At 41.4% G+C, this 271,181-nt stretch overlaps 2 protein-coding genes and 1 long non-coding RNA gene across 9 annotated transcripts; 2 read left to right on the top strand and 1 right to left on the bottom strand.

The window, feature by feature from the left end:
* Positions 1–2,342: 2,342 nt before the first annotated feature.
* On the top strand, positions 2,343–11,229 carry RGR (retinal G protein coupled receptor). The gene is made up of 7 exons (XM_006213095.2): positions 2,343–2,449; positions 4,110–4,266; positions 5,008–5,129; positions 7,716–7,869; positions 8,578–8,695; positions 10,022–10,135; positions 10,573–11,229. Exons 1-7 carry the CDS (start codon positions 2,371–2,373, stop codon positions 10,702–10,704), a joined length of 876 nt encoding a protein of 291 aa, XP_006213157.1. The 5' UTR covers positions 2,343–2,370; the 3' UTR covers positions 10,705–11,229.
* Positions 11,230–51,768: 40,539 nt separating this feature from the next.
* Positions 51,769–172,427, top strand: CCSER2 (coiled-coil serine rich protein 2). Of its 7 annotated transcripts, none has more exons than XM_072971187.1 (11): positions 51,769–51,982; positions 66,430–66,457; positions 78,886–80,341; positions 81,452–81,648; positions 107,998–108,088; positions 116,296–116,458; positions 123,725–123,920; positions 139,332–139,415; positions 143,250–143,336; positions 148,604–148,693; positions 171,455–172,427. In XM_072971187.1, the coding sequence occupies exons 3-11, from the start codon at positions 78,925–78,927 to the stop codon at positions 172,271–172,273; spliced, it is 3,144 nt and encodes a 1,047-aa protein (XP_072827288.1). In that variant the 5' UTR covers positions 51,769–51,982; positions 66,430–66,457; positions 78,886–78,924; the 3' UTR covers positions 172,274–172,427. The 7 variants fall into 7 exon arrangements, with proteins under 7 accessions (XP_072827288.1, XP_072827289.1, XP_072827287.1 ...); XM_072971188.1 differs by lacking the exon at positions 66,430–66,457 and adding an exon at positions 159,223–159,307 and having other exon boundaries at positions 171,455–171,727; XM_072971186.1 differs by lacking the exon at positions 66,430–66,457.
* A 17,606-nt stretch (positions 172,428–190,033) lies between these two features.
* Positions 190,034–191,126, bottom strand: LOC140699779 (uncharacterized). Its single transcript, XR_012078017.1, has 2 exons — positions 191,045–191,126; positions 190,034–190,287 (listed from the first exon to the last, which is right to left on the bottom strand). It is a non-coding gene; the product is annotated as an uncharacterized lncRNA (long non-coding RNA).
* Between the last annotated feature and the right edge of the window lie 80,055 nt (positions 191,127–271,181).

The following is a 271,181-nucleotide window of genomic DNA, read 5'->3' as shown; positions in this document are numbered from 1 at the left end:
GTAACAGGTTCCCTTGGTCCTTTCCTGAGTCAGAGCGAGCTGGTCCCTTAAATGGGGTGAGGGTAGGGGCGGGTTGATGGGTCAGGCAGGAGGGCTGGCTTAGGTGGTCTGCCCACCCCCTGGTGGTGCTGTGTGCAGGGATCATGCCCAGTACCCTGCTTTTGCTCCAGACACCTCAAAAGTGGCAGTTGGGTTTTGGTCTTTTTGTATCTTGTTCTTCACAATTTGCCCCAACTGCAAATGTATGTAGTTACTTTTAGTCTCGTATAGTTTCTTTGTATTTTGTTGCTTGAGGAGACATTTGTCCAGGTGCAAGCATTGCAGCAAAGGCGCCCAGGTCCCAGGTCCCAGCCTGTGTCAGCATGAGGCGTCTCAGCCTGAGGGCAGAGTGCCCCTCTCCTCAAGCTGCCTCACTCCAAGGAGGGCCCCAGGGCAGGACCTCCCAGAGCTTTTAGAAAAGGCACGTCACTTTTCACCGATTGCCCCCATCCCCAACCTCATCCCACCATAGACAACACGCATTCATTTTTCACATTTGACCCCAAGGCTTTGCCCTCCAGCCCAGCAGACCCTGCCTGGCTTCTTTGGCTTTTCTAGTAGGTTCCTCAGTCCCTCATGCCCAAGGGCCGAGGCAGGCCTACACCAGTGAGGCATGATCACAGCGGGTACCTGGGGCCCCATTGTACACATCACATGCCTGTGTCAGGCCTGTTTCGACAATACTGGCTTCTAGGAAATATGGGTTCCCGTTCCTCCCTCTCTTCCTACTCAGCCAATATGATTTTCCCAGTGCTTTCCTCCTGCACCTCCTCCTCCCCAAACCAAAAGGCCAGCCCTGCCCATTCCCGCATCGCTGGCTCTTCCTCCTTCTGTTGGGCATGCCTCCGCGTCTCTTTCGCCTAGCTAAATTCTCCCTTTCATTCCCCGCCCTGTCCTTCTTTCTCTTCTCCCTTGAAGTCTTTTGTGATCTTGCAGGCATGAACAAAACCTGCCACATGTTTCCAGTTATGGTAATGCAAGATAGAAACTGGGAAGGGCAGGGAAGACTGTGGTAACTGGGTTATCACAGAAGGCTTCCAGGAGGACGCTGGCAGTCAGCTCAGCCCTGAGGTTAGGCTTGGACAGCAGTGGGGACCAACAAGAGGAAGGGCACGGTAAATGGATATTTAACAATAAAATGAGCTACTTGACCAGGAGTCTCAGGGGGTAGGAGATCGGATTTCTGTTCCAGCTCTATCCAGGAATCACTGCATGACCTCAGGTCAATTGTTAACTGCTTTGACCCCTCGGTTTCCTCCTGTGAAATGAAAAAGATGGTGGTATCAGTTCATGGAGTTGTTGTAAGAACCATCATGAGACCATTCAGCACAGTGCCAGCCCCTTAGCGAGCACTTAGCTAGATTGCTAATGTGCTCTGGGCCTTGGTTTCTTTATCGGAAAAATCTGGGAACTAGTTACATTGTTCTGGTCTTTCTTTCTCTCTCTTTCTCTCTTTTGGTTGGTGTTTCATGATGTAAATTTCACCATGAGCCAGTGGGTAACTTGGACCAGGACCTCATCTGTAGAAGCCAAAGGTCTTAGTGGGTCATGGGCCACTTAAAAAAAAGACAGCAGCCCCTCTGTCCCAAGTCAGGGCTTTGGGAGACGTTAATGCTTGTGTAGCTTAAGTGCTTGATGAAAGACAAGAAATGCAGCCCCAAAGGCTATATCCAGGATGTATTTTTCTGACCAAGGCTTATAAAGACCAGGGGAAAGGATGCTTACATTGAGAAGGAGGCAACTGAAATGACCCCAGGGGTCCCACCCCAGGGACGTAGCTGCAGAATCAGAACCAGTCTCTAGTCCCAGATGGAGTTCTTCCATGACAACAAGTGACTCCCCAACCATCATTCTTTCCCCACCATGTGAGCACATGAACCGATCTACATACCTACACACGCAGGCACACGCGCGGTCAGCTTGCCAGCACTTATGAACATGGAAGGGCCGGGCCCCTGACCCTTTCTCAGGCACAGCTGCAGCTCAAATCCCTCCTTTTGCTCCCAACCCCTCCCTTGGTTATGCAATTCTTTTCTAATTCAGCTTTCCGCTATACACCATTTGGATTCCGGGTCGTTAATCCGATGGGGCTGAAATGAATGAGGCGGGACTCCGTGCAGGCTTCACAAAGGCTGCACTGTCTGACTGGTGAATGGGTTCCTTTAGCCTGGGCCAAGAGAACAGTTGGGGGGGTGGGGGTGCAGCAAAAAAGGAGCTCAAGGTCTAGCATAATAACCTGCATGTGCCAGCACGTGGAATGGCCCTTTTTAACGGAGGGGTCTGGCTTTGGGGAGCCAGAGAAGAGCTGGGTCCGCTGGGAGAAAGGCAGGAATGGCAGAGTCCAGGGCCCTGCCCACCGGTTTCGGGGAGCTGGAGGTGCTGGCCGTGGGGATGGTGCTGCTGGTGGAAGGTGAGCCAGGCAGGAGCCGGGGTGGAGCGGAAACTCCGCGGGCTCCCAGAACCCAGGTCGCAGCTGCGGAGTTGGCAAGGAGAGGTGCCCAAGCTCTACTCCTCTGTGCCTGACCCATGGGGTCTTCTGATGGATGTACCTGTGGGATGCAGCACACAGGCTCAGAGCCAAGAGGCAGAAAGCAGGCAAGGGTCAGGGAGGCAGAGACTTTGAGAGGGTGATATCTCCCCAGAACTTGACCAAGAAGCAAGCCTTTTCACATCCCTCCAGCTGGAGAAAGTTAAGCCCACTCCCTGAAAGTCCTGCGAAGTATCTCGTATAGGATCAGCCCCCTGGTAGGCTCTGGAGACAGACGGCTCTGCCACCTGCTGGCTATGTGACTGTAACCAAGTCACTTGAGCTCTCTGATCCTCCAAGCCCCCTGGTAAAGGTTAGACGGGACCAGGATAGACAGACACCCAGGGATTTAAGTTCATTTATTCCCTTCCTCTCCAGCCCCACCTGTGACCTCCACCATCTCCATCCCCTCGGCTATAAGCACTTCCACTCTAGGGGCGACCTGGGTCCATGAGGTGCGAGCTTCTACCCAGAATCCCTAAGATGCTCACTGAGGCCAGAGCTGGGATGGTAGACCCTGGAGCGGAGTGGGCCCAAGACTAGGTTGATAGGGAACATCGATCTTGTTCAAAGCAGATCTGGAGAAATAATCAACACATTTCCTTACCCAACGAGAACTGACAGTGGAGAGGGAGTGGCAGCCACTAGGCTGGCCTGGAGGACTTTGTGACGGCGTTGGCCTGGACACCACTGTCTGGTGACCCCAGCCCCTTTTCCTCTCCACGGGCAGCCCTACCATCTAGCGTCCCTCTAGGTCCTCAACCACGCCTTGAAAGTTTACAACTTTATGTTTTTGCACATGCTGTTCCCTCTTTTGAGAATGCTCTTCCACACACTTTCCTCCTAGTAAACGCTTACATTTGGAAAGCAGGGTCCTTCCCCGTTCCTCCCTTTAGCTGAGAGAAGCCAAGGCTCAGAGAGCATAAGGGGCAGCAAGTGAGTGACGAAGCTGAAATTCAAGGTCGAGTCTGTCTGCCACCGGAGACAGCCTTCAAGTTCACCTCGCTGCCCCCTTGTCCTGGGAAGCTCCCAGCTCTGCACTGGCTCCTCCTCTCCAAGGCTCTCCCTGATGTTGTCCCATAGCCCCTGGAGAAGGCATTCTGGAACTTGAAAGATCTGAGTTCAAGTCCCAGCTCCACCACTTACTAGCTGTATACTCAGCGTTAGGGATCTAGCATCTCTGAGCCACAGTGTCTCGGCTGTAAATGCAGAGGAAAGCGTCCAGATGAAGACTGACCCAGAGGATTTGGCACGTGACAAGTGCTCGCAGCTGCTCATGTTATGAATGTTCTGCTGCCCTTTATTGGTTTTCTTCCTTGTCTGTCCTCCCATCAGATTGTGAGTTGGTGGAGGACAAGGTATACATCTCACGGCTTGTGGTATGGGAGGGCCAGCTCACCTCGTGGGTGCTTGACGAGCTGCAGTGAGATGGATGCTGAGTGTGAAGGGGGAGGGTGCTGAGGTTGCATCCACCCCGTGGCCCCTCATTCTGACCCCAGGTGCGCCTCTCCAGCCCCGATGCCAGCTCTACCCTTCCTTTCAGCTCTCTCCGGTCTCAGCCTCAATAGCCTGACCATCCTCTCTTTCTGCAAGACCCCGGAGCTGCGGACTCCCAACCACCTGCTGGTGCTGAGCCTGGCCCTGGCGGACAGCGGGATCAGCCTGAACGCCCTCGTTGCAGCCACGTCCAGCCTCCTCCGGTACCAGCACCCTCCCCAGTCCCTGGGCTCCGGGACCTGACCTGGGCACTGGGTGGCAGGCCAGAGGCCGCTATAGTAAACTGTAAGGGAGAGAGTGGGCAGGCTGAACTAGGTTAAATCTGAATTCCAGACTATTCCTGTAGAACCACAGCCGATTTCTAGAACACAGGAGATGCTCGGACCTGGGCAACAGAGCTGGCTGACGGTGGGGATTAAGAACATGAGCTCTGCCACCAGGCTGCCTAGCGTGGGATCCTGACTTTGTTATTTCTACCTCTCAGCTTCTTCATAAGTTGGATATTATGACCTAATTCCTCCGGTGGTTAGAAGCATTGATTTATCATTTGTAAATAAAACAATGCTCGGCCTCTAAGAAGCTTTAAGTAAGTGTTTGTGAAAGCAGTCAAGATTTGGAGAAGTGTCTAAGATCTCCTTCTGTGCAAGCCAGGCCCTCCCAACGTGTGTTTATGGAATTGTTTTCCTAAGCACAGGACGTTACTGTGGAGACCGGAGTCCACCTGGGTGTGAATGCTCAGGGCTGAGCAGCCTGGAGGGTCTGAACCAGGGAGGGCTTCTTGCCCTGGTGGCCTCCTGCCCCTGCCCAAGGTGGGGGAGGCCCCAGTTTCCTCTTTGCAAAACCCTTTTCTGAGGATCTGAAGGTGTCTTCCAAGCTGCAGGCGTGGAGGAGGGCAGGGACGGGGTGGGGGTGGGGGGGTCACTGGGGCCCCGTGTCTCCCACAGGCGCTGGCCCTACGGCTCAGAGGGCTGCCAGGCTCACGGCTTCCAGGGCTTTGTGACGGCGTTGGCCAGCATCTGCAGCAGCGCAGCCGTCGCCTGGGGGCGCTATCACCACTACTGCACCCGTGAGTCTTTGGGTTCCCACCGTGGAGGGACATCCACGTACTGAGGGTCTGCTCAGTATTTCCCAGTTCAGGGGAGTGTGTATGGGGGTAAGTGTGCATGAGTGTGGGGTGTGGACGCTCAGGAAGGGAGGGAGAGGGGGACAGTGCAAGAGAGGTGCTGAGACACTTGCTGGGAAGGCTGCCTGTGCCACTGCTGCTGCCTCAGGCAAGTCAGGGGTCCTCTCTGAACCTTAGTCTCGTCCTCTGGGAGATGATTTTTGTAACCAAAATCACAGTTTAATTTTGAAAATCAAATGAGATCATGGATACAGAAAATACCCTTGAAGACAGTCACCGTTGTGAGGCAGAGAGATATGTGTGTGAGTGTGTGTGTGTAACTGGGCGCGTGCCTTTGCACCTCACACTTCCACAGAGCCTTTGCCATGCAAGGGTTTAATGAAAATGAGTCTGGCTCTAGATTTTCCAAGCTGTATTGTCAAATCCCATCTTCATAATTAGCTATATCAGTGTACCACCTGCGCTGTTATCTACCTGACTTTTTTTTAAAGTGACTCATTTTTAAAAATTTAAATACCTCGCTTTAGTCTTATTCTAAAAAAATTTGTGAAATCACAACTTTAATGTCCCTATAATTTTAATACACATTAAAATAAAAAACATGTTTACCTGTAGACCACCTAGAATGCCACTCTCCACAGAGATGTGTAAACCTGCTCCGGGGGCCCGTGGCTCAGTCACCACTCACAGCAAATGCTCAGTCTGCAGACTGGGAAGCAGAGGCTCAGAGAAGTTAAGTAGCTTGTCCCAGGTCACACAGCTATTGGGGTAGGGCTGGGATTGGGCATGGCCTGGGTGCCTCCACAGGGAGTCTCTCCTTTTGTCTCCTGGGCTCTGAGTCTCGAACTGTGGACCTACCTAGCACGGAGGCGACTCTGGGGTCCAGGGCTAGCATGGCCTCAAGCCCTGAGCATCACTCCTTTGGAATCACAGATCTGTCCTTGCCGCAGACACACACAGCCCCCTGCCCTCAACAAAGTCACATACTTCCTTCCAGGGCAACAACAACAACAACAAAAAAATGCCTTCATTCTTATCCTAACTCCTATCGGGCAGGTTAGCCCCTCCCACCCCACCTGACCTTGGACCTCCTCTTCCACCTTTGCCCCAGCCCTGTCCCCAAATCTCCCTTGCACCATCACACATGCACGTGCACGCACGCACACGCGCACACACACACTCTCACATGTGCACACATGAATGCACACCTCCTTAGAAAACAGAAGGCTCTTTGCCTTAGTATAGAGCAGTTAATCCCTGTCCCAGGGGCCTCCAGATCAGAGCCCTTCTGTGCTGGAGGGCACAGAGGGGCAACAGGAAAAGAGGGAAAGGGGAACAGGGTGTGAGCTCATGTCCATTAGTGGGTGACCTTGGGCATGCCACCTTAGTCATCAGTTTCCAAAGCTGCAAAGACAACACATTGGTCAAGGTGGATATTCACTATTTTGCCCACGGCTGGGGGAGCAGGAGGTTGCTGTCTGCTCAGGCTGCAGAAACAAAATACCCTAGCCTGGGCAGCGTACACAACAGAAATGGATCTCTCACGGTGTTGGAGGCTGGAAGCCTGAGATCAGGGTGCCCGCACGGCTGGGCTCTGAGGAGGGCTCTCTTCCTGACTTGCGGATGTGTGCTCCCGTGGAGGAGAGTGAGATCATCTCTCTGAGTCTCTTCTTATGAGGGCACTAATCCCACCGTGGCAACTCCACCCTCATGACCTAATTACCTCCCCAAGGCCCCACCCCTGAATACCATGACTCCGGGATTAGGACTTCAACATATAAACGGGGGTGGGGGGGACATAAACATTCAATCATAGCAGGGGGACACATCCAAGCAAATTCCATCTGCCCTGGGGTCTTGTCTACAAAGGAGCAGGACCAGAAAACCCCCAGACAGAGGAGGCACCTGGGAAAGGCACTGTGAAGCACTGGATGAGAAGGGCTGGATGAGGCTGTGAAGGGCATAGGTGGAAAGATCGTGGAGGAGGTCGGGTCAGTGGGACTGGTCACACCAAAAGATGCTGTTGGGACCCAGCTTCTGCCGTTGGCACTGAGATGGGGCCCCAACCCCAAAGTCGAGTTCTCAGAGGGTATCTTGGAAACAGAGACAGTGACCTGCTTCCGAGCAAGAGCTGGAGATGGTGGTAAGTCCCAAATTCTGCCCCCATCCCCCATCCTCAGTGTTCTGAACACTCATCACCTGGACCACTGTCTATATTTCTTCCCCAGTTTGGCTTTGAGAAGCACACCTGTCTCTTCTAAACGTGGTATAGAGTGTCTCTAGGAGACCTTCACCATCCATCATCTCTTTTTTTCTTCATCGCAGTTGTCTGAGGCAGGGATTATCATTTCCATTTTGTGAAGGAGAACATTGAGGCTCAGAGAAACTCCTAACTTGCCTGAGGCATTGCAGTATTAAGCATCAGAGCTGGGATTTAGGGACATTCTGTGTGACCAGGGAGTCCATTTTTTCCCTACTCTGCCGAGATACCCCCTCCTCTCAATCAGCCTCCTCCCATGTCCCATGCAGGCAGCCGACTGGACTGGAACACAGCCGTCTCCCTGGTGTTCTTTGTGTGGCTGTCTTCCACCTGCTGGGCAGCACTGCCCCTCCTGGGCTGGGGCCACTATGACTACGAGCCGCTGGGGACGTGCTGCACCCTGGACTATTCCAAGGGGGACAGGTGAGGTGGGGAGAGCAGCTTTGAGGCTCCCTTCCGACGGGAATCTTGGCTTTGAGCCTGTAGGACAACAATGTCAGCTGAAAATCCAAATAGGGACATGTCCACATTTGCCCGTCTCAACTCCTCGGTCATGGTGCCCCCATGCAAGCTGACAGTGGGACTGAGGACAGCCTATTCTGGAGACTAGCCAAGTGATGGGAATGTTATGTAAACTGGGGTGCAGAGTTGGGCCCAAGAAGGGGTACTATTCAGGGAGCCACTGGCCTGTGTCAGTTGTAACAGTGGCTGAGCCCCATGACCCTCTGTCATCTTCGGCACAGTCGGCTGTCCCATCTCTGACTCATCACCTTCTACAAGGAGCCGTATCCTTGGCTGGATAGATTCAGAGAACGTTAAGGTCTTTGCATTGGGTGGACCCTCCTTGGTGTAGAGCTCAGTCCTCTGAACTCCCTGAGTGTCTACTATGATCCAGTCCCTGGACCAAACGCTGGAGAAACCAGAGTAAATGCATGATGGCCCCGCCCGGCGTGGAGCACGTGTCCAGCTCCGAGGGGAGTTCGGCTGGGACCCGGGAGGACCCACATTCTGAACACTCATCTGATGGGGCCAGTTCCCCGAATCTGACTGTCTAGAGCTAAGGCTGGTGGGCTTTCTGGGGCAGCTGATCACCTCTAAGAGGCCATCTCTCCTCGTCTCTCCCGTCTGCAGAAATTTCACCAGCTTCCTCTTCACCATGGCCTTTTTCAACTTCCTCCTGCCCATCTTCATCACAGTCATATCCTATCGGCTCATGGAACAGAAACTCGGGAAGGCTGGCCGTCCCCCGGTAAGGACCGACTCCTAGAGCAGGAGAAATCTCTTTGTCCCTCTCAGGGACACCAGGGAAAGTGAATGATGTGACAGCAATCAGGGGATTTTCTGTGTTTTCAATGATGAGAAAAAATGCAGCTTTCATAAGGTGGAGACGGGGTGTTAGGGCAGGAACACTCCCTCCCGTTGCTGGGGATCGCCCAGATCTGGGAGGAAGGATCAGAACTGCTCAGACTTAAAATAATTAGAAATAGCAGAGTTGGATCAAACCCAGGACTGGGACTCCAACCACCCACGTGGGCAATCATAGTGCATAAAAGAAATACTCTCTCTGTTGAGACACCTAATCTGCCACATTTTTTCCAATGAATTGGAAAAGTGCTGTGCAAATCGATTTTAGCTGGAGACCCAGGTTCCCTTCAGTCACAGAACGAGGGCGGGGGCTGTGCTGGGACCAGAATCTCATCTCGCGTCCCCCGGGTTCCGGCTCGGTGCTTTGCAGCTCATCGCCACTGCCTTGTCGGTGGTGCTCCGCGCAGGGCCCGCCCCAAGCGCTGCCTGGGTGTTCAGAGTCGCCACACCTATTGGAGGTTCAAGCAACCAAGAGACAAGGCTGTCGCACGGATTTTCTCATTTTTCCCGGTTGACTTTAAACCATCCGTTCCAGTAGCATCAGCAGAGGTCGCCACGCATTGTCGCAGGGACTTCAGCTGCGAGCTTAAGTCATCATCTTTGTTACAGGGCGACATGGTGAATAAGAAAATAGTCACTGATTTTTAGCGTCAGAATTTTAACATCTGAGTGTGTGTGGGGAGCGGGAACCTAGCTAGCAATTTCCATCCTGAAATTAGAGCGCAAGCAGTGCGCCCTCCTGTGGCCACAGGTGGTACCACATCGCCTGCTGCCTGCTTTTATCTCACAAGGTGGGAAGTGGCCCCTTGGAACACAGGACAGGTTGACAGGCCAGTGGCTGCAGCTGCTGATGGCAAGCTGGTTCTGGGACGGAGCTGTGAGGGCAGCTCAGCCTGGGGACACACTCAGACACACTTACGGAGCCCCAGAGCTCAGACCAGGAAGGAAGCTCATTATCCACCCCAGTCCCTGCCTCCAGGCAAGTCAGGCATTATCAGACCACTTTACAGGCAAGGCAAATGAGGTCAAGTCAGCTAGAATGAGAGGCCTAGGGTCACACATTTTAAACAGAAGAGAGACTCTTCTGGCCCCAGGTTCCTCAGCATCTTCCCACAGCCCCGCAGGGTGCCGACTTTGTCCCCAGGCCTCGTGGGGCTGCCAGCCACCCAGAGCATCTCGACACCTCCCTCCTGCACCCGTGTTTCCCCAGGTGAACACCGTTCTGCCGGCCAGGACGCTGCTGCTCTGCTGGGGCCCCTACGCCCTCCTGTACCTGTACGCAGCCATCGCGGACGTGACCTCCATCCCCCTCAAGCTGCAGATGGTACCCAAAGCTGAGTCTACTCCATCTTTGTGTCTCCGTTTCGCTCATCCTTTTTTCCTGGCTTTATGGCCTCCCCGGTAGCTTCTCTCTTTCTCTTGTCCTTTGAATGCTCATAACGCACTGGGTATTTGCTTGCTCCTCTGGCCACACAGCGCCACTGTCTAGGCCTCACGTGAGATGGCAAGGACAGCCAGCCAGATGGTGACACGTACACTCTGGGGCCAGGGGCTGAGACCGGTGCCTGGGGAGGAGTGTGGCTCCACGTGTCACTTGCCAGCTAGTCAGAGAAGGCTTAGAGGCTGCGGAATCAAGCCAAGGACAGATGCTTGGCGGCTGGGGGGATGTCAGGGTGGGGGTCGGGGGCTGTGACACCAGTTGGGACCAGAGAGAGGAGAGGAGGCTCTGAACTTCTCTCCTGGACTCTTCTGTCACAACAGGTGCCTGCTCTCATCGCCAAAACAGTGCCCACGGTCAACGCCATCAACTACGCCCTGGGCAGTGAGATGGTGCACAGGGGAATCTGGCAGTGCCTCTCGCCACAGAGGAGAGAGCGGGACCGAGAGCAGTGAGCCTCTCCGGGGGGCTTGCTCAGACCCAGGCCTACCCCGGCCACCCTGGGCTGAGCCCCACGCGGGACGCTGCCCCCGGGATCCTGCCAGCCAGGCTCCAGACACTCATCCACCATCCCGGATGGCTCGTTGAGCCTGGCCCCGGGCCGGACACAGGGGATTCAGAGAGAAACCAGGCTGCGTGGAAGGAGCTGGGGCTTCAGAGCCAGACAGCGCTGTGTGCTGGTCACAGCCCTCCACACAGAGGCTGAGAGATCTTGGGAAAGCCACGCTCTCTGAACTGAGCTTCCTGACCCCTAGCATAAGGATAGTAACACAGACCCCGGGTCTGCTGTGAGGCTGGAACATGCTAACATGTACGCACCACACACATAGACGTTGCTCATTAAAAACAGCTGTTAGGACCCAGAGTCTTACATAGAAAGGGCTGAAAGGCCCGGCTTTACTTGTGGAGGCTCAACCTAGGCGGACAGTGTTCAGACAGCCACCTATTAAATCATGGTCTCTTGCAAGTGACTTACTCTTCCTGGGTGTTTGTTTGCCTACCGGTGAGGTGTGACAACAGTAGCAGTGACCTGACCATGCAGAAAGGACCAGAGTGTTACCCGGTGCACGTGAAGCGCTCCCTGAGAGCTGCCACCAGCACTCTCTGGTCAAACACAGCTAGCCACTCGTTCGTTGCTTAGCTGCCAACATCGAAAAATCAGGACAATCTATTTAAAACTCCAGACACCTGAAGATGAGGCCCCATCCCCACCAGCCGGAGGAGTTTCCAGGATTGGCTCAGGGTGGCTCTGCCCTCTGCCTGGGGCACATGATCTCCCATCAGCGGCAGCTCGTGTGTTCCACGCAAAGCCTGTGGGCATCTGAGTTTGAGACGCCAACACGGGGGTTCCCATCCCTGGACGTCCATCTGCATCTCCAGAGTCAGCGCTTCAGGGACAAGGTGTGGCAGGTGCACAGACGTGGGTGGGCCTGTTGCCCTAAAGGGAAGTGGAGATGGTTGCAGGGTGATCAAGGGCACTACAGAAGGTCTGAGGATGAACACGGACAGCTGCTCCCAGCCCCGCGGAGGCAGGGAGCCTGAAAGCCAATCCCTTGGAGCTGAGGGGAGGAGGCGCCAAGCCCTACGGGCTGGGGAGGGTGTCGGGAGGGGGGTGGCCATGAAAACAGCATCTGGGTCCCTGCAGACCAGGACCTGGCTCTCAGCCTTGCAATGCAGGGAATCAGACCACATAAATATGACTCACAAGGAGTCCACACAGTCAGAGGCGGGGCAGTCATTTCGCAAAACTGGGTGAGGTGGGGAGGGGAGGGGAGGCAGCCTTCGCACAACACTGTTTCCTAGACCACGATGCCAGGTGTTGTGGAGACGAGACGCCACTTGGCCTCACTCCAGCGCCCGTACAGGGCCCTTGGCTTAGGCCCTGGAGTGGGGGCCGGGAGGGGAAATCCAGGGCCTGAGCCAGGCTCACACGCAGACTGAGTGGGTGGCCAGGAAGGCGAGGGGGACCGGGGCCCAGAGATTCTGACTCTGCCCCCATGGCCCAGGGATCTTTAAATTGTCTTCATTGGGGACCTGCCCTTCACATCACCGTCAGAGACACTAAGTCCCTGAGGAGGTACAAGGGAACACAGTGAGAAGAGAGGGGAGATGACCCCCCAGACCCCGAGACAGAGAAGGGCTGGAAGGTGAGAGGAGGCTGAAGAAGCCCAGCCAGTGTCCCCGGACGGATCACGCCCCAACCTGTGCTCAGAGGAGAGGAGGGGAGGCAGGCAGGCTGGCTGGGCAGGGCGGAGGACGGCGTTAACACAAGCCCTGCATCCCCAGGTCCACCTGGAGCAGGGAGGGTCGGCTCCAGCCTGGGCTGGGTCAGCAGGAGATGAGAGGGGCTGACAGCCCCCACCACCCTGGGGGAACGACCAGCGCCCCGCCTGAAGCTGTTTGTTCAGAAGCCCCAAGTCTACCCACACTCCCGCATCTCACTCATGGAACGGGTTTAGGGAGCCTCATCACCTTTAGGTTTTTCTGCCTTTCGGGACCTTGAGTCCCCTGTGGACACTGTGTGCAGGGCCCCTCCCCTTCCTCCTTCCAACCAACCCTCCAGCACGCCATCCCGCCCTTCCAGGGAGCAGCTCAGCCTCCTCCCTGGGACGGTTTTCCTGGGAAGAGGAGAGGCTATGTGCCTGTTTGATTAGCAAAAAAGAAAATATAAATTAATAACAAGTTCATACTGTACAGCACAGGGAACTATATCCAATAACTTGTAGTAACGAATGGTGAAAAAGAATATGAAAATGAATCTATGTATGTTCACGTATGGCTGAAGCATTGTGCTGTACACCAGAAATTGACAACTGTAAACTGACCATACTTCAATAAAAATATATATATATATATATATTAAAAAAAAAGAAAATATAAATTAATTATGACCTAAACTGTGTCTATATTTTCTCTCAAAAGTAAGGGGATTTTGTGAGTTTTCCAGATTGGGAAATAAATTCAACAACGAAGCAGTATGCCTCGTTTATTTCTATCTTTCCCCTTACCACGAAATTGGAAGAATTTCTGCCATTTTCCCTGTTAGAGACACTCTTAGTTCAATTTACTCAAATACAAGTTTACTCTCCCTCCCACCAAACTGCCTCTTGGATTATTTTTCCCATTCCAGTAAATATCATTACTATCTGTACTGTCATATAAGCTAAATGAAGAGAAATAGAGGCGGGGAAGCAGCAATGATCTGATGATGAGCGTAAATCCTTACCTGGCAGATAAGGATGGCGCAGTGCCTAGCTTCTACCACAAGGTGGCAGTGCTAACTCAATGATTCATTTATCCTGCGCGTCCAGCCCTGGGGCGGAGTCGAGGGGGCGTCGCTTTCTGAAGAGCCTGGGGGTTCCCCGACAGATCCCTGCAGGATCCTCAACAAGCTTTCTTTTCTACTGTTGCTACAGTAGCCTGACATCTATCTAGTTGTTTTCTACTTCACATCAGGATGTGATTTCCACATCTCTCCCGGAACGGAACAGAATTGCACGCCCCTTGTCCTGAGGACTCCCCGATGGCCCTGTAGGGACCCCCTTTTCTCTGCCGACAGAACAGCCATTGAAAGTCCAGCCAGATGTAAACCTTCAAAGTCTTCCCATGCATAGGAGTTGGTTAGGAATTCTGGTCTGGCTTTTGCCTCTGTCTAATCGTGAGAAGTTGGGACAGTCCCTGAATTTTTCTGACTTGGATTGTTCACCTGCAAAGTGGAGGTGCCATGCTGATCTTACCTGTGGAAACACACTGTAAACTGTGATGTGCAGGACAGGAGGGCATTTCAAGTCCTATGGCTGGAGAAGCAGCCCGAGCCTCTGCAGAGGTGCAGTAAATGGCATTTAGTGATGGTAACATTTCTAAGGGAAGGAGTCCGGGAAAAGCCCTGGGTGAAGGCGAAGATCACAGCCCTTCAATCTTCCCGCTCCTCTCTGTTGAGGTAACTTGTTGCTCCCTTCTTAAGCTGTTCCCTGGCCCTGACCCCCCACACCTGTTCCTCCCTCCCTCTGTCTGTCCCTGCAGCTGCTCCTACAATAGCCTCCATTGTCTCCCTGCAAGGCGTCCTCCGCCCAGCTGCCCTTCCCTCTGCAGCTGCCAAAACACATGCAAGTCCTTGGCTTGTCTAGGTGAGAGGCAGCGTGGCAGCTTGGAAGGCACTTAGGTGTGAGTATTGGAACGACCTGGGCGTGAGTCCAGGACTGGCCTTTTATTCAATGTGTGACCAAGTTTGAGCAAGTTTATTACCTCTGAATTTGTGCCACTCCCACCAAAATTGCCTCATTGGGGTGGCATATTTTAAAGCACATAGTACATGATGGGTGTTCAATAAATATTAGATTTGCTCCATGGGAACCTCATAGACTATTCCTTGCTGTCCCCTGATTTTTATTATCACTCACTCAAGAAAGGGGTGTACAGGAGAATTATGATGATTAAGTGACAAATACATGCAATATGTGTCACATCTGTGACCTTGTTTAATTCTACACAACATCCTCAAAGGCATATTCTCAAACTTATCTGCACCTTTGAATTATTTTGGGGTCTGATGAATCAAAGTAGTCCCTCGATCAGAAGCATCTGGGTGCTTGTTAGAAATGCAGAGCCCCAGGCCCCACCCCAGAGCTCTTGAATCCAAATGTGCTTTTTAAATGACCCTCCGCCAAGGCCATCTGTGCGCATCTTAAAGCTTGAGAAGCACGGTGAAGCTTTATGGATTACGATGTCTGGGTCCCTCCCAGAGACTCTGATGTGATCGGTCTGAAGGGCTGCCTGGGTTTGGGGCTTTTAAAGGCTCTTAGATGATTCCATTCTGAGGCCAGGAATAAGAACCATAGATTGGGGGTAAGGGCTGGGGGTTACGGATACTCATTTTATTGTTACAGCAATGTTATAGCAACCTGGATCCCATCAAGAAACCAAGCGACACTCGGAGGGTTGGAGAACTCAGGTTTATCATGCTGGCGGGCCCAGAGGAGTTAACACTCCAAGCTCTGGATCCCGTCTGTAGGTTTACACAGGATTTTATAGAGTTTTAGGTTTCAATTAAGTTTGTGCCATATGCAAATAAGATGTTAGAAATGGACCAATCAGGAGCGAGCTTTGGGGAACCAGTGGAATTTTAGGGGTAAGTTTCATTTTCCTAGAAGCAGGCCCTTTGACAGAAGCACAAAAGCGAGATAATGCCACCGGGCCAGGGAACCAGATGGCGCTGGCGGGAAAGTAATGGCTCGGCCTGGGGGTCCTGCTGGTCTTTCCATGGGGCTTTCCACCTCATTATGAAGAGTGATTTAGCTGAGATTTACTCTGAGTCATCTCTGAGACCATTCTTTGCTGAATATATTATACATGAGGATATATTATATATGGATATATTATACACACACATATATGCATATATATCTCTCTCTAGAAGTCTATTTCTTTGTTACAAACACCTACCTTGTCCTATGGCTTGCTCTCATCTATGTCTTATTAGTTCCCCCCAAATCCCAAAGACCAGAGACCCGACCGTAGAGTCTCAGCCTAAGGCTTTCTGTTTTATCACCGTGATATCCTCAACAAGATAATAGGGTCAGGTCTTGTAACTGATGGAAAGACAAAGGCATGAAGATGCTGAAGATTCTCCTTAAGGCCACACAGTGCTGGGGAAGCCTGGCTCCTGACACCCCGCCCAGAGATTTTCAGGCTTCAGTGATGGCAGTGCAGATGCAGATGGTGAGAGGGGTCTTCTCAAACCCTAAGGGGCACACGAATCACCTGGGATCTCATTAAGTGCACGCTGTGATTCAGTAAGTCTGAGGTGGCACCGAGAGTCTGCATTTCTAACAAGCTTCCAAGTGAAGCCCTCTGACCCCTGGTCGCAGCTAGCTGGCTTTCCCTTCCCAGGGGCCGACAAGGGTGTTCCTTATCTCTCAACCGCCAGACGATTCAGACCTCCATGCTGTGCCTCATCCCACCACGGGGTGGCGCTCTAGGAATAGTTCCCTACCGGATTTTCTGTGGCTAAGCTGCTCTTGGGTTCAGTCTACAAATACTTAGTCAGCCTAATTATATCAGGACACAGTTTAAACAAGATGTCTAGTCAAGGTCCTCACTAGCAGTTTACATTCTAAGACAATAAGCAAGTGTATAAAATAGATCATTACAAATTGTGCTGAGTAAGGAGATAAGCAAGGGATAAGATAGGAAGTGACAGGGAGAGGTGGTCAGAAAAGACAGGTCTGAGGTGGTGATATTTGAGCTGTGACTTAAAGGATGAGAATAAGGCAGACAGGCTGAGAGCAGGGAAAAGCATTCTAGGCAGAGGGAACAGCAGGTGGGAAAAGGAAATAAAGATTCATGATGCTGGAGCAGATGAAGTCAAGGAGCAGCAATAGGAGATGCAGGAGCCACATCCAACAGGGCTCCAGCTTTTAGGTTTTATTTTAAGAGCTAATGAAAACCTTTGAAAGGTTTTAATCAGGAAAGTAAGCAGATCTGATTTCCATTTTTAACTGATTGCTCTGGCTGCTGTGTGGAGACTACAGAAGAGGGCCAACCGTGGAAGCAGAAAAGTGAAATAGGGTTGTTACAATAGTCCGGGCTAGAGGTGCTATTGCCTAGGCCTGGGATGGTGGTGATGGTGGTGGTGATGGTGAGAAGTAAACAAATGTGGTATGTGGTTTTGGAAGCAGATGCGACAGGATTTGCTAGTAGTTTGAATAAGTTTATCACTTTGGATGCTTTTGAGTTCAGGAAACAGAAAATACAATGTTATTCGACTGTTTTCAGAATATAAGGGCAACTTACAGACTTACACAATTGAAAATTGCGACAGAGGCAGGTTTCAGGCGAGGTCTGATCAAGGCTCTAGCCTTATTTTTCTATAATTCTTGGTCCTGCCCCATCTCTCTCCCACCCTTATGTGTCCATTTATCTGTATGCTGACTTCAAGAGGACTTCAAGAGCAAATACATATGTGTTTGCAATATGACTCCATTTACATGGAGGAGGAACAAGCATTATTTCCAGCAATCATAAGTCAAAAATCTTGATCTTGGGATTGATTGAGCCATCTTTGAACCAACCCCTGTTGCCAGGAGAATGAATCAGATAGTTGGCTTAAAACCCCCATTATATCTCTACTGCCAATGGACTGATTAGCTTAGATGGGAGTTACTGGAAATTATCACAATGGGTAAGAGGATGAGATTACCTTAGTTGGCTTGGACCAATGAAGGTGTGGGTGTGGTCAGTCTTGACCTAATGGCATAGGTGCTACACAGTGAGGGAGAACAGTATAGATGTTGAGGAGAAAATTACAATTTCCACCATGGGAACTATGTAAGGTTTGAAGGTATCGGAGAACTCAAGGATGATGCCTAGGTTTTTGGAGGTGTCATGTGCTAAGATGAGAAAGACAGAGAGGTTTGAGGGAAATAAATATAGATGCTTCTTAAATACGCAGGTATCTGAATCCAGTGAGCATTTGGAAATATGAGCAGGAGCGAAAAGAAGTTGTCCTGGATGGAGTCACCCACATCACGAAGCATCATCTAGATGTGGGGACAGAGTGGCAAACTCCCAGCCTTGGCACAGTCTCTCTAGACAGCCCAGGAACCAGCACGAGGGGAAGAGTGCCCTGGGATTCTGATGAGAGGTTTAAGGCCAGTGAGTCTGCAAACCAAATAAAACCGCAAGCATCAGGATTCTGCTACTAGGGGAATAATACATGGAGCATCTTCGTGAACATGAGGATTGGGAAAAAGTAGAATTAAAAAACGTTTTCAGGTCTTTTATTTCTGTGATCCTTAGAACAAACAAAAGAGGGAAGCAGAAGAGGGATTTGGAGCCTCACTTTTTTTTAATGAAAAACTGAGATTCCCACAGGATAACTGATGATACCAGTGTCTGCGTTCGAACCCCACCCTCTTGATTCTAAATCATGCCTCTAAACCCTGCAGATCCAAGTACCTATGGTCAGATACACTCTTCTTGGAGATAACATAGGTACATGACTCAAGACTGCACGTGCTCAGATGTCTTTCCAGGTGCTTTGGGAGGTGACTTAACAGGGTGGTCGCAGGTAAGGTGGAAAAGAACCTTGGACTCCCAGTCGGAACAACACCTACCTTGGAGTTCCAGCTTTGCTATTTCCTTCCCGTCTGACCTTGGGTGGGTCACCAAATTGTTTGGTCTGCATTCTCATTTAAATAAGGGGTTTGGATTATATCATTTGTTTCCAAAGTTTAAAAAAACCTGAGATGGTTGATTTGGAGTTTTTTGTTTTTTGTTTTTTGAGGGGGTGGTTGTTTGGAGAAAAACCATACCAAGGAGGGTATGCAAGTTAGAGAGATCCCAGCATAAATTGTCCCCAGTCTTCCTGCCCTGGACCATCATCCTGAAAGGACTGAGGAGCCCTCTGCTTTGCTTTCTAGGAGTCTGTAGGTTGCTTCCCTTGCTAGGTAAGTCCTGGGGTTGCCACCTTCCCCCAGCTTTACAGCCTCCTGTGCCCCCAGGAAAGCTGCCCTCACCGTCTCTCCGCACCTGGCCAGCCCCACAAGGAGGCAGGTGTTCTCTGTTCATAGTCCTGCCAGGGCATGAGTCCCACGGATGGAGCACCATGGTTGTTCTGCCTGCCTACATTTCAGAGAATACCTTGGTGGAAACTCAGGCATCAGAGCACGAAAGATACTATTATTCTTCAGCTGCTGTTGGCAGGTGCATTTGCCAAACCCTTGCTTAAGTTAAACAGGAAATGATTAAAGGGCTCCCTGGAGTTAGGAAAGACAGGAAGAATAAACACTTATAATTATGAGCAGCATTGTTTGACACCGCGCTCTGGGCTTTACCTGCGTCATCTCATGTAATCCTCTGAGCCACACTAGGATCATGATATTGTGATCTTAAGTATTATTATCCACTTGGCATATATGAGAAAACTGAGGTTCTAAACAATTATTAAAAACTGACTTAGAACACTATTAATAAGTGACACAGTTGGGGTGGAAAACCCCAGAACTATTGAGATACAAATGCAAGAATAGTTTTTCTAAAATTCTCTAGGATTAAGAAATCAAGTCGCAGCATCACAAGAGAACACAAACTTGTCATCAGGGGTTCCCTTCTTTGGCGTTCACTCGCTCATTCCTTCAAAAACAGCCTGGTATTTATCAAGCACCTGGCTTTGTTCTGGAGGTGAAAACAAGAAGGTGAATAAGACACAATCCTTTCCCTCTAGGAGTCCACAGCCTAGCAAGAAAATAAAGCAAGTCATACCTTATCATTTGTTACAAGTGCTACGATAAAAGTTGATTCAAAATGCGGTAAGATGTCAGCAGAAATAATGGAATAATATATATCTCACCATATAGCTCAGTTTTATGGTGTGGAAATTGAAAGTGCGGCAGAGGAAAGCCGAGAGCTACGGGAGGATCCAGGAGGGCTTCCCTGAGGGAGTGATATAAGTTCTCCTCTTCCTAGCTCTCAAGTCTCTGAAATATGCTTGACTCTCAGTCCTTCTCCAAAGCAATGCCTCACCAGAGCTGCAAGGTCCCACTTCACACGCTGATATTTCTTCCCAGCGCCTTCCTTTCCTCTACACGGCTTTACGTCACACACGAGATCCTCCAGGCCCTGTTTGTCCACCCTCTCTTCAGTGGAAGTTTCTCCTACAACCGAATACATTGTTTCATAGTTATTTTAAAATCAAAATCTAAGAGACAGCTTGCATGAGAATTTCCACATCTTCCCCGTGTTTGAGGCTGGATCAGGGTGGGAGAGAGTCTGCCCATGGGGGTGGGGGAGGGGGTGTGCTAGGGGCTGAATGTCAGGGTGTGAGGGGCATTATCCTGTGCCTTGTAGCATGGCTTTGCCAAACACTGTGCTTGCACCATGGCTGTGTGCCATAAAAGCAATGCCGATGAGGACACCATGGCCCAACGCCAGGATCCATTAGGCTGTGCATTGATCTGAATGGGCACAGAGTACAGAACAACAAACAGCGCTGGAAGCATCCAAGGAGCACCACGGATGGAGGATAGATCTGGAGACGGGTTGGGAGGAGCAGAGTCCTAACCTAGGTCCTGGAGGAAGGAGCGTTCATCTTTACAACAGGAATTGTCCCCACCCCTCACTGACTCTCTGAACCTTAGTATTGCTGAGGCTTGGGAAAGTCACACCCTTTTAGTTGGCAGTGTTTGTGAGATGAGAAAGAAGGCATTGCTCTAAGGCCATTGGGGTTGAAGTAACAAATGAAAGGGAAGGAATGATATAAACTGAGGTTGGACAGGAGGCACTGGCCAGACCACATAGGTCAGTTTAAAGATTTTGTGTTGAGTGTAGCTCAGTGGTAGAGTGCATGCTTAGCATGCCTGAGGTCCTGGGTTCAATCCCTAATACCTCCACTAAACACAACAACAACAAAAGCTAAAAAAAAAAATTAAATTTTTGGGTGGAGGTTATAGCTCAGTTGTAGAGCACATGCTTGGCATGCATGAGGTCCTAGGTTCCACCCCCAGTGCCTCTGTTAAGAAGGGGGAAAGATTTTGGACTTTAAATGCAATTGGAAAGCATCAAAGGGAGTTAAGCATGGGCTAACATGATCTAATTTATATTTTGACATTCTGGCACAGGGTCTTAATTAGGAAGAGTGAATGCAGAGGACCAGTTAAAGGCTATTTATGGACATCCAGGGAAAATATGGTGGTAACTTGAACCGTGATGGTGGCAGTGGAAATGGAGGGAAGAACTGGAAGGTGGCCGGGTTAATGGGGGAAGAATATGAGTTCAGCCTGGGATTGTTGTGGGTGAAATGCTTGTGTGATAGCCAAGTGGTGATGAAGAGAGGGTGATTGAATATAAGGGTTTGGAACTCAGAGGAGTCTGGTTGGGGACGGAGATGTGCAGTCTTTCCTACAGAGTTGATAACTAAAGCTGCGGTCCTAAACGAGATTTCCCAGGGAAGGGTTTATACGTGAAGAAGAGAAAAGAGCCTCAACAGAGACTTGAGAAAATCCAGTATGTTTAATGGCCTGATGGGGGAAGAAAAGTCCTGAAAGGAGACAGAATGAGTATTCAGAGTAATGGGGATAAAACCTGGAGTGGGGGTATCCAGAAGTACAGGGAAGTGAGTATTTCAAGAAAGAAAGAATGATTAAGTAAAGCAAGGATGGAGAAATGTATATGGGATTTGGTGGCTTGGTGGCCATTGTTGACCTGAGCAAGAACCGTTTCAGTGAAGGGAAGAGAACGGAAGCCAGATTGGAAATACAGGAGATTATTTTAGGAATTTTAACTGTGAGGCGAAAAAGAGAAATAAGGTAATATGGGAGAGAGAAGGGAGTTCTGTGTACTCTTGTTTAAGAAGGATGAGGCTTGGGCAAACGTAAGCGTTAATGGGAAAGCTCTATTGAGAAGAAACGGTTGGACACAGAGGAGAGAGAAGTAATAACTGACAGTGTAGGATTCTGAGAAGAGGAAGAAGGTAGGACTCGTGCAGGAGGAGAGAAGGTGTGCAGGGAGGGAGATCTGGATATGTGTGCGGGTCTATTGGCAGAAATTTAAGGAAATTCCCACTTGATGACTTTAGTTTTCTTTGTGAAGGAGGAAATCTGAGATTAGCAGGGGAGGAAGTGGGAAGGTCAGAAGATTAAAAAGAATGATGAGACTAAAGAGGCTTTCAAATAAAAGTTGAATTTCACTGAAGAGGATTACAAATAAGCACATGAGAAGATGTTCAACCTCATTAGGCATCAGGGAAATGCAAATTTAAACCACAATGAGAGAATTTCTGCTTTCAGGAAATTGGAATAGACAGACTATTCTTTGTTTTTCCTGCCAAGTGTAACTAAAAACCCAAGACATTATATATAAAATAAACATAAGAAAACAACTAAAAGCTGGAGAGGAGGAAGACTGCCTGGAGACCTCAGGACCAAGAAATAACGGCAGTTTGTTCCCTCGGTTTGCTTTGCCTCATATATTATAGATTTGAAGCTAAAGAAGCCAGCAGCCCAGGCTCGACAATTAGTGAAGGAAAAACACAGAGCCCCAATAAAAACCTGCTCTCTCTAGCCAAATTAACAGGAAAAGTGCAGCTTAGCAAGACAGAGAACATTTAGACAGTGACTAGCTCACTTTAATTAAATACCATGGAAAAAAATTGTGGTGCCTTTCTCCATCTTCACCAGGAGAAACCATGTGGGGAGTCCAGACTCTTATGAGGCTGTAACAATGCCCCCCAAAGCCTCTGAAAGTCTAGTAGGGAGCGAGAACTTTCATCCTCAACTAAATCAATCCCTAGTAATGAACCCCACCCCAGAGTGTCAGTGGAGACCATGCTGGGAACCTGCACTCTCACCTCTACTTGGCAATGACATGTCCTTTCTTCTCTCTGCTGCAATGGTGACAAAGGAGGCAAAGTGGAGAGTCATGACTTTCACTAGTGCCTACGTGTTATGAGACCACCCCCACTATGGCCACTATGGCATCGTTGGACTTCACGCTGAGAACCTGGACATTCTCCTCCACCTGACAGCAACATGGGGGCTTCTCCCCACTTTGGTTGTCAGCAGAGGCTGGATGGAGAACTTGACCTTCTTCCTCTACCCGTAAGTAATGAGGAGGTGCCAATCCTCCCTTGCCAGAGGAAGCCAGATTAAATAGATTTAAGAAAGGTCCATAGACACATAACAGAGTATGAAAATGTCCAAGTTTCAATTGAAAACCATTTACAAAGGACCAGGAAGATCTCAAACTAAATGAAAAAAGGACAATCAATACATGCCAACACCAAGATGAGAAAGAGGATAGAATTATCAGATAAGGATTTTAAATTAGCCATGATGAAAATATTTCAATAAGCAATTAGAAACATGCTTGAAACAAATGAAAATAATTACAAAACCTCATTAAAGAAATAGAATATATTAAGGAAAAAATGGAAATTTCTGAACTCAAAAATATATAACTAAAAAAGTCAGTGGATGGGCTCAACAGAAGAATACAGGGGATGGAGGAAAAATTAATCAAAGGAAACAGGAGTGGCTCTATTAAGGTCAGATAAAGTAGATTTCAGAGCAAAGAAAATTATCAGAGAAGAATTTTATACAATGATAAAAGTGTAAATCTCCTCAAAAGACACAGCAGTCCTAAATGTGTATGCACCAAACAACAGAGCTTCAAATATGTGAAGTGAACATCAATAAACCTGGGGGGAGAGTATAGCTCAAGTGGTAGAGCGCATGCATAGCATGCATGAGGTCCTGGGTTCAATCCCCACTATGTCTTCTAAGAATAAATAAATACTAAATAAACCTAATTATCTCTCTCCACCAAAAAATAAATAAAAACAATAAATAAACTTAAAAAATACTGAGAGACATGGCAGGACTAGAAAAATGCAGAATTGTATTTGGAAACTTCAATACCTCATTCTCAATAATTAGAGCACAGCTAGACAGAAATGTATCCAGGATGATGAGGAACTCAACACTGTCAAACTACATATCTAATCAACATTTATAGAACATGCCACCCACCAGCAGCGGAATACATTTTCTTTCTTTTCAAGTGGTCACAGAACATTTACCAAGATAGATCATACTTGGGCCATAAAACAAGATTCAACAAGTTTAAAATAATTAAAATCATAGAGTATGTTCTCTGACCACAGTGGAATCAAATTAGAAATTGACAGCAGAAAGATAACATGAAAATCTCCAAACACTTGGAAACTAAGCGGAACACTTCTAAATAATCCATGAGTCAAAAGGGAAATCTTGAGGGAAATTTTTTAAATGCATTTAACTAAATGAAAATAAAAATACAGCATATGAAAATACATGATACACAGCTAAAACAGTCCTGAGAGGGAAATTGATAACATAAAATGCATTCATTAGAAAAGAAGCAGCGTGGAAAACAGCATGCAGTTAATAGAACTGTCATATGATTGAGCAATTCCACTTCTGGGTATTTATTCAAAGGAAATAAAACATTAGTTCGAAAAGATATCTGCACCCTCATTTTCACTGCAGCATTATTTACAACAGCCAAGACATGGAAACAACTCAAGTGTTCATCTATGGATGAATAAATAAAGAAAATGTGGTATATACATATATATGAAAATCAAGGGAATATTATTCAACCACATATAAAGAAGAAAATTCTGCCATTTGCTACAATGTAGATGGACTTGGAGGGCATAATGCTAAGTGAAATAAGTCAAACAAAGAAAGACAAATACTCTATGATCTCACTTACATGTGGAATCTAAAACAAACAAACAAAAGGCAAAGTCATGGATACAGAGAACAGATTGGTGGTTGCCAGAGGTGGGGGTTGGAGAGTGGGCAGAATGGTTGAAGGCAGTCAAAAGGTACAGATTTCCAGTTATAAAATAAATAAATCATGGGGATGTAACTTACAGCATGGAGACTCTAGTTAATAATACTGTATTGTGTATTTGGGAGTTGTTAAGAGGGTAGATCTTAAAAGTTCTCATCACACACACAAAAACTGTAACTATGTGTGGTGATTGATGTTGAATAGACTTATTGGGGTGATCATTTTGCAATATCTAGGTGTGTTAAATCATTATGTTGTAGATTTGAAATAAATTTAATATTATATGTCAATTACAATCTCAATTTTTAAAAGCTCATTTATCTAAGCTCTCACCTGAAGAATCTACAGATGTGGGCAGGAGGGTATAGCTCAGTGGTAGAGTGAATGCCTAACATGCTAGAGGTCCTGGGTTTAATCCCCAGTATCTCCATTAAAAAATAAATAAATAAATAAACAAACAAACCAACCTAATTACCCCCTCCTCACCAAAAAACCCCAAAACCCAAACAATGACAAAAAAGAATCTATAAATGGAAGAGCAAAATAAACTGAAAAAAGCAGAAGGAAGGAGATTATAAAGATAAAAAGCAGAAATCAATGAAATTGAAGACAGAAAAATAACACAAAACATCCATAAAACAAAGAGTTTTTTTAAGGTCAGTAAAATTGACAAAACTCTAATAAGACTGACAAAGAGTAAAAGAAAGAAGACGCAAATGACCAATATCAGGAATGAAACAAGAATGTCACTCCAGACTCTGCAGAGAGCAAAAGTGTAATACGGGAACACTATACACAACTCTACACACATGAGTTTCACAACTTGAATTTTACCAGTTCCAAAAAGCACAAACTGCTACAATGCATCCAATATGAAACACATCATTTGGCTAGCCCTACAACTATTAAGGAGATTGAATTTATAATTGAAGATTTCCCAGAAAAGAAATCTCCAGACCCAGAAGATTCTACCAAATGTTTAAAGAAGAACTAACACCAATTCTATGCAATCTCTTCTACGCCATAGAAAAGGAGGGAAGACTTCTCAATTTATTTTATAAAGCTATCAGTATCTTGACACCAAAACCAGACAAAGGCAAGACAAGAAAACTACAGACCAATATATCTCATGAATATAGATGCAAAAGTTCTTAACAGAATATCAGCGAATAGAAATCAACAATACTTAAAAACAATTACACACAAAAACATCATCAAGAGTTTACTCCCAGGGATACAAGGCTGGTTAATACGGGAAACTCCATCAATGTAATTGTAGACAAAGAATGTCACCTGCCACGTCAGCAAACAGAGAAAGTTGCCTGCTATTCCAGTAAACAACAAATGTTGCCCGCCATCAAGCCATCAGCCACTGCAGCTGCCACCTCCCCCTTGGGGCACCCTGAGGGCAATTCAGGGTGAAGAAAAACAAGATCTTGGCTCTAAATTGTTAAGATGCATATCCAAGGAATAATTTCAAAGAGCGCAGACTCTTGCATCTTCCCGTACATAGAAAAGCAATAAAATTGTTAACTGGAGATGTCTGGTTTTTGTGAATAGCAGTAATCTTTTGACGTTCAACTATATGTTTTTGTTTTGTTTTATTCTGTTTCCAGCAAAACTCGTATGTATCCTGGCTCCTCCCTTACCTCTTCAGAGCAGTTCCTCAGAAATATCTAAGAGGCTGTCTCCCAGGCTACAGGCCTCGGTGAGGTCCCTGAATAAAACATAACTTGGAACTTGTAGGTTGTCCGTATTTCCTCAGTCAATATAATCCACAGTCTGGGCAGACTAAAGAATAAAAATCACATGATCATAGCAATTGATGTAGAAAAAGCATTTGATAAAGCCCAACACACATTCGTAATATACAAATTCTCAGAAAAACAGGAATAGAGGGGAACTTAGTTAACTTGACAAAGAGCATCCACAAAAACTTATAGCTAAGATTATACTTAAAGGTAACAAACTGAATGGTTTCTCCCTAAGCCCAGGAGCAAAGTGAGGATGTCCGCTTTCACACATCTTATTCAATACAGTGGTAGAAGTTCTAGCCAGTAAAATCAAGGCAAGAAAAGGAAATAAACAGCGTAGAGATTGGAAAGAAAGAAATAAAACCGCCTCAATTTGGAAATGACAAAATTGTCTATGTAGAAAATCCCAGCAAATATACAAATAAACTCCTAGAACTAATAAGTGAGTTCAGCAAGGTTGTAGAATAAAAGGAAAGCATACAAAGTCAACTGTAGTTCTATATACTAGCAACTAATGTGTGGAAACTGAAATTAAAATACAATACCATTTACAGCTGCTAAAAGACAATAAAATACTTAGATGCGAATCTAACAAGGCATATAGGACTTGTGTGCTGAAAACTCTGCAGTGCTAATGAAACAAATCAAAGGTCAAAATAAATGGAGAGACACTCCATGTTCATGAATTGGAAGACTCAACACAGGTAAAGATGGTAATTCTCCCCAAATTGATATGCAAGTATAATGTAATTCCTATTAAAATCCTAGCAACAATTTTTGTAGGTATAGGTTTTTCAAATTTTTATAGAAAAAGGCAAAGAAACTTAAATAGCCTAAAATTTATGAAAAGGAAGAATAAACCAGGAGGAATCCATCAATGCAATTTTAAGACTTACCATAAAGCGACAACAACCAAGACTGTGTAGTATTAGCAGAAGTCGAGTCACATAGATCAGTGGAACAGAATGGAGAACCCAGAAAAAGACCCACGCTGATATGCCCAACTGGTTTTTGAAGAGGGTGCAGGAGGAATTCAATGGAGAAAAGATGAGCTTTTCAACAAACAGTGCGATGGAAGTCCACAGGCACAAATAAACAAACAAATAAATGAACAAAAATGAACTTGACCTTAGTCTCACACTTTAATGCAAAAATTAATGCATCATGGATCATGGGCATATGTAGAAAATGTAAAACTATGAAACTTTTAGAAAAAAATTTAGGAAGAAATCTACAGGCAAAGAGCCAGCTAAAGTGTTTTTAGACTTGACACTAAAAAGAACGATTCATAACAGGCAAATGTGATAAGTTAGGCTTCATCAAAAGTAAAACTTGCTCCTCAAGAGGGCCCTCTTAAGAGGCATTTTGACAAAAACACATTTAACCATTTCTAGAAGGAAGAAAGGAAAGCTCACTTCAGGTCAACAGAGATTGTCCCTTGGGACCCTTTCATAACAACCAATAATGACTCTCTCTGTGGTCTTGCCATCCAGCCCCCATGCCTCACTTCTGTCTTCATGGTAATTAGAAGGTATTCATCCGGTGCCTTGCTGAAGGCCAGCTACTGCTGTCTAAAGCACTTCTTTGATCCGCCTGTCTAGCGATCCCACCACAAATGGCTCCATTGAGTCTGGCATGTCCCGTGCTTGGTGGGATTGTCTCCACGGTACGCTCATTGAGGGGGACAGGACGAGTGAGCTGATTACTAAGGACAGCTGCATTCAAAGCATTTTGTCCCAGATCCCGTCATCTCCATCGGAAGGAAAATAACGTTTTCTATTTGGGAATCTTTAGATTTAAGTCTTCAGTTTGGAGGTTGGAGAGAATGAAAAAGGGAATTTGTGGCCAAATGTGTGGCTACTTGGTCGAAACCTTTTCCGGTGGTGAAGGTTTATGAACTACTTGTTGTCTGGTGCTCTTCATACTGAAGTGAAAAGCAGTCTGTGATGTCAAGGCGACAGCATCTTCCTACCTCAGAACTCACGTGTGCCATTTATGTTATCAAGGAATCAAGTGCTAATAGTCATGAATACTTTGTTATAGAAACTGCTTTCACCTCTCCTGCCTTTTTTTTTTTTTGCACACTGCTCTAAAAATGTTTCAAAGACAACTGCCTTGGGAATGGTCATGAAATCTTCTCCTTCAACCTGCTTATTAACCTACCAAGCGACAGCTTCAGGATTATGCAGCTGTGATCAGGCCAGATGTGACAGCAGCATTATTGAGACTGGTCTCCTCGGAGACGGAGAAACTCTGCATTGCACATCAGTTTCATTTTTTTTCCTTACTCTCTGCCCAGATAGCCAGCCCCACCCCATGAAAAGGCTGTCTATTCAGTCAGAGAGACACAAAGTTGGCTTGTGCAAACCAGGCATGAAAGACACAAGAGCAATTTATTCTGGTTAATAAGCTGGGAGAAAACATGTAGAGGCCAATTGTATGTGGGCACAAGAGGGATTTCTTGTCTGGCAAGTGGATAATGTTGTCGGCGACACTGTTACTTGTTTGCCTACCCAATAGCCAACCCCCTACACCTTCTTTATTGCTTAGTAAGAAATTGTTTGCTACAGAAATCAGGCAGGTGGCCACGGGGATTTAGGGGAGAATGATTTGCTACCAGCCTTGATGGATGAACATATTACAGTTTCTCTATACAAGTGTTGGGAGGCAGCCTTCGAGATCCTCAGATGAGTCTCACCTCCTGGTACTCACGCCCCGCCCCTGTGTTTGTCTCCTCCATTGAATAGGGCTGATGCGTGACCAACAGGATGCTGTGGAAATGGCAGGGAACGCTGCCTAGCAGAGCTGAGGGCCCCTAGGAACAAAAAGTCTCTGGAAACAAAGTGAAACAACACCTGAATCTGCCGGCCGAGGCCTTCTGGCCTGAGATGAGCTGCCTTTGGACCCACATACACTTTTAGCAAGGAGGGAGAAAAGAGAGGATCGATAGAATGTGTGCTCTGGGTTTATCACTGGGCTAAAGGAATTCGTTGGAGGTCATCTAACTGATCAGCGGCGAGGAAAGAATTTAATTCCAGGTCTTCCTCAGTCCGAAGCCCCAGCTCCTCACACTCTGGATGCTGGGTGCTTATTTCCAAGAAGTCAACATCACAGCAGACCCTTGGCCCATCTAAGAAGAACTAAAGAGCTTCTGGATTAGATAATGCATGTTGCTGATTACTTACTATCAGAGTTCTCTGCTCCCTCTGTAACCCCTTCTCAGCCTCCAGGGCAGCTCCTCTAGGTGCTGGAAAGAGCCTGCAAATAGCTTTGCTCCTACTCAGTGGGAGTAAGTGAGGCCAGCCCTGAAAACTCAGCAACGCCCTGGGACAGTGACTTAAGCCAAAGAGTGCCAATGCTTGACAGCAACCCAGGGATTTCCTGGCCTGTGGTTAGGTCCCCGTGAACAGGAGGTGCATCTGTTCACACACAACTAAGACCAGGAGCCCATCTCGAAGCTGTGCCTGAGATGTGGTCAGTTCAGCAAATGCCACACTTTGGGATGAACTTTTTATGGCAAGATAATAGCATGGTGATTAAGCACCAACTCAGGTTGTCTGTGCTCACATTAGGTTTCCACTAGCTGTGTAATTTGTGGGTGTTTACTTAACCCTGTAAGCCTCGGTCTTCCCATCTATAAAATGGGGATAATAAAGTTGATTATTTGCAATTATATATATATACATCACATGCTTGGCCTACGGAAAGTGTTCAATAAACTTGAGCTGTTTTTGAATTATCATTACTGTGCAGTGATGCAGGTCATGGAAGGAAAAGTGGCAGATTTTCAACAATAAAAGGGAGACACTCCTTAGCATGTCTCTGTATTCCTTGAAGCAGAGCTGGAAAGATAGGCTGGACTTTGCCTCACTGCCCCGGGCCCTTCCTGTTGGAGTGTGACATTCCTCTGCAGGAGCACCCCACCCATGTCCTGAACCATCCCAACCAGGACAGGAGAACATCACAGCCTCAACCCACCAGCTGTACCAGAGTTGAGATGCTTCTTAGGTGACCACGGAATCCCAGGCCACCCCTTCTCTTGTTCTTGTCCATCTGACCTGGTTTCTGACTGGTTTTCTCTGCTGGACACTTGTCTGGGACTGTATCCCCATGTGGATCTTGTGGTCCCCTGCCCAGGGGTTGGGGGAAAGAGGACCCCACTCCCTAAGATGACAGCTGAGCTCAGTCCTCTGTGAGTGCTGACTGTCATAAGAATGATGGCACTATGTTTAATGTGCCAGCTGTCACTGTGACTCCCTCACCCAGATGAGCACTTGTCCCACCCTCGTGGATCACCAGCTGCTTCGAAGAGACGTTCTCCGGTCCTGTGATGATCTAATCTGGCTTCTCAGTTTTCCCCACAATGTGGTATCGCTGAGGTCCCTGTGGGTCTTGCAGATAAACTCACAAAAGACATCCTATACACAAAAGAAACTGCTTGTCATTAAACAGTCCTGTCTTCGGTTCCTAGACCTACTTCACAACAGATTGGCAGCCAGCTGTCTGGTTTACCCACTTAGGTCAAAGGGCTTCAGAAGCTTTCCCACCAATCAGAGCTACCACCTTCCATTCGGTACCACATCCCTTAGTGGATGCACTAAGACACAGTCTCTCCCCGCCCCCTGCTTGCTATACCCCAGGCAAGCCCAGGGCGTGTTCTTGATTTCAGTATTTCTGCTTGTTGTAGGCACATGGGAAATGGAAGCCACATGAGAAACTGAGTTTGATTCTGGAATATTATAAAACCCTTATAATAACTGGTCCTGGGCTTGGGGTTTGTATTGCTAAAGAGAAAATATTCAATAAATAGTTGTTAAAGTGGCAAGACAGCGTTTACTCAAGACACCTGCCACAGGGGAGAGACCGTTTTCTCCTGCAACAGGAGAAGATGACTACACTCAACTCTGAATATAAACTCAACTCTGAGACAAGTGGGGGTTTATAGCCAGTGCAGGGTGAAGGAGAGGATAGAAATTTACTAAGAGGAACTTGGTTAGGGATCAAGGGCTGGGAGGAGGAGGAACTCAACCAGCCCTTGATAAAACATGGAGGAAGAGGAGCTTGATTGGAAATCAAAGGGTGGGGAACGGGGAACTCTTCATAGGATGGCTTAGCAGGATTCTTTGGTGAAAGGAGGTTCATCAGGTCAAGGATGAGACCTAGTCAAGAAGGTCTAGGAAGGGGTCTTTGTCAGTATCAGAATTCTTCAGAGAGACAGAAACAACAGGCTATATGTACTTGGGAAGGAGTGGGAGGGAGCGAGGGAAGGAAAGAAGAAAGAAAGAGATTTATTTTAAGGAATTGACTCACGTCATTGTGGAGGCTGGCCAGTTTGAAATCCATAAAGCAGGTCAGCCAACTGGAAATTCAGACTAAATTTTGATGTTCCAGTCTTGAGGCAGAATGTCTTCTCTGGGAAAACTCAGTTTTTCGCTCTTAATGCCTTTAAGGGATAGGATGAGGCCCATCCGTATTATGGAAGATAATCTGCTTTTCTTAAATTCAATTGATTGTAAATGTTAATCACATCTAGAAAATACTTTCACAGCAACATCTAGACGAGCATTTGACCAGACGACTGGCACCATAGTTTAGGTCACACTGACATGAAATTATCCCTCCCAACATTCATTGAAAGTACGTGGAAGGCCAGCTGGGCGTGTCCAGCCCTCTTTGATTTCTGACGATCCCGTTGTTTTAGAGAAGATGATACAGAGGACCCCTACCCCCCTGCAATGCTTCTCTTTATCGCCTAGAGATTAAAATGAGGCAGGAAATATTTGTGCCTCTACCTCAAGTGGACATCCTATATCTAGAGACCCACTGGATCTGGGAACATCTGTCCCCCTCTGACTGAGCAAGGGGGTTTTGAGGTACTTCATCCAGGTGTATTGCCAAGGAGAACGAACAAACTGTCACTTAACCCTGAAAGTGGGGTCTCCGTCCTAGAGAAGCTGAAGTTTGGCAAAAATGCCAAGAATGCCAATAAAGGCACTCCGATGTTACTTGGTGGTAAGAGCAAGGATTAGGTCACAGACCTAATATTCAGGGGTGACTGAAGTGAAACATCCCACTGCCCGTATGTGCCACTGCCTCCTGACTCTCAAATATGAGCTTTTAGACTTGGCAAAGTAGAGAAAAAAACACCCAGATAGGAACTGCCACCATCCTCCCCCTACAAATAAGAAATTGTCTCAGAGCATCTTACTGCTCTGCTGAATCTTCATAGCAGTGGTCCATGGAGTGAAAGCTGAGCCGCTCAGAACCAAGTTCACGCTGCCGGGGGCTGCTGCTGCTTCACTGAGCCCCTCACTCAGCTCCACTGGGACGGCGTGGCCTCGGTTTCACCGGGAGTCCCTCCTGCCAAAGGTTGTGGGTGGGCTCCAAAGAAGCAGGGAAGTGAATACAGTTTCCTTACTTTCTACGATGCATTTTCTTGGTGTGGTTATAAAGCAGGGTGTTTGTTTGTCTGTAGAAGGACGAGGACAGCTCCCTCAGTTTTACTTACGCATCCTGTTCCCCCAGAACGTGGACATGAAAGGCTGGGCTGAGATGAAGCTGAGAGACGCAGGTCTGGCCTCCTTCCATATAACCGAGTTCCTGATTGGATCAGGTTCACCCTATGGGAATTCGTCCAGTCTCATTCAGTCTCGAGTGCATTTTTAAAATGTACTTTGGGTGCCTGTCACCCGTCATCAGGCACTGCTCTGGATGCTGGGGATTCAGCAGGAACCACACAGCCTCTACCAGCCTGGGGTGCTTCCTGCAAGGAGACCTCTGATCCTGTCACTCTGGTGATCGGACGTGTCCAGACAGGCCTGCTTCTAGTTCAAACTCAGGATGGGCTCTCTAACCCCTGCTGCTATATATTTAAAAAAAATATTTTTAGTGAGTGGGGATGTAGCTCAGTGGTAGAGCACACGCTTGGCGTGCATGAGGTCCTGGGTAGGGAAAACAAACTTATCAAAAATACATTAAAACATTTGTTAAATAACACTTTGTGGTAGGTACAATACTTTAAAATAGGAAAATGCAGAAAAGTACAAAAAAGAAAAGTAAACACTTCCACGCCCACACCCAGAGAGAACACCTGCTAACCTATGATATCATCTTCTGGTTTTTCACCCTCAGTTTATATAAAATTGTAAATATACTACACATCCTCGTAGTAGGAGGAATTGGCCATTATCTCCCTTTCCTCCAGGAGGACTTGGGGGATCAAAGGCCCGTGGCTGGGAACGAAGTGACGGCATTGTTTAGAAGGGTCATTTCATGCCCCTCTGGCCAAGGGAGCCTCCGATGAAGCACCATGTGGCACCTTTATTTTCCAGGCCGGCCCCAAGGAGAGGCAGGAAATAAACCAAACGTGACACAGGCTAACAATGCAGCATCCTGACTCCCAGGAAATAGGGAGGTGCCTCCTAATTAAGGAGCTGTTCAGGGAAGAACACCTTCCTTGTTGTGGGTTTGCACACTGTCCCTGACTAATAGCATCGCTGTTTATCCTTGGGACACGTGGGTGTTGATGGTGGATTTAACAGGTGTGTAATTTGAGGAAACAGAAGAGGCCAAGGTCATGCTGGTAGGAATGTGGCAAAGGAAAGCTCCCATTCACAAGGTCCACCTGGACCATCGGTGTCTGAGGGCCAAAGCCCCTCCCAAACCAGGCTATTCAGGGGACTAGGTTACGGGGTGGGAATTCCTCATCATCCTTCCAAAGCCCGGTGGAGAGGGAGGGGCTGCTGAAAGACTCAGACTTGGGAAAAGGTACTGGGGCCATATGAAGGGGAGGGTGTGAGGAGTGAGATCCTGTTCCTCAGATAAGGGCTGTGTTACTCAAAAGTTAGACGGAGGCATCACCACTGTGGGCAGGTGCAAATTAGGACCTGGGTCATGCCCTGAGAGGCCTCCTCTGTGAGGAGCTCATCTCTTTGGTATGTTTCTCTGGATTCTGCAAAGAAATTCTTCTTTGGGACAAATCCTCTTCCTCCACTGCCCTAGTCAAAGCTCCTGAATGTCACCAGGGCAGCAGGCTCACATCAGAATAAGCAGACAGATGTCACTGGGAGGGGGCTCTGTCTCCTGGGAAAAAAAAAGGCAACTCCATACCTGATACAATGGAGGCCCTGTCTTCATGGTTATTGTTTAACAGAAGGAAATAAAGAAGATTAGACTTCAGGAAAGAAAGACACAAAGAAAGGAAATGTACTCATGATGCAATCCCCAGCTTGACAAAGAACATTGTCAGCACAGACAAAGTAAGGTAGCCTCTGTTTATTGATTTGACCAAATTAGTAATAGAGCTATATTGGGAGCATGGAAGGAGGGGAAGGTGACGTCAGAGAGCTTCATGATCTATACGAAGGAAAGAGAGAATGTCTAAAATGAATAAATTATGATTAAAACTGTGCATTGAAGAGGGGAAGATACAGAAGGTTTAATCTCCAGGACCCCCTCTAAAAATAAATAAACTTAATTACCTCCCCCCTCAAAATAAAAGTAATAAATAAGTAAATAACCTATTTTTTAAAAGTGCTCGTGGAGGAAGAGCTGGGGTGTGGTCAGAGGCGGTACAAGGTATTGCTCCCCCCTCTTCCTCCTCTGCTCCCCCCTCCGCTTCGTACTCTTAGCCATGTTTGTGCATAACTTTTACCAAAAAAATTATTTTACTTTTTGTCATTTTTGACAGGAGCTTTAATTAAGTCTACCACTTAAACATGTGTCTACTGGTCATCGTTTGTTTGAACGAGTCCATTAATTCACATTACTTTATATTTTATTTATGTAATGGTTGCTGCATTTACTAAAGAATCTACAACCTGCATGCAAGTTCTGAAGCTTGAGGATAAAGCTCCTACTCCTGACCTCCTTGCCCTCCCCCCAGTTTCAGAACTAGAGGCTGAAGCGTTCCTCCCTGACCCCATCCCTTCTCTCCTTGAAGGCAGCCACTCCCTGGATGCTGTCTTTCCCTTTCTTTTACTTTTTTTTTAATCTTTTTTTTGGGGGAGGAGGGTAATTAGGTTTATTTATTTATTTATTTTTAATGGAGGTACTGGGGATTGAACCCAGGACCTCGTGCACCCACTCACCACTGAGCTACACCCTCCCCGCTCCTTTTCTTTTAACCAACGATTTTTACCACAGGCATTGGTGCCCCTACACAATGCACTGTGTGATTTTGCTTGGTTCTGAGTGTCATAAAGATGGTTTTTTTCTGATGCAGAATCACCAGTGGCTCATCTTTCACATTCAGCATTATTTCTAAGATTTATCTATGTGTTTGAATTTAGCTGCAGTTCATTCATTCCATTCCCACTGCTGGATCAGGTGAACATACATGATATCTTTAATTCCAACACTTTGTCTACAGTCCGTTTTGGTTTCCTAGGTGGACAGTCAGATCATCTGTGAATAAAGGTGAGTCTTGTCTCCTTGTCTTGCTGCACTGGCTTGGCCCTCCAGCACACTGATAAATAGGAATGATAAAGGTGGTCACCCTGTTTTGGATTTAAAGAAAGTTTTGTCAGTGTTTCATCATAAAGAATAATGTTTTCTGTACCTTTTCGGTAGATGCACTTTACCAGATTAAGGAAGTTACAAAAGTTTTTAAATCTACGAAATTATTTGGGAAATGGAAGTGTGCCTGTTTATATGGCTGGCGTAGGGAGAGAGGGTCTTGGGGACTACAAGAGGGTGGTAGAGGACATCACCATGTGTGTTGTCTTAGAGGATGAGCAGCCACCAGCCATCTAGTAGGTGGTTTCTAGGGAACAGCTCTAGGGCTGAGGATACTCTGCAAGGACCCCTCCTGAGAGATACAGGTTGGACCTTCCCTCTACCTGTGTAAGTGAGAGGAAGCTGGCTTTGAATGGGGAAGTCAGGGTAGACACTGATGTTTCACATAGCTCTGTATCTTGCTTTTTTCACTTCTCTTATGGGGATTTTTTTTTCATGCAATATATATATATATATATGTCCTTTGGAAATTTGGTTGAAATGATATCTAGTCTCATTGTGTGACTATACCAAGTTAGTGGCAAATCCAAAAACAACACTGCTAGTTATGAGTGCAGGTGTACCGGTCCCATCTTCTGGGCTAGAATCCTGACTCTGCCACTCTCCAGCTGTGTGACCTTGGGGACACACAGCTTCAGTTTCCAGCTCTGTAAAATGACCTACTTCACAGGGTAGTTGTGAGATTTAAACAAACGAGCACATGCACAGTGCTGAGAATAGCGTCTGTTACATTAGGAAGCACTCAATAAATTGTAGCCAGTATTCCTTTGCATGTCTGTATTATTCTTTATTAGCACCGATTGCCAATACAACCAGGATTTTATTATTCAAATTGTGTGTGTGTGGCAGAGTAAAAAGTTGGCACAGTCTACTCAGGTGCAGAAGAATATGGCTTTCAAAGTTCTCTGTAACTACCACACGATAGTCTCTATCGTGTAGGGTAAGAACGAAAACTTAGACCTGCCATTTACAAGTTTCGATATCTCGTCTGGGTTGTGTCACTTACTAGAGATAAACTGTCTGTCCTACTTCTGAAATCTGTAGCTGGGTTGACTGGAGCACAGTGCATGGGGATGGGAGGGGACAGGTCCCGGGGCAGACCTTCGAGCTGTCCTCTGGTCCTGAAGTCTAGCATGAAGTCTCCGGGAGCCCCACTTTGCCAGCTGAGCTCCTGACCCCTGACTCCTGCAAATGCTCTGAGTCTAGACACTTTCCATCAGTCTCCTGCCCAGGCTGTCTTCACCAGTGCTTTTTAAACTTTAGTGCACAGAGCAATCACCTGGAAAGCCTGTCAAAACAGATTCCTGGGCACCCAGGTAAGGCAGGTTCAAAGACTAGACTTTGCGCAGCTCTGGTCCACATCTCCACCACAGCCTCTGCTTTGGGGTCACTTTGCTCTCACTGAGGTGGTCCAATGGCTGGCTCACTGGTTCTCAACTCAGCTGCCTACACCACATGTTACTGGGAATTTACGAGGATTTCTGAATTCCTTTCATGTCACGAAAGAAACTGGGGTGGAGTGTGAGAAAGTGTTTCCTCCAGCTCTCCCTTGGATGAAAATTCCATGCCACCACCTCTCCCCTAAAATGATGTGGGAGCTCCCTGAAAGAGGTATCCTTCCAAAGTACCAAATGGGAAGAGAAACCCAAGCTCCCTTTGCTTTAGGTTTTCCATCTGAAGGGGCAATTTTTCTCTATCACCTTTCCCCATTTTAACACTAAGGCCAAATGTGGGGAGGGGTAAACACAAGGACACTGGCATCCGACATCATTTGTATCTCTCTCTCCTCTCCTTTCCTCCCAGAACCAAAAAGGCTTTAAAATTTGTTTCCCCACCTTGTCTGAAAATCACTTCTCCATTGTTAATGCCTCCTTCTTCCTGTGGTGGACATTTGGCTGCCCTCCCTGGGGCCATAATGGCAGTAGCTTCTGGGGAACATGATTTAGAGAATCTTTAAAAATACATAGTTCAATGTTTTCAAAAGATTGTTCCCTGATACATGCAGTAATTGTGTTATCTTTCCCCTTTATTACATTTGCTAGACATTTGTCTATTTGTTTATGCTTCTTTATTTGGTTTGATTTATTAATTCTCCTGTTTTCCTATTTTCAGATGCAATAATTTTACCTTTATGACATTCTTCATTCTTAATTTTTTTTCTTTATTTTTCTTTAACATCTTGAACAGAAAGCTTGGTTTATTTGGGTCCATCCTCTTGAAAGTTAAAAATATATTTCACACACACACACTGTAAATAGGTAATTTTACATAAATGGGATCATGTCACCTGTGGACCCTTCCTCTGTGTCATCCCTTCACATCAGCACCACCCTTTGTCTTTCTCTTCTTCTCTGACAGAACATTTGAGGCTAGAAGTTTCTCTCTTGAAATGGTTTGGCTATATCCTGTTAGTTCAACCAGTGGTATTCTCACCGTCTTTAATTTCTATAGATATTAACATTCTGCTATAGTTTGCCCCAGAAATAATGTGAATTAGGACATAATGCAAATTTAGATCTATTGAGATCAGTGATTTGCTCCTTGCCTCCACTCTGCCCTCTTCTTCCTTTTCAAATGGGGCCAGCTAAAATTTTTCATCTTCCTTAGAGGAAGGGGGATATTAGGAAATGTGAGCTCAGGCAGTGAAATGAAGAGAATATGGCCACCAACTTCCTGAGGTTCTCCTGGCCCGTTGGCCTCAGGTTAATTGGAAAACAATCAGCTAAGAGATCCGGTCCTGGATATTTGCAACAGCCATAGAACCCAGAATCGCCCTCATGAGTATTTGGTTGGGGCAGCCACCTACTAGTACATAGCACAAGTCTCAGTTACCAAGACTTGCCCCTCCTCTTGTCATCTCATTAAACTCACAGTCGCCTAACCATGGACATTTTACAAAACAGAATATTTTGGATCCTTCTGAGTGGATTATGGTGGGGTTTTACTGTGGGACATGTGGACAAAGAAGAACAAAGAGCATTGCTCACCACCCAGCTCTACAAGGGTTAAGCTGAAACCCACGGAGGGACTGCGATTGCCCACCGGCAGTGCAGCCTGGGAAGAGGTCAGGATGAAAACCGGGATGAGGTCCTCTGGGCTTCGGATAAACGGGCCCCTAGACAGTTGGATGCATATCTCAGGAAGAATTTCAGTGACCCCAGATTCTTGCATCTTCCCATATATAAAAAGAAAATTAAAATCATTAACTTGAGATGTCTGTTCTTTGTGACTAGCAGAATCTTTCACCGTGACATATGCTTGTCTGTACTTATTTCCAAGCCAAAAAAAGTCATGTATTAACTGGCTCCTCCCCTGCTTCTTGGGAGCAATTCCTCAGAGCTAACCGAGCAGCTGTTTCTTGGGTTATAGTCCTCAGTAAGACTATAATAAAGTGAGTAAGACTATAATAAGTAAGACTGAATAAAACTTAAACTCACAGCTCTTCTGTTGTGTGTTTTCCCTGAAGTCGACAGACGGAATACACTTGAGTCTGCTCCATCCCCCTGCACCGTGAATGCTCAGCCCCAGAGAATGGCTCCCCGATATTCCTTCACCCATTGTTCTCACTGTGGTCATGGTCCTGGCTTTTCTGCACTTCACACCCTTGGCTCCTAATCCTGCCTGCCATTTTCTCCCTCCAGCCTTCTTGTGCCAACCAATGATTCTGCTACTTTCCTTTTTAGTTGTGTTTTAAAATTCTTTTTATTATTATTTAATTTGTATGTTTTCCCCTATCTTGAATAAATATTTTCTGCATATGGAACAGCACTGAAAAGCCACGCCAGGGTATACAGTTAAAATAAAGTCTCCTTTCATCCCACATCTCTTAAAGGAGTCCCCTTTGCGAAAGCAGCCACTGTTAGCAGCTGCTTGAGTATCTGCTGAGAGATGGCCTCGGAAATTACAAATATTTGTGTATGTACACCCATTTCTTTTTCCCTACACAATTCTAGCATACCACACATACTACTCTGCACCTGGCCTTTTCCTCTGGACATCGTGACTTAAAGGGAACCGGATTTCAGCACACAGAGAGCTCCTGCCATTGCTGGTAATGCCACTACGTTTCTTTGGCTTTGACTTTTGGAAAATTGTCTTGGGTCATTCTGGGAACCTCCCCAAAGCTGCCCTCCAAACTGCAGCTTCCAGTAAGAGGTACCCCGCGCAGCCTGCCCCACCCTCAGGGACAGGCACCATCCCTGCCACTCGCCCTCCCTGGCTTTCCTGCCAGTGGTGGAGAGGAACGAGGCAGTTCTAGCTACAGCATTTTATTTCTCCCACAGAACAGCTGAGCTGAAAAGGGAAATGGCTCTTTCTGGAAGGGAGTCTGTGGACCTTCAACAATGACATGCTGATGCCTGGCAAGGAGCCCAGAGTCACAAAACCTCCCCAGCCATAGCGGACAAACGGCGTTTATACAGGGAGGGCAAGGCTCAAAATTATCAAATCAGCAACCCTTTCTGCTTCATCTGCGTGTTTATCCTGTAAGATAAACAAGAGGTCACTTTCCACAAGGAATAGTCAGCATGCCTTTCAGGGCCCAGGGCCACAGGGCATCTCAGTTTCTTTACTCCTCGATCATGCAGGCTACAGCACGATCACTTCCTAAAATGTTAGCCTTTTTCTCTCCAATTCAACAAATGTTTTTGAACGCTTACTACATTACAGGTTGTATTCTAGGCAGCAAGAACATAACCATACAGGGAGGCATGGTCCCTGTTCTCAGTCCCGTTTTGATTTGTTTTGTTTTTTAATTCTCCAATCTTCCCTCATATATGCTCTAAAACCTGTCAGCCACTTCTTGTATGATGTTTTCCTTGGAGAGTTACTTCGCGGGAAGGATAGAAAATTTTGCTCAATTTTCCTGCTTGCTTTCAGTTCCCATTCCTTCCCCCAAAGGTGTCCACGCATCAGGTGTGTCAAATAGAGCCTCCTGGCTTCCCTAACTTGGTGTTCAGGATAATGTACAGGAGAAAACTGAAGAGAGAAGGAATCAGATACAGTCCTGAAGTCGTCTGTGGCAGGAACTGTCTCTTAAGACACATTTTCCTTTTCTTCATAGGCATAGATTTTATAGCTGGGCACAGAACTGTAGAGAGGAAAGAACACTTCTGTCAGCCTACCTCCAACTAGATGTGGCCATGAACTACATTTTGGCTGAGGAAGTATAAGAGGAAGTGTCCTGGGGCCACTTTTGGAAACCTTCCTTAAGAGACAGCTGGAGGCATGCCTTTCGCTCTTTCTCCATTCCTTTCTCCATCCTGATGCCTAGAACACAGTTGCTGACTTAGACCTTGAAGAGGAGAGCCACACCCTGGGAGTGACAGAGGAGCTTCAAGGGGAACTGATGGAGCCAAGCCCGCATCCTGACCCTGGACTACCTACACCCTGACTATTCCCTGAAGGAAAAAGAAATTTTGGTCTAGCTGAAACCTCTGCCGGGTTGAATTTTGCTGATTTTTTTCCCCCATCCCAACCTTATCCTAAGTAATAAACTACTATCCACTCAAAATTCTCAACAGATATATTATAATGTATATTTTAAAAATCTCTGCTGTTAGTAATGGCAATGGTTAATTCATAGGTGTTGATTCAAAAGCTATCGGCCATTCTCAGCCCCTGCCTTTCCAATCTATACAATAAATGCTTCAGCTGGAAACCTCAGCCCTAATCAGTGGGTGAGCCTAAGAGGAAGATATGGAGCATGTATGTGGAGCAGGACAGGGGAGGACTGAGGCGTTTGGAATTGTTCTTTCAGGAGGTTGGATTCCAATATGCCCAGGTTACCCAGGTGAGATTCTGGACACTCAGTGTTCTGCCGAACATCTGCCTGACCCTTAGTGTCTTGCTTCTCCATCATGAGCAGGTCACTTACTCCTCAAGGATGTACATTCTCTTTTTATGTCTGTTGGAGGAACTATCTACAGGCCAGTGGTCTGGGATGGGGATCCTCTCCATGATTGGTCCCAAGTGCCAGGGAAATTGGAAGCAGAATTGGTATAGGAGCGAGCTGGGAAGAAGGGGAAAAGGCCACAGATCACTAAGTAGATGGTTTCCTATCACTGGTACCACTCACTGTTGGCTGGGGGTGCATGGGCACATTTACTCAGCTTAAAGGTCAAGGGCAATTTGTGTAGTGTCTGATAGAAGCCTCTCTGCGTTGCTGGTGGCTGGCCCCTGCACTCCATCCATCTCTAAACCAGATGGGTCACTTGGAAGTGCTCAGCTGCTGCCAAATGCATGAGAGTGTCCGTATTGCTGGGAGAACCTGCTTCTGGCCTCCATTCACTGTATCAGATTGAGGTGGATGCCAGCTCGTAAGGTAACTCATATCTGCTAAGTGCCCTGCATGATGATTTGGAATCCCTGCCCCCTATATTGGAAGTCCTCTCTACAATGTCCTTAGTGACCTGAACCTTGGGATCAGCCGTCATCCCTTCCCTTCCTGGCCCATTGTTGAGCCAACAGCCCAGGATCACAGACAGATTTCAGAGGCTCTGTTGTGTTTGCCGGAGCTGAGGCGAGGCCGAGTCATCCAGAGAGAGCTACTGAGCCCTGAACAAGCCAAGGGAACGATATCTTCTGCTACCTTACCTGGAGTCTTCTGCCTCAAAGTTTAAGTGAGGGACACTGCTCCAGTGACCAGAGAAAGCAGGAGACATCATGGCTGAGGACCCACACTCTTCCGCAGCACCAATAGGTTTTCACTAAAAGCTATAGCCCTCCCTCCAGGTACTCAGACACCTTCTTAGAGAGAGATGCAGCCATTGAGATATTGGGCCTTTTTACCAAGAAATAATCAAAGACTTCTTAAAAGGTATTCTTTAAAAAAACAGCTATGTCCAAGTTTTAAATAGGTTAATATTTCAGTAATTTTTTTCCTTTAAGAAACAGCTGATAAGGACTCAGGGGAAAAGTCAGATCAGTTATAGTCAAATAAAGGAATTTAAATTTCTCTGCTGTTATAGGCTAAATTTGTGTCCCCCTAAAATTCATATGCTGAAGTCCTTACCCCCAGTATTAAGTGCATTTAGAGATAGAAGTAGTTATGGTAAAATGAAGTCATTACGGTGGGCCCTAATCCAACATGCTGGTGTCCTTATAAGAAGAGGAGATTAGGACTTAGACACAGAGAAGACCATGTAAAGAAACACGGAGGAGATGACTATCTAAAGGCCAAGCTGACAGGCCTTAGAAGAAACGAATCCTGCCAGCACCTTAATCTTGGACTTCCAGCCTCCGGAATGGTGAGAAAATACATATCTGTTGTTTAAGACACACAGTTTTGTACTTTGTTGTGGCAGCCCTAGCAAACTAATATATTTGCATATCTGACTAATAGTGTAAGTAAATTTACGTCTCCCTTACAACTTTGTTTTACATGATTTGAAGCATGTTATAATAATATCTAATTATTTAGTACTTCCTTTGTGTGAGGCATTGTTCTAAGGTCTTACATAAGCTAACTCATTTTATTTTTCTAACAGCCTCATTTAATCTCCATTTACAGGTATAAACACTGAGGGATTGAGAAAGCAACTTGCCCAAAGCCTCACAAAACATGAGTGGCACGTGGCAGAACCAGGATTCAGAGCCAGAAAGTCAGGCTCTGGAGCTGCACACTCCACCAGCACAGGGAAACTTGATTCCTCACGGAAACATAATGCTTCCTGGTAGTTTTCCATGTCAGTACACGTACACCTACTGCATTTGTTTTAAGCGCCACGGGAATTAATGTGTTTTATTCCAGGTTATAAAAATTAAACCTGCATTCATATCTTTGCTGCTTTAGCAAGTAAGCTTTCTGTCCATCTTAAGGAATAGTGACTCATCCAGAAAGAATTAAGGCGTTTCCGTAGGAGCAGAGTGGCCATTGTGTTTATACGGATTGGTGGGCCCTCCTTAACTTAGTAGAGCTCCTTTTTGAGAAGTTTTGCCTGAAAGGAATTTAAGCCATTGTATGACAGAAGGTTTGTAGGAGAGGTACTAGATGGATTTGGAGAGGGCATCCTAAGAAATTCTTGGGAGCAGGGCACAGGAAGAAGTCATTTGGGTCCTGGGGTTCAGTTCTAGCCTAATGCTTGAGTGGTCCCTTCTGTGTATGTAGTCTGGAAAGGGTCAGGTCTAGTGTGAACTGGGGAGAGGAGGGTCTGTTGGATTGGCCAGGGTGGATGTCAGATCAGAGAAGGACTGTCCTGCACCAGAAGTAACTAGCCAGGGCAGGATGCACAGTGGGGAGAGGAAACTGCAGGAGTGGACACTTCCCCTGTCTGGGCGCTGAGACGCTGCCTGCCCAGCTCCCTGGGAGAGTCTATGAAACTCGCCCACAGTGAATCATGTCAGTGAGGGGCTTCCTCTTAATATCCTTGGAATTTGGCACACCTTCATAAGATCCCATTAAATTATTTAATTTCCTATTCTCCATCTCTTTTTCTGTTTTTGTCAATTTCTGGGAGATTTCCTCAATTTGATTTTCCATCCTGTCTATTGAGGTTTTTTCATTGTTGCTTCATCTTTTTCATTTCCAAAGGCTCTTCTGTGTTTTTAGAACATTTCTTTTTTTATGACATCTATTCTTGTTTCATGGAAGCAAGAATATTTCTTATTTCTTTCTTATTTCCTTGAACAGATTATTTGTACTGTTTTTTGTGAGGTGAGCAAATGGGGATAGTTTTTTCCTTCCTGCAGAGTTTCTGGTTCCTTTCAGGTCTTTCTGTTTGGGTCTCTGTCTTCTGTGTAGGAGTTGTCCTCTTGGTCTTGTAGTTTTGGGTTTCTGTTCATTGTTAAGCAAGAACAGGGAACTAATAGATCCTATAAAACTATACTGAATTCTGTACATATAGAAAAGAAAATATTCTTTTTTCTTTTGAATGCACTTCATGAAATTCATGAAAATTATCCAAATATTAGGTCACGAAGAAAATCTCAAGAAATTCCGAAGAATAGAAATATACAAAAAAATTCTCTGATCATAACATAATAAAACTTTTAGAAATTAATAACAAAATTTCTTAAAAATTGAAAATTTCCTTTTTCCTGGTAATTTAAAAACACCATTAAACAACTATTGGATCAAAGGAAAAATAAAAAATAAAATTGCAGAATTTCTTTAAAATAATAGTAATAATGCAAACATGACATAGAATCTCTGTGATACCACTAAAGCAATCATTACAGGAAAACTTACAGCTTTAAGTATCTAGTGCAATAAAAATGAAAACATCAATATAAATAAATTTAACATCCAAAATGGAAAGCTAGGAAAAAAGAAAACTAAAAGAAAGAAGAAAGGAATTAGTAAAGAAAATTATAAATGTTAATATGTAATCAGAAAAGAGTAGAACTAATGAGTCCAAAAGCTGGTTGTTTGAAAAACACAACAAAATACACAAACCACTAGCTAACTTAAGCTTTAAAAAAAAAAAAGGGAGAACTCAAAAATATAAGCAGGAAATAGCATAAAAAGGGATAAATCATTATCTAACTTTTGCTTAAAAAAGGGAGAAATCACACTAAAAAGGCTAAATAGCATAAAAACAGGAAATTTTTAAGAAGAAAATATTTTATACAACTCTATGCAAATAAATGTGAAAACCTAGAAGAAATAGGTATGTTTCCAGGTAAACACAAGTTGTCAAAATTGATCCTAATAGAGACAGAAAGTCTAAACAAACTAATTATTATAAAATAAATGAAAAGGCTAAAGAATTATGTCACAAAAATTAATACACAAAGAATCACTAAGCCAAACAATTTCACAAAGGAATTCTACATAATCTTTAAAGATCAGATAATTTCATTGCTACTTAAACTATTTCAGGTCATTTCCTTGTAGGAAGCACATATAATATCAATCTCCGAACCTGATAAAGATGGCCAGGTTTTTATTCCAACACATTTCAACTTTATTTGGAGTAAATTCTAACGATTTTTATTCCAATAAAAGGAAACCATATAACATTCTCATTTAAGAATTTCAACCCAAGGAACTTAAAATAGACTCTAATAGCAAATTTAAGAGATACATTGTGATCAAGTGGGGTTTATTTCAAGAACACAAAAAAATGCAGTATTAGAAAATCCATTAATATTTAATCATCTCCACAGATGTAGAAAAACCATTTGACAGGGTTCAACATCTACTTGTTTTTTTTTAAGTCAAAAAACTCAATAAACTAGAAATTGATTTAAAAGATGTCCTTAACATGATAATATATATATACTGTAGCCCAAAATCAGCATCTTACTAGCTTGTCTGCTAAAGAAATAAACAAAACAACGATGCTGTCTGTTATGCCTTCTACTGTGTAATATAGAGTTGGAGGCATTAACCAGAGCTATTTACAGAGAACAAATTCTATATCTAGAAAATCTCAAAGAATTAATGGGAACTCTGGTGCAAACAAGCAAATTTAGTAAAGTAACAAGATTTTTAAAAAATCAAATTAAAACATGAAACTCAAAGACCTTTATATGCAAACAAGAAACAGAAGACATTAATGGAAAAGAAGTCCCCATTTGTTTCAGTACACAAATACTAAGGCATAAATACAATGTCCAAAAAAGGAAACTGTAAAATAATTCTGAAATCACAAAATTGAATTTGAAAAAAAATGGAAAGACATATCAAGTTGCTGGATAGGAAGATTCAAACTCATAGAGATATCAGTTCTCTCTAAATTAATTTATAAATTCAGAGCAATTCCAATAAAAATACTATCTGATTTTTTTTATACCAGATAAATTGATTATAAAATTTATTTGAAAGAACAGAGGAGCAAAAATAGCCAGGAAATCCCTAAGAAAAAGAGAGTAACAGAGAAGCTCAAAGGAAACCTTACCAGACATTAGATTATATTATACAGCTTCCATATTTAAAATATTTTGGTAATGGCCCATCAATGTAGAGAAAGATCAATGGAACAGAACTTAAAAATCCAGAAATAGAACTGATTGCATCTGAAAGGTAACATCAAATCAGTGAGGAAATAATGGACTTTAAAAAATACTTTTTAAAGTTAGAGGTATAATTATATAAAATGCATAGCTTTTATTCATATAGTCAATGATTTTTGACAAATTTACCAATAAAGTCACAATACCAATCAAAACATGTAATATTTCCAGAAACCCTGAAAGTTTTCTTCTGCCACTTTCCATTCAGCATCACTCCACCCGCTCAACCCTCAAGGCAGCCACTATTGTTTTGATGCCCAGTTCTGGCATATATAAGTGAAACCACACAGTATGTGCTCTTTTGTTTCTGGTTTCTTTTGCACGTATCAGTAGTTCATTCCTTTTTAATGCTGACCTAGTATTCCATTTATAAATACACCACAATTTGTTTATCCATTTACCTGTTCATAAATATGTGATTATTTCCAGTTTTGGGCCTTTTATAACATTCTTGCTGAAGTCGTTTTGTGGCTATGTTTTCATTTCTTTGGAGTAAATACCTAAAAGGGAAGTTGCTTGGTTATAGGGCAGGGGTATGTTTAACTTTATGAGAAAATGACAGATGAACTTCAAAATAGTAATATCATTTTAAATTCTCATCAGCAGTGTATGAGAGTTCCAGCTGCTCTATATTCTTTCCCTGCATTTGGGGTTGTCAGTCTTTGACAACTTTTAGCCATTATAGTGGGTGTGAAGTGATATCTCATTGGATTTTAATTTTCACTTCCTTGGTGACTAATGATGTTAAAGCACCTTTTCGTGTGCTCATTAACATACATTCTGTGGAGTCTACTCAAGACTGTTGCCCATTTTTAATTTTGAGTCATTTATCTTCCTATTATTGATTTAAGTGAGTTCTTTTAGTATTCTCAATACAAGTTATTTTTCAGATTCACAGATTCTTCAGATTCGCAATTTTCTTGTGAATACTGTGAATACTATCTCCCACTCTGGTTTGCCTATTCGGTTTCTTAATTACGTCTTTTGATGAACAGAGATTCTTGATTTTGCTGAAGTCTAATTTACTAATTTATTTCTTTATGTCTACTGTTTTCTGGATTCTGCCTGAGAGATACTTGCTTCTCCCAAAATTGCAAACGTCATCTGTGTTTTCTTCTACAATAAGCTTTGACATTTTAATTTTTACATTGAATTTTTGTGTAGATGTCAAGGTTGATTTTTCAGTCCATGTGAATATTCTGTTGTTCCAGTACCATTTGCTGAAAAAGATGTACATTTTAACAAATGGTGTTGCGATAACTGGACAGCCATATGAAAAGAGAAAATCGCATTTATTCCTTACTCTGAGCAACAGGAGATTTAATCTGGGGTGACCCATTTCAGGCTTCTGACCTTCAGAATTTTAGGATAATAATAAATTTTTATTCCCCTCCCCAGCTTTAAAGAGATATAATTGATACATAACATTGCGTATGTTTAAGGTATACAATGTGATGATCTGATACACTTACGTACATATTGCTAAGTGGTTACCACAGTAAGGTTAGTTAACATATTGTTTACATAATTACCATTTTGTTGTTGTTTTTATGGTGAGAACACTAAAATGTTACTCTCAAAGCAATTGTCAGATATACAATATATTGTTGTTAACTATAGTCATCATGCTGTATATTGGATCCTCAGAATGTAAGTGAAGTTTGAACACTTTGACCATATTCCCCACCTCTAGGCTCCTGGCAACCACCATTTACTCTCTGTTTCAATTTCTGTGAGTTTAGCTGTTTTAGATTCCACGTGTAAGTGAGATCATATAGTATTTGTCTTTCTCTGTCTGATTTACTTTACTTAGCATAATACCCTCAAGCTCCATCCATGTTGTCATAAATGACAGAATTTCCTTCTTTTTTATGGCTGAATAATATTCACATCTTTCTTATCCATTCATCTGTTGATGGACACTTAGGTTGTTCCATATCTTGGTTATTGTGAATTATACTGCAATTAACATCGAGGTTCAGATATAGCTTCGATATATTGCTTTATTTCCTTCAAAGATACACCCAGAAGTGGGTTTGCTGGGTCATATGGTAGATCTGTTTTTAATTTTTTGAGGCCTTCTGTAGTGTTTTCCATACTGGCTGTGCCAATTTACATTCCCACCAATAGGGCATGAGTGTTCTCTTTTCTCCACATCTTTGCCAGCACTTTTTTCTCTCTTGTCTTTTTGACAATAGCCATTCTAAGAAGTGTGAGGTGATATCTCTTTGTGGTTTTGATTTGCATTTCACTGATGATTAGTGATGTCGAGCATCTTTTCAAAGATAATAAACATGTGTTATTTAAGCGATAAGTAAATAAATGCAGAAAGTCCCTAGAAATATTAACTCCAAACAAGTAAAACATGTTAGGGATGTCTATAAAATAAAGAAAATACGCTGAAATATTATTGTGATTGTAGTAAGTGTGCTTGTTTGAGAATTATGAGAAAAGTCTTTTCCTTGTTTTTCTATTATGATTCTATGGTGTATATTTTAAAAAATCTAATAAAAAATGCATAGTGCAAATGTGTAAACATTCCTTCTGAATCTTCTCTAGACTCAAACCCATATAAACATCTGTAAGTCAACTTACCCCCAAGGCATTCTGTGCTATCATACTGTATTTCTTAATAAGCAAGTTCCAGCCTGCGATCCCCAAAAGATCATCTGATTTCCAGTTTCTGTGCCCTGACACCACTAGGCCCAACCAAAAAACACAGGGAAGTTTTGCCAAACCAATATTCCCACCACAGCATATTATACATCTTCCCTTGACTCTTCATCTTCTGTTCTACGCCCCCAGCTCATGGTGCTGGGGTCATGCCCTGGCCTTCTCAGCTGTTCTCTGCTGCCTAGCCCGTGCTGAAAGCTGCCACAGTTGTGATATTTATCCACATGATAATACATAACACTTAGACCTCTGTCTCCCATCAGTTATTCAAGGGTTCCTGGGAGATGGTCATCTACCTGATTAGGATGATTGTAGCATAGATTGTTGAAGAGGTAAGTTTAGTGCAATGCTCTAAAGGTGAGGTCCCTGGGCATTATTTCCTGGGGAACTTATTAGAAGTACAGATTCTTGGGTACCACCCTAGGCCTCCTGACTCAGAAACTCTAGGGGTGATGCCCAGCAATCTGTGCTTTGCTAAGCTCTGCAGGTGATACCGTTACATGCTTAAATTTGTGAATAACTGCTCATCTTGATCTGCCTTTTTACCCTTAACCTCACTGATGAGAAGACTTCTAAGGATATATATATATAATATATATATAAATATATAAACATACAATTTTAGTTATATTTAATATATATATTTATATTTAATATTAAAAGCTTTTTTTATACAGCTTGACAAGCTTGATAGAATTAATGTGACATGATAATGACCAGAGAAATGAGGAAATTGGGACAAAGACTAAATAGCAATAAGAAAAATTAGAGGAAGCTGGGAACTATTCACACAAAGTAAGCACCTAGTAACCTTTGTAGAGGAGGAGAGGAATGGTGACAGTACTCAAAAGCTGCCAAAGAAAAGAGAAAACATGACCACCTTAAGTCTTCAGGGAATCACAAGATAGCAGCCTAGCAGTTTGGAGAAGCATAGCTCTCTCTGGTTTTGGGACCCGAGAGATGTTCCTTGCCCAGATCCTCATATGCCGGCTGTCAAACATGTAGCATCTTCCCCAATTCCCCTATACAAACTGTAAGGAGACATTTCTTGTACCACCTCGTAATTTAGCTGATGGCATAAACTCCAAAGTACAGTTAGTAACTGCATTTCTTAAGGGATGTTCTTGAGAGATATGTTCAAGTGTTCAGTCTGGTATTTGCCTTTCTAATGACCTGACTTAATCCAAAGATAAATTGTAGTGTCTGGATCTAGTCTTTCTCAATACTTTAAATATAAACTTTATTATCCAAGAAATTCAGTCTTTAATTTTAGGAGTTGATATAAAGAACGACTCTTTATTTTCCAAATATAAAGTATATTATTAAGAGAAATGTGGTTCTACAAATCAGGCATGTCCCCTCTTGTCAGTCTGGTAATTTCCACTCTTTTTCCCCTCGGATTATCAATGATCTGGAGACATGGAGGAAATGGATATCTTTCAAGAAATTCTCCTTTAGTATAGTTTACTGCAGTGGAGCTGTTGATAAGTGCGGCCCACAAGGATTTCAGATAACAGCTAGTCTATTGCCACATTAAGAGCTGCTCCAGCCAGACCCAAGAGGCCTCCAAGGTAAGGGCATTCAACAGGCCCAGCCTTCGGGGAAAAGTAGGCCTGTGGGTGATGGAAGCCCCAAAGAGAAGGAGGACCTGGTTCCCGGCCAAAGAAATCCAGATTGATGGTGTCACATAGTTGTTCTCATTCTCAGAACTCGAGGGGTGCCCCTTCCTTCCCCTCAGTCTCAGCAAGATCCCGTGTTTTGGTGTGGTAAGCAGGGTAAGTGGTTTAGGCATGCCCCAGAACAAGCACGGGAGGGCAGGGAACAGGGATAGACTGCAAACACAGAATGTTGGAGGTGTCCACTTTACCGAAAGGTGGGAGGGGAGCTCATGTCACTCCCAAATCTCAGACTACAACTAACTTTTCGGGGTCGGGTTGGGAGGCGATGACAGGTTTGGCCGTGGTCAAGCGACAAATGTTGGTTCAGGAGGCCGACGAAAGGTGGGTAAGCCACCAAGGATGGCGTCACAGGTTGGGCTGAGCAAAAAGCCTGAGTCAGGGGGCAGAGAGGCAAGGTCAGCGGGGGGGGGCGTGTCCCGAAGTGGGGGCGGAGCCTGGGAAAGGCTGGCGAGAGAGCGGGGGCGGCGCCAGAGGTGGGCTGAGGCCGGAATCAGGCGGCGGGGGCGGGCCCGAAGGCGGGGCCTAGCTCTGAGAGGCTCGCGCCTGCGCATGGGCGCCCCGGGGGGCGGGGCTGCGCGCGCGCAGTGCGCCGGCCCTGGAGGGCGGAGTCCCAGTCGCCGGCCGAGGGAGGGGGCGCGGTGGCTCTGGAGTCCGGCGCTCCCTCAGGCCGTGGACCCGATGCTCGCTGCTGCGGATCGGGCGGCGGGGCCGGCGGGGATGTGATGGACGGCCCCTCGCCTCACCTGCCGTCCTTGGGCCTGTAGGTCTCTGGGCGACCCGCAGCCGGGCCGCGGCCAAGGAGACAGCGCGACCTCCGCACGGTGAGAGCTGGGGTCCGGGCGGGAGCCGGGGCCGGAGTCCGGGCGGGGCGAGCGCCAGCTGCAGCCCCAGGCGGGGGGCGCGGTCCGGGGCCCAGGCCCAGGTTCCTGGGATAAGGCCGTGACGCCCTCCGGCCTCCTGCCCCCCGGGGCGGCTCTCTCGGGACCCCGGGAGCCGCCTGAGGCAGGGCCACCGTGGAGCCTGGAGGCTGGACGCCCCCCGCCCCAGGGGCTGTGACAGGCGCAAGGGAGCCTTGGGCCGCTGGGGCTGCGGCCCTTCTCTAGGGAGAAATCAGGGCGAGGCAGAGATACCCCGTGATTTCAGAGCCAGGATGCTTGTGAGGGTTGGTAAGGGAAAGTACCTGGGTGCCCCGAATGACTGTTTTTTTTTTTTTAATTTTAAATTACTGGGCCCAAACAAAGACACACCCTAAGACACATCCTGAGAGAAAACTTTGGTGGACCACACCGTTGCTGTAGGTTCAAATGCTTCTCTCTCCTTTTTAGACGTCTGCTGTTTTTATGCATATATATATATTTATTATTATTATTATTATTTTAATGCATCTACTTTTTTTGTCGGGTAAAAAGAATGACTTTTTTGAGAGAGCATTTGACAGCTAAGCTTGAGGTTGGATTTCAATAATTGCAAATTCATCTTCGTAGGCTACCCAGCCAATTAGGCTTGCTGTGCCTAGTCTAGGCCTGAACAGTGTGGAAATTACTGGTGCAGGGACTCTCGGTAATCCCGGATCGCAGTGTGAACGTTTCACTCCCTTGGTGGGGTAAATGGAGCTTAGGTTTTTCAAAATAGCCCTTTGAAAGGCATTCCTTTTCTCCTTTTTTTCTTGAGCATTAAAATATTAATGGAACCTAGTAATTTTGCCCGATTTTTATTTTCTTTTTAAAGCATCGTCTGTTAGTTTAAAGAGAATTTGGTGGTGGTACCTCTTCTTTAACCAGAAGGAATTTGAGATACTCGCCTTCTAATGATAGTCACAAAACCCATGTCTTATCTGTAATCGATGCATTATAAGGATTTAAACATTCCTGAATGTTTTGCTTGAAATCAGTCTTCTCAGGTGTTGGTACTGTTTACCTCTCTTCGTTTATTACTTAGCATTTTCTTATTTGTTTGTTTTTCTTAGTGTTCTCAACAACACTCATGTCAAATAATTTTTAGGTAAACACACACTTTCTTGACCCCTTTAGCTGTAATTCATACTGTTTTAACTTAAGCGTAGTATTATTATGCCATAGTAAGAAACTGCTACACGCCATCCTGAACAGCAAGAACTCTTCATTGTAAAAAAACACAGCAAAAAATTTATTCTGCCTCTCCACATCCAGACCTGCATTTTGTTTGCTGTCTTGACTGAACTTCTTTGGTGGAAGAAGGGGACTTTGATTCCGTGTTTAAAAGTCCATCAGTGACTCTTCATAATCTGTATTTGATAGAAGTCGAAGTCCTTCACAATTTCTGGTCCTTATCTGTCTGTCTGTCTGTCTGTTTTCTTTCTTTTTTTAACAGAGGTACTGGGGATTGAACCCAGGACCTCGTGCATGCTAACCACACACTCTACCACTGAGCTATAGCCTTCCCTCGTCCGTTTCTAATTTTATCTTCTGCCATTTTTTTGCCTGTCTTCTCCATACAAAGACTACTTAGATTTCTCTGAAGATGACATCTTCCTTTGTGGTTTTACACTATTGCCTCTTTAGAGAATTCTTCTCTATCTAGTAAACAACTTGCCCTTCAGAACCTGACCAAAATATCACCTCTGATTCTTTTCCAGGCATCTTAACCTCCTTGTCTCCACTGATCCATTAGTACCTTGTACATTCTGCAGTTAGCATTTGTCAATTGGTAGTTAATGATTTGTTAATACGTCTGTCTCCACCAGACTTTTGGGCTTCTTAAGGGAAGGGACCTTTGCAACTCTAACACATAGTATTGTACAGCACAGGTGCTCACAAACTGTTTATTGACTACATTTTTGAGGAATGCTCCTAATCTTGAATAGAGCTTTAAGATAGGTAGAGTACTACCTCTTCCCATGTTAGAAAACTTAGAAGAGAAAATTGCACAAGGTACTTCAAAATTTCCAAGAATGAAGTGAAAATTGTTGCTGATTAGGGATGAAACCCCACTTACAGCAGGAAAAAACAATGTTTTATGACACCAGATTAAAAAGGGTATGACCAGTAAGGATTGCTGCTGCTTTAGTCTTAGGATTTTTTTGAGACAAAGAAATTTGCCCAGAGTTGTGTAGGTAGAAAGGGACAGAGCTAGGATACAGTCCGGGTCTTTTGCTATCTGTGCCCTTGCCCCCAGTTTCCTGAGTCTTGTTTTACAGTCTGAATGGGGGATTTTTGAGAGAGTTGGACCTACCATTGGTTAAAGTGGTCTACTAATAGAATACTGAACTTGAAAGAATTAACAGATTATTTGGTGCAACTTCAAAAATTTTACCCATCAAATGACTAAAGCCTTAAAGGGCGAGTAACTTGCTTGAGGTTGCTTTGAGTCACCTGGTTCCCACATCTCCTATGTCATGCTTGTGTATTTTTCATTATTCCGTGGTGCTTTGGGGGAAAATGAAGAGGTTGCCAATTTTCAGAGGAAGAGGATCAGCTTCCACTTCAAACCTCCTTGACTGCTTTGCTGCCTGCCACTCCAGGATCATAGAGCCCTGGAGTGGCTAAGAAACATGATGATTCATTTGGGGATACAGGAGAAACCCAAGCTTCACTATCCCACTTGTCGGGAGAGCTTTTGACAGTGCTTGGGGCACGCTGTCCAGATGTCCCATAATAAGTGGCTTCTGCTCACCATATGGAGACCCCACATACAGTTACATTTTGATGGTAAAATGAGAGTTTTTTTTAATAAAATAAGGTTACAGCTAGCTAATAGCATGGCTGAAATTACATGTATGGCTAGTCTGTATGTGAGAAGAACCTATCTGATTTCTCCTATGTGATAGATTTTTGGGGAAAGAAAAATTGTGGTTTTATGCCTCTGAAAAGTTAGTTTTGAAATGTGTACTTACTGTGGTAGGCCTGGTCAATTCCAGCAGTCAACTTAGTAGTCAAAGAAATAAGAAAAAAAAATCAAAATAAAATTTTTTCTTATTTATTTCTTGTCATAGATACCTGATTTTGTCCTGCAATCAAAGCATAAATAAAATGTTTAATATTTGCTTTCATATTTAATGTTTTCTTATTGCTATAGTTTTTATACATTTAAATTATTATACAGTGTTACAGTGAGTTGATTTACTTATTTTTAGTAATTGGATATCCAAACTGCTTCCCATTTTTAGGGGATGCAGTTAACATGTAGATGTCCTTGGTTTTGCTCCCGTCATTTAGGCTAAAGTCCCAGAAGGGGGATTAGAAGGTCAAAACTTACGAAAATTTTTGTCACTTCTGAAAAATATTGTCAGATTATTTCTGAAAGGTAGTATTGATTTACATTTGCTTCCAGCACTTTGGTTGACCAGTTTTATTTTTAACTTTTACAGGCTTTTCCTATTAAGTGTCCCCTCCACCCCCAAATGGATATAAGGGTACCTGCTATCTAAGATCGCTATTCACAATAGAAAAGGAAATGCAGTATTTTTCTAATTTTATTTTCTCCTTTGTATAACTTGTTTGTCCTTTGCCCATAAATATACTGAAATCTTACCAATTTTTGTTAGCACCTAACACCAGAAATATATTTATCTCTTGAAATATGTTTGTGATCTGTTTTATTTTTATTTTTATTGTTGTAGACTTTACAGTTTACAATTTTTTTAAATCACTGACTTAAAATTTTTTTCTGATTTCATTTTTTGATTGTGAGGTCCAAGAACAAACATTACTCCACCATCTGATGCATATTTTTATTTTCTTAAGCTTCTAGAGCTCATTTTGTTATATGTCTGAATCTTTAACAAATAACATATAGTTGAGATTGGGTTTAATTTATGTGGATTTTATACTATAGAGACACATTCTTATGAATGTCTAAGTGAGTTTCAGTTGTTAAACTGCTGCCTCTTTTCTTCCTGAACTTGAATAGAAAACAAAACAAAATGAAACTAACCTGGTAATTTTTTTTTTTTTTATAAACGGGCACTTGTCTTTTAAATAAATTATAGTAAATTTAGACAAACGAAAAAGTTTCATGAAAGCAATATGTTGGCTAATTGAAGTTTTTGTTGGTTCAGGATTAACTAGACTATCATTTCTGATTTAACTTACTGTTAACTATTCTAAAATATGTGAAAACAAACCCTTCGTTATCTGCTTCCTTTGGGGAGTGAGACATTCTAGATAGATGAGACAGTCCCCGGGGGTAATAGTGAATATTGATTGAATGTTGGGTGTTTTGCTGGTATTTGGATGGAATTTCTAACTTAATCCTCATAACAACCCTAGGAGTAGGTTCTTTGCATGTCCTCATTTTGCAAATAAGAGAAACCTTAGAGAGGTAAAGCGACCCGCCAAAAGTAACACAGCTAGTAGCACTGGAGCTAGAACTCAGTCTGCCTGCTTTTAAAGGGCTCTATTTGAAAAGAATATTACATTATCTTATTTTCCCTGCCAAGGATTTGAACTTTATCTCTTAGGTACTAGAAAAATGTTAGATGTTTCAAAGCAGAGGAATGATAGAGTATCTTATATCTTTTAGGCAGATGGCTGATGTGGCAATGTGGAAATATATTGCATTGTGTTTCTGATGAGAAGTGGTTGAAATAAGTCTAATGAGAAACGAAGCCTGAACTGCAAAGTGAAAGTGGAGATCAGAGGGTATTATGAAAAGATACAGGGCTTAGAAACTGGTAGGAGAGTGGGAAGCTGGACTGTTGACTTGGAAGTTATAGAATGGAGTAATGACAGGTGAATATGCGCTCACAGCACTTCATAGCACTGACTGTGATTTATTGTACCTAATTCAGTGACACATCTACCTCCCCCACTGGATTATGTGCTTGCCAAGGGCAGGGGCTTAGAAGAAGGCATGAGCTAATACGGGAAGATGGCAAGAGACTGAACTGGGGGTGGGAAACACCAAATCACCAAAATCAGAGTGGCTGGAGGAGGAGCAGCTCTAGAGACTGACAGCTGGCAAGGAGAAGGGTGATCCATCAGTGCAGGATTTGAGGAGTGTTAAGGACAGGGAAGCATTAGCACAAAAGTAAACAGAGAATGCCACTTCAGGCTACAGTTTTGGTTGGTGTACCCCAGTGTGATTTGCTGATGGCCAGTGGCTGTATAGAGTTAAATAGCCTTTCATTTTTACTGACACCCCTCCCTCCCCACACCAGTACCTTTCTCAAAGTATCCTGTGGCCTCTTTTAGCTTCCAACACCTGCTTGCTACAGGTGCTGATGCTGGGGTGTGACTCAGCCCATTGAGAGCAACCAATCAGAATGCTTCTTTCTTTTTTAAGTGAATTGACCAATCAAGAGCATGATAGGTGTAATCTCTTGAGTTTTCAGCTCTTCTCTGCTGAGTTCATTGCTCTTGAATACTCCTGTGCTGTGGGAGTTACTTCTCTGACTTTCAAGACTTCTAATTGGTTATTTTGAGATTTGGACTCATTGGGAAGCCAGAGGATTCTTAAAGGCTGCTTCCCTGAAAGCTGAAGTTTTTCACCTTTTCCAGGTTGATCAGTAAGTTAGTTTGAAAATACTTGGATCATGTTTAAGGATTGTTGATCTTAAAATTACCCCAGGACCATCATTCCAAATAATTTAGAATGTCTGTTCTCTTTGTATAATTCCATAGTTATCTAAGGTGTGGAGACTTGTTTTAAATTGCCTTGGTCAGTTCCTGACTCACTTCATTATCTCTGTTTTTCAAAGTGTCACTTAGGAAGCTTGTGCTTGATTTCTTCTGCTATCATTTGCTTCAGCACATCCTTATCCTTCACTGTCTGTCTTCTCTTTCCTAGTATGCATGTGCCCTGTTTCTGTGCTTGGTAAGTAGAGTGGGAAGAGAAAAAAGAGAAAAAACATGGGTAATTATTCCCCTCTTCCCCTCCTTTCCACGGTTGTTACCACTGTCCTCTCCCCCATTACTGCGCCCAGCTGTCTACTTTGGCATGGTCTCCTGCCCTGCATCTTCAGTTCTGTGTGTGGTAATGGGAGATGCAAGACAGCTCTTTAGCTGAGGATTGCTGGATATCTCAGGGTTTCGGTCCTGCAATCTCTATTCTGGTGTCATGTTGAAGAGCCCAGGTGACCTCTGGTATCTTAACAGATGCTTTCTATTCCCTGGCAATCTACCTCCTCTTTAAAATGAAAGGAAAAAAAAAAATCCAGGTCCTGTTTCTTTGAATATTCTCTCCCTCCCTCTCTCTCTCTGTCTCTCTCTCTCTCTCTCTCTCTCTCTCACACGCACACACGCACACATGCACATACCCCCCCATACGAAGATACCATAATCGTTGATGACTAAGCCCCTAGGGAATGCACTAGAGTTAATGGAGATAGGCAGATACCGTAAGGTACTTTGAATTGTTGTCATCATATTAATGATATTTGGTTGCAGCCTGAGTGCTTTGGGGAAATTTGAGAGCTTTCTCTGACCATTATGTCTTGGCAGCCAGTGTTAGGGTTGGGAGTTACAATGTTCTCAGAAGACCATTGCTTAGAAAAGCAGGGATTATTCATAATAGCTATTTAAATGTGTAGAATGGGTCTAGTGATATTTTGGTCTGACTTGGTAGGCCAGCTTACAGGAAACATATCCAGGTGATACTTCTTTACAAGTAATAAGGAAGCAGGGATGGCCATTTTTTCTTCTTTCCTTTGTTTAATTTTTTTTCTCAAGCTTATTTTATTTATTTTAGAATAGTCTGGACTTGTCATCAGCTAGAGTTGTAGACTTGGCCATTGTTGTGGCCACTTTTGCAGTTGACATTTTTTTAGGACTTGAGAATTTCTACCCTGTAAGTTTCTTCAACCTAGGCTTTGAGACCAGATCCTGAGCCTGGATTTTCCTCATTCATGCCATCTATCCATTCAACACATACCTGCTGAGCATTTGCTAGTAATGATGCAGCAAAGAAAACAAATTTTCTGACCTTGTGGAACTTACATTCTAATAATAAGATACAGAAAATAAATAAGTATAGATGTAATATATCACCTGTTACAGTGCTGTGGGAAAAAAGCAGAATGAGGTGGAAAGAACATGCAAGGGGGATGCTGCTGCTTTATACAGGACTGCTAGAGAGGACTGAGTGATGAGTGGTATTTGAGCAGAGATGTGGAAGAAATGAGACTGTGGTCTAATTTACGCAGATATTAGGGAAGAGAGCATTTGAGGAAGATGGAAGAAGAGTGCATATGACTTTTGTCTGAAGCATTCTTGTCCTGTTTGAGGAGTAGTAGGTAGGTCAGTGGAGGCATTGAGGGGAGTGGTTGGTGGAAGATGAGATCAGAGAGGTGAGGGAGGGGATGGGGGTTGGTGGAGAGTGCATACTAGATCATATATGGCTTTGCTGGCTAATAGAACTCTGGCTTTTCCAAAGGTGGGAAGCCATCGAAGGATTTTGACTTGTTTTAAATAGACCTCTCAACTGCTGTGTAGAGAATGTCAGAGGTGGGGCATAATGAGATAATTCAGCAGGTTCCAGCAATAATCTGAGGTAAGAGATGATGGTGATTTTAGGCAGGGTTGGGAGAAGTGCTCACATTCTGAATACATTTTGAAGGCACAGCCAGCGGAATTTGATGGTTGATTGTACGTGGGCTATAGGTTTTGGCCTGAACAATTGAAAGAATGGATATGCCATTTGCCGAGATGAGGAAGACTGGGGAAGAAGCAGGTTTTAGGCGGAAGGAATGAGTTCAGTTTTGGCTATGTTAAGTTAGCAGTCCAAGTGAAGATACTGCCCAAACATCTGGCTATACATGAGTCTGCAAGTCAGGTCAGAGGTGGGGCTGGAGATACAAATTTTCAGTCATTGACATAGAGATAGTATTTAATACCGTTGGAGCTGACTAAGGTACTCTAGGGAGTGAGTGCAACTGGAGAAGAAGTTCAGATACTTTGCTTGGGGTTCTGTAATGCTAGCACACAGAGAGAGACCGGAAGATGGAGAATTAGAGCTAGAGCTAGCAAAGGAGGGTAAGACGCGCCCTCCGAAGGAGGAGAATTAAGAGTAAGTGGTATCCCTGAAGCCAAGTGAAATATTTTAAGGAGGAAATCAGCTGCTGTTAGATTGAGGACTAAGATGTGACTTAGATTTAACAGTATGAAAATCATTGGTGACCTTAACTTATTCATGGTGGACTAATGGAGATGACAACTTGGTTGGAAAAGGTTTTAAGAGAGAACTGTAGGAGAGGCATCAGAGACAGCCAATGCTTTTAAGGAGTTTACTATAAAATGAAACTGAGAAAAACAGGGTGATAGCTAAAGGGGATGTGGAGTCAAGGAATTTTTATTTTTTTAAAGATGGGTCTTTTCCAGTACATTTGTATAAATAAAAAGTATTTGTAGCTGATAGAATGATCCAGTAGAGAGAGGAGAAAAATATTACAAGACGTTTCTTTGAAAAATAAATGAAATTAACTTTATCCTAATCTGTGACCCCAAGGACTAACATTATTATTGTTATGTCAATATGTATTGACTTTTTCTTTCAAAAGAGGGCAGTGGCTAGTGGAGAGAGGTGTTAAAGAACATCCCCTCTCCCCAACTTGGTGAATTTTCATCAGTTTAAAATGGTAGTTTTTATATGTGGGTAACAAAATCTGTTTATGAATTACTAGGAATCTGTTAAATGGTCTTTTGTTTGTTGTTGTTGTTGTTAACCTATTTTTCTCTGGTAACTTTTCCCTGGTTATCGTTCTCAGCAGTAACCATGTGATAGGTTCTGAATTTTGATTCGATAGTCTCTGCCCGCTATATTATGAAGTACTTTTTTAAAAAAGAAAAAAAAAATAGGAAAAAACCTTTCAAGTTAAATGGAATAAATGGAATACTTCTAAGGAGAAAACTCGATGGCCTCTCTTTTTCCCTTTCTTTTTTCTAATGTCCCTGACTGCACTTTTACTGTAATTGCTTCTAATTATTGAGTTGTTATCTGAGATGAGTTCTGAAACTCATGTTGAAAGCCCATATTACAGTTATTATAGCACTTTATGTGCTTCTTTCTGTGGTTCACTTACGTTTGAGTAAGTATTTGTCAATATTGAGTGCTAGAGCATTATTGCAGTCACTTCTTAATCTTCATTGGTTTTCCTCTAGATTTTCTTCCCTTAGTCACTCATCCATGCTACTGATTACTGGATACCCGAAACAGATTCTGTTATTATTTTAAAACCTTCTGTGGCTCCTTGTCGATGGAAGTTAGTTCCCCCTCTTCTTTTCCGCCTCCTGTCTGCACTTGCACTCTTGCTTTAGGGGATTTGGAGTGCTCCCTAGGGGAGTCTAATGCACATCTGATGTTTCTGAGCACAGGACTACAGGATAAGGGTCAGATTTCTTATCAGTGCACAGAAAGTCCTCCATGAGCTGTGGCCCTCATCTTATTTCATGGTTCCACGAAGATGAGATGAGCATCTCTTTGACATCTCCATGCCTTTGTACATGCTATTAGTTTCTTTCAGAAAACCATTCAACTTCTTAGCTATCTTGTTAAAACACTTCAACTTTTAAAAAGCTCAGCATAGATGTCTCCTCTTCCAGGACAGCTTCTAGGCGTATTTTCATCATCTAACCATTCTCCATTTTATCTCTGTTCTCTGTTACCTGTCTTCCTTTACCTTTTGCAGTTATTTTGCTGTAGTATTTGCTGTATTTTACTTTATTTGCTTTGTGTTTGGTCCTCCTTGCTCCAAATCAAACTGATAGTCACTCAATAAATTGTTGAATGAATGATCAAGTAAAGCAAATAATTATTCAGTATTGCCTCAGTTTTGATTGACCTATTTGGTTGGGCTTTTACATCAATTTAACTTATACAGAATATGCAAATAAGCAATTCAGATAGCGTTCTCAAAGACAGAGTCATACCCCTAAAATGTCTTAGGAAATTGGTATTTTATTAAGTGTTTGTTCTTAGGAGTCAATAATAAGATTTGTTGATGATTTCATTATCTCAAATTTCTCTTTGTCTGAATATCTGAATGCACTTTACCTTTGAGCAACTGTGTTTGAACTGTGTGGGTCCACTTATGCATGGATTTTTTTTTTCAGTAGTAGATACTATAGTACTGCATGATTGTGATTGGTAAAATTTGTGGATACAGAGGGACTAAGTACAGGGAGAACTGACTATAACTTATACTCTGGTTTTTGGCTGCGTAGAAGGTCAGTGCCTCTAACACCTGCATTTTTTTCTTTAGTGGTTTTATTTTTTTCTCTTTGATATTTCTATTTGGATGTTGTCCTTAGACATACCCCCCTCAACTCCAAACATATCTTAAACTCATTCCCTACACTCCATCTTGATTTCTCCATTAGTGTTTTCTGTATCACCGTCTTATAAGTCACTTAGGTTTTTCTGCCATAACTAAATTTAAGTCTCACTTCTGTATCATTACTGAGTTCTATTGTAAGTCAATGAAAAAATTTTTGGCCACTTCCCATGTTCCTGTTTTGTTAGTACTAGTAATGAGAGGCCGAATGAGAGAAGATCTCAGTCCATGAATGATTATGATGCAATGTGATGAGTAGAATAATATAGTAATAGTAGAATATCTAGGGCACCCTGGGATTAGAGAGTATCTCTTTCATGTTCCCTGTAATTCTTACTTTGTCTACTGCCAGCCTCTTTCAGGCCCTCATTACTATGTTTAAATAATTATAAGAGTGCTTAATAGCTTGTTCTGCCGTAACTCTCTTGTCATTCTGGTTCTTCATGGATGTTGTCACTAGAGTAGTTGTCTCAAAGAGGAAAAAAAAAAAAGATTACTGGGCTTAACTTCTTTCTCACAGAATGAAATCTAAACTAGAACAAAAATCTGGAATGCGAAGCCTTTGGCCCAGACTTTCTTTCTTGCCTTCTTCTATGTGAAACCTTCCATTCCAGCAAAACTCTTTTACGTTCTGTTCCAAATATACTTCACGCTCGTCCTTTTTTTGTTTCCCCTGGCCCAAGACAGTGTTTTCACTCTTGCTTCCTCTGCTTATTGAAATTGTATCTGTCCTTGAACATAGTTCCTAATTGTTAAATCCTGCGTGTGAACCGTTCAGATGATCGTGCACATGTTCCTGACACCCTCATTTCCTTCGCTTTCCATGGTAACACTCTCTCATCTTTCTCATTCTTACCTCTTCTTTCTCACCTGTCATAACTAATGTCCATATTTCCTGGGGTTTCAGCTTGCTCTCTTTTTTCTTCATTCTGTTATGCTCTCTTGAACACGTTACTTTTCATGATCTCATGTCTGTGTTCATGTTTGCAACCCAGTTTCTTTCTTGAGCATTCCAGTCCTTAAGTTTGCTATTTAGAACGCCCATATGATCGTTTAGTGAAAAACCTGAAACTTAAAACATCAAAAATTAAGGACATGGTCTTCTCCAGATTAATGCATTCACTCCATTTCCTGTCTTGGTTAGTGATGCTGTCAGTCACTCAGTTACCAAAATTATAAACCTGGAAATTATCTTTCTATCCTCCTATCCCTCATTTCCTTTAGCTGTCAAATTTTGCTGATAGAGCTGTTTGCTCCCTCTCCTTTCCCTTTACTGTTTCCTTGGGCCAGACTCTGATATCCTGAGTGGACCATTGTAAAAAGCCCCTTTGAAAGTAAGTCTTCTGCTTGGTCCTGGATATTCTGTAGGAAATGCATGTTGGTTGTGTCTTATAGGAATGCCAAAGGTGAAATAGTTTTGGGTCTGCCACCCTAGAATAGTGCTTGAACCATAGACTAAACCTTGTGTATCCATTAAAGGTCAGTTTGCTAAATATCTCTGTTAGGCAGCCTTATTAGGAAATTTACGCTTTTTACAAGAAATTTGTTTAAGGGTCAAAAATACGATTTGTAAGGAGTAGTGAGGAAAGCAAGAAAAGATAAGTGCAAGAAATACTCTTGTAGGATATTTCCTTAATGAGCTAGGAAAGAGATGAAAAGTTTGACAGCAACACTTGATGCTTTGTGTCCAAAAGCGAGTTAAGGAGCAGTTAAGTATAGGAAGGTCTTGAAACAGAACAGATGACAATGGGAGCTTTAGTGTGGGGAATTGTAAGCTGATATATTTGAGTAGTACTTTGAAGAGATACTGTTTAACTGCCAATTGATACCCAGGAGAGGCTCCTGATAACCATTGTTACATGTTCCCGGAAGATGCCAGCTTAATATGCTGATGGTGCAGATGTGGTAACGTAATCACTTTACCTCTACGTCCTCTAATATGTTTCATAAGCACAGGTCATTAAGTATTGAATCATTATTTTTCTGAACCCAAATATAGTCACAGAAGAACTCTTTAGTTTCTTGAATTTCTTTTCTTGGTTTGCTCACAGATTTTAAAATTTGTCTTGCTTGTAACATTTAAAGAAGTCCAAATTTGCAGAAAAAAGCACTTTAAAACGTGAGCCCCTGATATTCTGGATGATTTAGCACATATTTCAGAATATTGAGTTTTACATGTTGTGAATATTTTGCAGGAGTGTCAAGTGTATTTTTGTTAGTCTTTGTTGTTGCTGCATTGTTGATCTTTATCTACATTCTGATAAGTTTAGGGTTTATGAGGCTGGCACTAGATTCTCACTTGGAAATTACCTTGGAAAATCTATATGAGCATTCTGTATTGTAGCCTTTTGAAGTTTAGAGAGGGGTGTGTGTATCATTTTGGCTTATATTGTCCTGCCTAGGGAGCTCTTTTGTGGAGGAGGTAAGAAAGGAAGAAAAAAGTCTTCAGAGGGTGTTCTCAGGGTAGACCAACGTGGTGAGTGGGCATTTTGAGCAGAGAGCTGTCATGTAGCAGCCTTTAGGACATAGGGCGTAGGACATTCCAGAGAGCAGAAATGTAGATATACTTCATGGGAGATTGCAAATTGCAAGAAGCTTGTTGTCATAGTCCTCACCTCTTGTTACACCATCTCTTTGTAGAGCTGATGTGTTTGATTGTCTCCCTGGTGGGGACACTGCTCTGAGTGATGGAAAAGACAAGATGGCTGCTTGGGGGGAAATATATATGAGATGGGTTGAAAAGAATTGGAATTATTAGCACGAATAAAAGAAATCTAGGACTGACGGCTTAAAAAACATTTTTAATAGGAAATAATTTCATATTCAGAAAAATGGCGAGAATAAGAATAGTACAAAGAATATCTAAATAATCTTTATCCAGATTCACCTAAGCTTATCATTTGCTCTCTCGCACATGTACATATATATGTATATGTGTACATAATTGTCTGTATGTACATATGTTCTTACATATGCGCACACACACGTGCCAAGCATTGGAGAGTAAGTTGTATACACTGTGAAGCTTTACCCCTAAATACTGTGACGTGTATTTTCTAAGAATAGGGATTAGGGGGGTGCGTTTTTTTCTTTTAAATTGAAGTATAGTCAGTTTACAATGTTGTGTCAATTTCTGGTGTGCAGCATAATGTTTCAGTGATACATATACATACATGTATTCATTTTCATATTCTTTTTCATTATAGGTTACTACAAGGTATTGTATAGTTCCCTGTGCTGTACAGTATAAACTTGTTATTTATCTATTTTATATATAGTAGTTAGTATCTGCAAATTTCAAACTCCCTGGTTATCCCTTCCTGTTTAATGCATCAAGTGCTATAGCTCCTGTCTTCCCCATTCATCTTGAGCTCTTCTATTCCTTTCTGTCCATCGACTTCAGCCTACCTGTCCATCATCATATCTCATCTGGATTCCTTTCTGCCTAGCTTCTTAACTGATGCCCCTGCTTCCTTGTTTTCTCCCTTTCAATTCATTCTCACATAACAGCCAGAGTGATCTATGAAATCACATCATGTCACTCTCCTACTTATAACCTTCAGTGGCTTTTCATTGCTCCAGAGTACTCTTTGCATTGCTAGCTCCTGTTCCTTAAGGTTTTGATTTATAAGTGGAGTGAAAATAAACAAGAGGATTTTTTTTTCTCCGAAATAGTAACTGGGGAAGAATTTTGAGAAGACAGAAAGAGAGATGGATAAATACTTTGTTTTTAAGTTTGTGTGTAAGATTGTGCTGTCCATTATGGTAGCGTCTAGCCATGTGTAGCTATTTAAAGTTAAATGAGTTAAAATTAAATAAAAATTCAGTTCCTTAGTCACCATAGTCACATTCTAAGGCTCAAGAGCTGGTGGCTGCTGTACTGGACAGGGCAGATGTCAAACATTTTCATTACTGCAGAAAATTTTACGGTTAGTGCTAGAATAAGAGATTGTATGGGGTGGGATTACTTATGAGAGTGAAGACAGACAAACTGGTGACTTGTGTGCACACATTCCTTTTCAGGGTGAAGAGGCTAAATCTTGAATGTGAGGTGAGGGAGAGGATGTGAGTGAACGGGGCCCCAAGATATACAGTTCTGTATACTGGCCATCAGGTGACCGTGTCTACTCAGGTCAGCTGGTTATGGGGGAGAAGCACTGGGGAAAGGGGAAGAATTAGGGGAGCAGCCCTCTGGATGAGTGGCAGTCAGGGTATAAGGTTTTCTGTAAATACGAAAGTGTGTTGGTAAGGTCTTTACATTTTAAGGAAAACCTGTGCAGGAAAAGTTCTTAGACATTGCAATAAAATGTTTTATCCTTGTGTATTTTGAAACTTACAATGTTCAGAATGTTTTACATGCTGCACACACATACACATAACTGAAACTAAAGGGTCATGAAATACCTTCACTATGTATAATGCCTTCTGATGTTTTCTATTCTGTTCTGGGTAGCAAGGGTATTGATGCATTGTTAAGTAGGAAACAACTTCTTTACGATATTACTACAATAAATCTAATTTCCAAAGTATACTATACAGTGACTGTGAAATGTTGCAAAATTAATTTTAAAAATCCAGCTGAACATTATAAAAACTGCTAAACCTATACCCATCTTAGGTTCTACATTGGTTTTCCTTGTATGAGACACTTACAAAACCAGAAATGTTTACATAAAATAGTTATGTTTTATAGTACCATTTCAGGTTTTAAAAAATATTGCAGGCAAATTTCTTACTCTGTCCCTAAGTCCACTGAATGTGATTCCCTTTGTTCCTTTGATCTGACAAGTAAGACCATTACTACACGCAGATGAAATCACTCCACATGAAGAGACTGAGTGTGTCACTGTTTTACAACCTTTAAGCTACCTTAATCTTTCATCGACAGCTTGATTATAGAATTCAGACAAAGCCTTTTGAGGTTATCTACAACTTTTATCCTCTTTTGCTGGCGTTCTTCCTTATGGTGGTCATTCCAGTATTATTTTGTAATTTATCCCAAATCACATCACTCTTTTTCACCTGTAGACAGTTTGGGTTTTGATTTCTCAGTTACATCAATCAGAATTTCCACTTGGTGTTTTTCGTCTTTGGATAGTCAATGCCCACATGTATTTCCAACATCTCTTTGCTTTCTATTTGTTCTATAGTAAGTTTTAGATTTCCCTGAACTTCACCTCCTACCTCTACAAAAATACCAGTCTTCCTTCATCTGTCCTCTTGTCTCATTGAAAATTTCCCAGCTGTCATTTTACAGTTTCATTTTTCCTTATTTGTTCCTTAACTTCCTTTTGATGATGAAACTGACTGGCTTCCAGTTCAGTATCTCCCTTTGCACTTAAGATTTCTTCCCCAAACTGCTTTTCAAAACTTCTCTCTGCATCATCTGAATCAGACAGTTCTGCTTGCAGTGCTATTATGTCATCTTCTTGTTTAGAGCTTGCTCTTCACTTTCCTTTGTTGATTTCTTATCCACTTCTAATTTCTTTAGGTGGTGAGAAGTAGGTTCGTTGACTTACGTTCTTTTTCGGTTGTAGTAGTTGTCTCATTCACATTCAGTGTCCCATTTTCTTGGCCTTAGCTATGTTTGCATAGAGGGTTATTTTAAGATTCAGTTCCTATCCATATTATAATTCATTGTTAAAGAGTGAGTTTTTTTTCTTACTGTGATATTCTTGAGAAAAGCCGCAACTTATTTATTCTCGGTTCTTCAGGAGGCTCTGGTAATTGTTTTGTTCCCCTCTGGCTACATTTTTATCTCTTATTAGAGTTAAATTGAGCATCTTTTTCAGCTTTCTGTTTTCATCCCCCCAATCCTTTCCCTCACGTTCTTGTTAAAGTTTTCCTGAAGTATTAATTTCTTCTAAAAATAGATTATTCCTTGGGTTTTTTCATTGAAATTGACTTTACTGTTACTTTGAATAATTCTTAAACATTTTTCTCTCATCTGTTCTACACAACTTTTTACACTTACAGAAGAAGAAACAGATTTTATGATTTGTGCTCCATGAATAAGTAAGTTTTCACGTATTTTTCTCTTCGAACCCGTTCACTGTCCTTGTTTAATTAATAACAATTTCCTGACTGTGCCGTACTGGTTCTGTGCTTTTGTTTATGCTCTTTACTTAGGCTGTATTGCTTCTCACATGCAGCGTCTTTATTGTTATTTGCCATTCATCATTTGAGACCCAGCTCAAGCACTGCCTCCTCTATGAAGCTATTTATGAAACCCCCTTTTCCCAATTAAGCCATTGTTGTTTGTGCCCACATGCGCTACCCCATACTTTTCTATAGCAATTACAGTACTTCACTGTCCTCTCCTTGTCTCTGTGTCTTTTCCTCTGTATTGGAGTGTCTGTTGTATCCACAGCCTCTAGCACAGAGCCTGATTTGTAATAAATCTTTTAATAGATGTCTTCAAAAAGGCTTTCAATAAATATTTGATGACTGAATTAATGTATTCTAAGTCATTACCACAATGAAAACATGACTGCTTTTGCCAGATCATAAACTTCTCCTAGCAGGCATTGTATCTTACTTTGTTTTATTTTAGGATCTTGTCTCAGATGCTTAGTAAAAAAGGTGTAGTAATCTGAGGTAGAGGTGTGCAGTGAATTAGGTGGGGCTTCCCTCCAGAGGAACAAATTGGATTGTGTTAGTCCTAAAAACAGTAAGATTGCTCTTAAATTAAATGGTCCTCATGCCTTACATCATGATCAATTTACAGATATTGTATCTAACTTTAATCACTTTGATTTTTGTCAAATCAAGGAGATTCTCAGTGTCAGTACCTCTTAGGATTGATTGAATACCATTAACTAGTTTGAGGATTTTTTTGCTTTTTAAAAATGTTGAAGTATGGGTGTCCTACTTCTGTTAAAAGTTGCAGAGTAATTATCTAAAATACTTGGTAATTAAATCACACAAAGAGCCAGCATTTAAAGAGCACAATCAGGCAGACTCATTGTGTTATGTCCTATTTCTTTTGTAATTTAGTTTTTTTTTTTAAATAATGTTTTATGCCAAAAGTTTTAGTTCCTTGAAAAAAAAAAAAACTAAAGAGTTAGGTGTCATGGATGTGGGATTGAGATTCCAAATTAGAATAAATTTTTAAGCAAGAAGGAAGCCATCAGGAAAGAGATTGGCTCCTTCATTGGGCTTACCCAGTGCAGTTTGTGGAAGGCTGGGAAAAAATCAGCGTCATAAACTTGGGTACCTGTTCTACCTAGGAAAATAGGAGATCATAAACAGAAGCTTATAAGCCAGTTCTGTAGGACCTCAGATATTAGTTGAAATATACTGCCTATTTTCTGCCTGGCTGTGTTAATGCTTTATATGTATAAATGTTTATATTGTAGATTTGAGGTAAAACTAACAAAATTCTCAGAAAGTCACTGTTAAGGGATATTCTGTTCTTGCTTTCAACCTACATTCGCAAAATGCCAGTTATGTGCCAGCCCATGTCCAGTGAGGAAACAGGTGAGTGAAAGACATAGTTTGTATTCTCAAAGAACTTGGTCTCCAGTGAAGGGAGCATAAATCTGGAGTGGTCTGAGGAGCACTTACTGGTGTGCTGACAAGAAATAGGAGTCCCCATTCATTCGAGAGCCCTATGGAGTTATTGAGTTTTACCTGAATTAAATAATAAAGTTTGGAGAGAGAGCGTTTATAGTTTGACCAGGGGAGCTTCTGGTTCCTCTTTACCTGCCAGTACTGTCCTTGTCCCTCAAAGTTTCAGAAAGTAATGTACATTCAATCTATGTTTAATAATATCGTTTAATGTTCCTAAGCCCCAAAGTCATTATGAGCCCATCTTTCACAAGTTACTTCGGTCCCTGTCTGCCTGAGTGGCTAGAGGACAAAAAAGGTCAGCTTGATCCAATAATAGGGTTTGTGTTGAGCTTGGTGTGCACTCTAAAACCATGAAGAATCTGGAATGAAGTTGCATTGTTTTAAAGTTTTACTTTTATTTATGTTTGGTTTTGGTTTGGGGGAGGTAATTAGGTTTATTTATTTACCTGTTTATTTTAATGGAGGTACTGGAGACTGAATCCAAGACCTCATGCATGCATGCACTCTCTCACTGAGCTATATACCCTTTCCCCTAAATCTTTACTTTTGAAGGTGTCATTTTGCTTATTTAATTGCTATAATCAAGCCTTTGAATCAGCTTGACACAGATGACAGCCAGAAAAAACATGGGAGAAGGGGATATGGGAGAAGTGCTTGAGTAACATAAAGTTAAAAAAAAATGTAGTTATCTTTAAAAATGACTGATAGGGGCATATAGTCATGAGCATTGTTGTTCAGTTCATTGCTCTTGGACTCTGGTGAATTTATGCCTATGTAAAAATCCCTAAAATGCATGCAATTCATACTTTCTAAAAAGCTACTTGAAAAACTAAAAAAAGAATGTAAGTGGGTGGTTGCTCAGATGATAAAGTAATGAATATGAAAGGAGGCTGAAAAAGTGTAAGTTTTTACTTGTTCCTCTGCAAAAACTTCTTTAATCAATACCTAGGTTCTTCACAGTCTTCAGTCTTCTTTTCGAACCTTAGCTATCCAGTTCCTTCCTTCACTCTTGTCCCTAGCTTATCAGTAAACCTCTCAGAATATTTCATTACTTTGTCAGGAGGACAGTCTTCATGGATCCCAAAACGAGGTAGATTTGAACCTGAATTCTCTTCAGTAGTTTATGAACTTGTGACATTATTGGCAGATAGCAAGACCCTTAAATTAGGAGGCCCACCAAAGTGTGGGTCCTTGCCTGCCAGCTGGAAAGAATTCACAGCTGTGGCAGAGGGACAGAGTGAAAACTGCTTTTATTTCTCAAAGGAGGAAAAGGAAGGAAAGTGCTCTAGCAGGGAGAAGGAAGTAAAGCGCTCAAGTGAGGAAAAGGCACTTGTGTGGGGAGCCGCAGCCAAGATGGCCAGTAGGGGCAGCTACGACCTGTGGATTTTTATGGGAAGCTTTTGCCATCATGTCCTCCTACCTGGTGTGATGGAGCCAGTCAGTCCGCCTTTGAGCTTTTCAGTCCTTGTACAGGCTTTTCCGGTTATTGTCCTGGCATTCGTCAGCTGTCATGATACTGGTGGGTGTGTCATTTAGCATGTTAATACACTACAATGAGTGTATGATGAAGCCTGAGATCCGCTGGAAGTCAAATACTCCACCATCTTGGGCTCCACAGGTTCTAACCAGTCTTGTTTCTGTCTGTAGCTGCCCCCTGATACTTAGATAAGAGTAATTGGTTTCTGTTTGAGGGAGGGGCAAGGGTATGATCCTGGGGGCAACAGATTTGGTAACAAAAAGGAAAGTTGCTTTTAATCAAAATGCCTGCAATCTGGTAGATCCAGCATCTCCTCCACCCCCACCATAAACTATCTCCAAAAGTTCTGTTCAGCCATGAATGTTTTAAAGGGAAATGAAGGAATTATCTCAGTTAATCTTTGAGATAGGTAGTCAGAGTCCTTGCCATCCCCCGGTGCCTGCAGGCTTGTCCTAATCAATGGCTTGAGCCTGCTCTTCTGTGACTCAGGGAGGCCTGGGAGACTTCAGCTTTTCTATAAACAAGAGGCAAGGATGGGGGTGGGGGTGGGTGGCGCCAACAGGGTCCTGCTCGGTATCAACATTGAACAAGTATTTTAGCCTTTCTGAATCCTGATTTATCTGTTTAAAGTGGGATGAAATCTACCACCTTATTATGTTAGGAAGATTAAACAGTTAACAAGGATAAAGTGGTAAGCATGGTACGAGTCATGTAAGTGCTTACTAATATTTGTGCCTTTTGCTTTCTTATCCAATTGTAGATTCCTTTTCAGACAAAACATTTTGATTTACAATTTTTTAAAAAAGGAATTTGTAAGTAGTTTTCAAAATTCTTTCAAATGTGAACCACCATACTTTAAATGTGCTTTACTTAAAAAAAATTATTCTTACAGAAGGTAACTTAGAAAATTTCAGACATTTCTAAGCCTTGTACCAGGTGTTATTCTTAGTTCAGCATTAAATTAAAGCTCACAGACAATGTTGAAGTATTTTAGAGATTATATCGTTAGATGATGTAGCCAACATCTACTTTTTCAAGTTGTTATGACTGCATTTTTTAATTGCTTAACTGAGTGCATATCAGGTAAAGTGCATCAAAGACAGCATAACTACTAAAATAAAGCAGACTCACAATGTCTGTTTCATTTCATTTCAAAGCGATAAGCAAGTGTAGGAGAACGTTTTCATGAATGTTTAAAGACAAAAGGCAGCTCATCAACAAATGAAGTGACAATATTCATCATATAAGCAGCTTTGGAAACTTTGCAGTTGAGCTGTCAGAATAGCTTAGTCTTAAGACCACAGTCCAAGATGATAGATATCATTTATGTTGCAATTATTTGTGTGTTTAGAAATCAATAAATATTCTTGACAGGAAATAGCGCATTCATATTCTAATCTTTTTTTCCCCCAAGTGATAGAACCCCAAACACGTCGTAGTAACACTGTGTCTTTCTTCTGGGCATATCTTGTGCCTCTGAGTTATTAATACTTAAGATGTTCTTGGGAGATAACATATATTACTCTCATTTTAGACAGTCAGGTAGAAGTACAAAGAAGTGAAAGAACAGAATGTTCCATTTTACTTGTGGCTGGCAGGAAAATGTTAAAGCCCTTCTGACTCACAGACTGACTCACCAGAGGGCAGAATCTTCGATACGTGTTATTTAGTGATTTGCAGAATGACCCTTACATCTAATATCATTACCAGCTTTCTTAGGGTCATCCTGAAAGTATTTGTAGGTGCGGAGTTTTGCGGTAAAGGTCATTATCAGAAAATGGGGGTGGCAGTCATCTGGCGTGGATAAGCTGCCATGGCAGGTATTGCTGTTCGGTCGTGGTTCTTTTCTGCAGAGTCTAGATTGCACCTCAGAATCCTTTCCAACATATTGCTCAGCTACTAACAATTAAGCACAGGCCCACAAAATGCAATTACTTTTCAGGCTTGACTTACTACTTACTAAATTAATTTGCACTAAGAGATTATGAATTTACTTAAAAGTTGAGAGTCTGTCATATTCGTGGTCCTATCAGACCCCAAAGTATATGGGCTTCAGTTTATGCTCTCATACTTTCTTATGGGTCAAATAGACATGCACACGATTGTAAGACAGATTACCTGTATTATTGGTATGAAGGGAATAGAGAGGGATGCAAGATTAATTTTAGCTGGGAAGATTTGTGAGTGTAGTGATTTTGGATTTTGAGGGTAGGACCTTCAAGGTAGTCCTTACAGCTTTAGCAAAAGCATAGAAAGTAGAAAGTACAGGATGGATTTTGGGGAATGGCAGTATATCTTGGCTTGAATGTATAGTAACTCTGCAGTGATAGGGTAGAAACGAATAGAGAAACTTGATCTCTGTGCAGTGGATTTTGGGTTTTATTTTATTGTTCGTAGGCTACGCATGGTTTTTAATCATAGAATGACATGATCAGATCTGTGCTTTGAGAGTGGCTGTCGACAGTTTGACTAGAAGTAGAGTCAGAATCTTGATAACATAGCAAGCCTTTGTAGTAATGCAAAAGAGATGGTGAGGGTAAGAACTAGAATTATGGAATGGAAATGGTGAATTTAATAAAATTTTAACAATAAAATTGATAGTGAAACATTAAATTGAGATTGAAGTCGAGAAATTTAAATGATAATTTATGAAAAAATAATGTCTATTGACTAAAAAAAAATCACTTTTCCCCCAAACATCCATTTTTATGTTTTTTAAGTATATTTTATATAATATTTAACAGAATTTTAAATAACTTTTTGGCTAGAGTGAGCCTTTTTGTTAAGAGTCTTGTTTGATACTGAATAAATTTTTTTTAAATGCAGTTTTTTAGTTAAAACTTTTTAAACAGCAATAGTATGAGCATATTTAAAATATTTAAACAGTAATTATTTAAAGGTGAAAAGAAGTCTTCCCTTCACCTAATTCTCACTTCCCTAATGGTAATCACCATTAACAGTTTGTTAAATATATACGTGCACACATATCTCTGTGTGATCTTTTTCTTTCTTTCTTTCTTTCTTTCTTTCTTTCTCTCTCTCTCTTTCTTTCTTTCTTTCTTTCTTTCTTTCTTTCTTTCTTTCTTTCTTTCTTTCTTTCTTTCTCTCTCTCTCTCTCTCTCTCTCTCTTTCTCTCTTTCTCTCTTTCTCTCTTTCTTTCTTTCTTTCTTTCTACCTACCTACCTACCTACCTACCTACCATGTTACTTTTATAAAAATGGGATCCAGTGTACAAGATCTCGAAGTAGCAAAAATGAACATGTTCATTTACTTGTCCTGAAGGTCGTCTTTCTGTAGTATACAATAACAAAAAGCAAAAGCATATAAACTTGAAATTTTGCGTAGTAATCAAAATTTTAGTATTCTATCTTACTTAGGAATGATCTAGCAAGCCAATGATTATCTGTTAATTAATTCAGTTTAATATTAGTCTAAGGTTTTCAATTGCCTTAAAGTTCTTTGAAGTTATCTGTAAACTGGTATACTATATAAAGCATAATTACTGTTAAAATAAAAAATTTGTCAGAATAATCATTCAGTTTGAATACAGTTTTACATTTTCATAATCTGAAACATGGTGTATGAGTAATATTGGCTTATTTGATCAGTAAGCCTATATACATTTTACAAAGTTACTCTAATGGAATCAAAATGTATGCTTATACTTAACTGATAAAAGAAGCAAAAGATAAACATATTTTATTAACTAGTTTTGTTCGCCATTTACCTTAATTTTATGAACTTGGCTCTTAAAACCTTTCTGAGTTAATTTCTATAAGAATAATTATAAAAAGTATAACACATTTAAAATATTAGAATATCAGTTTCGTTGTTTTCTTGGAATTTTGGTAATGTTCAGTTTATATAAATAGTGCATTTTATCTCTATAAGCCAGTCAGAACGGAGCTGCTTTTAGAGATGTATAATCCAATTTATTAATACCCTTTCTGAGTAGGAAAGCATTATGTACTCACAATGAGAGGTAAAGACCTTTTTAAATTAATAGACATATAGCCTTATAGACACTGAGAGAGCTTATCTTTTCTAATACTACAATTTTACCCTGGCTGCAGAGTCAATTCAGAAACCCGAACCTTGATCTTTCCAGACACCAAAGAGCTATTCTCCTTCCTAGTTGGCATGAAATTCTTAATTGATTTGAGCTCAAGATAGGTAAACAAGAGAGCTAAATGAACAAATAACTAATGAAACAGATTCTCCTTTTTCTCTCACCCAACACAGAGTAGATATGTGTATACCGTTAATTTATTTACAGATCACTGAATGGCAGTCCATAAAATCAAATTCTCTATCATTATTGTCACCAATGGGGAATAACTTATTTACCGCAAATAAACTGAAACGAAAACAAAACAAAATTTACAAAGTGGAAAGTTAAAGTAGGAAGCAAAATTAGCAAAGTTCTATTGCTCTTAATTCACTTCTGGGAGACAAGAAAAAAATATACCCATGAGGTGTGCTGTTCTGGCAAAGAAATTACCTAGCTCTGTCAGGTGAATCTACTGAGTATCTTGGTGCAATTTCCAAAACTATTAAGGAATAAGCTTTAGAAGAGAATTAAATCATAACCCCCATTTCGTTATAAAATGAACACATATTGAAGATTTAATTTATCTTATTATTAATGAGGGAGTCAGAGGTATGTTATAGCTGGTTCAAAGGAGAATGTAAGTAAAGAATAGGTACATTTACTGATCGGGAATATTGAAGTGAATTTGCAAATGGATGCAAAACTGACTTTTTCCGCCATGGTGGAAGCCAACTGAAATGGGCAGAATTGATTTGTATTGTCTGTAGACAAGAATTGTTTGCTTTCCCATTAGTTTTCTACATGTTAACCTCCATCTTTACAGAATTGTAAAATAGCCCAATGACAATTCCTGTAGGTTTTAATTATCTCTAGAGGCTGCAGCATTTCATTGGAAGGATCTTTTTTGTTTATTTTAAAGTCTTAACATTTTCTTTACAAAGTAAATTTTTTTCAGTCTGTATTCCTGTAGAATTATTTCTTTATCCTTGATATTTTATTAGTTTAATTTGGATATGTATTTGGACCTATGGTTTAGTGTATTTTTCTTTCCCTTCTGTAGATTTTTTTTTCCACCTTTCTTTTAGGGATATTTTCTATTACGTCTGCCTGCTTTTTCTCTTCTATTTGCTTAGTTATTCTGCTTCAGGAATACTAATTATCTTTCAGTCTCTGTCCTACATATTTTATCTAATTGCCTTGGTATCGTTGTCCTTTTTTCTCCTCAATACTTAGGTTGTCTTAGATTTTCCCCTTTGCCATTTATTTGTTTTCAGTCTTTGGTTCTTTTTCTTGCTTTTTTTCAGATTCATTGTTCTTCCTGATTGATTCCCTTAGCTCCATAACTTTTCTTTTCGATGTACCTGTTTTGTCTTTTAATCTTTGAGCTTTTGATTTTAAATGTATGTTTTTACTAGGTTGTTCTGTTACAGAGAATTCACTGGGGATTCCCTTATTTTCTTGTGTTATGTTTTCTTTCAGATGAGGTTCTTCTGTGTGCTGTAGTCATTATTTGTCTCTCTCCTTTCACCCTCTTGACTTGGATGGCGAAGTCAAGACTCTGTATCTCCCCTAACGTGGATGAATTCTCCTTGACACCTTTCCCAGCTTAGCCGTGACTTTGTCTCCTCCTTTGACTGCACCCCCCCAATACACACTTTGGGCGGATTGTGTTATTCTCTGTCTGCGTCTCTGCAGTTGAAGGGTATAAGGTGGCATTGGCAGGAGAGCTCTCCTGGGGCCCCAGGCTCTCCCGTCTCCTTAGATTTTGTTAAGTGTCCTGTACTGGCCCTGTTCCATCCTGCGGAGGGTGTAGGTCATTTCTAGAGGTTTCAGTCCCTTCCCTCAACTCAGAAGAGTACCTTGGAAGTCGACAGACTCTGGTAGCCACACTGCCTCAGCTGACGTTTCAGAGCTTCTGTGCTAAAGGTATTCTGGGCTTTTCTAGGGCATGCCTTGTTGGGTATTTCTTTCCAAACTGGAAAGTATTTATTAAAATTTTCACGTTTTATTAACTCACCAAATTTTTATCATTACTGCTTCTAGGTAGTATAATCAGACTAGGAGCCAGACCACACTGTACAGAATCTTTTTCTGGCCACTACTTTGTAAAATTTAGAGGTTCTTAGTTTAAGCATCTTCTTGTTTGATGGAAAAATTTTTAGGCTGAAAAATTACACACTCACACACACAAGTGTGTGTATATTCTGTCCTTTTTTATAGTTATTGGGGTAGGAAGTTCTGTAATTCTGTTTCACTCCACTGTCTTTACTTGAAAGTCTGTATGGTTTTCTGAATGTTTACTTCAGACATAATTAATGATGTATGTATTCTAGAAAGCCTCTAATTCTTAAGGTCAGGGACAACTTGAAATCGATTTTTTTAAATTAAAAAAACAAAACCAACAAATTAAAGACCATGTTTTAAGATCTATATATATGTATCTAAAAAAATCAACGACCCCAAGGCATGCATTTTTCTTTTATTTGAATTTTGCTCTTGTGTGTGGTCTTACAAAATTTTTGTATAACTGCAGTGAGCGTGTAGTGACCGTATTATATTCCTGTTAATATTAGGACATTTTAATGTTTTTATCTCATCTTTGTAATCTCATCATGTGATATAATTTATTAAGTAATTACTCAAACAGAAGACATTGGTTTCTAGTTTTATGCTCTCGTTTGTTCATTGAATCTTTTTGTGTTTGTTGTTTTTTATTGTCTCTAAAATAAAATTGAGAGGTTAGATTAATGGACTAATCAATGTTTATTAACTCACTGTACTTCTTACCCTGGCACTAACTGTAGTGCATGTTTATATTGCTGGATAGAAATTCTTTTGAGGTAGTTGCTTAAAATGACAGCTGATAATGTCAGCTCTTAATACCAAAAGACTCTTTTTGGTGCTGTTCTGTTCTTTACCTACATCCTTCTCATAAATTTAAAAATGAAAGTTTTAAAATGTATCCCAGTTTTTATAAGCTCATGTGTGCTTTAAAAACAACAACAACAAATCACAAGTTTTTATTTTTAAAGGAGATAATATTACCCAAAGTGAAAAAATAATTTGGATTGGAAATTGGAAGATGTGCTATAGAAGTTTTTTTAATACAGATTTGGTAGTCTAATTTTATTATTTCTTGATTTTGCTATCATCATTCATAGCCCAAGTTTATAAAAGTGTTTACAAAAATGTTCTTTGTTTTCTTCTAACATAAAGTTGTTAATTCGTGCATTCAGTATTTATTGAGTTCTGTAGGAATCATGAGTAGCTTATGGCCTTTGGTGCATTTAATTATGTAAGAATATGCATTCATACTGTGCAATAATCCATGTAATTATCCTTATTTAGGAATGTTTAATCTACTTTTTTGTCTCCTCAGATTCTGTCAAATTTTAAGAACAAATGCACCTTATAGCTCATGGAAGAAAAAACACAAATCAAGACTTTTTTGGGTTCCAAGTTGCCAAAGTATGGAGCAAAATCTGTGAGAAGTACACTGCAGCCAATGCCAAATGGGAAACCTGTTAATTTATTGGGAACTTCCAAGAGTAGCAACGCCAAAAGTTACATCAAAAGTAATGGCTCTGATTGTTCGTCATCCCATTCATTTAATTGGAGAGCGGCAAATAAATACCAGTTCAGTGCGCAAAGTCCCGAAGAGCCTAGCAGTACTCAGAGTTCACATGATAGCGTAACTGATCCTGAAAAACATGCACCTGCTCAAGGAATGTTTGATAGAAATGGGATAAAAGGAGGTCTGAAAAGTATTTCTTTACTTACATCAAAGTTAGTAAAGCCACCCACTATGTTTGTGTCATCTACAGAGGAGTTAAACCAAAAGTCTTTGTCTGGACCATCTAATTTGGGTAAATTCACCAAAGGCACATTATTAGGAAGGACTTCATATGCTTCGGTCAGTGCTCCAAAGTCACAGTTGAATGGCTTTTATGGAAACCGGTCAGCTGGTAGCATCCAAAGGCCTAGAGCAAACTCCTGTGCCACCCGCAACAGTTCTGGAGAAAGCTTAGCACAATCCCTAGACAATATTAAATCTCTTGCTTGTGAAAAAATGGTAAGGTCACAAAGTTTTTCACATTCCATTCAGAATTCATTCCTTCCACCTTCATCTATAACCAGATCACATTCCTTCAATAGAGCTGCAGATCTTACAAAGCCTTATCAGAGCCAACAATTACCCATTAGAGTGCCTCTGAGGTCAAGTATGCTAACCAGAAATTCCCGGCCGTCAGAAGTACTCAATGGGAACGAACATTTAGGGTATGGGTTTAACAGGCCTTATGCTGCTGGTGGAAAGAAGCTGGCTTTACCGAATGGTCCGGGTGTGACTTCCACTTTGGGTTATAGGATGATTCATCCCTCTCTACTGAAATCAAGCCGACCTCCATTTTCTGGGACTATCACAGTTGATGGCAATAAAAATTCACCTGCTGGCGCGTGTATAGAGGAAGATGCTGCCCTTGTGGCTAAAGACAGAGCTACTGAAAAAAACCAAGAACGAATTGAAAATGCTAATTATAGAACAGAAAATGACCAGACCATGAAGCACGATGCTAAAATTAGATACCTGAGTGATGATGTGGATGACATTTCCTTGTCTTCTCTGTCATCTTCTGATAAAAATGATTTAAGTGAAGACTTTAGTGATGATTTTATAGACATAGAAGACTCCAACAGAACTAGAATAACTCCAGAAGAAATTTCTCTCAAAGAAGAAAAGCATGAAACTGTACCACCAAAGGATATACTTGATACCCCCAAGGAAAATGAAAAATCCTTCAGTAAAACTGATGAATGGATTGATATAAGTGTCTCTGGTAAATATTAATGTCCTAATTTTTTTTTTTTTTGCTCTCCTCCTAGATAATATAACTGAATTTACACTTAGGATTCTCTTTTGATTGATTCCAAGATACTAACATCCCCCTGGAGGGATGGATCTAGATAAAATTGGAATGGGGCAATGTTTGCCTTCCTTGTGACTTTCGTTCCTGTTTTTCACTCTAAAACAATATCTATAAAAACAGCCTTCCCTAAAGTATCTTACTTTTGTTCTTCTTTGACTATCATACACATCCTACCTGCTTCAAAATTGTTTTTTTCTGCTTCCTCCAGTCAATAGCAAGCCATTTTAAAGCATCTCCTCCCTTCACTGCTATTTGTTCAGAATAAAGCTGTACCAAAGGGTAAATGAACTTTTATATCCAATCTAATTAATTTTTTTAATCTTAGGCAATGTTCATTTTATTTGAAGGAAGACATAGATTTTTTGCTTAGCAAACTTACTAGTTATACATTCAGAGGAGCTTTATTTATTTTTTTATTTGAGGAAAGTGATATAACACCTGCTACACATTTCCTCTTATACTTGGTTATCCTGGTGCTAAAGCTGGGAAAAAATGTGTGTGCATATCTAGCCTGAGAAAAGAACAAACTGAGGGATTGACTGTAGGCAAGCAGTCTGGTCAAAGGACTAGGCAGGCCCTCCCCAAAGACATGCATAAACTCTTTACTGTGGGAAAGTCTTCTAGTTAGGAGTGACTGCTGGAGCAAGTAATTTCCTTATAAGGAGGCAGCAGTTAAATGATAATACAGAGTAAGGAGTTTCCTGAGCAGTCCTTAAAAATAAATATCTTAGGAAATATTAAAAACATATGAGGCTTACATTTCTAGAAATATGACAGAAGTGAAAGATGGCTCTGAATTTTCTTTATGTCTATTGGGAAACAGGTTATTTTTAAGATTTTGTGTCTTGACTTTTTTTATCTCGATTTAGAAAATACTAGTTACGTAGGCTTTTTTTGGGCTACTTTTTGCTGTAACATATCAGATTATTAGAGCTTGTATTTTCTGAACCTGAGAAATAATTATATTTTTGTGAATTAATAACCTTTTTTTTTCTGTCTCTCTTAAAAAATCAATTGAAGACAGGAGTGAATGTTCAAAACATACATCTGGGAATAACTTGGTTTCACCAGATACAGATTACAGAGCTGGTTCTTCGTTTGAACTCTCTCCATCTGATAGCTCTGATGGGACGTACATGTGGGATGAAGAGGGCTTGGAGCCCATTGGAAATATCCACCCAGTTGGGAGCTATGAGTCCTCCGAGATGAACAGCATAGTATGTATGGATTTATATACCCTTTTGGAACGTTTTGTTTGCCTTCCTATTGAGAGACTTGGGATATTGATTGGAATTTTTAAGTTTATGAATTAACTCCTAGTTTGAGAAAATGGGAGTTCTTATCTGTTAAGGGCTTATGAAACATTTGGTCTTAATACTGAATAAAGCATATTTTCATATACACATATTTCTAATATAGTTGACCCTTGAACAACATGGGTTTGAACTGCGTGGATCCACTTATGTGAATTTTTTTCAGTAAATAGTGCAGCACTACACGATCCATGGTTGGTTGAATGTGTGGATGCAGAGCTGTGGATACAGAGGGACTGTGGGTGTGGAGGGCTGACTGTAAGTTACACGCAGATTTTCTGCTCTGGGTGGGGTCGGTACTCTAACTCTCTATGTTGTTCAAGGATCAACTGTACATAGATAAATGCACACACGCGCACACACACACACACACACACAGACGCACTGTACCATTCAGATTTAGCTAGGCTAGTGGTTCTCAAAGTAGGGGAAGGCAATGTTTGGAGACATTTTTGGTTGTCACACTGAGGGGTGCTCCTGGCAACTAATAAGTAGACACTGGGGTTGCTACCTGTGTCCTGTAATGCACAAGGCAGCACCTACAACAAAGAATCACGCAGCCCAAGATGTCAGTAGTGCTGCTGTTGAGAAACCCTGGTCGAGGCTGTGCTGACGTCGCATTCTCAGTGCCAGCTCTTAGTGGCTTAACACAATAAAAGCTTATTTTTTACTCTTGAAAAGTCTGTGGTGGAGCTGGACAACTCTCTAGGGCAACAGCCTTCAGCGTTCTAAGCTGCTTTGATGTTGGGGGCTTCACCAACTCCTTTTGAGGCCCCTTGTCACTGGTAGTGAGTGGCGGAGGGTCTCACACCTGCAGTTACTGGCTTTGGCCTGCAGGTGGCATATGGCACTTTTATTCACAACATATTGACCCAAACTGATCTTACGTACGGAATGGGCAGGAAGTGTAATTTTACTGTGTGCCTGGAAGGTGAGGCAACCAGATATGGATGAGACTTGCCACATATTTATACATGCATATATTAAGAAACATTGCAAGTAATGTGGACTATATGCCATATGAGTGAAGTGTGGTCAATGTGATTAAAGTTACTTCCTGTTATTGCTCAGTATATAAAATATGATTTTCCAGTAGTAGTATGGGAAGTTTGGTAGTCTTTGTGTGTATATTAAATTACAGATGGATGTCAGATGATGTAATTTTCTGCACTCATAAACCTGTGACTTGGAAAATACAAATATTGTTACCCAAGACTCGTTAAGTTGCGCAAACATGGAGAGGACACATGCTTAATTCAGAGTCAGCATTTCTGTCTCATTAGATAAAGGAAGTTCATAAAAGACTGCAGTTTAGGGCCTTATATGCTTTCTTCCTAGGACTTTTTAAGTTAATATGATTGAAGTGGAAATGAGCATTGTGTCCAGCAGATGGCAGCAGTAAGCCACTCAGTACCTGATATTTTTCGGGTAGTTCACTGTTCCTGTAACTTAAATGATGAAATAGCTTCTAAAAGATTTCAGGACACACCTGGATTGCCCATTAGTCTCGAAGATACGTGAAGTTCCTCCGTGATCATTTGGCTTGTGTATTTGGAATGGGAAGCAACAAAAGTTCTTTCTGTGCTTTGGAACAAAACAGTGTCTCTGTGTCATTCTGTTCAGAGCTAAGAGGAAAACTGAGAAAGGATGGAGAATTGATGGCAAAAGTTGAAAAGAGTGTGTTGAGATGTACTATGATGATGGATTTACCATTTTTGCTCTGAAGTGCTATCATTTTCTGCTTTTTATATTTTAAGTTAATGTTGTTAGGTATGTAGCTATGCAGAATTGTTTCCTTGGTGAATTGGACTTTTAGTCACTGTTTATCCTCTCTAATCCTCATTAGGCTTTTTGTCTTAAGGCCTCTTTTTTTCAGAATTTTACCAGTTTTATTTATATATTTTCCAACCTGTTACTATCAGCCTTATTGATGTATAACTAATAGACTATTATTTTAAAACAGTACAATCTGTCTTTGTCTTTTTCTTTTAACCAGTGAGTTCAATTCTTTGTTTGCATTTATTGAAATACTTGGATTCACTCTGTCATCTTATATTTTTATTAAAATTGTCTTTTTCTGTTTCTTCTTTCTCTCTCTTTTTTTTCTAAAATAGTTTATCTGACTTAACACCAGAAGAACTTTAGCACATTCTCATTTTTCTTTGTCTCTTCATTGCCTCTCACCAGTCATTTCCTGATCTCATGTCCTCCCCCGACCAGCGCCACCATGGCTGTTCCTTGCAGCAGTGCTCATTCCAGTCCAGGTCCAGATAAGGAGCTTTCACTAGAGTGTTAGTAAACCATGTCTACTGCTGAAACAGTGTAGTTCAAACCCATTATTTAGTTCAGCTGACTTTCTCTTTGAAGAAAGCAGTGTCTTGATATACAGTCTGATACAAGCTCCTTATCTTGTCACAGACCCTAACAAATAGTTTGCATAGCACTTATCTAGAATCAAGACTATTTTTTGTTTTGTTTTGTTTAAATACTATCAGTGGTTTGTTGAGGTATCATTTAAATATAATACAGTGCACAAGTCTTTAGTATACAGCTAGGGAATTTTGAAAATGTTTAACAATCAGCCACATTTAGGATATAGAGTATTTTCATCTCACCCGAATATTTCCTGTGCTCTTTGGTCATTCTCTTACCCAGCCCCAACCCTGCCCCAGGTGCAACTACTGTGCTGATTTCTATCGTTATAGATTAGTTTTGCCTATTCTTGAATCCAATGTAAGTAGAGTTACAGACATGTGCTTTTTATGTCTGGCTTCTTCCAATCAATGTTGTGTGCATATTTATTAGTTGTAGTTTGCTCATTCTTTTTGTTACATAATATTCCATTGTGTGAATATACTACAACTTATTTTATCATACTGTTGGTAGACATTTAGGTTGTGTCTGGTTTTTGGCTATTGCTCCTACTCTGAAGATTTTGCATTATGTTTTTTGGTGAACATTTATGCATTTCTGTTTGTAAAATATGTGGGAGAGGAATCCCTGGATTATAGGTTATACTTATGTCCGTATCTCTAGATGCTTTTAGTTTTCCGAAGTGGTTGTAACCAGTTCACACTCCCACTAGCAGTAAGTGAGCCTTCCAGAAATTCCACTTCCTAGTCTATACCTGGTGTTGTCTGTCTTTTTGTAGTTTTGCTCTTCTGGTGGGGTATAGTAGTATTGCATTGAGATTTTTGTCTTGTGTTTTGTAATAACTGCTTGACTATTTGCCATTAGGATACCCTCTTTTGTGAAGTGCCTTCTGTTGGGCTGTATGTATTTTTTAACTGACTTGTAAAAATCCTTCATATATTTGGATATCAATTTTTCATGTACATACGTATACCCATGTATGTGTATACAGTTTATATATGTGGATTGCTTTTACATCTTGTAACAGTACCTTATGAAGAATAGAAGTTAACAATTTACCATTTTTTCCTTTATTATTAATACTTTTTGAACTGTAAGAATTTTTTGTCTACCCTAAGGTCATGAAGATGTATTCCAATGTTTATTTTTAAAAGCTTTGTTTTTTAACCTTTCATGTTTAGATTTACAAGCTATCTGGGAGTTATTTTTGTGCATGATGTGAGGCAGAGGTCAAGATTAATTTTTTTTCTTTTTGGAAACATCATCTTTTCCCTACTCTACTGCAGGGTTATCTTTGTTATAATTCAGTAACTATATATATATTTTGGCTCACTTTTAGTACATTGGTCTCTTTGTTTATCTTGTGTCAATGCTACACTGCTTAATTATTGTAGTTTTAAAATAAGTATTGACTGCTGGTAGTGTAAATCTTACAACTTTGTTCTTTTCCAGGGTTTCTCTAGTTGGCTTTTTGTAATCTATTTAAATGTTAAAAGGAATTTCTCAATTTCTACAAAGAAGCTGCAGGGATTTTGAATGGGATTGCATTGAATTTATAGATCAATTTGGGGGAGAAATGACATTTACTATAGTGAGTCTTTCACTTTATGAATTAGGTCTGTTCCTCCATTTATTTGGAACTTTGAGAAGTATTTATTGCTAATGTTGTATACTTTTCTGTAAAATTTTATATGTATATGCCTTATTTATAGCTATTTTATTTTGTTGTTATAAATGGTACCACTTTAGAAGTTTTATTTTCTAAGTTTTTGGTTTGTATGTAAGTATACTTGATTTTTGTATTTTGAACCAGTTTTTCAGAAACCTTGGTAAATTCACTTATTTGTTTTAATAATTTGCCTGTGGATGCTTTTGGAATTTCTACATATACTATATAATGATTCCATTTGCAAAGACTCTGTCCCCCATCGCTATCCTTTTTGTTCTGGTTAGGACCTCCAACAAACGTAATGTTGAATTGAAATGGTGATTCAGGAAATGGATGGAGAATGTAGAATTTCAGGAAAGTTTTAATAGTTCACCATTAAAATTTCTGTGTGTGTGTGTGTTGAGGGGCAAGGTTGTAGATTCTTTCATCAGATTAAGGAAGTTCCCCTTTAATTTATTTGCTGAATTTTTGTTGTGAGTGAATGTTAATTTTTACCAAATATTTTCTCTACATCTATTGAAATGGTCAAGTTATTATTAATTTTTCTATTAGTGTGGTAGATTGAATTTCTTGATTTTCAAATATTAAACCACCTTTCCATTTCTGGAACAAATTCATTTGGCATTTGGTTGTGATGTATTGTCCTTTTAAATGCTGTCAATTTGATCTCCTAATAATTTATTTTGGTTTTTTGCATTTATATTCATAAGCATGATTGCTGTATAATTTTCCTCTTTTTTGGGGAGTGGTGGTATTGTCATATTTTGGTATCAGGATTATATTGGCTTTATAAATGAGCTGAAAAATGTTACCTTTTTGAACACTTTGAAAGCGTTTATTTTATATACAGTTGATGTAACTTCTTCCTTAAATATTTAAAAGAATTCACCAATGAAACCTTTTGAACCTGGAGATTTCTTTGTGAAAAGGATTTTAATAACATTTAAGTTTTAAAATAGATATTGGTCCATTAAAATTTATGTCTATTTCTTTTTTGTTGGTTTTTGAGAATTTGTCCATTTCATTTAAGGTGTCATTTGTTGGTGAAAGTTGTTCAGGATTATCCTATTTTTTTAAATCCTCATGGTCTTATAGTGAGTACTAACTCACCTTTTTATTCCTGATATTGGTAATTGCTGTTGCCTCTTTTTCTTCATTTCAAAGAACCAAATTTGGGATTTGCTGATTTTTCTCTATTGTTTACTTTTTTCTGTTTTATTGATTTTTGACTTATATCTGTATTTCCTCCCTTCCACTTTCTTTTAGTTTAATTTTGTTTTTCTTTTCCAAAATTCTTGACATGGAAAACTTGAGCATTGATTTTCAGTCCTTTCTTTCCCATAATATATACATGGGTTCTCTTAAAGAGAAGGCTTTATTAATGTAGTAGATAATTCATTTATTAGCATCTTAGTAGTAAACAGAACAGTGAGTTTCTTCTAAACAATGAGTTCTAAGCCACGTTGAGAGGCAAAATATAGCACAATGATTAAGAGGCACGGCTCTGGGAAAAGCTAGATTACAACTCCCTTCTCTGTCATGTACTAGCTGCATATCTTTGGATTCTCTGTTTCTTTCTTTTACTTTTTTAAAAATAAAATGGAGATAGTAACAGTACCTAACCTCCAAAGCTGATATTGGAAAATACATGCCTGAATGTTGTAACAGCCATGTGATAATGGTTGTTGAGTATTTTCAGTATCATCTCAGACTACCCCATGGGATTGTTGTGAGCATTAAATAAGGTCATACATGTAAAATGCTTAATGCCAGGGATATAGCAAGAGCTCATTGTTTTCATTTTTTGTTTTTTTACATTTAAGACTTTAATCCATCTGAAGTTTCCTCTTTATTCATCATTTTTTATATTTTTGTAATAATCCTTTAAAGTAGCTATGGACTAGTTACTAGCTCCTATTTCAGATCTGGGTGAATTTCAGATGAGTTGAGTTAGTTGATATTGATAGATTGGGAACTAGTTTACTGTTATACTCTTAGTCTGATATTCTTGATTTTCAGCTTTATATCTACTGAGGATAACTGAGCATTTAAAAATAGTCTGTTTATTTTTTACTTATTTATTTATTAAAAAATATTTTTTTAGGGGAGGAGGTAATTAGGTTTATTTATTTACTTATTTTTTAAGTGGAGGTACTGGGGGTTGAACCCAGGACCTTGTGCATGCTAGGCAGGCACTCTACCACTGACCTATCCCCTCCCCTGAACATTTTAAAACTCAGTAAACTTTTAATTGGTATTTAACTTTTTTGAAGGTGAAATACAGCATTTTTTGGCTGGCAGATATTGTCAGAATCATATTTTATGGGCACAATTTTAGGCAAAAACATTTTCCACTGTCATAAGCAGTGAATGATACTCAGAATCTTCTTTGGTACAATGCTGTGATGAGTGTAAGACTTCTCATTGTAGAAGAGTTGAGTTACAGTGTCATGATGACGGATTTCCTAACACTAAAATATTTAGGGATTGATAATTTTAAGTCATCACATGGAGTGCTCTTATTTTGGGAAAGGATTTTTATAGAAAGCGAAAGAAGCAAAGTTGAACAGGATAATCCCTGTGTCTAGCTTTATTTTCCTGTTTTATGAGCCTTGACTTATCTTCACGTAGTAAGCAGGTTTAGCCTCTTTATCATTTAAATAGAATCTTTTTATATCCAGTTATTAATTGTGCTGGACTTTACCAAAATGAACTTTCCATTAGAAACTTCAGCTACCCAAAGTCAACTGGAAGACAGTCTCATTAAGGAAAATGAATAACGGCAATTAATAAGGGTAATGGCAGCTTCTCCTTACTGAGTACCATTTTATGTCAGGTAGAGTGTACCTACTCTGATGATTCCCTTCACCCTATCTGAAAATTGGGTACCAGTGCCTGTTTGATCATTAGACAGTTTTTTAAGTGCAAAGCTTGTTTCTGAACTATTTTTAAATTGGGTTATAACATGAGGTTAAAAAACCAAAAAACCCTCTCCTTTGAGTGCTTTTCACATACCAGTAAATAGTTATGCCCATGATGCTAACTAACACATTTTATTACACATTTCTTTACCTGTATTTTATTAAGGAACAACTGGCTAGATTTGGGTTTCTGCCTTGGTGACTGACATTGGTAGACTTTTTTGAGACTTAAGTGTATGTTGAATGTTGTAGTATTCTAGGCAGTAATTTATATGAGAATAGAAGTCCCCTAGGTTTTTTTGCACTGACGTTTGGAATTTCCTGTAGTCCAAACATGTAGCAGAGGAATATCAGAATATCGAATTTGGTTTGCATTTGTCATATTTGGTTGTATGTTGAATTTTAGAGGCGATCCGATGAAGTTTTAATTATTCTCTAATTTTGTATCCGTGATCTTACGCTCATGTAATTTAGCTTGGGTTATTTTGCTTTAAGGGAGAGACTGGGCATGCTTTAATCTTTTTGAAGTGTATTCACATATATTATCTCCTGTTTTCCACCCCATTCAACAGCCTTTCATACCACTTTCAAAACCATTTTTGTTAAACTCTAGTGAGATCATGCTGCTATTGCTTTAAATCTTTGTGTTCAGGGACCCTTTATCGTTCTGCTTCGGCCTTACCTGCATCTCCACATAAAGACTATCATGATTTTATTTCTCCAAATGCACCCATGCTGTGCCTTTGCCTGTGCTCATGCTCTCTTCCATGGTTCCTCTGCCTGTCACATTTATTCATCCTCTAAGGCTATATTCAGACTGTTGCTCTCTCCCCTCCTGCTAAGGGTTAACTGTTCAATGATGAGACCTCAGAAAACTTGTAAAGCACACCTTGGTTTTCTGCTTGTCTTCTTCCTGCTAGATATTGAAAACTGCTGCTTTTCATCTTTTTTTTTTTTTGCACTAATAGTGACTTAGTAAGTAGTCAGTGAATCGTTCTTTTGAGTTATGATCACTCCCTCCTCTGTTTCCAATCATACTGCTTCCTCCTGGTTTTAGCACTTTGTTTTGCCTTGTGGTGTACCACTTTGTATTGGCCTCTCCACCTACGCTGGGATACTTTTGAAGGCAAGAACTTCTGTGTCTTATTTATCTTTCTACCTGTCCCAGGGTAGAACCTGCTTACAATTTGAAGTGAAATTAGGAACCTGGATAAGTAAAGGACCAGTGATGTGAATTATATTTAAAATTTTTCACTTACTTTGTAAAATTCTCATTTTATGATGTTTAATGTCACCCTTCCCTCAGGTTTTACCATAGATCTTGAATCAGTATTAAGTTCCATGTTATTTATGTTTAACTAGTATTATTTCATTTTAGAAAAAAGTCTCAAATTTTGGTCTGTGGTCCATAAGGCTACTTTCATGGCTGAACTTTTGACTGTCATGGTATCACACTATTTGTGTTCACGTAACTTGTTTTACTTAATGATGGCCCCAAGGCCCAAGAGGAGTGATGTTGGCAGTTTGGAAATGCCAAAGAGAAGCTGAAAAGTGCTTTCTTAAATGAAATGGTGAACGTTCTTGACATAATAAGGAAAGGAAAAATATTGTATGCCGAGGATGCTACAATCTAGGTAACGATGAATCTTCTGTCTGTGAAGTTGTGAAGAAAGAAAAAGAAATGTGTGCTAGTTTTGTTCTCATACCTCAAACTGGCCAAGAGTTAGGGCCGCAGTGGGTGATAAGTACTTAGTTAATATGGAAAAGGCATTAAATTTATACAATAAGTTACTTTGGGAGAGAGAGAGACTATATTCACATAACTTTTATTATAGTATGTTGTTATAATTGTTCTATTTTATTATTAGTTATTGTTGTTAATCTCTTACTGAGCCTAATTTATAAATTAAACTTTATCATAGGTGCGTATGTACAGGAAAAAATAGCATATATAGGATTTGATGCTATCTGTGGTTTCAGGTATGCACTGAGAATCTTGGAAAACATACTCCTTGGATAAGGGTGGATCACTGTATCTGTTTGCTTTGTCCTCTGGTTTTCTGTTTGTTATCAGATGTCAGCCTTTGGGGAAATGGTTCATATGCAGTCTTACTGAAGAATATCTATTTTTGAAAATCAAAACAAAGCACTCAGATCATCTGCTTCCTCTCTTATTCATCTCTACGCTGAACTGTAGTAGACTGGGGGAAAGATAGGGAAAAGGGCTAAATATATAGCCTCTATATATTTCTTCTTTTTGATTCATTTTTTATTTGTTCAGCATATATTTTTTAATTTCCGCTGTGTGCTACTGCTAGTTACTGAGAAATGCATATGAAGAAAGAGACTGTTGGCTACCTTGGCAGAAACTCATGATCCAGGTTAAGAGAGGAGACACACTTGTGACCATTAAAGGAAGGTGCCATGTGTTTACTGAATAACAGTATATACCAACCCATTTTGAGTTCAGAGTTTGGGGAAGTTTGTATGGTATTTCAAGAAAAGCTTCTTTATGAGTTTAAAATGATGATTTTTTTTTTTTTGGCTTTGTTTGATTTCTGTCTCCTGTTTCCTTGGGATATATTAACAGGGGCCAGCAAGCTACAACTTTGAGGCTGCCTACCTACTTTTGTAAATAAATTTTTGTATCTGTAAAGTTTAACTTGTAGTCTGTGGCTGCTTTCATGCTACTGTGGCAATGCTGGGTAGTTTCAACAGAGACTGTATATTGCACATAAACCTAAAATATTTACTACCTGGCCTTTAAGAAGTTTGCTGACCCCTACATCAGAACACTGCAGAAAATTTTAAAGATTCAGTAATTAACTTTTTAAACCAAGTCTGTGGAAACCCTGTAGACATTCAGTTTTCTCTCTGTTATCATTATGATGCCATTCTTCGTCTGGCCCCCAGTGGAAGGCATCCATCAATTCACTGAACATATTTGAGTGAACATTATGTGCAAAGTACTGAGGATAACAGTGGTCAAGACAGCTCCAGGCTGTTTTAGTGTTTATCTTCTGTTGAGGCACATGTAGTTGAAATATTTAGCTAACTCATTAACTGTCTTCTATTGATAAGTGGGGAGAGTGCTGCAAAGGAGAATTACAAACTGAAAGTAAATTATTGAAAAAACCTGGTTTGGTATGGGTGTTAGGTAAGGCTTTTTCAAGAAATGATGTTTAGGCTAAGTTGGCCCAGGGATGCAGTAGGTAAAAAGGGTGTATGTAAATTGGAAGAACATTAGGTGTTTTTGGTAAATGGCCTGTGGAAATGCTTTGAGGTAGGACAGGATCATGGAGTGTTTGAGGAACTATGAGAAGGCCGGTACAGCCTGAGCACTGACAGAAAGGGGAGGAGTGGCAGGAGCGAGGAGGCTATTTGAATAGAGCTTTTATGGGGTTCAAAGGGTGTGGCTCTTTCTCCTAAGAATTGAAGGGAAGCTGTTGGAGGATTTTAAGCTGAAAAGGGACATAGTTCAATTTATATTTTTAAAATATGCTCTGTATAAAGATTGAATTAAAAGGAGGTCAACAGTATGCTAAGCTGTCATTAAAGTGAGGGATAGTAGCTGCTTGGGCTGAAGTGGTGGCAGAGTGGAGAGGTAGAGGGGCCATCAATTTGGAAAATAGGTTTCGAGAGTACAACTGATGAAGTTCCCTATTGACTGTAGGGGAGAAAAGTGTCACCGCCTCACTTTTAGAAGTTATGATTAGTACTGGTGCTCTAATTCATTCTGCCAAAATCTTCCTAAATTGCCAGTTGGACTTGTTTATTTTCTTACTGGTTTTTCCATTCTTTATAATGTCAGATCTAAACTCCTTGACCTGCTCTCCATGGTCTATTCTCACTTTATACAGATCTATCTAGTTGCTTTTAATCTCCAGTTCCTACTATGTGTCTTGAATTTAGTTGATATTTCATATTCTCTCATCATTCTTTCAGGTTTCTGGCACTAAATAAGGACTTAATGTATACTTGTTGAAATGGGTGCCATGATGACATACCATTTAATTCAAGATAAGTAGAAGCACTTAAACTAAGTATAATGTTCAATATTCAATATTTTTTCCATACACATTGTGACATAATTTACTAAGTAAGTTTCTAAGGTACCACGTGTCATAATAGCAAGCAGGTAACTAAAAATGTGACGGTAGCATACATGTGATAGTGGAGGGGCAGCTTATGGAAAGTTGAGACCGTCCTAATATAGGTAAATGAAAATCTCAAACTGATGTTAATACTTTCAGTATGCTCTGATACAGAATACAGAACTCAAAGGCATAGAAGGGATCTAACCAAGCTCGTTTATTTTATAGTTCAGGGAACAGAATGAGAAGAGGAAACTAAATTTTTCTTAATTTCACACTTTTTTTGGCCAGACTAGTGAATCTTCCATGTGTATTTAATTATTAGCATAGCTTCTTTTTGGCCAGTTAATGTAACTTTTGGGTTTAAAAAAAGTTTAAATTTGTCATATATATTTGTTGTGACCCTTCAAACATAATATTTTTCTTCACTGTATGTTGTTTCATGTAGGTCAAATCTATTTAATATGACATTCAATTCAGTACTTACTTATTAAGCTTTTGCTACATCTCAGGCTTACTGTTAACTGAAGTTACTGAATATACACAAGGCTGTCTTTGTCCTTAATGAATTCAAAATGTAGGATGATAGGCAAATATAAATAGATAATCATGGTATAGTTTTATGAGTGATACCATGTATGCTGTGTTAGGGTATGCTTGGTATGCTAAGAGGAAGTGACATCGAAGCTGAGTTTTGAAGAATGGATACAAAGTTGACCAATTGGTCTAGGAAAGGAGAGAATACGCATTTTAGGCATATGAAGTAGTGTGTACAGTGACATGGAGGGATGACAAAATCATGATGTACAAGGGGAATATCAGCATTGCAAAGAGTATAAAGTATGAAGTAGAGAGTGGTTAGAGACAAAGCTGTGGAATTCAGAAGGTGAAAAGAAAGAAGAATCTTGTATCTCAATACAAGAAGACAAATGGTTTTTATAAATCAGATTCTAGAATAGTATAAGACAAATATAAATATTTTATCAGTATCTGTATTCCATATCTTTATGCATCCTTCCTGTCTGTGTTGGGACCATGAGCAAAGTGTTCTGAGCATTTTTTCTTTTTCATTTTTTTTAATAAAAAAGGAATTATTGGATTATCTAAACTCCTTCTGGGTCAAAGCCTGTGTTTCAGAGAAAAAGTGACTTTGAAAGTAGTTTGTTTGAAAAAAAAGTAATTTTTTCACTATCAAGACCCTTTCACCTAGCATACTTGCCATAGAGTTGATGCATAATTAGTAATATTTATGAAGAAAATACTGAATTCTGTGAGCCGGATCAGATAGCATTATAAACTAGTTATGGTTAGTGAGGACACTGAGGCTGAGGAGTTAAATGCTTTTCATTAATTGGATGAATTTCAGGAGTTATTGAAGTTGCTGTTCTATCCTGAATGAGTAAATATATTTCAACTCAGGCAATTTTGTTTTATTGTCCTGTGGTAGTTAGAACAAAAGCCAGAATGTACTGCCTTTAGGCTCTTCAATTTTTCGTGACATTTAGGTGATATTCCTCCAATCTTTTTTTATCCCTTCCCCAGTTTTAAGAGTCAGGAAGCCTATATTTGCAGAGGCTGCTAACTTGATAGTTCAAGTTGGGTTGCGTGGAAGCGCAGATGGAAAGTTGGTCTGTGGAATCTACCTTTTAGTATATGGTGAAGTAGAAAACAGCACGAGAACATTAGACCAACCATCAGGAAGACCTAGCTATAAAATTAGTGTTTCATACGGCATAATTTACCAGTGTTCGTCATTGTAAGAGATTGCGTCAAGTGATATGAGACTTTTCCGTTTTGAAAGTCTAATTTTTTTCTTCCATCTGGCATTTCTTGCCCCTTTTCTTACTTGTAGTGCTGGAAGAAATGGGAATATTTATTTTGAAAATTCTCTCTGCTGGAAAATTTTTAATTTCCTAAATATACCTATTTGGTTTGAGATTTCTTTATTAGTAGTGAAAGGACTTCCTGGCTAATTTGAAGGTGACCAATAAGAATGTTTTACCTTCCCACAGGTGGGATATATGATATAGCTTGATTTTTATAGAGAAATTTTTTTTAAATACAAGAAGTTCCTGTGTACCCTTTCTTACTTATCATCTCCTTATGTTAACATATTATATAACCGTAGTTCAATTGTGAAAATCAGGAAATTAAGTTTAATACAGTATTAACTACCCTGAAGATCTTACTTGAAATTTGCCAGTTTTTCCACTAATGTCTTTTTTGTCTGATCTAGAATTTAATGCAGGATCCCACCTTGGGTTCAGTTGTCCGGTCTCTTTAGGCTCCCCCATTTTGACAGTCCTCTGTTTTTCTTGCTTTCATAATATCAATACTTTTGAAGAATACTGATCATTTGTAAAACAACCTTTAGTGTGGGGTTGTTTTCTCATTATTACATTGTGATTAGGCATTTTTCATAAGAATGCCACAAAAGTGATGTACCCTTCTTTTTAGTACATCATATCAGGGAGTACATGATTTCAATATATGTTATTACTGATGATGTTTAATTTTTTTATTGAGTTATAGTCAGTTTACAATGTTGTGTCAATTTCTGGTGTACAGCACAGTGTTTTAGTCATACATGAATATACGTATATTTGTTTTCATATTCTGTTTTCACTATGAGCTACTATAAGATCTTGAGTATATTTCCCTGTGCTATACAGTATAAACTTGTTTATCTATTCTATATATACCTGTCAGTATCTATAAATCTCGAACTCCTAGTCTGTCCCTACCCACCCACCTCCCCCTGGCAACCACAAGTTTGCACTCTATGTCTGTGAGTCTATTTCTGTTTTATATTTAAGTTCATTTGTCTTCTTTTTTCTTTTTTTAGATTCCACATATGAGCGATATCATATGGTATTTTTCTTTCTCTTTCTGGCTAACTTCACTTAGAATGACATTCTCCAGGGACATCCATGTTGCTGCAAATGGCGTTATGTTGTCATTTTTATGGCTGAATGGTATTCCATTGTATAAATATACCACCTCTTTTTTATCCAGTCATCTGTTGATGGGCATTTAGGCTGTTTCCATGTCTTGGCTATTGAAAACAGTGCTGCTATGAACATTGGGGTGCAGGTGTTCTTTTTGAATTGGGGTTCCTTCTGGATATATGCCTAGGAGTGGGATTGCTGGGTCATATGATAAGACTATTTTTAGTCTTTTGAGGAATCTCCATACTGTTTTCCACAATGGCTGCACCAAACTGCATTCCCACTAACTGTAGGAGGGTTCTCTTTTCTCCATGATGATGTTTATGATTTTGATCACTTGACTAAGGTGCTATCTGCCAGGTTTCTCTACTGCAAAGTCACTGTATTTCCCTTTATAATTAATAAGTGTCTTGTGGACAGATACTTTATGCAAACATCCTATTTTTAAAGCAGTTTTGCCCATTAATTTTTATATCTGTCGATTCCTTATTAATTGGAATTCTATAAGGGAGAGCTGTCTGTTTTCTGTATTTATTTGTTGGTTTATTTAAAATGATTTATATCAGTGTGGGCTCATGGATATTTATTTTACTGTACATGTATAATCCATTATTGTCATTATTTTGTTCAAAGTGTTCCAAATTTGACCATTGGGAGCCCCTTCAGGTTGATTCCTGTGTCCTGGTATGCCATTATTTTTTGTGCATTTCTTATTTTCTGGCAGTACAAGATTTCCAGACTCATCTTGTATTTTCCCTCTTCCAGCCCGGGAATCACCATTTCTCCAAGGAGGAATTTTATTGAACATGGTATTTTGAAATCAAGATCTAGGGGCTAGGTATGCTAGTTGCTAGTGGGGTATAATAGTTTTTAGGCATTGAAACAGAGCTAGGAATTCTATGTATATACACATCTATATTTATTTCTGTATCCATCTATTAATATATTAAAGAACAAGAGTTCATACTGATACCTTTGCTTCCAGTCTGATACCATAGAATTCAGTCTGCCCTTTTTCCCTTTCCTTATTTTTAGCACTTTTCTGGGAAAGTGAGAAATTTGGGTCTTATTAATAATATATTTACTTAATTACTTAATCCTAGTATATGTATGTATGTATATGTATAAATATTATATCTATTAATCTATATATATATAAAACTTATATATATAACTATTATATCTATATATCTATAACACACAGTTTCAGAATTGCTAACCCATACCCCATGAAAAATAAATTTACTGACTTGCAATATTTATGTACCTTTTTTTTTTTAATTGAAGTAGTTGATTTACAGTGTGTTAGTTTCTGGTGCACAGCGCAGTGATTCAGATATATATTCATATCTATCTATCTACCTATTCCATTCTGTTTTAACTTTAGCCTTATAGTAGGGTCAAAATACTGTTCTCCACATTTTCTTAGGTTTAGTTCTTTTAGTTCTTCTTCCCTTCAGTGTGGTTGTGTTACTTATTTGTAATCTTGTTAGGTTCATTTGTTGCTGTTTGTATTTGGGAAAATACCAGAGTGCAGTTGCTCGATGACATGGTAAGACTGTTGAGCTGTGTAAGAAACTGCCAAACTGTTGTGCAAAGTATCTGTACCATTTGGCATTCCCATGGGCAGTAAGAGAGAGTTCCAGTTGTTCTGTGTCCACACCAGCAATTGGTATTGCCAGTGTTTTGGATTTTAGACATTCTCATAGGGGTACAGTGATATCTCATTATTGTTTTAAACTTGCAATTCCTAATGACAGTTGATGTTGAGCACCTTTTCATATGCTTGTCATCTGTATATCTTAAATGTCAGTTTAGATCTGTTTTCCCCTTTTAGTTGATTTCTTACTGTTTAGTTTTCAGAGTTCTTTGTGTATTTTGGATTTAAGTCTTTTATTGGATATGTGTTTTGCAAGTATTTTCTCCCAGTTTGTTCGTTGTCTTTTCATTCTCTTAAAAGTGTCTTTCACAGAGCAAATGTTATAATAAATTTCAACTTAACGATTTTTTTTCTGTCACAGATCATGCTGTAGGTAGTGTGAGTTAATTTGTTTATAACACCTATTATTTTGGGTTAATTTTTTTGCATTTACTTTTGTCTAATAAGAGTTGCAGCACTGTTTGTTGAGGAGACTATCTTTTCTGTGTTAAATTGTCTTTCCTTTTTTGTCAGAATCAGTTGAGTATACATGTGTGGGTGTACTTTTGAGCTCTCTGTTCTATTTTGTTGATCTATGTGTGTGTTCTTTTCCCTGTAGCATTTTGTCTTGATTATTGTCCTGTTATGTCTTAGAGTAAGTCTTGTGTTGTATAATAGAGAATTCAGTGGGCTTTTGTTCCCAGTTCCTGCGTGGGAGCCTCTACATCTTTGGAATTTCCCAAATGTTAGGAATTTCCCTAATGGTTTATGCTAACAAGGTGGCTCATGGTAGGAGTAGGCCATGCAAGAAAAACCAAGCATGTCATTAGAAGGTTGGGGTGTTGAGCCCTGTGTTATTAGTCTAACCTCTGGGGAGCCAGAGAAGTAGGTTGGAGGTTGGGTTTAGTCATGTGTCCAGTGATTTAATCATGCATGCCTTTGTAATGAAACTTCAATAGAAACTCTGGACATTGAATCTCAGGTGAGCATCCCTGGGTAACTATACTCTCTGCACATTACTCAGTGTGCTGAGGAGGTGACCTGTTTTGACTCCATGGGGAGAGAACACAGAAGCTTCATGTTTGGGGCCATCCCAGATTTTGCCCTGTGTGTCTCTTCTTTTGGCTGGTCATGTACCTCTTCTTTCTGCTATAGTAAAACTGTAAACATAAAGTTTAGTGCTTTCCTGAATTCTGTGAGTTGTTCTAGTGAATTAACCTGAGGAAGAAGCAGGAATCTCTAAATTCGTAGGCAGTTAGCCAGACGTACGGGGCCTGGGAACCCCTGAGCTTTTTGGCCAGTCGTGTCTGAATTAATGTCACTCTTGTGGAAGAAAAAGTGGAATATGCTAAATCAACCTTGACTCACTGGAACATGTGATTTGGGAAGAGAAAGGATGAAAGGACTGGGGATGAAGAATTTTTGATTCTTAGATGGCCGTCTAGTCACTCATGATACGGAACTGCAGCTGTGCTGTGATCCATTACTAAAGGCCAAAGTTATGGAGCAGAATTTAGAAATGGTGGGAGACACAACCCCCAGTGAGATGGCCCACTGGATACAGAAGGAAGTGCAGAATAGTAAGAAACAAACAATGTACCACCCGTTGGTTACTGTTACTTGTAGTAGCTAAAATGAAAGTAATACAGAGTCCTGGGGCTGATCCTGATGCTGGGCCAAGCTAAGATTTCAGTCAGTCTGATCTGTGATCAATAGCCTTAAAGCTACTCCCAATGGGATTATTCTAGGGCAACCGGCAGTACTGTTATAACCTCTGGTTACCAGAAAGATAGTCCAGTTAGGGAGAGGACAAAACCAAGAAACTACTGAAACCAGGGTTTATAGTGCCAAGTCTTATTGTGTGGATCTGTGTCATCAGCTTCCTGAAGAGTGTTTACTAAAATGAATTGCGAGAATGACTTATTTAGGGGCAGTATCTTTGGTTTAGAATGCTACAGAGTGGAAGAGAATGTTTGGATTGGTAGAGGACCCACAGCTCACTGTAGAACAATCACAGATGGCTGTCCATAGCAGGGTACCTGAGGGAGCAGGTAGCCTGATGGACTGCATGAAATGTGATGTAAAGTCTGTTTGCCTGAGAAGAGAGACTGTCTTTCTCCTGTAAATGCCAAGCGGAACACCATGGATGAAGATGTTGTACGCTTTATGGCAAGCCATGCTGATTGACGTTTTGATGATTGGGTTATTCATCTACTGAATATGCCTCATAAACGGATGATGATAACTGTTGTTACTAAGGGGCCTCGATACATGGACACTATATCATATAACTATACTGTTGTAAAACCAAGCAGCTGTCTGAGAAACCTTATCAGATTTGCTGTCTCAGTTTCCCTTCTCCGTATTAGAGATACTAAAAAAAAAAAAAGGAAAGAAAGAAAAGAAAAAGAGTCATTAACAAGAAAAGAGGGGAAAACAGAAGAGGAGAGCCAAGGGATTTTCTCCATCACAGGTAGATGTTTATTAAGGAACGAGATGAATGCATTGGACTTAATGAGGTTGAAACAGAGGTGTTAATGCAGCCCTGTTGAAGACTCAGTGTACCAGTGGGAGCCAGCACTGGTTCTGCGATTTTGAAGGGGCCTTGACAACACCACTCTGTTTATCCCAGTTTGGAGAACTTTTAAAAGCTGAAAAGCAAAGATGAAAATGAGAAAACTGACCTCGAATCACCTGGGTCAGTGGTTTGGTAGTTCACTCTAAGATTGACAGAAAAGACAGGGTCCGTTGGCTCTTACCTCTTCTCCTCTGGGGACCTAAGGCCTTATGTATATGAGTGAGTAAGAGGGTCGCCAGGTGTAGAAGAGAACTTTCTGGGACTCCTTGACATAAGAATAGCATATTACAGAGGCTAAGCTGAGGAAGGAGTATGAAAATAGAGATATTTGTTCAATATTTTAAAGTTAGTTTTTATTGCTCCATTTTTTAAGAAAAAGCAAATATGTATGTATTTACCACCCTCAGCTTCTAAGCATGTACATTGTGCTTTTGCTATTGCAAATAATTTTTTAATAAAGAGCTTTGTCTTTGTATATTACGAGAATAGATATATAGACTTGTGATATTGGATCTCAGGTTAAATGTACAAGTAATTTTCTTAGGTATTTGAGCAACATTTTTTAATTTTCAAAAGCTTTTTTTTTATTCTTGAGTAAAATTAATCTAAGATAAAATTAATCATTTTAAGGTGAACATTTCAGGGACACTATATTTGCAATATTATATAACCATTACCTCTGTCTAGTTCCAAAACATTTCATAACCGCTAAGTAAACCTAGTATCCATTAATTAAGTAGTTCCTCCCCAACCTCTGGAAACCATCAGTCTGCTTTCTGCCCATATGAATTTACCTATTTTGGGTTTTTCATACATGGAATCACACAATATGTAACTTTTTGTTTCTGGATTTTTGACTTACCATAATATTTTTAAGGTTCATGTGCATTTTTATAGCATATATCGGGAGCCCATTCCTTTTTAAAGCTGAATAATATTCTATCATGTGTACATTCCATTCATCCATTGATGGACGTAGGACAGGGTGGGCTGTCTGTACCTTTTGGCTGTTACGAATAGTACTGCTATGAACAGGCATACACGTGTATTGTTTAAATACCTGCTTTAAATTTTCGAGGGGGTATATGTCTTGGAGTGAATTGCTGGGTTATGTAATAATTCTGTATTTAACTTTTGAGGAGCTGCTAAACTTTTTTTTTTTTTTAACAGTAGCTGCACCATTTTACATTCCTCCCTGCAATGTATAAGTCTTCCCGTTTATTCTACATACTTGATGACATTTGCTTTCTGGTTTTTGTTTTTCTTTTTTAATTATAGTTAACCTACTGAATATAAGTTGTATTTCATTTTATTTTTTTGATTTACATTTCCCAAATAAGTAATGATGTTGAGCATCTTTTCATGTGCTTCTTAGATATTTGTGTATCTTTTTCAGATAAAGTCTATTCAAGTCCTTTGCTCATTTAAAAAATTGGATTGTTTGTGTTTTTATATATCCTGGATACTAGACTCTTATCAGATATGATTTGCAAGTATTTTCTCTCACTCCTGTTGTCTTTTCACTGTATTGATAATGTGTACAAAAGTTTTTAATTTTGATGAATCCAGTGTAATTTTTCCTTCATTTCTTCTGCCCCGACGTCATCCAAGAGTTCATTGCCAAATGCAAAGTCATAAAGATTTAGCCCTGAATTTCTTCTAAAATATATATGGTTTTAGTTTTGTATTTAGGCCATTGATTCATTTTGCTTTGGCTACCGTATATGTTGTAAAGTAATGGTCCAACTTGGTTCTTTTGCGTGTAGATATCCAATTCTCTCAGCACCATTTGAAGAAGAGATGATTCTTTATTGAATAATCCTGGCATCCTTGTCAAAAATCAGTTGGATGTTGTTGTATATATATTTCTGTTCTCTCAATACTGTTCCACTGATTGATATGTCTTCTGCCAGTAGCACACTGTTTTGATTACTATAATAATCTGTAATCATGTAGTTTTGATTGCTTGACAATAAAGGTAAGTTTTGAAATCAAGAAGTGAGCCCTCTAGTTATTTATGAAGAACAAAGAAATGTTTATTTTTGTTTCTTTGTTCCCAATTAATGTAGGTAAATCTTCAAATGCATTAAAATAATGGTAAAGAAATTTTTTTAAAAAGTGAGCCCTTCTCTAAATTTGTTGTTTTTCCTCAAAACTGTTTTTGGTATTTGGTGCCCCTTACACGTCCGTGTGGACTTTAGGATTTACTCTTCCATTTCTGCAATAAGAGCCATTTGAATTTTGAAAGATATTGCATTGAAAATACAGTCCACTTTATGTAGTAACCATCTTAACAATATTAATTCTTTCAATTCATGAACACAAAATGTCTTTCAATTTACTTAGGTCTTTAGCCTTTCAGCAGTGTTTTGTAGTTTTCAGTGTACAAGTCTTACCTCCTTACTTAAAATTTATTGTAGGTATTCTTTTGGATGCAATTGTAAATGGAAATTTTCTTTTTGGATTGTTCCTTTTGGTGTATAGAAAACAATCCTGATTTTTTAAAAATTGTTTTGTAATTGACTTAAAGTATTATATTAGTTTCAGGTGTATAGTGTAGTGACTTGATGTTTTTATACATTACAAAATGCTTACCACGGTAAGTCTAGTTACCATCTTCACCATACAGAGTTATTACAATATTACTGACTGTATTCCCTATGCTGTACGTTATGTCCCATGGTTTGTTTATTTCATAATTAGAAGCTTATACCTCTTAACCTTCCCTACCTGTTTCACTCAACCCTCCCACCCACCAAGTCCTTTTTCCCTCTGGCACCCACCAGTTTGTTCTGTTTTGTTGTTAGTTCATTTGTTTTCTTTTTTAGATTCCACATATAAGGGAAATCATAAAGGTATATGTCTATCTCTGACTTATTCCAACCACATTATCACAAATGACAAGATTTCATTCATTTTTATGGCTAGTATTTTAACACACACACACACACACACACACACCCCTTCTTAAAACATTCCTCTATATGAATAGGTACTTAGGTTGCTTCCCTGTCTCGGCTATTGTGAATAACGCTGCAGTGAACAAAGGTGTGATTTTGTTTTCTTTGGAAAAATACCCCAAAATGGAATTTCTGGATTGTGTGGTAGTTGTATTTAAATTTTTGAGGAGCTTCCATACTATTGCCCATAGTGTCTGTACCAGTTTACATTCCTACCAACAGTGCATGAGGGTTACTTTTCCTACACATTCTTGCCAACACTTGTTATTTGTTGACTTTTTGATAATAACCATTTTGACAAGTGTGAAATTTGATTTGCATTTCCATGATGATTAGTGATGTTAAGTATCTTGTCATGCATCTGTTGGCCATCACATGTATGTCTTCTTTGGGAAAATGTTCAGGTCCTCAGCCCATTTTTTAATTGGGTTTTTTTTTGGATGTTGAATTATATGAGTTCTTTTTGTGTTTTAGATATTAACCTGTTATCAGATGTATCATTTGCATATATTTTCTTCAATTCAGTAGGCTGACTTTTTGTTTTATTGAGAGTTTTCCTCTATGTGCAAAAGCTTTTTAGTTTGATGTAGTCCTGTTTGTTTATTTTTGCTAATGTTTACCTTGCCTGAGGAGACGTATCTAAAAAAATATTGCTAAGACTAATGTGAAACAGAGCACTGTCTATGTTTTCTTCTTCTATGGTTTCAGGCCTTTCGTTTATCTCTGGTGATTAATGGTGATTAATACAAACTCTAGTGATGGTATCATTCATTGTCAAAAACATTTAGGCTTTCTCCAGTTTATTAGTGGAGAAACTTGTTGAAGGAAGCACTAGTCCACCATCTCATAGTTCACCCTTTTTGAATGGAAAAGCATTCTCAGAGGCCAAGGAAGTTCTGTGGCACTTCTGCTAATGTGCTCAGTCAGGGTTTTAATTCCAGAGAGGCTTGTGGGAAGCCTCTGGAAGCCAGAGAGCATACAAATTTAGGTTTTCACACTCACACTCCCAGGTAGTGGTTTTGCTAGATGGTCTCCCAACTAAAACAGGTGTATGTGGATGTTGGCTCCCAAGGAATGCAGGCTTGCCAGTGAGAGAAAGAGCCTGCCATCACAAACATGAAACAGCAACTCTTTCCCACGTTAGGCAATCTCCATGCTTACATGGCTTCCTTTCTTCCTATAATAGTGCCTTTCTTAGTCTGTGCAGATGACAGATTTGTAAACTGGTGAAGAAAAATTATAATAGATTAATTTTTTCTTATCTCTTTGCCTGAACCGTTACTGAAAGATCTAATAATGTATCTGATACAACTCTTCTCAAAGTCTAATGTTGGAGAAATAGAGACCTTCTATAAAAATGAATGCTGTGTCAGACAGATATTAGAATCTAGTCTTCTCACTCAGCACTGCCTCTCTTGTCAAACCGGGGGCATGTGCTTTTATTGTTAGGGTCCATAGCTGGAGTGCTTTGAGGCTCCTGAGCTAAGACCTGATTGGTCAACTCAAACCAAAAAGTGCAGGGTTTTGGTAAGCTCCGCGGGGGTCTTATCTAACGTTGTGCAAGGGGAAGGCCCTGGGAGGCAGGAGAGAGACTTGTTCGCAAGACCTGCTGGAGAAGTCATATTAGGAACTTGGATTTGCTTGTGATTCTGGGGCTGTTGTCCAGGGCATGTGCTTGTGGGAGGGGCTAGTTTCAGTTCAAGGCTCCTGCTGACTGCTTGGCCACACAAAATGGATGCCAGGGCAACCATATCATGAAGTAGTTCAGCTAAACTCTCAAGAAAGATCAGGATTGTCTTTTTACATGCCTATAGCTCGTGTCCAGAATTGTGCCTCGCATATATTGGTCTTTGTTTGTGTTGAATTTTTGAAAGTGTGTCTTACGGTTGCCACCCAGAAGGGCAGGATCAATTCCCCTCCCCCCAAATTTGTTCAGGTGTCCAGAAAGATGGTGCCACACATGTACCAAGAGAATGTGAGAAGATTTATTACTCATGTAATGAGACTCTCTGGGAACACCAGGACAGGCACCCAAACTGGTGCAGAATGGCTGGAGTGAAGAGGGAAGGGGTAGGCAGCTCTGGTTATCATTGTGGTTAAGGGACGGGCTGGATTGAGGATTCCCACATGCAGGCTAAGTTTGTGCGGTTTGAACGTCCCTGCTGTTGCCAAGGGAGGTAGACATTTTTTCAGCATGAAGCTTTAATTATTATAAAAGTGGTGCATCCTTATTATAAAATAAAAAAGAAGTGTAAAAAATCAAAATAAAAAAGAATACAAAGAGCCTAAGCACATTATCTCACACAATGGAAAATAATAATTCTTTGCTTTATCATCATCAAATACTTAAATGTATTTTACAGCATTAAAGATGGAATTATATTGTGCATATATAATTGGTTCCTCCCCACCATTTTGCAGAGCATCCTTTCATGTGTCTAGATAAATTTCTGAAACATCGTATGTAATGATTTATTGATGAGCATTAACTTGGAGCATAAATATGGATGGTTTTCCCTCCCTGTAACTAATGCTAACTCTGTTCCCCTTCCTTTTCCTCTGAGCTTTCTTAGTAACTTCTCAAAATGATATCATAATTTTTTCCACCCCTTTTGCATTCATTAGAGCAGGCTCATTCCCATTCTCTAAGACTGTGTTTTTAAATCTTTCATTATAAAGTGAAACCTGCAGAAAACCACGCAAAACAAATGTTGAGTTTAGTTAGTTGTTTAAAAAGTTGAGCACCTTTTTGGAAGTCACGGCAGTACTTCTTGTGCTGACTCGTACTTCTCAGGAAGCCCTACTTTGGATTTAGAAAATGAGGTTCTATTGCCTTTGATTCTTTACTGTGTCTTTAGTTGTTGGATTTGGCCTAGGGTACCCAGCATCACCTTGTTTCACACATACGTACGAATAGCTGAATGTTTTTATAGAGGATGTGATTTTGCGGGGTAAATTATATAAATCATAATGCTTATTGCAGAAAATGAAAAAATACAAAAACTCAAATAAAAAAAGACAGGAAAAAACCCATAATCCTAAAATAGTTAACCTATGTTTTGATTTTCTTCCAAGTTTTTTCCTATGTGTATTATGCAGTTTTTCCCATAAAATGGGTAATTCTGTACATGCTATTTTAGAGTCTTAATTTTTTTTTAAAGTTAACATCTAGGCCTTTTCAGTGGAAGAAATGTATTTTTTCTTTTAAGATGAAAAAATCTTGTGTTCATACTGATATTTCCCATTTACATTCAAGAACATAGCACAGAATTATTTAATTTCATTGTTTTTTACATCTTTATTTTCTTTTTCTTAAGATGAGAATCCATTTTTTTGGCAAACACCAGTATAACTCATTTATACCCATGTATATACAACAACCTCAGAATATTCTCCATTTTACCATCTGTAGTATAATTACTGAAAATGGTTTGAGGAATTTTTTTCCCACTTGAAATAGTCTGACTGTTATGCCATCAACTTGATATGTAGATTTATTTCAATTTAATGTTGATATATAGGGATTCACTGGAACATTATTTAAAGAGCAAAAGATTAGAAACAAACTAGTTTGTATTTTTCCCCAATTAACATCTTTCCATGTCTAATAATATTTTTATTATCTTTTTAAGGACTGCATAATATTCTGTTGTATGACTATATTTCCTGTTTAACTATTTTTCTGTTGTTGAGCATTTAGCCTATTTCTAGTTTTTGCCATTCTGTACAATGCTATGATAACCATGCTTATACATAATAGTTTTTGCATTCATCTGTTTCTAAGGGATACATTCTTAGGAGGGAAGAATTTGCCTTTTAAGAAAAGGTTTTAGCTAAATTTTAGCCAGTTGGCCTCCAGAAGGTTTGTATGAATCTAATCCTATCTGGAGTATAGATGAGTTTTAGATTCCTCTAAATCATGATAGCGCCACATTTGTGTGTTAATAGTCTTTCCTACATCATATTTATTGGTTGTTTATTTTATTTTTATTTTGTGAATTGTTCATTATGGCCTTTGCCAGTTTTTTTTTTCATATTCATTTTTTTCTCTTGATTTTTTTAGGAAGACTATATTAAGGACAGCAAATATTTCTTGATGGAAAGAAGTTCTGCAAAATACTTTTTTCTTATGCCGTAGTTAAATAATTATGCAGTTATTAGCTTGTTTTAAATAATAATAATTATTCCAATTACTCTTAGTTCTCAGTGGATCCTGGAGGGAAGGCCCAAAAACACAAAATTGGAAAGATTTGTATGGAATATCCAGTATAGGAGCACTTCTAATTTTATTCACATTGTCTGTAATAAAGTATATACTCCCTTTCTTTAAGAGTTTTTCAAGACTGTAATCTCTCAGTCCCATTTAAAGGTTTGTGGATTTGTGATCTTTCTACTTACATACACTAAGGCAAGGTCTTGCAGTATTGGATCAGTTCTTAGATTGGAGAGATTCACTAGTGGGCTATAGGTTAAACTGAGTTCATTACCTTAAACTTAGTTTTCGTTCATTTCATTATTTAGACTTCAGAATAAGAGTCTTCAAAAGCAAAACACTACCTTTCTAAGGATAGGTGATAACTAACAAGATTGCAAATAGAAGCCAGGAGGGACTCGTTACCAGGGAAGTTGTTAAAGCACAGGCTTAGGAGACCTCCTGTGTTCACATCCTGTTCTGGCCAGGGATTAGATTTTCTGTGCATTAGTTTATCTGTAATATGGAGATTGCACAAGTCACTAAATCATAGGGAAGTCTGAAGAAATCAATTAATACCTGTAAAGTGCTTAGAACAATATCTTGCAGATAGTGAGCAATGTGTAAGTTTTTAAAAATAAAAAGTAAAATCTACTGGTGGGGAAGAAGACACAGAAAAGGATGCTATTTAAATAGCTTAACCAGGTAAACCAGTTGAACCTGGTTTGTTTTTTTTTTTTTCATTAAAAAATTCTTATCTTTAAAATCTGTACTTAACCACACAAACATTGAGTAAAATCAGATTCTCATGTAGTGATGTTCAAATCTAATGATAACATTGAGTTAGGTTATAGCATTTTTTTTTGCTTTTGTTCACAGGATATCCTGAATAATCTTGAATCATGTGACCTTGAGGATGATGACCTTATGCTTGATGTGGATCTACCTGAGGATGCACCTCTCGAAAATGGTTAGTGGGGACAGTATTGAACTTGTGAAAGTGTATAGCTGAGCTACTTGACTGTATCCTATTTGATATTTGTTATTTACAGACTTCCTAATGTCCATGGAGGTAGCCTTTTCAGACTCAGAATCAATATTAAGTGATGTTAAATAAGTTCATTTGTAAACTTATTTAAATGTAAAAACCCTGACTTTATAGGTCTTAGATAGAATTCTGTATGACCCAATATTATATACCTATATCATACAGTAAGTGGTAGATAGGATTTATCCTTTTTCTTCTTTTGTGTATGTCTAATTTTTCCTCCTTTTGTCTCATTTTGATTTTAAGAAAAAATACATTTAGAGAAACAGAGATATCATTTGACTTACGAAAGAGCAGTGGGAATCATTAAGTTAATAAATATTAAAAAAAATCAGTTCTGGGAAAATGATAACCTGAATGAATCATTATGTCCTTTTTATTCCCAAACCCAGTCTGTTTTCCTCTCTGGATCCCAGTAAGTGCTGGAGTGGGGCTTTAGGTAATCCATGTGCAAGGGGGTCCTGGGTGCTCTTGCCCCCACTGCCATAGCATCTGTAGGATTTTCTGTCTTAAAGGCTGATCAGGAACCAGCAACCAGCCTAGAAAGCCCCTGGGGCAAGGGTTGAAATGGGGATCTCCCTGGGAAGAAGCGTCTCAGAGAGCTGTGGATCCTGTCAGTCAACATTTGCTGGATTTCCACGGGCCAGGGGTAAAGTGAAGAGAGTGGTGAAGTCCTTTTTACAGATGATGCTAGAAAAATGCAAAAGATATTTCAGAGAGGCTGGTTGGTTGTTGTAGTGCTTCACTGAGGTTTTAGGAGCCTGCTTACTGCTCACATTTGTCATGTTAGTCAGGTTTTTTTTCCCCCCATTTTTTCCCGTTGCCAGGATGCTATGTAATAGTCACTCTCAGTAGCTTTCAAAATACACATTTTTTTTTCTCATTTATGGATCTTTGAATTAGCTGGGACAGCTCAGGCTTTGGGACTGACTTCAGGTCTATTCCATGCTCATGGCAGATGGCAGAAGGACAACAGGGTGAGCAGAAACATGCTTATGATATCTCTTGACATCTTCACTTAGAACCAGCACACTGTTACTTCTCCCACATTCTCTTGGCCAAAGCAAGTTATAGGCCAAGCCTGTCACCATTGGGACTGGGAAGTATACTCTATTCACTGTAAGAAGCTCTGCGGCTAAAGACATTGGATGTATAATTGTATTGAAGGACAGAGTGTAGAGCTGAGAACAATGTCTGTTCTACCGCAGGGATAGAGACCATTGCACCTTCTTGTGGTTCTGCTGTCACTTGGGATACTTTAGCAAATCAGTGCTGAGTTCTAGTCAACTGAGAAAGAAAAATCACAGCCAATACCTAGGAAAAGAGCAGAACTCTCAGGACCAGAGGGATTAGAATGGCCCAAAGAGGTAATATTGAGAACACTTAGATTCAGTTGCAGCACAGTGCTTTGTGGAGCTTATTATAAAAGATTTCCCAACAGAACAGTTCAATAGATGACAGGAAACATAGCTGGTGTTGAAATCTGAATTAGTGGCCTGGAAGATCAAATGGAAAAATATTACAGACCACAGAGGAAAAGCATAAACCATTAACGATTATAGGGGAAAAATAATGAGACTTGATGATCCAGGAGATTTAATGTGAAGTTTTAAGGGCTGATAATGAGAAGTGAGGGATTTACCTCCTTGGAGTAAATTACATCCTAGATAATGCATTTCACTTTGACACAGCTATAACAAATTCTCTTTGGAAACCTTATACCCTTTCTGAGCTAAAACAGGAAGTAGAGAGACGGAATTGGTCTTCGAGCCCTGCCTCATCTTTAGAGCACACAAAAAAAAGTTATCTATGTATTAGGTAAAAGAATCAAAAGGAAATTGAAAGTTTTTGAGGTCTTGGGGACTTGTAAAACGTAGGCAGGAACTCCTGAGGTAGAACGTCTCATATATATTAGAGATCTTCCTAGGAGAAAGCAAACAATTACTGACTATTGTGAGCTAATGGAACACTGAAGAAAGCAGAACCTGCATCTGAAATAGGTAGCCTTCAGAGGCACCAAAGATAAAACAGTATTTAGATTTGGTCCTAATGGGAAGGAGGGAGTGAATCTTCTCTTTATAGATCTGAGGTCCTGAATGACTGTGCCCACTTCTGCTGAGTTTTTTGATTGAGAGGATAAGAATGTCAGAAAGACTGGTACAAGGCTGAAGGTGTCTTCTAATATACTTTGACTATTGGTTTTGGTTCCCTTCAGCTTCTGGTTTTTGAGGCCATTATGCAAGTTTGGGTAGAGTTTTGGAGGGATCACTCTGGATTTGGTGGGTTCAGCCCCACTAATTCTGCCAGTATCAGTGGAATTTTTGTTAACAAGAAGACTGGCACTTGTAGAGATCTTCAGTTTGGGTTTGATTTGGACACAAGTTTGCTGTGACTTCATTATGAATAGGAGAGGGGGATTTCAAGGAAGAGGCAATGAGGAGAATATTTATCTGGCAGTTGCATTTGTGTAGTCAGTCATTACTTATTAAGGTAGCATATGTGGTAGCACAGATGAGGAAAGAATGTTTGTTGGTCAAATGTTTCTTGGGCAGTTTTGGGCTAGGATTTGGAAACTGAGTTATTGGAGATAATCTACAATCCGATAACTCCAACTGGGTTATTGGTGATACTGAGGGGAGGATATGTAATAATCACAGGGTTTAAAGTTGATATTTTAATGCCTATATCAAGAATATATTACAATGCTGAGAAAAAATTATCTTTGAGTTTAAGGGTAAAACCAGAAATTAGGTGCTTGATTTCCCCCTAAGAACACTTTGATTAACCACCTACTTTATGTTTTCTCTTTTATTTCTTAGGCAATGTAAGATACTTATTTTTTCAATGCCCCACTATTTATAGTAACTATGAGAGTATTAAGAGACTCCTTCCTCCAGTCTTTAATCTACCAGGATCGAGGCATCTACTTGTTATATGTGAAGGACATCATTTTATTCTGAGTCTTATTCTTCCTTTTTCTAAGACTCTTTCCAAGCACTGGAAGTCTGGCAATGAGGCTGTTTACCCAATTTCTGCCTTAAAATCTTTCACAGAAAGTGAGGAGAGTGATGAGGTCACATCTCTTTCAGAGTCTATTCCTTAATGCTATCTAAACGTGTTAGTATATCCTGGAAGTCTGTAGTGGATTTATTCTTTCTTTGCTTACAGAACTGAGCGACAGCCAATCTGAATTCACAGAAAAGACTTTGTTGATAGCCTCTGAAAGGCCTTTCTAACTTCTGATTTCCTTTGCTGCTGAAGGAGTTTGAGAAAATGGCAGAAGCAGGAGAGTCGCGCTTGACTTCCTCCTCTTCTCACCCATCTTCCCTGAAACAGGTCATAAAACCTTCATGTGAGAGATGCCTTCCTCATACTAGAGGAAAGAAGCATCCTTATCTCTGAAGACAGAGTGAGATCAAGAAGATCCTAACAGACCTTGCCAAGTTTCCCCCAGTTTACCACACTCTTCTCATACTCCTTAACCTGTCATGTTCCTCCTCGACTGTCCACTCTTTATCAAACCTAGCGTAAAAATACACAGGTCTACCTGTTTCTTTGGTCTTCATTTCCTCATGAAGGCCTCCATGTCACATATTATGTTAAATAAATTTGTATACTTTTCTGCCATTAATCTGTTGCCAGTTTTATTTTTAGACTCTAAGAAAATTGAGAAAAACTTTCTTCCTCTACACAGTCATGGGTTCTTAAGTCAACTTTAAGTTTTATACACTGTGCTTTTTCCATTCTGTTTTTTTGCACCTAGAGTTTCCTCTAATGTATGAACTAATTGGTATAGGTCTTGGGGCCTGGATCATCAAAACTACTCTAAATTCCTCAGCATAACTTCCTAAAACTATTCTAAATTCCTCTACAAATTTCTCCCAGTCTTGTTTAGACCTTAGAAAGTATGTAACTATGGATCTCATCTCAGAATGAGACCAGATCTGAAAATCAACCTTCAGGGGATTTTCCCTTCTTCTGAAGGAAAGTTAACTTTAAGAAGTATAGAGCTTTTAAAGTTTCTGGCCAGTTTGAGGGGTAGGAGAGGAGGTCAAAGGGAGAGTGGGGACAGAGGGAAATGGAGCATAGAATGAGGGAAGAGGAATAAAAGGAGAAAGTACTTTAGATTTGAATTGTGATTTGGGAGAATCTAAAAAGAGAGATCATTTTCTTTTTTATTTTTCTTTTACCTTGGTCAAGGAATCTCTTAAGGATACAATTGTGGAATCTGGATTTCTTTTTAGCAGACCAGTGAGTATTTGAGATTTGCTCCCTTCTTGTCCTAAAATGTCTCTCGAATAAACAGTTTTGTTGTATCAAAGGCATAGCTGTATTGCTTTATTGTCTTGCTCAAGAACTTCTAATGGTCACTCATTGCCTATAGATTAAAGTCTAGCATTTGACACATTCATAGTGTCACCATCAGGGTTTATGAAAATTCCATAGTGTATATTTTCTTAGATGTGCTCTTTCATCTGCTTGTTCTGTTTTAAACTTTTCTCTGCTGAGAAAGATGTCTTTATAATTACTTCCTGAATCCTACTCCACCCAGTTATGCTGCTTATTATATTGCACTTATTTCATATTATATTTTCTAAGCCCATATTTTTGCTAAATATTTTATTGGGATATAGTCATGTGAGGTCAGTAGTATTGTCCTTGACCACTTTTCTGGTTACTGTATTTTCTTCCGGAAATTTATCTTTCTTTCTCAGTACTAATTGTGATTATTAGTAACAAGTTCCTGATTTTTTTTTTTAACATGAGCTTTTCTTCTTTCAATTCAAATTTCATTTAAAAGCTTTCCTGTTCAGATTGTAACTCCTGCCGGGCTCATTTTTTTCCCAGACTTTTGTGATGTGTAATTTCTAACTGCTATCTTCATAGCCAACTGTTAGTAATAGACAGAAATACTTACCTGTGTCATCCATTAAAGTTCTTCTTAGGACTTTAAGTTATCCCAGAAAGAATCTAGGTTACCTTTGACATAATAGTTTGCTCCTTCATTAAATCAGAAGAAATGGGTATGAGGTGTATTAGACATAGGTATCTCCATGTCTCACAGCCTTCAATAAGCTTAGATTCTCTCTCCTTCTCCAGAGGGTTGAAGTCCTGATACTATCTATCTCCTACTCATAGTAAAAGAATTACTAAAATCCTCTGCCTTTTACTTTTGGAGCTAGAAACCTTCTTCAGCAGGCCTTTCTTTATTCTCCATTCCTAAACTCACAGTTAAAGTCAGATCTAGTATATGATAGTTTTGATCAGCATGTTGGGTTAAAACTTTTTTTGAACTGGAATGCTTTTAGCTTTGCCCCATCCTTTCCTATGGTATTACACATTCAAAAGGATTTATTTCCTTTCTTAGTCTTGTTTGTCCTGTTCCTTCGTTGGGTCTGAAAACTGGTTTTAAATTAACTCCATCTTGTCATTTTATTGGCTTTCCATTTTATTTTCCATATTGTTTCTTTTGTTCTGCCAGAGAGTCCTTAGCCTTTTCTGAGAAACCACCACTAATGTTATTTTGCATTCTCTTCCTAGTAGCCTTTTAAAGTATATCAAACATGATTGGTGGGTGCTTCAGGTAGTAGTACCAGCAGGACCCTTCCTTCCTTTAGAGTCTTGGAGCAGTCATTCCTTTCAGAGTTTAAGCCCCTTCTATCCTAATTCTAACAATAGTCTCTTGTGGTCATGGAAAATGTTTGTTTCCAGTGCTTATTTGCCATGATGCCCATGGTTCACGTTTCAGTAAAGTTGCTTTAATTTGGAGCCTGTGTGTAGTACCAACAATCTTTAGTAAATATAAAAGCAACACATGAATTTCTGCATTGTAATTTCCTGCAGTATTTAACCCCATCTCCTGGCTTGTTTTCCTGGTTAGTTTATTTCTTATTACTCTGCGTGCACGGTGTTGACGGTATCCTCATTATTTATCGGGTTCTTGCTACAGAATTTCTTCTTTGGGGAGTGAGTGTAATTTTGCCTGCATGAATTAAAAAGAAATAGGAATTCATATTTAAAAGTAAATATAGATTATCTTTCAGCTATATAGAGTTGCTTAAACTAAAGTAACCTTTTAATGCCACGTAGAAATACTTTAGGAACTGTCTATGAGTGAAATGCATATGTGAACTAAAAGCAGTTTTAAGCCTTCCTCGAATTATTTCTCAATTTATTTTTCTTCTACAATCTTTTTTCGACTCCTGATTTTTTTCAGTATAATGATCACCATGCTTTTATTTATCTAACAGTCAGGTTTTCTATAATTGAACATACACACACACACACACACACACACACGCACACACACATATGTATAACTGAGTCACCTTTATACCTGAAACTAACACAACATTGTAAATCAACTACACTTTAATAAAAAAGTATATATCTTAATTTATCCCAATAAGATGACAAGAAATTGTTTGAAATAATTTCAGGATATGTCTTCTATAAAATTTTTCTCTTTAAAAACTTTTAAACTATAAAACCTATAGTTTTCCCCCCAAAATTGATTTCTCTCATGGAAATTTTCTAATAAATAAAATTTTAATGTCTCTTAAAACCTTTACTTAAATTATTACCATCTTCAAGTAATATGTTAGTGACTTCAGTGTATATGAAAATTGAATGTCTATACTTTAACTGTATCAGCCTTTTTTTTTGAGTGGAGAAGTTTGTTTTTAATCTGTTATACTGTAATGAAACAGTTTCATATATCAAATTCAGGTTTAGGTTAAGTGAAAACAGTTATTTAAATAATGAGTTTCTCAAACTATAGTTACCAGAGGGAAAGGTGTCGGGGAAGGGATAGATTAAGAGTTTGGGATTAATAGATACACGTTATTATATATAAAGTAGATAAACAAGGACCTATGGTATAGCACAGGGAACTGTAATTTCTTGTAATAGGCTGTAATGGAAAAGAATCTGAAAAAAAATGTATGTATGTATATATATAACTGAATTGCATTGCTGTACACATGACATTGTAAGTTGACTACACTTCAATAAAAAAATAAGAATTTTTTTAAATGAGTTTTTTTTTTTAATTGAGGAGGATTACATTGATTTCTAAAGCTTTCTTTTCACATGGAATTCTGAATGTGCAGGATTTGAACTTTCTCATGCAATAATTTTCAGACTAGAGAAACCTTTCCTTTTCCTGGCTTGGGTTAGTGTTTAGTTGTATTTTTAGTAACAGTCCTAACTCAGTAGCTATGTAAGCACTGAGCGAAGATGGAGTCACAGGGTAAACTGGGCTCGCTTCCCACAGGGAGGGCTGGGAGTTGAGCAGGAAGGAAGGCCTGTTTGTCAGTGCCTTGTATGCAACTATGTCTGAGTAGGCAGCAGGCGACAATGTCTCCCTTGTACAAAGTGACTCTCTTGGTGAGCGCTCAGATATGTGAGGAAGAAGTGTCTGGGTAAGTGCAGGAGAAGCTTGGGGAGTTTCAAAGAGATTCTTCTCATGTTTTGTGGCATTTAGATTTCAGGGAGTGCACTATTTGTGGCTGCAAAGTACTGGCTTTGTTTTCAGTTGCATTTTAGACTTTTTGAACAAGCTCTACTACTGGCAGATTGAAGCGTTTTACTTTCTAAAACTGCGAGCTTCGTTTAAAAAAAATACGATTTGTTTGTGATGAAAAGTTAATTTGTGCTTCTTGAAATCAGTGACAATTAACTATGGCACTCATTTTTACAAATGAGTTCTCTGCGAGACTTAAAAATCTTCTACATTTTCTTGGCATTTTCATTCTGGAGTCAGAGCCAACTAGTGATAATGATGAAAACCACTTAAAACTGATTACGGGTGTTTAAAATGTATAATGTTGGTTCAAGGATAATTTGCTTGTTTAAAAACAGTGAGACTGTTGCTACCTAAGTGACTGTGATGTGAAAGTTTTGTAATTTACTTCAGTTTGAATAATACAAAGTTCAGTTTTCAACAAAAGAACTAGTTATTTTTCTTCTGGAAATCTTGATTTTTGTGCTTAGCTAACATAAATGGCTGGTATTTTTAAAATATTACTTTTATATTTTCAGCAGCATTTAATTATCAAGCTATAAGTAGTTAACTTTTATAGAGTGTGTGTATGTGTTTATAGTGTTTCGCTTTTGAATTTGTCCAGTGGAGTGTGACAATATGAACCGCTTTGACCGATCAGACAGAAATGTTCGGCAGTCTCAGGAAGGATTTTGGAAAAGGCCACCCCAGAGGTGGAGTGGACAGGAGCATTACCACCTCAGCCATCCTGACCACTATCATCACCATGGAAAAAGTGACTTGAGCAGGTGAGTCTAATTTAAATTACATTTTCTGTCTTCTAATTAGTTTTGAATCATTTTTCCCCTCGATCCCCAAAACTGTTTTTTTTGTCTGGTTTTTAGAGGCACCAAAAGCTATTTCAAGTTATATGTGGTACTAATTAGAATAGTATGTCTAATTTGTTTCTTTTGGCCCAAGTCTTTTTTCATTAGCTTTGTCATGAATATAAATGTTTATGTCTGCTGTTTGGACTTTAAATTTTGGTGTGTTTTCCAGTTCATCAAATGTGACTTTGTTAAAGTTTATTATTTTTAATATATTAATAAATAAAATTAGTGCCAAGTGATTTTTCTTCTTTTGCTTATACAATAAATTAAAATGTTAATGCTCTGCTAGAATTCTTTTTTGTTTTGAAGCATCGCATAGTCTTTAGTTTGATCAGGCCTTATATGTAATGTGGTTATGTAGTCATGCAAATTTGGGATCAAACCCTGACCCTACACAGTTTGGCTTTGTGAGCTCACATACTTTTTTAACCCCTCTCTACTTCTGTTCACCATCTGTAAAGCATAGTTAATTATACCTTTGTCTCAGTGCTCAAGAATCAGGAATAAAAGTGCCAGGAGCAGTGTCTAGCTTACTGTAGCACCCAAAGGCAGTTGTTATTATTGATTTTTTTCCTTTTTACTCTCTCATCTCATTCGCCTAGGGATTTGAGGTCATTTTGGAGCACATTTACAATACAAATAATAAAATTGGGATATAGAAATAATGGAAGGCAGGAGACTTAAAGCACTGTGTAGTTCTTGAAGTAAGAAAAAAGATGGCTCTGAGATTCTTTGTAGCAAGATTTACAACATACGTAAGATAAAGGATATGTTTCTCTTCAGTTGATAAAAGCAACTGATGTGCTTTTGTGAGACAGAAACCTGTAAGAGGTTGCATGAGTTCTTAAAAGGAGAATACTTCATGATATAGTGGGCAGGCCTCAGGCAGCTTCTCAAAGTAAAAATAGTGATAAATTCTTCGTTTCTTATTTGTGTTCTTTAATTCATGCTACAAAGAACTCTAGTCCAAGTGAGAAAAGGCGATTCTACAGTGGATTGTGAAACAATAAGGTCCAATAACAATCTTTCTGCTGGTAAAATTTGATGCAGGAATAAAATTTAGAAGATCTGGAAGAATGTGTGGAGTACATATCCTCCCAGGCATTATTTTAGCTGTTCTGTTTCTCACATCTGGACTTTTGATAAGGAATGGACATTAGAGTGTTGGTATTATCAGGCAAGAATCTGATGTAAAGGTAGTCGTCTTTGCTAATAAGGGAGATTATGCTTCCTACATCTTTGATGGTTGGTTCATAAGAAGGTAAATTTAAAGCCAACTTACGAAAATTTAGAAGCCTAACAAAGAACCTTTGCTTATAAGATTTATTCAGCCATTTAACATGTACTCATTGAGAATCTGTATTTGAGCTTTGTTCTAAATTCTCGAGCTGAGATGAATTTGGAGATGGTGTGAGAGGTGAAAACTATAGATTGGTAATGGCCTCTTGGTGCATAGTTTTGAGGACCATAAATAGGATTTTGCAGTGCTTGAGCTCTATTAGAATCATTGCAGTTATCAGGTAGGTAGAAGATTCTTGGGCTGTTTCCATCCTGTACAAAGTTGTAAAAGATGTAAATACTCTTGCTGCCAAGGTGTTGAGCCTGTAGGAGAGACAGGTGTGTAGACAGTTACGATGCGTTGTTAGCACGGTGAATGATAGGTGTCCTGATGAAGTGTATGTAGGACTCCAGGAGCATGCAGGTTTCTGTCTAGGACAGTGGTGTATGAGGAAAGTTACTATTGAACTGATAGGTATGATTGTAGCAATTGCAGAGGATCAGTTTCCATAGAAGGATAAGTATTCAGATGGAAAAAACAGCATGTATAAAACCATGTATGAAACAGTATGACATTTTCAGAAAACTACTCTGAGATTCATAGCTGGATTGGTGGGTCATTTGGAGGAATAAATAAATGGGATCTCACTGGACAGCAAAACTATCTATGCGTTTTAAATTTCAGCTTTGTGAGACTATTGGTTAGAATGTCCAAAATGGAATGAATTACATGGAGGTAGCAATCTCTGTCCGTGGAATGATTAAGCTGAGGTTGATTAGTTATCTGTCAGAAAAGCTAAGCAACATTTTCCAAAAACTATATTCTGGGATGTCAATAGGTATAGAAGAGAGGGACTCTGATCAGATGAGTATAGGAAGAACAAGTTAAATGAAGTTAAATTTTTTTTAAATAATAGACTCCACAGTGGCTTTAATAAATATAATTATAGTACTGTGATATTGCAAAATGTGGTAAAAGATAAAATATGTAATAACACGTGACCACAAATCCCTTCTACACAGTGTACTTGAGGGGCTAGTGATTTGCGGGTCATCCACACTTGTGATTCTCAGCGAGCAGAGAGAAATGCACAGCATTCTTGGGGGTTGCTAATCTGACTCACTCAGCACAGAACTTCCCAACAAGTGGACTGACACACATTGGTTTGTTGTGACTAGTTATGGGTTAGCCAGTTTATTGATCCTCTCGGGGTTTTAGGTGGCTGTGAGGGGTCTTGGACTCCTAGATTTCTCAGAGCCAGTTATGGGGATGGGTGATAGAGAGAGAAACCTCATCCAAGATAAGCCTTACTCCAGCAAACCTTAAAACTATTATTTTGTTTCTATGCCTTGATTTTTAAAAAAAGATTTGGATGCACTAACCTCAGGGCCTTTTAATGTGTATAAAAGTTCCTCTTCCATCGTATGACTTCTTAAGTGTTGCTGGCTCCCTTTCCTGTCTGTCCTTCAGTTCCCATCATTGTCGTAATTAATTATAGGATTATGTCTTCTCTATAACTCAGGGGATTGGGGGTTCAGAACCACTGATCTACTTTTTCTATATTTTTGTCAGTACTGCTGTCTCTTTTCACCTGGCCTAACCTTTCACTCTGCTTTTCTCCCCAGACCTCCCCCTTTCCCTACCCCTTCCACTAAGCAATATGAAGTTCTTTCATGTCTTAATAAACCCATATTCTCAATCTCTTTACCTACATTCTCCTAATTGTAATTTTTCCCTAAATGCACTAATTCCCCAGAAGCTTTCTTACATGAAGGATTCTTATTTTCTAGTCACTCTGGTACTTTGTTTAGAGGCAGGGTCTTTGCCTTGACTCCTCATTGTTACTTCTAAATGAAGTATTAAGCTTCTTTCCTTGGAGATTTAGGGCATTTGACTGCATCAATCCCTCCTTAATGGTCCCTCTCCCTAGCTCTTAAAAATCTTGGTCCTTGGTTCACTTTCCCTCTTCATGGTGAGCTTTGCTAGAACCTTGATTGTAGCCTCCAGTGTTCATGTGCATGATTCATTTAACCTCCTGGCTCCCTAGTTCCTTAGGATTCTCTTCGATACAAGATCTGTCATCTGAGAATAGTTTTACTTTTTTCTTTCCAATCTGGATACTTTTGTTTTTTTTCTGTGTAATTGCTATGGCAAGAACCTCCAGTACAGTGTTGAATAGGAGTGATGAGAGCAGACATCTGTGGCTTGTTTTTGATAGTAGGAGCAGTGTTCAGTCTTTCACTGTTAAGTATGATCTTAGCTGTGGGTTTTTCATAGATATTCATTATCAAGTTGAGAAAGTTCCCTTCTATTCATATTTTATCATGAAACAGTATTAGATTTTGTCAAATGTTACTGCTTTGTCTCTTGAGATAATCACTTTTCCTTTCATTCTCTTAATGTGATATATGACACTGCCTGATTTTCCAGTGTTGAACCAACCTTGCATTTCTCGAGTAAATCCCACTTCGTCATGGTATATAATCGTTTTATGTGTTGTTATATTCATTTGCTAGTATACTGAGGATTTTTCTGTATACAGTTACAATAAATATTGCTCTGTAGTTTCTCGAGATGTCTTTGTGGTTTTAATATTTTACACAATTGAATTGGGAAGTGTTCCTCTCACTTCTATTTTTGGAAGAGTTTTGAGAGATTTTTGTTAATTCTTCATTGAACGTTCTGTAGAATTCACCATTGAAGTTATTTGGGCCTTGGCTTTTCTTTGTGGCAAGCTTTTTAATTAGTAATTTAGTCTAGTCTCTTAAATGTTCTGTGGATGTCTGTTAGATTTTATTAGTTTGCAGCATTCTTCAAGTCTTCTATTTCTTTGCTGACCTTCTTCCTAGTTGTATCCATTGATGAAAGGATGTATTGAAGCCTCCAGCTTCAGTATATGTTGTGGAGAAGGTCTGATAACAACGGATTCTCTCAGTTTGTGTTTATCTGGGAATGTTTTAGTTTCTTTTTAATTTTAAAGGTTAGTTTTGCTGGATATAGAATTTTTCATTTACAATCTTTCTTTTAATATTTTTGAGCCCTGTGCTTTCTGATGAATCAGCTGTTAATCTTATGGAGCATGTCTTCTACATGATAAATTACTTTTTTCTTCCTGCGCTCAGGATTCTCACTTTTTCTTTGACTTTTGACAGTTTAACCATAATGCGTCTCTCTTTCAGTTTATCATATTTTGGAGTTTGTTGAGCTGATGAAGCGATTTCCTTAAATGTCTTGAACAAATACGTTTCCCAGTCTTTGCCAAGGGGTGTGTATGTTCAGGGATGCCTTCAACAACCTGATAAACATTTTGCAGCACTGTTTTAGCCTTCATTTACTGCTTGCTCAGAGGCTCAAGGTCAGCCAAAGGTGAGAGATTAAGGCCTTCTCAGGTATTTCCTTGCCATGCACACAGCCCTACGCATGTGTATGGCCTTCTGTATGCCCAGCAGTATGTTGGAGCTTTCCAAAGCCTCCTATGAACAACTTGTTCCTTTTTTCTGTTTAAGTTTTTTGGTCACCTTCTTGTTTGCCCCAACTGGTATTGCCATCTCTGGCAGCTGAAATTTGATTTGATTTGATTTGACTTATAATGGAAGAATAGTTGATATGCAGTGTTGTGTTAGTTTCTGGTATACAGCATAGTGATTCAGTTATACATATATACTTTTTCATATTTTTTTCATTGTAGGTTATTACAAGCTATTGAATACACAGTTCCCTGTGCTGTGCAGTAGGACCTTGTTGTTTATCTATTCTGTATATAGTAGTCTGTATCTGCTAATCCCAAACTCCTGAACTTATTCTCTTCTCGCCCTTTTTCCTTTGGTAACCATAAGTTTGTTTTCTATGTTCTGTGGGTCTGTTTCTGTTTTGTAAATAAATTCATTTGTGTCATTTTTTTAGATTCCACATATAAGTGATATATATTTGTCTTTCTCTGTCTGACTTACTTCACTTAGTATGATAATCTCTAGGTCCCTCCATGTAGCTCCCAATGACATTATTTCATTCTTTTTTATGGCTGAGTAGAATTCCATTATATATATGCCACACCTTCTTTATCCAGTCATCTGTTAATGGACAGTAAAGTTGCTTCTATGTCTTGGCTATTGTAAATAGTGCTGCTTTGAACATTGGGGTGCATGTATCTTTTTAAATTACATTTTTCTCTGGATATATGCCCAGGAGTGGGACTGCTGGATCATATGGTAACTCTGTTTTTATTTTTTTAAGGAATCTCTGAGATTCCTGAGATTTTAAACAATTGCCACTGATTTTTTCTTTTTTTAAGCAAATGTACTAGAGATAAGGGTGTTTCTACTGAGGGAGCTCTGAATCAGGTCAAGTTAAACAACAGCTGAGAATGGGCCTTTTCTAGGGAGGTGCCATTTAGGTCAAATAGTAACAGTTCTCCGGAAATGGTGCTTTTTGGAGAGTTCCAAACCCAGTTTACGTCCCATCCCACCCCCTAGAGACTACTGAATTTCACAGCTACCAAGTTTGTAAAGCTCTTGTTTTTCAAGCTACCACAGAACTAGGAAGATAGGGAGGGAAATAGAATAAATTAAAATGCCATAGAGCTTGTTCTTCTCATGAGATTTAGTAGGTTTTTTTTTTTTTGCCAGGAAGTGCTCTTCAATTGTTGCAAGCATTTGGTTGATTTCAGAGTTTTGAAAAAGTTGACTTTGAGAAGTTTGCCAGTGTTCTCAGAGCTTTTATAGAGGAGTAGAGTTTTGGAGATCTTTTATTCTACCATTCTGTATTTCCTTCTTCTGTCATGACTTTCTTTGTTGTTGTTTTTTTTTAATTAATAGCCTTTGTTTTTTAGAACAGCTTTGGGTTTACAGAAATTTTGAGCAGAAAGTACCAAGCTCATGTTGAATATTTGAGAATTTAGAGATTTGGTCATATTTTTTAAAGCTGGAAAATTTAATAGAAGCTGTATTTCTGCTTTCTTAATATAGTTGAAATTTAATGGATCAATCAATTTAACTTTAATCCTCATATGTTCACATAGCTATTATATTGGAGAGAATACTTTTTCAGTTTGTTATTTTAAATATTGAGATTTCACATATATAACAAATTCTTATCTTAAAAAACAGCGGGAATTATATGTAATGTGAATGCAGTAATTTTTAATTACTGTAGCTATGACTTCTACTTAAAACATTGTGCTTCTTATGTCCATGAAACAGATAATCCCTAGGTGGTTTTTTTTTTTCCCCCACACTTATTCAGCCTGTGTGTTATTGTATGAAACTAAAGGGAAGTTTAAATTTTTTTAGGGTAGAATTTTTTAAGGTAGTTTAAGATTAGGAAACATGGTGTATATAAGACTTTTATAAAATCTTGTTTAATCTTTATTGGAAAAGATGGTTTATCAACAATGTAAAAACAAAAGAAGAATAACAGTGTACCTGTCTTAACTGTCTGCCTGGACTTTCAAGAAATAGGAGTCCAGAGGTGTGTTCAAACTGGTAATTAACGAGGGCAGCATAGTTACACGACTAAAAAAGATGTCAGGTAAGAGGGTAATTAAAATTAAAAGCTAAAGACCAGATAATCAGTGCCAAAAAGGAACATAAGTATAATTTTTTTCAGGCAAGACCTTTCCCCAGAGGTTTTTGTTTGTGCTCTAGTTCTTAAGGAATAAGATTTATTTACCCAATGTGTAAAATACTCAAAAGGCAGGGAGTACAGATGATAATTGTATTAATGACAACTCGAGTTGATTGGACTTTTCAGTGGAAACAAGTTCAGTGTCTGAGGTGAGTGAAAGTCAAAGGTTTTGTGATAATGACAAACGATTTGTAATAATCATTGTAATAATTTCATTACCTTTAGTTCTTTCTGAAATTATATTGTGTGTCTTTTCCCTCCAACTTCTTCCCTTGCCCTTCCAGAGGCTCTCCCTATAGAGAATCTCCTTTGGGTCATTTTGAAAGCTATGGAGGCACCCCCTTTTTCCAGGCTCAGAAGATGTTTGTAGATGTCCCAGAAAATACAGTGGTACTGGATGAGATGACCCTCCGGCACATGGTTCAGGATTGCACCGCTGTCAAAACTCAGTTACTCAAACTGAAACGTCTGCTGCATCAGGTGAGTATGTAGTGAACGTTTTCAGCTCTGATACATTGAATTGCAAAATGGGTTGACTTTACTTTTTTTTTTCTCCAAGTTTGAGTTTTTAATATCTATTTAGATTTGTGGAGAAATAATAGTTGTGAATAGTACATAATAGAAACTTTTTTGAGAGGGAAAGAAACATGGGACTTTGCATGGTGGTCTCAGTACAGTCCCCAGTATTTATGAGCTGTGTAATATTTGGTAAGCCAATCTCTCTGCTTCTGTTTTCGCCATGTTTATAGTACCTACATCATTACGTTGTTGAGAGAGTTGAATCTCATACCTGAAACATAGTAGGCATTCAGTCATCAGTGGTTGCTACTATAATTTCAGCTAAGTGGGAAATAAATAGCAGTTTACATCATCATAGTCTTATAATTTCGCTTTTGTTTGAAACCTTCAAGTTTAATCTTCCCTAGTCTTTTTTTTTCCCCTGAGAAAATCTAACCTCAGCTGTGATGTGGTTTGTCCAAAGGCTAATGGTAGAATCTGGCTTCTGATTCAATAGTACTTTCTTTGGTTGACCATTTAGCACTTGCAGACAAGGTCCAATGCAAAGCAGAAAGCTAAGGAGTAAAGTTCTAATTTTAAATAGTGAATATCTTTTGTTTAGTTTTGAATCTGTATTTGTCTTTTGTAGACTAGCTGAGTTGAACTTAAAATTATGGTTGAGAAAGAATAGTCTGGATTTTCTGCTCAACTTGTTTTCTGAGTTACCTTCCTTAGGATTGTATGTTCTAGCTTCTTATGAGCAGGGACCAAGTCTTAGAATTTCTGGTGGCCATCAAAACCAAACTCAGGATATATGCTCAATAAAGTCTAGTTGAAGTAAAATGTGACACCTATGTTAGGAACTACGAATAGTGTAAATATCCTTAGTCATGTACATTATTTTATATTACTTGATTATAGATTCTCTGGACTACTCCATTCTTGTAGATATTTGACTGCCTTTTAAAAAGACGCTTTTCTGTGCTAAGACTGGGAGCAAGAAAGTAGAGGATCCTTTTTGGATCTGAGATTCTTGGACTCTTCTAGAGGCAGACAGAGATTCCATGCTTGAAATATCCAAGCATAGAACTTACAACTTAGTTTAACTGTAATTAGGAGATAGTACATTCTTACTACGTTTTTGCCTTATGCTAACTTGCAATTAATTACTATATTTTTAACCCTAATGAGTCATATGCTTACCTTTTTCTATATCTAGCATTTTGACCCTCTGGAGTTTTGCAGGGCAGATTGGTTCTCTTTCTGTTCATATTCCTCAAGAACAGAGAATACAGACTTGTGGTTACCAGCGGGGTAGAGGGTGGGAAGGGATAGACTGGGGATTTCAAAATTGTAGAATAGATAAACAAGATTACACTGTATAGCACGGGGAAATATACACAAAATGTTATGATAAATCACAGAGAAAAAAAATGTGACAATGAGTGTGTATATGTCCATGAATGACTGAAAAATTGTGCTGAACACTGGAATTTGACACAACATTGTAAAATGATTATAAATCAATAAAAAATGTTAAAAAAAAAAAGAACACCTACTGTAGTTGTGTCTTCCTCCAGTCTGCTCAATTTCTTGCTAAAGCTTGTGTCTGCTTTGTCACCTCTCCAGTTCTCCTTATCATTATACTTTGTTTTAAAATTTTCTTTATTCTCATTTTAGTATCAGTTTAAAAGAAAGATAAAAATATTTCTAATCAAAAGCCCTTTACTTTTTAAAGATACAGAAAAGTATTTAAACAGTACTTGAGTTGTGTGACCGCTTCCTTATGAAACTTCAGTGTGTCACAGCTCCAATTTGATTTAACCCTGGCATGTTGTTGTTTGCTGGATTTGCCAGTAGAGAGGTGGGGTTTTGCATTCACTTGCAAACATAAGAACTTAAATAAACACTGGCAACCGGTGTTTGCTCGGGACATCTCATAAGAGATTGCTATTATAGGGAGGAGTCACCCTTAATTTCAGTAAACATGAAGCCCTTCAAGATTTAATTGAATACTAGCTCAGAAAGAAGAATGTCCACATAGAAAGAGATAATTGTATAATCTCTTTTGTTCTCTTACTTTGGCTTACTGTAAGTGGTTTACCCCAAGGCAATGTTCCTTAAACTCCCGTGGAATTCTTTTCCTTGATTATTTTTAGCAAAGTTTAATTGGCTATTTCCCTTATAAGGCTGAATTAAATTTATATACGAATATATTTATATATGAAATAGTAAAGAAAATGATTAATGAAAATAAAAATAGAATAAAAATGATTTCTTTAACCTGATTCTTATTGGAAGCAATAGAATTTTACAGTGCTTCTGAGAACTTTACATATAAATAAATGAAATTTTTATTACTTAGGACTTGTTAAATGTATGTTAGATTGATTTTAATCAAATAATTTTGCATGTATCTTACTTGCCTTAGCTGCTGGTTTTCCATCAATCCAGTGGACTCTCATTTCTGTCTTTGTTTTCCGGACTTCCAGGACCTGATCAAGAGGCCCTGCTTGACAAATGAGTAACCACCTGTGCATTTTGTAGACTTCCCATGGGTTCTGCAGAGAAAAAAAAATCAATTTTTATCTCTCTACACACACAGACACACACACACACACACACACACACACACACACACACACACACACACACACACACACACACACACACACACACACTTATGAAGAGATTTATTGTAAGGAATTGGCTCACATGATTACAGAGGCTGAGAAATTCCAAGATCTGCAGTTGGTAATCTGGAAACTCAGAGGGCTGATAGAGTTTCTAGTCTGATTCTGAAGGCCCACGAACCAGGAGAGCCAGTGATGTAAGTTCAGAGTCCAAAAGCAGAAGACCAATGTCCTAAATCAAAGACAGACAGAAAGAATGTGAATTCTCCCTTACTCCACCTTTTCTTCTATTCAGGCCTTCAGCAGATTGGATAAGACACACACACACTGGAGAGGCATTCTGTAAGTCCACATGGATGGTAGTTTTGGCAGAAGCATTGTGAGCAGGGAAGCAAATCATATCCAGAGTAAATGTCTGTTCCAGTAAGGATAAAACACTAGCTGGCTGATCACTCAGAGAATGGTGCCATATCAGGGACTCAGTGCTGATCTCTGCTGCTGGCGGGTAAGGCACTTAGCAGTGGCGGTAGCCAGGATGGCCATGTTGCTGAGTCCATGCATAACCTCCATCCCTGCCACCATGGCCATTTTATTCATGAGTCTATCAGGTGATAATAGGGGTGACTGGGAAACAGGCTGACTGGTGTCTACACCATGGGTCATCCTATCTACTTGATTATTAAAATCCTCATTCACACAAGACAAATATCTTCATATTATTTGCCCATTCAGAGAAGTCTGTCCACATACATCTTCCCCAAATTTCCTTGTCACCAATTACTCACTCAGGTTCCTTCCAGCTCCCTGACCATCAAGGCAAATCATTGGTCACAGCCCATGAATTGGTATGTAATTGTACCATTTTTCCATCTAAGCAAAGTAAACAACCGTATGTACTGCTTGAAGTTACCCACGGGGAGGATTTCTCTTTGCCGCTGTCCCTCTGGGATGTCCCAGAAAGGGACTGTAGTGCTGCAGCTGGCCACTTTCAGGTGTTGTCTAGAACCATCTGTAAACCAGACCAGAGTCTTCTCTTCCTCTGTCAGCTGATTATAGGGAGATCCTCAGAAGCCATAATGCAGGCTGAGAGGGAAAAGGCCTTGGAGCAGGAGTGGGGACTCTGGGCATTTGGGCCACTTCTTCATGTAACTTACTTGTATTGTCAGGGTCTGCTTGGGCCCGATCACATAAATACCACTTCCGTTTGATGATGGAATGTTGTTATGTACACCCAACTTTATGGCTCTGTGTGTCACGTAACACCAGCTCATGATGGGCAGCTCAGGTAGCAAGGTAACTTGGTGGCTCAAGGTTAAACATTTAGTCACTACTGAGAACCAGAGCAGAACAAGAGCTGTTTCTCAAAAGGAGAGTAGTTATTTGCAGAGATGGCTGGACATTTTGCTTCTGAGGTCATTATTCTGTAGATTGTAGTAAGCTGGATGGGTGACATGGCCAGGTTGGCCAAATCAGTATTTTTAAAATATTGCTTGAAGGCTCTGTGGGAAATGAATAGCAGAGGGAATGACTTAAGTCATAAAATTTAGGAGGCTGTTAAAGACAGCCACATTTTAGTTGAAAGTTGTTAAAAAGTGTTCTCTTTCATGCATATGTCTTACAGAGTTGTGTATGTAAAACTTTTAGATAGTGGTCATACATTTCAAGTGGGCATTCTAGATTCTGTAATACACATTATCTCTAGTTCTTGAAAAGTGGGTGATTTGGCTTCATCTCCTGATCGAAGAAGTTGAGGCTCAGAGAGCTTAGTGATAAGACCAGGACTTTTTACCCCAGTCTGTGTGGACTCCTAGACGTGCTGTACACAGTGTCAAACCAGGAGGTACCCTGGGTACAACACAAAGAGGAGAGAGTGAAGCAGTGCTTTCGTGAACCTTATTTTTCTTTGTCTCAGTAACACTGTGGGATGGGGAGGACAAGAGTAATTCTATTTTAATGGTCAAAAAACTGAGACTCCCAGATTTAGTTGTGTTTCTTAAAGTTACCTGGTTGCATACTAATGCAGAAAGTATTTAAAACCCAAGCCTTTTGAAATATTTTGGAATAATACTTCTCATATTTTATTACTAATTTAGAGGAGGATTTTAAATAAGAATTTTTGATCCCAATCTGAAGAGATGTGCACATACAGAAGATAAAATTGTTTAGTGGTGTCTTGTCTCCTCACTTTAATTTTCTACTTCCTGTTTCAAACACTTGAAGCATAATATGCATATAGAGAAGGGTGCAATTTATAAATGTCTATCTCAGTCAGTTTTCACAAACTGAAAATACCCATGGGACCAGCACCCAGCAAGAAAAGGAACAATACTAGGACCCCAGAATGGAAACCCTTTCCAGTCACTACCCAGTGGTGACTACCGGATTTCTGAAAACATAGATGAGTTTGCCTGTGTTTGAACTTTACATAAATGAAGGGAATATATTATATTCCTTTTTTGTATCTGGTTTCTTTTTCTTAACATTATATTTGCAAATCATTTATTTTTTTACATTTGTTTTTATTGCTGTGGAGTATTGCATGATATGAATATACCACAACTTATTTCATTTGTTCCACAGTTGATAGGCCCTTAAGCAGTTTTCCCGTTCTTGATTATTATGAATAGTGCTGCTACAGTATTTTGGTATATGTCTTTTGGTGAACATATGTGTGCATTTTTTGTTGGGTACATACCTATAGCGGGCTCAGCTTTAGTACATACTGTAAAATGGTTTTCCAAAGTGGTTATGTTCATCCTTTTTTTTTCCCTCTTGTTTCATTATTTTCCCTGTTTGCTTTTATCATGTTATCACATTCTGCATCTGTTCTGACCTTGGAGTAAGAAATGAAAAATCTAAGGTGGAGTAATGAGAAGAACATGATATCTCTTTCTGACATTTTTCTTTGGGATTGCAGAATCCCAGTGATTCATACTCTGTCTACCTGTATGGTGGGATAAAAATAAAGAAGTATGTAATAGTGTTTTATGAACTGTCAAGTTTGGTATACAAATATTTTTGTTATTTCCTCTCACCTTCAGTGTTGAGAATAAAACCAATAATTTGTCCTTCACATAATTCTCCTTCCTGTTCCTGTCTCTATGTCTGTGTGTGTGTGTGTGTGTGTGTGTGTGGGTTGATGGTGCACGGGTGCAGGGGTAGGTGGATGGAATATTTACAGCAGCAGCATCCTGGGTGAATGATTACCGCTTGATGGCAGAGAACCACAGAAAAGTTAGGGAACTCATGCTTCTCTATCCCCAGACTTTTCTCATCATTTCAGGGGAAAAAATGTTGATGAAATATACATAAAAAGAGCATATGCAATATATGGGTACACTTTAATGAACAATGTGAAACAGGTTTGTGCTCACCACCCAGGTTAAGAAATGAGACATTAAGAAGCTCTGTATGTGATCCTTCTTGACTGCAGTCCCTTCCCTTTCCAGAATCTAGTATTTCCCTTGTTTTTCTGTTAATTTTTAACCATCTATGTTTATATCCTATGAATACTAGTTTTGCCTCTTTTAGAACTTTATATAAATGAAATTATTCTGTGTTTCTCTGTGACTTGTCTTCAGCATTTTCTTTAAGGTTCTTTTTGTATTTATGTTTATTTCTGTTCTTAATTTTCATTTTTATACTCTCCTATTCCATGAACAGTTTCTTTGTCCATTTTACTCTTAGTGTCCATTCTGTTTCTTTCCACTCTTTTTTTCTATGACAAACAATATTGATAAGAAGGTTTCCTGGTATACATGTGTGAAAATTCTTCTGGAGTAACTAACTAGGAGTGGAATTCTGAATCATGACACATAGAAATACTCTACTCTGGAAACACCAAATTATTTTCCAGAACTGTTCAATCTGTTTCACTCCCTCAAGTAGTAGATGGTTCCCCCCCTCCCCCATTCTTCTACATCTGTGCAACTCTTGGTATTCCCCATCTTAATTTCTGTCATGTGGTGCGAATCTAGTGATATTTAATTGTGGCTTTATTCTGCATTTCAATATCAGAAAACCAACATTGATACATTACTATCATTTAATCCTCAGAGCCTGTTCAGGTTTTGCCTTTTGTCCTGACAGTGTCCTTTACAGCAAAAAGATCCAGTGCAGAATCACACATTGCTTTTAGTTGTCATGTTTCTTTTTTTTTTTTTTTACATTTTTATTGATTCATAATCATTTTACAGTGTTGTGTCAAATTCCAGTGTAGTTGTCATGTTTCTTTAGATTTCTTCAAACTAAAGTACTTTCTCAGTTTTCTCTTAACTTTGACGACTTTGATATATTTATTCTTTTGGCCAGTTCTCCTGACTGTAAATAGATTCTCACCACCACTGTCACCCCCTGTCATGTGCAGTTGCCCTCTTCACCCCACTGAGATTCTGAACCCCATGCCTGGCTGCTCTCCTGTGTATACCTTCCTCACCCTGCTCGGGCTCTGACACCCCGCACCATCTCTGTGAATGCGTCCTCACTCTGCTTGGGCCTGACACCGCTTGTCAGTTGATGCCTACATGTGGGTGCCCTCCTCTCCCTACTCGGGTCTGACACCTGGCACCGGGCCTTCTTCCTGCATAGATGCCCTCTTCATGCTGCTTGAGCTCTGGTAGCCTCTCCAGGCCATCCCGTGTAAGAATACCCACCTCACTCTGCTTAGACTCTGACAGCCCACACCAGCTGCTCCTGTGCACGTGCCCTCCTCATTCTATTCAGGCTTGACTCTGGTACCAAAACAGTCTCCCATGCCCTCTGTGGATCCCTTTTTCACTCTTTTGGGTCCTGACATGCCTTGGTAAGCTGTACCCTGCAGGGACGTGTTTCTTAACCTATTCAGACTCTGAAACCCTGTGCTACGTTGTCCTTTTGGGTGCAGACTGGTCTTTTTCTGTCTCAACTAATGGTTCAGGAAAGGAAAGGAAAATGAGGAAGAAGAAGCAAACTTTAAAAAATGTTACTGACTTTATCAAGGTAGAATTTCCATTCGAAGAAAGTGTACCCATTTTAAGTATGTAGTTTGAGTTTTGACGAATATATACAGTTGTGTAACCACCACCAGCACCCAATCAAGGTATGGAACATTTCTGTTGCTGCTAGAATTCTCTCACGTCGCTCTGCAGTCAGTCTTCTCTCGAACCTGGCCCAGGCAGCCCCTTCTCTGCTGTTACTAAATTTTGTCTTTTCTAGAATTTCATCCAAAAGTTTTGTCTCTTTGTAGATCATCCAGTGTCTGTTCTTTTTGTTTCCAGTTTTTTTCACTCACTGTAATGGCCTTGATACTCACCTGTGCTTTGTGAGTTTCAGTGCATTCCTTCTTATTGTTGAATAACGTACCATTGTACATGTATGTACCACAATTTTAATCTGTTAACCTGTTGATAGACATTTGAGTTGTTTTTAGTTGTGGGATGATTGGGATAATGTTGAATTTCTAGATTAATGATGAAAGTTAATAAGTATAGATGTATTCAGTAAACTGACATTTGAGTATAGGCCAATTCTTCCACTTGTTTGTTTTGTGATCTTGGGTAAATTACTTGAACTTCCTAGGCCTAGATTTCCTCATAAAAGAAACGCAGATTATAATAGCTCTTATCTCAGGACTTTTGTAAAGAAAGCATGAGGAAACTCAGATAAAGTGCTAAGTATTGTGTCTGATGTATAGAAAGCAATTAAAATGTTAGCTGTTGTATTACGGACAATAATAGCAACATCAACAAGGATAAAAATGTGAAGGTCAAGGGTTTTTAATTGCTTATATTGCTTATAATTTTATGTAGCTGCCCAAAAAGCTAATTCTGTTTACTTTAATATTCACTTAATTGTTATTTCATTGTTCAGTATTCTTTATTAAGCACTTGTTGGGTATCAAAGATTGTGGTTAGGAAACATAATTCTTGTCCTGTACCTAGTACATCATGCTTAAAACAACACATTACAACTGGTGGGTTTCGAAATGAAGTTTGTCCATCATAACTAAGCTTTTCCTTGTAAAGTAGAATAGTTTAGAAACTATCAGGGGGCGTCGCATGTAATAAGGACAGGTATTATTTTGTGAAACTTGTTTTTAGGGTGATATCTGTATCTCTGTCCATCTACCATCCATGCATCATTCTTTTTAGAAATATGCAAGTGTGTGCATGCGCGCGCACACACACACGCGCACACATAGTCAAGTATATGTGTACATGGTTGTGATTTAAAATGTATTCCTTGTGGGACATGGTCAAAAAAAAAAAAACCCTTTATTCTAGTAGATAAATAGTGTAATACTCAAGGCTCCAAGGATTGTAAAGAAATACTTAAACTGGAAATAATGAAATAACCACCACATCAATAAAACATTAAATCATCAATAAATATACTGAAAGATATTTGTGATGTTTTATAAAGAATCCTGCAAAACTTTATATAAAAAGTTTAAAGAAAGTACTTATGTTCTATAGGAAGGCTAAATATTACAAAAATTATCTTAATTCATGGATACTAATGTAGTAACCAAAACAACTACCTTATGTCCTAGGAGGACATGCAAGTATTAAATAACTGTAAGAATGATGTGTTGGCATGTCACACTGATTTGACATCTAGGTTTCCTGGGATCAGTCCCCAGATCCAAGCTGTGTAGGAATGGACCAGGCCACAGGTGGGAGCTTCTCGGGGACACACTGTACTGTTGGGACCCATCCAGCTCTTAAACAGAGTTGCTGATTCCCCTGAAACCAGATCTCATGGAAATGCCTTAGCATTTCCTTCCAAGACATTGCCAGAGAGTCCAGTACATGAGAGGCACCTGGGAGACCTGTGGGGGTGTGGGGTGTGTGGGTGGGAAGGATGATGTGTTTAAAAGGGCAAAGATAAGATACAATCTGAGTGTATGATTGGAACCTGTTGTTCTTCCCAGTGCTATTTATAGAAATACAATTTCAACCTTAATCAGAACAGTTTTATTTTGGGGATTCATCAAACTGATTCCAAAATTGTTAACACTTAAGTGCAGGATTCGTGTAAATTGAGAAAGACAAAAAGAGGAGAGAAAACCCCTTAGAGTAAGATATAATTCCAATACAAACAGAAACACAGAGCAGTGGAAGAGAATGGAAAACCCAGAAATATGTGCTGAAGTATCTACTAAAATCAGTTGGACACTGAAAGGTTTTGAAATAAATGCTGAGAAAAATCGGTAGCATAGAAGCAGTTACTTAGTTTCTTGTTTTATATTAAACTCAGGTGGTTTGAAGAGTTAAATATTTTTTAATGTAGAAAATTCAGAAGAAATTTACAAGTAATATTTAAGTAACAAAAGAAACCTTTAGAAAAGGATCTCCTGACTCAGATATATACAAATTAAACACTTAGGTTTAATTAAAAAGTCTAAACAAAAGAAATTTGTAAATAATGTTTGCCTAGCATATTATAAACCACCGATATATAACAATGCTCTAGTCAATTTGAATGCAAGGTAGATTTTTCTGTTTTGAAAATGTCTTTGACCCAGCCATCTGTGAGGGTCAGCTCGTTCCTGAAACACTTTGAAAATCAGGCTTTATAATTTTATGTTTTTAAAATCCTTCGTAGCTTGACTCATTAGATTTTATATCCCATAGGTAAATTACGGTATTACTTAAACATTATTCTCAGTGTACATTCAGGTTTGTATGATGTGATGCTTATCCATATTCTTCTGCTTTTAAAGAGAAGGTGACTTTTGAAAAGAAAATGAACAAAATCTCTCCTTCCTCTACTTCCTTTCCTAGAATGCCTCTTGTGATTGTGTTGTAGCGTATCTGAAACACAAGGCAGCTTTGTTGACATCACTGATGATGCTTGTCAACAGAGATTGGTCAACGCTGCCAGACTTTTTGGTTAGTCATTTCAAGTATCCATGTCCATTGCAACTGCTCTGGAACTCATAGGAAGATCCCAGTTTTTACAAACTCATGGAAGAACCACCTGGGTAAGATGGAGTTTATTATAGGGTTTCCCAACAAGTTAATACGTGAAGAGTTTTAATATTTGAACAAAAGTTTACCTTTATGTTTTGTCAAAGAAGAAAAGTGGAAGATGGTTTGCTGGCAATAGTTCCCTAATGCTCTTAGAACAGAGGAAGGTTTAACTGTCTTTTTTAATCTTTAATAAAATGCTAACGACACAAGAGTTAATCAGTTTAAAGTTAATTGCGTTCAGAGTTCAAAAAATCCTAACTAGAACCCATAGAAACTGCTAAGACACTTCACTTATTAAAACAGCTAGAATACTTGGACAGTCAGCCAGCTGTGAATTGCTTACTTTGGCGCAGTGGTGTTTTATAGTTTTTATGTGTTATTTTTGCATCTATGCATTTATTAAATATGTTTTTGTAGAATGTTTAGAGCAGTGCCCAGCACTGGTTAATAAATGTTGGCCCTTTAGTTATGTGTAGTGTGAAGCATGAGCATTGCATGCATGGCTGTTAGTGTTTTTAAAAAGAGAATTTCTTATCTATGTTCTATGATTTTCTCCCCTCTAATGCTTAAAGCTTTTCTGAAAATGGTTCCTAGTTTTGGCCTGAACACTTTTCATCTTAGTCAAGGTTTAATTGAGAGAACTACCATTATTTAGTGTCAAAGTTGTTTGGAGGGTAGTTGATTTTATTAATTGATTCAGTTGGAGATTATATTCATGATCTTTAAGCTCTTGTGCTTTGATGGAAATAATAGCTTTTTCCTTCTTTGATCTCATGAATCTAGTCTACTAGACTGTTAAAAAAAATTGAAAGGCTTTTTTTTTTCCCTTTGAGGCATAAGGGATAACTTAAACATTAATGATTCCTAATTGTCTTGGGCTATACTATAAATTTATTTTATTTAGAATAATTTTTTTTTGATTTTCGGAAGTGCTGGTTTGGTATATGAGACTTTTCATTTTTAAATTGATTTGTAATCTTAGTATACATTAATAATGAAGAATGTCTATGTGATATAAATTCTTTGGAATGTATTGATATTTCCTTTGTGTCCTAAAGCAGGTGTTGAAAAACTTTTTTTTTTGCCACATAGTTAATATTTTAGCCTTTTCAGGCAAGAGGCAAAATTGAGGTTATTGTGTAGATGTTAATAAAATCATTTAAATGTAACCATTTAAAAATGTAGAAACCATTGTTAGCTCATGGATTGTAATAAAAATAGGCAATTGACTGGATTTGTCCTGTGGACTATAGTTTGTTAACAGCTGGCTTAGAGCATGGCCAGTTTTTGTGACTGTTCTGTTTGTTTGAAGGTTATATATTCTCTGTATTTTAGGTAGCAGTTTATCTATTATATTAATCTTATGGTATCTTTAGGATATTCTATTAGGTATATAAATCTCTATGATTGGCAAATCTTGGATTTTCCCTGTTATGACTAATTAAAGCCTTTCTTTATCCTCATTAATACTTTTCATCTTTAATTATACCTTAATTACAACCTCTTGTGTTATAGTAACATTGCTATGTCAGGTTTATTTTCCTTGTGATTGTTGAGATTTATCTGGTGTTTCTCTCTTTTTGTTTGCTTTTAATTGTTTCATTAGTCAGGTCTTGTATTAGTTTTCTAGGGCTGCCATCACAAAGTACCACAAACTGGGTAGCAAATGACAACAGAAGTTTACTCTCTTGAAATTCTAGAGGCTAGACATCTGAAATCAAGGTGTCATCAGGGCCATGTGTTCTCTGAAGGTTCTAAGAGAGGAACCATCCTTCCCTCTCTAGCTTCTGGGGTTACTGGCAGTCCTGGGCATTCCTTGGTTTGTAGATGGATCGCTCCATTCTGCTCCCACCTTCACATGACCCGAGTGTCCAAATTTCTGTCTTCTTATAAGGACACCAGTCATGTTAGATTTAGGTCCACCCTAACCCAGTGTGACCTCAACCAGATTACATCTGCAAAGACCCTATTTCCAAATGAAGTCATAGTCACACGTTCCAGGTTAGCATGAATTTCTAGGGGGACACTATTTAACTTAGTACAGTTCTATTGAGGTATAAAATACATTTAGTAAAATTCAGCTTTTTGTCGTATAGTTTTGTGAGCTTTGACAGATGCATGAGGTTGTGCAGCTATTATGATTGCATCCCAAAATTTCTTCTTTTTCTCCTTGAAAATCAATCCCTGTATCTGCTGTTGGCACCTGGCAACCACAACATCTGTTTTATTATGTCTCTGTAGTTTTGCCTTTTCAAGACTGTCACATACGTGGAATCCCATATTATTTCATCTTTGAAGTCTAGCTTTTTTCACTTACTGTAAAGCATTTCAAATTCATTCCTGCTATTTATTACATGTATCAGTAGTTGCTGTTTATTACTGAGTAGTATTACACTGTATGCATATACCACAGTCTGTTTATCCATTTACCAATTGAAGGATATTTGTGTCTATTTCCAGTTGTTGGCAATTATGAATAAAGCCACTGTAAACATCAATGCACACATTTTCATGTGAGCATGTTTTCATTTCTCTTGGGTAAATACCTGGGGATGAAATTACTGGTTGTATGGTATTTTCTTTTTAAGAAATTGCTGACTATTTTCCAAAGTGGTTATCTGGTTTTGTATTCCCACCAGCAGTTAATGAAAGTTCCAATTGTTCTGCATCCTTGTCTGAATTTGGTACTGTCAGTATTTTTCAAATGCCCTTCCCATAGGTGTATGTCACTGTGGTTTTAATTTGCATTTGCCTAGTGACTAATGACATTGAGCATCTTTTCATACGCTTATTTGCATTTGTATATCTTCTTTGGTCAAGTGTCTGTTCTTTTGCCTATTAACAAAAATATGTTTTATTATTGATTTTTCATAGTTCTTTATATTCAAGTCCTTTATCAGGTATGTAAATGATGAGACAAATGATTATTGAAAAAATGGAATTAGCTTTTTGGGCAACTATTTACAATTGTGAGTTAATGAAGTCAGTTAAAAACCCTAGGCTTTCACATTATCATTATTTTTGTTGTTGTTATTGTTAAAAACTAGCCAATTTATAAATGCTCTCTAGGAGTTAGGCACCACGCTCAGTATTTTATCTGAATTGTTGCAAAATATTTTCTCCTAATCCATGGCATCTCTTTTCATTCTGTTAATAGTTTTTTAAAAAACAGAATTTTTACTCTTGAAGTCAAATTTATTTTTTTTTAATGAATCATGTTTTTGGTGTTATGTCTAAGAAATCCTTGCTCAACCCAAAGTCACAAAGATTTTCTCTGTTTATTTGGAGAATTTTGATAGTTTTAAGTTTAACATTTAGGTCTACCGTCTGTTTTGAGCATTTTTGTACATGGTGTGAAGTATGGGCAAAGTTAATTTTATTGCATATGGATATTCTAGGACCATTTGTTGAAAAGTCTATCCTTTCTCTATTGAATTATCTTTGTACTTTTTTCAAAAATGCCTTTGAACATATATGCTTCATTCTCTCTCAGGTCAAAATATTTAGTGTCCATATGGCATCACCAATAAAAATGTAATTTATCTCTGCTAGAAATTTGACAAATGCTTATATTTCACTGTCAATCACTATTACCTTTTCATCTTTTAAAAATACTCATTTCTAGATGCCATCCCTAGAGATTCTGATTTCGTAGGCATACAGTACTGTAAATAAAGAAGAAAATGGTCTACATACTTATGTCTCCTATTTTAGCACTCTTGTTTCAATGCAGGACATGTCCATGGTCTGGGAGATTTCCTTCAGGACAGCTAGGTCTGAGGAAGGTTGCTATGTTAGTGCTTCTGGAGGGTTATTGATTCACTGCGTGTCCCAGGGCAGCTAGGCCTGAACGAATAAGATATTGGACCACAGTTGTACTTCCTTGGTCAGGGACTCAGTCAGCATTATCCCAGGCATATTCTTTACTGGTTCATCTTTCCTGAGATTTTTTGTGAATTGTTGAACATGCCATTTTTTGCTGGTTATTTCTAAACCATTTCAGCAATGGGTGGGACTTAATACTATCCTGTCATTTTATTTTGGTTGGGTTTAAAGGCAAAAAAATTAATTTTTTCAACTTTTTTTAATCGAGGTATGGCATACATCCAGTAAAGTGCTTAATTAAGATGTAAAGCTTACTTGTGTAAAGCTTGTACTTTTCATTTGTATGTATCCATGTAACTGCCATATAGACAAGACATAGAATATTTCCAGTATCCTAATATGTTCCCTGATGCTTCTTCCTATCAGTAGCCCCTTTCCCCTGAATCAACCACTGTTCTGATTTTTAGCATCATAAGTTAGTTTTGCCTGTTCTCAAACTTTATATAAATAGTCATTCACTATATATACGCATATGTTTGGTATTTTTAATCAAATAATTTTTGTCATCAGGCTTTTTTGAGCTATTTAATATTATTGTTTCTGACTCCTTTATACTCAAAACACCGCATCTAACAGCAGATTTACTTTGACTTTTATTTTGCATTTTTCATAGGGGAAATAATCTTACAATTCTTCAGGAAACCTCCCGTATTCCTTTTCTCACTCTAAAACTTTCAGTGGCTTTCTGCGTCATCCATTTATATGGTATACGTTAACTTATTTCCACAAAGTATTCTTTCCTATGTTCTCTGGTTTCCTTTTCCACTTTGCTTCTACCAGTGCATAGAGATGAAAAGGAGATTTCTAAAATCTTATTTCCTGTTTGATTTTTGCCACTCTAGCATTTGGTCTGGAGTGAATTCAGGTTGAACTGCATATGCAGTTAGTTGTATTAATCTTGTGTTTTCCTTTTCTTCTGACAGCATGATGGAAGTGGTTCATTGCATGATGTTCAACTCTCATTGCCATCCAGTCCGGAACCAGAAGATGGTGATCAAATATACAAGGTATGATGACTAGGGAGTCATGCTGAAGTTTTCAAAAAAAATTTTTATTAGTAAAATTATAAAGCAATAGCAAGGAAAACATTTAATAATAAATGTATTAAAACCTGCAGTTTTGCTCTCAGGTTTTAATCAGATTTGCTTTAACTTTTACCACTTTATTAAGTTAAAGTGATATCCCTGTGGTACGTTGATTTGAATTTGTTGTATCAGTTGAATAATCATCTGTCCTTGTATTAGTAATGGTGCAGGATTCTTTTTAAAAAATCATTGTATCATTAAATTCTTTTTTCATAATTATGAATAACAGTTTTTAAAATATGACCACCAATAAAAATTAAAGTGGTTAGTATGTACTTCTCACATACAATCACTACATTGAAGAAATATACTAAAAATGAAATTAATTTGTTTACTCTTTTCATGTTTAAAGATATAAGTATAGAATGCAGTTGCATTTTCATGTTTGAAGGTGGTTTTTGTTGTTTTTTTAATATATAGTTCTCATCTTTTGGTCTAGTTTTAGTTAAAGCTCTTTTTGTTTTTTGCAGCTGCCTGAATCACATATTTATTTCTTATGCACGTACAAGTATTCTTGATATCTTTCATATTTTCAAGTAAAATTATTGTTTCCTTTCACATTCTGTTTTCAAGGTATGTTAGTCAGTGTGTGCTATTCATCTCTAGTAACTGGTGGCTTACAACAACAAAAGTTTATTTTTCACTTGTTGTTTCTCAGTATGTTGCATATTGGTTATAGATCAGTGGGACTTCACGTGTCCTTCATTCTGGAATCCAGGCTGAAGGATCAGCCCTTATCCTGGGACGTGTTATTTTTTGTACCTGAATAGCATTGGCAGAATAACGTGGATTCTGCTTGGATGTAACGTATGTCGCTTCCAAAACAGGTCATGTGGCCAAGCTTGGTATTAGGGGGTCACAGAAGCATAATTTTCTTATAGGATGTAGAGTGACTTACTGGGAACAGAATTATGTGTAAAACATAAAATCAAAAGAATGTAGGATAGTAGTCATGTCTGGTTATCTAATCTTAGCTTTTCAGCATGTTACCTACCTGTCCTTGTGCAAATTTCTTCCCATCTCTGGACTTCCATCCTATTGTGAGTTTAATAATTGGTCTGCAGCAGGACATCTCTTTTTAAAAAGAACTTTTAGATGTATACCCAATTGAGAACCATTGACTTAGAAGACTTCTGATTATCTCTCAAAGTATTTTTAAGTTTTGTGACTGATATTTTAAAAGTAAAGTTGACTTTTTTCCTGAATTTCTTTGGAAAAGTTTCTCACATGTAAAGAAAAAAATTTTTTAAAGAAAAGTTAACTCTTAACTTTTTTTTTTTACAGAACTACAGTGTTTTCATTTTTTCCATGTTCCTTTATAGTTTACCTATAAATTTAATGTTACATGATGGCCTTATTGTTACACATTATTTGTTTCTTGTCCCTACTGGCTTTCCTCCCAGGCAGATTATTTCTAGTCTTTCTTCCTTCTTTCCTCAGTGAGATGTAATAGCTCATACTGTCTCTCTCTGGTACTCTAGCCTGTCCTTCACTTTCATCAGCAAATCCTTCTCATGCAAGATGGTTTCGCAGTTCAGTTCAAATGATACAAATATGGTGACTTACGCCATTACAAACTTAGGGTCTGAAATCTCCACTGGACCTGCACGTCTCCATTGTGTCCTTTACATCAGGACAGCTCCCTCTCCCATTCCCCTCGTGAGCTGTTTCAGACATTGACCACTCTCCTCAAACACCTTTGTCATCCACTCTTCTGCTGCCTGCCTTCCTGCTTTCTGACTTATCTGTATCTATGTCACTCTCATCCACTTTGTTCCAGTCACAGGGGAAGAGTGGCCACTGTTCTGTGGATGACCACCTTTTCTTCTCGTGTTCTCAGCTCTATTTTCTGCTGCTGTTAAAGACCTAACTACGTCCTCCTCCTCTCTCATCTCTCTCCAGTGGCTTTCTGTACTTTCTCTTCACCTTGTTTATAAATTTCTGTATCTTACCTACTTTAAACTTAGTAAATCAAATAAACCTTTCCTTGACTCTGCTTGAGCTACTCTTACCAGTTAATGTGGAAACCTGGAAAAACGAAAATAGCTACTGTTTAATGCTGTAGACATCTGGCATGGCTGGCCTTTGTCTTAAAAGCTTTATCCCTTGGTTTTTATGTCACTTCTCTCTGAATTCCCTCCATGTCCCTTAACATTTCTCCCCCATTTTCTTTGTAGGTTTCGTTTCTTCTTTAGAATGTAGATTTGTATCTTTAGTCCAGTCCTCATTGAACTTTCTGCTGTCATGATATCATGTATAACATATGTTGGAGACATATAAAATCTTTCTCTCTCATATTTGGTAATCCTGTTGTCTACTGGACATTTCCACTGTATGTTCCACCCATAGGTACTTCTAACAATGTATTTAAAACTCACGAGTATTGCTCTTTGGACATGTTTCTCCTTCATTCTCTGTTTCTATTCACTCTATCATTCAAGCTAAAAATACAGACATCACTCTTGACTGCCCCTCTGTCCTCTTCTCTCACATGCAGTGAATCACCAAACAGCATTTAAAAACTCTTTTCTTCCCCATTGTGATGCTTGTTTGATATGTTAAAGCCTCTACAAAATGTCTGTTTCTGATCTCTTGTTAATGAGACTGCATTTCCCACCGCCCCCAGTGTATCTGAAGAAGATGGTATACTTCACTCATTAATAACACATTATAATTATTTGCTTACTTATTTTTATCCCTGGAAAAGTATATCATTCTATAGTCAACTCTTGAACTACACAGGTTGAACTGCATGGGTCCACTTACATGTGGATTTTTTTCAGTAATAAATATAGTACTATACCGAACTGCAGGTGGTTGAATCCAAGGATGTGAAACTCATGGATATGGAGAAATATCCATACTCATGGATATGGAGGGCCAACTAAAAGTTAGACCCAGATTTGTTACCTCAAAGAGGGTCCGCACCCCAAACCCTGCGTTGTTCAAGGGTCAGCTGTAATTTTCTTGCTTGCACTACTTCATCAGTGTGCATTTCTGGATAATTGAATAGCGGTAAACAAAATGGGCTAACTGCAGGGTAATGATACCTTATACTTGGCAATATAACCGAATTCCTGCTTACCTTAACAATAGGTTTCCATTAACACTATTAGGAATTTTTTTACGGACTAAGTTCATAGGATATCTTCTCTTTGATTCAGGCAGTTCTCATGAAAGTAGCTCATGGGAAAAGAATCTTCCTTGTTCCCCTCAGGCATACTTATCTTTCTGCTGCTTTCTGAACCATCCACGAAATGACTCTGTGCCTTTAGTTACGCCAGTTTCTTCTGCTTGTTGTGCCCTTCATCTCCTCTGACAAGCAACTCTTAGATATATTCCTTGAAATCTAGCGGAAGTTACTGTTTTGCATGTAATTAATTTTACTATGTGGCCTAGGTGCTAGTTTTCTTGTCTGTAAAATGGAGATAATAGTACCTACCTTAGGGTCACAGTCAGAATCAACTGCTTCGATACCTAGAAGTACTCAGCTCTTGGCACTGATGAGTATTCAATGAATGGTAGCTGTTGCTGCTGTTAGTGTTCATTGTTTACGTGTCAGACTCTTTTAGACTTGAATTCTTAGAAGAGCAAAGTTTTTTTTTTTTTTAATGGGCTAAAATAGGTGGCGTATTTAAGAATTTTCCCCTTAAATAAACAGTTCATTACTCAGTCTTCATCATTGATTTAATGCTTCTTGTTAGTGTTTTTAAAATACAGTTAAATACTTACATTAATCTTTTAAAAATATTTCAGAATGAAGATTTGTTAAATGAAATAAAACAACTTAAGGAGGAAATAAAGAAGAAAGATGAAAAAATCCAACTATTAGAACATCAGCTTGTAAGTAGTATGTAAAGTGGAGGCTTTTCAAACTGGGCAAAGTATGTATATTTTTAATAAAACTTGAGCCAGAATTGAAATTTTATTTTATTTTTGGCTTTTAAAATTGCACTGTTCTATTATTTTTAGATTATATGCACTCTGAAAGTATGTGGTTCAGTTTTCAGTCTAAATAATAAGTTTTGAAAATAAAAAACTCAAATAGTCCATTTTCAGTTGCCTCGGTTTTGGGGATTTGAAATTTACCAATTTACATTCATGTTATTGATGAATGAAACTGGGTATTCAGTCTTAGGAATCTGTGTGGCTGTCTGATAGAGTGAAGGTTATTCTAAAAAAAGTTTCTTTTTTTCCATGGACGATGTTGAGTAGGATCTCACAGAGCCATGTTTGAATCTTTATAATTTTACAGCTGTTACAACATCACATGTTAGTTTCATATGAAAACTATGTGTGCTGTCTCTTGAACTTAGTTATAATTTAGTTTGTAAGTTAAAAGGCCAGGATAGCAAGACCATAATGGCATAACAATCACAACAGGCCAAAGAAAATTTTTGTTGGAAGTCAAAAGCATGTTTAGGCATAGCAAAGCAATTCAGCAATGTAAAAGAGTAATCTCACTCAGAATAGAAAGGATATATATATTGAACTCTGAGCCACTGGGTCAGATCAGAGATCCAGCTTACAAATAAATAGTAAGGACAGGTGGATCAGGTGTTATGATTAAGGGTATCAGAAACCTTAAGAATCTGAAAAAAAGAATATTGCAATTTGAGGGCCTACCAAAAATAAAATTAAAAAAGAAAAGATTAAGACCTAATGTTTGTATTTCAAAGCTAAAGATAAAACCCAACCAACCTAGTAGCCAATTTTGGGGGAGAAGAAAAGTCACCTTTAGGAAATTAAGCTTCCTATTTTGCAAAAATGTATTACAGAGCACAAGAAAGTTGTTGTGTCTAGTACACTTCAGAAAAAAAGGTTATGATCCTCATTTTTAGAGCTAAACACATTTTTATTTGTAAATAAAGGTACATTCTAGACCTTTAATGTATTGAAAAATATGCCACCCAGTTATCTTTGTAAAATTATTTAATAATGCACTCCAAATACTTGAGAGAGAAATTTTAAAATAACTCAAGAATAAGGAAGTAATGGTTAAAACAGAATGAATCGTGAAATGAAAACCATTGTGAGAGAGACTAGGTAGGCTAAACTTCCCAGCTACTAACGGGAGAAAACTTGATGCTCATTATTTAATCTTATGTAATTATATATCATTTGAATTAAAAATGATTCAATTAAATTAAAAATGATTTTAATTTAAAAATTTAAAATTGCTATTTTAAAAAATATTTGGATTAAATAAAACAGATTTGAGGAAAGAGATAAGGAGTATGCTAAAGAAGTCAAGTGCTGAATCATTTATCTGCAAATGGGTATCTAAAATTTTTCTTTTTTATATGCCTAGGTAAATTTAAATGTTTGTGAAATGCTTTATGAGCTTAGAATAACATATCTTGTGAAAGATAAAGTAAAAAAAAAAGAAGGTATGTAAAGTAGAAAAATACCAAGGATATCTAAAAACAGCAGAACTAAAGTGACAGGAATTAGATCAAAGGTAATAAATATAATAGTAAGTACAAATGGCCTTATCTCATGGAGAGAACTTTAGTGAGAATTTAAAGCAAAATCCATTAATTTCTTTGTATAAAGGAAATTTAGGTCAAGTAAAACAGCACAGTAATGCTAAATATAAAAGGTTGAGTGAGGCAGAATAAAGTTATTCTCACCTGAAAAACTGGAGTTGCAATATTAAAATTAGAAAAATAAATCTAATACTAAAAGAATTATGAAGAGATCATTTTATATTGATATATAATTAATAAATAAAGATAACAGCTTTTTATGGTGAGAAGTTTTACTAGTGTTCTTTTAACTTCAGTATGCTTCTTTAGAAAATAAGAAATGTTCTCTTCCTAGCTGAAATAATTATTACCTTTAACCAATTAATAGTAATTTTTAAATATCTTCTAATATCTAGTCCATATTTAGATTTCCAGTTCCTGAACTATCCTGTACATTTGTACATTACATCTAGTTATTATCTCTTAAGTCTCTTTTACTTTAGAATCATTTTTTTTTTCATTATACTGACTTATTGAAGAGGCTGGGCTAATTGTCCCGATTAGTATGTCACCTTACAGGTATCTTTTAGAAGGCTTCAGAAATAACTAAGACAATCCTAAAGAAAGAAAGGAAAATGAAGAAAGGTGAAAACATCACTCTTTAGCATTATGTACTTTGAAATTCTCTGTACTGGATATATTAAATTGTGATGGGCCTTTATTTCAGAAAGGCCCATCACCTATCTTCAGTACAGTTGTGGAACTCTAAAAAGTCTCTTATTCAGCTCAAGAGAATGTAAAAAGATATAAAAGGTAACAGCAGTTCTCAGATTGCCAGAATTAAAATTGCCTCTTTACAGTTTTTTTTTTTCTTTCCTTACATCCCTAAATTGCTTTTCTTGTAACAGCAAAATGTCATTAGAGGAGCCATAGACTAGGAGTTAGAGGACTTACCTTGTCCTCAGTGTTAATTAGCTGAATGACATTGGCTGTTGCCATCACTCTGGTGCTTTCTTTATCAAAAACATGAAAAATTTTCTAGGTGATTTCAAAGTCCCTTTCAGTTTCTAGCTTTCTGTTCTTTTTATCTTTTATATGTACTCAACTCTAACCTATGTTTGCATGCAAACTGTAAGAAAAATAAAGTGACAATAGACTGTGTTAAGTTCATATTTTATGTGAAATGTGCAGATACAAAATTAGATTTCAGTTCTCCAAGAATTTAGCTGAAAGATAATAGAGGCATGACTATTTAAACCTTATTCCAAAATGCTAAGAATGCCCGTTTATTTTCACCTTAGTATACTAGTTAAATAATACTAGTCTGCCTTTCTAAAAGTTACCTGTAAGATGAGATACTAATTATACTAGTTAAGTTATATACATTTGCTCATTGAATCCTCTTAATAATCTTACAAAATTACTAGTGTACAGTTTTCTTTATGGGGGTATAGAAGGTGGAATTCAGCTTAAGTAGACTAGTAATGTAATATATTTGAGAAGCCATGAGCAACTTGAAGCTGCACGGACCTGGGTTCAGATCCTGGCTCTGAACCTTAGTAGCCATATTCTCTTAGGGAAGTTACCTAATTTCTCTTTAACCTCTTCTATATGTGGGGCTAATAAAAATAATACTGACTAGAAAGGTTTGTGATAGCTAAATGAACTATGTATGTAAACTCCCTAATGCTACACTAGGCCCATGGGTGCATGAGACATAATAATTGTTATTTGACGATTTGCTTCAAATTACCCAGCTAGTAAATCAGTACACACCTAATGATGTCTTAAGTTTCAAGTAAAATCCCTAACTGAAAGTGACTTAAAAATAAGAACATTTATAAACCCAAATAACAAAGTGTATTGGTCCTATCCATTTCCATGGTTTCTTAATTGGTCATTTAGGTAACGGTAAAGTTCTAGGGTAGCTTTTCTGGAATCCTCTTGGCTGTCCCTTCGTGGATACAAGATGTCTGCTATAGCTCTGTGTGTCACATACTTGCACAGTAGTCCCCAAAGATGGGAAAAGGGCCTGTTTTCTGTAGCATACTTTTTTTAAAAAATTAAGAATATTTCCTTAGAAATAACCCAGACGTGTCTCATGTTTTATTGGCTAGATTTGGGTTCTTTGTTCCTTAACTATTGAGAAATGGGATTAATCAGGTTGGTTCAGACTAATCAAAATCTGTCATTGGGTCAAGAGATAGGATACACACTTCCCTGAATATGGGACCACAGAGAAGGTGAGCATCTGAACAGAATCTGTCAGCAATAAAGAATGCACATGGAGAGTGAATGATTTGGGTAGTTGTTTTCTATCTATTGAAATGTCACTAAAAACCAGATTTTCTGAATTATGGAAAATTCAAATATTTGCTGATTATTTTCTTCAAATGTTAGCACATAGCCATAGAAAGGAAATTATTTCTGGAATTGGTAGCAGTCAGGATAGAATAATTAATGTGCTTACATTAAGATAAATGTTCTATATTATCTTTTTTCTTTACATACCTCCCATATATGTTAAAAGTTAAGTCCTATTATATTGAATTCCAAGAGACTAAGTTGATCTGCTTATATGTTGAATTTTGTTTCAATGACTGTCCCATTTTTTGGAATGGGAAGTATGTGTGTACTCCAAGGAATGGAAACGTGTGTACAATAGATTTTTGGTTTTGATTAGATTTTATTTCGATTATGGAAATTGGGATGATTTGATTGCAATTAGGAAAAAAATTTGAATATTGGTAAGTATTGTAAAAATAGAAACTTACAATTTTAACTTGATGCAATAGTCAAGAATTTGCTATGTAGGTTTTCCTACAAGAAAATATATTTACCTACAGTGGGATTATTTGACAAATAACATGGTTAAATTCCAGCTTCAGACTAAGGAGGAATTCTCATTATCTAGCTTTTCATTTTTTTAAAAAAAAATTGGTATTTATTTGAGAGATCATAATTTACACAATAGGTACATTACTTTGTGTTGTGTAAATGACTAAGTGAGTGTGCTCTGAGTGAAGTCATGTGAAGAGGATTCATTTATGAACTGAGATGGTCAGACAGACCTTGTCCAAGGGCAGAGATCCTTCAGAATATTCCAGTTCAGTAGAGTCCACACATCATGAAAGGGGCTTTTAAAAGCATTTCATGGATGAAGAGGCAGCCTTACTTGTGCGCTGGTGATATTTAATATCTAATAGAGTCCATCAAAAATAAATTTAAGAAACTGTGCTGCAGTGACTGTAGTAACATAATAGTTTAGGGAAATATTTGAGGTTTTGCAATTATATTATTTACTATATATTGCTGTATATATTCTACATCTATACACACGTATCTTTAGATATATATACACACACATACATCTATATCTGTATCTATATCTTTATCTATATCTATCATGGATAGTGTATTTTATGGGCAGTGTAAGAGATCGCCAAGGGTAATTTTGACCATTTAAAATTTTAGCCTTACAGGGTGACTCTAAAACCTAATCTGTGAATGAGATGGAGCCTACTTAATAGACACAGATGTTTGCTTTTTTTTTTCAGCTCTCTAAGACCCTGATTACTTTGTTTGTATGTATATGTGTATATGGAGGATTACACCAGTGTTGAAATTTGTGTTTTTGTGCAGGCAACTCGGTGTAACTGCCACCAAAAATCTAAAGAAGAAAAATGCACATATGCTGATAAATATACCCAAACACCCTGGAGAAGAATTCCTGTAAGTAACACACGTTCTTACCCTCTTTTCTTGTCACTTACTATTTTGATGTTTTTGTTCTACTCTTTTTTACTCTAGTAATTTTGAATCTGCCATGGCTGTTAATTTTTTTTTTTAGATAATTTGTTTTTTCTTGTCTCTTAGGTGTTTGTGTACTTTCTAAAGCTTCTCTTCTGTGTCATATAAATGAATGTGCATTTAATAGCTTTTCCATTCTGCATACTGTAGGTCCTTTTATTTGAGTGTCTAGTCTCCCTCTCATTGCATGTATTTTTGAGAGTAGTATTTCCCCATGCCCTAAAAGAAAAGGAAGTTCAGAACGCAGTCTTCCCTCTTTAGCAACATATGGCTCTGAAAATATATGATGTAGCATATTCTTTTTACTTGTTGAGACTCTTCAAATATATTATTGTAGTTATTCAAATAAATGCTGAGATACAGACTGTAAAGGTTATATTTTAGGTGTAGTTAGGATAAGGAACAGTGTCTCCTGAACAATAGAAAATAATCGTGCATTCTGTGCTTCTTTGTTGTTTTTCAAAACTACTACATCTCAAAACATATTTAGTGCTAAAAATACACTTTCTGAACTCAGTTCAGGATGTACCTGAGCCAGAGAATCACCATGGCCTTCAGTCATCATTATCCTATGGTGCCAAGTAATAGCTATTTCTTGGTAGGAGAATGCCTCATAAGCCAGCCTTGACTTTTCTTTTGCTTTATTTTAAGCAGTGGAATCTTAGTAATACAAATGAACAGGAAATTATAATGGTTAATGCAATCAACAATCCGATTTTTAAAACTTAGCAATGGGTCTTTAAAGTTTATAAAATACTTCTTTTAAAGTAATAAGTAGTTATTTTTTGTGTGCTCTGTATAAAGTATGATGCCAATAATTAACTTATTCAACAAAAGTTTAGTGACCCTCTCCCCTCTCATCAGTTATTAGACTCTTGAAGTAGAAGTGAGAAATTGAGAAAGAAAATACATGGACGAGTAAGGATTCCTCCATTAGCAAGTGCTTATTAAAGGAGCTGGTGATGTGATATAAAGTGCAGAAAGTTCTGTAAGTCTGAAAGGTTTGGGAAAGCCTGGGTGAAAGAATCGAGCTTGGTGATGAAGGTGAAGGTAGTAGTTGAATCACAGAAAACAAAAAACGTCCATAGACAGAGATGAGTTCCAGTTCTCTTCATCAGCATTCTTTCCATAGAATTTTCTGTGCTATCCAGTGCAGTAGCCACTAACTACACCTGACTATTGAATACTTGAAAATGGGTTAGTGTGACCGCAGAAGAGAGTTTTAAATAATATTAATTGTAATGAATTTAAATGTAAATAGCTACATATGACTAGTGTATACCGTATTAGACAAAGCATCTCTAGAGTTAATGATGAAGTCGGCTTAGATGGATACAGGAAAGCTGCCTGGAGGAGTAAGTAAAGGGGAAGTCAGTGAAGGCAAGTTTTGGAAGAAATGAAGGAAAATAAAAAAAGATGGAGTTGATATTTAGGTAGTGGAATGAGTTGTAGGAAAAGATGGTCCTTCAGAGGAGAGTGAATAAGTCTGCCTCTGACCAAATATTCTCATCTGAGGGACAGAACAGCCAGATAAAATGGTGCATTTCACCATAATGTGAAAAGAATAACAGCATGGAAGGTGCCTAGTCATTAACACAAAAATAGTTGAAGAGCCCGGGAATATGTAGGAAGATGGTGACCATGTGAGAGGTAAGGATTCACTTCAAACATATAAACTTATAAAACTTTATTTTAAAGATAATGTGGCATTATTGACCCAAGCATGTTCTTATAAGTAGCAATATTTTGGATTGAATTTTAAATATTGTTTTAAAAGCATTTAACATCAGTATTTGAAGATTTGAATAATTATCTTGCACATTAAGTAAATTCTAAATTTTCATGATGTATACTTTTACAGAGCATTTGTTTGAACTTAAATTAACTAGAGAAGCCAAAATACCAGAAAACATTTCTAGACTCACACCATCAAAACTTATTTATGCCCTTGAATCTCAAAGGAGAGATTGCAAGATGGACCCAAAGTGTTCACATAATGACACAAGCCAGCCTTAACCCCGGCCCCTCCTGAGTTTTCCTTGGCTACTGGCCTCTCGTCTTCCCCCATGAGACAAAAACTGAGTAAGGAATAAACACAGTTTTATCGGTATCAGTCGGAAAGCTGCCTGTCAGGTAAAATTCAGATTGTGCACAATTTGATCTGATGCCAATTTTCTCTCATATTTTAAGAACTAACATAAATATATATGTATTTTTATATATATATATATATGTGTGTGTATATATATGTATATATAGCAAATGAGTGAAGAAAGATGATTTTACATAAATTTTAAATACTCTGTTGGAATTAGCTTCTAGTACTGAATTAAAGATTAATTCACATAGCATATTTAATAGATAGGAATAAAATTTATATAAATTCAAGAATTGGAATATGGTCAGCATTATTTGCAATTCTTTGTGCTTAGAATTAGGTTCTCATGCCTCAAATTTATTGGATCATGCATGTATTTCAAAATATCATAGTCAACTGTGTTCTTGTTGTAACTATTTATAAAATAGAAAATAGTGAATCAGAAAAATTTACTGTAGACATATCACAAAAAACTTATCAACTGTTTATAAGTTGCAGAGGAAAAGGAATTTCCCTAGTCCTAGCAGTCATGATATATGTGCTAGCAAAGAATTCTGCTCCTTTTTTTTGTCCTTGCCTGGGAATTGAGATGAAATGTTAAATGAAAGGAACAGTATAACCGAAGGATTTGTCTCAGGTCCTCTCTCCTAAGTCCTTTTTCTCTCAGACCTCATGCCCTTCTGATTTGGAAGCAGGCAGCATCATTGCTTAATTTTTATGTGAGATTAATGTCCTGACTTTGATGTGCCATGTCTCCCAATTGAAGAGAGATTACATATTTATATATATTTCCAAAGGGAATTAAGGGATTTATTTCTTTGCAAAGATCTTTTATTTGTTTATATTCACTGTTACTTATATTTAAAATATGCCACTGTAAGTATTCTAAGTGTAAAATATATATACACACGCTTTGGTGTATGAATACATGATATTTATGACACTGTCATGCAGTTATTTTTGAATCGTTTAATCTATGTTAGACATTGACCACTAAATGCGGCCTGTGTTTCAGTGAGCTAAATGCTGATAGGAACCATCTTTGTGCTGAGACATCACATTCTAGTATGCATGTGTGTATGACAACACACCAAGAATTCTCTTATGTGTGTTTTTACCCTGGATTTTACAAACAATAGCAACTGAAACCAGTAACTGAAAAATTGAATTGGTTTTCAAGGCTAGGAACAAATTAAGCATGGATATTAGAGCAGATGAAAGATTTATGTGGTCATAAATTTAAGGGTATCTAAATATGTGTCCTCTAATACCAATACCAGCACTAAAGTAGGTGTTTTTGGAACTTAGTTTAAAATATCCACTGAAAGAAGCAAAGTTTGTTTGCTCAGCAGTTAGAAAACAAAAGACTGTACATCGAGGGTGTAGGCAGGACGAAAAGGGATTTTACTCTTAGAATTTAATGTTAGCCAGTGAGAACTGAATGATCCTGTTAGCTTTCCAAAAAGCAGCAGGATCAGATCAGTCTTTCAGAAGAAATTAACCATGTTTCATTAGGGTAATAAAAGAAGTAAAAGTTGCTCCTCTTTTAGTCTGTGCTAGCAGTGATAATCTATTAGCCCTTTATTTGCTGGAACATTGTAACTTTTCTTTTCCTTAGGTAATTACAGAAACATTTTTACAGATGTTTTAGAAAATTACCATTTTTAAAATGTCAGATGTAACTAAGTTTTTTTTTCCTAGAGAATCTCTTTAGTATTATGCTCAGAGAGTTCCTTCAAAAAGTTACATTGACATTCCTGATATAGCAGAAAATAATACCATTTCTCTTACCTAGTCCTAAAATTTCTAAACAAATAGCTGTCCTGATCATTCATTCATTCATTCATTCAGAGCGGTGAAGTGTCAGTTACCCTCAGCCACAGCCCACCAGGAATATACCTGTGAAGCAAGGTGGGTGGATTACTTGTTGCAGCAGAAAGAACACGCATCAGGAGGAATGATCTCAAATGTGTGTCAGAAAGAAACTTTCATAGGATTTGAGCTTTTCTTGGGTGATTTGAGGGAGGGTCCGAGACAGCAGGGGTTTGCTCAGATTAGATACAATCAGAAAATAGGAAAGTCCAGGATATGTTGTGGATGGCACAGTGTGACCTTGCTTTTGTCTGTACTTAAAATCATGAAGTGATCTTGTTTTGTTTCATGTTACCATGGTCTCGGAGTAACCTTGGTATTCTGTGAGATTGCTTGTGAGATCACTGGGCACTGGGGACTGCTTGTTATATTTCTCAGAAGGAATATCTGGGCATGGATTAAATAAACATTTACCAAGTAGATGAAATCTCTTTTGCTATTAAATCTAACATTTGAATTACCTCTGTGTTGTTTTAAATCACTTACTATACTTTGCCATGTTTTAGCGTAGCTGCTGCTGCTGGTGGTGGTAGTAATGGTTATATGAGAATATTATGAGAAAAGAGAGAAGTTGGAGAGTTACACTTGGATCACATTATGGAGGGACCTAGTTGTTAGACTGAGAACTGTCAACTTAATTCTGTAGCCAGAAGGTTCGAGCAGGCTCCAAGCTTAACTATATTTTGCTACAAGAAAAGTAACGTGAGAGGAGAAACTGTCTTGAGGCAGAGGCTGTCTCATTCCTTCATGTGTTCTTAGTCATCTAGCATAGAGCTTGGCAGGAATGAATCAATCCCAGTGAGGACAGACTGGAGGTAGGGAAAACTATTAGATCGTTATAATAGCCCAGGCAAGAGGAGATGAGGGCTGACCTATGATTTTTGATCTTTCATGGTGACGGAGAGATCACTGAGGCAGAATCTGTTGTCTTGATAAAGTGCATAGATGAAAAAGATGCGATGAATGGAAAAAAGATGAATATAAGTTATCAAATGTGGATGACTGGGAAGGTGACATGTCAGTTACGAAAACAGAAGAACCCAGAGAAAAGATTTTACTAGGGAAGAAAACTGCTCAAGATTTTAGATGTATATTTTGATCCCTTGAATTTAAGATTCTGGCAGGATAAAAGGGTAGAAGAGTTTGAATATGTAGGATGGGAACTTGAAAGGTTTAGGAGAAGTTAGATACAGATGTAGATTCAAAATGGGGATGGGCTGGGGGCTTGAATGTATGGAAGACAGAAATCTTTAGTAATAGAGTTTCATCCACTAAGAAAGTTCAGTGCTACAGTGCCAAGTGCCACAGACCCTTTTGGGAGCAAGACCGTTCCAAGAGGCTTTCTAAGCTCTCCCAGAAGAGGAAGACACGAGCAAACTCATCCTCATGAATCAGGAAACGTTTCATCTCTTCAGTGCTAAGATAAAAATTCTCCATCCCCTAACTTCAAGTGGTAACGCACATCTGTTCTCATCTCTGCTTTAAGAAAAAGCAGCTGCTGGGGGAAGAGCTGCAAGTGTTCTGGAGGACTTGGCTCACAGTTCTTTATTTTCACCCCCGCTGGGTTAGAGTTCACGGAAAGGTGTTTTTATGTGAAGACTCGGCCTCTGTAGGCTTTATCTTGAGAGAAATGTAATTTCCTCTAAAACCCTAAGTCCGGATGCTCCTGTTTTTTATGTTTTCTTGCTCCTTTTTGTTTGTGTGTGTGTGTGTGTGTGTGTTTTGTCCCACCAGGTTTAAGCGTAACTAGAATATTATGCATATGGTTAAATTATATATCAGATACTCTGTTCTCCTACAAGTAGATTTTTTCCCCTTGTATGTGATGTTTTCACATGTATACCTCCTACCTTTTTCTTTTTTTTAATGTATACAGCCACTGTGGTTTCTCTAGCAGAAAGCATCTCCTATCTACCATTTCATCTTAAAAGTCATCAGAAGATTTAAAGTAGACTCAAATGAGCAAAAGATTCTTTCCTGGGCAGAGCTTAAGGGATCTTCGTGGCATTAACTAAGAAAGAAGTATGCATTCTCCTGCCCTCTAGTGCTCCAGTATGAATATAATGTGAGCTACATAGATAGTATAAATACTTTAGTACCCAAATTAAAGTAAGAAGATACACGCAAAATTAATTTTAATAAAATATTTTATTTAACCCAATAGTACCATTTGATATATATAAAGATGATATTGACATATATTACATTCCAATTTTTTGTTTGTTTTTGGTGCTAAGTCTGACATCTTGGGTGTATTTTACATTTATGGTACATTTCAGTTCATACTCTCCGTATAACTCCATGTAGCTGCTAGTAACCATATTGGACAGTGCAGCTCTGTATGGAAGTCATTGGGTTTGGCTTAAAACCCGAACTAAGTAGTAGGAATTAACAACAACAAAAATTCCTTCAGCTTTTAAACCATAGGTCATTTATTCATTCATTCAGTGAACGTTGACTAGTTTTTTCCTGTATTTCCATCCCAGTGCTATGAGGGCTTTGGATACTAAATCAAAAGTGTTGCTTGATTCTTAGTTTATGATTCTCATGGACAGATAGCAAAGTGTAAGTCAGATGATAGGACAGTGAGGCCTTTTTTCTGGACCAGAGGATGGTGGGTTTGTCTTCTAGACGTGGGGACTAGACCTTCTGGCTCTCAAATCTGTCTTCAGAGTGCCATGACTTCCAGCAGTCTTCAGTCCAACACTAGTGTATTCCAGCGCTCACTGCTGGAACAGATGTATCCAACTGGGAACATTTTCATTCTTTGCTAATGCTGTCTTTTTGCTCAAAATCACGTTTCCTACCCTCTTCTTACATCTTATAAATCATTCGTCTTCTGAGTTTCTAAACTAGGGTCTTCCAAGTTCTCTTTTTGTAGAAACACTTCCAGTAGATACGGAGCCCTGGGGAGCCAGCACATGCTGTTTCTTAGTGCTAGTGTTGCTCAGATGTCTGCTGTCTCTCAACTTGCCTGGTCTCAAGGTTAATTAGACATATTTTATAGCTATTTCAGTTGTGTTCCCCCTCCCCGCCCCACTATTGAAAGGAATACATAATCTTTTTATTACCAGGGAAATTACCTTTAGTTTTATAGGGATGAGAAGGTCCTTAAACATGTTTTCCTTCTTTCCCCAAGAAAATATGATCCTACCAATATAATTAATATTTCCAACAATTTTCCACTATATTACTCTAATGTGTATTACATTTTTATTCCTCTATTTTTTTTTACTTTTTATTTTAAATTCTTATAGATGCTAGGAAGTTGCAAAAATAGTACAGAAAGATCCTTTGTGTCCTTCACCCAGTATCCCACGATGGTTAGTTACATTTTGTATGAGTATAGTACATTATCAAAACTAGGAAATTGACATCAGAGTATGTATAGTTCTGTGCCATTTTATCACTTCCTGCAACCACAACCATATGTAAGATACAGAACCATTGCACCACTACAAAGTTCCCCTTGTGTGCTGCCTTTTAATAGTCACAACCACTTCTTCACCTACCATTCCTAGCCCCTGGCAACCACTAATCTGTTTTCCATATCTGTAATTTTGTTATTTCAATAATTTTATGTAAATGGTGTTATGCAGTGTATGAACTTTAGAGATTGGCTTTTTCACCCTGCATAACACACTGGAGATCCATCCAAGTAGTTGTATCTATTAGCAACTTGTTCCTTTTTATTGCCGAGTAGTAGTCCTGAATATGGATATTCCACAGTTTGTTTAGCCACTCTCTATTGATAGACCTTTTGGTAGTTTCCAGTTTGGGGCTATTACAGATAAAGCTGCTAGGAATGTTTGTGTAGAGGTAAATTTTCATTTCTCTGGGATAAGTGCCCAGTAGTGTGATTTCTGGGTCACATGGTAGCTGTATGTTTAGTTTTCAAAGAAACTGGGAAACTGTTTACCAATGCAGCTGTGCCATTTTTGATTCTCATCAGTGTTATATGAGTGATTCAGTTTCTCTGCATCCTCACCAGCATTTAGTATTGCGATTTTTTTTTTTTATTTTAGCCGTTCTGGTAGGTATGTAGAGATATCTCGTTGTTTTAAGATTCTTAGGTGCTTATGGTATATGTCCAGGCCTGGCAGATGTTTTATCTGCATCTCTAGATAAACACAACAACTTGTTTTAATTTAGTTTGAATCAGTAAACAGAGTCTGCTGTGTGCTGGGGACTGTTAGGCAGAGAATATGGGGGCGTTTAACATTCTTTAAGTGCTTGTCAGATTTTAGATATTCTTACAGATACTTCCCCTTAAATTATTTTAAAAAGCTAATGATTTAGCAGGGAGACAATTTAATACAAAGTTGGTTGTTTTAAATGCTGTATAAGTAGAGTTATACAGTTACAGGATAACAATGACTCTGGAGTAGTGATAAGAACAGACATGTGAGCGACTGAATTACAACAAACAAGAGTGCGACTTTTCTTAGAGATGAACCATTCTGTCTTAGTTTGTTCAGGAAGCTATAACAGAATAGCATAGACAAATTGGCTATAAACAACAGAAATTTGTTTCTCATGGTTCTGGAGGCTAGGAATTCCGAGATCAAGGTGCCGGCAGATTCAGTGTCTGATGAGGGCCAGCTTCCCGATTCATAGACAGCCATCTTCTCCCTGTGTCCTCACCTGTTGGAAGGGGTGAGGGGGCTCTCTGGGATTTCTTTTACAGGGCACTAATTCTATTCATGATGTTCCACCCTCATGATCTAATCACTTCCCAAAGGCCCTACCTCCAGACCATCACACTGGAGCAATAGGTTTCAACACACAAAATTCGGGGGGACATAACTCCATCTATAGCACATTCCAATCCTGCATCTTACAGATGAAGAGACTGAGATTCAGAGAAGATCAGGGGCTTTCTCAAGTTTACAAGGCTTGTAGAAGATCAAGGAAAAACACAGTTCCCCTGGCTCCCAGTGTGTACTATTTCCATAAACCTCCAGAGAGAACTTATTTCTTTGAGAAGGAACTCTTGACTACTGGTTTAGCCTATGTGCAAAATATCCCTATCTGAAAATTTCTTTATCCAGTGCAATGAGGTAGAAACTGACCCTGGTGAAAACTCAGAGGGAGGGAAATACACGCTCTTCTTGGTTGAGGACTTGCTTTGTGTAAAGGTATTGAACTAAAACCTCTCTGAAACAGCAGAATGGAGTTGTATCACATAACACCTGTGGAGAGCACCTCAGGTCATCACCCTATTAAGTATTTTCTAATGTCTCTTCATAAACATCCATGGCTAAATAAGAGAATAAAGTACAATAATTTCAAAAGACAGCATCTCTGTTTACTAGGATGCTCTAAAGATTATTAATTTTATTTAGTTTCTTGTAGCTATTTGTTCCCTTCATCAGCATAGAAAATGGATTTTTTTTTCTTTTGGCTTTTATTTTATACTGAGCAATGTAGGATTGCTCTTACAGTTAAAGAAGTGTCTGATTATACTGAAACTGAGAGGCAATGTGGATACAGGGGTAGAAAAAAGTTTTTTATTTGGACCAACATTCCTGAACTCTCTAAACACCAACAAAATATGTTTGTAATCTTCTAATACATCATTTCTATGTCCGATTAATTGGTCTGAAAAATTGTGCATACTTTATTTTGCAGACTGAACTGAGTAGGATGGTGATTTACAGGCTCGTTTTTCCTGATGCTCATGAACGTTTCTATAGTGTTATGTGTGGGTAGGTCTCGTCAGCGAGGAGGCTAGGAACAGAAAGACAGGAAACCCAGTCTTACTGTATTTGTGTACCACCGAACAAATTCTTACTTGAAGACTCAGTTTTACCTGGAAAGTGGGGAAATTGAAGTAAATGATATATCAGTTGTATTCCATTTCTGATAATCTAATTAAAATAAGTAAAGCTAAGAAGCCACAAGTTATTAGAATTAAAAAGCTTGCATGTGTGACCTGTGGCCTGTATGTCACATTCTTGATAAAGTACTCACTCTCGCAGCATCCTAAGTCTTTTGAATGCTCTGTTGGTTCTGCTATTTCAGCTAATGTTCTTTATTTTACCTGCTAATTCTCTGAAAACCTATGATTTAAAAAAGAAATAAAAATTTTTTGTATGATAATTTTTTACTACCTGGTTTATTATATTTCTGGTTAACACCTACAGTCTTTTAAATGCTTTCATTTTTTTTTTCAAAACACTGGAATCTGCTACTTTAAAGAGATAATGTGATGATAAATGTATGTCAGAAAAAAATATATTATTTCTTATTAACTACAAATATTAGAGAAAAATAATTTGTTTTCTTAAAGTATATGAAAAAACTAGGTTTGGATTATGATGTATTTTTAGTAATTTGGTCTGCTTATATTTTAAAAAATGAAGTGTGTCTTCTCATTAACACTATTGCTGTGTTATTTTTTTAAAGTGTGACTGTGGTTTCTCTATTTTTCGGTTCCCTTTTTTATTATACTTCCCTACCCCCATCTCTCTCTGCACAGGGTGGGTATTCTGCTCCCTCCTTCTCTCCTTGGCAGGGCTCCTTCCAAGGGACCCCACGGACTGTTCCGCCGCACCGCAGACAGAGTGAGTCTGTGTCTCTCACTCCTATCCTGCTCTGGCTCCCCGTTCATGGTGTTCCCCTTCTGCATGACTTGTCTCTCCCCAGCGCCTCCTCTCCTGTCCAGAGTGACCTGCAGGCACGTGCTAAACCAGCAAGCACTCCCTGGGCTCTCCTCTCTTAATTAACACTTCCTTTGACTGCATGTAAACGAACTTCTACTTAGAGCCTTAGGAAAGCTATCTGAAGTTAATTTCATCCTAATGCTATTTAAACCTATTGCCAGTGACCCTGGACCTACTGCCATGCATCTGTCTTTAATACATTTTCGTTTTTCATGACCTTGAGATACATGAATAAAAATTGTTATTTTTATCTAGTCATGTTAAAAATGTATACACTGTCTGCAGTAGTATAATGGACAGATGCATACTGGTTAGGGAGCAGGCTTACTAGACCATTGCACATTTCTTTAAATATTGCCTAAGCAAGAGGCTTTGACTGCATTTCACTTTCATCTAATAGAAAAATCTTTTAAATCATTTTTCAAGGGTGTTTTTTTAACAACTAATGTGTCTTTGTAATTTATCAGCTGCTTTACAGTACAGAAGAAATGACTTTTGAATATGCATGGTTTACTAACATTTCTAATGATTTAGTAATTGTTTGACTTAAAAATTTTTTTGTTTGCATTAAATCTGCTTTCCAGTGTTTATTATTTTGTGTTATGTACTTAAGTATACCTGGTAAGTTGATTATATTTTATCTTTTTTGAAAAGTCACCCCAAAAAAGCTAATATTAATGAAAAAGAGATAGAAATATTACCAGTCACTTTTCTTCATGGGTTTGTCCTGATTGTGATTCATACCAGGTTTTTCATAAACTATCCTTATCCAAATAAGGTGGAGTATCAGAGGTGCAAAAGGGGGAAATTTTAAGCAGTTAAAATTTTTAAATGCGGTTTATTCAAGTAAAAATTTATTTCTTGAATTGGTCAATTATGAGGTTATCAACGTGCATTTGAGACAGGGTTTGAAGTTTATTTTTTGGCCATTGTATCTTCCCTTCCCTTTTGTACTGTTTTAAAGAACAGTGGAATGGAGCATTTGCATAGATTTTTATATCAAGTTTTATATATTTAGCAGCAAGTTAATTTGTTGAGTGGAAGCAGTCCTCCCCTTTCCTCCTTTTCCACCTCCTGCTACCTTTGTAAATTGTCCTTTTTACTTCTCTTATTTCAATTAAGTTGCTTTCTTTTCTCCTCTATTTAAAGATGGCTAGCACATAAAGAGTTATACTAAATTGCTAGTGAAATAATCTGAATTTCAAAGGGCAGTTATAACACATGTATTCTTAGGTTTGTAGCCAGTACCCAGCATGGTTGACATTTTTACCTCAGATTGACACACGTACCTTCAGTTTTCTGAAGTGACCAGAGCCAGTCACTTTTAGTCCCTGTTCTTTTTCCTCACCATTCCTCTCCTTTGTCCCTCCCCTCAGCTAGCTGTAATCTGGAATTGAAATGTAAAGTTAATTATTCAGTATTACAAATAGTTTTAGACTTATTTTTAAAATGTGTTTGCCAGAAACACCTGTTTCACCAGTTTATTTCTATAGCTTTAAAATTTTGTTCCTCACATGAGTTACTGGCACTCTATTTTCAAATACTCCTTTTCTCCTTTTTTTTTTTTTAATTTCCAAATATGAAGCAGCACTGTGTGTCCTTTAACACTACTGTCAAGACCTGTCTTTCTAGCTTTTCCAGATCAAACCTTCTTTCTCTGCAACTCCAAGTTAGCACAAAGAAAGTTTTGGTTCTCCCGAGTCTGGATGTGTTGGCCACCTAGGAGACGATATATACATGGGAATGTTTCCCTGGGTAAGTTCTCATGGCTTACGCAGCTAAGAGAACTCGCCCCGAGGCTTGATCCTTGAGGCTTACAGGACTCTGTGCAGAGTGAAACTGGGGGACTTGTTCACAGCTTTTTGACCGCTCTTACTGAGCTTCGAAGATTCCTTTAGAGGAGAAATATGTTTAAACTACTATACTATTTTGAATTTACCCTGAAAACACCTGGAGTTTACTAGTACTACTGTTAATAATAATAATTATTGTTATTATAGTGATAAAGTATAGAGAAGGAGGAGGTATGAAATGATAACAGTAAATCCAGTAGTTTTGTCAGAGGATTTTGGAATAGGTTTCCCCTTTTCCTACTCTAAACTTTTACACATTCACTGAAATAACATATGTCTCCACGTTTAGTCAATATGTGATTTTTAGTGCTGATTTTAGAGAGGTTAATTCTGTAAGTGATGGTAGGTAGTTGAGAGTCCTCCTACATTACCGTGTTTCAATAGTAAGTTCTTTCTGATGCCCTCTGGAGCATCAACTGAAGTGGGCTGTTTTTTTGTTTTGTTTTGTTTTTTTGTAAATGCAGAATCCAGGTAAGCTTGGCTGTTAGTCTTCAGTAAGGCAGTCTTATTTTTGGTTTTGTTTTTAAAAATGTATGAGAGTAGCAGACCTAACACAGGCCTAAAAAGATACCCTGTTGTAGACATTGTAGAGAGTGAAATAACTAATGTTTATGGAGACTGTTTGGCCCTGGTCACTCCAGAAAGCTGCAGTGGCCAAGGATGTTCTTGGTGAATTTAAGAATAACTCTTAAAAAAAAAAAAATGGAGTTAAAAGAAAAATGTTGGTCTTTAAGTATAATTTTTTCCTTCTCAGAAAATTTTGACTTACATTTCTTCTCTCAGGCATTGCTAGTCTCAACTTGATGCTTGTCTTCCGGTTTCAAATTAAAATTTTCTCTAGGTTAGCAGGAAATATCCATATTTAGACATACAGGGGTCTCCCTTTTGTCAGAAGGCACTTCAACTTCTGTTCAAATTAATTTAACTGGCATTTTGTTTAGTCTTTCTAATTTCCAACTGTGTAAAATTAGGAATGGTAAATATAACCTACCTCACAGTAGAAAAAAATTAATAAAAATAATTACTTTTGGCAAGTTAAAGCCTTAGTGGTAATCTCAAATGACATTTCTTGCCAGAGCACATGCAAGTATCTAGGAATACTTAACTTTTCAAAAAGTATATTTTGAAATAACACTTATTTCTTATCATGCCTAAAGAGATTTTTAAATTTGCTCTTAAACATCTTGCTTGGAAGAATTTAGAAATCTTACTTACCTTTACCTTTCATGTGTAGTAATTTAAATCGCAAGAAAAAAGTGTTTAATAATAGCCCAACAGTTTCTTGATGCAGTGTTGCCTGATTCCCAAATTTATATTATAATAATAACTAATTGTATTCACCAGAATTATATTAAGAATGACAATTATATTGTCTTATATTTTTCCTCCTCGTCTTATAACCTTCAGGGATTGTTTCACAAACCTTTTTGACAAATGACACAAATTCATTTTACATCATAACCCAGTATGTATTTACTGAATGAAACTATGTATTTACAACCCAACACACATGTGTGTATATATTTAAAATTCAGATAAAAGATTCATGAAATAGTACTTTCTCTTAGGACATATGATACTCTCATATTTTCTTCTCGGTTTTTTTGTTTTGCTTTTGCTTTTTTTTCACATAGCATCATTATGTGAGCATTTTTCATATAGTAAATATTTTTGGAAACATTTTAATAGCTGTGTGATAATACATCATCATGTGATATATGATTTATTTCATCTTTTCCTGTTGATTGACATTGATATTGTTTCCATTTTCCCCTATTAAATAGAGATACTGTTGCAGTGCAGTTTATTCTTGTGTACAAATCATTGTCAGCACTGGAAGGATGGTTCTTAATTAAAGGGTGTGTGCTGTCTAGAGATGCTTGATGTGTATTATTGAGCTGTCAAACATGCTCATAAGGTATACAGTAACATGGCCCAATCTGATGGCTTCACCATGTGTCTGTAATTAGTTTTATATGTAAGAGTAGCATCAGCTTCAGTGCTTTAATGAGAAGTTAGCTCTGGGGGTGACTTTTCATAAAAATAAAATATTTTTCAGTGAAACGGAAAAGGGTAACTCATAAAAACTGAAGAATTCGATTTTACAGTAAGTTTTTTTTTAGTGTGGTTGATAGAGAATATAGTACTGTGTCTATTTTTGTAGCTAATTCAAGTGCAGATTAGTCATTGGTTAATTGACTAGAAATGTGCATCAAACTCATGGTCCAGGAGGCTGTCCCGTAAATGTAGGCATGGGTTAGTTTCTCTCTCAACACTTTAAAATGATGGGAAACACAGTGATTGCTGTTAACTGTATAAACCTTTTATAACAGTCTGCTCTGCAGATTGTGGGATTGTTTTGTTAGCTGTATTTGTTGCTACATCATAGTGCCTGCAGTTGCCTACTCTGGATAAATACACCATGCATATGGGTCACACCAGTGGAATTGTACTATTACGATGTTATTTAGTGTTTTCTTCCCCCTAAACTATTCTCCACCCCAGAGGTAAATGCTGATGGGCTCCATGTCTTAGAGATAAAGACTTATGAAGATTAAGCGTCTCACACTGGTTAGGCCTGTGTAGTAAATGCTTACTTAAGTCACTGTTACATGATACTTTTTAAAAGCAGTTAACTGATAGCTTAGAAAAGCCATTGAACTTCTTTTTTAAGAAATTATTTGTAATTTGTATTTATCAGTCCGGTGTCTTCCGTAAGTTCTCTGAGATCTAGGGGATAAGAGCATTCCTGGTCCCCAAGAATCCTTGGAAGCTTGATTGGGTTCATGTGAATTACAGAGCAGAATTCTTTGAATCTAGTTATACTAGGGACCCAGCATGTCTTCCGTCTCTATAGTGATCTGTGGAGCCTTGCTTATAATGCAGAACATCATGTTTAAGACATGCATGCAGTTCAGGTTATCCCTTTGAATGCAGCAGCAGTAATAAAAGTAAACTAACACTGAGTTGTGCTTATTGATACTATGCAGGACTCTGAAATTATTAAAAATAATTTTTACTTCCTTTGTAAGAGATTGCATGCAGCTAAACCTTTTTAGATCTTTGGAGTGTGAATATTAATTGTGTCAACATTCTTTTCAATATTTCATTTGGTAAGATTCTTCAAGTGACTGATTCCTTTTAAGGGTAAGAAGTTTTATTTACACTGTTCTGTGGGTATGAATATTTGTATTAACTTGCAAACCACTTGAGCAAGAAAATATAAATCTATTAAAAATATGTTTTCATTGTATAGAAATATGTTAAATAGAATAATAATGCTTCGAAAAATACAACAAGCAAAGCAAATACTGTTGGCTGCTACCCAGTCGTGACGATTCCTTGGTGTTATATGTGGTCTCTGACACCATTGTCCTGTCTTTTTCTTGTCTCTGCTCTCCCATTATGCCATTGGCAAGGAGTTGAGAAGTTAGTCCATTACTTCTCTGACAAAGCGTGGTACAGTACAATTTCAGATTTTTTTCCTACCACCTTCTTCATCATCAGTTTTTTTCTCCCCAGTTTGCATGATGCATGTCAGAGCCTGCATGAAATTACAGGCATGTTACAGATGGCTCCATTTCCATCTTCCTTGTAACCTTTAACATGTATTTAATAATAATGATAAATTTGTATGTACCAAGAAAATAACATTAGGTAATTCCAGTGTCCATTATGCAGTAGCATTATTAAGCTTTAGAACATTTTCTACTTTCTACCTTACACACTTTGACATCTTTTTACCCCATCAGGACTTGATATTTCTCGCTACCATCTTAACTGTTGGTGACTTTAAAACAAGAATGTTTAAAAAACTATTAGTATTTAAAATACTATGAGTATTTTTTCTTATGTTAATTCTAGAAAACTTTGAAGTGGTATGAAACAATGAAGGTGAAGTTTTTCTTAGTGATGAGGGCTAATTTGCCTCTCCTGTTTTCAGTATATTGCCTCCAGTGGGTCACTTGGAACCACGTTTCCCCAGAAATACTGTTCTACAATGCAGCCTGAGTCTGGTGTCTGAGCGTTACACTGTGTAGGACAGATCAGCTAAGCTGGAGATAGGGCATTATCTAGGAAGGTGAACACCTGAGTATTGGCATGGACTCTTCTGAGTTTTAAAAATAATCCTCTGGCTGTATTGCATATTCTGAAAGTCTGTGAACTAATTGGAATTAACGCAAATATCACAGAATAAATTTTTAGTGCTTCATTTTAAAGTCTATCAGTTCAAATTCTATCTTTGCCATTTGCTAAAGTGTGTGAATTTGGACGTACTACCTAAGTTCATTTAACCTCAGTTTACTCTTCTACAAAAAAAAAAAAAGAAAGAAAGAAAAGGACAATACCTTTCACCTAGGGTCTTGGATAATTTTAGAGATCATGCATGCAAAGCTGGAGTTTAGCTATCTACCTTTGGAAAGAAGGGGACGCGTGTTCTTTTACAGTCCAGAGTATAACATTTGTCATGTATTTGCAGTGTGTCAGGCATTACACTAAGCATTTTGTCAGCATGTTGTCACTTATGATTCATAGCAGTTCAATGAGGTATAGGTGCTATTATTATCCTCATTTTACAAGTGATGAAATTCCATCTTACAGTAGTAAGATAATTTACCCAGTATCTCACTGACGGTGATAGAGCCAGAACTCAGACCCAGGTCAAAAGCTGACTGATTCAGTACTGTGTTGTAAGACTTCTTCATGCAGCCACATGTCAGTTCTGTCTAAACATTAAAATGCCTTGCATGTGCTATCTCTGGTTTATATTTCCAGGAGGGCACTTGAGGAACTTTGGCTTCTGTGTCATATCAGATTTTCCTGCTGTGGATTTAAAACATTTAGATGACTTGACATTATTGAAATATGTATTTAGAGCCTAGAAACCTTGTACTCTGTAGCAATTAGTTTATTATAATACAATTAGAGAACTTTCTTTTTTTTTCTCTCTCTTCCAAGATCCAGTCACAAAAGGGCCATGGCTTGAATTCATCATTGTCACACCTTTTAATAATCATAAAGGATATTTATTGAGCAATCTTGATGGTTCTAGGAGGTCCTAAGTGTTTTTACATGTTATAATCATTTTTAATTATTAGAATTAGAAATGAAAAATAGTTGAATGCTTGTCAAGGCAGTTTCCTTAACTCATTTTGTTCAGAAATGTCTAGTCTCCAACTAAAAACCATCTCTGGCATAGCTGGTAGGTCATCATGGGAGGTGCAGGTCACAAAGGGGGGTGCTGTGTTCAAGTTAACATAAAGTGAATCCCTCATGCTGCTTCTAAACATGAATCTTTAAGCTGAGCCCAAACGTACTTGGAGAACACATTTTTTTAACTTTTTTTTTTTTTTGTGGTGGCAGCGGTGGGATTTTTTTAACTTTTTTTTTCTGTGTAATAGTTTTTATTTTTGAGTTATAGTAGGTTTATGATGTTAATTTCTGGTGTACAGCATAGTGATTCAGTTTTATATATATATTCCTTTTCATAGTCTCTTTCATTAGAGGCTATTACAAGATACTGAGTATAGCTCCCTGTGCTGTACAGTAGAAACTTGTTGTTCATCTATTTTATATATAGTAGTCAGTATCTGCAAATCCCGAACTCCCAGTTTATCCCTACCTGCCCCACAACCTGGTAACCAAAAGTTCATTTTCTATGTCTGTGAGTCTGTTTCTGTTTTGCAAATAAGTTCATTTCTGTCCTTTTTTCCGTCGGCGTTTTTTAAAACTTGTTTTTATTTGATTATTAGTGCTGCATCATTGACCCAATAGGGAAGTATTATTTTGATAGTTTATTTTAATCCCTACTAAGTGCCAAATACTGAGAATACCAACTACAACAACAAAAAAATGAATAAAGCACGGTACATGCCTTAAGGAGCTCATAGTCTCCGGTTGTCTCTGTAAGCAGCCCAGAATAGACATTTAAGATCATCACTGAAGATGCCTGTCAACCTCTTGCATAATTATCCAGTAGTGTCTGTTGCTGGCACTCTGACATCTGTAAGCATTGCATCGAGAATTCTCAGGATAGTGTGCTGAAGTATATGTATCTAAGACTTGAAATTGCTCAGTCCAGTTAGCCACACTTAGCTCTTTAAGTCTAGGTCCACATTTTGCAGCTTTAGAGACCAACCTTTCTGCAAGTTGCAAGGGTGAAGTGCTAAAGCTCTACTTATTTGTGACAACAGGGAGTTTCCTGAAGTCCCCTCAGTAGTGGGGGAATTCCTTCTGCCTTCCGAGTCCTGTGGGCTGCTGAGGCTGTGGAATGAATAGGCTTGGGGGCAACTTCCCCACAGGTCTGTTTTGATACAGGGCAGCACCTCATCTTGCATCTTCAAAGCCAGAAACTCAGAACTCATCTTAAATTTCTCCCAAACAGTCACCTTCCTGTCTCACCTTCAAAATCTCTTTCAGTCCTTTCCAGGCCTCCCCCCACCCCCCGATATCCTAGTTTTAAACCTTTGTAATTTGTCACTCAGGCTGTTAGCAGTGGTGTATACTACCTAGCTGTTCTGCTCAACAAACTCATCACCCCCCCAATACATTTCTCACTGATTGCACCAGAGTGACATTCCAAAATATGTGTAGGATCTTATGATTCCTCTGCTTAAAATTCAATAGCGCCTTTCCTCATCTACTGTGCAGAGTCAGAACTAAGCAGCCTGACCTGAGTTCTTTCTTTATGAGCTGGCCCTTGCCTACACTTTCCCACCAGCGTGTGCTTCCCAATTGAGTCTAACAATTTGAAGTTACTATGTTCATACCATGTTCTTTTCTGCTTTTGTGTTTAGCATGTACTCGGCCTCTACCCTGAATGTTCTTCCCTTCTTGTCTACTTTGCAAACTCCTACTCATCTTAAAACTTAGTTCAGATGTTCGCAATTCTTGGATGCCTTCTGTGACCTCTCTAAGCGGGCATATGTTTAATTTTTGTTTCCACATGTTATGCTTTAGACATGGTCTCATTATTTGTTTACCTGACTATCTTCCTCATGAGGCCTCTCAATCACAGGACCAGTATTGTGTTCAGCTTCGTATTTTCTTATACCTGCTACACTGCATGATGTCAGACATTTTTTAAATGAATGAATGGTGGGGGAGGGTATAGCTCAGTGGTAGAGTGCGGGCCTAACATGCATGAGGGCCTGTGTTCAATCCTCTGCACCGCCATTAAAAATAAATAAACAAACAAACAAACAAACCTAATTCCCCCCACCAAAATTAAAAATTAAAAAAAAAAGAATGATTTTTTTTAAAATTCCTTTCTATTGATCTTAGTATCCATAAGAACGTGGGATTTTTCTTTTTAGATATAGAATTCATTCTAAACGAATGTAGTGTAGTAGTGAATGTGGGCAAGATGAATTGTTAATATCCTGTTTTGTATGAACACTGTTGAGTGTTTAGAATTTGGGGAATTGTACTGCAAGCAACAGGCTATGAGAACACATCTCTGCTTTGCTTGCTGGATGTTAAGAGCCAGGTTGTTCAGCTTGCCAGCAAGTAATTAATGACAGTCCGGTCTTTAGTGGGTAACGGTTCTACACTGTCTTGCACATGTCAGGAGTAAGCCATTTCCTTGATCCTCACTAGAGTCATTTCTTGACCTCCTTCAAGAGACTTTTTTCTTTACAGTAGCAGAATTGATTTTCAAACTAGTTTTTAAATAAATAACAAAACAAGACATTCATTTTGGGATAGGGAAATTCATACCACTAAAATAAACTTTTAATAAAAATATATGATCTATATTATTTATTCAGCATTTAGAAACAACTGATTTATTTAATGTAATTAAATGGTAGTATAGACTTTTTTGTACAATTGTTCAGTCTAACTCCTCTCAGACTCAAATTTTTATTATTCTTAAAAACACCTGATTATTTTCTAGTTCTTTAATACTTGATATTGAGCTTTCCTGCACTTAATAGAAGCAGAACATCTTTCTGATACTGTTGAATTTCCATTTAGTTCTCTGATAATCAGTAGTCAGTTGGGTAATATAATTAATCAGAACAGTGCAAATGGGTAATTTATCTACCGTTCACGGTGCCCCTTTTCTGGAGGCTTGATTATCTTAATAATCAGTTTAGTACTTTGTCTTAATTAGAAAATTATACCTTTTTATTATGCTTTGAGCCAGTAGCACAAGTTTATACCTTTTTTTTTTCCTCATGGGCAATAGACAATAACATCATTTAAAAAATTGTCACTGATATTTTCACAGGTCTTAAATTGCTCTAAGATTTTAAACTCAAGACTAGCATCTTGTTTTTAAAGGTGAAAAGAGGTGAAAAGGGAAAACAAGTCCCCACTTAATCAACCAGTTGCTTTTGTACTTTCTTCCTCCTTGGTTGCTTTTCTTTTTCCCTTAGGTAGATTCTGGTTTGCTTAATAGGGTCCTGCTTTATGTTTTTGCTAATCTTTCTGAGGTATATATTGCTTTGACATGGTCAGTTTTTTCTAGGGAACCTCCAGGGAGAGTCTGTTGAATTAATTCCTCGGTGATTTTAGTACCTCTGAGTCATCTATGGTGATACATTGTGAGAATGCCCAGTGACTTTATCTAGGACATTTATCTTGAAGCAAAACCTGAGATGACTTTTTTAAAATACATATTCTAAAATAAGAGTTTAGAGTAACATATTCTGTATGGATTAATTTTTGAGGACTCATTTTCTTGATTTATTATTTTTTTAAATAGCAAGTCAGCCCCATACCATCATGACAACCATCAGTCCACGAGTCAGTAAACTTTGTTCTCAGTCTCTTGTAACCCCTCCAGAACCTAATCCCTGCCTGTTGACTCTGGCAGGGCTAGTCAAGGATGTGAAAAAAGTAGCAAAACACAAATGATGCAGTGTAAATAGATTCACCTTTCCTGTTGGAGAAATTTCTCTTGTTGGAGAAATTCACCTTTCCTGTTGGAGAAATTAGTAGAGATACTGTGTAGATTTGTTTGTAGATTTAGCATAGTAAAAATATTATTAGTAAAAAGTGGTCTCTTAAAAATGTTCACATTCAAAGCCCTTTCTCAAACTTTTTGATATTTTCAGCCCACATTGTTTAAGAGGAAGTATGTGTGAGTGTGTGTGTGTAAATGTGTAGCATCCGTCCCTGTGTCACAGTATGACCACCAGTGGGCTCTTCCACATACCCTTTAACTGTTTGGACCATTGAAAGATAACCTTAAGATTCATATTTCTTTACTGAATGCCCAAAAGTAATGGAAGTTGTATGTTTCCTCTGATTTGTATAAAATATAACCACACAGTGAGTTCCAGAGGCGTGTGCAAGCATGTTGGCCTTAAGAGCTTTGATATTTTGGGCTTCTGAGCTTTAGTTCAAGTTACAGGCAATTGTAAATGTGTTTTACTCTAGACAGCATTCAAAAGGCTTGTTAATTTTAATCTTATTAATGGACGTTCACTCTCGGGGAGGGTAAATCTATTTTCCACATACCGGCCATATTAGAACCTTAGCTGATCCTTCAAATAGCAGTGAGACAGAGCAGATAAGCTGTGAAAACATTTTATATTCTGAAACTTTTCAACAAGAATGTTAAAGATAGGACATTTAGCTGAAGGTGTTGACCTATTTTTGTTTGGGTAATGAGACTTTCACAACCAAGAATATTATCTTCATTCTAAACTATATTTTTCTGCTGATAATTTTGTCAATTAGAGGTACAGCACCTGATACTTTAAAATTAATGCTTCCTCTAGTAAAATGTATTGAAGTGGTATATAGCTTTCCTTTAAAAAAATTTTTTTTAATGGGTAATATTCTGAAGGTCATAGTTACTGTCTGAATGTTTTATGGAGATTTAAAGTGCTGTAGAAATCATTCTGCCAAGCTCTCTTATATATATAAGTTTTAAATAATCAGTTAAGGTAGGAATCTTTTTTGTACAATAAGTCAGTACTTGCAGATTTTTCTTTTCTCCTGTTTGCTTTTGGATCTTGTTCAGTGTTAATGCCTGTACCATTTTGTTTGCATTATCACTCTTGTTTGTGTCTCATGAGTTACTTGAACATTGCAATTTCTTTTTTAATGTAAAAAACCCCCACATACTTGTCATATGAAAACATAGTTAAGTACCAGCGCAGCCCAGTTGGAACTTATATTATGACTTCTGGGTGGTAGTTCTAAGATGAATTGTTGCTGATGTTGTGTTTAATTTTAATAGCCTCAAGTACTACAGCCTTCCAGCAGCCTGCCCAGACCCACAAACCCCGCCCAGGGAAAACTAACAAAGCCGCAGCACATCGAGGCCCTCAGTGAGCGCACAGCCCAGGACGCGCATCAGGGTGTTGCACATCCGGATGGAAGCTTCACACGTGGCTTGCAGCAAGAAAGCAACAATGGTCTGGAAGGCCAGCCTTTTTCATCAAGCCTGCAGTTTACTAAGGATGTGACGAAGAGTACGCCCTCTGCAGCAAACTTGAACATGACCATGAATGCTCAAGAGCCTTATCATTCAGCAAGTCATCAAATTAGTGCCATGCAGTTTGTACCCACTTCTCTCCAGACGCCTCCCCAGTCAAGTACAGCAGACCAGGCTAAGGGAGTTGGAAGAAATCAGTCTTCACTGGAGGGCTACACATCTCAGCCCAAATCCTTGCAGCTTCTTAAGCCATCCGTTTTGAATTCTTTGGTACCTCCACCGGTTCCTGAAACATCTCCAAGTAGGACTCACACTTGTAAGAAGTCACCAGTGATCACACCATGTAATTCAGCAAAACCGCAGCCAACATCTAGTCAGACAACTCTTGCAAGTAATCCAAATCTAAAAGCATCTAAGCTCCGCCCCCCTTCTGGCTCTTTCAAACAAAAACAAACAAGCAGCCCCCGACTAGAGCCTCCAAACCTCCAGGCCAAGACAAGCATCCCAAGGCCACTGATGAGAAGAAAGGAGATTGTGCAGAACCCTAATGACAGTTTGAATTCTGGGGATTGTTTGGCCTCTAATCAATATTCTCGTCTTCCTAAACCAAAGATACATTAAGTAAATAGCCATCACCTGCCACTTTGCTTTTTTTTTTTTTAAAAAAAAAAAGAAAAAGGTTTGTTCTGTAATAAACTTTATGTGCAGTTTGCTACCGTGATGGAGGTTCCATTGAAAGCTTGCAAATCGTAAAATTAAAATGTGGAAGCTTCTACTCATTTGGCTCTTACATTTTATATCCTGGTTGAAGTACACAGCATTTGAGCATATTTGTCTCAGGTAAACACAAAAGTTTGCTTACCCATCGGAGGTCTACAGAAGGCTCTAATCATGTTATTCCATCCCTCTGCACATCAGAAAATTCCTAGCGTTCCACTTAGCAGGCAACACATGTGCTTTGCTGATTGCGTCCTTCTAAGGTCTGTATTGTGGTTCTCAGAGCCTCACCCCTTTTCACGTGTTCCTCCTGTGAATGTGGTTACTATTTTAACTAAAGATTTGGTGATAATGGAAGATAGTAAGCAGAATTCTGGCCAGTGATTTGTATATTTATAAGGTCTATGCAAAAGTTCTGTGATGAATAAAGGTGATCAGGCTTTGAATGGGAGGTTTATGTTAAGTCTTATTTTTCCTTGCTGTGGTCTCAGTATTTATTTACCAGACAAACTCCCCAGGCTAAAAATGTTTCATACTATATATGTAAACCAATTATATGTTGCTTTAGCATCTTGTTTCTCTCTCTCTCTCTCTCTCTCTCTCTCACTCTCTCACACACACACACACACACACACACACACACACCATTTGTGTTTGTTTTTGTTACTGCATACATTTTGGAACGCTTGAGTGAGATACATCTTGAAACCTGACCTCAAGGTGTATTCATCTGTAACATATGTTGGTGCTAGCGTTTCTGCTGGTAATTCCATTTTGAACCCTATAGGCTTATGGATCCATGATAGCTGTTTTAAGTTTCCACAGCATATATTTTAAATTAAGTCTTTACTGTAATATTTATATTTATTGACTTTCTGCTAATATCCGAAGACTGGAATAATGAACTTGAAATGTTTGCACAAAACTTTGAGGGGGTGTAAATAAATATCCCACACATAGGGATTTAAAACTATTTTCTATAGAAGAATGAGTTGAAATATTTTGTGTAGAATTACAAATTTAAGTAGGACTATCTTGAGGAAGCTGGAATCGTAATAGTTTTGTTTTTCTGAGTTTTCCAGGTTTCCATTTTATGTTGGTGTGTGTTTGAATGACATTTCTTGAAAAGTAGATTTGAGAAGAAAAATAAAATTGGAAAGGGGAAATTGTGTTTTATTAAAAGGCATTTAAAGATATTTCAATGGCAATATGCTTGTTTATGCCAACGTGCTAGGAAGGTGGCTGTGGAACTGCCGAGGGACCATGCGTGTTAACCTAATCATGCTGCGGGCCAGTTGTCAGATGGTTCAATAAGTTTGCCTTCCTGTTCTCCCAAATCATGTCCTCTCTAGGCTGTTCAGCTGTTGTTACTTTCATTAGAATCAACATCTCTCAGACAGCCTTTTACAAACTCAATTTTTGTTGTGATCAGCTGACCAAAAATTTATCAAAAGAAATTATGGCCAAAAAATTAGTCACTCAAATTTCTAGGGATTCCTTTTAAAAATGTATGTTGCCCCCTTTCAGAGGTACAACACAGCAGGTGCTTTAAGAGAAATTTGGAAAGAGGCGTTTACTACCATTTTGACTAGTCTCCCCTTACCTATCAGGGAACCATTTGAGTGAATCTGCCATTCACTGGAAACCGACCATTCTTGGACTTGGTACCAGGCGAGCAACACGAATCTAGGATCATACTCTCACTTGACAGCACTTCTGCCAGAGAAGCACTGAGTTTAGAAAGTTTTTCACATAGTCTGAATGTTGTTAGTGCGCTAAGTGATCAGACACAGCAGGAAAGCTCTTTTTCCTTCACAGGGATGAACAGTCATAGCGAAGCTAGAAGTGGGTACATGTCTTTCCTTTTGAAGGAAAAAGAAAACTGATCTATATTTGCAAAGGGCATGTTTCCCTAAAGTAAAACATGCTGATTAGTTGGTTTTGGTTTATTTAGAAGTTGGTATGGACTCTTACGAAACATTATTTACAAGCAGACCTCTACCTTTAGGGGAAAGTTTAACATTTTTATTTTTAACCTCCTAGTCTGAGGGAAATGTCTTTGTTATATAAAAATGTTGACTCCTATAATCTGTTTTTTTCTCATCCTGTTTTATTTTTTTCTCCCTGATGAATTTACAGAAATATTAATTCATTTCACTTCCTCTGTACCTTTGCTGAGCCTTAATCTTGGCAGAGGCTGAGCAATGTAATTATGAAGCATAATATATTTAAGAGCAAAAAATCTAGGATGCTTGCAAAAAACAGCAAAGTATTTGCCTTCAGTTTCTTTAAAAACTGCAAAAATATTATGCTCGTTTGCTCCTTAGTAAATGTTAAGTCAGAAATGAGGTGAGGATGTAGCTTACCTGAACAATCAGAGGTCACTCTCAGATTTGGCCTGATGTCTGTTGAGTGCTTTTGTAAGTCAGCTCTGTGCCAAATCCTTCTCCACAGGACCCCAGACCACTTTTTTTCTTGGTTCTTGTGATTTTGGGGAAGATGGTTGCAGTGTATGAATTCCGGATCCCAAAGAAGAAGTTTTATGGGAGTTAGTTAAGTTTCATATTTGTGAAAGAGAATATAGAGTATGTAGAATTGTACATTTGGCTGTTAATGGGCTGCGTATCAAATCTGCGTATCTTGAAAGAAGACAGCTTGGCCTAAGGAGTTCATTAGTACAAATGCAGATGATTTTAAGGCATTAAAGGATTATATGGTTTTATCATTAAGAGTGTTTCTAATAACTGAGACCGTCTAGCATTTTTCTTTTGGAGTCTCAATTTAATTTGTGCAATATTTTCAGGCATATAGACTACTGTTCATTGTATTTATATAGGTATTAGGGAACTTAAACTAAGTATTTTAAGAAGTAAAAAATCTGAATATGAAAGAAAATATCAGATTTGCACTTTAAATGAGCTTAATTGCTTGGAGTTGTGCCTGAAATATCGAAATGCCTCCTGCTGGGTGTGGCTTTCTTTGTTGAAATGAATTTCTTTATAATTGTTGCTGTTCCAAGTACAGCCTTTCACAGTTGTATCCTGAGCATGTCACTTTTCCCATTAAAGCACTAAGTTCTTTGAATGTTTCATTGTCCCCTTCAGTATTTTACTTCAGATGTATCAAAGAACGTGATCCCCCTACGGCTGACACTTCTAAATCTTCCTGTAGCATCTGTGGGGTAACGGCCACAGAGATGCACTCTTCATTTCTGAGCAGAGTTGTCACGATAGTTTCCTGGTCTGCAGGGCACTGAGGATGTAATTTGGAATCACCAAATAGGCCTGCAATGAAGAGCAATAAGACTGCAGCATAGTTTCAGTTTCCTCTCAATCTTACATCATGGTTTTCGTGTTTATGACTTAGTTGGGTGGTCATGTCTGCATGCCTATGCGCACATTTGAACATTAATTATAGCTGTAATACAGAAACCTGGTGTTTTTCCTTGGGGGTGATGACCTTGCTGTTTTTCTTGATTCTGATGCCTGAATTCTATTTTAAAATTTTCTTTCCACACCTCCCTTCAGTTTTTCTGCTGCAGCAATTTGAAAGAGTATATTTGGGTAAATGATTGTAATGGTGGGCACCAGTCTACAACTGTGCTGTTAATTAAAGATATATCATGTGATTGAAAAGCTTGTTGGGGAAAAACTACCCACTTTCTTCTTGGTAAAGTATCACCACAACAAAAGAATACTGACTTTAAGAATTTAAAGTCTCTTAAGTCATTACTGACTAAAAACAAAAACACCACCATCTCTTCATATCTGCAGTATTGTTTTTTCCATTAATTAAAAAAAAACCAGTTCAGAGTAAATACTGTATATTAGAAGTTGCTTGTAAAATGAATTATAAAAGCTGGATGTAAAGTCTCTTTCCTGAAAATGTTGGCATAGTAAATTAAAATAAAGTTCATAATTATAAAAATTTTCTTGTCCTCCACATTGACGTCCACAGTGTACTTTTTCTCATACCTTTTTCCCACAAAAATCTAAAAAAAACCTGTTCATTTGGTTGACTTTTTTTTTTCAGCTCTTATTCACACACTACCTTCTACACACACATCATACTCCAAGCCCCCATTGATAAAGGGAATTTATTTTATTTTGCAATTTAGCTCTATGTGTTAGTCATTATATAATAGGATATTAAAAGTTGATGTGGTGATACATCCTATTATTAACCCAGAATGGCTACATAAATGCCAGAAAAAGAGTGAAGGGAATTTTATTAGTAATACATTTGATAGTGGCATTTACCATGTCTTACTACACCTGTATCAGTTTTAAGGCTCTGAGTTGTTAGCAAGTATTCTCTTAGCTTAACTCAAAAATGTCCTGTTTAGTCTGTCATCAAGTGCAGTCATTTCAGTTCCCTGGTACGTCCATTCTGAAAATCTTGCTCCCCCCTCCCCCCCAACCCCCGCAAAAAAGGCAAGTAGAAGTTAGCTCTGCCTTCTTCTGTTGACAGGGTTTAAGTAATCTGGTGGGATACTGACGTATGTCATCGCTGTGTCAGCCGCTCGGTGTGCGGAGATGAGGACCCCATGGTGCTTCACGGGACTTAAGGACCCACAGGCGGTTTTTAACTCCATCCCATCCAGCTCACCATCTTGTTCTGGACATAACAGTAAAACTCCTTTCCTCCTCCTCTCATTTCATTCTGAGCGTTAATTCCCTTGCACTCTTCTCATCTTTGCTTCTGTGTTATGTTCTTGGCTACCTGCCTTCACTTCCCTTTGAAAACCTGGCCTTTTGTAATAACCTGATTTTATTCAAGAATTCCGTTTTCAGCCATACCGGATACGCTTCAGTACTCTGCGTCCTCTTCGTTAGCTGATTAGTCAAGATTGAATTTTGAAGTTTCTCAACTATCTTAAGCCACCTTCCCTTTTTGACCTCAGCCCATAAGATCTCACTTTCTGAAGTCTTCTTTTAACAATCAGTTTAAGTCCAGGCTTTGTTTTCCTTCCATCGCTTTCTCTTGTAGAGACATAAAATCTAGTATGTCTGGTAGATATCTTTGGTTACCTGCCATTTTCTGCCATGTGGTCCTTGAGAAATTTAGGTCATCCAGAAACATCTTCACCTCGTTCACGAATTTCCCTCAAACCTCAAATTAACATTCAGCCTGTGAAAAAACAAAAGGGGCAGAAAGAAAACAGTTCTCCACAGGCTTTTCTCTGCTTTTTCAGCCGTAAAAATGGTATTGCTATTTTCCAGATTTCGAAACATGACCTATTATTAATCCACACGAATTCATTCACACATCCATTTGGAAGATGAATGCTTCTTAGGTAATATTCTAGGTGATTTGCAGTTTTCTGCAAAAGGACATCTCAAATGTTAATCTGCTAAAGTGAAAGGTATCTCTTTTCATTCTTTGCAATAATATTACTGAAACACCTGACGTGTGCCAGTCCCTGGGTTCCATCTTGTGGCAGAGGATGAGTGATTCAGTCCCTGCCTTGGAGGAGATCAAATCCCAGCAGGACAGACAAGCTCTCCAAACAAAAAACCTTAAGAGGGCTAAGTATACACGTAAAGAGATGTTTGCAGTCACATGTGAACTTGCCTCCAGAGCCATTCTTCCTCAGCTAGTGTGCCTTTGTGTTAGAATTTTTTAAGATTACAGCTAAACAAAAATTAGATCATTATCACATAATCTCTAGTAGGTAGTGTTACATGCAGCCCGCCTGGGACGTTTTTAAGCACATGACCAGTTTAAAAATACTTCTGTGTCATAGGGGAGTTTTCCTGACAAACTTTAGTTGAGATTTTGCACTTATGTAATATAAATTAAAGGTAGTTCAAGTGCAAATATGAATAAAAATGGAAAGCAGAAGTAATAGGACCTGTGATCAATTATTAATGCATGTGTTTCTTAAATTGTGTGGCAGACTGATGCTGAGATGCAAAACTCCTTGCCACCTCAGTCAGGTTCAAAGATCCAGGGCTCGACAGAGCTTGGAGGAGGTGCTCAGGAAAGAGTCTGGGCCCAACCTGGCAGCTCATCTCAGCCCCACCCCCCCAACCCTGAGCCTTGGTCTGACTGCTCTTATTCTAAAAGGACATTGGGATTGAGCCAAGGGAAGGGGAGTGGAGCACGATCTCCTGCCTTTCAGAACTCCCCAGGAAGGGGAGAAGGGAGAAGCAGAGGAGACCAGATTTAAAATCACTTGTGAATATTGCAAAAAGCATTACTTAAGTCGCAGAATGGACCAACCACAGAAGTGCGAAAGGACAATGGGAAAAATCAAAGGGCAGCTCCCTTACACACCTTTATCTTCAAAGAGCTGTTTAAAAGAAAGGAAAATTCGAAATAACTGTTTGACAGCAGAAGAATTAAATTATTTCATCCATATGAGAGAATAATTCTATAGTCAATGCTCTTGAAGAATATTTACTCAGAATATTCATATTATAATGATCTTTACTCAAAATAGTCTCATAACTGGGGACAAAAGCAAAATAACAAAACTATTAATGCAGTACAATTCAAAATATATGTGCTTGTAAACCCCTATAAAAGAACGTGTTAAAAATGGTGATAGAATTGCGGGTGGTTTTATTTTTTTATCTTCATCTTACACATTTTTAAAAAAATTATGAGACGGTGCCTTGAGGATCAGAGAGAAGTTGTTCTTGTTTTAAATAACAGGGTCGTTTCTATCGCCAAGGCAACAGTTGTTAAGCACCTGGCACACAGGCATTCAATAACTGATCACCCCGAACCCCACCTCCATCCCCCAACACACTACTCTGAGCCTAGGGAAAAAGTCTTATGAGAAGGGAGAGTTGGGTCTCCTTGTCCTGAGGGATTTCTAACTTTAATCATAGCTATCACCACAACTCTATAGTCCTCATTTAAGTTTCGGACCCAGAGCCTTCCCTGAGCCCAGCTGACACACGCTATGACAGTAAAATTAAGAGGAACAAACTGTAAAGCCACAGGCAACTTCCGTGCCGCCAGGCTTCCTCTCGGCCCCTGGGCCTGCCTGGTCCGCCTTGAACTCTTACTCATCCTTCAAGACTCAGTCTTCTGTCTGGCCGTCTCTGATCCCGCTGGGTCTGCACAGCACATGGAAGCAGTTGCCTGAGTGGGAGCCCTCATGGCCCTGGAGGGAGCTCATCCTCCCTAGCGGACTGAACTCCTCCAGGACTGACGCTCAGCCTCTCTGGTCACAGGCACACGTGTTACACAAGTGGGCAAACAGAAGGTCAGAACAGGACCTGCAGAAAGAGTGACACTGAATTTGAAAATCCTCTCTTTCTCCAACCATTTGAGCTGAAGGTGGGAAGGGTGAGGGCTGGAGTGGGACATTTTAATTCCCTGAAGTCTCCCTTATTCACTCACAACTATGCATGAACACCCTGAAACGGACGATATAGAGAACAAGCTATGTAAGAACATGGTACTGAGGGGACGATATAGCTCAAGTGGTAGAGCACATGCTTAGCATACACAGGGTCCTGGGTTCAATCCCCAGAACCTCCTCTAAAAATAAAACTAAATAAATAAACCCAATTACCTCCCCCCCACCAAAAAAAAGAACATGGTGTAGCAGGATGTGAAATGTCACTAGTATGCCACAACTTGGTTAAACTGTCCTCAGCAAAATGTTCCTCTTCCCTCCTGTGCCCCGCCAGACCCCTAAGGACCACCACACATGCTCACTGCACTCCGTCAAGAAGAGGAGCGGAAAAGGAATTCCAAGCAAGCAACCTATGAAGCTCCCAGCATGTAGTCACTCAGTTTGCCCAGAGAAAGAGAATTCTTCCCACAACTCTTGTTCTCAATATTTACTTCTCTGTAGCTGGTGGCCAAACCTCACGCTCACTTTTCCAATAACTTCTAAATGTAAATGAAGTTCTTTGACCGATGATTATGTTTCTCCACCTAGGAAAATGGTCATTTTTTCCCTTTTTTCTGAATAAGCCCCTTCATGCTTAACCATTTTATCCTTCTGCCACTCAGCACTTGTAAAGTGAATGTGCAAGCTCAGGAAGTCACAGACAAGAGCCTTTGCACCATGTGCACGCAGTGTCTGATTCCCTGCCGGGCGGCCTGCGAGGAGAGAAGAGACTTGTGCAGAAATAGATGAGCTGTGCCCATCAGGGCGCAGGCGGGCGGGCCTCTGTGAGTGGAGTTTGTAGCTGGGGGAGGTGGGAGCTCGGAGATGCTCTGTCCCCTGGTCGGCCTGAAGTAGGCGAGGAGATGCACTCTCTTTTTAGCTCCTTTTAATCCAGGTGGTCTGTACTTTCTCACTCCAGCTTCTGAGTATTGCCAGCAGGCAAAAGGATTTTGCCCAGCTTCTCTCAGTTTTTTGTATTACATGTTTTAGATGTATGCTACCGAAACACAGCACAGACCCTCATGTCCCATACACATACATTTAGCACAGGAAGAGACGGGGATGAGGGGTGGGGGATGGGGTAGGACAGTACTTTTCATGGGAACCAAGAAACTTCAGGAAAGGTTAAGGTACCATCAGTGGGGTGAATTGTAATACCTGGTGGGTTTATACTTGTATATAGACTATTCAATTCTACAATGTGAAGTTTGTTTTCCAAATCTGAACTTCTTTTGCTGCAACATAAACCAAAAAATTAAATCCAACAAAACCACTTTTAAAAAACAAAATTGAGGTATAGTTGACGTACAATGTTATGTAAGTTTCAGGTGTGCAACATAGTGATTCACAATTTTTGAAAGTTATACTCCATTTATAGTTATCATAAAATATTGGTTATATTCCCTGTGCCATATCCTTGTAGCTTATTAATTTTATACAAAATCATCATTGTTATTGAAAACTGCAGAAGGTACAGTAAGTCTCAAAGGAAATGCAGAGTTTGGTTTTTTTTTTTTTTTCTTTTCCAGTTCTCCAGGTATAGACTATGCTGGAGAAATACCATTATTAAGGCCCCCAGGAAATGAAGGATGAGGAATGAGAAAGCTTGGTCACAAAACCAGAATGTCTGTTGAGGGCTTCTCTTTGCCCAAAAACAGAGTTAAAGTCTTTATAAATGCAACTATTACACATGAAGGACCCATTTTGTTTAGTGCTGAGTGCAATGGAAAACACAAATCATAGTCCAGCAGCCAAAAGTAAGTTTACAATAGTGTAAATTTTTTACTTGCCTTGTTAAATGGAATCCAAATATATAGTCTGCACAGTGACATTCGTAAAGAGGTCTGCTCGCCTGTCCAGCCCACTCCCCACAAGCCTTCCCAATGGCCTGAGCTGGTCCAAGAACATCTTTCTCTGCTCACCCCACCGCTTCCCTCCAAGTCCCTTGTCCTCAGGACAGCAGGGCCTGGAGTTAATCCTACAGCCTCACACAAAGAAGAGCCTGGGGGCCAAACGGAGGCCCCATTTCAAACATCTTGCATACTCACAGGCATAGTAGTACCAACTTTAGTTTATAAATGAGCACTGTGCCAAGTACTCTGATGGGGGCTTTATGTGTTAATTACAGCGATCATAGCCATTAACCCTTGATGTCCTGTGTGTGACAGTCTTCATTCAAAGCCCTGTATACTACCCTTTAATTCTCACAACAATCCTATGAAGTAGACATTAGTGTCTCCGTTTTACAGAGAGGCAGGGAAGGCTCAGAGAAGTTAAATAAGCTGCCTGAGATCTCACAGCCATTAAATAGCACAACAGAATTTGAAACTAGGCCATCTGGTTCAGAGTCCATGCAATTAATCCCAAGGCTATTACCCCTACTTAAGGTATATTTCATCTCAGTTGACTTTCACAACAGTGCTTCCTTTCTCACGTGATAAAACTGAGACTCGGGGTGTTAAAAGTCACTTGCCCAAAGTCACACAGCTATTAAATAGCAGAATTGGCTCCGGTGGGGGTTGAAGCCAATACATTTTATTGAACTATGCTGCCATCTAGTGGTAAAATTTGGAAACTTCCTTACACAGACATACCTTGCCCATTTCCAAAAGACAACAAAGTTTCTTCATATTTTAGAAGACAGAAATCCTGCAAAATCCCCAAAGTATTGAAATAAGAGCAAAGGGACAACACCTAGATGATAATGGAAGTATGGCTGAGACAATATCTTTTAACTATGAGCAGACTTGGTTCTGAGTTTCCTGGCAGCCAAGGCAAAGAGGGAAACTTCTGTGTTCCATTTTTTTTATTGCCAAAAAAAAAAAAAAACACAAAAAAAAACCCCACAAAAAACAAAACCAAAAAGCAGTATATCAATAAATCATAAGAGTTTTCCTGGTCTTGTATTTCATTAGTAATTCAACAATAACAGCACTAAAAATGCTAGAGGTGCCCTCTGTGTGGAAATTTATTTACCTGGAAAAGCCAACCTAGAGTCTCAATGGACCCGGTGTGCCTTGTTTACATAGGAGCCTGCCTCCTCTCCCCAGGCGGTCCCTCCTGGGATGGGAATGCCCTGTGAAGGCTTCAGCAAACTATCCACTAGGTCTTTCAGGCCCAGGTGCCCACATTTATGGTACTTTTGGCCCAGTTATGCTTCAGAAGCAGCACTGAGGACCTGACACTCTGGTTTGGACTCTGGAAGATGACAGTGATAGTACTTAGTTGGTCGTGAGCTCCCAGAGATAGAATCTAGACCTGAGCAGTCCAATAAGGCAGCCATGGTCCACACGTGGCTGCTGAGCACTTGAAACATGGCTAGTCTGAACTGAGATGTCCTGTAGGTGTAAAATCCACACCAGATTTCATATGAAAAAGTAAAATATCTCATTAATAATTTCTACACTCATTACATTTTGTAATAAATTATTTCATATTAGGTTAAATAAAACATGTTTTATAAAATTAATTTTACCTATTTTTTTAAAATTTTTAAATATTTTCTAAAAAATTTAAAATCACCTGTGTGGCTAGCATTGTATTTCTGTTCAGGTTGGTGTAGACCATTTCCCCCCTTTTCCAGCGCATACCAAAGAGCAGTTGGACTCTGAACTGTGGTTGCCATGTGCAATGTCCAGGATCCCTAAGGATCTTCTGTGCTGTTGAGAGAAGAAACCTTTTCCTTGTCTTCCAAACACAGACTGGCTCCAGAGGGAATTTTCAAGACCCTGACACAAAACATACCAAAGCTGGGTTAGAGTTGGAGAATTTGACTAAAATGTTCAGTAGTCCCCAACAATTCTGCTCCGCCCGTTGGAACATCTGGGTCTCTCGATGTGTGTAAACAGTACTAGGACAAGGAAGGTATTACCAACAGTGGGAGAGGAGGAAGCAGAAAGCAGGTTTGTTTTTCTGGAGTCCAGAATGAACAACCCCGTGTATCCGAGTGGGTTTCGCTTTTGTAAAATGTTCTCCAGTCTCCAGGTGTACATTGCTCTGTCCTCTGCAGGGTTTCGGTCTCCACCCCCTAAGGCACTCTCTGATTTGCTTTTGCATTGGTTGTAGCTTTTAGAGGCCAATCTCTGCCAAATTTCCTCTGGACTTTGAAAAGGCTGGAGGCAGGGAAATCAGAGCATAAGGCTTTTGTAAATTATCAACATCTCAAGTTGCACAGAGTTTCATCCACGCAGGAACCACAAGTCCCCAGTCACATAACTGAGCTCATCATTGCTGTGATTCCATTTTTTTTTCTGCATCATGTGTTACAATATTAAGAGGCAATTTCCCAGAAGTTTTAGCTGCTTTTCTCTGACTGTGCCAATTATATCAAAAACAAACTCTCACTGTCACATCAAGTGTATGTCAGCAAATCCCAGTGCGCCATGCTCTGCGTAATTACTCGATGAAGCAAAATTTCTTTAGCGAGTTGTTGGAGGACAACAGGAATCTTAGGCAAAATCCAAAAGATGGCATCAGGCCCTTCTATGTACCCTGGACAGAGGGTGGGGAGCCACACGTGCATGAGCCTCTTCCTGGGGCTCAGAGCTGGGCAGGGGAACGATGAGAAGCCCCCTGCTGATGTGCGCAGGATTCACTGTGGGGCTTGGTCCTTTGGTACATATGAATTTTGGGGGGTAGATTTGAAAGCCTCTCGTAGCCTGTAGAGGACGCAGCTTTGGAGTGGCTAAGTGACTGCCTCCTGGTGGGCACTCCATATGTCCTGCTGAATGAAAGGATGGATGAAGCTGAGTAAGTCTGCTAGTCTTCCTGCCTGTTACTCTGGGCCATTTCTTTTGAGCTCCCCAAAATTTCAAGGAGGCCCTAGAGGGGCCATGCACCCAGCTCAGGCTAAAGCTCTCAGGGGAGGGCCAGGTCCCTGGGCCAAGAGTTGCTTTTTGAGCCCCCAGGCCAAAAAGGAACCTTGAGGGTAAAACAGTGGGGGCTGTGCCACACGGCACCCTTCCCCCCAAGGGGAGAGGCTGCTCCTCTGCAAGTGGCTATTGTAGAATATCCGGTTCTGTCAAGTGCCTATCAATTTGAGTAAGGCCCGGTAAGGAGCTGCAGGAGCCTCCCTCCTCTCCCTCCTCCGGCCGCCAGGTGGCGCTTCCTTCCCAAGGGCCTTTCCTTGCCAGTTCCTTCTGAGCCTGGGGTGGACCGCTTCCAGGACCTGCATTCCCAGAAATGGCCACATGGGGGCGCGCGGCGCCCGCTCCGGAGCAGCTTCTGGGTCGGGAGACGAACTAGAAAGGCAGGCAGGACGACGATCGAGGACTCCCTTTAGGATCGCAGGGGCCCTGGGGCCCCCTCCTCGGACGCCTGTCTGAGGGCGGGATCTCCCCTGAGCGTCTGAGAGGCGACGCCCCTGTGCCTGGAGGTCTCCTCCGACTTTATTTCCAAGAACGCCACCCCGACGGCAGCGCCCTCCAGGCGGGGCTGTTCAGAGATGGAAGATGCCTCTAGTTAACAGGGAACGCTTAGTCCTTCTCAAGTGCGGAGGAGACTGAAGAGGGTCTGTTCCAGTATAGAAGGTGCTGGGGGTTCCTCCTGGCGGCGGGGTGGGCAGCAGAGTAGGAGACAGGGCGCCAGCCGAGGCCTGGGAACAACAGGCAGGCAGGGGGCTGGCTCAGGGACCTTCTGCGGTCCCAGCTTCCCCCCTTCCCCCACCGGGAGTCGGGAGTGGATGTCTGTGGTTTGCAGGACCCCAGCTGGGGAACCTTACTGGTGAGAGAGAGGGGCTGATCACAAAGTTGACAACTGAAGTAGGAGTTCCTGACCTTCAGTCCTGTCCTGAGTGATACAGGGAACCAGCTTCCGGACTCTCACAGGAGAGGCTGGGGCAACCGGGCCCTGCCCAGGTCCGGACCAGATGACACAGGAGCTGGAGCCTGCGCAGTAACAGCGCCAGCACCGGCGCTCACTGCGGGCGGGTGCTCCCCACCCGACATGGTGCCTCAATCCCACCACCACTCAGGTGCTCAGGTCCCGGGTTACAGGTGAGGAAACAAAAGCACAGTCAGCTCAGCTGTAGGGGGTACAGGGCTGTGGGTCTGACCTTAACCACTGCAGTTCTGTGGCCTCAGTACCTGGACTCACCCGCTTGTCTTAGGTTTCCTGTCTGAGATCAGAATCCGTGTCTCACACGGCCTAGACATTCCAGCGTTGCGGGGGTGAAATGAGTTTCTTGTAAGACACTAGTGTTACAGTAAAGAACAAATCTGACTCCATACTAGCTCTGTTCCTTTGGCTTTAACCCTGTGCCCTGTTTTCTAGAATTTAGTCTTGTACCTTTTGTACAAGAATGTTGCCTTTAGCCTGAAATATACAGGAGAGCCTATTCTCAAGGTTCTGACCTTTAAGGATATTAACACATTTGCACTTACATAAAGATAACAAGTTGCAGAATAGAAAATAACGTTTATTTTGTTAGAGGTTTTACAGGGGCACCATGACCGGACCCACTTGGACAGGTGCAAGAACAAAGGATTCCAAGAACAAAGAATTCTTACTCCAAGAAGTTTGCAACAACCAACTACACCCCCTCCCCTTTTTAGTACAAAAAGAGCCTGAATTCTGACTTGGGGAAGATGGTTCTACAAGACATCAGTCTGCCATCTTTTTTGGTCTGCCGGCTTTCCGAATAAAGTCGCCATTCCTTGCCCCAACACCTAGTCTCCCAATGTGGTAAGCAGAACAAGTTTGGACTTGGTAACACTAGGGTGGGTCCAGGCCCAGAGTGGTGGTTCAGGAAAAAGCTTTCCTAGTGAGGCAGGGTTTGGAATTCCAATGGTGAAGGACAGGGGTGGAGGGTGGTCTCACAACTCCCTGGGGGATTTCTTCTGTATTTCATAAGTGAAAATCTGGAGTTCGTTTATTCAAAAGATGTTAATCAAGTGCTTGCTCTGTGTCAGCCCCAGTTCTAGGTGTCAGGGAGGCACCAGAGTGGGGAAAAAGACACAAATCCTTACCTTCCTGAAACTTACATTCTGGTAGGAAAGACAGAAAAGCAGTAAGATAAATAGACCTTTAAATGATGCTATGGGCTATAAAAAACGGAGCAGGACAGAAGAGGTGGAGCCTGTGTGAGAGTGTGTATGTGTGTGTGTGAGATTCTGGGTACGAGCAGGAGGCCGGGGCTGGCCTCACTGAGAAGGTACCATTCCACTTGATCCCCAAGGGACGTGCAGTGAGCCAGGGGACCCACCCGCCGACCTGAGGCTGCAGGGCCTGGAGAAGCAAGTTTACAAGCCCTGGTGCATCTTGCAGGCCCTTCAGAGTCCTTAGTGCTGGCATCTGTAGAAAAATGATGGGTCGTGCCCTCAAAGGCTGCGGGACAGCAATTCCTGTAAAAACAAGGCAGGGCACGTGGAGACAAGAAACGCTACAAGAAGGTGCCTGTCCTTGAGATGAGTAGCTGGTTACAGTTGTAATACACTTGATTATGTAAATAATTAAAAACTTTGGATGGCAACAGGCAGAAATGCTGAACTTGATCTTCGCAAAGTGTTTTACTTAAAATCATGAGAAGTTCCGCCAGTTAAGGCGCTGAGGAGGCAGCTGCTCCTAGAAACGTGTGTGTGTCCCCAAGGTCCTGCTTCAGGAGGTCATTACGGCTCCTGTGCGCGGGCCTGCGAGGGGCCAGCCCGCGGTGGCCCTGGAAGTCAGGGCTCCTGGCCAGCACGGCTCTCGTCTGCCTGGCAGGCGGAAGCCCCCGCCCTATGTACAGGAGTGCCTGCCTCTGTGTGATTAGATTCCAGGGCCCAGGTCCCGGCACAGCCGTCTTCTGACTGCCCAGAGGCTGACCAGCTTGTCCTGATTTGGCCTGGCTCTAGGACTGAAAGTCTCACCGCCAGGGAGGTCCCCTCAGTCCTGGGAAAGCCTGGGAGGTTGGTCATCAGTTGGAGGACGAGCCACCCTCCCCGGGGCCTCTGCCTGCCTCCCCATCCGTTGTCTGTGGACGAGCACTGAGGACTTGCTGATTGACGCTGCATGTGGTCTGACTGTGCACATGCCGAAGTGAGGGCCTCCAACCAGCTGGGAATGGGTGGGGCTGCCTATAATGGGGAGGAAGGGAGCCCCCTTTCCCCTGTGCTCTTTGTCTCGTGTTGGGCACTCTGCAGACGCCACCCCCACCCCCAGGCTCTCTCAGGCCACCAGCTCTCAACCTGGACTGGCTTCAGCAAAGCAGGGGGCCTGTTGGCTCCCACAGGCAGAATGAGAACTGGCCTTGGGGTTATGGGCTCCAGGGACCAGAACCCGCAGGGCGCTCCTGCCTCCTCCCTGGCTCAGCATGCTGGCTTTGCTCCCCGGCAGAGGGCTCTTCTAGTGTGGGGCTAGGCCCGGACTTCCTTCTGCCCCCCCAAGTGAGGGCGTGGAAAGGGAAGAGGGCTTCCCCAGCCTCAGTGTGGGAGTCCCCAGGGAGTTCTCTGATTGGGCCTTCCCGGAACTGCTGCCGGTGACCAGCCAGGGGAGGGCTGCTTCTAGAAGGCATGCGAGGGCCTGTCACAGAGCCACTTGTGTGGCAGAGACCGTATCTAAAGACTGCTGTTTATCATCCCTATTTTACAGAGGAGGAAACAGGCTCAGGGAAGAAAAAAATACCTACTCCACATCACATGGCTGGAAGCTGTGAGCTGAGATTTGAACTCAGGTCCGCATGACCCCAAAGTGCTTTCCCCTCCCATACTCCGATCCTCTCCTAAGGGGAGCCTGGGGGAGGGCCGGTGGGCTCCTGACTGTCCCCTTAAGGCAAAGGGCGGCCCCTCCCTTCTGTGCCCTCGGCTTCCGGGCTTGGCTTCGCAGGTGTCAGTTCCTGTCTGGGCCTCTAGGTGTCGCCCGCCTCCAACGTCCTCGGCTGAGCCGCGCTGACCCCTGGGTTGGCTGGAGAAACCTACAAACTCTGTTCTTCACCCCGCTGAGGTGGAAGGGACGGGCCTCCCTCCCACAGGCCCCGGAGGCCCCGGAGGCCGTCAGCACCCCAGGAGGCTGCGCACCTGGGCGGGCAGAGAGGGTGGGGGGAGTGGGCGGGGGCTGGGCCCCGCGTGACCCCAGCCCCTCCTCCGCGCGGGAAGGCCCCCGCCCCGCGCCCGCAGGCCTCTTCACGTCCCACGCGCGCTCGGGTAGCTTTCTGAGGGAGCTGCTCCGGGGATGAGCAAATCCCCAGTTCTCCTTATGCTGGGGCTGTGGTTTCTCCTCTTTGCAGACCCGTCAGCTCATCTGCCGACTCCGCAGCTGCTGCCCGCCAGGCCGGAAGACCCAGCACGTTCGGGTCTCCTCGCGCAGGTCCCCTTTCCTGGCAGGGCCCCGGCCTCCCTCTGTGCGGCTACTCGTCAGCCTGGGCACGCCTGTCGGCTCTGCGGCTTGCACGGCACGCGGCAGACGTGAATGTGACCCTCCTGGCCTTGGGTGTACCAGAAATGTCCTGTGACTTCTCTACAACACGGTTCCGCCCGGCTCACCCGCCCCGTTTCCACCAGAGAGGCGATAGTCGGAGGTAAGTCAGTGACTTTTCCTGTAAATGCAGTCGCTTCGCGGGAACGCTTCTGTCGGTTGGCTGGGGATGCTCTTAACGTTCGTCCTTTCCCTCCCGCGTCGGGGTGACTTTGGTGGGGGAAGCGTTTGTCCTCCCCGGCCTCAACAGGGAGGGCACTGGGGTCCAGCCAGGATCAGGCAGCCTGTGCCCACAGCGCTCCTGGGTCCCGCCGTCATCTCTGCGTCACTGCATCCCAACCACGGGGCCTCCTCCTGGGCCTGGTTCCCCAGGACGCGTACACGGGTGCTCTGGAGGGGTGTCCCCCGGGGGGTGTGGGGCTGGTTCTAAACAAGAAGGCCTTTCTCCTCCACTGCTGGACGTTTCAACTAGTGAAAACCCAGACTGCTAGCCGTCCTCTCTCACCCAGCGAACCCAAACTAACAACCACACGGGTGGCATGAAATTACCTCCTTGGTGCCGCGTCCCCGTGCGCCGTCGTGCCGAATTCTCAGCAGCTCAGCGACGCGGGGACTATGAGGTGTTGTTGCCGGTGTCACATGCCGAGCAGGGCAGGCAGGTTATGGTCAAGCGCAGGCCTTCCTGACTCCAAGGCCAGGCTTTCCACACAACCCCCCCCCCAGGGCTCGGCGGAGGAAGGCAGAGCTGAGGGACCGCTAGCAAGAAACTGCGCCTGTTAGAAGGAGGCCGAGCTCGGAGGGAGCCCTCACCGGCACCCCCGGCCTCCCTTCCACAGTCCCAGCCCATCCCCGACTCGGGGAGAACACGACGGTGTAGAAGAGAGAAAGTTGGAAGATGAGCAAAAAGTGGGGGAAGAAGTGAATGAGCTGAACGATGACTATCCTTCTGGGAGGGGTCCAGCCATGCTTTTTGGGGGAGGGCAGGGGGCTTTACACAGGGTGCTATAACAGAATAAGCTTACAAACAACAGGAATTTCTCGCAGTTCTGGAGGCTGGCAGTCTGAGATCAGGGTGCCTGCTCGGTGGGGTTCTGGTGAGGGTTCTGCCTCCTTGAATGCTCTTTCTTCTCACTGTAACCTTCCTTGGCGGAAGGGGTGAGGGAGCTCTCTGGAGTCTCTGTTTCAAGGGCATTAATCTCATTCACAAGAGCTCCACCCACCCGGTTTAATCACCTCCCAGAGGCCCCATCTCCAAATACCATCACATTGGGAATTAGGATTTCAATATATGAAAATTTGAGGAGATGCTAACAGTTCAGTGGGAAGCAATGACAGAGCTGGATTCACCCCCCCGTCCATGTGTGACAGGGTTCCTGGGGTGTGGTCTTTCCCTGAGCTCTTGGCTTAGGTCTATCCCTGGGGATTTAAGGTGCAGCCTTGAGCAGTGTTTGCAGTCAGCTTGGATGGATCAGGCAGGTCCAGATTAAACCCTTAACTCCTTCCCCCACCTCTGCTTGACCCAATGGGACTTTCCATGCATCCCAGTGTAGACTTAGTTTTGCCCCTCTCCCCACCACACACAGACACTCACATATCGACAACTGGCTAGTGGGTCAGCTAGACACAGTTGCGTCCTTCCTTTTAGGCTGAGCGAGAGGGTGGGGATGTGATGTGTGCAGGGTCCTAGGGCTCTTTCTGGAGTGTCTGTTGTCTCCTGCATCTTCGTTTACCACCTGTGCTGTCCATGCCACTCCCGACCCCCATGGCTATCACCCATTGTGATAAGGTTTCCTGGGTCTGAGTTCTTGAGCTCAAGTCTCCCAACAGGTACCCCAATTAAAGACTTGATATCCTCTTTTGTCCCCAGTTTTAAAGTCCTGTGTTTTTGTGAAAGAACCTAGTTGCCTAGTTGCTTAGAAATCTGAGGATCTCACCCATAGAAACCTTGAGAAGGCTCCCTGGGCGGATGGGAGTAGTGGTGGTAGGATCCCACATCTGCCCTCATCATGGCCTCTTGCCAGGTGTTTCCTGGCCCCTGACTTTGACCTTGGCCGTATGAGTTTGGCCAATGGAATGCTAGCAGATGTGAGGTTAGCCGGGGCTTTGTGACATGCTTGACAGATTGGCTTTGCCCTCCTGGCCTCTGGGGACCGAACACGAGACCGGCTGCCCTGTAACTGCTGCCCTTTCACCCTGGGCCCCCCGGGTGAGCACATGTGGGACAGGCCTGACCCACAGTGGGGCGATCACAGCTGAGCCCAGCCTTGACCAGCGGTCCTCAGGGGCCACACTCACAGGCATGAGGGTGAGTGCTGATTGTCACACACCGCTGAGAGTTTATGCTACAGGTGGTCCAGCAAAGCTGAACGATCAGTGCCCCTTTTTTGGGTCAGGCCTGAGTGAGTTACAGCCCAGGTCCATGATGCGAAGGACATCATGGAGACACTAATATTTTGAAGATTGTGCAAGCCAGACTGCTGTTTGCTTTCCTGGCAGAGGAGTTTTGTGTGTGTGTATGGTGTGTCTGATGTGTGTATATGTATGGCATGTGTGATGTGTGTGTCTGTCTGGGGAGGACAGGACACAACCTCCAGGAAGGGCTCAGGCCAACGGCCTGCACAGCAGGCCAAGGTGAGGGGCTGGGTTCCCATCCAGCGTCACCCCAGATGGAATTCCTCATAGACTTGCAGGTGAGCTCAGCCTGGTGTAGCAACCTCGTTATTCGTTGTCCCCCAGTCCTGTAAGCCTTCGGCTTGTGGAACAGTTGATGCCTGTAGGTAGATTCTGATGTTTCCTTCCTCTGTTGTTGGTGGTGGCGGGTGGTGGGGTGGTTGTCCCATCTCCATTCTGAAGCCACGGCAGGTCCTGCCGCCAGTTAGATCAGTATTTCCAGACATCACAGACTTCCTGGTCTTCCTGTATGTATCACATCGTGTTCTAAAAATCCTGATTTGCCCTGAGTTTACACACCAGATGAGTGTTTTCCTTCCCCAGAGCACTGTGGATGGGGGCCTGTGGGCCCAGCACAGGTGTCCCATAGTGGTCAGCCACCAGCCAGAAAAGCCAGTGTGTGTGTGAGCGGTGGGCCGAGGGGGGCGGGCAGGCTGCACCCCATGCAGATTCGCCATCAGAACTTGGAGAAAGAGGAGGCAAGGGGGATGCACAAGGCTCTGCCCTCTGGTATGAAGGGTAGGTGGATGCCTTCAGAGGCTTCCTGTGGGGTGTTAACACTGGGCTTTGGCCATCACTGCGGGCTCCCCCTCCTCCCTCACTGCCCACTTGCCCATGGTGGGTGACTGTGGGAATTTCTGGCCAGCTCTGGACCCGTCCCTTTCTCTTACCCCCTCCCCATTCCCCCCCACCGCATACTTTCCCTGGGCATTGCTTTGTGCAAAGACTGGAAATACTAGGGAGTTGTCAGAAAATGCAGGGGTCCGGTAGGATCCACTGTGTTCGACGTCCGAGCTTCTTTTCTGAAATGTTGCTTCTAAAACTCAAAAACGGGAACAGATTTTCAGCAGCCGCTCCAACTCCTCTCGGTATGATGAAATAATGAGAAGCAACTGTCCCGTGACGTCTGACGCAGAACGTTTCTGTTTCCAGTTTACCCAAATAACAAGATAGTTTCATCTATAATGAGATAAAGGGAGAGGGTGCTCAGTAAGGCTGGGTGTCATTATAGAGCTATTTCTATGTTAATGGCGCTGAGAAGGGAGTGCGGAAATGGCTGTCACAGATGGAAAGGGGTGATGTTAAATACGCCTGTGACAAGGCAGCCAAGGTGGAAGGCCCCGTTTCAATAAGGAGGGTGAGCAAACAATGTATGACTTGTGTGTTTCCTGGAGAAGGGGTGTTTGCGCCCCCCCCCCAGAGTCCTTCCAGCAGTCGCTGTGGTTTTCTCATATTGAGCATTTGGCCCTTTAAGCCTAGGGCGGGGGTTCCCTGGGATGACCCAGGCAGGTACTTGAGGGAGATGCAAACCTCAGATCATTGGTCTGGGCACCAGCAGGCGAGGGAGGAGACAGACCACGGTCTAAGAGGCCAAGCAAGGGACCTGACTTTGAAGACAGGGAAGCCGACTCCAAGCTGGGCCAGGGATGAAGCCATGAGATTGTGTCGCCCCTTCTGTGCCGCTGACCCCAGGTTCTCCAGGGCACTTGTCTGTCTGTGTTCCTGCTGTCTGTGCTGACTTTGTCTTTATCGGTTTTAACAGCTGCCTCCTTGTCTCCTGTCCCCAGGAGCCTGGAAGTTCCTTAAGGACAGTGCTATAAAGTAGTCTTGTAAATTTCTTATTACAAAACATTTCAAGCACTGGAAAAACCACAGAAAATAACAAATATGTATTCACAACCCAGATTTAATAGATAACAACAGCTTGCCACATTTGTTTTAGCTTTCTCTTTGAAGAAATAAATATTAAAAAAATACCACTGAAGCCCCAATTCCCCACTCCCTTTCGCTCCGCTCCCAGGCTCCTGAAGTTGGATGGAATCTCTATTCAACATTACCCTCTTGAGAATTATCCATGTTGATTTGCGTAAATACGTTTTGCTCATTTGTACCACAATGGAGGGCTTTTGATTTTAAAAATAAACTGCAGTTTACTTATCCTTTCTCCTCCCATCGAATGGCTTTGTTTTTGTTTTTTCAACGTTATAAACATACTGCAGGGAATGTTTTTGCTTGTGTCTCCTGGGTTCACAGGCAGGAAGGTGTGGGCAGATAACCTGGTGGTGGAATCGTTGGCTTGTAAGTACGGAGGGTCCATGCACCCTCACCTGTGATGGACTGGGACTGAGTCCTCGCCAGGGTGTTGTGCCTGCTTCCATGACCCCGATGGATTTCAGTTCGGGGCGGCCCTCTAACCTCACCAACACTGACTGTTAACAAGGCTTTTAAGTGTTTGTCTCTCTGACTAGAAGAAAATGAAGTTTTGTTTCCTTTGCCTTCCCCCATGACGGATGAGGCTGGCTCTCTTTTCATATGTATGTTGGGCATTCAGGTTTTCTCTTCTGTGAGTTCCAGGTTTTCCTAGTGGCTTGTTGGTTGCTCCGTCCTGTCCGTCAGTGCACCCCTGCATCCCCCTCAGTGCCAGACCCAGGCTGCCCTTAGCCAGCGTTTGCCACAAGAGCATGGAGGAGGTGCACCACAGGAAGCAGAGAAGCTGGCCGGACTCTGTGAGCAGGTGACCCTCCTGAGCACGGGGCCTGTTTAGGATAAAGCTCTGCCTGGAAATGAGGTGCTGGGACTAGAATCGGAGTGAATAGAAAGGAGGCAATGGCCAGACAGGGCAAGAAGGTGGAAGTTGAGGCCCTGAGAAAGGATTTGCACTAAGGGTCCGAGGCTGTGCTTTAAAGAAAGCCTCTGTTTAGGGGTGGGGTGGGAGGGAGAGTCCAGGAAGGGGCCTAGCAGGAGCAGCTGCCCCCTGCCCTTCCCCTACACCCTGTGACGAGTGAGGAGATCGCGGCCTCCTGGAGGCCAGGACAAGGGGACGGGGAGGCTGCCGAGTCCAGTGACCCTTCTCAGCTCCACCCTCTGCAAAGCGAAGAGTGTCCAGGTCCTGACTCTGTTGACCACGGTTCCTCCCGAGGCCTCCCTAAGCTCTTTGGGGGGGAGTGGGATGCATGCCACGGCAGGCCCAGCTCTCAATCTCCTTCCTAAGGTGAACCCATTGGCAACAACCCTCAAGACTCATATCGAGACATTTAATTTCCAGTTTATTCCTATCTTGCTCCTGTTCTGAGTCATTGAGCAGGCTCCCGGGCTCTCTCCACGTGGACACACACTCAAGGGAAGGCAGCCCATGGGTGCTGTGCGGGGACAGTCAGCGACGGCCCTGTCTCCCAGCACCTGCCTTCAGACAGGTGGGGAGTGGAGGCTGAGTTCTAACCATGTCTTCATTAGCAAAGACCCACTTGGAGCCTCTCTCTGGCCACAGTTCAACTCTCATCTATGTGTGAATGAGTCTTTCAATAGATAAAATTCAAAATAAGCTTTGAGAAGGCAGGGATCGTAGCTAACGCCGCTCATGTCTCAGCACCTGTAACACACCCGGTACACAGGAGGCCTCACTAATGTTTTTTTTCAATAAATGAATGAAAAGACCAGAGCACCCAGCACCCCAAAGATGGCAGACTTTGTCTACACCTGGAATTCCAGTTCAACTGAAATATCATCAGGGTCTTATTTTATTTTTTAAACACTGAATCAAATTATTCTTAAAGTTCATCTAAAATCATGAACACGAAATACCCGAGAAAATCCCGAGATGAAAAATTTCCACAAATTGAACTTCTTCATATAATAAAACCTATCATAAAGGGACAGTAACTGAAAGAATACGGTAGTGGTCCAGAAATGGATATATTAATGAACAGTATTAAAATGTAGAAATATATTCAAGTAATGTCAGAATTTGGGGCATAATAAAAATGGCATATCAAAACAGTGGAAAGATGATTATCTAATTGATGTTATTGCAACCCCTGCCAGAATATTTGGAAAATCTGAACAGTGAAATCTTGGCCTCACCTAAGCACAAAAATAAGTCTCAGTAGGGGGAGGTCTTGAGCCCATCCCCACTTCCTTGGCCTCTTATGAAAGGCCACTGCTCAAGTTGGATATGGGTCCTGGGTCCACACCTGCCCTTTCTGCCCAGGAGATTGCAGTCCTGTAGGGGCGTGAGGATTCTGGGGACTGATTAAGGAAAAAGGATCACAGGAGGCAGGAAAACATGATGAGCTTTGCTGGGTGATGCTTGGACAGGGTTGCATGTGTGGGGAAAGAAGTCCCTTGTAGCAGGAGCCTGGCCAGAGGCTATGGCAGCTCAGGGTTGTTACTCAGAGGGGAGGAGGGCAAGGGAACTCCCCGGGAGAAAGGGGAATTGAGAGGGGGCCTCATATGTCTGGTGAGTTCCCAGCAGCAGGGCGGGGGATCTGAGCTCTGCAGGGCCTTCGCAGCTTGGGGCCTTATAACTGCAAAGGCCCATCTTAACAGCTAAAGGCCCTAACAGCTGTTAGGTGAGCTGGTATGCAAAGCAGACCGTCTCTAGTTGGCTAAAAATGTGCTCATTTGGACCGTTTTTAAAACAGGTGAATGTGTAAAAGTTTGAGTTTAGCACTGGCAGGCTTTTGCGCTGAGGGGTCTCAGCCTGCAGTGAAGAAAGGAACAATGTGGAGGCCAATACACAGAGGCCGTCTTTGGCTCATTCGTATGACATGTCCTCGTCAGCAGCTTTAGTGGCTGTGGCTGGTGGGGCATCCCCTCCCCTGCCAGAGGAGCAGCGTATGAGCAGGCTTGTGAGTAGTGCCCAGAACTGGGATTTTTTTTTTTCTAAAGCTTCGCAGGTGATGCTAATGTTTCAGGCTGCACTGCAAATCACAGATGTAGGTCAGTGGTCCTCAGACCTAGCTGCATATTAGACTATTTGGGTGGAGGTGAGAGTGGTAACAGCTTTCTGAACATATTAAAATCTGGACCCTGCTCCCTGAAACTGTGATTTGGTTTTCAGGTCAGGCAGGGCAGATAGTTCTTTGCTCCCAGGTGAGTGTCACATGCAGCCAAGACTGAGAACCACCCGTGGGCCTGGGGAAGGGGAGCTGGTGCAGGTGTCTACCAGGAGGGCCGTGCTGCCCACAAGGACAGGGAGTGAGAGCGTGCAGCTACTGGCTGCTTACACACCACACGCACCAGGCTTTGTGTGGTTTGCCTGATCTCATGAGTCCTTGCATCATTTCAGACAGGAAACCACCCCACACGGTCTTCCACTCTCTCCTGTTCCCTGTTCCATGTCACTCAGGCTTTCCAAGCGTTCTCTTTGATTGGCAGTCACGCTGCCCAGAACTGGGATTACCTGCTCTGGTCATGTCTGCTTACCTCCCACCCCTTCCACGGTGTTTGAAAGAGCAGAGCTGAGATAGAAGGGTGGGTTTCCAGCTGAGAGGCACCTAATTGATAACTGACACATGTTCCCATAGCCAAGATTGAGGCCTTGTCTCTCATACCTCAGGGCATGCCCCTTACCCGCCTCCTCTCACAGGCCTGGTGGGCTCCTGGCCGCTCTGCAGAGCCCTTCAGATTCCCAGTTGTACGCTTCCCTCGGGTGCAGATGGCCCAGAGCCAAGGTCCCTCTCCAAGGTCCTGAACTGAGAAATGTGCATAGTATGTCCCTGCACGCAGAGCCTGAGACTCACACTGTACGCATCCCCACTCCTGGCTGCTTGAGAGTCCATGTTCTCCTGAGTCCTGGGCAGTTAGCAAGCTCCTTCCCAGAGATGTTCATGCTGGGTGGGGAGGGAGGAAGCCGAGTCCATGCAGGGCTCCTTCCTGTCACGTGTGTTTGCCCAAGCGTGGCACCTGCACCTCGAGTGGAGCTTGACCTTTACAGAAAGGAATAATTTGATTTCCCAGAGAAAGTGGTGAGCATCAGACAGACTCTAGCAATATCAAAGCAGCATATCAATTAAATATCTCCCTAAGAGTCCTCTTTGGGTTTCCATATTTTAAAAGGCTCGCAATAAAATTAACTCCAAAGTTACTGAACTGAGAAATGTCCAATTACTGTCTTGTTGGTACAATAAAATAGAAAGGATTGTTTAGGCATTTAATTGGCATCCAGCAACAGGCAATGCTATGTTAATTAGACATTAATTACGGCAGAGCACTAATTGACATTTGATAAGCATTCTGACTGATAACCAGTGTTTGCTCTGCCAAATTAAATGGCTCGGTGGGCTGTGTTTGACAGCTAGGAGGGGGCTTACAGAAGGGCTGCAAGTGCCTGGCGGCCTCCAGGGGGCAACAGCTGTCTCTAGAACATCCTTCCACTTACCGAGAAACAATACCATGAGACAGGCGAAGGCTTTCTGGACCTGAGTTTTCTTCAAATGTTGCCTCTGGGAAAAGAGGTGGTCCTCCTGATGGAACCAGGCTTTGCCGGCCTCACATGCAGATCAGCTTCCAATTTTCTTTCTTTCCTTCTCAGCCCTCTCAGCTCCAAATTTGAACCCGTTTTCTGTGTGCTTTATGGTCAGACCTATTTGAATGCTAAGCCTGGCTCCACCACTTCAAAACTGCGGGCCCTGAGCAATTCGGCTGACTTCCCTGAATCTCAGTTTCCTGCTTCGTGTAACAGGGACATTGTCTCAGTGTGAAGACCATTGGGAGGAAAGTGTTGGCCAAGTTCTTAGCACAGAGGAGGAGCTCAGTACATTTTAGTTCCTTCTTTCTCTCTTTCCCTCCTGGTCTCCTGTTCCTGCTCCTGGGCTGTGGCTTTGTTCATTCTGTTGGATTGTGGCCCTGATGCCATCTTTCCCACCACTCCTTCCAGGCTGAGACCAAGCTTTAACAACTACCAGAGAAGCAATGTGGCTTGGTCTTGGGATTTAAATGCTGGTTCTGCCACTCATTAGCTGTGTGATCTTGAGCCAGTTACTTCATGTCTCTGTTCTTCTGTTTCCTCATCTGTATTAGGATAATTGGCAATACTTACCTTCTAGAGTTGATGGAAGGACTTAAGATGATGCCTGTGCTTTTAAGTTCTCAATATATATTGGCTTTTTTAATCATCACACCCCGCCGTATAGGGTGAAGCCATTGAACTTGATTCTCTTTTTCAGTAACCAACTCTTGGGTATATGCTGGCTTCTGCAATCCCTTGTTTCGGGGTGGCAGCATGCCAAGTGGCCTCATTCCATCTTCTTTACCTTCTTTCTCTTGAGGGCTGCTGGATTTGTTCAGATAGACTCTGGCTGCTGTATGTAGCAACAGAATGCTTTGTTGAAACATTATATTTGTGTGTGTGTGTGTGTGTACACTCGCATATCAGCATGCACACTAAGAGCCCCTGTTCTCTTACAGTGTAAGAAAAATGTGACTCTTTGCTACCAGTTGGTGTTTTTTTCTAAAATATCACTTGGGAACTTAGATTGCCGATGGAACTGGGTCAATTCGATGGGAGCTAATTTGTTGAATGGCTCATTTGCCAAAAGCCAATTCACCAAAAGTTAATTTGCTGAAAATAAATTTGCTGAATCATTAAATCACTGAATGGCCAGTTCACTGAAAACCGTCAAACCTTCAACCCTGTTTAGGAACAGTGGCTGTAGATGTTTTGCTGTTGGAGCAAGAAGTGCATGCAAAGAAGACTCAGAAGCAAAGGCGAGGGTTAGGCAAAGGCCCTTAAACATAAAGAAGGTAGGAGTCTGAATTTAAGAGAAAGTCCAGCTGTTTAGAGCTAAATATCTTCCACTTAAGAAGTGCGGTGGAACATACAAGGATTTCATGTGCAGCTAACCTGGGCAGGCTGCTCTGTGGTTAAATGGCTGCAAGAAAGCTCTGATGAAACTAAAACAAAAATTAATTCTCAAAAATTTATGAGTCAGTCATCTACAAATTGGCTTTGGCAAACTGATTTTCAGTGAATCAGTCTATTTTCTCCCCTAGTATGATCTTAGCTCTCAGGTATGCTGAGACTGAACAGAGAATGACCAGTTGGGAGAGGCCAACCATACGTCCATGGAAAACAAGAGGCTACAGGTGGTGTCTGGTCTGCACCCTGCATCCTGCATTCGGGCTGGGAGCAGAGTCAAGCAGCCTGTGCCTCTGGGTGGTGGCAGGATTGATAACTAAGCCAATAGTGATTCTCTATTCTGAGGGCATGCTTAAAGGGATCCCCGATTCTGCCAAGACTGGGACATGAAGAAGCTCAGGGGGGTTGACCTGGGCCCAAGGCGAGAGGCAGGGCACTGGGGAGGGACGTTCTTCAGCCCCAGGCCTTTTCTGTTAGGAGCAGAACAGAATTGGCAGGGGTCTGCGGGCAGCCCCAGCACACCAGGCTAAGCTGGGGACTCCAGGCTTCCCGAATGAAGGCTCACTTATCGAGTTAAAAAAAATCCACTGTGTACCCGTAAATGGTGAAAAGAAATAATATTGGCTGAATATACTGAGCATTTACTATGTCCCAGGACCATGCTAAGCACTTGTGTGCATTATCTCAGCCACGTGAACAACTCCACAAAGGAGTTGCCATTTAAATTTCCATTTCACAAAGAACTGAGGTTCAAAGATACTAAGAAATTTGCACAAGATCACAGAGCTAACAAGAGTCAGAGATTGTCTTCACATCTAGCTCTGTCTGCTTCCAGATCTATAGGCTCTTGACTCGGACCTCACCTTGCCTTCTCACCATGAAATCAAGCATTGCACCAAGTTCTGGGAACAGTCCAAGCGTATCCGTTTTCTGCTTCACAAACCTGGTGTGCGGTCACATGCAGTCACCAGAGCTCGTCCTATGCTAGTGGGTCCTTCCAGGTGTTTGTAGGCCTTGAACAAAAGGGACTGGGTTCTGGCACGTACTGGGCATGCAGTGGACAGGTGTCAGCAGCAGGTAGAGCTGATCTCCCACATCCTACCTCACACTTCCCCAACACTGAGGACTGATTTCCAGCAAGCATCCTAGCACTGCTGAGTCCTGCTAGACAGAGTTAGGCTGGGCTGGGAAATACCCAAGCAAAGAACCATGATCAGCTAAAGGCCTGGCTGAAGGCCAGGGGATTATAGGACGGGTAGTGGAAACAGAATTTTAATCCCTAAATATGGCCTCATATCTAGTTGCAAAAATGAAGATTCGTACATATTCTTCCTAACCTTGATATGTATATATTTTTATGTAGTAATCAAATTTTCCTTTCTTCTCTCCATACTAGTTTATGTGTGTTAGATAGATATTAACCTTATAATATAGTTTTAGGTTGCTCTGGAGAGCAAAAGGGAATTGTGACTAAATGATGTAAAGGAAAAACATCACCCAAACGTTGGCGTGGTAACTGATGGGCTTTGGGTCATCCCTTTTGGGGGAGAAGGTTAGCACACCGTTGCACTGTGTTAGGTAGAAGCATGTTAGTGTTTGGAAGTTCAAATATGAGTATTTTCCCTTTGCAATGTTGTAGACACAATGGTACATTTTAACTAATTACATTCTTTCTCTGCCTTCCTTTTTCTGTAATTTTATGTAGGGCATATTCTGATGTTGGGCTCTGCTGTTTAGTCCATCACTCACAGAATATCAGTGCCTGATTTTCACAGAACTAGAGGAAGAATGGACATGATTCAGCATGCCTGAAAAACAGAGTTTTTAGGTGAAATATCTAATAAGGCTTCGGATTGTCTCTGTTTTCGGGAAAATCATGAATACATTTCCTGGGGTAAATAGTTTCATTATTTTAGGTGGGGCTTATTGTTGAGATTTGGGAGACTAAATATGGAAGAAAGTCATCTGTGGATGTTGGACAATTAAAGGGTGAACTTCCCTGGACATTTGTCATTTTCTTTGGCCACTCAGCAGCACTGAACACATCTGTCATGTTTGAGGAGTTTCCTAATTTATGCATCCTGGAGGGAGGCAGAGACCATTTCCCCTTGGTAAATTTCCCAGTCTCTCTTGAAGATAAGACTCAGGCATTCGATTCTGGCTTTGCCAGTCCAGACTTTGAATCAGAAGCTAGTGACAGAAAGATGTACTGAAGCATTCTGGTACGATCTGAGGCAGCTACACAAAATTTGCTGGAGTAGATTTTTCTAGATGTGACCTGGAAATGCCTGACTTCCATGACGGTGCTCGCGGCAGTGTCTGGGCCTGGTCCAGGTGGCCATTGTGGCTCTGTTGCTCCAGCTCTACAAAGTAATTTCACTCTGACTAAAAGCCAAGCCTGAATCTCTGGCCCCCTCAGAATTTCCAAATCTTTTCATACATTTCTTTTCACTTTAAACTAGCCCAGGCTGGTTGTTTACGTTAGGAATTCTGACTGCTACAAGGGAGAAAACCAAAGAACAGTCTAAAAACCTTTGTAAAATTGTCTTGTACCCAGCCACCGTATCCCATTCACTTATTCATCATAATATATTTTTAAAATAAAGTTTCTGTGATTATCATGGGACATTGTTATATTGTGTATAAAGTAAGATAATTTTGTTTCTTTTTTTCCAAGTAATATAATGAAAGTATAGATGGTAGATTAATCCACCGTCACCATCCGTGGTCTGTTGAACAGGTTGCAAATGTTGGGCTCCTGTATACGTTGGCTCAAGGCTCAGTTAGATGTATATTAAAAGTTTTCACACTAAAATTGTGGGTGTATTTCATTTTTTTCCTTGTAGGTTTGTCAATTTCTAAATTATATATTTTAAATCTATGCCATTACATGCATACAACTGAGCAGACTAGGGATGCTGTGTTCTAGGAAAAAAGCAAGTTCTTGCCTAGACATCCTCAGTACCAGTAAGTGCTCCCTTGTAGCTGTTGCACAGATTTGGCCTGGCAGTGGCCAAGGGCACTAGGGTTGTGAATTGGGTTTTAAAAGGTAGAGAATGGTTATCTACCCAAGTCAGCTGAAAGTAGAAGAAACCGAAGTCTTTAGAAATAATAAAGGGCAGAAACCCCCCAACCAACTAGACATTCTTGAAATAATGAGTTAGCTGGAAGCGGAGATAAAGCTAAGAACTCAAGAGTCAGAAATCAGGAAGCACTGAGATGAATCAGGAATAAGGTTAAGTTCAAAATGAGGGGAGTTCTAGGCAGTGGGCAGTGGTGGCTCTGGAATTCCTTTGAATCATTTCTATTAGCTTTCGGTAGAATAATGTATGAATTATTTGGACAAATCATAGGTGTCCAGCGCTTACTAGGGTGAACCCTCCCTCCTTCTGTAAGACTAGACTCCTGCTATGACTCTCTACCCTGCAGTGAGTAATTTTGGTAAATTTTCTATGTGCACTTGCAAATAATGTTATATGTTGCAGTTTGGGATACAATGTTTTATGTATGTCAGTTAGCTAGTAAATACTCTCTTTTTCTGAATTTTTGTCTACTTACTCTTTCAGTTATAAAGAGATGTATATTAAAAGTTTTCACACAGAAATTGTGGATGTATTCAATTTTTTCCCTCTTAGGTTAATCAGCTCCTGAATTGTGTCTTTTGAATCTATGCTATTATGTGTATACAACTTTAGACTTTTTCCAATTTTACTGATTGCTGGCTCTTTTATCATGAACTATCCCACATTACCACTTATAATGTGTTTATTTTGTCTGTTATTACTGTAGCTATCAGCTTTCTTTTACTTAGTGTTTGTATGGTACATTTTCTTTTCTTTCTTTTAGTTTTATCTTTCCTATCTCTGTATTTTTGGGGATATGTCTCTTGTAAGAAGCATATAATAATTGATTTTTAATTCCTATAATAACCTGAACCTTTTAATTGGAATGTTTAACTTATTTACTTTTAATATAATTATTGATATATTTGGGTTTAAATCTATCACCCTAATGGCTTTTTTCTATTGGTTCCAGCATTCTATGTTCTTTTCCCTTTAGTTTCTTGCTTTCTTATAAATTCGTCAAGTAGTTTTTATTTATTCACTTCTTCTGTATTAGTTTGATGGCTGGATAGTCTTTTACTACTTTTTAAATGGTTACCTTAGATATTACAGTTGGTGTCCTTAGTTTTTTAAACTCTAGTTTTTTAAACACATCTCAGTAGTCCAAGGGCTTTGGGACTTGAACTTGATGTACTTCTTGCCTTTTGTACTATTTTCCTCATGCACCTTAATTGCATGTACATGTTTAAACCCCACGCTCTGTCATTGTTATTGTTGCTTCATTCAGTCAGTATTTATTTTGGGCCTATCTGTCTGTCTGTATGTTTATCTTTTCTAATTCTCTTTGTTTTTTTCTGGAAACCCAAGCTTCCACTTAGGATAATTTTTCTTCTGCCTGAAGAACTTTCTTTTATGTTTCATCTAATGCAGATCTGGTTATCTGAAAAAAGTCTGTGTTTTGCCTTTATTTTGAAGGACATAGAGGGTTTTTATGCTGATACAACATTCTTGGTTGTCAGTTAGCACTTTGCATGTCTCATTCCCTCATCTCAGACATTCTTCTCCTTGTCTCTATTGGGTAGAACAGTAATCCGGTTGATAATCAGACTCACATAACCCAACTGTACAATGAGTCCCTGTTATTGCTTGATAATGACATGAGGGCTCAAAATTGGCATGTGAGAACCTCAACTTCCAATGTCTCTGCTGAAATAATTTCTCCCTTAGTGATTATGAGCTTGAAACCAACAGAGCTCCACCTCATGCCATATTTAGACTCACACCCCTGGATTATGCTGAGATGTGATCCCAGTAATGAGTCTTCAGGCAAGAAGGAGTGGTGGGGGTGGGTGGGGGGGGTCTTAAGGAGGATGAGACTCCTCTTGCAGTTAGTCCTCCTGACCCCATGTAAGGTCAAGGCTCTTGAAGCAAGGCAGAACTGTGCACTCCTCACTGAGGAGAGAGGGCAGGCTTTTCTTGGCAGAGGATGACTCTGAAGGTGTTCAGTTTTATCCAGATCTGCCCAAATGATCTGATTCTCAGGGTCCAACTGAATTATTACCCTGAATTTACCATGAGAGATCTGGTGAGGGTGTGCTTCTGGTTCTTCAAGCTGCTTATGCTTTGAATCACGAAAGTGCAGGAGATTCTTGCTTGCCTCACAGTCATTACACAGCCTTGAAGTGAGTGAAACAAAACAATGTCAAAAAGACAAATGGCAGGGTTAAAGAATGTATGCAACATTTATGCTGATAATGGGCAAATATTCTTTTTAAAAAAGTACTTCTACACATTGTTAAGCGTGGTAGGCAGAACCATGGTCCACAAAGATACCTGCAACCTAATCCTCTGAACCTGTGAACAGGTTGCTTTATGTGGAAAAAGGCTTTGCACATGCGAGTAATGGACCTTGAGATGGAAAGCTATGCCTGAATCATCCAGGGCTCAATCTAATGCTCTCTAAAAACAGAGAACCTTTCCTGGCTGCAGAGGACCAGGGAGACATCAGTGGGAGAAGGACTTGGATGGTTATTGTTGGTTTTGAAGATGGAGGAAGGGGCCATAAGCCCAGACATGTAGGTTGCCTCTGGAAGCTGGAGAGGAAAAGACTTCTCTCCTAGAACTTCCAGATAGAAACGTAATCTGGCCAACAACTTGATTGTAGTCTAGTGAGACCCATTTCTCACTTCTGACCTTTGTAACTGTAAGATAAGTTTGTATTGTTTAAGCTACCAAGTTTGTGGTCATTTGTTGTGGCAGCAATATAAAACTAATACAGTAAGAACGAGTCAAATAACTCAACAGAAAAACAAGCAAAGGATATGAACAGACAGTTCACAGAATTAGCCAATTAACATTTGAAGAGACGCTTAATCTTACTAATGAAGCAGGTAAATGCGAATGAAAACAAGATACCATTCTTCACTCATTGCATTGGCAAATGTTAAAGCAATTGATAACACACCCTAATAGTGAGAGATGAGCACTTTTAAACATTGCTGGTGGGAATGTAAATTTCTGTAACTTTTGGGACAGTAATATGTTGATATCTAATAATATAAACAACATACAAATCCTTTGACTTAGTAAATTCAGTTTTGGCTATCTTTTTTAAAAAATAGAAATAATAGGACTATTTTTTTTCTATAAATATACAAGAAAATTTGATGTCAAAAACTGGAACTAATCTGAAGTTTCATCTATGGGAATGGTTAAATAAATTTTGATAAATCCATGGTATGAAATATTATACGTAAGGCAAAATTAACTGGATCTGTATGCAGACGTCTAGGAGGTGGTCCATTGTATTCTATCGCCTAAAAAAGCAGGTTGCAAGATAATGTCCATTAATATGAACCCATTGAGATTGAAAATAACACAAGAAAGCATAAAATAAGGTTTGCCTACATGTGCTTATACACATTTTTGTTTGTGTTGTGAAAGACGTGGAAAGACACATACCAAGCAGTTAACATTGATGACCTCCAGGGATGGCACTGAGGGTGAAGAGGCACGTGGGAGAGTGAGAGAGTTAACATTTTCTTTATACAACTCTGTTGTGCAAATTCTTACAGTGAGCACATGCAACTTTTAAACTCAAGTCCTTAACGTTTCTAATACAGTATTTTATTAAGAGTATTATTAAGTGTAATATTAAGAAAGGGATGAAACCGTGCATTTTGGAACCTACACATTTGCCCACCAGCTGATAAATGATTCTTTCAGTGGTGCCTGGGGCACTGCCCACTGGACGACAGTCCAGTTTTGGCCACAGCCCACCTTTGTCTGCACAGCAGTTTGCCTTTATGCAGCTACTTCAGCGCTTTGTCCCTCTCTTATAAAAATGAGGGGAAGATGGGAAAAAATGAAAGTGCAGACAAGAAGTGTAGGTTTCATCAATTTCAAACAGTAGAATCAAAGATGGAAATCATTAGGTGTGCCAAAAGTCATAAATCTCTTACTTGGATCAGATACTCACTGGACTTGAACCAGTTGACTGAGTTTGGTGGTGAAGGAAAAGAACAAAATTAAGGGAAAGAGGCAAAGATCTTATATCTTTTGAGATAAGTAGCTGGGGGTTACAGGATATATTTATTTTTCCTCTCTGAGATGGAACCACTTCTAAAGATAACTAAAAATATGGAGGTCTATTGCAGGTTTTTCTCACATTAAACATGTTTGGTGTGTACAATGATAATTTTATGCTCTTACTGCTTTCCCGTGCCATTTCTTTATCCACATTTCCTGACCCTCACCTCTAGCCACTCAAGATTTTCATGTGGTCTTCAGGGTGAGTAAGAGAAATAGAAATAAAAAGCAAGTTAGTCAGATTTTCACTATTTGTTTTCCAAAGCAAACTTTCAAGATTCAAAAGGGCAAACCCAAGTGAGGCAAGGTACAGAACTCATGTCACAATGATAAGACTGGAGAGCAAATAAAGGGAAGAGGAGGCTGCCCCTCTCACCCCCTCTGGGAGCAGAGAGGAGGCTGGCGGAGCCCGGAGAGGAGGGGACCAGCAGGGGGTCTCCCATGGGGGCCTGTATGTGACCAGGCAGGGAGCTATGACAGCCTTCATTCTTTGCCTTGAGCAAGAATGAGTATACACTTTTTAAACAAAACAAAGCAAAACAAACAAAACAGCTTTGTTTATTGGTTAAGAGGCAACACTAAGGTGCTCAGTAACATTATGTATTCTTTAGTATTCTTTGGATTTTTTTCACTTCACCCCATCATAAGCATTAGTGATGTGGTGACCCCTTGGCCTGCCTGTCACCCACCTGCTCCCATCTGCTGATAGGCTGGTGGGCAGTGTCACCTACATCCCTGCCTATAGCTGATTGAGTCCGTGGTGGCCACAAAGACCTAGATTTGTTCAACAGAAAATTTACAACAGGATTCGGAGACTCTGCTTCCATGGTGCTGAGTGTCGGGAGGAGGCTTCGTGAAGGTTTGGGATGGACACGTGCGTGCAGAGAAAGCTGGGGAGAAAGAAGGCTGAGGTAGGGCTGCCGGGAGATACAGGGCTGAGAGAGGACCGAGACCCGCCATGTAGTCTGGGTAGACAGGGGACTCTCGTTCCAGACTTGTCCATTTCTAGTTCCCTCCTGAGTCTTGACTGTATCTGTTAACTTTTTGCCGTGAAAAGAGAGGATATTAGGATCCACTTATACTTTCTTTAACTTCTTGTCTCCTCCCCACTGTTTTTATTAGTTCAGTTTTTTTTGGTTTTATTTCAAACGTTTTATTTTGAAATAATTTTAGATTTACCAAAGAGTTGGAAGGGTGCTAAGGACTTATTCTTGTATATCCTTCCCCAGCTTCCCCCAGTGTTACCATTTCAGAACCATGATAGGCTAGTCAAAACTGAGAAATGACCCTGGCACAGTAGTATTACTAGGGGAACCAACTGTTGACTGAAATAAATGCGCAGCCTGAAAGTTGAGAATTGTTTCATTTGGCGGAAGGACAGCCTCTCAGATGGCTCTGAGGGGCTGCTCCAAAGAGGTAGGGGAAGAGGTAGGATAAATAGGAGCTTTACAGCAAAGACCAGGTAGTTGGAACAATAAAAGATTGCTTGTTATCTAAAGAAAACCAGGCATCTCAAGTTAAAGAATTTAGTGCTTTTCTATGTATGAGAGGAAGCAAACATTTGGGCTCATTGAATTCATTCCTTTGACAAGCACCTAGCTATCTAAAGCCTTTTTTATTCTGAGTCCCCTCAGGGTGCACCATTGTGAGTGGCTGCAGAGGCTGGGCTGCAGGCTTGTCTTCCCTGGGGGGTGGCCTCAGCCGCTGCTGATGACTTGGTTTCAGCATTCTTTGTTTACTGATACGGTTTGCAGTATTTTTCGTTCACACAACTCATCCAGGTTTTTTTTTTTTTTTTCCTGAGACTTTCCTGGGTTTAGCATGGAAAGTCTCCTGCACCAGGAAGCCCTGAGTTCCAGACAAACCAGGGGCATCCTAATTTTTAAAACCGAAAGTCTCCTGCCAAAGGAGGCCCTTCAGTTCTGGCAAACCAGGATGGTTGGTCACCCTATCACCTAAAGCTCAGACGACATTTGGATTTCCCTAGTTTTCCCACCAATCTCCTTTTACTGTTCCAGGATCCATACAGGAAATCACTTTGCATTTAGTTGTCATATCTCCTTAGTCTCCTCTGATTTGTGACTATCTTCAGTCTTTCCTTGATTTACATGACCTTGGCACTTTTGAAGAGTAACGGTCAAGTATTCAGGTTTGTCTGGTATTTTCTCAGGAATAGTCTGGGGATGTGAATACAAGAGAGTGAAGGATGCAGTGCCCTTCTTATCATATCATATCAGGGGTCCATGACATCAACATGCCTTATTACTAGAAATTTAACCTCGACTCCTTGGATAAGGTGGTGCCTGCCAGTTTTCTCCACTGTAAAATTACTATTTTTGCCTTTCTGTGGTCTGTTCTTTGGGAGTGAGTCACTAAGTCCAGCCCACACTAAAGAGGGAGCAGCACCAAAGAATTTCTGGACATATGTTAAAACCACCCTCGCAATGTTTCTGTGGAGATACTTAGAGCCTACACAGGTATCCCTGTTTCTCCTGAAAGTTTGCCCATTAATTTTTAGCATGCATCAGTGGGCCTTGCCTGTAAGCAATTTATTACGGTGATCTTCCAGCAGCAATTTTCTATCCTTTCATTAATTTAATTGTCAGAGTTTATAATATTGATGATCTGTCCAGGGTGCACCTTCTGTCCTTTGATTCCGTGAACTTCATTTGATTTTTCACATAGATTCTCCATTTTGCTAGGGTTAGCTCAAACGGATTGTTTTCTTTTGAGAGACGCAGAGGGAGGTAATTGGGTTTGTTTATTTATTTAGTTTTAGAGGCGGTACTGGGGATTGAACCCAGGACCTCATGCATAGTCAGCATGTGCTCTACCACTTGAGCTATTACACCTCACCTCCCCAGACTGTTTGCTTTAGGAGCAAATGATGCCTTCAAGAGTGAGTACCTAGGACAGAAAAAGTGCTCAGTAGATGATTATTTTCTATTGCCTTTCTCCCCAGGGCTGCTAGGGATCTATGCAGAAAAGTAACATCCCATCGGGGGCCCTGGTGGCTGAAGATTCTGAAAGAAGAGGGCTTGGGACCCTGGATGCTACTTCCCAGAACTTCTCTTCTGTCTTGATAGAGGACCCACCCTAACATGAAAACACTTTCCTTCTGTTCTTCTCCTTCCTTCTACTAACTTCTCCCCCATAGACCTTCCACGTGGCAGCCAGAGTTCCAAGCTATCTTCCTCAAATACGATGTTGATCATGGCTCCCCGTTGAGGGCCATTCATTGCAAACAGACTTATATTCCAACTTTTCACGAGACCCTCCATATGCTGGCCTCTACTTTCCTCTCCATCCTCATCTGTCACCATCCTTCTCTTTGGATCACACTGTACCTTTTTACTTTTCCTAAAACACTACTGCTACTGCATGCCTCTGTGATTTGCATAGGGTATGCTCCCCAGCAGGAATGTCCTTCCACCTCTTTCTTTCCCTGAAATCTTCTCTGACTTCCCCAAGATCTAGTCTCTATGTCCCCATAGCGTCTTTCACCTGTACGCCTCTGTCATGGATCATATTGTTTTACAATTTATCTGTGTCCATTTCTGTTTTTTCTACTGGAGTGAGAACTCTTTAAAAGCAGGCCATCTTGTTTATTTGTGCATTTTTATCACAGCCTGGCACCTAATAATATCAACTGATATTTTTCAGGTGCCCACTTTTTACCAGACGAAACAAATTACTTCATTGATTCCACTTAAGAACTCTATGAGGGATGTATTTTTTAACAGTTCAGTGGGGGGAGCAAATAGTCTCTCCAACAAATATTTCTGGAAGAACTGGATGTCCATATGCAGAAGAATGAAGTTGAATCCCCTACCTCACACCATGTACATATTAAATTGGACCATAGACCTAAATGTAAGAGAAATTGCAAAACTCTTAGGTTAAAACATAGGAGTAAATCTTCATGAACTTGGGTCAGGCAGTGGTTTATTAGGTATATCACCAAAAGCACAAGCAACAAAAGAAATATAGATATCTTCACACTTGAGAATACGAGGTGGAGGTAACCTGTGTTTGAGTATGTCAAAAAATAATTGAAACTAATTTATTAGTTACTAACAAGTGTCTCCTAATTTAAAAAAAAAGAGGGTTTGTGTTATATCAATGCTATGTTTCTGAGAGTTTAAGCAAATAATATGTATTTTGAGAATGTTTCCTAGTTCAAGGGCTTAAGTAGTTCGAGAAGTGAAACGCTTCTTTTCCTACAAATAGGAATTCTGAGACTCTATGGAAGAAATGAAAATGAAATCTTAGAGATGAGGTGAAATAAACCGAGACACTTGAGTGAAATGCTGGAGCCTTGAGGGTGGGCAGAGCACACTTAATAGAGAGAAGTATACTTGGGGAAGAGAAGCGCGAGGAGCCCCTTAGGACCCATCCAGTCAAAGTACTGCGTCTGCAACGGTCGGGAAGCTGGAACGAGCAGAGAAGGGCAACCCGGGGAATACGCGTTTCAAAGAACTACTGAACACTGGGGTGCATGTATCTTTTCTCATTAGAGATCCTCTGGATATATACCCATAAGTGGGATTGCTGGATCATATGGTAAGTTTATTTTTAGCTTTTTGAGGGATCTCCATACTGTTTTCCATAATGGCTGCACCAAACTACATTCAGCACTGTATGCAATAGCCAAGACATGGAACAAACCTAAATGTCCATCGACAGATGACTGGATAAAGATGCTGTGGTATGTTTATACAGTGGAATGCTACTCAGCCATAAAATAGAATAAAATAATGCCATTTTGCAGCAACATGGATGGACCTGGAGATCGTCATTCTAAGTGAAGTGATCCAGAAGGAGAAAGAAAAATACCATATGAGATCGCTCATATGCAGAATCTTAAAAAAAGAAAAAGGCACTGTGAACTCATCTACAAAACAGAAACAGACTCACAGACATAGTAAACAATCTTATGGTTACCAGGCAAAGGGATGGGAGAGGATAAATTTGGGAGTTTGAGATTTACAAATGTTAGCCACTATATATAAAAATAGATTTTAAAAAGTTTCTTTTGTATAGCACAGGGAAGTATGTTCAATATCTTGTAATAACCTTTAATGGAAAAAAATGTGAAAACGAATATATGTACATATATGCATGACTGGGACATTGTGCTGTACACCAAAGATTGACACATTGTAATTGACTGTACTTAAATTTTAAAAAATGGTAAAAAAAAAAACTACTGAGATCTGTTGGAACTGTTGAAGTGACATGAGGTGCATCTAGTCGAGTAATGAAAGGTCTGGAGAGGAGGTGTTCAGTGACTGTTGGTTACTCCCTCCCCTCCGTGTGCTCTTTCCCCTTTTGATTTCCTACAGTTAATGTTTTGTGCCCTTTAAGTTGTCCAGGCAACAGAAGACACTTTAAGCCATTGTCCAGGAGCTTGTTCTCCAGTGACAATGACCAGAGCACTCTCCTTGGCTTCAGTTGGGGAAGAAATTAGCAAAAAGCCAAGGGCAGTGCGGCAGTGTGAGCAGCAATGGCTGGTGGTTTCTGAAGACTCGGTGAGCTGGACTTTTGTGTGTGTTCATGTTTCCTTTCAGGCACACTCAAAACGGTTGTACCTCTTAAAGTTTTGGCAGCTGCAGAGTTGGCCCTTCCCTCCTGTCTTGCAGAACCACCCACATGGGCGGCAGTGCTGCCGCCATTCACCCCTGGAGTGGGTGGAGCCTGGAAAATCATCTTGTCCTGGTCCTCCTCTCCCTTTCCCTCACCCTCTCCTCCTCCTGATGGACTTTTGGGCAGTGCGAACTGTGGGGAAGCGTGAGACCTTGACAGGCATCTCTACCATTCAAGGACTCTGTACAGGGGTCCATCAGTATTACAACTCTTGCTTCCTGGCCAGTCCCCAGAAGGCCTGCCAAGTTGCTAAGGAGAGGAGGTGTCAAATCATTTAAAACTGAGCCAAATGAAAGAGCTGTAAGAGAAGGCCCTCACACTGGTGCTCCCTGGCTGGGGAAGACAGCATCCAAAGCTGGAGTGTGAGGACACAGCACTGAGGGCGGTGCAGTGATTGGGCTGAAATGGAAGACGCACAGGTCTGCCATGGGGTGGCGACAGGACCTGCAGCTGCAGCCAAGACGGGTGAGGTCCACTCGATGGCCATGAGCCCAGGGCTGCCCAGGAGGAGTGGGGTAGATGGGGACAGTGAAGACAGGAGTGTGACACCTGCTTACCCAGGAGCACTGTGGGATGCTGGGCACCTACATGCAGGATCTTGTCTGATGGAGCTTATGAAGGTGTCACACTTGGGGCTGAAGTCAGAGACCCTTGTAAGCGGGACCCACATTTCATGATTTTGGTTTTCTGATCTCACTTGTGGGAATGGATGCTATTTCTGGCCTGTTAGGTGCTGATCCTTCTAATCCTTAAGGTGTCTCCCACCTAAGCCTTAAGTGGTTACACACACACACAGCTCTGCTAAGTACCCGGGGGATGACTTCACGTCTCCGGGGTTCTCTCCCCGTGCCGATCTGTCCTCATCGCATTCTGTGCTGTGAACTCCAGCTGCCTTGGTCACCTTGGGCTCTCGCTGCTGTCCCCTCACTCAGAGAGCCTGGGGTCCTCCTTCCTCCCTGGAGGCTCACCATGTCAGTTTCCCATCTTTTACCGGTTACTGTTCTTCATGGCCAGATATCCAATATCTTGAAAACCATCATTTCATACATTTTATCTATTTTTTTTGTCATTGTTGTTTCAATGGAGGGTGCATCCAGTCCCTGTTACTCCATCTTTTCCAGAAGCAGGAGAAGCCATGTTTGAACTTGAACCAAGTCTACCCCGTGCTGGCCTCACTCACACCATGCCTCAAGCACCAGGCATACACAGACTCTTTTTAGCCAGCAAATATCCGCCCAGCAAATCTCAGTTGACAGGCCACCTCCCCGGGCCCTTCCTGGCCTCCTGGATTTGAGTTTGGCCTCCTCCCGCTGTGCCCCTAGAGCTCCCCGTGGGGTCCTGGGGTGCTAGCTGGCTCTTGCCAGCTTCTCGCCCACCTGAGCCCCCAGGCTCACCATCTCCCCTCTCGCTTAGCAAAGACTGGTCCAGTGGATGACCGAGTGGATGAAGCCCAGCTCCGTGGCAGCTAAGCCCCGTGCAGACTGGGCCGGAGGCAGTCTGGGGAAGGAAATGAGCTGTTCTTAAGTCTGGCCTAGTAGTTCTGGAAGAAATTCCCTTGGGGACCCACAGTTTCTAGGCTGGCTGACCAAGTGTGGGGAGGTGAACCTGTGAAAATTGGGTGGCGTTTTAGAGAGAAGACACTTGGCCTTCTTGGCTGACATGTTTTCAAGTGATAAAGGTGCCGTCCAGTGAGGTCAGGGTGTGGCTCAGGAGAAGACTGTCTTCAAGGCCACCTTCCCGCGGGGGTGAGGAAGTGGGCTCAGACTCGGGGATGCTGGGCACGATTCCTGGCATCCAGGAGAATATCAGGAGATGCATCGCTGAAGATGCAAAGTCAGGCTCTGGGGGAAAGGGTGGGGGTGGGGTGGGGAGGAGAGCGGTGGAGGGGAAGGGATGAGAATCTGGGCAGAGTGGCTTGACGCAGGGGAAATAAAGAAGAGGAAGACGAGCACGGTTTGTTTTCAGGCAGGGGTGGTGTCATCTCACAGAGTCTGTGACATAGAGGGGAGAGTGTGACTTTTGTGTCGGATGCACCGGGGTGTGCATTTAAGATCACTTGGGCCATTGCTTCACTTCCTGGGGGCTCAGTGTTACTCTCTGTTGAATGGGCTGCCTGGATAAGGGAGACAATGTATGGGAAACGCTCAGCTCAGGATGTGACTTCTCATCCTCTTGTCACCTCTTTGCATCTCCCGCTCCTTCACGGAAGACGGGAAAAGGAAGGCCAGGTGTATATGGTTTCAGTTCCTTAAGGGAATGATGGCATGAGGGCACGGTCCCTCTACCAGCCCAGTGGGAGCTGCAGGGAGCCGATGGCCTGAGCTGGCGCCTCCCCATGCCTGGCTGGTTGAGGATGCTCAGCCCAGAAGGGTGTGAGCACGAGCAGTTTTATTTACCCCCAGCCATTTCTTTTATCCAGGCCCTGTTGGATCTCTTTCCCATCCTTAACAGCATCTTGGTAAGATTCTGTAACTTTCAGGTCTCTTTTGGATATTAAAATTTAATCCAAATTTATACTTTCAATCTCAACCTTGATTTAAATCTCACCTGCTTGGAGTATAGGAGGTGTTTTTAGTGGGGCCTCACCACTAATTCTCAGGCAGTGGGGAGCCTGTCACTCAGCAGTAGGGTTCTCTCCTTTATGATGGAAAGGTGGGGAGGGGCTCCTGCGGGGCATGTAGAGGAACTGCACTTTTCTTGTCACCTTCGGCTGCTGGCGGCTGCCCAGGAGTGAGGGACGGGCCGTGTCGGGTGTGGTTGTGCATGGTATGGAATAATGTTTTCTCATCCCCAGATATGTGCTGTCCATCTGGGGATTTGGGAACATCACCTAAGAGCTATTGAAATCATGTCTGCCCCCAAGTTCTAGCTAGACAGTCCAGTTGTCTCTCTTCCTGGGCCACACCTTCTGCTGAGCCATCAGAAATGTACCTCTCAGGTAGAGGGGTATCTCATTCACAGCCCCACCTCCCCTTTTCCTGTCTGCTGGTGAGTGGGGCATCTGGTGAGGGGGCCTGGGAGGCCACCGGACCTCTTTCCTCCTACTTCCAGGTACCCACACTCCTTCCTGAATCAAGGCCACCCATCCTGGCTACAGGGGACTCCTGTCATTGTCCCGTGGTCTGGCCCCAACCCCATTCCTTTCCTCCATCACTCCTAAGATAGTGTCCCCTTGTCTGACCCAGGCTGGGCCCTGGGTCAGGAGAGGGTACAGCAGTGGTGCGGTGCAGGGTGCTGTGGAAGGCGGCCCAAGGGCACAGTGCCAAAGGCACCATCATCCAAGGGCAAGGAAGAGAGAGCGATTCTGGGTAACAGGGAAGACTCCAGCAGTGATGGAAAAGACAAGAAAGCTCAAAAAAAGAGAAAGGTGTTACTCTGGCTTCGTGTCCCCAGCTGTCTCTGAGACAAATGGTAAGGCTGGCTTCCTCTAGCTTCCAGGGGAGACTGTTTCCTATCAGCGGCAGGCAAGGGGGTGCCTTCTGCTTCCATGGGAGGGCTTCAGGCCTGTGGGCCAGTCCCTGGACACGACTGAGTTCCTGTTTCCCCCTGGACCCACGCACGGCCACCTGCTGTGCCTAGATACGCAGTGACTTCTTCCTAGATCACTGCCTGGAGGCTCTTTACACTTAATTTTAATCTCACTGTTTATACCAGACATAAAACAATTTCATTGTTTGTATAACTGAACATGCTCAGGAGACCTCATTTCCTTTGAAGTCAGGATCACCGCTCTCACCACCTACCAACCAGCTTTAATCTTGGCAATGCGGTTTCTTCTAAGGTTTTAGACATTGTAGATTTGGTTACGTACTCAGCCAAATTCAGAACCGACCCTCTTCTCCTCCTGTCCTCCCCTCTGTGGGGAGGTAAGTTCTCGGTGTGTTTCTGGGCTGCCCTGGCATTGGAGGAGGGCTGCAAGATAGGGCTTGGGCAGGTACTGAGGAAGCAGGGTGCTGCCAGACACCATCATGGAGCTGCCTCTACAGGGACAGACAGCTGACAGCTGCGTCCTGTTCGTCTTGGCCAGGGGCATTGCCACCCTCAGGCTGCTGGACTTCACCCACCCCCTGCCATCATGGAAACCAGCTACCTGGCCCTGAGCCCTTGCGCGGCTCAGGAGCTGAGACCTGGTGGTAACACCCGATCAGCCATGCTCAGGTCCCATGTCTACCCTGCGGGCTGGGAGGGAGGGAGAGGGAGGGCTGCTTCCTTACTGTCTTAGGATTCCACCAAATATGAAGGATGTTTCAGTTTTTGCGGAACCAAAATGAGAAATATTTTCTGGAGCCAGAGAGGGCCTGAGCCAGCCTCCGCGCACCCACCCTAGCCACTCTCATCTCTCGTGGAGCCTAGAGAAAATCCATGATAATTTCTGCCCTGCTTGGCTAGGGGTGCGGACGTTGGCTGGAGATTCTGAGATGGTATATCTGCCAGAGGTTACTGTGGGGTGAGGCAGCCCTGCCAGCGAGTAAGGAGTGGGCTGGGGACAAACGTGGGCATGGCTGAGTCCCAGAGGGTCAGCAGTGCAGGAATGATGGTGACATCTGCAGAAGGATGTGGGCCAGCTTCATGCAGCCAGCAGAGAGCCGGAGTTGTACCCGCTACAGATGCTCAGCCGTGGCATCTGCAAGGGCAGGGGCCAGAGATCTCCCCGCTGACCGCTCACCTGAGGACTTCAAGCCCCATGTCCCATCTGTCCGTTCTGTGGCTACTCTGGTACCCTGCCAATAAATGTTTTTTTTTTTTATTATTTAGCCAGAACTGGTTTCTTTGTTTTAAACCGAGAATTCTGATAAATACGTTACCTAAATGTGCTGTGCCACCAACTCTGATCTCCAGGGGTCCCGTGTTGCTGTAAAGCATCCAGGTGATAACATTCCAGAATTTCAGCAGGAAGTGGGGCAGCGTCCCGCCCTCTGCTTTCAGGCTCCCCCTCCACATAAACTCAGCTCTCTCAGTCCCTTCAGAGGGACGCAGGTCGTGTCCCGTTCTTGGTGTCACCACTTCCACGTCCTGCTAATGACCGCAGCCCCATCTCAGCAGGGAGATGGTTTTTCACCTCCTCCACTCTGGGGCATCCTCTCCAGGCTGCTTTCTCAGAGCTCTGGTTCTAGACCATCCAAGTCAAATACATGCTTTGAAATTCACAGGAAATCCAGTTCCCTTTTAATTCCCCCCAGCTCTTGGAACTGAGCTCAAAGGTGAGAATTTAACTCTGTTCTGATCTGAATCTCGCCTCCCCCCTCCCCTGAGGGCAGTGCTGGGAAAAAGCCAAGTTCCCAGAAAGGTGGGGAAAGGATCCCAGGACAGGACGCCAGGGAATAGCCTTTTAATATCTGAAGATATTGTACCACTACATTTTACTTCTTAAGTTAGGTCACATTTTTATTAATCATCTCTGGAGGGCTTATTAAATTTTGAAGATTATGGTATGAAATTATTAAAGATGACTGTATAAATGGTAACGCATTTTCAAGTCCAGATATTAAACTGAGTCAAAGACACTCCCAGATGGAGATGCGTTTGCAGGGAAGTCAGCTGCAGACCCTACTTGCCTCCGGGGAGCAAACGTGCAGGAGTCTGGTGCTCCCACTGCCCCAGCTCCCTGCCTGCAGCCCCAAGCCAGGGAGCCCAGCAGCTGATGCTGTCCTGATTGGCACCCCTGCTCACTCAGTGTCCTTCTCCCCTACCCCCTGGCAAGTCTCTGGTTTGCAGAAGTGGATTCAACCTACCCAGCCACAGCGACACCACAGAGAGGCAGAGCGGAGCCCCTGCAGGGGGAGATGGAGGGCTAGGGGTGGGCAGCGGTGCTGATTAACCTAAGGACCTGGTAGGAAGTTTTCCGCCTGCCTCCTGTGTCCTCAAGCCACAAACAGCTGAGACCAGAATGACTCTCCGGAGTAGAACCAAGAAGCTTTTGGTGGTGTCCTTTAGCTCTGTTGAGGAGTGATATTCATGTGGATCTAAGTGTGGTCAGGAGCATTGTGTCCTAGACCACGTGAGCTTGCTGGGGCCTCGGTGACATGGGACGGCATGGCCACGGGAGGCCCTGGAGCTGGGGCTGGAGGGAGCAGGCCTGGGCAGTGAGCTGGGACTGGCAGTAGGAGGGAGTCCTAATCCAGGAGGTGGGAAGGCCAAGCTTTCTAATGGCCGTGCCCAAAGAGCAGTTCTCGCTGTGGGTGGTTCGGGCCTGACTTGGGTGCTGCTCTCCTCCCAGCCCCGGAGGGAGGGCGGTGCCCAGGCCGTGATCTCCGTGGAGCCTGTCATGGTGCAGTAGACAGAGGGCACTGTGGTGAGTGGCTTGGCTTGTGAGGAGCAAAGTCAAACTAGACAGGGAGGACTGGGCAGGTGGGCAGGTGGGCAGGGTGTCAGGCTCCGTCCAGCACCTGGCGCCTTGGATAGGCCCTGCCCTGCAGGGAGCAGGGTGCAGGAGGTGGAAAGAGGCTCACGGGTCAAGGTGCAGCCAACCCTAGAGGGCCAGGTCCCCTGATTTTCCTACTCACCTGAGAAGGGGCGTGGCAGCAGGCCAGCCCAGAGGCCCTCCTTTCGGTGTTTAGGGTCCCCTCTGCCTGGGGGTCACTGGACAGGTGGAATCAAAAGTCCAGCCACTCCCTCTACCCCCTCCTGGTGTTTTCAGAAGGCTGGGGCCCCCAAGGACTGTCCTTGGAAAGATCCAAACAGGAACTTCTTGTCCAGTCTGGTGCTCATTAAGAATCATTACAAGTAAAAGAAAAATGACTCAAGACCATTTAAATGAAAAAGAGGGAAATATTTTTTAAATGCCTCCTCTGGTGACTTCCCTTAGGATAAAGCAATTTTTCTCTCTGCATCAAATCTGACTCTAGGTTTGAGGTGATGAGACTCAAGAGGTCCCGGATGTAGGAAATGTGGGTTCCAGGAACAAGGATGCCCATCACAGGCGAGAGGAGAATAAGATGCAGGGATGTTGCTTTCCCTTGTGGTGAGTAGGATGGAGCCTGTGGGGGAAATCCTGCCTGGGGCTTGAGTAACACAGCACGGCCCGCTCTCCTTGGCCTGATGAGAGGTGGCCAGGATGGTGGGCTGAGAAGAGAGGACCCCAAGGCTGCTGAAGGAAGCCAGAAGTACAGAGGCCTTGCACCTTCAGTACAATTAACATTCTGGAACCAGGTGGCCTGGGCTGGCTGTGGCAGAGGGACAGAATGGTGGCATGGGATACTTAGGCAGAGAAAGAGCTTGAAACGCATGTGCAGATGTGTGGGAGGCCCTGAGGGTCTGCCTTCCAGCGTGAGGGATGCTAAAGGTAGCCAACAGGCAATAGGCCCGGAGCCCTGAGAATGCCAGGGGGCTGGGCATTCAGCACCTCACAGAGGATTCCAGTGAGGACATGGAGGACAGGCGCACACCTGAGGCCTCCCCTGGGGGCCACAGGGGGTTGTCAACACAGGTGACCTTGGCTAGAAGAGGGAGGGAGATATTCGGCAATTCTAAACATTCACTGATAAGATTTAACCTGAAAGAGGCTGTTTTATCTCAAAAGGGATCAGCTTACTTTTGACTGACAAGTATAACCCCCCAGCCCCCCAAGCCCCCACCTGTGCAGGTGTGGGGATCCAAGGAGAGCTGCTTCCTTAGCAGGATGGGAGATTTCAAGGAAGATGAGGATAGGGATGGAGATGAGAATGCTTTTTGTTTGCAAACCCGAGTTGCAGGGCATCAATTTTGACCCTTGATACATAAGCAAAGGGAAATCGTTGTTTTTAGATAAAGATGAAATGTTGTTTCATGGACTCAAAGGGCAGAAATGCAGCTGGGCTTAGGAAGGGATGGGACCCATGAGCTGAAAAGCCCATGGAGGAGCTCGCCCGTCTGCCTTCTGCCTGTCAGTGTTTTTCTTCCTCAGCAGTTGGCCTTTGTTTGCATCCTGGCCCACAGGGTGTCACATGCTGGTTAACCACGGGGCCAGTTCTTCTCCATTGAGAGGCCAGTCTCTCGTTCTCCTAATTCTGAATTTTCAGAGACAGAATCTCATCCGCTCAGCTTAACTTAAGGGTCCACACCAGATGCGACCCTCTGTGGTTCCATTGCACTGTTCTGTTGGTGAGCGCCCTGGGCAGGTGGGTCCCAGTGTTCATGGCTGTGGTCTGTCCCGATTAACTGGTCCCATGTCATACTAGTGGTTAAATGTTTCGACTTCCACCCCAGTGTGTCCCTGTGGGTGTGTGGGTGTGTGTGTGTTAGTCTGCACACACATAGCTAGCCAACTTGCACCTCTGTGGGAGAGGGGGCAGTTTGTAGGATTATGGCCATCTCAGCCTTGAGGGTTTCTGAACGTTGATGCTGTGGTCACAAGAGCCAGGGAGACTCTGGCCAACCTGGGAGTCTGGCTGAGCTACAGAGGCTACAGTATGGGCGCAGAGCCACTCAGTCACATTGCCCTGGCAGCCAGTCTCAACATGGGCTCCTCACGCTGTGTGTGGGTCCCTGCCCCTGCACCCTGTCCCATAAAGCCCCCACTCAGGTGACCCTGTGTCTGACGAGAACTTGGCACTTGGGAGTGGCCCCAGGAGGCCCTGTTATAGTCGTCTCCACTGTGCCCAGACATCCTCCCTGCTCCCACCCTTCTCTCCAGACGGATGGGCCACAGACGTGCCTTCTTTCTGGATCCCACCAAGCTGGAGGACAAAACGGAGTCTGGAGCTCCAAAGGCCTGGGTTGTAACTGTGACTCTGAGACTTACAGACGTGTGGTCTGTAGACGGACTCCAGGACTCCTTAAGCCGCAGTCTTTCAGTCTGTACAGAAGGCTCACCAGTATTCCCATCCCGTTACTGTGAGAATCAAAGGAGATGGCAGGTTGGAGCACGACACCTGTCACTTGCTGATCCTTTGAAAAATGCCAGCTTCCCCCCCCCACCCCGTGCTAGGAAGAGACACCTTTGTCATTCAGAATAAGAATCAGAAGAATATCATTGTGCGCCCACTCTTGACGCAGAAGAATGTATTTTTTCATGAATGGCTTACAATGCCGACTTCTTATCGATAATAATGAGGTTTGCTTATGGCTCATTCGGATTCAGGATGAGTGCCGTGGATCTTGGCCTTGTGGGGGCACCCCACTTTCTCCTGCTCTGCTCTGCAAGTCAGGCTGGCACAACCAAGGCCCCCTGGGTCAGCTGCTGCCAGTGTGACCTGGAACACAGATGGGCAGAGGGCATTACTGAAGGAAAAGCTGAAATCCAGGCCTCGGGATGAGAAGGCTCAAATGGGATTGTTCTGAAAGCACCCAGGTCTAGTTGGAATTCAGATACCTGAAAGGAAGCCCATAGAATCAGAAAGGGAGGCCGCTTTGTCCTCCCCTGAGCTGCTTCCAGCTGAGAGAGGCGCTCAGTTCTGCATTAGCAGCCGCGCGAAACACTAAACCCCCTGAAACCAGTTTTACTGCATCAGAAAATGATTTATTCTCTAAAGCTAATGATCTGGAACAATAGATTGGCCTTGGTCAAAAATCAATTTTTATTATTTGGAGAAGGGGCTGGAAAAAGTCTCCTTTTCATTAGCAGGCCCACAGATGACAATCCTAAATTACGATTGTTCAAGGACAAAGCTTCATCGGGGCTGTGGTTTGGGCACATTCGCAATTTCTTCCTTTCATTAACTCTTAAAGCTTAAATCCATACTTGGCAATGACTTGTGTAACTCTCACTTAAAATAAACCAGCTGGATTTGGTTTCTACCCACGGAAGAGAAGTGGGGCACTTGTGGATGCACTTCGGAGTGGATGCTTCATAAGCGGGTTGTTTGTTTGCTGGAGGCTGCCGGGACGCACTGGGTTGGCTCCGGGAGCTCACAGCATGCGCTGCTCTAGCCCTGGTAGGGCACCTGGAACTAATCTCAGGACTCTTACGACCACAGCTCACTGGGTCCTTACATCTGGCATGAGGACGGGGAGAGGCTTCCTCCTGTTGCTTAACGGAGAAAGGGAAGGAGCCCAGGGGAAGGCGACGGACTGGCCTGAGGCTGCCGAAATGAGCCTTCTCATTCCTGATGTTTGGCTTCCCCTCTAATACCTCCCTTTGACTGAAGAACCTTATTCATCCTCTTTTTCCCCCAGAGCCAGGAGTCCCACTGGCATTTCTGATCCTTTTTCTGCCTTCTCAGGGCGCAAAGACCCACGAGGTCTGGCTCCCACCTTTCCTTCCCACCCCAGCCTGCTCACCCGGCAGACCTTCCACGGACACCGCTCAGGGGCTGAGATGCTCCTGTCCCCCTCCCTGGCCTGGCCCTGCTCCTCGGCTTTCAGCTTGGAGTAACTGTCACCTTGGGAAGGTTTTACGCCTCTCTCCCGCCTGAGTGGCATGAATGTCCCCTCCTGTGCCCCCATGGCCGCCTTACAGACCTGCACCAGAGAGACTGTCACCAGGCCACAACCAGCTCTCCCTCCAAGGCTCTGAGCCTCTAGAGGACAGCCCGACTTCTCTCTGCATCTCCAGGGCTCGGAGCAATGCCTGGCACACTCCTGGGAGGTGCTCTGTAGGTGTTCAGGGAAAGAACAAACAGTTTTTTGTTTTTTTTTTTTTTTCTGAGATGCCTCCCTGGAGCTCTCAGCACACCCTTACCTTAAACTTCTATGAATTTAAAATTTCTTTTCTGTGTCATTCATTCTGCCTTAGATCGCGGGCTATTGTGTGTGGTTGGAGCTGGTCTCCCTGGTCAAATTTAAATGCTGTCCTTCCTGCGAGGAGCTGTGTCCTAAGTGCCTAAGACGTTGCCTTTTTTGTTTGAATCTCCCTGGAGAGGTGCTCATGCCATATGTGTGTGTGATTTGAATGCCTGGGGACCGGCAGCATTAAGTACAAAAAGATAACGTCGGTATTACTAATCTGAATGCTGGTGGCTGACTCCTCCCACAGCAGAGGCAGGATCTCTGCTTCCCAGTTGTGCCTAGAGATCTTGGGGCCCCTGGGGACTGTCAGATGTCATTACAGCCTGTCCCCTCGTTTTCTTCTGCTCTGGTCTCCTTGTTGGGGCCTTCCCGGCAGACGCTTGAGAGAGGCCACTCACCAGCGCCTCTCCTGCCCGGCCTTTGTCAGAGGCCCGCTCTTCTGACTGGCTGCTGCCTCTGGGTGCCCTTCCAGTGGGGCTCCACAGTGCTGCATACACCTCACCCTTCCTGAGTCAAAGCGGGCCACGTGCCAGGAAGGAAAAGGAGCCCACGTCCTGTGCCACCTTTTCTCTGGGGCCCCGGGCAGTCCAGCCCGGGTCTGGACCCTCACTTGTGCTCATTAAAGGAACTCTTGGCTTTTACTTGTGGTCACATTCTCCCTGCAGGGTAGATTAGAAAGAGGCATTAATCTAGCCTTCTTTTCTTCATGTCTGCTTTTCTCTTTTGCCTAAAGACCTAGGTGTCAATTCATGCAAATAGGTCCTAGGGCTGGGGAGGGGCTTCTGCCGAGGGAGGAGGGAGCTGGCTGGACTGAGAGACCCTGCTTGTGTGGGCCAGGACCCTCGCTCTGTGTGGATGGGGCACGTCTGGAGCTTTTGATCCTCAGACTCTGATTCCTTGGATCTTTTGAATTTGTTTATCTAAGCCTTTTTAAAAACAAGTTGCCTGGGATCCGTGGATAAGATTATTAGGCACAAAGAGGTTGTGCCAGGGAAAAATGCCACTTGGAGTCTGCAAGTGACACAGGGAGGATGGGTCACACTGGAGAGACTGAGCCGGCTGAGAGCTGAACTGCATGGGGTGGGGACCGGGGGGCCAGGTGTAAAGTGAGGAGCAGGTGTGTGGAGACAGCAGGTTGGGAGTGAGCAGTGGCCTTGTATTCCCCGTGTGGACACCATCTCACAGTGGCCACCCCATCTCCTGGGACCTCGTGTAACCTACTTTGTGGGTCCACTAAGATCTCCTGTAGTCCCTACTTGACGATATCCCAGAGCTCTCTTTCTCTGTCACCCTGGACAATGTACCTGTCCCTTGAACACTATCTCTGAGCTCCCTTGATTCCTCTGGGTCCTCCTCTTTACCACCACTGGGTACCCGTGTTCTTTGCTGGCCTCCATTTCTAGTGGGGAGGAATCTTGCCTACTTGAGGCACTTTTTCTTTATCTGGACCTCTATTTATTTATTTATTGAAAAATTTTTTTGAAGTATAATCGATTTACAATGTGTTAATTTCTGGTATAGCATAGTGATTCAGTTATATACACACATATGTATATTCCTTTTGATATTCTTTTTCATTATAGACTATCACAAGGTATTGAATGTAGCTCCCTGTGCTATACAGTAGGACCTTGTTGTTTATCTATTTTATATACAGTAGTATCTGAAAATCCCAAACTCCCATATTATTCCTCCCCACCCCCTTTCCCCTTTGGTAGCTGTAAGTTTGTTTTCTGTGTCTGTATATTTGTCTTTGTTTTGTAAATAAGTTCACTTGTGTCCTTTTTTTTTTTTTAAGATTCCCCATGTAAGTGATATCATATGGTATTTTCCTTTCTCTTTCTGTCTTACTTCACTTAGTATGATGATCTCCAGGGGACCTCTTTTAAATATTTACACAAATTATCCCGTGCGCCATGAAAACTCTATTGAAGGGGCCAACAGAGAGGAAATAAGCTGCCCAGGAACACAGCTGGCGAGAGGCAGAGTGAAGACACAGTTGGGCCGGAGAGCAAAGGCCGTGCACCAGCACCTGCTCCCCCTCCGCCTGCTTCTGACCAGTGATCATCCATCACTTTTACTTAGCAAATCATAGATCCACTTCCAGTTGTAGGGCTTCTGGATTGGGGGATATTGACAGGAGACGAGTCAGGGAGCCAGTCAGCAGTTGGTTTTTGTTATGAAATGATCGCATGTTTAGAAGGACACATGTAATGGGGGTTGGGAAGGAGATGATGGGAGATGCTAATCAAAAAAGAAATGTAAGTAAGAAAATTAAGTAAGAAATGTTTAGGTTAGGTAATATGATTGGGAAATTTATCTTAGGTGTTTGTGTTTAGAAATATTTTGTGTATTATGCTTTTTTAAGGAGTAAAATTAGGCTTTACTGATTCAGCTGAATCAGACAGATCTATTTAGGTCAACAGTACAAGAAGTGAGACAGACTTTTTCATGTATGAAAAAGTGGAAAAAAACTACCTTTTTTTTAACTTTTAATTTTGAACACAATTTAATAATTACACAAAAATGGAGTAGAGAAACTCATATTCTCTGTGTATTCACCACTTAGCTTTTATAATTATCAACCATGGCCAACCTTGTTTTGTCTATTTCTGAATTCTTTTGAAGCAAATCCCCGACAAGTGATATGGACTTTAAAAAATAACCCCAATATAATTATTATATCTAAGAATTTAAAAGTATAACTCCTTCAACATCAATATCCAGTCAATGTTTAAACTTCCCTGAATGTTCATTAAATGTGATTTTTAAATACTTTATTTGAATCAGGATCCGAATAAGATCTGCATTTTGAGCTTAACTGATGTCTCTTAAGCCTCTCTTTTCCATTCATCACGTTTTGTTGTTGTTGTCTCTCCCCTAGAGTTTCCCACAGTCATTTTGGTTGACAGCATCCTCAAGGTTGATTATGTGTTCCTTGCCTCTCCTTTTGCCCGTAAATGGATCGAGAGGTGTGACCAGACGTGGGGAGATTTGTTGGCAAGGCTACTTCCTAGGTGGTGTTGTGACCTCCATTAGGAGTCATGGAGTGTCTGGTTGTTCATTTTCACAGTTAGCGGCCGTGATGATTACATCCTAGGACCATTCGTTCATTAGGGGTTGCAACATCCTGTCATTCTATTTTTTACCATTTTCCTTTCATTTATAAGCTGGAGGACATCTACAAAGAAAAACTTCACTTCATTGGCTATTAGATTACCCAGAAATCTAATTGTATAGGAAAGAGAATTATGCTTAATTCTTCCCCTTTACTTATAAGATTTCAAGTAGTGAGCTGATTCTAGAACATTCTCCAAAGGTGACCAATGTCGTTTTTTTCTTCTGTTGAGCATCATCATGGAACTCGTAGGCTAAAACATATCAAATATGTATCAGTTCATTGTAGCTATTATCCCTGTTGACGCTCAGGTCGTCTCTTCTTTACCTGGAAGTCTATTCAGGTTGGCGCTGAGCCCTCTTGACATGACTTCTTACTTTCCAGTTTAACAAGATGTAACAGACTTACTTTGTCCATGTCCTGATCTGGGATCCACCCTTCTCCTTGGAGCCCTGCGGATTCGGAGACCACCATCTGACTGCTGGGAATGCTCATTGCTATTGGACTGGTTATTGTTTGCAGACCTTTTCAGTAAACATAGCTAGGAAATGCACATTTTAAGTAAAATGCATTGTGGATTCATATTGCTACTTCCAATTCTAGTTCAGGATTGTTGAGTTTTCACTTAACCGTATCGATTTGATATCTGTGTCTCCTTTCTCTTATGCTGAAAATCTCGGGGCTCATTGAGATCAAAACAATCTTTCGCGTTTTCCCACAATACACACAACAGCAGAGGCTGGGTTTTTAATTTTCTGGCCATTGCAAGAGTGAGAGGAACTGGTTTGCAGTTTGAGAGGAGCCTGTGGAGAATGTAGCAACTCCATATGAATGTGGACGTGTTTGATTTGAGGATAAAGGAGGAGGATTTCAGTGGGCCTGAGACACTGAAAACCCTCGGTCAGTTCCTGTCTGGAATTTATCCTGCTGGGTGGGTCATAGGTCACTGAGTTTTTCTGAATCTACCTGTCCTGCCTATCGGCTCCACTACACAAGAAACCTCTGTCCTGGGCAGCAGAGTTCATGCTGCTGGTAACTAGTGAGTGTGGGTTACTCATCACGTCAGTGGGTTGGCGGCATCAATTTATCTCTTGCCCCTTGTTTCCACCAAAGGGAGGTGAAGTTGTTCCTCGCTCAGGGGTAGGATAAACATGATGAACCCCTATAAAGACACACTGTCTACTTCACGTTGCCAGTTTGTTCCTGCCAGAACCATCCCCTTGCTGCCTCTCTGGGGGTCCTTCCCATTTACACACGTGCCGTGTGTCATTGGGTCCTTTTTTCATACTATTGAAATGCTGAATATCAAAGTGGGGTTGGCACCCTCCCAGGTGCCAAGCTTTTCTTCGCTCACAACTTACTTAGGTTTTTTTTTTTAAGAGGAAGAAGAAAGACATCGATTTTGCCTCTTTTATTAGGGGACAGGGTCCTTATTCACTGATGGTTATGCAGTTACACATGGAGTGGGAAAATCCCCTTTGGTATTTTCAGATTATACTCTATAAAATCACTCACTGTTGCTGGAAAATGCTAATCAGAGCTCCATGTGGTGACCAGACAATGGTAAGTTAACAAGATTTGTTTTGTGACGTGGAATAGAATTGAAAGACTGTCTTGGGCTCAACCTTAAGCCAAATGTTAGAAGTAGATTTATTAGATTTATTAGATAAAACTCTGTGGGTTCTTGGTGCTGTCCCTGCCAATAAGAAAGAGACATTTTGGTTCCTGTTTTTTATTGTCATCATCTGGATCATCAGGACCCTTGACCTTGGGCAAGATTTGCACTTCTGTTTCCTGAACATGATATCACTGAATAATTTCAAAACAGCACTCTTACTTTTAATATAAAAATCTTCATGGTTTGAGTCTTAAAGGAGTCTGCTTTATGGGTTAGGACATAATGGCTGCGGAGGAGGCACTGGTTTGTCAGTGTGGTGGTTTGGAGTGGAATAGAATGAAGTTAGAGTCTGACACTGCCACTTACTAGGGGGTGACCTTGGATCAATCAGCTGGCCTCATCAAGTCTCACTTCCTTATCTTATCTTATAAACAGGAACGCTGGTACTTAACTTCATAAGGGCCTGAGAATTCAGTGAGTCAATGACACAGTACGGTGGTACACACAGCAGATGTGCATGTCTTCTTGATCTCAGTCACCCCCTGAATTATTGAATTATGGAATAAAATTAATACATTTATTGAATAAAACAGTTCCCATCTGTGAGCCCACCAAAGCATACTAACCTTGCTCAGGAAGAGTCAGATAAAGGCATCATTAATCTTGCCCCTCCATCCCTCAGTGTGCCTGACAGTTCTGACAGATGAGTTCTTCCTCCTCTTTTCCTTGCTTTGAAGCCATCATCTCCTCTGTCCCTTCCCTCCTTGTCCATCTCTTCTCTCAGCCTCCTCTGTCTAACTCAGTTATCTTCCCCCCACCCCCGTTTCCCCTCCTCTCCCTGCACTGAAGTTGAATAGAACCGTATGACATACAATGATATGCCTCTTGATATATTTTTCATTAAAGCAATGATGCTACAAGCCCTGAGGTTGCCCGGCTCCAGGGGCGTTGTGGAATTTCCAAGACGAAATCTGATAAGTTTCTCTGCTACCTTTCCTTGTTAGAGACTCAGTCTTGACAGCATCATGGTGTGGGCTGTGCAGAAAGACCACATTCCACCGCAAGTCCACTTAGCTTGTGGCTTATGTTGTGGGTTCCCTTACTCTGGGTGCAGGGACAGTAGCTGAAGGCCTGCCCGTGTTAGCAGTATGAAAGCAAAGACAGAAGGTGGGACCGAGGCAGGCCCTCAGGTGGGTGGCCTGAGCCAGCGAGGCTTGGAGGGGAGTTAGGAGGAGCGAGTTCTGGCTCAGCAACCCTTGCTTCTGGGGTCCTGCTGAGTAGGGAGCTTGGGTTTGTGGGGGCTGGACTTTGCAGGCAGTGGCATTGATGGCCCCATCTTGGAAAAGTGGAGAATATATAGGAAATGAGATGGGCTGACCCCTCTCAGAGTTTATGGAAGATTCCAGGATGCAGGGAATCATGCTTCCACCATCCCAGTGGGAATTTTCACTCTTTGCTTCCATTGGCTGGTCCCTTTGGAGGGGTTCTTGGCTTGGGTCTTAGACCAAGAACAAGAAACTTAGCATCATTCTAGAGAGAAGTTGTGGGCTGTTGCCAGAGGCTCTGGCCAAGGCCATCCGGTCCTCATGTTGACTCCCTGGTCTTCAGTCTGAGACTGTCACAGGAGCCCAGCACTGGGTCTACCTTCGCTCTCCTCTTGGGCACAGAGGAGCCCTTTCAAGGACTTCTTGACCAGAGCAGATGTCACACATGCTCTGGTACTAGTTTCCCTTGATTCTCTACTCAGTTTTGCCAAGTTGGGTTCAAGATCAGAGCTTTCCTACTTGGGGAAGGAGCAGAGCATCAGATGGCAAGAAATGCGCTTTCTGGTTTCACCTCCTGCCTGAGCAGTCTTCTCGTCTCCTTCCTCCCCTTGGGCCCGCAGATCTCCCTGAGGCACAGGGTACCCCCACCCTCCACCGACCTACCCCCCAGTCATCTGGAGGTCAGTCTGTCATCCATCTGATGTGTGGATTCCAGACCTGGGCATGCACTCAGCTCATGAATGGTCAAGGACCAAAAATGCATCATTTTGAAAGAGGATGTATAGGCTCTCATGAAGGTAGGAACATATGCTGAGGTTTAAGAGCATTAACAAGAAGGATTAGCAATAAACAAAGTCGGTAGTGGAGTCAGGGGAGCAGACATTTTTATTTCTGCTCCTGGTCTGATAATCTGGGCTTCAGAGAAGCTTCCAATGACCGATGACCCCGGGTCTGTTCAGGGACCCTTCTCTCCCTCCTCTCCTTTTCCTCCTCTTCTTCCTCCCTCCCTCCCTTCCTCCTCCTCTTCCTCCTTCTTCCTCTCTGTCTGTCTGTCTCTGTCTCTCACTCTGATGATTGCTTTAGAAATCTTTTGTCATTTCCGGGACTTCTTGGTCAACCCCAGAAATACATTCAATTTACACACCTTGGGATCCCAGAAACAGACTCGTAGGCTTACTGGTGAGGGTGAAAATTAAGGATATCCTAGAGGGAGTTACGTCTCCTGGGCCGGATTTCACCAAGGCCCTCTTCTGCCATCTTGTTTCGGTGGGGGAAGAACTGTGCCCCTGAGAACGGTGGCTGGCTGGTCACAGCTTTGCCCTTTGCCCAGCTGTTCCTAGTTCCCAGACAAGAATTTCTCTGATACTCTGTTTTACTTACTCTGCCCCCTCAAATCAGCAAAAGAGGTGTTTTTAAAGCCTCTTCCCCCTAACTTTTTATCATGCCAAGCTTTAAATCTTAGAGAATTTAAGAGCCGAGTATAGTGAACACCTACATAGCTCTCATCTAGGTCCAGCCGTTGTTAACATTCTGCCGAATTTGCTGCTTGCTCTTTTTCTCTCCTCTGAACCATCTCACAGGAAATTGCAGACATCATAAAACTTCACCTCTAAATACTTCAGCATGTATCTCCCCAAGATAAGAAACGTCTCCCACACAGCTACTCTACTAATTTCACACCTGAGAAAATTAATCATACCCCCAAATCATTTAAAACCCAGTCTATACTCACATATCCCCAATTTTTTCCAAAATGCTTTTTTGGCCTTTTTTTTTTTTTAAATAAAGATACAGTCAAATTTCATGCATTGAAGGATGTGGAAAACAAGGCCTCCCCACTCCCCTGGCAGTGAATAAGCTAACAATCAGTGGGCAGTGAACCTGGGTTTCCAGCTGTGCCTGTAGGAGTACAAGTCCACATGCTGTCTTGTATCAGAAGTCCCCAGATCTGGTTTCTTGGATCAGTTCCATTTCCAAAAAGAATTTTAGATACCAACCTAACCTTCTATTTTACCAAACATAAACATTAAAAAAAATCTGTTATCCTCATTACTTAACAGAAGGAATAACATTTTAATGCCAAAAATAGGGACACAATTTCAGAATATAGGATAGGCTTGCGGGAGTCCAGTTACCACGTTGGCTGTGGATCACCCAGCCGGGAGGGCGAGAACTGCATCCAGTAGTCAGCTGACCTTGCAGGGAGGGCCTCTGAGGACCAGGAGCTGATTGGTTGGTGGTGGGGGCGGTGGAGCAGGGCCTGAGGGCTCAGGGGTTTCCATACGAACTACTGTCACCCTATATCCCTGTGTCCTCTGCAGGTGCAAATGTTCCCCCCGCCGCCCCACTGTTCCATTATAACAATTTTCTAAAATATGGCAACGATGAAATGCTTTATCAGTGAACGTTTGTGTTCTCACCACCTCTGTTCTCCCACTGCCGTTTTGTCAGATGTTTTTAGCCTGAGCCCATCCTTTTCTGTCTCCTAGGTTCAGTTCCCTGGAATCAGCTCCTCAGGGGTGGGGAGGGTTTTAAATCCTGATTGTCTCCGTGGTGGGGTGGCCCGGCCGCTGGGGTTTTCACCACCTCGTCTGAGAGGGGTGGTGTGATTACACACTGGCCCTGTTCCTGCTCAGAACCTGCTTGCCAGCTCCTGTTCCACTCACAAGCTCTCCTCAGTGTGTTGGGTGAAGGCATATGTGGTTTGCAGGACAGAAACTGGGTGAAGGCTGGCTCTCCATGACGGGGACACCCATGGTGGCTTCCTTCCTGCACTGGTCCCCAGCCCGCGGCTCCATCTTACCACAGACCTGGCTCAGGTCAGACACTGGTGGTCCCTGCTTTGATTGACTGATCATTGAATTTTGTTGTCTGTGTTGGATGGAATTTGGGAGAGGGAAAGATTTTAGGTAGAGCAGAAGCCATGATTTTCTGTCCTGCCAGTACGTCCTAACTCCATGGTTGCGGCAGGTCATCCACCGGGAAGGCAGCTGTGCCCAGCCTTGCTTTCCCTCTGAGGACCTTGACCTCTTACCTTTCCGTCAGGCTCAATGAGGTGATGCTGCCTGGAAGACAGTCCTGTATTCCCACCGGCCGTTCTTTCACCCAGGGGGACGGGGCTTCTGCTTGTTTCGGTCTGGCAGCAGGTGTTGGGCGCACGACTGGATGTGCCACTGTGATGGACGCTGCCTCTCTCCATCCGTGCGCGGACTCATCTCTCACAGCCGCTGCCACAAGGGAGGGGCTCCAGGGGGTGTGTGGGGGAAGGCAGACCCTGAGACTGGGCTGGGGACACCCGTGGGGACAGGGAGAACAGAACCAGTAAGTGCAAAGCGGGCTGCTCGTAACTGGAGCCTGAGAGGCCGGGACACAGCTGTCTGTCCACAGACCCCATCCCCGGTGGAGTGGAAATGGCCCTGCCCTTGGGAGATGCCCGGGTCCCCTGGGAGGGTTCTGTGTGGAAACCTGATGCAAGAGAACGGAGACGTCTCCTCCAGGGCAGCACGCACCCCTCAGTGAGTTCCAGGAGGGCTTGGTGCGTACTTGGGTCTCCGGGCTGCCTGCTTCCTCTGAGCCCAGTCTCGTTCAAGGTCTCTGCCCACAGTGCCCCCCAAGACAGGGTGCCCACCACGCGCTGGCCAGGCGCTTCCAGGACACCGGCTACAAGGGGCTGCTTGTTCCTGGGAGCAGACGGGGATGCGGGGCCGCACAACCTCTCCACGGGCAGCCTGATGGGTTATTGGCCCCATTGCTTCCCACAGTAGAGAGCACACGGCGGGGAGAGGCGAGAAACTACACACACACACCATACACACCACACCGCACACTACATACACACACTTCACACACACACAACATACACATCACACACACATCACATACTATATGCACACTACACACATACACACCACATACTGCACACACACTACACACAAATATACCATATACTACATGCACACCCCACACCACACTACACCCCCCCGCCCCCAGAATATTTCTCTCTCCTCCTTGGTCTCCTCCAGGGCTGACCCGTCTCTGGTGTGAATTTTGTGACATGCACACGTGTTACCTGAAGGGAGCCACTGCAGAGCACACCTCTCCCCCTGAGACCGGGGAGCAGACGGCTGCCTGGGGCTGGCAGTCAGCAGCAGCTGAAATCCTGAGACCCAGGAATGCATGATTACCAGGAAGAAGGCAGTTATTTTTTCCTCTAATTTTTAAATTCAAGAAGGTGTCTGGTTGAGAAAATTGCACACCTCACAAACAAATAAGCATCCAGGGAGAGAACAAGGACTACAGATAACAGGGAAGACTCTACTGAGGTAAAGGCTGGAGAAAAACAACTTTTAAATACATCTTCAACCAGATTTTGTAACTGTTTCCTTGTACGTTATCTTCTCCTGTGAGTGTAACTACTGCTTTCCAGAAAGGTGCAGAAAAATTGAGAACTGAGAGACAATCCCAAGTTTGTTAAAATGTTATGTGATGTTCTGCATATAAAAGTAACAACTTCAGAACAGAAAGAAGCATACCGTTTGTCTTAACGGAAATTGCGTTTTGCTTTCTTCTTCCATGTTGGATATATTAAAAAAAAATTGGTTTGAAGAGGCTCTGTGGGATTGGCCCACCTGGGGTTTGCATCCCCTGGGGCCCTGGGGAGGCTGGTCTCATTGTCACCTGCTCAGCTTCTCCCTCAGCCCGGCTCTCTGGGCCGACTGCCCCTCCCAGGCCTTGTGTTCCTGGGGTGAGAGGTGCTGTCGCTCCCTGGGTCACAGGGAGAGGCCTGGTCCCCCTGTGGTGTCCTGAGGAGGAAGGCAGGGAGACACAAGAGACTCTGAGGAGGTGGGGAGCGACCTCAGCGCCTTGGCCTCCCTCTCCCTGGCAGGCCGGCCGGCCCCCCAGGTGCAGGTCTCCAGGTGTGTGTTGAGGGGGATGTGCAGTGGGCCAGGGAGAGGTGGTGACACCTGGAGAGCCGAGGAGCTGCAGTACATCTTCCTGGAACCCGCTGAGCTTCTAGAAGGAGGCAGTTATCTGTGCTGACAACTTGGTGTTTGAGAGGAAGCTGGGCTCCCAGCAGGCAACTTTCCTTGAGTCCATCTCAAGGTCCAGCCACAGTCCCCAGCATCTCTTCCTTGGGTGGTTGTGGCTGACCCCACAAAGGCAACCATTTGGCTGCCTCTGGAAAGGCTGGACATGGTACTGACCGTGCATACTCACTCCTGGTGTGGCATTCCTCACTGGAGGTGTCTGAAGGGCAAAGAGACTGAAGACTCTTGGCTGCTTGGAGTGGAAAAAGAAATAATGTTATAAAAGTTGGAATGAAGAGGGATCTGGTACGTACTAAATGCTCAATAAACATTCAGGGAAGGCACAGAGGAGACCGGCTTTGTCAGAGGCGATCAAAAGAACCTGCCTGTTTGCAGCTGACGGCCACCCTGAGGGCCTTTGCACCCCACCACGGAGGACAGAAGATGGACAGTCTGATGGGTCACAGAGGCCGCCTTTGTGGAACCGGTAGCAGCCCCTCTGCTGTCTTGGCAGCTCTGTGGGCCGCTCTAGTGCCTTCACGTCTGCTCTGAGCTCTGGGGCTGCTTCTGTGAAATGGGTTCAGGGCATTCATTAGTAAGGGGCTTGGGGGCCCAGGCAGGGAGGGAATTTCTGCGCAAACCAAGAGAATTGGCTCACCTGAAACCAGAGAGGGGAGAAAGTAAGTTTCCTCTTCCATTCCACAAGAATGGAAGCAAGACTTTTCATTGTAGGGAGAAAGGACATTTATGCTTAAATATTTCCTGAATCTTTGCAGTGTATCCAAAGGGGAAACTCTGCAGCAACCCTGACTCAGGGGATGGAGGGATTTGGGGCAATGGCTGAGATTTTCAGAGAAGAAATAGGCTTCTCCCAGTGCCCCCCAGGGTGCATTCATCCTCTGTGTTCATCCGACATACCTAGGATGCAGATTTGGGTCAGAATTGGCCAAACTCTATCCACTTGGGAAAGGCTACACCTTTAGTTTGGAGCCTGCTTCCGGAAGACAACCCTACTAAATTGTACCGGCCTGAAGCTTGCCTGAACCTTCTTCCTCTTCTCTTAAATGGGGCTAACCAACATGCTGCTGCACTGAAATCTGGAAATCTGGATCAGATTAAAAATATGGGCAAGATTTTGTTTGTTTGTTTTGAAGATGGAAAACTTCCCAAGCTGCACAATGAAGCTACTGAACCTGGCAGATAAAGTGTGAACACAGGGGTTTCTGATTGAAGGGATCAATGACTTCTGAGTGACATTTACAAACATAGGAGGCGTGGGAGGAGGGAGGATGTCTTCAGACCAGCCATGGACCTCCATGCTGCCCGGGGCCTTCTGCCATCTTTCCTCTGTCCCTGGCTGCAGTGGTACCTGCATTCTCATTAGCTTGTTCCAGGCAGCGTGCTTCCTCACAAAGGTAGGGGTGCCGTTTATCCCTGGGTCACAGAAAACTCCCTCTGGAGTGGTTCAACAGTGCTGGTTACCCAGCTGTCCTCTTAGTGGATGGAGGGGCCAAGGTGCTCCCTCGATGACCCAGACCCCCTGTCCCCTTTTCATGCAGAGGACGCCCTGCTTGTCTTGCCCGAGCTGGCCTGGCAACCTGCTTGTGGATGGGTGGTTTCTAGATGGTTAGAGCCAATGCATTCTTCAAAAAGTGCCCACGGATGCCTTTGGAGGGTGGGCAAGAAGGGACTGTCTATACGCAGTTGAGGTTGGCTGGTTGATGATGGCTCATCCCCTGTCTGGTTGACTTCATAGTCTACAGATGACTCCCGTTCTCTTCAGCCCCACTATACTGCCTTAGTTTTAGGCTCTAACTTTTAAATAAAGCTTTATTAGGACTTTTTGAGTACAAGTAACAAATTCAATTTGCAGCCTTAACTAGAAAAAAAAATCAGACTCCCCTGACAACCCTGTGGAATGCAAAGGAGGGACAGAACTAAAACTGAGCCTGAGAAATGGGACCAGAGGCCGGGGCAGTGTGGAGCCCTGGCAGCTTCCCATCCTGCCCGCTCTCCTCTGGTTCTCTTGTATCGTTTGCTTCATTTCTTGCAGAAGAGCTCCCTCTAGGCTCTATCTGGTGGCAGATAAGACCAGCAGCTTTTCTCAGGCTCATAGTCATAGACCAGGGTCCCCAAAGAGATGGAATTCAGCTTCTCTGGTTCCCAGTGCCGAGTCCCCAGGCGTGGGACTGACTCCTTGGCCGGCTCAGGTCTGGTTCCCCAGCAGGACTGGGACTATGAAAGGGTCTGAAATGTGCCCTATTTATGTCACCGCTCATCTGTGGACCAGGGAGAGCAGATATGTGATTCTTACTCTATGGTAGATTTCCATTATGGTGCTAGGGAGCTGAGCAGACAAGGTCCACTGCAACCCCCCGTGGCTGTTCTGCCTTTGGTTTTCTCTCCTATGCTGCCACCACCATCTCCCCTAACGGCAGGCCTGATGGTAGTGCCTCTGCTTACAGACTGGCTGGCTCCATTTACCAAAAGAAGGGACTCCTATCTTCTGGGTACTGCAGAGGGGGATGGTAGCATTTCAGCTCCCATCTTAACCAGTCTCACCTCCCACCAGAGACCTCAAACACTCTAATTCTGTGTGTCTGCTTCTTGGCTCCCGCCGTTCGCACTGCACAACATGCTGACGTACCTCTCTTCTGTCCAGTCGCCTGTCATCTTTCAGGAATCCAGCTCAGACACAGCTGCCCCCAGCCAGCCTTTCCCAGACGCATGATCTGCTCCCCCCACTGCCACCTCACTGGACATGGTGCAGGTCCCTCCCCGAATCCAGTGTGTGGTCACGGGTCCCTCCCCCAGTGGAACTTGACCTCCTCCGGGCAGGGGCTCAGCCTCCCCTGTAGGAAGCACCGATTAAGTGCTGTGAGAGGAAGTGGGCTGCTAGTGCCTCACATGTGGTCCTGGTGACAGCAGCGGACAAAGAGGGAGGGGAGGTAGCCCCTGCTACACTCTAGGTTCCTGGGTGCCTTTCCAGGCACTGCCCTCTGGGAGGGCTGCACACTTGCCAATACAGGGCTTGGGGGAGTTCTCTGAGGCCCCCAGAGATGAGGTTTATCACTGGGGCAGGCTCGTTATATGGAGCTCTCAGGCCTAAGTGTTCGGAGGCTGTGGAATGAGCCGTGCAGGCTGGCTGGGGAGGGAAGACTGGATTCAGGCTGCAGCCTGTGCCTTCTCCAGGGAAATTCAGGTGAAGCGAGAACGGAGAACGGAAAGGGCAGAGACATCAAACCCAGACGCCTACGCAGGGCTGCCGTGCTTCCCCAGGCGCAGAGCTCCCGCTGAGAGGCTCTGGCAGGCTCTCCAGATGGGGAACCTTGTTCCAGCCCCAGCCCTTTGAAGTGCATGGGAAGGGGGCAAAACACAGTTTTCAAGGCAAGTCAGGTTTTAAATACCCTCCCTCCCCCTACTGTAAAGCAGTGCACGTCTATTTTGGAAGATTGTGAAATACAGAAGTGTCCGAAGAAGAAAGACACCCATAAGTCCATCATCCAGAAATAACCACTGTTAGCATTTAGTGACTTTCCTGTCTGACTTTTCCTCTATGATTTTTTTTAACATCGATCTCATGCTTGTAATATAAATGGGTGTCTATTATTATTATTTTATTATTATTATTTTTACATATGAGCATTTATTTTCATGGTCCCTAAAAACACTTTGTAAACATGCCTTTTAAGGGCTCTGTAATACTGTATTTCTGGATAGAACAAACTTTGCTGATCTATTTCAGGCCAGGATTTTACAAGTAGGTCCGTGGCGCTGCCACCACCCTCAGGCTGCAGGGAAGGGGTGGCAATGGCTGGAACCAGCTGAGTCAGGCTTGGGGCACAGCGGAGGATGCCCGGGGGCGAAGCCGCGGGGTCCAGGCTTCCTCTGGTCACATCCTAGTTGTGACTGAGCATGACAGCCGTCCAAAGAGCCGATACGGAGGAAAAGACACAGTTCTGGTTGCAAAAGATGTAGGTTTACGTTCTGTTTGTCACTTCCTAATTGAGGACTTCAGACATGTTATTTAAGCCTGCTGGGGCTTCAGTTTTCTCGTCTGAAAAATGGAGTGATAACTGATTCAAACGATTGTACTAAAAATAAAACATATAGTAAGCCATATGGGATACGTAACATATAATATTTGTATATTAAGTATAGAAAATGTTTAGTTTTATTAATTAGTAGGTGTATAAATATAAATATTCCATTAATTATATATTTAATACATAACTAAATGTGTATTAAGTATATAAAAATCTATGTATTAAACATATAATAAATGTATATGAAATGTGTAATATATGATGTATGATATAATTTTATTCTATATAACATGATGTAGAAAATACAGTGTAGCTTAATGGAAAACGGACGTGACTTAAGTGAGAGACAGCGCAGTGTCTGGCACAGGAAACACATCCTCATACCTGGCGGAAGGAGTCTCCTTTTCCATTTAGCTGAATTAGATGCAGGGGTGCGTGGAGTCTGAGTCACTAACGGTTTAGTGAAAGGATCTAACAGCAGGCAGGACAGAAGAGCCCAGACCGGTGAGCCTGGCGGCGCCCCGCCTCTTCCAGCCATTCCTGGGCGGAGCTACACCGGGCACTCAGTGGCGCTGTCCAGCAGGAGAGGACTTGATGGTCCTCCCCAGCTTCCTCAGACCTTGGCCTCCCGCTTGATTCCCCAAAGGACCATTCCAAAAGACTGAAATCCTGGTTGGTGTTGTTCTGTTGGCTCTCAAAATTGCAGGAAAAGCTTTGTAGAGCAGTATTAGCTTCTGCCTCAGTGGTAAAGGTGCAGGGTTGCCCTGCATGGGCTGGAGGGACTGTCTGAAAAATAAACACTGCGCACGGAGGTTTTCTCAGTGGAATGTCGGGCATTCAGGGCTTCAGTCGGATTCTGCTTGAGAGCTGGGTGCGAGGAGGAGATGGGCTTCCGAACTTCCCAATATTTGAGTCTCAGGTCCCTGTGGTTGGGGCTGGTTAGAGGTTCAGCCTGAATGACAGCTTCATCACCTGTTACTGTTACTGGTATGTCCTTGGACAATTCACTAACCCCTTGTGTAGAATGGGTCCCCTGACAGCTACATGGCAGGGTTGTGGCGAGGACTACGTAAGAGAATGTGTGTAGTGCGTCTAGCACCATTCCCTTCCCTCCCAAGAGACCCTCCTGTCTCATCCTCACCATGTTCACACACAAACACACATGTGGATGCCTGCACACATGCACATACAAGGCACGCATTTGTGTTCAAGGCACAGACCCACAGCCACACATACATACACGTGTGCACTCAGGCACGTGTGCACGCAGAGCCTACACACTTACATAACACACACGCACATACCCTCATGCACAATTACACACCCACACGCACACCTTGGTATGCGCACGTTGATCTATTCAGCTCCCTAGACACGCCGTGCATTTTCACATTTGTGTGGCTTGAAAGGACTCTTCTCTCACCAGCAAAATATCTTCAGTTCTCCACTCTGTACACTCCTCCTCGTCTTGTATAATCCACATCAAATGTCACATCTCCTGTGAAGCATTTCCTGGCTTTCCTAGACAGAACTGCGAGCTCTGTCTTCATTCCCCTGGAAACTGTGAGCAGGCTGGGGGAGCGTGTCTTTCTCGTCTTTGTTTTCTCGGCCTCTGACATGGAGTTGGGGCTCCTGAAGTGATTGCTGGTTGATGAAGAGGCAGGCGCGAGCTTCATTCTCTCAGGTTCCTCAGCCTGTGAGGCTTGGGGGCCAACCTCTGGGGAGAAGTGCTGTTTTAAAAGCACTGGGAAGTAGGGACGCAGGTAGCTTGCAAGATGCAGGCTCTAAGCCTGCAACAGGTAGGTGGCAGGAAAGCAGGAGAGAGGGAAGAAAGCCACTCTGCCCAGAAGACTGTCAGCCCAGCCCTGCCTGGGGCCAAGGGCACAGCTTGGGGTGAGGGGTGGGGAAAAGTGAGAGAGAGAGTGAGTGAGAGAGAGAGAGAGAGTGAAAGAGAGAGGCACCTGGTAGGAAGTGTGCTAGGTGTCCCTCTGAGAACACAAGGAATGAGAGAGGAGGACCATCCCCTGCAGATGGGGGACACAGGCAGGTGCTGGTGTCAGGGCAGGAAGGGATACACAGTGGGAAGCTGGAAAGTGGAATTCGAGGTTCTCAAATTTTTTGGTCTTAGGACCTCTTCACACTCCTAAAAATTACTGGTGATCTCAAAGAGTTTTTGTTTATGTGGGTTATATATCCATCAACATTCACAACATTATAAATCAGAAAAGAAAAAAATTAAATATATGTATTTATGAACTCATTAAAAATAAAACAACAAACTGTAAACACAACACTTAAAAAGAAGTATATTTTCTAATTAAAAAATTAGAATAAAATGAGAAATGTGTCAGTGCTTTATATTTTTGCAACTTTCTTTAATGTCTAGCTGGACGGGAGACAGCTGGCCTCTCATCTCTGCCTTTGCATTTAATCAAATAGATTCAGTAGAATAAAGTTCGCACCTACCTTTCCATCACTCGACAACCATTTCAGGAGCCCCACTCAATCTGTAGTGACATTACATGTCAGGTGGCCTCTGGAAAAGGCTTCTGTATGCTCGTGCAAGAACGAGGGTGTAGAATCCAAATTGTACCTTCATGTTGCTGTGAGAATAGTTACTACTTCACAGACCGATGGGAAGGGTCTTGGGGGCCTCCATGGGCCCCAGCACCCCACTTTGAGAACCACTGGATACAATAGTATGAAAGTCCTGATAATCTGTTGTTTCCTTTTTCAAGTGGGGCTTTACAGCATGTCTTAGTGTGACAGAGGGAACCTTGACCTTGGCCTGTGGAAGGGCAGACCTAAGCCCGCACCGCCAGGGCTCAGCTGCTACCCGAGGGTCCTTGCTGTGCTTGGCGAGCTTCTGGCCGCACAGGTTAGGGGAGGTGGTGAGCAGCGAGGTGGGGAAGGGAGGGTGAGCAGGAGGCAGGAGCTGAGCTTGGATCCTCAGGTCCGGGCAGGTGGTATGACCCTGGGCAAGCCACTGCCCCGTCAGCAGACCTTGCTTCACTTGCCTACAGTACGGTTTTGGTAGGTTCCCAAGATTCCTTCCACTGTGAGAGATGCTGGTCAAGTGATCCTGAATCTTTTTTTAATTGAGATATTAATTTTTTAATTTTTATTTTTTTACGTTGTGTTGGTTTCAGGTAGACAGCAAAGTGATTCAGTTATACATACATATATATATATATATATATATATATATGTGCATACACATACATATTCTTTTTCAGGTTCTTTTCCATTATGGTTTATTACAGGATATTGAATATAGTTCTCTGTGCTATACAGTAGGTCCTTGTTGTCTATTTTTTTTATAGTAGTGTATATTAATCACAAATTCCTAATTTATCCCTCCTCCCCTCCAGCCCCCGTTTTCCTTTTTGGTAACCATAAGTTTGTTTTCTATGCCTGTGAGTCTATTTCTGTTTCATAAGTAAGTTCATTTGTATCATATTTTGGATTCCACGTATAAGTGATAGGATACTTGTCTCTGTCTGACTGACTTCACTTTGTATGATGATCTCTAGGTCCATCCATGTTACTCTGATTCTGAATCTTACATACTCCCCCGTCCTGCCCCCTTCCTCAGGGAGGAGACTGACCATCAGTGTGAGCCAGTGGGCAGCTTCCAAGTCCCACCATTCATATGCTTCATCTAATAACTTGCATTGTTATTTCTTCCATTGCAAAGATAATAAAAATTCATTAAAACAGAAAAATTAGATATGCAGAAAAAGAAAGGAAAAGGATGTTTGTAAGCTTGTGTAGTCCTCTGCCCTGGCATTACTCTGAGTATATTTCCAGGTGTTTTTCTATGCATATAGTTTGCACTTTATCTTTGCTGGATTATTTCTTCTCAGATACAACTTTGTTATGTGATTCCCAGCAGTCGAATGCAGTTTGAACTCTTCATTCTGGCATTTGAAACCTTCTCTATCCAGACCTGTCTTCTCTTCTTTCCCTATCTGTGCCCCCTACTCTGGCCTCTCCCCAAATAAACCTCATGCATTTCTCCTCCTTACTTTTAAAATCATCTCCCTAGCTTAGTACTCCATCCCTAAATTGAATTTACTCTACATGGCTTAGAAATTCTAACTTGTTCATGCCTTACTTCCTTGATGACTCCATAGTATTCTTGAAGATTCTGACCCAGTGTCACTTCTAAAGTCTTACCTTATCCTCAGGCTGTTTGTCCCTCCCTGCTCTGAGCACCCACGGGTGTCATACTTACCTTAATTAGCATTTTTGTCTTTGATCGCTGGCCTGTAATTGCCTGCATGCCTCTCACGACCACCTGGTTCTGGAGCTGCGCACAGTATTGCACACTGATTATTTGCCAAGTGGGTTGTAACCCATGTGTACGGCAGGTCTGATGCCATCACGGACTGTGTCACCTAGTGTGTGTACTTTGTGGGTTACTTGGGAGTCCTGCAGGACTGTGAGCCCCCTGCAGGCAGGGCCCCCACAGGACTGATCTGCTCCCACCTGTACTGCTGGGAAAGTCTCCTCCTGGTAGGCCTGGGGGCGGCTTTCTCCTGTGATGCTCGGGGCAGGCAGATTTCCAGACCACAAGGTGTCAGTGTTGTCTCAGCTACCAAGGAATGGCCAGGCCATGACTTCCACACCTCACTTGTGCTGGCAGAGCTGGGCACTCAGAGGAACTGACAGGGTTAGACAAACGTGCCTCCCAAGCCACGGGCCTGATCTGGAAGTGAACTGCGGGGTGAGGGCGGAACTCCATCACGGAGAAGGCACTGGACTGGGCAAGCAAGAGAGTGGTCTCAGGCTGCCTTCGATGTGGGAGATGGGTTAGCGGAGTTGAAATGGCGTAAGGCCACTTACTTTCCTGCCATGTGTAGGGCTGAGCGTGCTATAGCGTCAGAAAGGGCCGTTCAGTGAGTTGGGCAGAGCCAGATTTCAACAAAACGTGAGTGTAGGTGTATAATCTTCCCCCCATCTTTAAATCCAGCAGCCAGCAGAACAGCGGCCCACTGAATTCATTGCTGGTCACGGATCTCCTGAATCTACAGAAGCAGCGTGTGTTTTGAGGGGAGGTTGCAGGGGAGGGGGCGCTGTCCTCTGCCCTGCCCTTTGGTTGCAGACGGAGTCAGGCAGCCCAGGGGGGCTGCCTGGAGCAGCATCTGTACTGGTAGAGGATGATGGAGCTTCTGAGGTTTTACCTCTAACGTGGAATATGGGGAGGGTGCTGGGCAGCAAATCAGGACGGCTGGGTCCATCCTGTGTCTGTCCCCTGATGGCTTGAAAACACAGGTGAGACGCCAGTGTCTTCAAGCCTCCGGGCTCCCATCTTCTCATTGCCTTCCTCTCCGCCCGCTTCCCCCACTCTCCAAGGGCTGCCTGCTTTCCAAGGGTGTGGTTTCTGCCTTTGGCCTGTACTGTGTCCTCGGTGAGTGATTACATTGTTTCCTCCCACGTGGTCTAGATATAAATATTTTAGTGGCCCAAAGATGCACTGTATTCTAACCGATGTACTGCTATTCATTAAATTGTAGGTAAAGTGAAAGATTATTCCAAAGCTTCTTCAAAAGCTATTTTTATTTTGAATGGAAAAAAGTCATTTCCAGTAAATCTGTTAATTTGCCATGAATTTATCCTCCTGTAAGGTTTTGCTGGCCTGACTGCTCTCCGTGGGCCCTTCCAATTCTGTTCCAGATTCCAATGAGAAGTTTCCCAGAAAGTCCAAGACTTCAGGGTGTCACAAATCCTGTGATTTTTGTGCAGACACTGTGGTAAATGTCATCTTCACAATACAATCCAGGTTGATTGTGTTATTTAATATCTTTTAAAGGCATCCCAGACTTACTGATTTTTAAAATCAAAATTAGGAAGAAAAAGAAACCCACACAATTGTTTATAACTCACCAGATGTTAGGATCTGGTATCTGCTGAAGCAAGAGTATCATTTTAAAATGTTGAAAAAAAATTTTCAATAAAAGATCAATAAAACACATGACAGTAATGAAAAGATGAATAATGATCAGAAACAGCCCTTTACCCCTGAGTCAATGTTATACACAAGCGTTGAAAGAAAATCCGAAAGTTTACTTGCCTGTGAGATAAAGGTTGGGATTGGGACTGGGTGGGACAGGGATGGCTGAGGGCAGACACGACCCCTACTGGGTACCTTCTGTGCCGAGTCCCGGGCTGGGTCCTCAGGATTCCCTGTTCTTTGCAGTATGTTTGAAATGGGAACATGGTCTCATCTCCATTGCTCTGCAGTAGCTCCTGTCCACTTAGTTGTATTCCTGGTGCCCCATGCCGCATCTGTGCAGCCCCAGCTGCGTGACTTGGGGAAGAAGTGAGCCCAAGAGAGTTGCCTGAGACTGAAGTAAGAACCACAGTACCATAGTAGTGCTCAGATGTCACTCATGGGCCCCTTGACTCTCCTAAGAACACTAGCTATATTAATCCATTTGAGTCTGAAAACAGAATGGGGATGGGTTTACTATTATTATCATTCCCATTTTTCAAGCCCTCAGTTATAATAGTCCAGTTAATTCTTACAGTTGCCTATGGGAACACACATACACTATCATTACCATTCCGCAGAGGGGAAGACTGTGGCTCAGAGAAGTTAAGTAAGTTGTTTAAGATCACACAGCTAGTAAGACTTGAACCTGAGGAGTCCTCAGCCACCTTGCTGCACTGAGTAGCAGGAGCTGATCACCTCCGTGGATGGAAAGTCCCCACCTGACCCACCACCTGGAGCACGTACTTGGATTCTGAGGAGTGGGGATTTTCCAGAAGTATTTCTGTTTCTAGCTGGTCCCTGTTGGCCCTGGAGGAGCAGGATTTCTCCCTTCACAGGTGAAAGGCACTGATGCTAGTCCAAGCCTTGGCACATGCCTAGTGGACCTGCCCTGCTCCATTTTTTTTTCCTTTCTTTCTGAGAGAAGGCCATGTATTTCAGGGTGGTGTGTATGTTTGTGTGCATGCGTGTGTATCAAGAAAGGCTTAAGGAACTGACATCTGAGTTTCACCTAAAGGGATTAATATGGGCTAACTTGGAGGAAAATGGCTTTGGGGATAAAGGCAGGGGGTGTATGGGGCAGGGCTGGGAAAATCCCTGCTGTAGCAGGAAAAGGAGCAAATACAGCCAGAGCTGTGAGAACACGGAACAGTCGTGTGTTTGTAATTCAGTGTCAGCATAAGATCCCCAGAGACCCCAAAATATGTAGTAAGCACGTGTCAGAGATTGATCTGCCATATTACAGAGGAAGCCAGCAGAATGATAAAGCTGATCTCTTCCAAACCTGGCTCTCCCAGTCTGCAGAGTGGAAGTTTCCCTCGAGGGAATACGGGGGAGGTTGGATCAACACCCCAAGCTCATATGAAAGCGTGAAGCGTATTGTCAGTGAAAGAAAGAATGCCGAAATAAGATTGTATCAGACACCAAGCTGGTTAATATTCCACAGGCCAATAAAACGTAACCTTTGGTTGTCTTTTCTATTGGACAAAATTTGTTTAGATCTCCACTAAATTAAATTACTTGCACCTTATCAATATTCTGAAGTTAATATCTACCTTCACAGAGTCTGAGTCTTAATCAATAGGAAATAGCAACACCAGAAATTAACACAACATTGTAAACTGACTGTACTTCAATAAAAAAATAAGAACTAGTAAGTCAAACAAGATTACTTTCCCATAGAACATCAGGGGATCCTTAGGTGGGCTGGCTTGCTAGGTAGTGTGCCAGAGTGACACTGAAACCCACAAGAAGTCTTTTTGCCTTCTCTTCAAGCTTTGCATTTGTTTTTCTAAGTACCAGAAGGCTGGAACTAGAGAGAGATGCAGGATGAGGTGGTGAGATGGGCAGGGCTGAGGTGGGGGCTTTGCCTGCCGTGGGAAGAGTGAGGACTTCATCCTAGTGCAAGTTACTGGCTGGTTTTAATCAAGGAAGTGACATGATTCACTGTCCTTCCGTCCACTTACTCAATAAAACTTTATTGAAAGTGCAAAGTTCTAGTCTCATAGTGGGGAACAGAGGGGTGAGCGAGACAAGACAGATGTGTTTCTGCTCTTTCCCCTGGTGGAGGGAGAGAATGCCATGAATGCAGTGATTCCTGGGCTGTTCCAACCTGTGAGGTCAAGGAAATCCTTTGCAGGAGTGATAGCAGAGAGAAGGGAAATCAGCCACACAGGTTCTGGAGAAGCGAATTCCACACCAAAAAAGTGATAAGGGCAGAGGTTGAAAGGAACTGGGTAGGTCCCACAAATGGAGGGTGATGTGTCTAGAGGGGCTGAGTGCAGTGAGCATCAAAGGAGCAGTAGGATGGGAGGGTATCCAAGGTCCTCGGATCTGAATTCTTCTCTGAGTGTGATGGCCTTTGAGCTGGGAAATGACATGACCTAATTTCTGTTTTTCAACTAATCATTTTGGCTGTTGTGCGGAACGCGGATTACTGAATACAGCAAGAGAAGACATAAGGGGGCCAGTAAGGGTAGGTCTCGGGGAAGACGATTTCATTAGTTTCTGTGGAAGATGATGGGGCTGGCATCTCAGTGATAGCTTGACCAAGTTCTTGTTTACCAAACTTGACCTTGGCAGCTGAGTGGTGGCACCCGGAGAGCAGTGATGCTGGAGTTAAGGAGCTACTCAGGGGTTCAGCGGAGAACTGATGAGTCTCCAGACAGGGCAGTAAGTGTGGGGAGAAGGGAATGGATTAGAATGATGTTTGGGGCTTGAAAAAAATAATTCACAAGCTGCCTCAAAGGGTACCTTTGTTGTCAGAGGGAGCCTCATTTCTGTATGCAAAGCCCCGCTAGAGGTGGGTCTAAGCTCTCATCCAGACCTGGTTCTCCCAGTCTGCAGAGCGGAAGGTGCCCTCGAGGGAAAACAAAGGAGCTTGGATCAACACCCCATAAGAGGATACCCTTTCTGCTGTTCCATGCCTCTCCTGGGGTCTTGGGGGGCCATCCAGAGGTTAAGCTGCTCTTTGACAAGAACTTCTCCCATTGCAATGAACTTAGAGGCGCTTCCTAGGGTGGTGGCTGAATGTGTTGGCTAACCTGTGAATGATTTCAAAAGAAGAAAAGAGGCCCAGCCGTTTTCCATCCCTGCCCAGAGCCAGGCTTATTTAGGATCCTACCGCCAATAAATAGTGGGGCAGACATTTTCATTCAAGTCTCTGTCTCCCAAACCCATGCCCCTCCATCACTCCAACCCAGAAAGCTGGGACAAGCCCTCAAGGGGAGCTGTTTTCCATTCTGTTTTGCAGTAAACTGCTAATGCCAGAGGCCCAGGTTGGAGGGCAAAGTCTCAGGGGTTCAATCAGGCAGGTTCCTGGAACTCCTCCTTGAGCGTTCCTCCTGACTCGGGTATTCAAGCACCAGTCCTTTGCTGGGAAATGATATTTTCCCATTCCAGAGCAAGACTCCCATGCAGTGGTGAGCTTCTGGAAGAGCCAGATGCAATTTCATTTGTTCTAATAAGTAACAAGGAAAATGTGATTGTATTTTCAAGTTCTAGTCTCTCTGGATAATTACTTACAGTGTTATATACTCTAAGACCAAAGGGTGACTCTTTGGATCTTAGCTGCAAATGAGTCACTTCCCTTTGTGAGCTGACTACTGCCTAGGCCTTTTGTGAGCTGAAGCAGGTGTGCCAGGATGCTTGGCCTCGAAGGGTGACCCAGAAAACCCAATAAGGCAGGAGGCGCAGCTCAAAAACAAATTGGTTGAGAATGGGACATGGGACACAGTCATTGTGTGCAGAAAAATTCCAAGAAGGGAGATTTTCAGAAAAATTCAGCTTGGAAGCTGTTCTTATATTAAAGGTAGGACCATCCACAGCCCTAATCCTCCATCCCAACGTAGCAGCCAAGAAGAGGTGTTCTGCCTCCGATATTTGCAGGGTGGTTTGGAAGGAAGTGTTGTTCCTGAAGTTCCAGTAATTGCATGCATCTGTCACTAACAAATGGAACATGGAAATAGCTCGAGAAATAGACTTACACTTGCTGAAGTTAGTGCTTGCAAGGCTGAACTTGAAGCAATTTTAGACACAGAGTTTGAAGATTCTGCAACGAGTATATCAACCCTGATAGAAAGGAAAGACCAATTCGGTAGAGATCAATCAGAAGTGTGTGTGTGTGTGTGTGTGTGTGTGTGTGTGTGTGTGTGTGTGTGGATATTCCTGTGGGCTAAGCCTTGCCAGGTATGTTACACATGTAGATATCGTGATGCCCAGAGGAAGTTAGCCCACTTGTCCCTGTCACAGAGGACTGGATCCATGTCTGCAGAGTCCAAACTACCCTGCCCATTCGTGAGTTAGGGGATTCAGGGGCAGCACCGAGGTGGGTGGAGAAGGGCAGAGGCAGACCAGACAGCTAAAGAAGAGGAAATTGAGAGCATGACCAAGGCAGGCTCCTTGCTCAGACTCTTTTGGTTTGCTATTATTTATACTGTTATGTACATCAGCAAATATCAGCCTTCCTCAAACTGTGTAAAAGAACATAGTTCTTATTACCGTATTACTCATATTCAGTGAAACGTTAAGAAATGTCTTAACACGAAAGGCTTCGAGGTTCAAAGAAATTTGGGTTAAAAAATAGTCCTTTAACTGGAGGATTTTTCCAAGCTTAAGGCTCTTATGCATATTGAAGAAGAGATAGAGTATGTTCTGTTTCCTGAATTGATTTGATTTGCTACCTCTTCTTTTTGGAGACAATTCCTATTTCTATAGCTTTACCCATGCATCAGTCTGCTTCATTTAGTACAATGCATTTATAGTTCATTTGATGGAGTGAGTTTAGGTCTTTCTATTTTTTTTTGCTTGAAAATGTTCAGCATTACAGGAGTGTCTACACATTTCACAGTTCAGAATGTTATAGGGATATGTGGAAGAGGAAAGGTTGGGGAAAACGACCTAGATCCTAGGGATCCACAGATGCCGCTACATGGGAGGAGGATGCAAGCTTGGAGAAAGAATGGGTTATGCAGATAAAATGAGGAGGAGGTAGCCGTCCAGACAAGGGGGCGTGATATGGAAGGAATGAGACTCTTGAAGTAAAGCAGAGAAAAGCTGGAGGAGGACAAAAAGATGAGAGACGGTGAGACTGTTGTTTCAGGAACCTACAAATGGAAGGACGTCTGAATGCCATCTCCCGTGCACCGCTGCCCCGCAAGAGTGCAGTGAAACGAGCAGCCAGGCAGATTTGCATTCAAGTCCTGCTCACCAGTCCCTGCTTTGTGACTTTCTTCAACTCCTATCTCTTAACTGCTCAGAACTGTTGAGAAGCTTTAAAGACATAATGCACGCCAGCACAGCAGCTGCCTCTGACGGTCAGAGACCCAGGGCAGGCATGATTCTCAGCCCTTTGACCCTCTCCTTTGCGGAGCTCAGCATCCCTTTACCTGTCATGGACTTGGCTTTACTCACGTCTTCACCTTCCACCCACCTGGCCTTACCTCCTCCTCCAAGTCTCTATGTTGGGCTCAGGGCTGTTCGAACCTTGAGGATTCGGGCTACACGGTTTCCTGATAACTGGGGGTCTGTTGCTCTAAGAACTAATTGTTTCCAGTCTGGAGATGGACTCTAAGCTGGGTGAATGGAGCAGCTTCCCACACCATATGGCCCTGTCTCTCGGAGGCTCTCTCAGACTGAAGGAGGGCAGCACATGGTCCCTCTGGGAACAGGAAACTGATGGTTGCTTGTCCTGGTTTACCTCTTTCTTTCTGCAGCATTGTATTCTGCCAAACAGATTTAAAGAGAAATCTTGACTCCAATACGACAGACTATTGGCAGTGTGGCATTGGGAAATTTTTTATTGGTAGCTTTTTTTTTTCCGTCGCCTTTTGACTCTGTTATATATTCTCTTTCAAAATGTGAATCAAACCTCCCATTGTATGCTTTCTTTCTGCCATTATTTTACATGATGATCTCTTCCTATTACATCTGAGAGAAAAAAAACACTGCAAGGTCTGAAATGGCTGCTGTCAGCTTTCAAAATTCCAGACAGATGACTTCAATCTATCTGAAGGAACAATGGATTATTTAGGAGAGTTGCTAAGATGATAACCTTGGAAAACACTGTGCTTTTAAAAACGTTGAATGAGTAAATTTTGAAGATTTATTCTTTTCCCTCTGATTTATAAGTGTAATATGTGTTCATTGTAAAAACTAGAAATGCAGAAAAGAGGACTACCATCAAAATTAAAAGTGTGGCATGTTTTCTAAGTGTCTCTCTTTAATAAATCAGTAGATGATCACACAGCATACATGGGGCTGGCTTTGCGTATTTAACATTGTGTTACGAAGAATTTCCTGCCTCATTAAGTAATCTTCCGTTCGTGATTTTGATAGCTATGTCACTATATAGATGTACCCCAGATTACTTAACCTGTTCCTTATTGCTGTAGTCCCCTATTGCTGGATATTTAGGCAGCAGCTAATTATTTTGAATGATAAATATCCCTGTGACGAACATCACTGTCCAAATACCTCTGTGTCATTTCTGATTATTTCCTTAGGATTAGTTCCTAAAGAGCATGACTGATTAAGGTGCTGGATCTGTGATTCTAAGTGGCCCCCCGGAACCACAGCACCAATATACATTCTCACCAGAGATTGTTTGCCATTCCCGTGCACCTCACTAACTTGGGTGCCAAACAACATAAAGGAAAGCGACAACAAAGCAGTGTTGCCAAATGGCTGTGTGAACCATGTCATCTCATTGCTGTGTTATGTTCCATTTCTTTGATTTCACATGAGATTGACTCTTTTATATAGTGTTTATTTTCCATTGATTTTTCTCATTTTATAAGTTGGCTTACTCATGCCTTTTGCCCATTTGTTTATTGGAGTGTTCGCTAAGCTGTACAAGTACTTTCTCTATTATATGTGAAATGTATTAACCCTTGATCTGGTGTAAAGATTACCACAGTTTTCCTGTTTTGTCAGTATTTTTTTTTTATTATTGAAGTCCCATCAGCTATAATATATCAATTTCTGGTGTACAGCACAATGTCCCAGTCATGCATATACATACATATGTTCATTTTCATATTTTTTTGTTAAAGGTTATTACAAGATATTGAACATAGTTCCCTGTTTTATATATAGTGGCTAACACGTGTAAATCTCAAACTCCCAAATTTATCCCTTCCTACCCCCTTTCCCTGGTAGCCATAAGATTGTTTACTATGTCTGCAAGTCTGTTTCTGATTTGTAGATGAGTTCATAGTGTCCTTTTTTTTTTCTTTTCTTTTTTTAGATTCCACATATGAGTGATATTACATGGTATTTTTCTTTCTCTTTCTGGCTTACTTCACTTAGTATGATGATCTCTAGGTCTATCTGTGTTGCTGCAAATGGCATTATTTTATTCTTTTTTTATGGCAGAGTAGTACTCCATTGCATAAATATACCACAACTTCTTTATCCTGTCATTTGTCAACAGACATTTAAGTTGCTCCCATGTCTTGGCTATTGTATATAGTGCTGCTATGAACATTGGGATGCATATGTCTTTTTGAATTAAAGTTCCCTCTGGATATATACCCAGATTGTCAGTAGTCTTTTAATTTTGTTTATGGTTTTTTTTTTAATGTTCAGAAGTTTAGAAGTCTTATGTAATAAAATCACTTAGACTGTCCGTTTGCTTTTATGATTACCAAGGTCTTCCTACTCTGAGATCAGATAGCTATTCACAGCTCTTTTTTTCAATAGTTTAGTTTCTTTGATTTAGCGTGTTAATTGTTAGGAAATTATTTTTAGTGTGTGGTATGAGGTAGGGATCTAATTGATTATTTAAAGATGTTTAAACAATTGTCTCAATATTATTAATTAAATAAAACTCATGTTTTGCATTGGTTTCAAATGCCTCTCTTATCATATCAGCAGTACATATAAATACTTGGATTGTTTTCTGAGTTTGTCCATTTTTCCCCCCTCATTAATGTCTTTTAATTCTTCATTAGTGTCACATTTATGCAGTTGGAAATATATATATAGTATGCTTCTTCTCCCTTTATTCTCATGATGAAATATATTTAGTGAGTGCCACGTCAGCTTCATTGTAATTTTTAATTAGAATCCCATTAAAATGAAAAATAATTTTGAGTTGAATTTTTCATGTGTATTTTTAACCTTCTGTTTGTTATTCAAGCTTTTCTTATTTTTATAGAAAAACAGTAATTTTCTTCACATTTGGCTAATTGAATATTAAATGTTTTACATTGTTTGTTACTATTATGAATTAGCTTTTTCACATTCATTGATCAGTTTTTTTCCTGGTTGTATAAAAACCTAATGGCTTATGTATATTTATTTTGTAATTATTTACCTTAATGAGCTCTCTTACTGACTCTAATATGTTCTTGTTGATCTTTGAAAATAATGAACTTTATATATACCTATGTATGCTTATAGATTATATATATCTTATGGATATATACTTATCTATGGTACTTTAATTTCTTATTTTTTGCTTTTTTTATTGCATAGATTAGAAATTCCCAAACAGTGGCAAAATAATGGTGGTCATGGCATCATTCTGTTCTTGCTCCTGAATTTAGTGTGAATGCCTCTAAACTGAATCATAAAGAACAACAATATCTGGTCTTGGCTTGATATATATATATATATTTTTCACATTAAAGAAATATACTTTAATTTTTAATTTTTCTAAAAAGAATATTTCCCCACCACTGTGAATGAGATTTTGATTTCATTAAATTTTTTTCTTTTTATAACTAATTTTTTTAAACTTGTTTTATTGAGTTATAGTCATTTTACAATGTTGTGTCAAATTCCAGTGTAGAGCACAATTTTTTGCTTATACATGAACATACATATATTTATTGTCACATTTTTTTCACTGTGAGCTACCACAAGATCTTGTATATAGTTCCCTGTGCTATACAGTATAGTCTTGTTTATCTATTCTGCATATGCCTGTCAATATCTACAAATTTTGAACTCCCAGTCTGTCCCTTCCCACCCCCTGCCCCCTTGGCAACCACAAGTTTGTATTCTATGTCTATGAGTCTGTTTCTCTTTTGTATTTATGCTCTTTTTTTTTTTTTAAGATTCCACATATGAGCGATCTCATATGGTATTTTTGTTTCTCTTTCTGGCTTATTATAAATTATTGATGTACCACAGTCTTTTAATAGATTTGCAAGTGTTAAACAACCCCTGAATTCATGGACGAGTTTTTATGTAATTTTGTTGTATATTTACTTGAATATATTGTGGATTCAGTTTCACAGATAATTGCATTTATATTTGCTACTGGTTTATAGTTTTCCTTTATTTTGTACTCTTTCTTCAGTTATTTAGAAGGTAGTTGAAGTATCTCTTAAGAGATTTGAAGGAACTCACCTAGAAAATTATCTGTGCCCATGAGTTTTTTTTTTTTTTTTGGACGTAATTCTTTGATAATGTTTTCAGATTTTACTCCGTGAAACTTTCAAATTTATCCTTTAGTCTTGGGTCAGTTTTGATGATTTGTATTTGCTTTTCGAAGTTTCCAATTTCATCAAGATTTCTATAACCATATGCATGGACTTTTAAAAATGTAATTCTCTATTTTTAAAAAAGTTCCATGGCTCGATTTATCCTTTTCTCACTATTTCTGATACTGTTCTTGTGAGCTCTTTCTTTTCTTATTGCATATTTTTTAAACTTCTCTCTAAAATTCTGCTTTTGAATTCTTGGTTAATTCTATTATTTTGTTTAGAAATAATTATTTTCTGTTATCTTTACTATTTCTTTTTTTTGTCGTTTCTTATATGTACTTATTTCCTGATTTCTTAAGTCAAATAGTTCATATACTTTTTATTCCTTCTTTTCTAAAGCAGTAAATGTGAATTATAGATTTGGTCACATCCCACATATATTTATATGTAGTCATTTTTCTTTATGTTGTATTTAAAAATAGTTTATAATTGGGATTTTGATTTCTTGTTGACACCATGTAATTATTTTGAAAAGTTTTTTTTACATGATCAAGCCTTCTTTCCTTTTTGTTTTTAAAAGGAATGCTATTAATTTGTTGGTTTCCTTCTGTGGCAAGGGGATCTGTTCTATAGTTTTGCTTTTAGCATTCATTGAAATTTAATTTGTGCTCTTAAAAATAACAAGTAGTGTCAGTAGAGCAAACAATAAATCAGTGTATCTACTTAATCATTAAAATTATTTAGACTCTTGAGAACCAATAATGTCAAAATTGGTTTGTATATATTTCAGAGGATATGCAGGTTTTAGAAAGTAAATAATAAAACATTTATTTGTTTTTATTTGAATAAAACAAATTAAGTTGTATTAGTATTTCCTGTGTGCTTGTTATGGCCACTCTGATTCCAGTAGATGGATTACAGTGATAGCCCAGCTCTTCTCCCTTCCCTGCATCCACACTTTGGTACCTTTCCTTCTCCTCCTCAGAGCTCAGCCACATGACTTACTTTGCTCCCAGTGGGATGGAGGTGAACATGATGCAAGCAGAGGTTTGAAAAGTTCTTACAGGATTAGGTCTGCTCACTCTTGCCTTCTGTATTGCCATGAGAGTAGAGCTGAGCTTGTCTGCTGAAAGATGAGAAGTAGAAAAGAGCCAGGGTCTCCAACAATCCCATCTGAGACCACGCTAGACCACCTCAGACATGAGATCGAGTCCAGCCAAGATCAAGCGGATCCTTCTAGCTGAGCCATAGCTGACCTCAGAGGCATGAGTGAAATGCAGCTGCAAATCAGCCGATCCTCTCAGATTTCCGAGTGAAATAACTGTTTACTGTTGTATGTCATTGAGGTTCTGTGACTGTTTATTACACAGGTTTATTCTGGCCATAAATAACTGATGCCACAGAGTTACATGCCATGTGTCACCTGTAAGTTTTCCTGAAAGATTAGTGGACATTTCCAAACAGGAGGGTTGATAGCATCTCCATCATGCTTTTATTAGCCTTTAACATATGGTGATGCATTGCAGCTTACTTGTTCCGTTAGGTAGATTTAAAGAAAATTTTCTAGTTTTTAACAAAATGAATTCTCCCTACATGGAAAAGTGGATTATATATATTCTTGAAAAATGACCCCAGATAGAAGATGATTCTAATAATGAAAGCACAAACAAACAACAGCAAAAAACAACTCGCTCCAAATTACAGAGCAACACTCCTTTTACTCTTATTATAAGCCTTCCTCAGTCACACCGAGAGGTAGAAGCCATGATGATGTAATGAAGTCTCACTTAAGTGAGCCCAGGTATGTCCTGTACCTTGGAGGTAATGTGATGGTAATATGAAACCTTCCCAATAGCAAGGCATTTGAAACTGAGCATTCAGAACCTGAAGACAGGTGTCTGCTTTTTTCAGCCATATTTAAGTCATATGATAGTCAACCCAAATGTATTAAAAAAATATAAAACCTGTTTTGAGATTTCTTTTTGTACAGTAAATAGCAAAAAGCCACACAGCGTAGAATACACTTGTTCTTCCTTTTGTGATAATAAAAGACACTGAAATTATGCCCAGAAAACCATATCATGACAACCTGAAGGTACAATCTTTTATTAGCAAAAAGTATTTGAAGATAGGTAAAATGAATTGGTATATATTTGAAGAAACAGATTTCAGAACAAATTCTTCAATAGGCGAGGTTTTCTATATATAATTTGGCAAAAGTACAGATGTCTCTAAGATGTTTCAGCTTTCAGTGTTTACTAGATGATCTTCCAGTAATTAAATGCACAAAGCACATTGTGTATCTGTGTGTGTGTGTGTGTGCACGCATGCGTGTGTGTATTGAGCCACTCTAACATAGTCTCTAAATATACTAGAGAAGATGGTTTTCCAACAGTACATTACTTCTTTAATAATTTTTAGAACTCTGCTGTTTTATGGAGGAGGGGAGTGGAAAACTGAGTAAGTGTAGTTACAGATGGAGATGCTTCTGCTAGAATAAAATGTGTCTTAGGGTGAGACACAGATTGCAACCACAGGTGAAATTTATCCATTTGCTCCATCATAGGTTAGGAAATGTATCTAGTTGAAGCCAGAAGAATCAATGACATAGTTTTTTTTTTTTTTTAAAGTGGGGGAATATTTGTAACACACTCAGAATGGAAGGGCTGTGGCCATGGGTATTACTTCTGCCTCACAGAAGAGAGTTGGTTATCTCATGGTAAAATGTTTTAAAGATTTGTCACATTTCAAGATGAAGTGAAACACATTTTTTCTCATGCAGAAAGATAAGCATCCCAAATTTGATGACTTTTTTCCCTCTGGTGACCAAGCGGACATTTTTGAAGAAACAACCCATTTCATGCATTCCTTCAAGATAGAGATGATGTTTTAACAAGTGAGAAACTACTTTTTTTTTTTTTGATAAAAACTAGTGCTAAAGAAAGAGCATTTTGAAAACAGATGTCTGGAATGTTTTATGCTTACATGATTTTGCTGCTGAAAACAATATATGTCACTTATAATATCTCTCACATATGCACACCCAGAAAACTTAGAATTAAAAAAAAAGCCTAACTTGCTTTAAAAGCTGTTCAAAGACTTTTATTATTTTTGAGCTTATTTGGTTAAAAAAAATCAAAGCACGTTGCTTTCCAATTATTTGGCATGAATAACTGATTGACAGCTGGGATGATGAAATTTTACGAACAGAATTTTAGCAAAAAAAACCTCTTGCATACTAGATTCAGAGAGTGCAGCCAACGGTGTGATTCTTTTATGTGGTTCTGTGGGCTCTTTGTAAGTAGCTTTTTGACTATGGCAGCCATTAAAACGAAATATTGATGTTCACTGAATATGTAACCTGACTTTTGGATCGGTGTCATGGAGATTTTAAAAAACAGTGGAGTGTATCCAACCCCATTGCCTTCTCAAGGCTGTGTTCTTCAAATGCAGGGTCATGTGAAATGCTTATGGATGTGGGATGGATGGTCCAGACTTCCCCTTCTCAGTCTCTTTTGTTGCCCTTCACCGCATACTCCCTTGAGATGCGGTTTAAAAACTGCTGCTTTAAGCCTCTCTTACTTCTTTTCTGTTTTGTCTTTTAAAGACAATAAGTTGTATAGTTCAGTGCAGCAGTGTTATTTTTTTGTTTCCTTTTACAGGCATACCACAGAGATACTGCAGGTTCGGTTCCAGACCACGGCAAATAAAGCAAATATTGCAATAAAGCTAGTTACAAAATTTTTTGGTTTCTCAGTATATATAAAAGTTATGTTTTACACTATACTGTAGTCTATTTAGTGTATGGTAACATTTTTTCTAAAAATATAATCTACATACACTAATTTAAAAATATTTACTGTTACAAAATACTAACCAACATCTGAGCCTTTAGTGAGTGAGTCATAGTATTAACGTAAAAAAATCACTGACCACAGATCACCATAGCAAATATAATATAATGAAAAAGCTTGAAATATTGTGAGAATTACCAAAGTGTGACACAGAGACATGAGGTGAGCAAATGCTATTGGAAAAATGGTGCCTGTAGACTTGCTGGACATGGGGTTGCCACAAACCTTCAATTTGTAAAAAAAAAAAATGCAGTATCTGATAAATGAAATAAAGTGGAGAACAATACAATGAGGTGTGCCTGTACTTCCAACAGATTTTGCTTCATTATATTTAATGCTGTTATTTGGTACGTAAACTTGTTTCTTATAAAATCAGGCTGGCATTGTAGAAATGCACTTTCAACAAAAGTAAGATAATCTTGTTTGTTCAGTTTAACAATTTTGGTTGGTTTGGAGTTTACGTTGTCTGATGTGAACGCCATGGCTCTACTTTTTTTTTTCCTTCCGTGCCTCTACTTTGGTTGTCTGGTTTACCTTTGTACAATCTTACAATTTTAAACTTTCTGTGTTAATTTGTTTTGGATTCTTGAAAATCAGCTTGTAGTTGCCCCTTTATTTTGTTGCTCATATGGTTGTTCTCTTGTTTTAAGATGGTAAATGACACCAATTTACACTTACTGTCAAGTTGCAGTTTCAATCTCATGTTTTCATCTTGTTTTGCCAAAAACCTACTCGTATCACCCACTCTCAATCCTTTACTATATGCATCGCTTTACCTGATTTTTTTTCTTTCCCTTGTAGTGATTTACAATTTGTATAACTTGTTTTGAATTCTACCAATATTCTTACTTAAAGATTCCTCGTTGTATTTTCCTTTAATTATCAACATCAAAAATTAGCTATTTCTTTTTTTTCAGCTTTAGCATAGGAAAGCTGAAAATTTTCTTTTCCCTTAAATTTCTTGTGCTTTAAAAAATTTTAAGATAATTATTAGTTTTGTTATCTTTTATCTTACCTTTTCGAATATATTTTGGCATTTGTTTTATTCTTTTAATATATTTACAGCAAATATTTAGACAAATTTATACTTTTGGAATTTCTTTGCTCACTACCAATATTTTACATTTTAGTTTCTTTACTTCGGAGTTTCATAATGTGATTTTTACTGAGTTTGGCTCCAGTACATTTAAAACAAGTTTTCTGCCAAGGATATGACAGTCATCTGGTGTGATTGAAAGGAAAAGTCTGAGCCTGAGTCTAGCTTGATATTTTATTCCTTTTTTGTGCAGTAAGTTTCCCCCTGTCTTCATGTTCATAGAAGTCTTTCTTTATTCGTGTCATTTTTAAAGTCACTGGGATATATGTATGTGTTATTCCTTTTCATTAGTTGAGTTTGGCTCTTGGAGAATAACTTTAATCTGAGTTCTCAGAAGATAGTGCTTTTGTTAAGAAAAGTTTTCTTTTATTATATCTCTGATGGTTGTGTATTTTCAGTGCCTTGTGGTCTTTTCCAGTGCATTGCATATGTCTATGTGACTCTTCATTTCATAGCATCTGTATTTTTCATCTTTTTATTTCTTTGCTTTTCTTCTTTACACCAAGGGAAAGATTTTTCAAGCCTCTTCTCATCTTTATTGGCTTTCCTGCAATCTCTAAGGCAGTATTAAATTCAAATACGATGCCAGGTTGGGGAGGGTATAGCTCAGGGGTAGAGTGTGTGCCTGGCATGCACAAAGTCCTGGGTTCAACCCTCAGTACCTCTATTAAAAATACATACATACATACACCCCAAAGAAAAATAAAAAATACAAAAAATTCAAATACAATGTATTAATCTTTTTATATTTTTCCCTAAACCAGGTCCCTATTCTCGTTATCTTTTGGTTTACAGACTCCATTCTTTCCTTAATTTAAATGAAAGAGCCAAAGCATATGTTTTAAAAACCATTTTTCTAAAAAACATTAAAAATTTTTTTCTTTCTGAACTTTGGTGGGTATGTGCTCTTTTTAATGAAACTTCATTGCTTGGCTTTCCCTTTGGAAGCCTGAGGGTCCAGATATTTCCTCTGTCCCTTCCTCTGGCAGCCAGGACCCGGTTCCAATTCATCTGCAGAAGCAGGAGCAATAGCGGGGTGCCTAGGACTGACAGTATTGGTATTCAGCAGGAGTGGCATTGATGTCCTGCTCAGAACATTCACGTTAGGTTGTCCACTGAGTGGCCATTTGTCATTTCCTTCACTGCGCAGAGTATTATCTTGTTGGGGGCTCTGAGTCAAGCTACCACAATGGAAGCTAAAAGCCAGATACGAAGTCCCAAGCCCTGTGGTAAGCCAGGTACTGGGCGTGTGACTTAGCTGATGAGATGGACTTAACCTGGATTCTGAAGCTAGTGATGCCAAGAAACCTGGGTCAGTAGAGAAGTCACTGGTTCTCTGCAGTGGTGACAGCCATGGCCAGTTTCCAGAGGCAGAGCTGATGGTGCTGGGACAGGATCCAAGTTGTGGTCCCTTGGGGCTGGGGCGACGCTGACATGTCACAGTGTTTACCCTCTGAGACAGATGTGCCATCCCTGCGGGAGGAGTTCATGTGTTTCTGGCAGTGCTGCTTCTCTTTAATCCTGATCATTTTCTGAGCCCAGTTCTCCATGTTTCTGTCAATTCCGGGGCTCCCAAAGATGCCGTCAGTAAATTTATTTTCACTTAAATCAGCCAGAGGCAGTTTGTGTAGCATTTAAATAACAGCCTGCCTGATGCATCCCACTCTTAGGGCTTTGAATTTGTTGGTTTCTGCTTCTTTGCAGTCTTTATCTCATAGCCATCTGTTACGTCTAAGTTCCCTGTTTAGCTTAAGATAATCACAATTGCTTTCCATTTAGTGCAACCAAGAGCCCTGACCAATACCATACATTTTTGTATAAACTCGGATGTTTCCTTGGATTACCTGGAAGGTGAAGGGTCTGTCCAGCGCTGGTGTTTCCTCATTAGCTGGTGGATCAATTTGCTTGAACTGTTTCACATTTATCTTATTGCTGTTAGAATCATCATCCCAGATCCTAAGCTATGAGATGACTGACATGCACGGCCCCCCAACCACATTTACTGGGATTTAGCTGTTGTTTATTTAGTGCGGATCTACTGAGCTAGGAAGGACTCTCTTGATTCTATTTCTTCGATATTTACTGCAAAGAAGGATTCTCCCCATGCCCATAATATGAAACAAAATGTAACTTTGTTTATAGAAAACATGAATGAAGATCCCATGCTCACCTTTCCTCCAGCTCCCACTCTGTGCCCATCTGTGTCCTACCAGCTGGACTCTTAAGAGCCTAGGTGGTGCCCACTGCTGAGAATTTACCATAGTAGAGAATTTAACACCAAACCTACTTCTGCCTCTGCCTTATGTGGCTGAGAGGTAGTGTTGTTGGACTGAATTATCTAGAGCTAGGGTAGAGAGCTACAAACGTGGAGAAGCAGCCTGTTGATTTATCCCTTGTCACCTCCGAGAGTAGCTCCTTCCCTTCTTGGTCTGCCTTCCCCCCTGGTCAGCAAAAGCCTCTTCTTTTTGAGGAAGAAGCATGCAGTTGGGTGTGGGTGGACACACCCTTTGTCTCCTTTTGACTGGTGGACAACCTTTTGAGCATCTGGCAGATGTTTACCTAAATTACAATTTCAATTCCTGTTGAAGTTTTCCAAATCCTTTTATATTGTGTGTTTTAGGAATAGTTAATAAGAAGGTGGAATCGAGCATTAAATGTCTCTAGCTTTCTATTGGCATAATCCGTTCTATATTGCTGAGAGAGATTTTAAGCATTTTGAGAGTCTAATATTGCTAACTCTGAAAAAGAGCTTATAGCAGTGCCTTGTAGTGGCGTATGGAAGCTTTTATAATCAAGGCACTGACTTAGGTAATAATCTGAAAAAAATGAAGTAGGATTTCTGTTTCACTATGCCAAAATAAGAATTGCAGATATATTGAACACTAAAAATAAATGGAAAACATAAAAGAACTAGAAGGAGACATGAAAGAAATCTTTCATAATCTTAAAATAAAAGAGACTTTTGAAAGGACTTCACAAAATCCTGAAGTCTTAAGAAACAAGATGGATACATGACTATGGAAATGAAATGATTCTTCATGGTAAGAAATACCATAAACATGGTCAGAAGACAAATGAAAAACTGGAAAAAAATATTTGCAACACATAAGACAAAAGACACATCCTGTAATATATAAAGAGTATTTATAAGTCAATAAGAATATAAACATCACCTCCCTAGTGGGCAAAAAGAAGATAGGTAGTTCATAAAGATAGATTGAACTTACAGGAAAAATGCTCAGCTTCACTTGTAATAATATAAATGCAAATTTAAAGCAATGAGTTGTGCACCTGCACATACTCATAAGTTACAATGGGCTCTAAACTAATCCTTAGCTTTTGAAGTGATGCAGGGACAAGTAGTCCAGCTGTAAAGTATCTTCATCTCTTGGAAGACCAAGCAATTGCCTAAGTGGACAAGCGCCAAGGTGTATGTGGGCCTCCTTGACACTCTCTTTTATACCTGTGTTCATGGTTTCCGGAAGCCCGCATGCCTATTCACATTTCCTTTAGTCTTAGAGTAGTCCCACAGTGCAAATGAGACAGACACAACATTCCATATTTCCTTTGTGCTTTCTGGAAAGACAGGACTCTGAGGCCTTCGTCTCAAGCATTCCTGGATCAGCCCAGATCTGAGGTTAACCCTTACCTCCCAGATTGGCAAAGAGCACAAGGCGTCATAACCCACTGTGCTGGGTGAGGGTGTAGTGTGACTGCCACTCTCTTCCATTGCTGGTGGCAGCTTGAGAGGGCAGTTTGAGCACACCTATCAACATTTTAAATGCACCTTTCCTTTAACTTAACAGTTTCAATGATAAGAATTTGTCCTACAGATATACCCAAAGAAAGAACATTTGCTCTAGCCCCGAGTAAATGAGCAGAATGGTGGAAATAATCTAGAAATTCATCCATAGGGGTCTAATGAAATAAAACATGGTGAATCAATCAAAGGAGATACCATACAGTCATTTCGAGATGAGAGGCAGAGCTCATGCACAGAGATGGAACAGTGGAAAAGCACAGCATGGAACAGTGTACACAAGAGGCCAATAGAGAATGCATGTACCGACAGGGTTGTGTATGCGTGGACTCCCTCTGGAGAGATTGGCAAGAGATTGGTAACTTTTTAATGGGAGAATGGACAATAGAAAGAGATTGACTTTTTACGTTAGACTCTTCTGTACTCTGTGAGTTTTAAAACAAGTTGTGTGTGTGTATTAACTATTAAAAAGTAAAAACAATAAATAAATACATAGAGAAAAGAGTTATTAACTTAAAGTTATTGTGGCTGATGAAAAAATGCACATTTTTCTTTGAATGAAATAAATTATTCAACTTGTTTTGAAAAATAGAAATAGGAGACATAAAGCTGTTGTCAGAAACTAATATTACTTCCGTCAAGTTGAATTATCATGACAGCATTAGACACGGAGTTATCTGATGGAAATTCTACTGGGTGAGTTTTGGTGGACTTAAAATCTAAGGCAGTAATCATTTTCCCAATTCCTTTCCTCAGATTTCCTACTTAACCCATTGTTGTGCGGTCACGAGCTTTTGAATTGTCAAACCCAGCCATCACTTTCCAATAGTTAACCTGTTTGATCTGTGGGTCCCTTTTTTGGTGGTGGTGTGAGTGTTGCTGAGTATGAGTTTTCTCTTTAAAATTATCTTATTCCCTGGTTTTCGTGACACCATTTCAGAATCTGCTCTCTCTTCATCCTTCACCCGATCCTTTGATTTCTGCCTCGGAAACATCTCTAGAATCTTCCCTCTTCTCTTTATCCCAACACAGTTGCCTTAAGTTCTGTCCCAGCTGTGCTCCACTATGCTGTTGAGAACCTCCCATGTGATTCTCGCTTGGTCTCCTGTTTCAGTTCAGGTTCTAAAAGGTCATGCCTATCTCTGTGTGGCTCAGAAACATGCACTGATTTGTCTTTTGAAGGTTAATGTCTGCACTTTAAGTGGCATTTAGGAGTCTTCACACTCTTGTCCTCAGCTTCATTCCAACCTCCTCCACTCCCACGCACCTTGTTACTCAAGTATTCTTGGGTACAAGTGAAGAAACCCAGCTGGAGCTTAGTTTAGCAAAGCCAGGACTTTATTGGAAGGGTCCTGTGGCATCTCCTGGAATGACCAAGCCTCAGGGCAGGTCGTGGCTGCAGCCGGCCGCAGGAACCCGCAGAGCCAGGGCCAGAGTGTGGTCCACGCTTCTGTATCTCTTACCACTGCTCTTCTCTGGGAGTTGACTCCTTGCTCTCTTTTTATCTTATAGCTTCAGCCACCAAGGAGGGATGGATTCTCTCCTTCCCAAGTCCAAATATCCCAGGAAAAGTCATAGTCTGGTCTAGATGAGAAGAGTCAGGAAAGACTCTGGCTGCCTCCCTCAAAACTGCCTAGAGAGAATTGGGGACGGGCTGTTCCCAGGCTGTGGTTGGCTTTTAGCAGTCAGATGTCCCACATGTTCAGACCCCTTGGCATGCCTTTCCCAACCTGTGCTTTCAACGCGTTCCTCCTCCTGCCTGGACTTCCTTCTGCTTCCACGAAGTCTTCTATATAATGCTACTCTCCCCAGCACACACACATGCAGAGGTGGTGACTAGTCCCCTGCATTTTCATAACTCCTTGTACACCATTATTAGCACTCACCACACTGTCTTCTAAAATATTAGCTTACAGGCCTGTCTGAACCAGCAGACTGTGAACCTTTCCAGGCATCTATCTCCTGTTCATCGCACTGTTGTCATTTATTAGAGAGCTGTTGAACTAAGCAGGAGGGAGGGAGAAGAGGACCCCTTGTCCCCCAGAGCACTATCCTCAGGTCTGCTCTCTTTCTCCCCTCCCCTTGGTCATCTGGGTGAACTTTCATGGTGCTCTGGGGGCTGAAGGCAGAGCTGGGGACTTGCTGTCCCTCTACAGGACTGACATGTTAAGGGCTCTGGTCTCTGTTATTCCCTGTGTGCTAAGAACAGTTTTCACTCCTGGCTAAGAGGACCTGGAGGCGGGGCAGGTGGGAGTGAAGATGCTGAACAGAAACTGGATTCTCCTGGGAAGAGCTGAGCTCATCTGAAGCTCTCAGAACTTTTCCAGCGTTTCCTCCACTGGGACCTGGTTTCTATTAAAGTCACACCCAGTTCCCAGGAATTAGGCCTTTGAGAGAAGAATGTCCCTCTCATCCTTTACAGGGAAGATTTAGTGCTAAAAATGCAGCCAGCTTAGCTGCGGCCTTTGCGTTGCTCTCCTTCAGTTGTGCTTGTCATAGCTAGTCCCCGAGGCAGGGCCCCTGCTCTAGAGTGCTCTCTGTTGTTCTGTTGGGGCCATAAATACTGCCAGGTGACATGTAGGTATTTGTCAAGTCCTTTCTCAGGGGCCTGTTTATTTTAAAATTATCCCACTTCTAAGGGTAAAAAAGATTACAGAAATAGGACCCGGTGGCTTATGTCAGTTTCTTGCCCAGAGCAGGGAGCCCTGGGAGGACGAGCTGAGGAAAAGGGTGACCTTCACTTGCAAATGTGTCTTTTTGAATCCAGAGAGGGCCGGATCCAAAGGGAAGTTTGGGGTTATCCTGTTAGACCACAGTAATTAATGGCAGCCCAAATAGTTGGGAGAGCTGGAGGAAACTGATCCGTCAGAAGTGGGCAAGATCTGAGTCCCGCTGACATGTGGTTTCCAGGCTCCTCCAGCCTCTGGTCAGGCTTGTCTTCCTGTCATCTGAACTCTGGGTGCCCATCTTTCTCTGATAGACAAGACACCTGGGAAGGGACTCTGAAAGCCCCAGTGGGGTTCAGGCTGCAGGCTCCCCACGTCTTGGCCACACCCCCAGGGACGAGTACTCAGGATACTTTCAGTCGATAGTTTATACCACCTAAGGGGGTCATGCTGACCATCCTCCCAGCTCCTTTCCCAGTGTTGCCCATCACAGTGAGTGATTCTCTGTTGCCCAAGCCAGGATCTCAAGAGGCATTTCTCCTCCTCCCCTTTTCTAGGTACATTGGATTAGGCACTAAGTTAATTCTGTTTGACCTAAAGATGTCTCTGGATCCACCTCTTTGCAGCCCCTGCTCGTTTCTCACCCCAGCTAGTGCAGTAACAGCTCATCTTACTCCGCACCCCCTGTGTTGTTTTCTCCCACCAACCCACCCTTCTGCTGTCTACAGTTAATCACTGAACTACACACCCAGCATGCCACTTCCCTCCTAAACATCCTTTTGCTGCCTCTGCTCCTGTCTGTGTCAAGAGTTTAAAGATGGCTATCCATATTTCTACATTTTATTTATTTTGTTTAACATTTTTTATTGATTTATAATCATTTTACAATGTTGTGTCAAATTCTAGTGTTCAGCACAATTTTTCAGTCATTCATGGACATATACACACTCATTGTCACATTTTTTTCTCTGTGAGTTATCATAACATTTTGTGTATATTTCCCTGTGCTATACAGTGTAATCTTGTTTATCTATTCTACAATTTTGAAATCCCAGTCTATCCCTTCCCACCCTCCACCCCCCTGGTAACCACAAGTCTGTATTCTCTGTTTGTGAGTCTATTTCTGTCCTGTATTTATGCTTTGTTTTTGTTTGTTTGTTTTTGTTTTTTAGATTCCACATATGAGCGATCTCATATGGTATTTTTCTTTCTCTTTCTGGCTTACTTCACTTAGAATGACATTCTCCAGGAGCATCCATGTTGCTGCAAATGGCATTGTTGTCGGTTTCTATGGCTGAGTAGTATTCCATTGTATAAATATACCACATCTTCTTTATCCAGTCACCTGTTGATGGACATTTAGGCTGTTTCCATGTTTTGGCTATTGTAAATAGTGCTGCTATGAACATTGGGGTGCAGGTGTCATCCTGAAGTAGGGTTCCTTCTGGATACAAGCCCAGGAGTGGGATTCCTGGGTCATATGGTAAGTCTATTCCTAGTCTTTTGAGGAATCTCCACAGTTTTCCATAGTGGCTGCACCAAACTGCATTCCCACCAGCAGTGTAGGAGGGTTCCCCTTTCTCCACAGCCTCTCCAGCATTTGTCATTTGTGGATTTTTGAATGACGGCCATTCTGACTGGTGTGAGGTGATACCTCATTGTAGTTTTTTTTTAATTCTTCAAGTGGCTGTATGTTTCTCTGGTCTCTGTATGCTGGAGTGTGATGTGCCCACGAGTGAGCCTGGGTCTGGAACTGAACATCCATGGGTCTGAGACTGTGAAGGTCCAAGTGGATGAATGCTGGTTCGTTTCTGGGCACATCTAAGCGTCTCTGTGCACGGGCGTCTCAGTGTGAGTTCACTGGGCGTTTGTGTGTGAATCTCTGTGTGTGCACCTGTGTGCTTGTGTGTCTCTGCACAATCCTGCATATTCTTCTACCCTTTGTAGTTTCTCTGAGCCTGTCTCTCTGGGAGGGTGAGTGATTGCTGTCGATGGGGAATGTTCCAATAAGGAACAGTGTGAAAGAAATCATTTCACACTCCCCGTAGAGTAGACCGTGTGCTCCGTTCTTGGTTGCTGAGTTACTGGAAGTCGGCTCCTTTCCTCTCCGGCTAGGCAGCCTCCACTGGTGGCTGGCTGTTTTAAATGCAAGCTTCCCTTCCTTTCTGCAGTCCCTCGGAGATGGGAGCACGGAGCTGGGCAGGCCCTCATCTTTCTCTGAGATTTACAGAGTCAGTGAGAGCGCGGGGCAGCCCGTGCGGGGAGGGCTGAAGGCGCCAGGCCCCCGAAGGATGAGCCCAGCGCCAAACAAGATCTGGGGCTGAGAGCCTCTTGTCACTGCTGCGGCTCTTCTGGCTTTAGGGCCATTTGTAACAGAGCAGACGAAAGTGAAAGCTTTATAGGAAAGCGTTCATTTGAAAAGAGCTGGCTGAGAGGAAGTGAGGAGTGAACAAGTTCAAGCGAGATTAAGTCTGGGCAGGGAGGAATCCAACAGAGTTAAGAATGCCTGGGCAGGCAGGTCGGAGCCCAAGTCTCAGGCCCGTATTTTCCTTCAGGGCCTCCTTGTCCTGGCTTCTTCCTCAGATGAGACGAATACAGCCGGTTCTCATTCCTGGTCTTGCTCCCCCCCACCCCCCACCCCCCGCCCCAGCCCATCATCTTATCAGTCTCTGTGCTTCCTTCGAGATCGCTCTGATAATCAAGCATCTCACCATCATGCTTGTAGCGATGCCAGGTAAACGCTAAACTAAGAAAGTCTGACACGTGGGACAGCGTGGCCGGTCCCAGCTTCCCCACCGTTGTCACTGGGGGGAGTGAAGCCTCTCCAGACAGTGTCTGTTCTCCACCCTCTATTACCTGCGACTGCAACTCCAATGCCCGGACACCCCACGGAGTGTCCCTTCCATTACACAAAGATGGTTTTGGATGACTTTTGGGGGTTGGGTGACTTTTATTTTATTTAAAACCAGAAAATCACTTCCACCCACGGGACCATACTAGTGAAGTGGCAACTCATGTAACGAGAGTTAGGAAAAGAGCTTGTGACAGTGGAACAGGTGACTTTCATCTGGAAGGAATGTTCCTGCCTTTGAAGAGGCAGTGGCAGGAGGGTTTGATGTAGGCCAGATGTGGAGGGTTCTGAGACTGAGCGGCAGAGTGGCCAACTTCGACAGTCAGTTCAGTTCAGTTCACCTACCCTTTACTCAAGACCTGGCGTAGGTCAGGGGCTTGGAAGGTGCCAGGCATACAGAGAAGGTTAAGACTTGGCCCTGCCTTCAAGGAGTTCACGTGTTGGTGGGGGAGCCAGAAAGCAAAGAATTTTCCCAACTACAATGTGTGGTGAAATCTCAGATGTCACTATGTGAGGGTTGCTAAGGGAACAGGGAAAAGGAGAGGTACTCCATCTGCCAGGGCTCGAAGGATGCGCAGATGCAAATGCAGTGAACCATGTATGGGATGCAGGATACTTTTGTTCTGGCTGGAGCTTAATATGCAAGGTGGGAGCGGAAGGAAGAAAATCGGAGCTTTCTGAAAACCAGGTGACGTGGGTTGTTAGAAGCTGTGATAAAATCCTTGAAAGTGAGAATCCTTGAAAAGTTTTAAGCAGGCTGGTAAATGGATCAGATTTGTGTTTGGATATCTCCCTCCAAGGCCATGTACAGGGAGGGTTTAGAACAAGATCAAAGGTGGAAAATCAGTGAGAAGAAAATCTTCAGGTAAAAGATGAGGAGAGCTGGAACTAGGGTAGCAGAGAAAATGAAGAAGAGATGGATTTGGGAAATATTAAAGAGTTGTAAAGTTAGAAAAAGTGGCAATAGGGTGGTGTAGGGTTGGAGGAAAAACTTAATGAATTTGAAAGAAAATGAGGCTAAAATCTGACTGGTAGGTAGGAAGAAAATTAAGGGTCTAAAGGACTGGACATCTTTATGAATTCAAACGCTCCCATGAGTAAGGGAGGAAAAAGTCCACAAATGATATAAGCTGGGGAGGCTGTGGATAAAAGGGAACCCTCCTACACTGTTGGTGGGAACGTAGTTTGGTGCAGCCACTATGGAAAACAGTATGGAGATTCCTCAAAAAACTAAAAATAGATTTACTACATGATCCAGCAGTCCCACTTTTGGGCATATATCTGGAGGAAATTCTAATTCGTAAAGATACATGCACCCCAGTGCTCACAGCAGCGCTACGTACAATAGCCAAGACGTGGAAGCAACCTAAATGTCCACTGACAGATGACTGGTTAAAGAAAATGTCGTGTGTGTATTCCACACACACACAGTGGAATACTACTCAGCTATAAAAAAGAACAAAAAGTGCCATTTTGCAGCAACATGGATGGACCTGAGGATTAAAGTAAGCCAGAAAGAGAAAGAAAAATGCCATATGATATCATTTCTATATGGACTATAATAAAAGGGCACAAATGAACTCATTTACAAAACAGAAGCAGACTTAGACCTAGGAAACAAACTTATGGTTACTGGGGGGAAAGGGGGTGGAGAAGGATAAATCAGGAGTTTGGGATTTGCAGATACAAACTGTTATACATAAACTAGATAAACGACAAAGTCCTATTGTGTATAGCACAGGGAACTACATTCAAAACCTTGTCATAGCCTATAATGACAAAGAATATGAAAAGGAATATATACATGTGTACAACTGAATCACTATGCTGTACACCAGAAATTAACCCAACATTGTAAACCGACTATACTGCAATAATAATAATAAAAAAAAGAGTTGGTTGTGGTGATGATGTGTGGAGCTCAGATACGTGTTGCTGTGGTTGAGGAGGCCAAGGAACCTAATGATGGTGTGTTGGACTGGGTGACGGTGTGGAAGTATCTCAAGATGATGAAACTGAAGGCAGTCAGTCAACAATTGGCTCCACAGTGGAGGAGGTTAACGATGCTTGACATTTGAGTCATGGATTGGACTTTGTTTTTGAACCACTGCCACTTTCTCTGCTATTCCCAGTTCCCAGAAACCACCCATTCCTAATGGCACAGTTCTTCCAAAGGCGCCTTTTCTGAGTGCACCTTCCTCCTTCCAGGAGACAGGACTGGATGGAATTCCGCGTGAGAACCCGGGTTACTGTCTCCTTGTAAGGAAGTGATGGTGTTCCGGGGAGGGCCAGGGCCTTGTCCCCGAGGAGAACTCACAGACCCGTGTGACACAAGGGTGTCACCTGAACTGTCAGTACCTTCCCTTTACTGTTTTGTGTTTGTTGGCTTGGCGGATGTATGTCCAGGAAAGTGTGTGTATCTCTGTGTGTGTGTGTGTGTGTGTGTGTGTGTGTGTGTGTGTGTGTGTGTGTGTGTGTGTGTGATTTGTTGGTGACAATTACCCTAAGGATTGAAAACAGTGTCCATGCCTGCAGGGATCCTTAAGTAGACAAAAGGCCTCTGGGTTGGTCTGTGGGAGACCGAGCACGAGGGGCTGGGAGACTGTTTGCCTCCACAATCAGGCTGGGGAATGGCCCCGAGGGACAGAGCACCGCTGGCAGCGCCAGGAGGAGAGGGTGGAGCCGGGTCTCCTCCTCCACCCTGCCTGAGCCCGCCTGGCCAAAGACATGGGAGTAGAGAAGAATTAGGGGATTGTCTGACAGTCCTGATGTCTGTGAGGGAGCTTTTGGATTGTTTTTGTGACTTTTATGGAGCCCCCATTTCCATGGTTTATTCCCAAAGCAGTGTTGTGGTTCATAGGACCCAGAGGATCCAGCCCAAAGAAGTTTCGAAACAACTTCTATTCTTTTCTTGTGCATCTGTAGGCCCATGAAGGGGAAGCATCCATGGTCTCTGCCGATTCTTCTTTCTTCTTCCTCACGTCTCTTCCCTCTGTTTCACATTGCTGGCCACGGTTTCCCGGGACTTGGTCCCTGACGTCCCCCAAACACAGCCTTGGGCTGTAACCTCCAGGACCTCAGCCTCAGCCTCTGTCTCTTTCCGTCCGCTCTCCAGCACAAGAGCCCTGTGTGCACGGTGAGGCTGGGGAGGGGAGAACCGGCCTCAGGCCACACTAGAATGCTCTCCGGGGAGCGTGGGCTGGGTGCTGGGGCAAAGCTGTATTCTATTGATAATTTTTTGTAATCCATCACCTTCCACCTAAGCCATTGAATGGCCTCCTCAAAGAGATGCCAGTCACTTACTAGCCCCTTATCCACTCCTTCTGCTCACATTCACATGCTTCTCCTCCCAACTTTGCCTTTTTCTGCTCCGAGTGTGCGTTAGCATTTTGGGGGGCCTCTAGGTGCCTGGCTGAGTTCACTCAGACTCTTGTCACCAACCTCAGGCCCAGGAAACGAGCAACCTCATAAACCTGAGATGAAGCGTTTAATCCCCCTGCCCTGTAAGACCCATGTCTTCGATGTGAGGAGTGAAAGGGACCCTGAGAACAAGAAGCCACTTGACCCCCTGGTTGTCACAGTCAAAGCAAG

This window comes from Vicugna pacos, chromosome 11, assembly GCF_048564905.1.
Source record: "Vicugna pacos chromosome 11, VicPac4, whole genome shotgun sequence".
NCBI lineage: Eukaryota > Metazoa > Chordata > Mammalia > Artiodactyla > Camelidae > Vicugna > Vicugna pacos.
This window is presented reverse-complemented; position numbering and strand designations above follow the sequence as displayed.

What these genes read in the sequence shown, in the direction of transcription:
- RGR (XM_006213095.2), top strand. Translation starts at nt 2,371, where the DNA reads ATGGCAGAGTCCAGGGCCCTGCCCACCGGTTTCGGGGAGCTGGAGGTG. An exon ending in GATGGTGCTGCTGGTGGAAG is followed by an intron (nt 2,450 to 4,109) that starts GTGAGCCAGGCA and finishes CCTTCCTTTCAG; the next exon opens with CTCTCTCCGGTCTCAGCCTC. An exon ending in GACTATTCCAAGGGGGACAG is followed by an intron (nt 7,870 to 8,577) that starts GTGAGGTGGGGA and finishes TCCCGTCTGCAG; the next exon opens with AAATTTCACCAGCTTCCTCT.
- CCSER2 (XM_072971186.1), top strand. Translation starts at nt 78,925, where the DNA reads ATGGAAGAAAAAACACAAATCAAGACTTTTTTGGGTTCCAAGTTGCCA. An exon ending in CCTCCGAGATGAACAGCATA is followed by an intron (nt 81,649 to 107,997) that starts GTATGTATGGAT and finishes TTTTGTTCACAG; the next exon opens with GATATCCTGAATAATCTTGA. An exon ending in GGATGCACCTCTCGAAAATG is followed by an intron (nt 108,089 to 116,295) that starts GTTAGTGGGGAC and finishes GAATTTGTCCAG; the next exon opens with TGGAGTGTGACAATATGAAC.